General features: G+C 37.6%; 15 protein-coding genes and 1 long non-coding RNA gene across 30 annotated transcripts; 6 read left to right on the top strand and 10 right to left on the bottom strand.

Moving 5' to 3' along the window:
- Positions 1 to 5,148: 5,148 nt before the first annotated feature.
- Positions 5,149 to 65,047, bottom strand: pacs2 (phosphofurin acidic cluster sorting protein 2). 6 transcript variants are annotated; one of them, XM_067386634.1, is made up of 25 exons: positions 64,631 to 65,047; positions 35,235 to 35,322; positions 32,055 to 32,144; positions 31,483 to 31,608; positions 31,237 to 31,396; positions 29,550 to 29,623; positions 29,389 to 29,469; positions 29,208 to 29,264; positions 24,303 to 24,454; positions 24,105 to 24,195; positions 21,331 to 21,402; positions 20,562 to 20,689; positions 20,264 to 20,396; positions 20,045 to 20,149; positions 19,397 to 19,503; positions 19,114 to 19,268; positions 18,915 to 19,025; positions 17,373 to 17,481; positions 16,858 to 16,890; positions 13,403 to 13,445; positions 13,268 to 13,310; positions 8,857 to 8,983; positions 8,553 to 8,779; positions 8,267 to 8,407; positions 5,149 to 6,530 (listed from the first exon to the last, which is right to left on the bottom strand). In XM_067386634.1, the coding sequence occupies exons 1-25, from the start codon at positions 64,747 to 64,749 to the stop codon at positions 6,412 to 6,414; spliced, it is 2,691 nt and encodes an 896-aa protein (XP_067242735.1). In that variant the 5' UTR covers positions 64,750 to 65,047; the 3' UTR covers positions 5,149 to 6,411. The 6 variants fall into 6 exon arrangements, with proteins under 6 accessions (XP_067242735.1, XP_067242736.1, XP_067242734.1 ...); XM_067386635.1 differs by having other exon boundaries at positions 8,294 to 8,407; positions 29,208 to 29,267; XM_067386633.1 differs by having other exon boundaries at positions 29,208 to 29,267.
- A 3,523-nt stretch (positions 65,048 to 68,570) lies between these two features.
- srsf5a (serine and arginine rich splicing factor 5a) lies at positions 68,571 to 72,673 on the bottom strand. The gene is made up of 8 exons (XM_067386640.1): positions 72,596 to 72,673; positions 71,855 to 72,003; positions 71,698 to 71,768; positions 71,208 to 71,321; positions 71,056 to 71,125; positions 69,814 to 69,887; positions 69,323 to 69,430; positions 68,571 to 69,241 (listed from the first exon to the last, which is right to left on the bottom strand). Exons 2-8 carry the CDS (start codon positions 71,978 to 71,980, stop codon positions 69,028 to 69,030), a joined length of 777 nt encoding a protein of 258 aa, XP_067242741.1. The 5' UTR covers positions 71,981 to 72,003; positions 72,596 to 72,673; the 3' UTR covers positions 68,571 to 69,027.
- Positions 72,674 to 74,388: 1,715 nt separating this feature from the next.
- On the bottom strand, positions 74,389 to 81,322 carry LOC137020166 (deubiquitinase DESI2). Its single transcript, XM_067385401.1, has 5 exons — positions 81,060 to 81,322; positions 79,949 to 80,021; positions 75,762 to 75,855; positions 75,547 to 75,688; positions 74,389 to 75,397 (listed from the first exon to the last, which is right to left on the bottom strand). Exons 1-5 carry the CDS (start codon positions 81,096 to 81,098, stop codon positions 75,149 to 75,151), a joined length of 597 nt encoding a protein of 198 aa, XP_067241502.1. The 5' UTR covers positions 81,099 to 81,322; the 3' UTR covers positions 74,389 to 75,148.
- Positions 81,323 to 90,359: 9,037 nt separating this feature from the next.
- synj2bp (synaptojanin 2 binding protein) lies at positions 90,360 to 96,653 on the bottom strand. The gene is made up of 4 exons (XM_067385402.1): positions 96,485 to 96,653; positions 94,399 to 94,535; positions 91,612 to 91,707; positions 90,360 to 91,528 (listed from the first exon to the last, which is right to left on the bottom strand). Exons 1-4 carry the CDS (start codon positions 96,546 to 96,548, stop codon positions 91,361 to 91,363), a joined length of 465 nt encoding a protein of 154 aa, XP_067241503.1. The 5' UTR covers positions 96,549 to 96,653; the 3' UTR covers positions 90,360 to 91,360.
- A 5,667-nt stretch (positions 96,654 to 102,320) lies between these two features.
- Positions 102,321 to 118,414, bottom strand: lgals3a (lectin, galactoside binding soluble 3a). 3 transcript variants are annotated; one of them, XM_067386642.1, is made up of 7 exons: positions 118,219 to 118,414; positions 117,916 to 117,933; positions 116,631 to 117,302; positions 112,791 to 112,879; positions 112,556 to 112,712; positions 103,188 to 103,372; positions 102,321 to 103,072 (listed from the first exon to the last, which is right to left on the bottom strand). In XM_067386642.1, exons 2-6 carry the CDS (start codon positions 117,928 to 117,930, stop codon positions 103,217 to 103,219), a joined length of 1,089 nt encoding a protein of 362 aa, XP_067242743.1. In that variant the 5' UTR covers positions 117,931 to 117,933; positions 118,219 to 118,414; the 3' UTR covers positions 102,321 to 103,072; positions 103,188 to 103,216. The 3 variants fall into 3 exon arrangements, with proteins under 3 accessions (XP_067242743.1, XP_067242742.1, XP_067242744.1); XM_067386641.1 differs by having other exon boundaries at positions 102,321 to 103,372; positions 118,219 to 118,413; XM_067386643.1 differs by lacking the exons at positions 102,321 to 103,072; positions 103,188 to 103,372; positions 112,556 to 112,712; positions 112,791 to 112,879 and adding an exon at positions 115,469 to 115,639 and having other exon boundaries at positions 118,219 to 118,400.
- Positions 118,415 to 118,658: 244 nt separating this feature from the next.
- On the top strand, positions 118,659 to 125,366 carry gmfb (glia maturation factor, beta). 2 transcript variants are annotated; one of them, XM_067386649.1, is made up of 7 exons: positions 118,659 to 118,694; positions 122,770 to 122,866; positions 122,981 to 123,030; positions 123,149 to 123,198; positions 123,334 to 123,416; positions 123,515 to 123,588; positions 123,667 to 125,366. In XM_067386649.1, coding segments are annotated over exons 2-7 (330 nt in total). In that variant the 5' UTR covers positions 118,659 to 118,694; positions 122,770 to 122,865; the 3' UTR covers positions 123,739 to 125,366. The 2 variants fall into 2 exon arrangements, with proteins under 2 accessions (XP_067242750.1, XP_067242749.1); XM_067386648.1 differs by lacking the exon at positions 118,659 to 118,694 and adding an exon at positions 120,648 to 120,713.
- A 1,193-nt stretch (positions 125,367 to 126,559) lies between these two features.
- cnih1 (cornichon family member 1) lies at positions 126,560 to 132,992 on the top strand. The gene is made up of 5 exons (XM_067386644.1): positions 126,560 to 126,685; positions 128,151 to 128,219; positions 130,107 to 130,219; positions 130,393 to 130,536; positions 131,562 to 132,992. Exons 1-5 carry the CDS (start codon positions 126,605 to 126,607, stop codon positions 131,587 to 131,589), a joined length of 435 nt encoding a protein of 144 aa, XP_067242745.1. The 5' UTR covers positions 126,560 to 126,604; the 3' UTR covers positions 131,590 to 132,992.
- A 1,559-nt stretch (positions 132,993 to 134,551) lies between these two features.
- Positions 134,552 to 140,427, bottom strand: cdkn3 (cyclin dependent kinase inhibitor 3). Of its 2 annotated transcripts, XM_067385404.1 has the most exons (8): positions 140,417 to 140,423; positions 139,976 to 140,061; positions 139,720 to 139,775; positions 137,063 to 137,107; positions 136,464 to 136,686; positions 135,284 to 135,315; positions 135,086 to 135,189; positions 134,552 to 134,998 (listed from the first exon to the last, which is right to left on the bottom strand). In XM_067385404.1, exons 2-8 carry the CDS (start codon positions 140,050 to 140,052, stop codon positions 134,909 to 134,911), a joined length of 627 nt encoding a protein of 208 aa, XP_067241505.1. In that variant the 5' UTR covers positions 140,053 to 140,061; positions 140,417 to 140,423; the 3' UTR covers positions 134,552 to 134,908. The 2 variants fall into 2 exon arrangements, with proteins under 2 accessions (XP_067241505.1, XP_067241506.1); XM_067385405.1 differs by lacking the exon at positions 139,720 to 139,775 and having other exon boundaries at positions 140,417 to 140,427.
- A 437-nt stretch (positions 140,428 to 140,864) lies between these two features.
- Positions 140,865 to 144,768, top strand: LOC137020775 (rho guanine nucleotide exchange factor 33-like). The gene is made up of 5 exons (XM_067386779.1): positions 140,865 to 140,994; positions 141,264 to 141,345; positions 141,776 to 141,820; positions 142,609 to 142,773; positions 144,601 to 144,768. The coding sequence occupies exons 2-5, from the start codon at positions 141,340 to 141,342 to the stop codon at positions 144,766 to 144,768; spliced, it is 384 nt and encodes a 127-aa protein (XP_067242880.1). The 5' UTR covers positions 140,865 to 140,994; positions 141,264 to 141,339.
- Positions 144,769 to 145,732: 964 nt separating this feature from the next.
- On the top strand, positions 145,733 to 146,632 carry LOC137020274 (uncharacterized). The gene is made up of 3 exons (XR_010895173.1): positions 145,733 to 145,832; positions 145,922 to 146,060; positions 146,548 to 146,632. It is a non-coding gene; the product is annotated as an uncharacterized lncRNA (long non-coding RNA).
- A 786-nt stretch (positions 146,633 to 147,418) lies between these two features.
- On the top strand, positions 147,419 to 158,252 carry LOC137020723 (uncharacterized). The gene is made up of 6 exons (XM_067386647.1): positions 147,419 to 147,451; positions 151,818 to 151,963; positions 152,099 to 152,287; positions 154,406 to 155,054; positions 155,370 to 155,458; positions 158,068 to 158,252. The coding sequence occupies exons 2-6, from the start codon at positions 151,911 to 151,913 to the stop codon at positions 158,153 to 158,155; spliced, it is 1,068 nt and encodes a 355-aa protein (XP_067242748.1). The 5' UTR covers positions 147,419 to 147,451; positions 151,818 to 151,910; the 3' UTR covers positions 158,156 to 158,252.
- A 188-nt stretch (positions 158,253 to 158,440) lies between these two features.
- Positions 158,441 to 174,839, bottom strand: sos2 (son of sevenless homolog 2 (Drosophila)). Its single transcript, XM_067386646.1, has 23 exons — positions 173,823 to 174,839; positions 171,761 to 171,886; positions 170,736 to 170,867; positions 170,482 to 170,646; positions 168,967 to 169,173; positions 168,697 to 168,840; positions 168,475 to 168,585; positions 167,618 to 167,716; positions 167,406 to 167,533; positions 166,664 to 167,319; positions 166,432 to 166,513; positions 165,785 to 165,907; positions 165,055 to 165,167; positions 164,703 to 164,925; positions 164,505 to 164,624; positions 164,211 to 164,373; positions 163,982 to 164,099; positions 163,360 to 163,532; positions 163,153 to 163,269; positions 161,613 to 161,874; positions 161,481 to 161,522; positions 161,282 to 161,388; positions 158,441 to 160,346 (listed from the first exon to the last, which is right to left on the bottom strand). The coding sequence occupies exons 1-23, from the start codon at positions 173,895 to 173,897 to the stop codon at positions 159,798 to 159,800; spliced, it is 4,035 nt and encodes a 1,344-aa protein (XP_067242747.1). The 5' UTR covers positions 173,898 to 174,839; the 3' UTR covers positions 158,441 to 159,797.
- Positions 174,840 to 175,330: 491 nt separating this feature from the next.
- On the bottom strand, positions 175,331 to 182,707 carry l2hgdh (L-2-hydroxyglutarate dehydrogenase). The gene is made up of 10 exons (XM_067385406.1): positions 182,488 to 182,707; positions 180,307 to 180,422; positions 180,076 to 180,227; positions 179,852 to 179,983; positions 178,593 to 178,755; positions 178,486 to 178,520; positions 178,236 to 178,403; positions 177,997 to 178,154; positions 175,943 to 176,074; positions 175,331 to 175,810 (listed from the first exon to the last, which is right to left on the bottom strand). Exons 1-10 carry the CDS (start codon positions 182,577 to 182,579, stop codon positions 175,615 to 175,617), a joined length of 1,344 nt encoding a protein of 447 aa, XP_067241507.1. The 5' UTR covers positions 182,580 to 182,707; the 3' UTR covers positions 175,331 to 175,614.
- Positions 182,708 to 182,766: 59 nt separating this feature from the next.
- On the top strand, positions 182,767 to 188,355 carry dmac2l (distal membrane arm assembly component 2 like). Of its 2 annotated transcripts, none has more exons than XM_067386657.1 (5): positions 182,767 to 182,861; positions 183,100 to 183,211; positions 184,664 to 184,872; positions 185,533 to 185,704; positions 187,971 to 188,354. In XM_067386657.1, exons 2-5 carry the CDS (start codon positions 183,108 to 183,110, stop codon positions 188,083 to 188,085), a joined length of 600 nt encoding a protein of 199 aa, XP_067242758.1. In that variant the 5' UTR covers positions 182,767 to 182,861; positions 183,100 to 183,107; the 3' UTR covers positions 188,086 to 188,354. The 2 variants fall into 2 exon arrangements, with proteins under 2 accessions (XP_067242758.1, XP_067242759.1); XM_067386658.1 differs by having other exon boundaries at positions 182,846 to 182,951; positions 187,971 to 188,355.
- A 16-nt stretch (positions 188,356 to 188,371) lies between these two features.
- Positions 188,372 to 199,356, bottom strand: cdkl1 (cyclin dependent kinase like 1 (CDC2 related kinase)). Its single transcript, XM_067386656.1, has 10 exons — positions 198,739 to 199,356; positions 197,725 to 197,959; positions 195,406 to 195,527; positions 194,915 to 194,987; positions 192,224 to 192,314; positions 191,931 to 192,131; positions 191,766 to 191,848; positions 191,621 to 191,677; positions 191,374 to 191,529; positions 188,372 to 189,350 (listed from the first exon to the last, which is right to left on the bottom strand). The coding sequence occupies exons 2-10, from the start codon at positions 197,890 to 197,892 to the stop codon at positions 189,249 to 189,251; spliced, it is 1,053 nt and encodes a 350-aa protein (XP_067242757.1). The 5' UTR covers positions 197,893 to 197,959; positions 198,739 to 199,356; the 3' UTR covers positions 188,372 to 189,248.
- A 138-nt stretch (positions 199,357 to 199,494) lies between these two features.
- map4k5 (mitogen-activated protein kinase kinase kinase kinase 5) lies at positions 199,495 to 242,786 on the bottom strand. Of its 5 annotated transcripts, none has more exons than XM_067386650.1 (33): positions 242,628 to 242,786; positions 241,674 to 241,855; positions 237,504 to 237,561; positions 220,794 to 220,884; positions 220,624 to 220,688; positions 220,465 to 220,520; positions 217,886 to 217,933; positions 217,750 to 217,792; positions 217,597 to 217,669; positions 215,536 to 215,667; positions 215,256 to 215,318; positions 215,016 to 215,097; positions 214,324 to 214,443; positions 214,043 to 214,121; positions 213,310 to 213,368; positions 212,717 to 212,784; positions 212,064 to 212,108; positions 211,819 to 211,861; positions 211,503 to 211,719; positions 210,558 to 210,643; positions 210,413 to 210,454; positions 210,178 to 210,262; positions 208,239 to 208,318; positions 208,083 to 208,143; positions 207,530 to 207,644; positions 206,654 to 206,712; positions 206,473 to 206,576; positions 206,197 to 206,374; positions 206,009 to 206,077; positions 205,818 to 205,910; positions 205,638 to 205,708; positions 204,155 to 204,210; positions 199,495 to 200,384 (listed from the first exon to the last, which is right to left on the bottom strand). In XM_067386650.1, exons 2-33 carry the CDS (start codon positions 241,779 to 241,781, stop codon positions 200,297 to 200,299), a joined length of 2,637 nt encoding a protein of 878 aa, XP_067242751.1. In that variant the 5' UTR covers positions 241,782 to 241,855; positions 242,628 to 242,786; the 3' UTR covers positions 199,495 to 200,296. The 5 variants fall into 5 exon arrangements, with proteins under 5 accessions (XP_067242751.1, XP_067242752.1, XP_067242753.1 ...); XM_067386651.1 differs by lacking the exon at positions 242,628 to 242,786 and adding an exon at positions 242,481 to 242,621; XM_067386652.1 differs by lacking the exon at positions 242,628 to 242,786 and adding an exon at positions 242,477 to 242,621.
- Between the last annotated feature and the right edge of the window lie 1,248 nt (positions 242,787 to 244,034).

A 244,034-nucleotide genomic window follows, 5' to 3' on the forward strand; every position in this document is an offset into this window, starting at 1 on the left:
ATTGATGATATCATTCGTTTGTGCTTTTCCATAACTCCTCTCAACAATGCTTTTGGATCTGATAAATGCGTTGGCTAGCAGCAAATAAATAGAGATGAAATTCAAAAACAAAACTCCAAACTTTATATCGCTAAATGAAATTGGAAGCCGCAAATAACTAACAAATAAATAACTAAAGCTTTTTTATGACGTGACTCTCCTATGACTAAACAGGTTCAGAGTAGGTCCAGCTCAAACAACGTTTCAAAGGTTTGGATCCAATAGCAAGACAATTTTGCTTTTTACGTCCAAGTGGAACTCATGCAACTATAAGCTGCGTGCTTGTGGAGTGATCTAAAGCTTTTTTTAACCAACCCAACCAACACTGTTGACCCATCCCTTACACCTTACCCCTACCCTTAAACCCATACCACCAAACCTGTACCTAACCTTACCCACATCCCACTTCAATAGCAGCAAAAGTGATTTGCAATTCAATATGAACCCAATAAGTACACTGTACTTACTTTTTGATGTACGTACAGGTACATAGTATTAAGGCCACTTAATATTAAGTGGAGCCCTTTTTCCTAAACCGAAACTAATAAAAACCTGCCCGAGAAGGACAGACTTTCCTAACTTATGATTCTCAGTAGCCTATTGAGAGCAAGCGAGCACGACAGATGGACATTGTGCGCACAAAAATGCTAGGAGAAAGGGGCGTTTGGGTATTTGTTAAAGGCAAAATGCTTCATTGCATTCCTTCTCAAGAGAATACTTATCTTCCTCCTCCTACTTCTCCGCCTCAAAAACATTAAAGAAGTCTTATTTCAAACTTTTGATCGCCAGTCTGTAAAATAATGCGTGTGAACTATTAGAAAATTATGTTTTACACTTTACGGGACATAGGTTATATGAAAGCTGCTGGTTTTGCCATGCAGTTTAAGTTTGAGAATATTTCGAGTTTTATGATTGTGAAATTACTGAAGAAATCCTGACAACAGACACACATTCACTTTTATCTGACATGCTGAACACTATAGGTTACGTTAATGTTTCTTTATCCAATGTGTGAAGAATAACAATCCGAAAAGGTCAGAAGTGCGTCCTAGAAATGAATCCCCGTCGTTTAACAGTTTATTACTATTTATCGTAAACAGTTGGCAAACATTGCTGTAGGCTATATTGTTTTGTTCAGCTGCTTATGTTATCTCGGCTCGCATTCTACAAGCATTAATAGTGCAGCGCTTCTCGGTTTCCGTGGACAGTAAATCCCGCCTCCTTTGATTTGATTGGTTATCTCAAACATTTTGACATTGATAAGCGCTTTTAGACAGACTGAGCACACTGATTAGAGTCTTTGTGGGCCGCGCCCGCGCGAACAATTCGTCTGTGCTGACGGAAAGATGGGCCTATGGACTATTTACTACAATTCATTCATACATTTACATTGCAAAGGGCCGGCCCACGTTGTCCAGCGGCCCACAGGGAAAACTCCCGGTACTGCCGATAGCCTTGTCCGCCCCTGGGGGAAATAATGGGCGTCCAGTGCCACAAAACAAGATCACTTACCTTGAAATTATTATTGCTATAGCATCCCGATCGTCTGTTTGAGCCAACCGAGTACACTCCCGAAATGCCCTATTGCAGTCTGTAAGAAACTCTCTCCGCGCCATGTCCTGCTGCTGATGAAAAAAAAAGTCTACTACTACTACTTTCTTCCTCGCCGCCAAAAGTTTTTGGTTAAAAGGAAGTTGCGCCAGACTTGAGCACATCGTAACCATTACGTAAGTGCTCGTTCACAATCTCATTAATAATAAAACGATCTGAATCGTGCGTATCACCATATTAATTAGTCATGAGAAGGATTACAAACAGTTACGACAGGCAATGTCAACGTGACACAACACCTTTATTTATTTAAATTATTCATGATATAGTGACCCAAGCACTACACTGAGCTTACCTCATCAATCATCAAGAGTCAACGACATTGACGAAAGGGTGACGCACACGTACACGGAAGAGCCACTTTTGCAGGAAACCGAATAGATAAATTTGGAATTAGGTGAACATTATGTTTTATTGACAGCACTGGGCGTAATGACAGAAATCAGAGTTGACAATTAAATGGTACTTTCGATGAAAGGAGATAATTACTGAAATGTAATTTCTTACAGATGAGGGAATCGTGAATTGCTGGACAGACGGATGGCTGAAGCACACTGGCTGACTATAGAGATACACACAGGAAAACAATGGGGAACAGACTATGGAGAATATCGTTGGAATACATTCTTGAGTTGTTTCCTATACATACATGCTTATTCCGTCTTCTATTTGTTTATATTATTGTAAATAATTTTGTTTTACATTTGTAAATACATTTGTAATACATTTTATTTATCTACACACCACACGTTGTATGTGTTTATTACAAATTCAAACAGTAAAACTGTCACAAAACTAACAGATCTATAAGAACCAATTCTTTTCTTGTATACACACACACCAGCACATGAAAGCAGTATTAAAAATCAGGTAAACAAGAGCAAACCTTTACCAGAAACATGAATATAGTTTACTACAAAAAAAGAGTAAAAAAACAACAACAACAATGAAGGAGGCCTGCAGATGTTGAGAAGAACCATGGATTCAACATTCATAATGATTTTTCCCTCCATAATGCATAAGAATGTTCTATGATGTAGATGAAATTCTCTAGGCAGATTTAAATTCGTGAGTAAACATTAGTGATTGCAGTACTGTACAACATTTGCTGGATGTTTGTGTAGGCTATGTAATTTTTGGGGGAAGTGGGAAAAGATTATAACAAAACCACTCATTAAAAAACAATAATAAGCATGTACTTTCATTAGTGTATGTCTAGATGAATATGTTATAAAATCAATAGTGAACACACCTGTAGTTATGATGATATAATTTAGTTTTTAATAAACGTATTACTAGAATAAACTGCAGTGCAGTGAATAATGAAATTTCATCAACATAAGAGTGTTTACTGTGCTGTGTTAATTGTTTTGAGAGCAACAACATTCATTCATTTGAAGACATGTGTTAGGATTAAAATAAATACAAATAAAAAATGTATGCTATAATTATTATGTGTAGCCATAGTTGTAGCCTATTTATGCTCACTGTTCATTTTTAAAGATTTATTTTAGACAAAATCCTGCCATTTGCAATCCTAATCTGCTTGTGCAAGTACACCACACCACCAGGTGGTGGTAAAGTCCCACGTTTTTTATTTCGCAAATAACGTGTTAACACGTAATTACGCGTTAACACGTCATTTGCGCGTTAACACGTAATTACGCGTTAACATGTCATTTGCGCGTTAACACGTAATTACGTGTTAAGACGTCCGTTTCACACGTTTTGGCCCTTTTGGCCTTCCATATCATTAAACCGTTACGCTCAGTTTCGTGAGGTGCCTTCATGCACAAACGCTGCCGTAAAAGTCATTCTCTTATAAGACAGCGAGGCAGCAAGACGGCTACCTAGGTTTTCCGACGCAGCCCTCATCTCTGAGGTACTCTATACATGAAGCAAGGGTGTAGAGTTACATTCAAGCTATTTTAAGGCATGAAGAAATTTCTTTTCACAGGAAAAAATGTTTAAATGTGTCATTTTGGTGATCAAAGATTAGTTTTAAGGGATAAAATTATTGACTACAGGGGGACTTCTTTAACACATTATTAAATAATAAATCTGCTAAATTATAAATTCCATATAAAATGTAGAGATTCATGAGCTTTATATTTTTTACATTCATATTTTACAAGATGAGTCAAAAGACATTCCAAAACATTTAGCATTGTGATATTCAGAGAACTGCAGACTTGTCTCATATAGTTGCTTGCATTTCTAGCTGAGTTTTGTATCAATGTTTGATGACTTGATCTGTTTAATATTCATCCAACAAGTATAAAAATCACAAGCAGGACCCAGAACAAAAGCATCTTAGTGTGTGTAGTTTATTAAATTCCAGTTAAGGAATTACAGTGGTAGTATTTTTTCAACAGTTTTTCTTACAAATACAAATTTATCCAAGTAATCCCCCATAACTGGAGCAGAACATTTAAATTAAAAAGCTAAAAGTTTTTTTTAAATTATATATTTTTTATTTAAAAAAAACAACTAATACTAGTGGCAGGTATACATTTAAACAAACAAACAGAGTTCTTTAGCACAGCTTTAACTATAAGCTGACATCATCAGCACAGCTCCTTACATACTGTGTATGATAAATTATGAACCTTTTACAGTCTGGACAAGCATGAAATATTTCCATTACACTGCACCAAACCTCTGCTGACCATAAACAGAACAACACTGACATCACTGCACAGGTTTGCCACTAGCTTGCATTAATCGTGACAAGTGCGAGTCTGAGTTGAAGTACGGGATGGTTCCCTCACGGATGGATTTGTTTTTTGACATATTTTGGCTTTCTAAGGAGCAAGTGAGGCACAATATAATTCGATTTAAATCTACTCTAAATGAGGATTAAATGATCTCTCCATCCTGAAAAACAGAGACTAAGAGATAGTTCAGAGCCTCCCTAAAAGGCCTTATGAAAAAGGCATGTCTAATACCTTTATAACACTGAGACATCAGTATCTACACATGCTCATCTCACCTACAGGCAGGTATAAGCACACAGGCTGTGGAACACTGTAATTCTTATGCTACATTTAGTGAGATTAAGATATAGTGGCATTTATGTAGCTCCTTCTTTTAGTGTTCGAGGAACACACCAGTCATATTTCACTCCAAAAGCAGAAGAACATTTTTTTTTTTTTTTTTTAGTCATTAAGTTTTTCTAGATTGTGACAAATCGAGTGTCATTACTCAAATGTTTTGCTTCTTATTATTCAGAAGGTGATTCTCATTAGATTTTTGCCAAAACTTTATAAGGTTTAATTAATTAACACATTTGGTCTCATGAACTAACCATGAATAATATATATATATATATATATATATATATATATATATATATATATATATATATATATATATTTTTTTTTTTTTAAACAGTACTTATTAATCTAGTTTAATGTTAATTTATAAATATATTATATTTGTTAATTCATAATACATTCATGTTAATTTATACAACTTGAAATGTAAAAAATGTGGTAATTAAGATTAATAAATGTGTAAATATTGTTCATTTTATTTCATTGATACCTAATGCATTAATAGTAGTGTTAACAAATTGAAAATTTTCATTATGTGTATTACAGTAAAAAAATACTGTAATAATGATGTGTAAATTTGTACTTGAAAATGAAATATATTACAATGGAAAAACATTTAATTGAAATCTGAATTATTTGTTATTTAAAAATGTAATTATTTGTCCTAAAAATAGGCTGCATTTCTACAAATCCAAATATAATTTCTTATTTCTTTTCTTTTGATTTTGGGGTGAAGTATGACCTGAATATGTTCTAAAAATATTTAGGCACATTATTTTAAATCCAATACAGCATCTGGGGGTTATTTGACATCCTCAAACAAGCCAACAAACAAAACAGAACATACATTTCATTCTAAGAAATTAAATATTAAAACGATTTTAAAGAGTGCAGCACACAGGTGTGACAGTGGTCCATCTAATGCAGACACAGACACCCAGTCCAGTTTCAAAGTTCCCATAAAGCTTTGCTGCAGTTTTTATCTGGAGTGAACAGCGCTGTGCACTACAGGAAGCATTATAACAAAAACACAATCTAGTAATGTTTTAAAAGTGCTTTAGCGTTCAGTACCATCAGTGAATACATTCACACACACACAAACCTACAGAAAAAAGTAAACCACATATAACAAGGTTAAGTCTGCAACACGCACACATACACATACGCACACAATTAACCTTCGAAAGACTCTCTGACCTCGCTGAGGTTATAGAGTGAGAGAGAGGGATAAAATGCTTCAGCCGTCTTCAGGACTAAGCCACATGGAAAATCCATCCAAAGCAAAATCCAGTCCAGAGTTTGTCCTTTTGATAAATGAAAGCATCGTTCCTTTCTCCCTTTTGCTGGTTTGCTCTCCCACAAGTGTGATGGCTGCTCAAATGATGCTCAAATGTGTGGATACAGCTTTGCAGAATGACACAAAACTCTCTAGTCATGGAGTTAAATCAGTTGTAAAGATTCAGTTCATTAGTCTTTTTACTATAACCACTGGAGGGTTTTAAAAGCTCAACATAAGTAATCAAAAAATATGCCCTGTTTCCAAGACTGCATCAAGTCTTTCATAAAAGAACAATCAAATGTCAAAATAAAAAAAAACAAAAAACAGACAAACCGTGAGAAAGCAGATATTTTAAATAAAAACATCAGGCAGCACTGAGTGTAAAGGCAGCCGTAGCATAGAGGAGTGAAGGTGTGAGGCTGTAGTTCAGTAAGGCCCTTTGGAGGGTCCGAAGATGGCAAGCGGGAAGTGTTTGACGTGAGATGACCACTGAGCTGCCAGCTGAAAAAACTTCACATCATTCCATTCTACTCCATCTATCAACACTGCAGAGAGCAAAAATACAAACACACATGACTGAGTTTTTAGCCGATTCCACAAACATCAATTATACCTTATTTATATCTAAATTATGTAGAGAAGCATGTAATAATATATATATATATTATATATATATATATATATATATGCACACACACATCACAGTTCAAAAGTTTGGGGTCTACAATTTTTTAAATATTTTTTAAAGTATTTTTTAAAGTGAATTCTCAGCATCATTACTCCAGTCTTCTGTGTCACATGATCCTTCAGAAAACATTCTAATATGCTGATTTGGTGTTTAAGAGACATTTCTTATTATTAATGTTGTGCTGCTTAATATTTTTGTGGAAACTGTGAAACATTTTTTTCAGGATTCTTTGATGAAATTTGTTTAGTAACAATTGAACACTTGAAATCTTTAGTAACAATGTAAAACTTCATAATAAATGCTGAATAAAAATATTAATTTCTTTACAAAAAAATATTGATCCCAACATTTTGAACTATATATATTTTATTATTGTAAAAAAAAAAAAAATCTTATATTTAATTGACAGTGCGGTTTGCATTCATATATAGATTACTTAAAGGGGTCATTTTCTACATAATTTTCATTATTCATTTTAAAGCTGCAGTCTGTAATTTGGTAAAAAAATGATCCAAAATAATTTCATGTCTCAATCATATCTCCTTACCTTAGCCCGATTCACAACGGTAAGCTTGTAATAATGTTTTCTAATAAGAGAAGTACTGGTAGGTTTCCGCGGGGAATTCGAGCATGTCGCCATTCGTTTTTGCGTCAATACGTCACTTCTCTGTTTACATAAAGAAGGAGTCCCAGCTAGTAGGATATATGGCATGTGAGGCGGATCATTTATAGCCTTTTCTCACAGGACCTGCAATAATTAAACTTATCATTTTGATGATGGATTGTAATCCAGAAAGATCCAAATGACAATCATCAATGACAACTGGAGATTTCAACCGTAGTCAAAACGCGAAAGACTTCGGACTGTGGAGTGGATACAGAAATTGAAATCTACAGGTAATTCTAATACACACTAAATACATGTAGTCACGCAATGCTGATGTTGTTAACATTAATAATTTGAGAGCAAAGTATAACAATAATAATAATTTGAACGGTTTGACGTGATTGTTAGATTTAATCACCATTGGCAGCGTGATTTATTGTAATGCTTTTTTTCTTACTGTTACTTACTTGTTCAGATGACATTTCCCAGTGAAAATTCTTATTTTGGTCATACTTTCAAGTGTACAATCTGTGATTCTGAAATACAGTACACCAATGTGGTGACTGACAGCAAACATTAGATTCATCCGCTCTGAGGAGCCGTGCCGATGCACAACCCACGTAAAGATAATTCCACGAAAAACTGCAATTACAGGTTTCAAACAGAGATGGCAACAAAGAGGCAAAACTTAATGACTGCAGCTTTAAATCCCTTCAGTCCATTTATATATTGTTAGTCAGTGTTTAAGAGCTGCTTTTAACAGCTCTATTCTTCAATAACAGTGTCTATGCAAGACTGGCATTACTTGTTGCAGATCCACAAAATGTTTTGCATTTAAATGTGCCACTTTTGCAGCTTAGTCGCTTTTCAGACTGTGGAGGAAGTTTTGCAATATGTTTGTTTTCAAAGTACAATGAACTGATGATGTGATGATATGACCCCTTTAAGCATGATTTTCTGATTGTATTGAAAGTTGTAGTGATTACTTTGATGAATTCTGATTGGCTGATCACCTTTCAGCATGGTCTGCTGGTGTTTGGCTGTGCAGATGAGTCGACTTATGCCCTCTATCACCTGACTCTTAGACTCCGCCTCCTTATCCTTGGTCTTTTTAGGCAGAAACATCACTGAACACAGAGACAGAGTGTTTCTGATGCTTATTCAACAACACAGTACACTTTATAAACTGACTGTCACTGAATGTGTTGCTGTAATGTAAATGTAATGTGTTACTGTGGCACTGTGTCATTTTTCTGTTTTTTCATGTCTTACCCTTTTTATTTTTCTCTTTGGTGACAACAGTCATGGACATGGTCGGCTGATGTGTAATCTCTGCTCCGCCCAGTGGGAGGCGGCTAACCTGCAGTGAGCGGAAGGTGCACCTAAGCGTGATTTTGCCAGAGGAGTCTCTCTTCTCCAGTTCTTTCTTCCTCTCTGACGGAGCAATCCAATAATCAACCTGAAGGCCCATCAACTCCCCCTGGCCCCCTCCAGGAGAACTGCATCCACACACACAAGTTGAGGAAATAGAAGACTAAAGAGATCACAGACAATGTATGCGTTTGTTTGTTTGTACCTGGACAAGTGTACAGAGGGAGAAGAGGGAGGCGTTGGAGATACTTCTTTCAGTAATGGGGAGATCTGTGAAGGAGGAGTAGAGGAGAGAAGAGCAGATCCCACAGGAGCAGCATCATCTGAATCACCTACAAACACAATATCACATGCACAGATCATTCATAAACCACATTGACATATTTACATATAATAAATACTGTAGGTTCACGATTGGTTATATTTCATATTAGGGCTGTTAGAAGTTTTTTAAATAAATGCATTTTTATAATTCATTTTACTTTCTTAAAGGGTTGGTTCACCCAAAAATGAAAATTCTGTCATTTATTACTTACCCTCATGCCTTTCCACACCTGTAAGACCTTCGTTCATCTTCAGAACACAAATTAAGATATTTTTGATGAAATCCGATGGCTCAGTGAGGCCTGCATTGCCAGCAAGATAACACTTTCAGATGCCCAGAAAGCTACTAAAGACATATTTAAAACAGTTCATGTGACTACAGCGGTTCAACCTTAATGTTATGAAGCAACGAGAATACTTTTTGTGCCCAAAAAAACTAAATAATGACTTTATTCAACAATATCTAGTGATGGGCGATTTCAAAACACTGCTTCATGAAGCTTCGAAGCTTTATGAATATTTTGTTTCGAATTAATCGTTCGGAGAGTGTATAAAACTGCCAAAGTCACGCCCCCCAGTGGTGAACCACTGAAATTTCGAAACACGAAGCCTCGTTTACTGAAATCACGTGACTTTGGCATTTTGATACATGCTCCGAACCACTGATTCGAAACAAAATATTTGTAAAGCTTCATGAAGCAGTGTTTTGAAATCGCCCATCACTAGATATTGCTGAATAAAGTCGTTATTTAGTTTTTTGGGGCACAAAAAGTATTCTCGTTGCTTCATAACATTAAGGTTGAACCGCTGTAGTCACATGAACTGTTTTAAATATGTCTTTAGTAGCTTTCTGGGCATCTGAAAGTGTTTATTATCTTGATGTCAATGCAGGCCTCACTGAGCCATCGGATTTCATTAAAAATATCTTAATATGTGTTCTGAAGATGAATGAAGGTCTTACAGGTTTGGAATGACATGAGGGTGAGTAATTAATGACAGAATTTTCATTTTTGGCTGAACTAACCCTTTACCCCTACAGACCTTATGCGCCTGAGAAACAAGCGAGAAACCATCTTTACAATTTTATGTTTGAACTTCAGATTTTGCGGTAGCCCTGTATATTTCTATGGCATCACTGTCAAAGAGCGATTAGCTGGTGAAGTGAATTTACTTATTGTAGAGTGATCGAAAGTTATCATGAGTATTGTCATTTTTGAAGTACATGTCATAACAAATGTCAGTAGGCCAGGAAGATTTTAAAGGTGCCGTAGAACGTCTTTTTAAAAGATGTGTAACGTCTGGACCAATCAGCCACACAATTATTCATTGTATTTAATGAATTACCCATAAACTCACTCTCACTATCAAAGTTCTCTGAACTCATCCCCCTAAAACTGTAACCAGCATCCCAATGTTGCTAGCACACAGGCCAACCTAGGTGTCCTGTTACAGTTATATGGTACTTTTATGATCCAGAAGAATTCTGGAGAGACTAGTGACTCATTCTTCCTGAGAAGGACAAATAAACTCTCTTAATCCTATGTATTCTCTATATAACCACTTGGGAAATGTATAAACATGTATCCAAGTTTCCCATCTCATGACTTTCCTTTTATAGACTTTATTCTATGTATTAATTCTCTCTTTTGAACTATTTTGGTATTAATGTTCCATAGTTGCAAATGTATAGTTAACTGAGATCACATTGGCAGCATGCTTGGTATCTACGGACTCCAACTTTCATTTCCTATTTGGTCATTTATGTTACATGTTACCAACTCTGTGACATGTTAGTATTATAAGAATCTAGAAGGTTATTCTCTCATTCATCCAATCCAGTGTCTTATGCCAATATCTTGCTACAAACAAAGACTCGTAAAACTTCCCTCTGAAAGGGGAACTCCTTATTGGCTCAGACACCTGAGGGTGTAATATCTTCACCCCTTATATTCACTGATCACAAGAATAAATCTCTCTTCTCTTTTAATGACAAATGCTGACGTCAAGATGATGCTTTAAGAAGCTAGAAGCTTCTAAGGAACCCCAAGCTTGTGCCAGGCCTCGGCCTAGACCTTCCATTCACCAAAGATCCTCTGAATCCAACTGGTTCTCTTTCATCAAGACAATATCAGCAAAGATTCAACGGAAGCCTCCACAAATTGCATCAGGACAGTTTTAATTCAACTTGGAGAGACATGCAAGTATCAAACTTAGTCTCATTATCGGATACATTGAGTATCCTTACCCCTTTTAAAGAAGGGCCTGTTAAAACTAAACTGATGGTTTGCTCAAGGCTGTTGATCTGCTGAAATGTACAACAATGCTGTAACCTCTTGCTTCCTGTACTCTGCTTTAGCCCTCTCTCTCTTGGTAAACTGTATGCATGTATGTGTGTGAATGTTAGAGTAGTTTGAGTGTTTAGTCTAGTTAATAAAGTCTTGTTCATGTCACACGTAAGGTTGTCTGTGTTTTCGCTCATATACGGGAGTCCCTATTCATGTCAGTCCTGACTACAGGCTTTAGTAGAATAAGATTGTTATTTCCCATAACCTGGAAATGAACATTTCTTAGAATTAATAAACAATTAACACTGTGTGTTCATTGAACAACAGGTTAATTGATTGTAATATTAATTTTATTACATTAAGTTAATTTTATTAACTGATTAAAATATTAATAATTAATTATAACTAGTTATGATTAATTATTCATATTTATTTTGAGCTAATTTGCTACAGATGTAATATAAGTCTAAGGAGTCCCCTGAATGTGTCTGAAGTTTCAGCTCAAAATACCCCAGTTTTTTTTTTTTATTAATTTTGTAATTGTCTATTTTGGGGCATCATTAAATATGCGCCGATTCAGGCTGCGCGGCTCCTTTAAATCTCGTGCTCCCCACCCCCGGAGCTTGCGCTTGCCTTAACCAGCATAAACAAAGTTCAAACAGCAAATATAACCCTCAAAATGGATCTTTACAAAGTGTTTGTCATGCAGCATATCAGATCATGTAAGTATGGTATTTATTTGGATGTTTACATTTGATTCTGAATGAGTTTGAGGCTGTGATCCGTGGCTAAAGCTAACATTACACACTGTTGGAGAGATTTATAAAGAATGAAGTTGTGTTTATGAATTATACAGACTCTGTTTAAAAAATGAAAATAACAACAGTCTTGTCTCAGCGAATACAGTAATAAATTATGGTAACTTTAACCACATTTAACAGTACATTAGCAACATGCTAACAAAACATTTAGAAAGACAATTTACAAATATCACTAAAAATATCATGATATCATGGTTATTATTGCTCCATCTGCCATTTTTCGCTGTTGTTCTTGCTTGCTTACCTAGTCTGATGATTCAGCTGTGCACAGATCCAGACGTTAATACTGGCTGCCCTTGTGTAATGCCTTGAACATGAGCTGGCATATGCAAATATTGGGGGCGTACATATTAATGATTGTTTTATGTTGAGATTCGCCTGTTCGTCGGAGGTCTTTTAAACAAATGAGATTTACATAAGGAGGAGGAAACAATGGAGTTTGAAACTCACTGTATGACTTTTCCATGTACTGAACTCTTGTTATTCAACTATGCCAAGATAAATTCAATTTTTAATTCTAGGGCACCTTTAAAGTGTAAATTAGTAAAGTAAATTTGAGCCATCTAGTGGTGAGATTGCAATATAGAGAAGCTACGGTGGCCAAAACAGGACAAAGATGTCATCGTCGGAGACAGCAGAGAGTAGCCAGTCAAGCAAACGCACTCTGTAGAGAAGTTTGTCCATTTAGTGCTACTATAGAAACATGTCGGCGCAAAACATGTAAGGGGACCCGCAGTGTATGTAGATAGAAATGGCTCATTCTAAGCTGCTTTTGGCCTTTTGAGAAACATTTATTTGTATATCTCTCAATCATTACTCTATTGCATTGCATTACATGTTTTAATCAGATTTAATCTAACTTTTTGGCCATCTAAATATCAACTGCACCAAAACTGCATATTTTTGCTCAGTTTGGGCCTCTGAGTAAAATTTAAGTTTTTTCCTCATTGAATGTGAGCTATATAAGCCATAAAAGCCTGATGTATCAAAAATGATACTCAACAAAAAAACAACACATTCAACTTTTTTTTTTTTAGATTTTTGTTTAGATTTTTGTTTTTTTTGCATTTCAAAATTTGTTCCATGTGATTTTTCTGACTATTATTTCATATGTCAGGCTTTACAGGGTTAACATGTTCAGATGACAGCCTTATTTAATACATAATACATTGAAGGTATAACTAACCAGATGTGGCAGAAGTGTGTTCAACAATCCCCACTTTCACCACCTGCAGTCAGGTTGAAAACAAATATACTTTGAGTCAAATACAGCAATGAAAATATATCAAATTATAAACTTAATTGTAAATGGACAACATACCCCAATGAAAGGGATGAATTTCTGGCACGAGTCTTCATCAGGACTGTGAAGAAAAAAGGAGACGTGTAAACATGACCACATTGTTTACGGACTAGTAAATTAATACAGTGGGCAAAAAGGCCCGACCAACCTCAAGGGAAAACAAATCCTGCTTAGCATAGTTACCTATTCACTACTATGAAGAAACAGATTTGACTATTTTAGAAAGAAAAAACTTCTAAATATATTTGTGTGGTGTTTTACATATTACATTAACTAAAAAATAACCATTCAGAACTGATTTTTTTGCTAGCTAGTTGAAAAGCAGCAGCAAAAAGAAGGCGGAATTCAAGCAATTCAGCAAGATGATAATAGATCTGCTGCTGCACATTTCACACAATTCAGAAAGTTATTTTAGCTTCTTTTATTCAGTTAACTGGCATTATTCTCAATGTTTGGGTTTATTTAAAGAACAGAAAACAAATTCTTTTTGGAATGCTTTTCTTCATTAAAAAAAATAAATCTATCAGGTTTTATTTTCTCCCTAGAAATGAATGAAAAACTATAGTAACCACAATCCATGGGTGGGCGATATGACCAATATATATATATATATATATATACACATACATACATACATACATACACAAATGAAGTTTTTCAGATACAATAGGTTTATTTAACTTGCAGTTAGAATTAGTACAGAAATGTATAAGTCAAAGTCTTGGTCATAGTCTTCACTGTATGAATTAAATATAAATTTATTCTTATTAAAGCTATAAAAAGTTATTCAGTCAAGAGCAGTAAGTTATTTTCTCTTTTGTTTGATTCACATTAATGACACAGAGCAGCAGGTAGGTATATTAGGCTGCTGTCACTTTAAGACCAAACGCATTCACATCCGGTTTACACAGTTTCCTTTGGCTCGAGACATAACATTGAGCACGTCCCAAATTCGCGATCATCTTCTGATAGAGGCAGCTTTCTGTGTGCGCACTTTGGCAGTGTGCCAGTCAGCATGAGCACCACACCAAGTTCCTTTTCAGGATATATTGTTGTTAACGATACATATCGTCATACCGGACAGCCCTACGCTAAAACACATCCATAGTAGTGTTGTCAAAAGTACTAACTTTATACCAAGTCGGTACTGAAATTTTAAAAATGTGTTGCTTTGAGCGCTGTTGAGAAAATTCGTAAACACATCTGATTGGTCATTGTGTTGACGCGCTCAACATATATGTCTGTGATTGGCTACAATGATCAACACACGGGAGTGTTTGAAGCGGGGTGTGTTTATCTGTGTAAACTCTTGGTGAAGAGCGTCATTGATGTCTATTTACAACATGTTTTTGAAGCATTGATCATTGTAGTAGCCAATATCTGATTAGCGTGTGAAAACAATGGCCAATCAGAGGTGTTTAACACCACTCAACAGCACTCACATTTTTTAAATTTCAGTAGACTTGGTACCGAAGTCAGTACTTTTAACAACACTAATCCATAGTATCTTTCTGAGGCATTGTAGATTATATCTATTAAAGAAACATGTTGATCTCTGAGGAGAAAAGGCTTCTAACACTGAATTTGCCATTGCCACTATCTGATTTGTTCAGACATGCTGCAAAGAAATGCTGTGAAGCAAGACAAGCCTGTGTAATTCCAATCAACTGTTTATGCAACCTTTATGCCACTGCCTGATCCACTCCATAGAAAAAAAAAAAAAAAAAAACTGAAAGAAGCATTCTCAGCCAATCAGAGCTCAGATTCATGCTAATTGAACCAGAGATGGTCTAAAGCAGAGATTATAGATCTAGCAACAATAATAATGTGAAAGCAGTTGTTTACTTGTACATTATATTTACCAATAATAATAAAATATGTTATGAAATGGCCACTCTGTTCAGCAAAATTGGTTTAGGGGGAATACAATATTTTATATAAATAGATTTAAATTTAGACTGAAATCTCATGCTTTGTTAAACCATCTCTGATCTCTAGACACAGAACCAGAAGCAAATTATAAGAGAACCGAAGTAATAAAAGATCTGTGCCGACGAACCACCCCAAAACAACACAACACAAGGCCAAATATAGGGAGTTCACTGAGTTCATCTGAGCAGAAATAGAAGCTGCTCTCGGTGAAAAGCGTAACAGATGTTTTATTGCTCTGCACACCAGAGAAAAAAGAGACCCTGATGAAACCAATAACTGAGAAACCAGCCAATATCAGCAGCGATACTTCAAGCACCTGCTTGGAGAATCAAGACTGTGAGTGTGAGTGTTGTGTAGTTTAGGCTGTTTACTCTGAAATAAGAGAGAGAGAGAGAGAGAGAGAGAGAGAGAGATCACTAAAGGAGAGAAAAATGAAAACAAAGCTAAGACAGAAAATGAAGAAATGTTACCGCCATCTTAAGGTCTGTTCACCTCAGATAGTTTCTTTGTCTTTTTAGAGAAGTGGAATCATTTGAAATAATCTGCATCCTTTACTTTGCTATTCAAATTGAGAATATCCTCTGGGACCCAGAAATTCACTTTAATCATTGAAAAATTTCCCAGATACCTTAAATGCCAAGAAAATGTAATATGAAAGAAATGTAAAGAAAGTGTATAATATTTGGAACTCTTATTTTTACCTGTTTACACTAATTTTGTAGTAGTTATTAATAAACAATTATAATTAATTAAAACAAATCAGTCCGTAATACATTTCATAATATAAATGAGAAATTATCCTTAAGGTTTGGTTTATGCACGTTTAGCGGAAGTTGAGATTTCTGTGCCAAAGTACTACATAAATACTCATTTAGATAATAAAATCATCTTTTATTACCAATAAACAATGCATTTAATCTATCATTATTAAAGAAGAATGTGTTAAAGAACAAAAATTACATTTTTTTCATAACTGAGTTTTGAAGTCCTCTACAGAGGACATGGAATAAATGTTTCTTATGCTCCAAAAAACTCCTGAACTAAACTACTTTTCTGGGTCCTGGGAGGATATTTCGTTTGGAATGTTAGAAGCTTAAACTGCTCTTCTGAAGGACATCAGAGGTGTTCAGAGGATGATGGTGGTAATATTCATATCCCAGGACAGCAAGAGATCCAATAAAACATTCAGATTCGTTCCACACTGCAGCCTTCATTATACAATTTAATGGCTTATTCCAAAGACAGCACGAGGTTGAGGAGATGGATCGCTTTTAGAGAAATAAATAGGAGAAACTGCAAAGCTCAGTATGGCAGGTACAAGAGAAAGTCCCATCACATAAGCCCACTGAACAGTTTTGACCCAGAATTGCCCACGAATCAGAAAGTGTGGATAGAATCTCGAGAGTTTCAGAAGCATCTCTCTGCTCTCCCTCAGCCATAATTCCCCTTGATGCTATACGAGATGAGAGAGAGACAGGAAGCAAGAGATGATATGCATCTGATTGGCTACGATATCAGCACAGGCAGGAGGACCACAATACCTTACTGCAAAATCAAAATGAAAGCTCTTTTTCCTTCAGAGAGGGCAAGGAAAAGAAAAAAATAAAGAGAAATAAAGTATGTTATTCACACACAGAGATGATAAACATTGACATTCACATGCTTTCTTTCCAAAACATGACTTTAAGGAGGAGGATGCTCGTGAAAAAAGATGCAAATATCTGGAAAAATGGACAACATGGTTCGAGTGTCAGTTTTTGAGTGGAAAACCAGATGTCTGCATCTTTAGAGCACCTGAAAATGAACCCAGCCTCTCATAACACATATTCAAAGCAATAGATTATTGATATGTTTTAATTGTATTTAGCCAAATACAATTGTAGACACTCATAATCTTTGAATATGTTTTATTATAAGGTGGTACCATGTTAAAAATCACACTGATATTCCATATTCAGTGTGTTCAGCACAGCATTTATGTTGCCTTCTCTGAACTTTTTCATTCTTTTATATAAATATGGATCAGGTCTGCGCTGTGCATGTGTATGTGTATTACCTTTTCTGCTTGTAGGTGAGCATGGCCTCTGCTATGGGCAACTGATGAGCTCCATTTGCTCCCAACATGTACTGTGTCACTCTTGAAACAATATCCGGACTGTCCTGAACTGTTGGATTTCCCCCCAAATTGCCCCCAAAAGATCGTTTCAAGTCATTATTGTGTTAAATAAGAAAAGCATCAAACAGACATTACTAAAAATACTTGTGCTTGTTTGTATACAGCGCTCAAGGTTTATGCACATGCTTCAAGTCTTATTCTCTGTTTTTAGTGTATCTCTGTGGCAGAATTACAGTGCCACATACTGGTCTGGCATGTATACTACATCGTTTTAAGTCAGTTTCAGTGGTTTCGTGTGTACACTACGGAAGAGAATTAGGGTCAAGCAATAATAAAAAAATAAAACCATCTCAAGATTAAAGTTGTCAAATTTGGAGAAAAAACTTGTTAAATTACAAGAAAAAAACGGGTTACATTTTGAGAAAAAAGTCGAGATAAAATGTTGAGAATAAAGTCATTAAATTACGAGAAAAAAGTCGTTAAATTATAAGAACAAATTCATAATTTAACAAATTTGTTTTTCCTAATTTAATGATTTTTGATGAAGTTTTTTTTGCGTAATTTAACAAGTTTATTCTCAACATTTTATATAGACTTTTTCTCGAAACTTAATGAGTTTTTATCGAAATTTAACAACTTTAATCTCAAGATTTTATTTTTTATTATTGCTTGGCCCTAATCCTCTTCCGTAGTACGCAGATATTTCTTGAGACGAGGAAAAAAAAGATTGGATAGAGAAAGCTGTGTCTTTGAGTGGATGTGGTCTAAAACTGCCAGTAGGTAGCGGTAAATGTCTAAATGAGTAAAACTTGGATTCGAAGCACTGCGTGTGTTGCTCAGAGATGCACAGCAGTTCTGTTCTGGCTTTATATGTAATATTTTCGTTGGCAAAATTGTGCAAAAGCAGACAATATTGTGTCTAAAATATAACAGATGACCTATGATGTCAGATGACCTATGTAGGTCTGGGGCGGGACGGGTGCGTTAATAATTTTAACAAGTTATTTTTTCCCATAACCAGTTAATCAAATGAATGTGTTAAATTGACAGCCATAATATATTATATTATATTATATTATATTATATTATATTATATTATATTATATTATATTATATTATATTATATTATATTATATTATATATGACTGTCAATTTATTTATTAATTATAATTAAATATAATTATTTATAATATATATTATAAATTACTTAATAAAAATAGAATATCAAATCTATAACACTTTAAATATATATATATATATATATATATATATATATATATATATATATATATATTTAAAAGTGTTATAGATTTGATATTCTATTTTTTATTAAGTAATTTATAATATATATTTTTAATACATTAAAATTTATATTAAAATATATTACATATGTATTTATTATATTTTTAATATTCAAATAAATAATTTTATTTATTTACAATTGGATAGAATGGATAGTGAGTGACAGACAGAGACAATTACCTGAGGATGGTGCTTCTGGTTTGTGGAAAAGATCTCTCCATGCCGAGTCCTGGAACAGACTGTTATATCTGTAGTCTATACTGGCCAGATATTTAGCCACTGGATGAACCCCTACACACACACACACACACACATTTTAGCACTTCTGGTAGCTTTATTGGTCAGTGCCTGCTAATTTTTATTTAACTCCTGCTCTCACCGAGAGGGATGATAAGGAATCGCAGGTATCCGAGCCAGTCGGGGGTTTTGTGTGTCAAGTGATCCACAAACAAACGCAAAACGGCAGACAGGTAATGCTGAGCTCCTGCTACTCCGATCCGCACTGGAGACGGTGTGACTGAGTTACTGTTACAACTAAAGAGAACGAGAAAAGGAGAAATTTTTTTTTTACATAGTGTCCCTAACCCGGCAAACTGTAAACCAAAATGGCAGAAATAAAGTGTATGTGTGTCTCTTTGCTTCAGTGTTACTAAGTGACTCACAATCTCTGTATGCGAGAGATGATGGTGCTGAACGCTGCCTGTATGTCAGCCGTGGTGCATGTACACACAACAGGAAGTCCGTGATTCTGTAACACCTCAGACACATACTGAGAGAAAAACAGAGAAAAAGAGTCGAGTTGAAGCTGTTTTTGTACTGATGACAGACTTATAATTCATATGCTATAAATCATATTTATTAAGGTCTTATTCATGATCTTATCTTTTACTTTGAGTTTTACTTTGAGTTTTTCATATTTTAAGTATTTAATACATCACGGTTTCTACAAAAATATTAAGGAGCTTGAATGTTTTCAACATTGGTGCTCAAGAAACATTTATTTTTATTATCAAATCACCATATTAGAATGAATTCTAAAGGATCGTGTGACACTGAAGACATCAAAGCAATACATTACATTTTAAAATGTATTTTAAAATACATCAGAATATTCATGTTTTAGTGTATTTTTGATTAAATAAATGCCTTGGTAAGTATAAGAGACAAAAACATTAAAATGTACCAACCCTAAATTTTTATGTATTCTGTTTTATCATTACAATAATAATACCATTATATATAAATATATGTTTTAGGTCACCGGAAAACCTAATCTGTGATGCTGCTGTATTGACAGCTGTCAATCATACCTGGCCCTGCCAGTCCGAGGTGTTGATGAGGATGATGCTGTCGGGGAGATGGCTGTCCGACACCAGGATGTGGTTCAGCTGGTCGTAAACAGTTTTGCGTGGAATCTAAGCAGAACAGGGGCCAAAATTGGTACAATGAAAATTTTAAAACAAACCTGCTGCTTCTGTTTAGTAACTGGAGTAGGCCCTATTGTTGTATGCAGCAAGATTCTATCTGACCTGTAGGTGGCAGCGAGTGTCAAGTGAGCGCTCGTTGTCTAGACTGTTGGCTCTCTCGTTGGGCGGACGGCTGGGCTGCCTCTCTTTAAGTGACGTGCTCCGCCCCCGTCGCCCTGCCAACTTTGGCTCCACCCTTCAGATAAAGACATATTTTTTTACATAAAAAACAGGATGGACAAAAAAAAAAAAAAAAAAAAAAAACACCAGAGGGAGCTTTATTTTAAGAAAAAACCTCATTATCTCAAAATGTGTATCCTCATACATTAACCGTAGTGATAAAAGGTATGTGTATCCTTACCGGTTGGATGGAATGATGAGTGACTCTGTTTTGGTCATCCGGCCAGTAGGAGGCAACCTCTCCATGAAAGTGTCCATGTTGTCCATCATTTCCAATTCTGTGGTAGGGGTCACAACCTCAGGATGACCCTAAAACCCAGAGACACACATAATAAAACTTGGAAAGCACTAAACATACCATATATAATGTAATACTGTCAGGGTCATGTAGGGTTTCTTTGAGTTTTCATTCCTGTGTCTTGTTTTTGTTCAGTTTGACCTTTATTACTTGTTGTTTGTCTGTTCTTGTCCTTAGTTAATGTGTGTAGACAAAACTATCATTGCTCTTGGTTTGCTCCTTGTTATTCTCCACTTATTGCGTCAAGCGTCTTGGATAGTGTTACACACAATTGTGATTAGTTGCGATAGTTATAGTTATTATTATTTATATGAACTAATATTACAATACATAGTAATAAACAGCAATATTAACTTAAAAATACAACAATTGTTTTAATATATGGGGGAAAAATTTATATTTTTGAGGGATGATGCAAACAAAAACTATAAAAAAAACAACAACTTTGAATTTATTCACAAAACTTCTTTTGCTATATAGAAGCTTAAATCAGATATGCAATTAAAAGATTTGTCTTCACAATTGTGAGACAAGGATGGGCCGCAAAACTAGCTGTGATTCAGCTTTAAAGCGTCTGGCAGAGCTCATCTCAAAGTGGATAAACACGTGAGTCTGATATTCAGTGAATATCTTGCGGTAATGAAGGACATACCATAGAAACATTATCAGATTCATTATCCATCTGAAACTTCCCACCTACAGCCCTTATTTTATCAGGATCCATCTGAACAGAGAGAGAGAGAGAGAGAGGTAGAGAGAGTTAGCTGAGGATTAAACTGAAGTGTTTGTGTTTCTAATCTAGCTGCTACTTCCTCCTCATAGGGAAAAGTGGTTATAAATGGCTATATATAGTACCGTTCAAAAAATTTTGGGTCAGTTTTAATGTTTTTGAAAGAAGTCTCCTATGCACACCAGGGCTGGATTTATTTGATAAAAAATACAGTAAAAATAATATGTCATATTAATAACATATTATTACATTTTAAAATGACTCTTTTCTATTGTAGTACATTTTAAAATGTAATTTATTCCTGTGATGCAAAACTGAATTTTCAGCATCATTACTCCAGTCTTCAGTGTCACATGATCCTTCAGAAATCATTCTAATATGCTGATTTATTTGGTGTTGAAAATGTTGAATGCTGTTGTGCTGCTTAATATTTTTGTGGAAACTGTGAGATATATTCAAAAAAAAGTTCAAAAGAACAGCAAGTGTCCTTGCTACCCTTGCTGAATAAAAGTTTCAGTTTCTTTCTTTTGCAAATCTTACTGACCCCATACGTTTGAATGGTACATATATATTTGGAAAGGGTTTAAATTAGGGTTTGTTATTCGGTTAGTATAATTAGCTTTATTTTAAGACAATATCCCCCGGTTTCACAGACAAGGCTTTAAGTGTTAGTTCACCCAAAAATGAAAATTATGTCATTAAAGGTACAATTTGTGATATTTTTTTCCGCTAGAGGTCGCTAGAAGCCTATTCAAAACAAAGGCGTAGTTTGATGACGCCAAGTTTTTGAGCGGAAACTTGGGACATGTGGTCTCCATCCCAACGGACGGTGCAAAAGAATAGGGATTGGAGTCTGGAAGAACTCATGTTCGTGGATTTGATTATTAACGTTACTGTAGTATGAAGCAGAGCAGGACCGAGGTGTTGCGGGAGATGAACGAGGAGCTGGATTGGTTGATCAACACACGCCTCACGAGCAGCGGGACTTTTATTATGACACAGTCGCCGGCGCCGCTTCCGCTTTTCCGGTCGTGAGTTTACGGTTTACGGGAGCTGTCCTTGTCGGCAGAATCAGCGGCAGATGGTAAACAGTAATTATGTTCCATAAATAAGTAACACAATCCACCATAAAACGTGCAAGAAGTAAATAAGGAACTGCTTGAAGCGAGCTAGTTTTTTGCTGGACGCTAGACACTACTTCCGCATTTGTCCACGGCACTGTTGTCATGTGGTTTCTACGTTAGTAAAGGCGGTAACAAAGGTGACTGACGTCATTGACAGGCGACTGCACTGCTCCGTGTCACTGTTTAGAATGGGAATTTTCTCATGATTTACAAGTAGTTGAAAACATTAGAGATATTGTTAGTAATCAGCTGTACAAAATATATAACACTAGCCTAGTGGTTTTTGGATATTTTACTGCAAAAATTTTACATATTGTACCTTTAATTATGACACCCTCATGTCGTTCCAAACCCGTAAGTCCTCCGTTCATCTTCAGAACACAGTTTAAGATATTTCAGATTTAGTCCGACAGCTTTCTGTCCCTCCATTGAAAATGTCTGTACGGTATACTGTCCATGTCCAGAAAGGTAATAAAAACATCATCAAAGTAGTCCATGTGACATCAGTGGGTTAGTTAGAAGTTTTTGAAGCATCTAAAATACATTTTGGTCCAAAAATAACAAAAACTACGACTTAATTCAGCATTGCCTTCTCTTCCGGGTCTGTTGTATATCCGCTTTCACTCCACAGTGACGCTGCTTCTTCTTCTTTCCTGTTTTACGGCGGTTGGCAGCCAGCTTATTGGTGCATTACCGACCCCTTCTGCTCCGGACAGTGATGCTAATGACGTGTTATCCGGTGCGCCCGAGCTTCGTTTACAGTCTGAGGGAGACGCACGCTGTATTCAAGCTATTCTACATTGTTTGCATTTTGGTATTGCTATATTTTTTAAAATGAGTGTGCATGTCGCGGATGTCCTAATCGCGTCACTGTCCGGAGCAGAAGGGGGCGGAAATGCACCAAAAGCTGAATGCCAACCGCCGTAAAACAGGAAAGAAGAAGAAGCAGCGTCACTGTGGAGTGAAAGCGGATATACAACGACCCGGAAGAGAAGACAATGCTGAATAAAGTCATAGTTTTTGTTATTTTTGGACCAAAATGTATTTTAGATGCTTCAAAAACTTCTAACTAACCCACTGATGTCACATGGACTACTTTGATGATGTTTTTATTACCTTTCTGGACATGGACAGTCTACCGTACATACATTTTCAATGGAGAGACAGAAAGCTCTCGGACTAAATCTAAAATATCTTAAACCGTGTTCTGAAGATGAACGGAGGTCTTACGGGTTTGGAACTACATGAGGGTGAGTCATTAATGACATAATTTTCATTTTTGGGTGAACTAACCCTTTAAGATAGTCCTAGACTAAAATGCATGTTTGAGCTGTTTTAACTGAAAGCAACTTGTACTGACATATCTTAAAATATGTCAGTGTCATTGTTTTGTCTCAAGATGCACATCAGTAATGTTTTTTTCTAATGTACGTTTATAAAAGATACATAAATATCTTAATTGAACTAAGGCCTAATCCTGGCTTAGGCTAAGCCCTGTCTGTGAAACCGGGCCTATAAGTCTATGTTATGTGCTAATTTAAATATCTGCTAAACACATGAGTGTGTTCTTACCGGACTGGGCGGCTCTCTGTGACTCCTAATGCTGTGAATGCTGCCAATTTCTGTCTGAGAGCTGGATAGAGAAATTCCTTCGAAATATGGCCTAAACAACACACACAGAACAAGACAAAAAACATGAAGGTTAACAAAATAACACACATCTCAACATACTAAACATACACTACTGAACAAACTCTCTCCTCAACATACTTGAGTTTGGGTTTTGGGGTGCTGAGAACACTTTCATCATCATCCAGATCCGGTCCACTGTCACTGGGATTCTCAAACTCCAAACTCTCTAGATCCAGATCTTCCTCTACCTCTGGAGGCGGCTCGGCTGGGTCCTGCTCCGAGTCCAACACCTACAAACATTTATACATTTATTCCTCATTTGAACTGCATGGAAGTGAAGGGCAGTAGAGCGAGGAAGGGTGAGACAGAGGCTGAAGCATAATCTGATAAAACAGAAAATGCTCAGACTCAGCTGCAGGGGAATCGATCCCAAAGCGGCATGTGATGTTCCTGAATATCATTAATGGGAGAGGAAGTCAATCAAGGATGCATCCATCAATGGTTTGTGTAAATCCAGCTTCTTCAGATATTAAGCTGCTGCTGATTGAGCTAACAGTTCAACTAGACAGTTATATATATTTCATGAAATAATGACAATACTGTTTCTCGTACAATTGTTTTTGTAATATTAGTCAGTATACAATATATACCAAGCAGCATTTAGTAAGTAGTAAGCTAGTATTAAATTTCAAATTTAACCCTGTGACTGGTGTTCAAAATGCTAAAACATTTCCTGTAATCAAATATTGCTGAAAACCTTCAGTTAGGCTTCAGTTGATTCCATAATAAGAATCAGCATACTGTCAGAACAGGAAGTAACCTGAGACATAATGCTGATGAGATCATGTTTCTGTCCCACTGGACGTCACTGCTGTTTCTGCACATCACTGTACACTTCCTGTCCTTGAGAACGGGACTGACCTCTGAACCCAAAGTGGCATGTGTTTACATACTTTAGAATGGTATGGAATCGAATACTAGCTTGCAACTTAATGTATACTATGGAGGCATGTGAAAGAGTGCTATATGCAATTCGAAACATTTCAAACTACAGTATGCTACTTTGCTGTTATATTGTTTGTCACATGACCACCTCACATTGCATGATCACATATATTACATACATCAGCAAATATTTTTAATGCAATTATGTGTAAAATGTGTCAAAATTAACAGTCCAATATAAATGTCAAAGTGCATTACACTGCATTGAGGCCAAAAAAATATAGTATTCAAATATAATAGCTCATCCAGTTTTCCCATGCATACAGCATATACATTTGCATAATGTACACAGGAATGGTATGCTGCTATGCTGTTTAGTACAGAGTCAAAGTCCTGCTCTCAACTCTACTTGGCAAGATTATCATCTAACAAGGTTTCGGTTTCCGTAGCAGTGCTGATCATGCATGGCTAAATTAATCTGTGGAGTCACGTGAGGGTCAAGCCACCAGCCTACTGACTCACAGACTGAACACAATCATGCAAGAGTAGAAGAAGTCTTCTTCCTACAACTTAACATTTATAAAATTAGTTTATTAAGTGAAATGTTGAACTACCTATCATGTCAGATGTGAGAAGTCTTAGTAATTCTACAGTATATTTAGTTAAACACAAAATAAGTTGCACACAAACATGTATTTGGTCCAATGAGAAGGAAAAACGTTCCAGGTTTCACTCATACTGCAAAAGTGGGTCACCGCATAAGTCAACAAGCATAACCTGACTAACATGTATTTGAGCACTTAAAGTGCCCCTATTATGCTATTTTAAAAGGTTCTTATTTTGTTTTGGAGGTTTCCTACAATAGGTTTACAGGCATCCAAGGTCCAAAAACACTTTCATTTTCTCATAATATCCAGTACTGTGCAAAAGTCTTAGGCCACCGCTAGCTTTGTTGATTTAGCAATGTTTTAATGACCATCCATATTTATTTTTCAGTCTCTTTATTACTTTATTACTATACAAACAAAAAATACAGTTAATATGTACACAAAATGTAAAAACATTCTGAACAAAATTGTTTCTTTAAAGGGGTGATGAACTGAGAAATCAAATTTTCCTTGAGCTTTTGACATATTAGAGGTCATCATACTTTAAGAATATCCTGTAAGGTATATAAAACCTAATAAAACCTTTAATTGAAACCAAACTCAGAGAACGACAGGATTTTCAAAGTGGGGATCTATGACATCAAAGGGCAGCAAGCACCGCCTCCGCAGAAGAAGATCAGCGCCTACTTCATCACTGCCTGTTTAGCCCCGCCCACCGATTCGCACATGACATGCAATAGGCCTGTGTGGTGCTAAACCAGATTGAGCTACCAAGCAATAAACGTGCTGTTGAGTATTACAAAATATTGTGCAGCGCCTGGACTCAACAGTAACGCAACAACATGTAAGTAACTGTGTTAAAGGTGCCCTAGAATTAAAAATTGAATTTATCTTGGCATAGTTGAATAACAAGAGTTCAGTACATGGAAATGACATTCAGTGAGTCTCAAACTCCATTGTTTCCTCCTTCTTATATAAACCTCATTTGTTTAAAAGACTTCAGAAGAACAGGCGAATCTCAACATAACACCACGGTGTACGCCCCCAATTTTTGCATATGCCAGCCCATGTTCTCAAAATTATGAAAGGCATTAGACAAGGGCAGCCAGTATTAACGTCTGGATGTGCACAGCTGAATCATCAGACTAGGTAAGCAAGCAAGAACAACAGCGAAAAATGGCAGATGGAGCAATAATAACTGACATGATTCATGATATCATGATATTTTTATTGATATTTGTAAACTGTCTTTCTAAATGTTTCGTTAGCATGTTGCTAATGTACTGTTAAATGTGGTTAAAGTTACCATAGTTTCTTACTGTATTCACGGAGACAAGACTGGCATTATTTTCATTTTTAAACACTTGCAGTCTGTATAATGCATAAACAACTTCATTCTTTATAAATCTCTCCAACAGCGTAGCATTAGCCATTAGCCATGGATCACAGCCTCAAACTCATTCAGAATCAAATGTAAACATCCAAATAAATACAATACTCACATAATCCGATGCATGCATGCAGTATGCATGATGAACACTTTGTAAAGATCCATTTTGAGGGTTATATTAGCTGTGTGAACTTTGTTTATGCTGTTTAAGGCAAGCGTGAGCTCTGTGGGCGGGGAGCGTGAGCATTTAAAGGGGCCGCAACCTGAATCGGCTCATTTCTAATTATGCCTCAAAATAGGCAGTTAAAAAAAATTAATTAAAAAAAATCTATGGGGTATTTTGAGCTGAAACTTCACAGACACATTCAGGGGACACCTTAGACTTATATTACATCTTGTAAAAAAACGTTCGATGGCACCTTTAATTTTAATGCCTGATCTGATATTAATGATTTATGTACAGTCAGATGTTCTTTGTCTGTGTCAGTAAATCAAACCCGTGACTAAACGTCAACTTGCATTGATTCTCTTAGTAGGATGAAATTAATCTGTTATTTAATGGTTATATTGCGTTTGCACTGTTAGTAAAGATGAAAACCTTTGTTAGTGTGCAGAAACTGAGTTGCAATGACAAGATCATCACTGCTTTCATGCGCTCAACATGTCTGTGATCAGCTACAATGTTCATCACTGCAACCGTTCATGCCACAATCTAAATATAATGCCATAGATATAAATGTAATGCAGCACTTTTCACAATTAGTTAACCTTAAGAGCTGTAATAGTAAAATCACGCTAAAAGAGAGAGTAATACTTGGCTATTTCAAATGGAAAGATGTTAGCCAATCACAGCAGTGGGCGTTTACACTGAAGTCTCACAGCAGACACACCCCTTAAAATAGAGCGTTCAATCAGAGAGCTAAAGTCAGGGTATGAAAAATGCCTTTTATTTATAAATTATGACAATTTTGAATGTAAAAAGCATACTAACATTATAAGTACACCCCAGGAAACATTATAAAACAATAAAACAAAGCAGGTCATGGCCCCTTTAAGCAAAAATCTGCTTTTAGTGTGACTTCCTGGAATTCTTCTATTTTCTCAAAAATGAAACTCTGAGAAACTTCTCATCAGATTTTGAAAGTTTTCTTGGCCTTCCAGTCCTTTTCTGTTCCATTTAGGTTTAAGAGAGCCGGTTCCTGCTATTGCTCAGGGGAGGTCAATACATACTTGACACTTTAGCCTATAAAAGCTGTTTTTTTAATACTGCATACAAATTTCCTGTATTTTCTGTTTATATTCCAAAAAAGAGACTGAGAAATATTTATATATGGTCATTATATCATTGCTAAAACAACATCTAAAACAACTTTTGCACAGTACTGTACATTTTACATCACCCCTTTTCTCAGTGTCTGAAATGATTCAGGATTTGGCCAGCCTACTGTGCTCTGATTGGTCAAATAGCCCAGTCTGTTGTGACTGGTCTGTCGCTTACAGAGTGTGTCAGAAACGAAACACCCATAACTGTATCTGAATTTCAGCTCTGGAGGCTTCCTCAGTACTTTTATATACAGTGAAACCAACAGTAACAATATTGTTGGTTTTACTTGACAATAACATAAACCATACTCTTCCAGCCCTCAGCTACAACTACAGTATTTGAGGGCAGGTCAAAGTAGATGTTGTTCACAGGCAGCCAATGAAGACCATTATGCAAATTTGCTACAAACCTTCATAGGTTCGTACAGGAAGTCAGACTGGAATTACTGACGACTAAGGCTGGACGATTAATCGAAAAAGTAATCTAAACTGAAATTCAGAACCTCTAACCAGCATTATTTTCCCATGTCAGTTATTACGTTAATTAATTCTTAGTTAATTCTGTTAATAGAACAAGATAAAATAACTGCTGAAAGTGAGCTGTTATGTCTGAGCACTCTTTCATTGGGAAAATTATATCCCACCTTTAATAGTCAAGCATATTTACAGTACAAACCTTTTCAGTGAACTGAGGGCAAAAAAATGTGTTCATTAATGGTAATTGAGGATTAAATTAATAGGGGCACTTTAAGCAACATGTAAACTATTTTCACCAACCTCATCAGAAACTCTGAACCGTTTGAGCAATGCCACCACACGCTGCTTAAAGTTCTGCTGCTAATGGAGAAAGAGAAACAAACACACAGACATACACGCTCATATTAACAGTGTTTACTACACGATCACATCTGACAGTGATGACTGTGAGTAAATTCTCATTGTCCTCTGGTATTCTTACCCTGGTGATTGATGCCGTCCTGACTATTGACCTTCTTTGCTTTTTGGGCTTCCTAATCTCGTATTCGTCATCCTCAAGATCCTAAGCAGCATGTACAAACACGGGTCAGCAAGAAGAAAGCGAAGTGAGGTTGCTTTGTCTGTGCGTGGACTTGTAATCACCTGTCCTTGTGCTGCGTCATCACTGGCCTCCTGCTCCGACGAGAAGCTTTCATACTCTTCTTCTGAGTAATTGTCTACCAAGTCAAACAAACAATATTATAGAAAGGAGAGTTCCAGTCCTGAATGCTGATTGGTCAATACAGCATACAGCTAGGGATGCACAGATACCAATAATTATTTTTATGTAATGGTCCATAGCTGATAAATGGGCAATATTATGAATCTATACTATTTTGCTTTAAAAAATAAATAAATAAATAAAAAGGAAATTAAAACACTAAAATAGTTGGTGTGTATATATATATACAGTATATACATTCCAAAAGTTTGGAACCACTAAGATTTTTAATGTTTTTAAAAGAAGTTTCATCTGCTCACCAAGGCTACATTTATTGAATTAAAAATACAGTAAAAACAGTAATATTGTGAAATATTATTACAATTTAAAATAACTGTTTTCTATTTGAATATATTTCACAAAGTATTCCTGTAATGCAAAGCTGAATTTTCAGCATCATTACTCTAGTCTTCAGTGTCACATGATCCTTCAGAAATCATTCTAATATGCTGATCTGCTGCTCAAGAAACATTTAATGTGTACAATTGTACAAAATATTTGTGTACAATATTTTTTTTCAGGATTCTTTGATGAATAGAAAGTTCAAAAGAACAGTGTTTATCTGAAATCTAATCTTTTGTAACATTATAAATGTCTTTACTGCCACTTTTGATTGATTTAATGCATCCTTGCTGATTAAAAGTATTAATTTCTTTAATTTCTTTTAAAAAAAATAAAAATAAAAATTCTTACTTATATATATATATATATAAGCAATAAGGTATAAGGGGCTGTGCTTTATCGTGAATAAGTCACGGCTGAAAGGGGTTGCAGGCACGAGTGCCTAACAACCCCTTTCAGCCGTGACTTATTCACGATAAAGCACAGCCTCTTATACCTTATTGCTTTTATAAACCGGTTACCACCATTAAAGCCAAAAATATGTATCAATGCAACTTTCATGAAGTAAACTTTCACTAAAAGCCTTCCTTCCGCCGGAAAAAATAGTCCCTGACCGTGAACAGCAACAGAAGTTACATTATTATGCCATTAGATGGCGGCAAAGACTGTCTTTATGAGTGTGTCAGGCAGTAGCGAAGACTTTTACATTGAAAAGACTGAATTGTTGTGAACACGGAACAAGACGCAACTGACAAATGCTTTGACTAGCGCTGTCAGTCAAGGAAAACCCCTTAACTGTTAAAAGGACAAGATAATACATCGGACATTTAAACAGTTTATGATTTTTATACTGAACATAGGACTGAGCTGAAGGAGGGGGAGTGGGGTGGTTGGAATATTTTAGATCAAAGGGGTTCAGCTGACAAAAAAAAGTCTGAGAATCCTTACTATAATGAACAGTACAAAAAATACTTTTTAATGAAAAAATATTCAATTTGCCCGAGTTAAAAATAACAGAAGAGGTATCACTGAGATGTTTGTTAGATAACCCATGAAAAACTTAAAAAGTTATAACCAATGGATTTAAATGAGGTATTATAAAAAGATTTGATATGCCTTGACTTTAGTCTGAAACAGAATGTACTGTATGTAATGTAATCTTATGGTCAGGGACATGAACAGACTAATTCATTAAAAATGAATTTGTATGACTGGATGGTTTTTTACCAGAACATTTGATTTTCTGTCCCAGAATGGCCGCCTCCTCGTGGTCTATAGGCTGACTGGAAAGGGAATAGATCCAAATCTCAGCAACTTTACCCAGAAACTCCTTCTGATTACTGCACAGAGCCAAGACCTGCCCACCTTCTGCAGGATGCTGCATCACCTACACACCATCACAAATAAATCAGCATGTAAGCGTGTGTGCGCTTCAAAGGGACACTATTAGCCTCAGTGAGAAGCCTGAAATACCTCTGCCATGTCTATAGAACCAGCAGCCAATGTCTTGTAACCCAAAATTGTTCGGTTTTTGTACCTCTTCCTCCTCTGAAGCAGGATTTGCAACTTATTTCCCTCACGCTTCAGAAAATGAGGGTACTGCTCACATTCAAACACACACACATGGGATAGAAAGAAGAATATCATCAAACTCAGTTTCATAATAAAAACTGTAAAATTATTCAATGCACACTGAGATGTTGATGATGATGATGTCTTGAAAACAATATTGGCTCTGTTTCAAAACCTAGTAAACTGTCTACGCAGGGAGCATTTGAAGGCATCAGAGACACACCTCCGAAGCAAAGATTGTTTCTACGATACCTTCCTTTGGGCCAAATTCCAAGGCAGCACAACTTTTGCGGTGAAAGCACTTCCATAATGGATTGCCAAGAATGATGTACAGCGTTCCACATTAGCCACTTATGACGTTCTTTGTCAAACAAGGCAGCTGCTCCTGTAGGCAGTGGACAACTAGGCAGTTTTGGAACAGAGCTATTGTTTTTAGAGTTATTTGAAAATGTGTGTTTTGAGGATATCTTTACCTGTAAAGAGAATGTGAGAGCGAGATCAGTCTCCACCCCACCAGCAGGGGGCAGCACTATCTCATGAGAGCGAAGGATTCGCTTGGAGCCCTACATCACAGGTGCAAACAAACATTCTGGATTTCACACAATTGCTCCTTTTGTCACTTTGAAGAAACAGTAATCCACTTAATTTGGAATTGTGTTTATTGCTAAGTGTTTTGGTTTGGCTTTTCTAATTTTGTCAAAAAGAATTTGCCCCCATACTTCTGTATTGGCCAAAAATGTGTTCATTCATAAATATACAGTCATGTGGAAAAGAAAGGGCACCCTTTAGAATTTTATGCTTTTACATATCAGAATTTAATTCATTAAAATCATCTGGTCTTCAGCAGGTCTTAAAAAAAAGATAAATATAAACTCAGATCAACAAAAACACATGACATATTACACTGTGTAATTATTTATTTAACAAAATTAAAGCCAAAATGGAAAGGCCTTGTGTTACAAACTAAGTAAACCCTATGATTCAACTGCTTCTAGAGCCACTTTTAGCAGAAATAAGTTGAAGGAATCATTTTCTGTACGACTTTATCAGTCTATTGCATCATTCTGAAGGAATTTTGGCCCACTCTTCTTTACAGTGTTGCTTCAGATCACTGAGGTTTGTGGGAATTTTTCTGTGCACAGCTCTCTTAAAGTCTTAGTTCACCCAAAAATGAAAATTGTGTCATTAATTACTCACCCTCATGTCATTCCACACCCGTAAGACCTTCATACATGTTCAGAACACAAATTAAGATATTTTTGATAAAATCAGTCGCTTTATAATATCAAGGTTGAACCACTGTAGTCACATGAACTGTTTTAAATATGTCATTAGTAGCTTTCTGAGCATTGAAAAAGGGAGTGTTCTTGCTGGCGATGCAGCCATTGGATTTTATCAAAAATATCTTAATTTGTGTTCTAAAGATGAACAAAGGTCTTACGGGTTTGAAACTACATGAGGGTGAGTAATTAATGACATAATTATCATGTTTGGGTGAACTAACCCTTTAAGGTCCCGCCACAGCATTTCAGTTGGGTTGAGGTCTGGACTTGACTAGGCCATTGAAACACCTTGAATCTTTTCTTTTCCAGCCATTCTGCTGTAGATTTGCTGGTGTTCTTGGGATCATTGTCTTGTTCCATGACCCAAAATGAGCCAAGCTTTAACTGTCGGACAGATGGCCTCACATTTGACTCTAGAATACTTTGGTAAACAGAGGAGTTTATGGTCGACTCAATGACTGCAAAGTGCCCAGGTCCTGAGGCTGCAAAACAAGCCTAAAATAATCACCCCTCCAACACTGTGTTTGACAGCTGATATGAGGTGTTTGTGCTGATATGCTGTGTTTAGTTTGCGCCTAACTTGACACTGTGAATTATGGCCTAAGGACTTTGTTTCAGAAGTCTTAAGTTTGTTCAGATGCAACTTTGCAAACATAAGCTATCCTGTCATGTTCTTTTACAGAGAGGAGGCTTTCTCCTGGAAACCCTTCCAAACATGCCAAATTTGTCCCATCTTTTTCTACTTGTACTGTCATGAACTTTAACATTTAACATGTGAAATGAGGCCTGTAGAGTCTGAGATGTATCTCTTGGGTTTTTTGCAGTTTCTCTGAGCATTGCACGGTCTGACCTTGGGGTGAATTTGCTGGGACGTCCACTCCTGGGAAGATTGGCAACTGTCTCAAATGTTTTCCACTTGTGAATAATCTTCCTCACTGTAGAATGGTGGACTTCAAAAAGTTTGGAAATGGCCTTGTAATCCTTCCCAGATTGATAGCAGCAACAATTGCTTCTCTAAGATCACTGCTGATGTCTTTCCTCCTTGGCATTGTGTTAACACACATCTGAAGGCTTCAGACCAGCAAAGTGCCAAAACTTCTGCTTTTATAGAGGTGATTACACTTGCTAATGATCAATTAATCAAAGGCATTTGATTAGCAGCTCTTGACTGATACTTACCCTCTTAAATCCTATGGAAGCAGTAAGGGTGTACGGAGTTTGTCACACATGGCTTCTCTATTTTAGCCTAGTTTTGTTAAAGGAACACTCCACTTTTTTTGAAAATTGGCTCATTTTCCAACTCCCCTGAGTTTTACGGTTGAGTTTTACCGTTTTCGAATCCATTCAGCCGATTTCCGGGTCTGGCGGTACCACTTTTAGCATAGCTTAGCATAGTTCATTGAATCTGATTAGACCGTTAGCATCTCGCTCAAAAATGACTAAAGAGTTTCAATATTTTTCCTATTTAAAACTTGACTCTTCTGTAGTTACATCATGTACTAAGACCGACAGAAAATGAAAAGTTGTGATTTTCTAGGCTGATATGGCTAGGAACTATACTCTCATTCAGGCGTAATAATCAAGGAACTTTGCTGCCGTTCCATGGCTGCAGCAGTGCAATGATATTACGCAGCGTCTCTCACAAATGTCTCCATGGTTGCAAGGCATGCTCCCTGTGCCATACCCATGGTACGGCAGCAAAGTTCCTTGATTATTACGCCGAAAGAGTCAAGAAGAGTCAAGTTTTAAATAGGAAAAATATTGAAACTCTTTAGTCATTTTTGAGCGAGATGCTAACGGTCTAATCAGATTCAATGAACTATGCTAAGCTATGCTAAAAGTGGTACCACCAGACCCGGAGATTGGCTGAATGGATTCGAAAACGGTAAAACTCAAATGTTTAACTCTAGGGGAGTTGGAAAATTAGCCTAGTGGAGTGTTCCTTTAAGAAAATATTGATATGGTGGAATATTTCATGTGCTGTTGTTGTTCATCTAAGTTTGTATTTACCTAATTTTAAGACCTACATTTTTTATTATGTCCTGATAGATAAAACCATAGAATTCAATAGGGTGTCCTTTCTTTTTCACATGAATGTACATTTTCAAAGAAAATGCCCTTTTTTCCAAGAAAGATGTTGATATATATTATATTTCTTTAATGGAATTCTAAAAATGTAATTGCTTGTAAGACTCTTCAATGGTGTAAAATGTGATAAACCCATTTCCGAATCTTACTTATTGTAATCCTTTTAAAATATTGTATATATTGTCTTTATACTTGTAAATGTTGTGCTCTTTGTTGGAAAAAAATCCATACACATGCTGCAGTTAAACAGTGAAACAACATAAAGTGCTGATCACAACTTACCTGAATCTTGACCGCAATGACAACAGATATCAGCTCCTTGTCAAGTTCCTTCATCACAACCAGCTTCTTCAAAGTCAGACTACACAATCTACAGACAAAAACACAAATATGTGATTATACATAATGTCTGGCTAATGGAAGAGTTATCTTTGTAATTAATGTGAAAAAAGCATGATCTTATTCGCCAAGGTTTTTTAAAGACACAAGCAAGGCAAGTAAAGGACAGAATTGTCATTTTTGGATGAACTATCCTTTCAATTAGCTGGTTTCCAGTCAGGAAAATGTTCCAGTAAATGTTTGGGAATGTGATCCATATATTTGCTCCTCTAACAGGATGTGAGTTGAAAATCTTGTTTTCTATATCCTGAGTTTCTTGTCAGTATGCCACTGTATGAATTTCCAAAGAAAACTCTTCCTAAGAACATCTACTGCCAAACTGAATACAGGACCATAGTAGCTTTCAACTGGGACAGATCAATCCAGAAAACAACTGGAACTCATGGAGCTGATGAAGTGGGGTTCAGGGATTTCAGTCCTCTGGAATCTTGCATTGAAAACATTTAATTGAGAACCTGTCATTTCAACCAGAAAGAAAGAGCCAAAACTGAAGTCATTCTACTAAAACATAATAAACACACACACCCTCGCTCTGCAGTAAACATGAACACTGAATGACATCCATCCTTTAGCACAAATGTTTACACTGTGGACACTTTTTGTTTAAATCGATTGATGAATCTGAATGTAGTGTTTACATGAACACTAAATATGGTGATCGGGTTAATGTGCGAATATGGTTTCCCGCTGTTTGCGCATACTAAACAGTCTCCTATATTGCTTATTTTCTTTGTTTTAAAGAGCAGACTTAATATTTATCTATTTCGGGTGCTAATTTAGGAAATGACGAGCACGTGAAGCATTATGCTTATATTTATCAAGCAGTAAAAACACCCCCTTCATGCGCCCAAAACAAGGCATTAGTGAATTTCCAGAATTTGTGGATTAGAAGACCAAAAAAAGACAATTAAGTAGTTATTTACTAATAATCTTCCCTTTTACCAAAGCTCTGACATCGAATAACGCAGGCGGGCCAAATTTAAATATGCGCATATGCTAATTGCCCAGAGAATTACATCAGTTTCTCGCACAGAGCTATTGAATGTCTTCAGGAATAGAATGTACCAGTTTCATGTGGTGATTTTTGTTGGATCTTGACAGCCCGGCTATTTACTTTCATTGTATGGAGAAAACTAAGAGTGTGTGAACATCCCGCCTAAGATCTCCTTTTGTAGCCTATGAAAAAAGCCATATTGTACTATGCCTTAAAGCAAAGAGTACCCCATCACAGAGAATGAGATAATGTCAGTCATGCAGGGAGAGAGCCGGAGCAGAGATGAGTCAGGAATGTGGCAGTGGGAAGTGATCAAGGGACCAGAGAGGCCCTTAGAGGCACCAGAGCAGCCTGAACAGAGAGAAAAGCCAATGGAGAAAGACCCACATGCATTCACCTAATAGAATATTAATGAGAAACACTTTATATATTCAAATCACATACCAGGTACTAAGAGGACAAGGACCAGAGAGGAAGAGAGAGAGAGAGAGAGAGAGAGAGAGAAGGGCACACAATACAATCTCTCGGGTGATCTGAAGGCTGGTATTGTTCACACACCATTCTCATTTTGACTCACACACACACAAACAAAAGCCATTCTTCTCCCCTGAGTGATTAGCCTGCTGACACACAACAAAGGAACACACAGGGATTCTGAGTACACTTTACTCTCACATACACATACAGATTTAAAAATATTTTTGAGGCCACTCAAATTTTCTGACATTAAACCAAAAGAAAACTAGGCACATTTCCAGCTCAAAAACTCAATAATAATAATATAAAATAAAAAAAATAAAAATAAAAAATCTAATTTTCAACATGTACTACAGTAAGAATTATTCCTGTCCAGTCATATTTAATTAAAATAAATTATATTTAGTAAAATAGATAATGTCATGTGTACTTACAATTGTCCTATGTACGGAAGAGGATTAGGGCCAAGCAATAATAAAAAAATAAAACCATCTCAAGATTAAAGTTGTTACATTTTGAGAAAATCTCGTTAAATTTCGAGAAAAAAGTCGATAAAATGTTGAGAATAAAGTCGTTAAATTACGAGAAAAAACTTGTTAAATTTCGAGAAAAAAGTCGAGATAAAATGTTGAGAATAAACTCGTTAAATTACGAGAAAAAACTTGTTAAATTTCAAGAAAAAAGTTGAGATAAAATGTTGAGAATAAAGTCATTAAATTACGAAAAAAAGTTGTTAGATTATGAGAACAAATTCGTTAAATTATGAGAAAAATTCTTAATTCTTAATTCGTAATTTAACAACTTTTTTCTCGTAATTTAACAACTTTTTGTTTATTCTCAACATTTTATCTCAACTTTTTTCCACGAAATTTAACGTGTTTTTTCTCGAAATTTAACAACTTTAATTTCAAGATGTTTTTTTTTTTTTATTATTGTTTGACCCTAATCCTCTTCCGTACCTAGGCAAATAGTTTTCAGTATAATTAGTCTTTTTCTGCATTACAGTAATGGGAATTAATATTTTGTATTACAATAGACTAAAGACATTTGGTTTAAATCTACTCAATGTTCATGAATATATATATATATATATATATATATATTTATTTATTTATTTTTTTATTTTTTTTATTTTTTTTTTTCTCCCTTTCTCTTTCATTTGATTATGCCATTAAATACAGGTTAGGTTTGACCAATAAAACACTGCCATAAATTACACACTTTAGTGTTAAACAGTCAACACACTTTATTTATAATAATTATATCAAGTAAAAATAGCTGCTATTAGTGAAAGCTGTGTCAGAGGTGAGACCAATCAATGAGACCACCAACAAACAAGACAGGAAACAATGGCCACACACAAATTTATGTTCTGTTTTCTCAGTACAAAAGCTGATTATTTCAGCTGGTGTGGTATGAGGTGTGTGTGCTGTGTCTCTCATTACACACACACACACACACACACACACTGTCTCCCTCTCTCTCTTGTCAATCAAACCCCGCTAATAACTATGTAGGCCTAAAACCTCCTATAAAGACATAAAAGTCTTCAATGACCTCTCACAGAAGAATACAGACAGTTCATCCTCTCTGGAGTTAAAGATAAACATGTCTCACTCTACTCAGCTAGAGGTAAACTCAATCACAGCTCCATTACACACACTCTCCTACAGATACTGTGTGTGTTTCTCTCGGACAGATGCTGCAGAGACTCTGGAAGCACAGAGGGAATGAGAACAAAATCAATTTCATTCATTTCTCATCAGCTCCCATCACTCCTGACTCAGGTTACACAGACATCTACTGTAACTGTAAGTCTGAAAGGGCAGTGCTGGGGTGAAATTGAGCTCAGGTTACGGGCCCGGACAGAACACCGGCATTAGCCGATGCATTAAAACACACAATAGCTGACACCATGATTTCACAAGACTCACAGAGACACTGCTTGTAGATTTACAAACCTGAAGTGTGCAGCACTGACAATCTTTACAGAACAAAACGTCCATTGCGTCATTATTATTCATGTCATAATAACGATTTAAAGCTCAAACGAGTGATTTTTGCACCACAAGTGGCAGCAAACGGAATTGCAATCTGTTTGTTTGAGCGCATGACTTTGATCCCGTAACAGCAATGGCTTTGTCAGTGGCATGAGCTTAGGGCAGGACTATGAGTTAGTCTGACCCGTATTGTTATTGTTAACTAAAACTAAAACTATTTAGAAATGTTGCCTTGACAACTGAAACTAAAACTAAAACTGAAATAAAAATATCAAAGCTAAATAGGTATCTATATGCATGCACGTATGTTATCTTTGGTGCTGCTAGTGGTTCTGAAATTAAACACTTCACCTTCACAAAAAACGTTACTGTTACTGACATATTTCCTGTTGAAACAGGAAGATATATAAGTTAAGAAATAATAAACTGCATAGTGTAGGATGAGTCATCAATATTTGAGGTATATTTTCCTGGAAGAGACTGCCATTGTTAACTGCACATTATCACATTTGTACACAAGCAGAGACTGCATCAAAACTAACACAATCAGACTAAAAGCAACAAAACCATTTCGATTTCATAGTTTGTTTATGTGTGCCTTCAAAGTGAGTAAGGATTTTAAGGGCCGTTTCCACGCTGGATTCGTGTGTACGTGATCTCATCTGAATGACGGTCCAAATATTCTGCGTGTGTCTGAAATTGAGTAAACCCCAGAGAGGTGACCTACATTTACTTCTGGAAGCTAAAAACACACACAGGTTCTTACACACATTCACACACTATTCTAATAAGGTCAGCCTGGTCCTAATTAGCTCAATTTCAAAGACTTGAACACTATTTAGTGTTCTCATGAAAGGGACACACACAAACTAAGCAGTGTGTAATTTAAATTAAATGAATTTATCTAAGGTTTTATTGGTATGAAAAGCACATGACTGGTTGACATGCAAACACACACTCACACGCACACAAAACTAATTTTTGCTGGGTTTATGTATAGTCAAGTACAAAATTCAGAGATCACCATTCTTTTCTTCTTCTTTTTTCATGTAAACCTGGATATAAACAATATATTGACATAAAATAAATGTTAAAAAATATTATACGATCACTACGATCAAATGAAATGTATAAGGAAAAGAAGATTTGTGTCACTGAACTCCTTTGTACAAAAGATCAGATTTTCTTGTTTCCATTAAAGAATAATATGTTCTTTGGATCATGGACCCATGCATTTCCGGGGCTTTTAAAAGAGGAAGCGATGGGCAAGTAAAGCTGAGGAAAAGTGGGAGTGTAGAGGGTGGGGGAGACATGGAATAAAACAGACCGAATAATCAATATTAAAGTGTGAGTGGAGAAAAAACAAACAAACAAACAACAGAGTTGGGAACACTTTGATGTATTTTAACCTTTATGTTGTGTAATTTTGACCTGAAGAGGATTTTGTTGAAAAGAAAATGTTAGTTATTGTTATTGCATTGGACTAAAACTTACTGACTTTGCTCACAGAGGGTATAACTATTTCCCAAAATATTTTGGGTAATTTTTGTACTTTTTTGGGATTTCCCCCCCACCAACTTGTTACACTTGTGGTTTCCCGGTCAAAAATGACTGGCCTACAAAAAATAGCTTATGGATCACTGATGAATAAGGTTTTTAAAAATGTAAAAAAAACAACAACAAAAAAAACATAATGGAGATAAAATTAATTTTGAAGTTTTATTAAGTGTTAACAATGAGATTATGTGGTTTTTATAAACAATAAACACATTTTTTTACAAGATTTGAATTTTTTTACCGTATGACACTTTTGGTTATACCGAATTATATTTTCAAACAATACTAACATGCTGATATCTAGCTAGCTAGCTAAAGAACAATCAAACATTTTATATTTAGTACAAGTTTTTAAAATATAACAACATTTTCCATGTTTTATAGCGGTTGAACCGAATGACCTGATGTTTCAGGACATGAATATGAGTGAAAACATGAATTTTTCAAATAGTTAAAAGAGTTCATGACCATGTGGTCCTTTGCAGGTGTCTGAATGATGTCACATCCTGTCACATGATACTGACTGCAAGACTTGATCCAAAATTATCCCTTTATATTGGTTACTCCAAATGACAACAATGAAATTCATTTTTCCGGACATTATTTCTCATAACAAAGCAATGACTTCTACACATACTTTTAATACCGTTTTGCACTATGTTGATATATGATGTTATAAAATCATGCCAGAATAAAAAATATATACATTTATTATAGTTCAAGATATTTTAATCACAAATGAAATGGCTGCATTGGCCTTTGGACGGTTAAACCGAATGACCTTTTGACACTTCAAAATCTTTAAAATACCTTTATATGTAGCAAAAATATAATTAAAACCTTTTGGATTCAATAAAAGTGATCTAGTTGTATTATCTTACTTTGGATGTCATATATTTGTTTTTTTTTATTATGATTAAGGCCTTTGGAGAAAAAAAAATTACTTGTCACGTCACTGACCCTTATAAATCTCGCTATGCTATATTATCACCAAATATTGTATATAATCTTTTTGGGTAAATAACTGGTTTTCTTTCAATTAGGACAGGTTTTGTATTTCTTTTTGAATCTGATTGATCGTAGGCCTCATTGATCTGATCAAAAATGACCATCTATATAAAATGAATGGGGGAGATCAAAATTAAGAGAAACATTAAGTGTTCAGAAACATGTTCACATATTTACATGTGTGCTTGGAAAGGTAAAGGCCTCGGACCTGTGCACGCGTAGATACATGCAATCGCGTTACACACACGTTCATGTACCGTACCGTACAACTATTTTGAGTATTACAGGCTCTTTTTCTCAGACATGAGGCCTATGATGAAAACAAGTTGACAAAAAGATTGAATCCAATATTCTGTGATAATATAGCATAACGAGAGATTTATAAGATATCAAACGCTCCAGTGGGTTGATCATTGTAGCCAATCACAGACATCTTTGATGAGCGTGTGAACACAGTGGCCAATCACAGGTGTTTATGAATCCTCTCAACAGCGAGAGGAGTCATATTTTTTAAATTACAGTACCGACTTGGTATCGCAGTCGGTACTTTTGACAACACTACACACTAGTGTGACAAACAAAATTTTCCCATATTTTATTGAATAGTAATACAATTATCCAATAAAATTATCCAATGAGGCCTATACAATCAATGAACCCTATGACAACTCCCAATAATCTTATCATTAGAGACTACTAACAACTATCATGAACCAATCAAATACATTTTGATAAATCTTTCTCAGGAATATCAACACACCGCTGTATCTGTGATATTATTTGCACACATATATTTAATTTGAAGAAGACACAAAGAAATGTGTGCGGTGCTGGTACATGTACATACAGCACTAAGAACTTACACGCTTGCCCTGGTCCGGAAATGAACCGTGATCCATGTTGCAAGTGCTTGCGACATTCCGAACAGCAAAATACCTATATCCTAATGTGACGGCTTCTCAAACAAGAAAAAAAATAAATGTAGGGTGAGACTTGATTTTGCCTATCAGGAATTTATTGGATCGTTGCGGTTTGCTATTGCTGTGATTTTGTTTGATTGACACTTTTCCCTAATATTACCTATAATAAACATAACTAGTGCCATTATTGTTTTTAGTGATGTGATAGCCTGCAATCTGCCCAACAACTGCTATAAAACTGTGTGTGTGTGTGTGTGTGTGTGTGTGTGTGTGTGCTTTTGTTTATATTACATTGTGGGGACCAAATGTCCCCATGATGTAATATAAACCTGAGTTCACCTACATCGTGGGGACCAGCCAGCGGTCCCCACAATGTAAATGGGTTTATAAATCATATAGAATGAGTTGTGAAAAAGTAAAAGTTTGCACAGTTTCCTGTGAGGGTTAGGTTTAGGGGTAGGGGCAGGGTAGGGGGATAGAATGTACAGTTTGTTCAGTGTAAAATGCATTGAAGTCTATGGAAAGTCCCCACAATTCACAAAAACAAACATGTGTGTGTGTGTGTGTGTGTGTGTGTGTGTGTGTGTGTGTGTGTGTGTGTGTGTGTGTGTGAGAGAGAGTGAGATATGGACTATAATAAACAGTAACTGACACGCAGTAGATTTGAATTCATTTCACCCTGGTGAGATTACAGGAGTCCCTGACCTGTGGATGACAGATAGACAGAAGAAAAAAAAAAGACTACAGATCCTCTTAAGACAGATCCACAAACAGACAGGAGAGATCGAGTTAACCTAAGCCTTTAATGCAGGAGAACATAAACCGATGCAAACAATCCATCTGTGTGTCACCTGAGCACAAGCATACGTTTCTCTGGACACACTCAGTTGACTTCATTCAGCTCATTAGTCACAGCTGCATGCGTTTGTGTGTGTGTGTGTGTGTGTGTGTGTGTGTTAACTTCCAGAGAACTGCAGTTAAAGACTAACACATGCTGAAAACATTTGAGTCAACATGCACATGCATCTCGTTCCCTTGTAAAAACAACTGACCTACATTTTCCAGCCTTCTCACTGAATCTCTCTCTCTATCTCACACACACATACACACATATAAACACAGAAATGCTTATCAGAAACACAAGCATTTAGTAGCTCCTGCTGCAGAAACACCTACTTTAGTACAATGCGAGTCTTTCTTTAAAGCATTAAAAATGCTCCACAAATACACCTATGAATACAGTGAAAGTTTTTGGACTTGCAACACACTTGATGCATGAATATCATTGTACCATATGAGGAAATACATTTTTTTTTTTTTTTTTTTTTTAAATCAAACAAGGTGGCATTCATTTTAAAGACAGCAGATACATCATTTAAATCCAATAAGTTAAATGAAAATATACTACGGAAGAGGATTAGGGCCAAGCAATAATAAAAAAATAAAACCATATCAAGATCAAATTTGTTAAATTTTGAGAAAAAAGTCGAGATAAAATTGAGAATAAAGTCATTAAATTATGAGAAAGAAGTCGTTAAATTACGAGAACAAATTCGTTAAATAATGAATTTGTTCTCGTAATTTAACAACTTTTTTCTCGTAATTTAATGACTTTATTCTCATAATTTAATGACTTTATTCTCAACAATTTATCTCGACTTTATTCTCGTAATTTAACAACATTTTCTCAATTTAACGACTTTTTTCCGTAATTTAATGACTTTATTCTCATAATTTAATGACTTTATTCTCAACATTTTATCTCGACTTTTTTCTTGAAATTTAACAACATTTTTCTCATAATTTAACGAATTTGTTCTTGAAATTTAACGACTTTTTTCTCGTAATTTATTGACTTTATTCTCAACATTTTATCTCGACTTTTTTCTCGAAATTTAACAACATTTTTCTCATAATTTAACGAATTTGTTCTCATAATTTAATGACTTTTTTCTCGTAATTTAATGACTTTCTCATAATTTAATGACTTTATTCTCAACATTTTATCTCGACTTTTTTCTCGAAATTTAACAACATTTTTCTCATAATTTAACAAATTTGTTCTCATAATTTAACAACTTTTTTCTCGTAATTTAAAGAGTTTATTCTCAACATTTTATCTTGAGATTAAAGTTGTTAAATTTTGAGAAAAAAGTCAAGATAAAATGTTGAGAATAAACGCTTTAAATTTCGAGAAAAAAGTTGTTAAATTATGAGAAAAATGTTAAATTTCGAGAAAAAAGTCAAAATAAAATGTTGAGATTAAAGTTGTTAAATTTTGAGAAAAAAGTCAACATTTTATTTTGACTTTTTTCTCGAAATTTAACATTTTTCTCATAATTTAACAACTTTTTTCTCGAAATTTAACAACTTTAATCTCAACATTTTATTTTGACTTTTTTCTCGAAATTTAATGAGTTTTTTTCTCGAAATTTAACAACTTTAATCTCGAGATGGTTTTATTTTTTTATTATTGCTTGGCCCTAATCCTCTTCCGTAATATACAAATGATCACCTACATTATTTCTAGATGGCCTGCTTATTATTTTTATAACCATTATGGGCAATATTTACATCTGTCCATCTCTAATTTTTCATTCAAAAAAAAAAAACACACACACTACTGTAGTTTTTTTTACTGTGTTTTTTAAGAAATGATCACGTTTTCAACAAGGATGCATTAAATTGATGAAAAGTGACAGTAAAGACACAATGTTAAAAAAATATTACTATTTCAATATTACTAGTTCACCCAAAAATGAAAATTCTGTCATCATTTACTCGCCCTCAACCCACTGACATTCTTCCAAATATCTTCCTTTTGTGTACAGCAGAACAAAAGGAACTCATACAGGTTTGGAACAGACAGAATGACAGAATTTTCATTTTTGGGTGAACAATCCCTTTAAGGTGTTGTTTAGTGAATGAAATTTGTTCTTCTTAATTTAGTTCTGAGCAAAGATCTACTTGAAGACAATAAAACAACAGTGTGAGCCATGGTCAAAGACATCCATCTGAATACGTACGGCTATAAATCCGAGATCGCCGACCTCACTACAGTGACTAGTCAGTTGTTGGACAACTAGTCAACCATGGTGACCCATCTCTCTTGCATATCCAACAGACTAAAATTCACACGATTTACAGGAGAGGACAAAAAAAATAACAGATCTGAAATGCAGAACAGAAAACAGTGCAGCTGACCGAAAAATTGTGAACTGATATTTTCTATTCGTACATGCATAGTTACATAATTGTGATTGCTTTCATATCCAGTGTTTGGTTGAACCTGCTGTCTTTACACAACAAACAGACACACCTGCAATGATCAGGAATGGAGTTTTCACTGTGGTCACAGCTTTATTAACTCAAACCCGACATGCCCCACTGCCACGTGGTCATGCACATGTGATCAGGATGTTCGTGCTAGTTTTGCATTCTTGATAACCATAATTCAATGACCTACTGCTGCTGGCTCACACCAGGGCTTCTGGGAAAAGAGCAGGTCATGGTCCACAAACCAGCTATTTTTGTCTTTGGAGTGCAGACTCTCGGAATCCCCAGGGTGTATGGCATCTGTTCTTTAGGGTGTGCTCAGATGCCATTTTGGTCTGGAATCTTCTGAATCTCTGGACCTCACGGTGATGTTGATGATCGGTCTTTACAAAGCTTGCTGCACAGCTAATAGACTATAAACAATGCTCAACAGAGTTTAAAATAATAAACTCTGGGGATTGTTCACCCAAAAATGTCAACTCCGTCATCACTGACTCACCCTCATGTCATTTGACTTACTTTCTTCAGACCAGAAGCAGGATTATTAACTATTTTTTGACCACATGCAAATAATTTAATGCAGACACCAGCACAGCTCTGCTAAAAACACCAAACACCCCACTGTACGTTGCTTTCACAGAACCTGATGAACTGGGTTTGAAGTTCCAGAGTGGTGATTTTGTATGATGCAGGCGTAAAAGGACACATCAGCAAACATTCAGAATAAAATCAACTGAATTTTAAAGCCTGAACGACTAGTTATTGTGTTAAAGAAGCGTGTTTGTGTTTGTGTGGTCCTACTGTATGGAGTCAAATTAATGCCTTAAAGTTCTGCACAAAAATAAAGTTTTGCAAAACAAAACAAAAAGAATTGAGCAATAAAAAATGTTTTGCAAACAAAAATAAAGAATTGCAAAGGAAAAATAAAATATTGAGCAGAAAAAGCTAGAAAAAATAATAAATTTCAAAATAAAATAACGTAGTGCAATAGTGTTGTCACGATACCAAAATTTTGACTTCGATACGATACCCAACTTCAGTATCACGATACCGATACTTAAACGATACTATGGCAAAAACCTAAAACAGTAGGAAAAGTAAATAAATAACATATGACAGAACTGTGGCTAGCATTTTTATTGGCCACAATTTTGATGTTGGTAAATTACATTTTATATGATTAAAGCTGACTTTCTTATGCTTAAATTACTTTTGAGTCATTTTACTTGATTTAGAAGATTTAAAACACTTTCAAACTTTTAAATGCAGACTGACCACCCAAATCAAGATTACATTTTATATCAGCTGGTATGTACAGGTGGGCAAGAGGTGGACAATGTATGAGCATGAGCTAGTATGAGAACAAGTTATTTGTGTTATGCTATATAAAAGAACAAAGAAGCAAATTACAAAAACAGTAGTAAATTAAAAATAATCTTTTTTCAGATACACTAAGTTTATTTAACATATTTAACAGGTTTTGTTGTTTGATTAACATTAATGATGGACAGGCCTATTTAATTGGGCTGCTGAATGCATGGACGTAACTGACAAATATCCAGTTATTACCCACCTGTTTACGTCCACTTAAGCCATAACCGACTGTATTCACGCGAGATACTCCACATGATGGACATTTAGACATCTGTGTGCACGTGTATTTGACTATTCAGACGCGTGGAAAACTGATCGCGCGCGCGACAGACAGAGAGAGAGAGAGAGAGCGAGAGAGAGAGAGAGAGAGCGCTTCTGTTGTGTGTCATTCAGCGCAATTCCGCCTATCCCTCCTTCACTAACTGCATGTAAATAACGAATTGTGTGATTGGATTGTAATTTTGTGCTACGACGATCTTCGACGACCATTTGGCTGTAAACTTAAATTATATTCAACTCGCCAAAGTGGCTAGTGGGAGTGGCTGTCATCAAGCCCTGCATGTAAGTGTTTTGACAGTGAGAATATTGATTACTGTAAATAATTAGAGCAATGTTATTAAAGCATAAATTGGTTTAATATAATTGTATAGTCCCTTCACATATTTGTTTTTTAAAATTAATTTTATTTTAGCAACCAGATATCACTTATTAGACTCAATAATACACCTCTTTGCGGATGTCTGCTTGCATGAGTAATATAAATAACACTCATTTAATTTTTGAGAGCATAAACATAACGCTGGTATCACATTCACTAACCTGTCGCTCTTTAAATTCTCTGTACAAATCGGGATGTTTGGCAAGTTGGATGCTCCCTTCGCTTGCGTTATTTTGTAACGTATTTTGCAGACGGGCTTTGTGGTGTCCGTGGGCTTGCCCTGACTGTCGGCAATGTAAGCAAAATAATGCCATATTTTGCTTTGTGCATCTGCCGTTGCGCAGTTGACAGGAATAAACACGCACTCAATGTGCCTCAGAAGCAGCGCGCTGCACACACACTGCTCCCTGCTGTCGCACATTAGGAAATACAGCTGGCACTCAAAGTACCGGTACTAATAAAATGAAGAACCGTACCGTTTCTAAAAGCAGGGTATCGCGATACCTTTCTAGTACCGGTATATCGTGCAACACTATAGTGCAAAAATAAAAATATAATCAATTACAAAAATCAATGACAGCTGTAATCCTATTTTATCTTTGCCACATATTTTTCATGCTCAAACCTACTAAATCATTTGCAACGCTCATTTTATTCTGCGTTTCAGTCAAGCGTGTGCTCACGATACCGGTTTTCCTTTGCGCTGCACTTTTCTGTGCGGCTCTCTTTATGGCTCTGGTTTGACGTGGGGGTGGAGTCAAGAAACACGTCATCAGGAGGAGACGCAGATCGGAACAGAACAGATCAAGCATAGAGACAGAGCGTGTTTATTATAATCTGAAAACCACAGCCACTGGGGGAAAAACAATCCAACTGTCTCCAGACTGCCTTCTTGTCTTTTCTGACTCATTACAAAAAACAGAACAATGCCTAAAGCTGCTGTGTGACAAGGTGTACAGCTAAAAAGCTAAAAAACCCAGAAATAAGTTTTTATAAGCTGTCGACCCCAAAAAACGAATGTTTAAGGACACAAAAGTGGATACAGGCAGTGAGACAAAGCGCAACGGGTCATATTACTATAAGAAATGCATTGGAGGGGGTCGTAATCGGTGACAACATATGCTAAACAAACCAACAAAAACAAACCATTCATTATTTTTAACCATGTCAAAGAATTATTTCACCTGTCGCCGATTACGTTCCCCTCCAATGCATTTCGCGGGGGCGTCCCACCATTTCTTGACTCCACCCCCACGTCAAACCAACGCCATAAAGAGATCCGCACAGAACAGTGCAGCGCAAAGGAAAACCGGTATCGTGATCGCACGCTTGACTGAAACGCAGAATAAAATGAGCGTTGCAAATGATTTAGTAGGTTTGAGCATGAAAAATGTGGCAAAGATAAAATGGGATTACAGCTGTCATTGATTTTTGTAATTGATTATATTTTTTATCTTTGCACTACTTTATTTTATTTTGCAATTTATTATTTTTGTCAGCAAAACTTATTTTTTCCGCTCAATACTTTATTTTTCCTTTGCAATTCTTTATTTTTGTTTGCAAAACATTTTTTTATTGCTCAATTCTTTTTTGTGTTTTGCAAAACTTTAAGGCATCAATTTTTACTCCATACTATTGTAAACCCTACACTGTAAAACCCTAACACTCAAAACTAATTATTTGGTTTGAGTAGGACAAACTTTAATTAAACATATTAGTCAAAATAACATTTCATTGTTTTGAGCTTTATGAACTTATTTCTTTTCATTTAGACAAACTTAAGTTTAACTGAAAATGGGCTGGGATTTCGATTTCCCAGCAAGGGAGAATAAATGCTAAAATTAAGTGTTATATAAAGTTTTTTGTACAAGATGAATGTTAGGTGTGAGATTTAGCCAGTGATTAATGTTTTGTTATGCTAATTTAGAAGTTTCTGTTAATTTGGCTTTTTGGAGAGTTACCATCATGGTGACAAGTGGTGCATGCGGCTTGTTATGAGAGCAATTATGTTAAATGCTTTATATATTTCTGCACTAATTTAGCAAGTGTTCTATCATGCTATTGTTAACATGTTAGCAAATTAGCAAGGTAGCATTTTCTGAATTAGCTTGTTATAGCTAACTAAGTTTACACTAAAATGTTTGCATTGACGTTACATGATAATTTTAAGTTAAATGTTTGAATAAGTGTACTCAAACATTTCAAGTTAAGAATAATTAAAATTTATGAGTACAAAATAAAAATCAGCCAGTTTTGCTTACTTAAACTTTGAATTTCTTAACTTAAAGATTTTGAGGCAACGGATTGCCTAAAATTTTTTCATCTTTGCCATCTTATTCAGGTTTACAGTGTAGGTTACTAGGACAAAATGTCCACATTTTTTGGTCCCCATAAGGAAAACGGCTTATTAATCATATTAAATGATGTACATGATGTACATGAAAATTTAAAAGTGCAGAAAGTTGTGTGTGTACAGGTTTATATTATATTGTGGGGACCAAATGGGTGTGTGTGTGTGTAGGTGTGTTTTTGTGACATATCAGGACACAAAATTGTATAATGACATTGGTATTACAAATAGAGGGTGACTTATGAGGACATTACCCCATGTCCCCATGTTTCAAAAGGTTTATAAATCATTTTTCAGAAAGTAAAAATTTGCACAGTTTCCTGTGATGGTTAGGTTTAAGTGTAGGGGTAATGTAGGGGGATAGAAAATATGGTTTGTACAGTATAAAAACCATTACGCCTATGGAATGTCCCCACAATTCACAAAAACAAACGTGTGTGTGTGTGCATGCGGGCCAGTAGTCGGTTCATTTCCTGCCATATGCACAGAGAAATTCTAAATAGTTCTCTTAAATATATAAACATATATATTTTTAGATATTATTTTAAAAATACAGTAAAACAGTAATATTAAGAAATATTATTACAATTTAAAATAACTGTTTTCTATCTGAATATATTACAAAATGTAATTTATTCCTGTGATGGCAAAGCTGAATTTTCAGCATCATTACTCCAGTCTTCAGTGTCACATGATCCTTCAGAAATCATTCTAATATGCTGATTTGATGTTCAAGAAACATTTCCTATTATTATCTATACTGAAAACAGTTCTGCTGCTTTATAAAAAACTCCCCGGCTACAACGGTTCAAATTCATCAAGCACATAAACTCATAGTAGTGCACTATTCTAAGAAGCCAGTGAAAATTCCTGAGGGAACTCAGCAAATTAGCCTTCTAGGTTGGCCTACAAATGGACATCAAGACTGAGCAGCTCCATAATAAGGCAATGATGATGTACAGACTCTTGTGCAATAAAAGAGTTGCACCGTCATCCCATTAAAGAGATTTAAAGTCAAATCATATGCTATCCCTCCAAATCAAAAACGTCCTCAAAATACACAACAAAACGCCTCAAAACAAAACAGTGCTTTACCATATAAACAATACGGCTATTTATCCCGCTCCTGTCAGTGTGTGTGTAAGAATGGCTGTGGGTGTGTTAAAGACAAAGGCATGACTGTTTCTTCCCTCTGGGTGAGAACGCAGCACACACTCCACCAACACACACAAAAATGACAGCCTAGCACAGCCTGTTCAATCAGAGAGAGAGAGAGATTTCTATTGTTTTACTAAAAATGATGCCCACTTGAGAAGATACAAAGGACCATAAGGGGGTCATGCACACACTCGGCAGCACAGGGTCACTATAAAAAGTCTAAGATTGTATTTAAATTACTGTTGGTGAACGCAATTTTACTCTCAGGATATATAGAATATCCATTATCAGCTGATATTAGAGATTTTTTACTTTATTAGTCAAAACTGGATATTTAATTGCTCTTATTTTCCATATTTTTACTATTAGACCACATTTTCATCTTCTAATGCTCATCTAATCTAATCTTTAAAGGTGCCCAAGAACTTTTTTTAAAAGATGTAATATAAGTCTAAGGTGTCCCCTGAATGTGTCTGTGAAGTTTCAGCTCAAAATACCCCATAGATTTTTTTTAAATTCTTTTTTTTAACTGCCTATTTTGGGACATCATTAGAAATCAGCCGATTCAGGGTGTGTGGCCTTTTAAATCCCGTGCTCCACGCCCCAAGAGCTCGCGCTTGCCTTAAACAACATAAAAAAGTTCAAACAGCTAATATAACCCTCAAAATGGATCTTTACAAAATGTCCGTCATGCAGCATGTCTAATCGCGTAAGTACAGTGTTTATTTGGATGTTTACATTTGATTCTGAATGAGTTTGATGGTGCTCTGTGGCTAAAGCTAACATTACACACTGTTGGAGAGATTTATAAAGAATGAAGTTGTGTTTATGAATTATACAGACTGCAAGTGTTTAAAAATGAAAATAGTGACGGCTCTTGTCTCCGTTAATACAGTAAGAAACGATGGTAACTTTAACCACATTTAACAGTACATTAGCAACATGCTAACGAAACATTTAGAAAGACAATTTACAAATATCACTAAAAATATCATGATATCATGAATCATGTCAGTTATTATTGCTCCATCTGCCATTTTTCGCTATTGTTCTTGCTTACCTAGTCTGATGATTCAGCTGTGCAGATCCAGACGTTAATACTGGCTGTCCTTGTCTAATGCCTTGAACATGAGCTGACATATGCAAATATTGGGGGCGTATATATTAATGATCTCAACTGTTACGTAACAGTCGGTGTTATGTGGAGATTCACCTGTTCTTCGGAGGACTTTTAAAAAAATGAAATTTATATAAGAAGGAGGAAACAATGGAGTTTGAGACTCACTGTATGTCATTTCCATGTACTGAACTCTTGTTATTCAACTATGTTGATGTAAATTAAATTTTTGAATCTAGGGCACCTTTAAAAATATTTATTTAATAACACTGTGAAATGTAATCTTTAAAATAAATATCAATTTTTCATACTGCACTACTACTATAATGTTGTGGTTTTAGTTTTTGGTTTATTTTTAATTTGTTTATACAAAATAGTATAGAATTTTAATGTAAGCATTTTATCAGTCATAATTAAACACAAATGAGTTTTCTTTCCTATTCCCTCAGTATTACCTCAACGTGACTGGGCAGGCCATGCTCAACACTGAATAGGCATTGTTGATGTGTAACTGTGGGCGGCCATGTGTTAATAAAGTCAGAAACGAGCCAGCGGAGATTCAATTGATGTTTTTTAGACTTTCTAGAGGAAGTTTTCAGTTAAACTTAATGTTTTCAAGTACAATGAACTCAAAAGAACAAGGCCATTTTGATTTATCGTGATATGAGAATAACCTCCAAAAACCTCCTATATTTTAGTACTATTTATATAGTATTATTGCATGTTTAATTAGCTTTATATTTCCACTTTTAATTTTAGTTCAAGTTTTAGTGATTTTGTCATTTTTATTAGTTTTCTTATTTATATTATTTTCTATATATATAAAATATTTGATATATTTTTATGTATTTTCATTATTTTTTTATTTCAGTTTTAGTTTTAGTAATTTTAGCACTTAAACCTTTTTAGGCATCTAATAATCACATTTTATTTCATTATTTTTATTATTTTTAATAGTTAAAAAAAATCATTAAATAGTTGTTAAAAATGTTTCTCACACATTAAAAACTCTCACATGAAAACTTGCACTTCACATGTTGGTCTGAAAACTGAATGAACGAATAACATAGCTTTTCTACTTTAAAGTTGTGGTTGATATTTCTGTGTCCCACAGCATTCATGTACCTTCAGTCCGGCAGGACTCAACCAGTCAGAATGCGTCGGCACTGACAGCTTGAACGTAAGGATTATGGCAGCTACAGTGATCTAATATTAAGCCCTTTCAAATCTAACAAATCTGCCATGGCACACAACAGTCACACAGCCTTCAGACTATTTCTGAATGATTATACTTCTTGTTGAAAATACAGAACATAAATTCAATCATACTCTTCACTGAAACAATCAAACATCAGAGGAGATCAACAGCTTGAACTCGCATTCAAAACAACTGTGTTTCCGCCAACCACAAACACTTCACTGATAGCTTGAAGCTGACAACTGACCCACATTCTTCAGAGATCATAAATTTAGTGGTTTTAATCAAAGAATCACTCTTCAAAACACTCACCACACACATATGCTCACTTAACATCCAAAAGACACTTAACACCAAAATGAGCACAAGAGATGAAGCATGACGAACACAAAGGCACTTGTTCTGCCAGACACATGCATGTTTCATTAAAACTAAATACAAATACACACGTCAGGTGGTGTGTGTGTGTGTGTTTTGTGTTCTTATGGGCTTTTATATGTCACAAAAACAAACAGAGCAAACAAACCAATGAATCAGTGTTGTTTTAGTATTAATTATTTAGTATTTATTAATATTTTTTACATTTTTTGGTTTCATTTTAATTTTAGCTTACGATTTAATAATTTTGTGCTTTTGTTATTTTTATACATTTTTATATTTCTATTTAGCTTAAGTTTTTTACATTTAAGCTTTTCATCTAATATTTATATTATTGTATTTCAATTAATGAAAAAACATTAAAGGGTTAGTTCACCCAAAAATGAAAATTCGGTCATTTATTACTCACCCTCATGCCGTTCCACACCCGTAAGACCTTCGTTAATCTTCGAAACACAAATTAAGATATTTTAGTTGAAATGCGATGGCTCTGTGAGGCCTTCATAGGGAGCAATGACATTTCCTCTCTCAAGATCCATAAAGTTACTAAAAACACATCTAAATCAGTTCATGTTCGTTCAGTGGTTCAATATTAATATTATAAACCGACGAGAATATTTTTGGAGCACCAAAAAAACAAAATAACGACTTGTTTAGTGATGGCTGATTTCAAAACACTGCTTCATGAAGATTCGGAGCATAAATGAATCAGTGTGTCAAATCTGCTGATCGGAGTGCCAAAGTCACGTGATTTCAGCCGTTGGCAGTTTGACACGCGATCTGAATCATGATTCGATACGCTGATTCATTATGCTCCGATGCTTTTGAAATCGGCCATCACTAAACAAGTCGTTATTTTGTTTTTTTGGCTCTCCAAAAATATTCTCGTCGCTTTATAATATTAACATTGAACCACTGTACTCACATTAACTGATTTAAATATGTTTTTAGTACCTTTATGGATCTTGAGAGAGGAAGTGTCCATTGCTCCCTATGAAGGCCTCACGGAGACATCGGATTTCAACTAAAATATCTTAATTGGTGTTCCGAAGACTAACGAAGGTCTTACAGCTGTGGAACGGCATGAGGGTAAGTAATAAATGACAGAATTTTCATTTTTGGGTGAACTAACCCTTTAAGTTTAGTTAGCAATGCAATGAATCAAATATTCACCAGAAAGCTGGCAAAACATTTAAGAGTGCCTCTGAGATGAGATTCACAATGCCCTAACAGCCTAAAATAAGAAAACCCGTCCTATATTTAGGGACACGCCCACTACATCAGGCTTAGCCAATCACACAGTATTTCCAAACAATGCCACGCCCACTGCAGTGGAAACCCACAAGGGGAAAATCCTACAGAATAGCTCAGAAGACCAGCTGCTAGCTCATTAATTAGCTTATTAAGAACTGAAGTTAATGTCATTTTTATGACAGAGATGTATGAGTGTGTCTCACTGTGATAAAATGAGTCATTTCTCTGAGATTCTACTCTCAGCTTTAATGATGTGCACAGAACAGGCCTTTAAATTAACACATAATTAACTGTAGGAATTGTACGGTCAAATGTCATGCTCCTCACACACATACAGCGAGCAGACAAAGGGCTGGAGGGAAAATGTGTCTGTGGTACAGTAGTGAATCTTTTATTATGATCAAGAATTCATAAGGCACATCTCTCTCTCTTTATTCCCCATCCTCCTCTCCATCATCTGCTCCAGTTTTGGCTGTTTTAAAGGAGGAGTTCACCCTAAAATGAAAATTCTGTAATTTATCACCCTTATGTAGCTCGAAACCTAAAATGGGGGTTGTGACTCCATCACCACTTCTCGCCCCTCTAGTGATGGCTCTGATGTGGCTTTTTATTGTGCCACCAACCATAATCTGGTTGATTACATTTTGCAGTAAAAAGCAGATTTTGGTCATTCAAGTGAATATCATTATATAAACTGTACAGTTATAAGTTATAAAATCTACATACATACCATAATATCGGACAAACAAAGGTTGTCAGGGTCCAAAATGAAAAAAAGCACCATAAAAGAAATCTAGTCTTTGTATGATAAAGATTTTTTCACAAAAAAAAAAATCATCCCCTTCAGTGAGATGTTATCTGCTGGAACTGGAAAATGAAAGTATTAGTTCATTTTAAAAATGAAAATTACCCCCAGCTTTACTCACCCTCAAGCCATCCTAAGTGTATATGACTCTCTTCTTTCTGATGAACACAATCGGAGATAAATTAATAAATATCCTGACGCATCCGAGCTTTATAAATGGCAGTGAATGATACCAACGAGTATGAGCTCAAGAAAGTGCCTCCATCCACATCCATCCATCATTTTAATAAAGGCCTTCTGAAGCGAAGCGAGGCGTTTGAGTAAAAAACAATATTTATATTTAAAGGTGCCCTAGAATCAAAAATTGAATTTACCTCGGCATAGTTGAATAACAAGAGTTCAGTACATGGAAATGACATACAGTGAGTCTCAAACACCATTGTTTCCTCCTTCTTATGTAAATCTCATTACATAACACAGGCGAATCTCAACATAACACCGACTGTTACGTAACAGTTGAGATCATTAATATGTACGCCCCCAATATTTGCATATGCCAGCTCATGTTCAATGCATTACACAAGGACAGTCAGTATTAATGTCTGGATGTGCACAGCTGAATCATCAGACTAGGTAAGCAAGCAATAACAATAGCAAAAAATGGCAGATGGAGCAATAATAACTGACATGATCCATGATTACATGATATTATTTTTTAGTGATATTTGTAAATTGTCTTTCTAAATGTTTTGTTAGCATGTTGCTAATGTACTGTGAAATGTGGTTAAAGTTACCATTGTTTCTTACTGTATTCACGGAGACAAGAGCCGTCATTATTTTCATTTTTAAACACTTGCAGTCTGTATAATTCATAAATAACTTCATTCTTTATAAATCTCTCCAACAGTGTGTAATGTTAGCTTTAGCCCTGTTAGCATAGGCTACTATCAAACTCATTCAGTATCAAATGTAAACATCCAAATAAATACTCTACTCACATGATCTGATCCATGCATGCAGTATGCATGACAAACATCTTGTAAAGATCCATTTGAGGGTTATATTAGCTGTGTGAACTTTGTTTATGCACTGTATAACTGCACTTATAGTTGAGAGCTCGGAAGGGCAGGGAGCGAGAGATTTAAAGGGGCCGCAGCCTGAATCGGCGCATAGTTAATGATGCCCCAAAATAGGCAGTTAAAAAAATTAATTAAAAAAAAATCTATGGGGTATTTTAAGCTGAAACTTCACAGACACATTCAGGGGACACCTTAGACTTATATTACATCTTTTGAAAAGACGTTCTACGGCACCTTTAACAATTTATTAAGTAAAATATCTAGCTTCTGCCAGACTGCCTTATGTATTCAACTTAGGAAGAAAGTGTAAAACTCTCACAGTTCAAAAGGCTTACGATCCTACACCTTCAGTAATCAACTTATGAAAAAAGTGTAACTGACGTGACACCAATTCATTTTTTTTCATAAGTTGAATACGGCGGTCTGCTGGAAGCTAGATATTTTATTTCATAACTTGTTAAATATGGTTTTTGTTTTTTTACACAAATGCATTGCTTTGCTTCAGAAGACCTTCATTAACCCACTGGAGCCATGTGAAGTACGTTTATGATGGATGGAATTGGATTGATTGAACTTTCTTCAACTCATACTCATTGATCCCCCTCACTGCCATTATAAAGCTCAGATGCGTCAGGATATTTATTAATATAACTCAGATTATGTTCATCAGAAAGAAGAGAGTCATATATACCAATTTTCATTTGAAAGTGAACAAATCCTTTAAGTCATTGAGTTGAACGCAAGAACTGAATCAATCCAAATGGTGAACAAACAAAACGTACTCGGTTACTAACGTAACCTCGGTTCCCTGAGATACGGAACGAGTACTGCGTATGGGGAAAGGTCTCCCTTTTTCCCCGCTGCTGAAGCCTTTTTCAATAACGCAGTGTAACTGCACCGTCATTGGTTCACTCATAGACAAGTTGTTGAACCAATGGCGGCGCGGCATAGCTGCGCGGCCTATGGCGACAAAGCGCGCGAATATTCCCGCCGAAATGGGCGGGGTATAGGGCTATATAAGCAGGCGTTTCGCCATAGGATTTCAGTGTCAATCGACTGAAGCGACGACCCTGAGCCGCAGCCTCGTGGCACGGCAAGTGACGCAGTACTCGTTCCGTATCTCAGGGAACCGAGGTTACGTTAGTAACCGAGTACGTTCCCTTTCGATACTTCACTCGTACTGCGTATGGGGAACGAATTCAACCACGCCGTGCCACGGCTGGGAACGATATAGCTTGCATTTGGCCACCCAGAGGGGGGCAAAAAGGACAAGCGGAGGCAAAGCCTAACCGAACCCATGGTTACACTGAAGGAAGATACTTCCTATGGTGGCGTGAAGCGGGACCTGTTGGAAGCCGCTAATCACACCGACAGGACCCGAGCTTGTAAGGTCGGGACATCGAGGTGATAGAACCTGACAAAGGTGGACGGCGAAGACCAGCCGGCCGCCTCACAGATGTCTTGGATGGAAACTCCGTTGGACCAAGCCCACGAGGAAGCCATTCCTCTAGTGGAGTGGGCCCTGACTCCTATGGGGCAATTAGTGCCCAGTGAGGAGTAGCACAGGTTAATAGCATCCACTATCCAACGGGAAATGCGTTGTTTCGAGACCGGAGACCCTTTGGTGCGGCCGCCAAAACAAACAAAGAGCTGATCCGACAGTCTGAAGGACAGTGATCGGTCTATGTAGGTCCTCAATGCCCTGACTGGGCAGAGTAGCTGCAGCTCTGGTTCGTCCGCCGAGGGAGGAAGAGCAGAGAGCGAGATGACCTGAGCTCTAGCGGAGTTGAGAGCACTTTAGGGACGTAGCCATGCCTAGGTTTCAGAACGACCTTAGAGTCACCAGGCCCGAATTCGAGGCATGCAGGGTTCACAGAGAGGGCCTGCAAATCGCCAACACGCTTTACCGATGCTAGTGCTAGTAGCAGAGCGGTTTTTAGTGTTAGGGGCCTGAGGTCGGCTGAACCCATTGGTTCAAATGGGGCTCCTTTCAAGGCCCTGAGGACCAACGAGAGGTCCCAGGAGGGAATAGTGAGAGGGCGAGGAGGATTCAAACGCCTAGCACCTCTCAAAAACGGATCACGAGCCCGTTTCGTCCCACCGATTGGCCAGCAATAGGAGCGTGGAACGCTGCAATGGCTGCTACGTAAACCTTAAGCGTGGAAGGGGAGCGCCCCATTTCCAAGCGTTCTTGGAGGAAAGACAGTATGGAAGATACGTCACTCTCCACAGGGTCTATGTTGCGTGTTGAACACCAATCAACAAAGACTGACCACTTCTGGTCGTAGAGGCGCCTCGTAGATGGGGCTCTAGCCTGAGAAATGGTATTTAGGACGTCCTCGGGGAGGCTAGTCGGCTCCCATCGAGGGACCAGAGGTGCAGAGCCCAGAGCTGCGGCTGTGGGTGCCAGATTGTTCTGTTTGCCTGAGAGAGGAGGTCCCGTCTCAGGGGAATCGGCCACGGGGCTCTTAGAGAGAGCCTGAATAGCTCTGAGGACCAAACCTGGTTCCTCCAGAGCGGGGCCACCAGAAGGACTCTGTGCTGGTCTTCTCTGATACGCCTGATGACCTGGGGGATCAGTGCGATCGGAGGGAAAGCATAAAGGAGCGTGCTGGGCCATGTGTGGGCCAGAGCATCTACTTCCTTCGAGAAAAATGTTGGGCAATGAGAGTTGTCTTCTGAGGCGAAGAGGTCTACCTCTGCCTTCCCGAAGAACTCCCAGATCGTGAGGACCACTTGGGGGTGGAGCATCCACTCGTCGGAGGGGGATGTTGCTCCGTGACAACATGTCCGCACCCAGATTGTTCCTGCCAGGAACATGAGTCGCTCTGATCGACTGAATCCTCGGAAGAGCCCATACCAGCAGTCGTTTCGCCAGAGCGCATAAGCGGCTGGACGAAAGACCGCCTTGGTGGTTCAGGTATGACACCACCGTCATACTGTCTGACCGAACTAGAACATGACGTCCCGTCAAGTAAGCCTGAAAGAACTGAAGGGCTTTCATCACTGCTAGCATCTCTAGACAGTTGATGTGTAGATGGCTTTCTCTCGTGGCTCCACGAGCCGAAGGCCGGTCTGCCCCTCGCACACAGCGCCCCAGCCCAAGTTGGAGGCGTCTGTTGAGAGCACCGTCCTCCGTGAGACCGCCTGTAAGGGGACTCCGCGTTGGAACCATACTGGATCCATCCAAGGTTTCAGGGCTAGAAGACAGGCCCGATTGACCTTGAGACATAGGCGGCCGTGCCGCCATGCGCTGGGAGGAACCCGGAACTTCAACCAGTACTGAAGAGGCCGCATCCGAAGAAGGCCTAGCTGCAGCACCGGGGAGGCGGAAGCCATCAGCCCTAGCAGCCTCTGGAAAAACTTCAGAGGGAGATAGGCTTTGTTCGTGACAGATGCCGTGAGCTGCTGAATTGCCAGGGCGCGCTCTGGCGAGACTACTGCCGTCATACGGACCGAGTCGAAAACTGCTCCCAGAAACGAAATTCGTTGAGTGGGGCATAGCGAGCTCTTGGCTAAGTTGACCCTGAGACCCAGGCATTGTAGATGGCTGAGGAGCACGGATCTGTGGCGTTCCAGCTCGTCTCGCGAACGGGCTAAGATGAGCCAGTCGTCGAGGTAATTCAGAACCCGGATTCCCATCTGTCTCAGAGGGGAAAGCGCCGCGTCCATGCACTTGGTGAAAGTGCGGGGAGCCAGAGACAGCCCGAAGGGCAGGACCGTATATTGGTATGCCACCCCTTCGTATGCGAATCTCAAGAATCGTCTGTGACGGGGGGCTATCTGGATGTGAAAATACGCATCCTTCAGGTCCAGCGAGCAGAACCAGTCCTCGGGGCAAATGTGCGCGAGGATCTTGCTTCAGCGTCAGCATTTTGAACTTCCGTCTCATGAGGGAGTGATTCAAAAGCCTGAGGTCTAGGATGGGTCTGAGACCGCCATCCTTTTTGGGGACCAGAAAGTAGCGGCTGTAAAAGCCTGTCTCGCTCTCTGACGGAGGAACCATTTCCACAGCTCCTTTTTCCAGCAACGACATGACTTCGGCCCGGAGGACATGAGCGTCGTCCGGATTGACCGATGTTTGAAGCACCCCGGCGAAGCGGGGGGCCGTCGTGCAAACTGGAGCGAGTAGCCCTGGTTTACGATCCCCATGACCCATTCTGACACATCGGGGATGGCCTGCCAGGCCTCGGCCCGAGTGGCTAGGGGTTGAATAATGTTGGGTGACAGACCGCCGTTGAGAGGGTCGTACACCGCGAGGGGTGGAAGAGGAAATTTGCTCTTTTTGTGATGAGGTAAAAATTTGTCCGCCGTGAAAACGGCGTTTGGAGTGGGCGCAACAGGTGTGGGCCCAGCTGTCACTTGGAGTATGTTTCCCACGCCCGGAAATAAACGAGGCGGAGGGGAAATTACCCGTGGGAGCTTTTGGGGTGGTCCGGTCGTAACGGGACGGTCCCCCATCCTCTTCCTGTCCGACGAATCAGGACGACTTCGGAGGCACCGGGTCCAGCACAATCCTGGGCCGGGGTCCCTGGCGCCTCGGGAAGGGAGGGCGCTTCGCAGGGCGCGAGCGCTGGCGATGCTCCTGGGCGGCGCTGCCTGTGTTGCAGGTGGGGCTGGTTTGTTCTGCTGAGCCGGCGCAGTCCTGGGGCGGCTAGACGCAGAAGCGGAGCTGGAGCGCTTAGGCAAGAAATGCCTCATAGCCTGAGACGATTTCTGCGCGGCAGTAAAGCGCTCAGTGAAGCCATCCACTGCAGGCCCGAAGAGACCAGAAGGCGAGACCGGGGCGTCTAAGAAGGCCGTCTTGTCTAGGTCTTTGATCTCCGTTAGGTTGAGCCACAGGTGGCGCTCCAACACGACCAGGCTGGCCATGGAACGACCGATGGCCTGGGCCGTAGCCTTCGTAGCTCGCAGGGCAAGATCCGTGGCGCTGCGGAGATCTTTGAAGGCTGGCGCGTCGATTCCAGACTCATCCAGAGAGCGGAGGAGTTTGGCCTGGAATGCTTGAAATATGGCCATGGTGTGGAGCGCAGAGGCAGCTTGGCCCGCCGAGGTGTAAGCCCGTCCAGCCAGAGTAGAGGTGGTCCGACAGGGCTTGGAAGGAAGGGCCCTCTTCGTCTTCCAACCCACAGCCGCGGGAGGACAGAGGTGAGCAGCCACCGCTTCATCTAGGGGTGGCAAGCGCTCGTATCCCTTCTCCTCGGCGCCGTCGACGGCGGTGAGGGCGGAGCGGTGCGTAGTGTGGAGGCGGGCAGAGTAAGGAGCGCGCCACGACTTCGTCAGCTCTTCGTGGACCTCAGGAAAGAAGGGCGCTGAACGCTGGCGAGGTGCTTGGCGGCGGCCTGGCAGAAACCATTCGTCCAGGCGGCTGCGAGACGGCTCCTCTGGAGGGGCCCACTCGAGGTCCAGCTCTTCAACGGCTCTAGACAGGATGCGGAAGAGCTCGGCATCCATGCCCTGGCCATGCTCGATGGGTTCCAAGGGAGGCGGTGGAGCGGGGTCTTCCGGCTCGCCAGCCCATCCTTCCGCTTCGGAAGCCGCAAGAGACATGGAGTCGTCTTGTTCGTCGTCTGTTCCCCCGAATGAGACGAGGTCACTCGCTTCTGCGGAGGGACGCTGCTCAGGGCGAGAGAACAGAACTGGAGAGAGTTCCCTGGGAGGAGAGGGCGAGGCACGCGGGGCTGGGCCGGCGTGAGCTCGCTCAACTCCTGGCGCTGAGTCGCTCTACCCCGCTGTCTTTTCCTCGCCGGACCGCGGGAGGAAGGAGACGGGAGGGCGCGAGCGGCGAGATCGCCCTCAGTGAAGAAGGCGACCCGCGAGCGCAGGGAAGCGAGACTCATGCACTCGCAGTGCGGGCATGAGTCTCCAGCGAGCGCGCTCGTCTGCGTGGGGCTTGCCCAGGCAAGCGACACACTCGCTGTGTCCATCGTCGTCGTGCAGGGGGGCCCTGCAAGTACCACATGAGTGGCGGGGCATCGTGAGACGCCGCTGCCGTGAAAACGGCAATTGGGTGGCTCTTTTAGAGCGGCGAGGGGCCGCGGAAGCTCTTAAAGCGGTGAAAACCGCTGGAAATCGCTCTTTTAGAGCGGCGTTTAAGCCGCGGATGAAGCTCTCAGGCGGCGCGCCGGATGGCGGCAGGGGACGCACAGGAAGCGGCCGGAAGCGGGAAGCGGGAGGCGGCGGCTCGGCGACGGCGCTAGAAGCTGCAGTCCGCGAGGGCGCCGGCGCTTTCTTCCACCGGCGAGTCCAGGCGAGTCCGCTGCGGGAGCCTCTTCAGACGGCGGCGAGAGCAGAAGGCGGCGAGCTTCTTCGGCTTCAGGCGGAGATCAGCGAAGAGAAGTAGATGTCGTCGCTGAAGGAGAAAACACTGAAATCCTATGGCGAAACGCCTGCTTATATAGCCCTATACCCCGCCCATTTCGGCGGGAATATTCGCGCGCTTTGTCGCCATAGGCCGCGCAGCTATGCCGCGCCGCCATTGGTTCAACAACTTGTCTATGAGTGAACCAATGACGGTGCAGTTACACTGCGTTATTGAAAAAGGCTTCAGCAGCGGGGAAAAAGGGAGACCTTTCCCCATACGCAGTACGAGTGAAGTATCGAAAGGGAACCCTGGTTTTGTGAACTCACTCAATCAACTGATTCATTGAAAAGACATGATTTGTTTAAAGAATAATGACTTTCATTTTGAACTGCTCCTCACAACAAAGCTACCGCAGGGCTTCAGAAGACTTGCAATCTTCACAGAGATTTATATCCTCCTTTGAAGCTGGAAATCTCCAGCACCAGTCCAGTCCCTCTTTATAATTTCTCCTGGAAGTGATGAGGGCGAGTAAATAATGACAGCATTTTCCTTTATGGGTGAACCGACTCTTTAAGGTCATTTGCGGACACCACCCATAGTTCATCATAACAATTATGGGACAGAAAAAAAACCCTGCATGCCAGCACACATACAGCAATCTCCGTTTATTATTAGCTTCTCTGTTTTGATCCGATGTGTGGTTTAGAAAGAAAGAAAGGTACTTTGATGACTCATGACAGAAAATAAGAGAAGCAGCTGTCTCTGAATCTCTGGGTCAGAACATTTTGTTCTGGAGGCAGTGCATCTAGTAGATTCATGGGTTAATGTGCAGGAAACCGGTCCGTGTTGATGACAGCTCGACCCCTCCGGCGAAACCGATTCATAGCAAACCGCGCGTGCCACCTCACCCGAGCGCGGCGCTAGCGTGGAACCCTGACGTCACAATGGCCAAAGAGTTTTGTTTGTGTTCGATCAGAACTGTCAAACCCCCCAGGCTCGCGCCAAGCATAACGGAAATGAAAATAATAATTAATAATAATAACAATGTCAATAATAATAATTATACGCTGCACTGTGAGACTACTGATCAAAGCGCAACCGGGTCACATTTTAACACTTAGACTAATGGTGAATGACAGAAAAGCGTTACTAAATCAGCAGAACATCACTGGATTTGTGCCACCGTGATCCGATGCTGACATCGGTCCAATCAGACGCGCTCGATCAGTGCACCACAATGACAGTCTAACTAGTTCACACACCCTTTCTCTAACACAGACACACACACACACCACTCCCTGCCGCCGTGCACCTGCCCGCCCGCCCGCTGACAAACAGCCCACCTGGGCGTCCGATCACCCCTGACTCTCACCTGGGGATGCAGTTGGGAGACGAGCCGTCTATTTCCCAGGTGGCGAACAGGTTCATAGGAACCGGTCTGTTCAGCGCCCCGCTCCCGGGGAAGCTTAACCGGCCACTTCTCTCCGCCATGCTCGCTGCTGGTGTCCCGTTCACCTCCACCCGACGCAATGAGCAAACTTCTCCCTCTGGATCGCGCTGGATCTTAATCCTCCCTCCGCTCAAACGGGGGTTAATCCGCTGCTCTACGGAGACGAGTTACCGTTCACGGGTTGCGCAGCGAATCGCATGCGGTGTATGCGTGCAGCTTCATGCCGCTGTGGTTCGGAATTTCCACACCGTGCACCGAGCGCTCGCGACAAGAAACTGCAGCAGCAGTCACTCGCCGCAGGAAGTCACGTGACCCCGAGCTGTACCAGCGACTGGCGCATCTGCGCTCTCGCACACTCGGGATGGTCAGTGAATAACGGGACAAGCGTAGACAAAGTGCCTAGTGCTGTTTATAAACAAGAAGTCACATTATGCTCTACATTATTATAGAGCTTGCATATACCGGACATTTGGACTTTAAGTATACTGTAAGTATATTAGACTGAACATGAAAATGCTTATTTCCAACAGTTGCACAACGCAAGCGTGTATCTACTGCATGTAAAATGAAGTTGGTCAAGATAAAATATTAATAAAATTATAATAATGATTGATAATATCATAAATAATCTTTTTTATAATATAGGCTACTGTTTATATTATATTTACTATATAATATATTATATAATTTATATTATATTATGTTATATATTAGCCTATATTATATTACTATATATTATATTCTTATGTCAACATGTAATATGGAATATGCAGTAAAAAGTGCTACTCCAGTATCCTGGACATCATTTTCAATCATATTACACTCTAAAAAATGCTGGGTTAAAAACAACAAAAGTTGGGTTGAAAATGGACAAACCCAGCGATTGGGTTAAATGTTTGCCCAACCTGCTGGGTAGTTTTATTTAAACCAACTATTGTTTAAAAATTGCTATATGGCTAGCTTAAAATGAACCCAAAATAGTTGAGAAATTAAAAACCAGATGCAATTAGAGGCAACAATAATAGAAAAAAGGTGAATGTTCATTATAAGCTTTAATATTGTATTCATATAAATTTAATAGTTTATTAATATAGATTTATTAATAAGCAATTTAATAAATGTTTATTGTTTAATAATTATTCATTGAACATTAATAAATGTTCATTTCCAACATACTTTGGGTTAATTTTAATTAAGCAATACAGTAATTTTATACAATAGTTGAGTTAAATAAAACTACCCAGCAGGTTGGGCAAACATTTAACCCAATCGCTGGGTTTGTCCATTTTTAACCCAACTTGGGTTGTTATTAACCCAGCATTTTTTAGAGTGTATAATAGCATTCTATAATGACAATCAGTGTCGGGGGAAACACAAGTTTTGTAATCAGATTACTTTTAAATTTACAACAAAATATCTGAGTTACATTTTCAAATAATTAACACAAGTTACTTTTTTTTCCTATTTATTGACTGACAGCTCTCCTGTCCCCATGTTGAGAGAAATCGGGATTAGGTGCATAGGCTAAACAAGATGGTTATTGTTGTTCTAGACTAAATTTGAGCATTCATTTACTCATGTCACTTGCACAAAAACAGTATTCCTCAGTATTCCTCAAAATGAATAAAAACAGTGAAATGCAAATTCAGAATATTACGCAAACCTACAATAACTACAGTAAATACATTAAATTACACAGATATACTTGATGTATTTAATCTCACTTTATTAAGCAATGTCTTTGCTGCTGACCTTTGATGATCCAACTCAACCATACTAATAAGCAAACTAGATAAACATTACATTTGTGTTTCATTATTTGTTTTTATTGAAGTGTGTTAAACTTTCCTCTGTGTCCTATTCTTCTGTAATACAGAACAGCAGCACAGCTGAAAGGTTTTTTTGCACTGAGCCCTGTACTACTGTACAGGCATAAATTTGCATTTCCTCCAGCCACTTCCTTTATTTTTTTTTCACTTTTGGTGTAAGAGGGCCTTTACATGTGCTAAAAATAGAACTTTTTTGTTATTAAAAAACAAAGAAGCCCATATAAGAAAAAGTAACGTAACACATTCTTTACTATAAAAAGTAACCGCAAGAAGTACCGCAATAGTCACTTTCCCAACACAGATGGCAATTTTACAACAATATTTTACTTAAAATATACTTAAACATACTTTTCATCACAAGTAATTTGATCTTGAAAACGGGTTGTTCAAAAAGAAAAAAAAGGATACTGAAATTAGTTTTGATCATATTTTGGTTTCTTGATTTCAGGATCAACCCTTCAATATGTGTTTTTCAAACTTTTTTGGCATTCCTTTACTCCAAAACATCAGGATTATCCTGATCCCTGCAGCAGAAAAGGAGATTCAGGCTAATCTAATCAACGTTTAAATTGTTCAAATACAACATTTGTATCATGATAGATAGATAGATAGATAGATAGATAGATAGATAGATAGATAGATAGATAGATAGATAGATAGATAGATAGATAGATAGATAGATAGATAGATAGATAGATAGATAGATAGATAGATAGATAGATAGATAGATAGATAGATAGATTTTAAGTTGTATGTGCAGTAATTAACTGTTCACCTATCTATGCTGTTTGTGCATGTGTTTCTCAAACAACTAGTGTATTCTCATCAGTACGACACAAATTACTCTCAGCAATCTGATCTCAATGCACGTCTGTTGTTTGTTTGTAGTTTGATTTTATCTGTTTGTCCTTGAGGACGAGCGTCGCAGTGCACCGAGGACACCAGTTTTATGAGCAAATAGAAAAAAACAGATGGGTAGAGTCTCTACCGTAGAGACATAGGAAGGATGTTTTGTCCTTGGACACTAGAGAAGATACATTATCGCCTCTCATTCATATTCCTCGATCTGTGGTTGCCAAGATCCTCATAGCAACAGAGATCAATTCATAAAATGGAGGTTTCTAGTGTGCTTCTAACGTATTGACTGAATCAATAACCCCAGTTTCTGTGCTGTGTACATGTTGAGGCCCTAGCTGGGAACAATATTGATTCTCACAGAAAAGCAGACACCATCTGAGTTGTTATTTTTATAATCACTGTCAAATAAACTCTATGGGCCATATGTTCAAAAAGCTTAATCAGGATCAGAATGATCTGAATTTGGAAATCCTGTTTTTTGCTATCCAGGACCAGGTTTAAACAAAAGGTTACTTTTGTGCTGGTTTTTCAAAGCAAAATTGGATTGGATCACCTTGATCCAGGCACACACTTTTTCAGATTACCAAAGCTCTATTTTCTGACCAGTTTTACTACATTTTTGTTCTTGAAATCCACTCTTCTGATGCGGTCAGAATAATCCAGATTTTTTTTAAGGTATCCCAATCTTACTAAACTTTTGAACGCAAACTGATATTTCATCCACATCAAAACCAAGATTTGATTTTGTGATCTGATTTCAAAATCCTTTTTTCCCCACCTTTTGAACCACCCATTTTCAAGATTCGATTCAATCAATAGCCATAATCCAATCAATTACTTTTGAACTAGCCCTAAAATATCCAGAAGGAAAAAAGGGGGATCTTTACTTTGTTAGGAACTGAAATGAATCTCTTCCAGTCACCCAAGCATATATATTTCCATGATGCATGCTGATCAGATTGTTGTAAATGTGCCATCCTAGACTTTTGAAAGCTATGAAGCAGCACCACCTAGTGTACTGAGCTGGAAAACTGCAGAGCTTCACTTTAAACACTTCGTGATTAAACACGTCTTGCATCCAAATCAGAGATGACAAAGGAGTTTATTTTATAGCAAATCAGAGATCAGATAAAGTTAGAATGATAGACTTTAGTGTTTCTAACCCATGCAGAGGAACACCAAATTCAGCACACATGTGAGGGCATTAGGAAAACAGACAATCTTTCTCTGCCAAATACCAATATACTTTATTCCAGAGTGTATATACAGGCATAACCTTCTGTTGAACAACCATAAAGACTCAAACAAAAAAAATTAACGGGTGAGTTTGAGAAACAAAACCCACATACATTTAAGTTCTCTACAGAAGTACTCCAGGACTGATATTGATCAAATAAAAATAGAAAACAAAATGAGACATTTGTGAAAAATATCCAATCTTAACCCACTCCATTATCACTTAAACCCACCCAGCTCATTAGCATAAGAAATAAATCAAAACATCTTCATACACATTCATCCATTCAACTAGCATTCAGTAATTTACACTAAAGTAGCACAATGACATATGCCACATTAATAAGTGAAAAAGCTCAGTCTCTCGCTCACACACACACATACACGCAATTAGTTTCAGTGCTGACTCTCCGCAGAAGCAGATCGGGAGCGGCTCTGTTTCCTCGGAGGAGACGGCGAGCGGGAAGGAGAGCGGTTGCTGGTGTTCTTCTCTGGGGTGCGACTAGCTGAGCGGCTGCGAGAACGCTTGCTTCCACGCTCGGGGCTGCGACTCCGACTGGGCGAACGGGAACGGGAGCTGCTCCTGCTGCGGGAACGACTCCTGCTACGACTGGAGAGAAGAGAAACAGGTTAAGATTTCCTCAATGAGAATTTGGCAATGTGTAGTTAAGAGTGACTGTCGGTTACATACTTCCTCTTGCGATCCTCATACAGCTTGAGCTTGCGCCCATTCAGATCTGTTCCATCCAGCTTCTCGATGGCATTCTTCATATCACTGTGCGAAGCAAACTCCACCACCCTGTAAAACAAATCAGGACTCTCAGTTACAAGCATGTGACAGCAAAGTCCCTTTCAAGGAAAGTCTGTTCACTCGGCGGCCGTATTTGCAATGCCACCGGGCAGCTATGTCGAACATCGAAGACCAAGCCCTATCTATTTAAATGGGAGAATCACGAAATCTCAAACTGCTTGCCAAACTACGGGAACCATTGCTTCTAACGGCAGCTACAGTGACACAATGACTTTACCAATCAGCGATTGGCTATATACTAAGAAGGGGGGGACATATTCCACCATATTGTGTGTTGCAGTTTCTCCCATTCACAAGTAATAGGAGTGGAGTCTATAACCTTTGGTGACGGTCAGAACAGTCTTGTGTGTATATATAACGCAATATCTTACCCCTCATTCTTATTGGTCCTGTGTGCATCCACAAAGGTCACTTCTCCCACCTTCCTCATCAAGTCCTTCAGATCCTGCAGGAAAGCAAAAAACACTTAATGACATTTTCAAGAGGAACTCAAAAGCACTGAGTCACACACTGCAGTTTAGCACCCACATTAAATACACACTGCAGTCTGCAGCATCTGCTCTAAAGTGTGCACTGGTGCACCTGTAGAAAACTCCCTCAACAGATGTCATCTTACCTGTGGATTCGTCCCAGTTATAAAACTACCAGAGCGTTTTCGGCAACACGAGTCTTTTAGATTGTGTGAAACAGCAGGAAGCAAAGCCCTCAGATGGAGACACGCCTGACTAAGCTAGCTCCTGAGAAGAGGTTCTCATGATGTTAAGTAGTTTTTGTGCAAGTCTCAAAACTACCTTCCGGAAATCTGTAGCATCTTTCTCCATTTACAGCTAACTCCAGATTTAAAGTGACAGAACCCTCTTTACCGTGTAACTATCCAGTGTGATGAGCTACTTACCGTTCCAAACCACAGAAGGCATTAGCAAAGAGCCACTTGTCCAAATAGCAAACGGAAGCAATGAAGCGTTAAAACGACCTCGGACTCGACCCATCCGGCCTCCGTAAGAACGGACCCCACCAGAGAGAGAGAGGATGGGGGAGGGGCCAAAACCCTGCACCCCTCCCCGCTTCAGCACCAACAGAATAAGACCCAAACAGCAGATCGGGGGGATGGAGCAGATCTGACATCACAGACCCTCCAGAGAGCGGCTACCCAGCTCCTCTAAGGCTATCCTGTGCTACGGCTCTGTCTGGCGCTACGGACCCAGCCAAGACTTAGACCGGCAGACACTGCGTGTCGGGTGAGGCACCAGAGGGACACTATTCAGAACACAACCAGGGGAGGGCGCTATGCACCTCGGAGGCTGTGCATGCAACTCCAATTAAAGAATACCAGAGCACAGCTGTTAAAGAAAAGGTTTGAAAAACATGGGTCTGGGTTAGAGAACCTTTCAGCATTCAATTCATCATTTTTTTGTTTGTTTTTTTTTTTTTTAAACTTATGTAAGGTTTGGCTGAGGTGAAGAGGAAATTCTACTTCCAGTTTAACAGTAACAAAGATAACTAATGGTTTGTGTGCTTGTACTGATGTCAAAGACAAGAGAAATGCAGGGATGATGAAACACTACAACAGCAGGCTGCTACATCGCTCCGCTGCTACCACTCGGGATGCTCACCTGCCAGCTGATGCGAGAGGAGAGATTCTCCACAATGATTCTGTGCTCCGTGCGCACTGGTGGTCCATACCTAAGAAAGGGACAGAGGTTAACTCATTTGATTGAACTTTATCAGAACAAACGGCGTAGATGTACTCTCAACGCTAGCTTACCTGGAACCCCCACTGCGGGACTGACGGTACCCTCCAAAGCGTGGAGAGAAACGTCCTCCCATTCCTGGGCCACCACCTCTTCCTCTGCGAGAGCGAGCATGCTCAATAGTCACCCTGAGGTTAAGACAACAAAATATGAGTACATAGCAATGAAACAGAATTAACAACAGGTCTTTTCTATATTTCGAAGCACATCTGAATTAATGAACAGATTAATGAAAAAAAAAAAAGTCGTCCTGTTCTATCTATTGGTTGTTGATTGGATTTTTGCACTCAAAGGTGAAGGAAAATAAACATGAGCTTGCGAGGGCAGTTTAAGCAGACTAAATGCTATCTGGATTAAACATTACCATGCAAGTTTACTAAAAATGAAAACTGTGCATAAATTGTTTAATGATAAGATTTATAACATGAGTTTAGAAAATTGGGCAAATTTTCATTTCAAACAAACCACATGGAAGCAGTCTCATATTTCTGGATTCAGTCTCACCTCTCGCTGCACAGCTCTTTTCCATTCAGCTCATACACTGCGTCATCTGCGTCCCTGTGGTCGTCAAACTCCTGTGATAATCAGACAATAGGGGGCAGTAAGTCGTATTTCATAACTGCCTCACACGTGAGACCCCCAAATGAGTTTCGGTACTCACCACAAAGCCAAACCCGTTTTTCAGGTTAATCTCCCTGATACGTCCGTAGCCTTTAAAGAACTTCTCCACGTCTCTTTCCCGAGCATGGGGGCTCAGACGGCCGATGAACACGCGACATCCACTCATTGTGATTAAAGATTCAAGGAAATCTGGGAAAAGAGCGTGAAAGGATTGTTAATCAACAGTCTGGCAACAAGTACTTTGAACTGCAGGGAGAAGAGCATTTGTGCGCCACCCTGCTGGTCACACACGGTATAACCACAAGCTAATCATTTACAAGAGTCAACGTATCAATATCATGAATAAACGTCCAAAAGCATGACAACCGATGGGTAAAACAAAAAGATTTTCTGTAACACTAATAGGTCTTTCAACTAACGTAAAACAAACACTCGTTTCTAAAGCGATTAATCAACTTTATCTTGAATTTATACTGATAAGCTACAATATGCACCCCTAAAGTACAAAATATAAGTGCTGCTATAAATTACAAATACTTCTTGAATATAAAGGTTTATACATTTTGAAAATACCACGACTAATCTGGCGAACACGGAGCAGCCTTGCGGTCGAGGCCCAGTCAGCATGCGCAGATAGATTTACTCGATGTTAAACCGTAAAAACGGACAAAATACCGTTAAAACGAATTCCATTTGCATTATCTAAGTTTAAATAAAACGACAAGCTAGCAATACATATAAAATATAAAGCATTTTTAAGAAATCGACATCGTCTTCTCACCTCTGCTTACAGGACAAAATGGCGTTGGCCTCGAGACTGAGGGACGCGGCCGCGCGCAGAAGTATTTATATGCGTGTTCACGCGCAAGGGGGGAGGGTAATGGGAGGCGAGCCTCGTGCACGTGTACATAAACACATTGAAAATGGTCATTTCACGAGTTCGTTTATACTTTTACCAGTTATATATACTTGTATCATTTAATCAAATAAAGCCCTGGTAGATATTTACTTGCCAGACTTTATACTTTTAGCATTTTATCTTGGTTAACACAGTTGGAAACGGATTGATTCAGTCTGGAAGTTTCCAAGAAACTGAAGAGTGAAGACATCACATGATCTGATTATCTTTACTGCTGAACATATCAAGAGTCACATAAGAATAAATGACTCTTGGTGTGAATTAAATCAATGTTTAAAAATATTCAGAAATGACAATTGTAACAGTAATAAAATTCAGGGAAAAGCCTTTTAATTTCTTTATTCTCTATTCATCTGTAAATATCTGAAATTGTCAATCACATCAAAACAAGAAGTACTAATCGAGTCTAGAAATGGCATCAGTGGGGAATGCCTACAAAATGGGTCTTTGCTGAACTAGTAAAAGATCTCAGTTGTGGCCTCGACTAAATTAAACAAAAACAGCATCATAAGAATTAGGCTCTACAGATAGGATCTTTGACAAAATAACAGTAAACAGAATCATATTCCAAATATAAAATTCAATTTTATAAATACTTCACCAAAAACATATTTCCTATAGATTTGACTCATGGGTGGCGTTGCCACCTACAATGCCATGCCATCCTGAGCGACAAAGGTGAAGATTTGCAAAGAGAGAGAGGCAAAATGGCACAGAAAGATCAAAATAATACTGAGAGATTAATCATTTACTCTAATATGGACCATAGTCAAAGTAAACACCTTTATAATATTTCACAAATCAACAGACATTTAATGTTCTTAACTTTTCTGTCAATATTTCAGCTGCCGAAACACTGAAAATGTACTTGAAAATTTGTTGTAAAACATGTATTAAGAAAATTGCTTTAGGACCATAAGACAATCAACCCTTTTGAACGGACTGTGCATCTGTCTTTCACAGCTTGTGAAAAATTAGATGTGGTGTCTACATTTACTAGGTCTTTTCCAGAGCCTGGAGACTGAAATGACCCTACAACCTTTATTTGTTGCCTTCATTTACTGTCGAGGCTGTATTACACTTCACTAATTTTAAAATCTGAACAGATTTTAAAACACTAGCCATCGTCGACTTGCAGATGTTGTAAATGGTTACAGAGAAAAACTGGCCATTCTACACTAAATGACTGAAGATCCCAGACTTACAAGTCTTTCAAAACACAACAAAGTCAAGCAGAAACATGTTTGATATCTTCCGACTGGATGAAATCAGTCTGTGGAGTCTGTGCCCATCGTACACAACGCAAAATCCGCAGCCTGGCTTTTACTTGTGGCAACTGGTGTCGAATCCTCCAGACTGAAAGTCGGGGCAACAATCTGTGCAAAAGTCATGTAGTGAGGTGTGGATGACTCATTTTAACAACAACATCTTCTCTCTTTTCAGTCAGCACTTTTAAAAGCCAGAAAGCACAATAGCTAAAGTCAAGAGAAATGACCATTAACACCTTTGCAACACACATTCCCTCTCTCCTAATCACTCAGACGTTGCATTCAGTCACAACACTGTTGTACAGTACTGATACCAGACCTGATGTTCAGACCCCACCCACCCCCTCAACATCACCCTCACAAATGCCCCCTTTGTGTCCTCAACGACAGAACAACAGGGGTCTTTTGTTTCAGTTGAGTCCAGCATATCAATGGCTTACAGTTATAAGGCTGCAATTTCCAACTGCTGTCAGTGTGTGTGAGACACGTGATGTCATCGGCCCTTTTATTGAAAACCTTGCACTTAAATATAAAAAAGTCAAACCAAAAAGATAGAAATAAAAGAAATGTAAACCAAAGATGGCATTAGTTTGACATCATATCATTAAATAAAGCAGATCTATATTACTAAAGTCACTGAGGAAAAAAGTAAGGTTAGGAATGTGAGCTCCTCTGCAGATGACACACTGTTTTATTCTATCACAAAATAGAAAAGAATTAAATACACAGCAAACTCGGCTAAATCTAGAGAATACCCAGATGAGATTAAAAGTCAAATGGACAGAAAGAAATGAATTGAATACTGAAAGTTCAGTATCTTTGAGGGCGGGGCCTGTAGTGCTTTCACACTCCAGCAGGGGACAGTCCATCATGTTCACCCATCATTCATAATGTCCTACTTATAAGAGAAAGAACACTACATGTTTTGATCTTAGCAAAAATCAAACAACTCTAAATCTTTAAGAGTACCATTGCAAGGTTTTTAAATCCCTGTGGACTCTACAGAAAAACATGACTTTGATTTCCCCTTTCAGAGAGGCCATGAGGTCTGGTGTTCATCCAGGCCAGCAGGAGGCGCTGTAGCAGCAGGATCAGAGGTTGGAGTGTATATGTGTGTTCAATTCAGTGTAATACTGTGTATGTGAGATCACACGCGAGTGTGTCTGCAGCTGTGTGAGGTTCCAGCTGCTGCCTCTGGGGCAGATGAGGGCTCATCGTCGCTGGAGTCGTGTGTGTGCGAGTGTGTGTTCTCCTTGTGAAGGCCCATGCAGATGTGGGTCTGGAGTGCGGCGGGCGTGAGCCACTCTTTAGGCAGACAACTCTGCAGAAATGGAATACAGGAGCTGAAATATGCCAATCGATTCACCCAACGTGGGATCTCTTTACCACACAGCAACTATAGAGAGAGAGAGAGAGAATAAAATGATGTGAGAATGCAGAAAAATGACTAGCATATATGTCATCAGTCAGTGAGGTTGTATATGCCTAGTCCGATGATCATTTATAAAAGACAGACAGAGAAAGGCAGAAGGGGAGTAAACTGACCTCAGACAGCGAGGAAGAAAAATGGTTGCAGTTTTTGTGCATCAGGTGGTAGGCGTTCCCCTTGAATTCCTTTCCCAGCTCCTCCATTATTTTATCAATGTCCTCCTCTGCAAAGTCTGTCGTACCCAGAGCTATAGCCTCTCTGGGGAGGAAACAGGACTTGAGACATTGTTTTATGGCTCATATGTGTGTGTATGTGATTATGTAAAACTCACTTGAATTTGAAAGTCTCCCCCAGTTCTGAGGCATTTCCGGGGCTGATCTCAAAAATGCCACTGAAGGGATATGGATGGCCGCCATATGCAAACTCTAAAGGAAACAAAACAACACATAATGTAGGTTGTCAACATTTTTTGAAGGAATTATACAAAAACAGTATGCTCTACTTTAAAGGGTTAGTTCACCCAAAAATTAAAATTCTGTCATTTATTACTTACCCTCATGCCGTTCCACACCCGTAAGACCTTCGTTAGTCTTCGGAACACAAATTAAGATATTTTAATTGAAATCCGATGGCTCCGTGAGGCCTCCATAGGGAGCAATGACATTTCCTCTCTCAAGATCCATTAATGTACTAAAAACATATTTAAATCAGTTCATGTGAGTACAGTGGTTCAATATTAATATTTTAAAGCGACGAGAAAATTTTTGGTGTGCCAAAAAAACAAAATAACGACTTATTTAGTGATGGCCGATTTCAAAACACTGCTTCAGGAAGCATCAGATCATCAGTGTATCGAATCTGCTGATCGGAGCGCCAAAGTCACGGGATTTCAGCCGCTTGGCAGTTTGACACGCGATCTGAATCATGATTCGATAAACTGATTCATTTATGATCCAATGCTTCCTGAAGCAGTGTTTTGAAATCGGCCATCACTAAATAAGTCGTTATTTTGTTTTTTTGGCACACCAAAAATATTCTCGTCGCTTTATAATATTAATATTGAACCACTGTACTCACATGAACTGATTTAAATATGGTTTTAGTACATTAATGGACCTTGAAAGAGGAAGTGTCATTGCTCCCCATGAAGGCCTCACGGAGCCATCGGATTTCAACTAAAATATCTTAATTTGTGTTCCGAAGATTAATGAAGGTCTTACGGATGTGGAACGGCATGAGGGTAAGTAATAAATGACAGAATTTTCTGTGAACAGTACCTTCTTTTATTTGATTAACCATCTCATTTATTTGACACTGACAAGCGCAGTTAGACTGCAGAGGCAACCAGCCTAAAAATGTAACTTTTTCTCAACCTAACAACAAACAGAGCAGCATCAAGATTAACACAGATAAAACTTTGGTGGGAACAAATTTGACTATTTCTTGTCCCCCTCAATGTGTATGGTTGATATCACCCTGCTTTAATATCAGCAAAATATCAAAATTGACAATTCTTATTTTTTTAATGGAATATTGCAGTATTTATTGTAAATAATTTCATCATCTATTCAATCAATTCAAATTTTGTTCTTGTCCGAGAAGCCGTTTCACTAGAATATACATGATAATAAGGGAAAAAAGTTTATTGCAATTGCAATCATCTTCCCTGTTGTGACATACATCTCTGTATTAGTGAGAAGCTAAAGATCCTAACAAATCAGTCCTCAGAGCTGCCTACATCTGCTCTGTATCAATGCTGCTGCTTTCCTCTGTCTGTGTGTGTGAAAGGGTGAAAAAAAAAAACAGAAATTATGAAAGAAGACAGCATATTCTCTGTCACTTTATGACTCAGATTACTAAATGGCTACAGCATGTTTCTTCTTCTGTTGTGTTCTATCACTACAGGCACAGACAACACTTCACTGCCACTTGTAGGTCAAGTCAAGTAATTTGCAAAAACTTACACAGGATACGCAGACATTGAAATGCTATTGACAAGGCTCAGATCGCATAGTGATTGCATCAGTGGCTGCTGAATGAACTAAAACATGTACAATAACAAGGAAGATTAGTGATGTGTGAGTATATATCACATTACTTAAATGTGGCCACTCCAATAAATACTATTTAAAGGCACAATATGTAAGATATTTGGATTAAAATATCCAAAAACCACAAGAACAATGTTATATGTTTTGTTGACTTGTGTACTTACATTAGCCCAGATGTTTCCAAGAATGTTTAAATCCAAAGAAATAAGCAATTTTAACCAGGACACAAACCGTGTCTATGCGTCGCCTATCAATGACATCATACCCGCGTTACCATCGATTTCCGGTTTTATTTTGTAGAAAGCATGGAAACACCAAAGACGCTTTAAAGGGGTGGTTCATTGTGATTTCAATTTTTTAACTTTAGTTAGTGTGTAATGTTGCTGCTTGAGCATAAACAGTATCTGCAAAGTTACAGTGCTGAAAGTTCAATGCAAATGGAGATGGCAGTTTAATGCCTACAAAAACGACAGGTTTCTTCCTGGGTTGGTGACATCATAAACCCTGCCCACAGGAACACGCAAAAAAGTGGACGAGGCCATGTCGCGTGTATATAAGTCTTCTTCCTAGGGACACTGGACTTCAGGAACAATGTTTAAAATTTATGTTTAATTCTGTTCCTGACAATTATAATGCTAATTTAACTGTCTGTGCTGCACAGTTTACGGAAGACAGCTTCCAGAATCTACACGAGTTCAATGCTGGATTTGCACAAAGGCTATTACTGAAAGATGAAGCAGTTCCCACTTTAAAATCAAAAGCTGCTGTTTATGGGCCCCAACCTGTAAGTATGTTTTATTTTTTTATAAAGTTATACAGTTTCTGGGACGTAAACAAAGACCAAAGCAGTTTGGCTTTTGCTAGCCAGTTAACTAAATTTTATTTCATACTTCTCCAACAAATGCCTACAAACACCAACAAACTTCTACGTAATCACACCAGCGAACTTCGGTTGGTGTTTGTTGGCGTTTCTGTTATCAGTGTACAGCATTGTTTCATTACGGCTTTTATGTTGTGTTTACCCACATGCTCGTTCATGCTATAAATTAAACATTACCTTTACAAAAATGCTACTACTCAGTCATGTATTCAGCTACAGCAAAGCTTTAATCAGAACACTATGGGGCAGCAGTGACATTTACAAGTCACAGCAAATCTAAACACTTTGACACAAATACAAACAAAAATACTTAACATTCATAAACTTCCATTAAAAGCCGTGCTTGCAGAGGTTCTGCTTGACCCTCTTCATCATTACTGCTACCTGGGTTTGATTTGGGCTCAAATTGATACAGCAATATTGACGCCATTATTTACGTTTCCACCGAAGCAAAGACTGGACTTTGACCGAAGCGCATGCGAAGTTTGCCCGTAATAGTAAGGGCCGTGGCGTTTCCGGACAAGGTGAATCGTGACAGCGAATCTCACAGGGCCAGCTAACCAATCTCAGTCCATTGCGTATTTCTGAGGGATGTGCTTCAAAGAACCAGGAACTCAACGGAGCGTTTTTAGGAGAAGGGAAACAGCGGTGTAGAATAAAGGTAAAATATATGAAAAATACGGCTTTTTTTTTTTTTTTTAACGAAGCATTAAGACATGTTAAACTGCGTCCCATAAACACAATCAAGCCTAGAAAAAAACAATGAACAACTATAATGAGCAACTGTTTGGATGGATACATTCACTGAAAGAAAACAAATAATGTTATAAAGCTCAACACAGTAAGTCTTACTGTTTAAATCTTGTTTTCTTGATTTACAGCGAGTACCATGTTTTACCATGACCAAATATCAATGACAAGTAGCACTGTTACAACTTTCAACACACAAATGTATCTAATATGATAAAACAGAGCTTCATTACCCCACATACGCTTGACCAGGAGAAGCGGAAGTGGTGACTGCGGCATAATAAAAGTTCAGCTGCTTTTGAGATGAGTGTCGCGCTCGTCTCTCATTAGCAATCGCTCCAGCCGTCCAGCGTCCTCGTTTCTGCTCGAACAGAACTCAGCCCTGCTCTGCTTCATACTACGGTAATGTTAATAATCTCATCCATGAACATGATATCTTTCCGAGCCCTGTCCTGATTTTTTTCCATCGTCTATAGACGTGAAGACAACACCAAGGCGTCATCAAGCTATGCCTTTGTTTTGAATAAGCGACCTCTAGCGCGAACCTTTACATACTGTGCCTTTAAATAAATAAATAAAACTGGAATGATGAATCATATTCAGTTGCTTATTGAGTTCTAAATTATTTTCACCCTCATTTTGTCATGGTATTTTTTATTTGACACTAACAGTAATGTAAACAAACTGTCTACTAATTGTAGTCCCAGTAGCTGAAACAACCTTTTCCACTGTGTGTAATAAAGTTCTTTACAAATGGGACTGAGGTTCCAGTTGAGGTCTAGATTTTGATGCAATAAAAAAATAAAAAATAAATCACTGAATAAGTGGTCACTCTACCTCTGCCGTAGATCTCTATTCCTGAGTGGAAGACTCCAATACCCAGAGTAGAGGTGTATTCATTTATCCAGTACTGAGAGAGCAAGAAGGAGAACAAGATCATCATATAATCATGTTTTAATTAACTGTAAATGTATTTGTTTTTCTATGACTGAGTCTATCTATCTATCTATCTATCTATCTATCTATCTATCTATCTATCTATCTATCTATCTATCTATCTATCTATCTATCTATCTATCTATCTATCTATCTATCTATCTATCTATCTATCTATATTCTGCATCCTGTTAGCTATACCAGACATTCAAATCAATGAATAGTGCACAAGCCTGTTATACACACACAATAAGCTTTAAGGTGAAGGGGGAGGGGTGAATATTGAGAGAAAACATGTCTGTGTGAGGCCAAAAAGGTGCACCAGCTGCCCTTCATGAATAATAGAACATGCAGAACATGATTTAATGTACACAGAAAAGAGACTAGTCTATCCCACCCCCTTTATGTGTGATTGTGTTTCATACGGTCTAAGTGTATTCCTAGGAAATGCATGATACTTTGAATGCTTTGTCATTCACTTTTGGATATTGGATTTATTTAGCGTCTTATAAACTGTGAATGTAAAATAAATTAAGTCCACTTGTATACCATTAGTCACTTTCTGATGTTTAAAATGTGGTTTTATAACATAATTTTGCATAAAATATGCAGCATATAGACATGTTGTTAGTACATTTAGTACAAGTGTTCCTTCCTAAATAAAAATTTGGATTACCACAATCACTGATCACATGTGTTCTGTCTACTCTAGTACGTGTGTTTAGATTGTGATGGTGTGACAGCGCCTCCTCGAGCAAGGGAGGAGAAACACACGCGCTCTCATCTCTGCCCTAGACTCGTACATCAATGCTGCTGTCAAAGATGCTTCAAAGTAGGTTTGCAACCGTGTTTTCAAAGTGAAACCTCTATGTTAGCGACCCAGATTCTTCATGCTGATGCTGATTCCTGAAGTCCCTGTATTGTTATTTTATAACATGCAAAATTAGAGCCTAAAAGCAGCGAGGTTTATGATAAAACAGTATGTAAAGGATGAAGGGGTTAATGAGCTTACCATGTCATACACATTAAGAATAACGGGTTCATTTGCCATCCTGAGAGAGAAGCGCGCGGTCCCTTAAAATAACGGGCGTTTATTGCTCTCGAGATAGCTGCCTCCTCGCGCACCTGGGCTTCGGATCCAAAGAAGATTAAAACACACAGCAAAGTCGCTACACCAACATCCAAAAGACCACAACACTATATAAATGATCCACTCTTGTCATTTTATCTATCAGAGAGTCATTCTGTGAGATGTATAGTTGGGCTCGCGGGCCTAGTCGCGTTGCTAAACGACAAACAGCGGCTGCAGAGGTAGGCACGGACGAGGAAAGGCAACAGGGCATCGGTTTCCATCAATGGTGAATCTAGCGAGAGAAAACAGGCACTTGTGGCCTCCCAGTGCGCAGCGCGAGGACAGTCTCCGGTGAGCGCGAGGGGAAGAGAGCACGGGCACCGAATACGACCGGGTTTTCACCGGTTTTCAATGGTAGACACTAACCCAAAAAGTCCTGAAAGGGCGCAGATGATAGGTGATGCACAACGACTGCCTGTCAGCCAAACCAGGAGTTTGAATCCCCGTTAAGATGACCAATATTCCATATAGAATGTTGCTGTGAAGAAGCGCGCGCTCGCGCGTGTTTCGATTGCACGGGTTTTGCCGCTTGTCTGAGCGCAGGGGTAGCAGATGTGATGTCGAAGGGAGCTTGGTGCAGTCCCGACCCCAACAGCCATCAGCGCCGCAGTACCGGGGTTTGTCCTCATCGAGGCCGCGCTGAGCAGCACGGACGAGGGGTGACAATTCCTAAACACGGTTCACTGTATCGATAATGACATCACTCTACCCGGGTCGCGAGCGCGAGGAACCTAGTGTGCACTAGAATCAGCGGAGCGTGCGCTTATTACATCATCATCATCATCATCATCACGATCAGTACGCAGCAGCGCGTTCATCATCCCCCTCCATCCGTGCAGAGCGTTTTATCGGGGCGGGGGCGATGCGTTATAACAGTGTTATGTTAAAATGGCATCTGAAGAATGAGTTAACTGACATAAACTACACTGGAAGAATGTTAGTAATTTTAAAGGAAAATGAATGCTGCCTGTTCATTATATATATATATATATATATATATATATATAATTACATTATATTTTAAAAAACAATACACGTGATTTTACTGCAAAAGAGGTAACTTTTTAATACTAAAAAAAGCAAACAGCCTATGTATCAAGGCAATTGCATGTAGATTACAGTAAAATATTGTTAAAAATATTTTTGGTTTAGTAAATAAGAAGGTATAGTTTGACACATTCCCAGAATTACAGCAAGCCATCGCATTTGTTTAGAGCTTATATAAAAGGTCATTTTTGTTTGCAGTTATGCACACTGGACTGCTATTTATGTTGTTTTTGTGGTGTTGCTTCATTTTTTTTTATATGATGGGTCACACTTTCTGCAGAGCCCAATTTTGATGCACTTTAGGTCATCATGTGGCATCCCATTGTGTTTACCTTGAATTTAACCATTTTTTGACAGTGCGTTATCACAAAAGCTGATCTAAGCTGGTGCTCGTCGCTCTCAGAGGGTTTATTTGTGACAGAGAGAGGGAGTGAGATTTAATGCTTACTCTGTGCAACCCATAACATGCTGAGGCTGTCGGTCCTCATAGGTTTAGTATTTGATTGATGGTGTTTGAGCAAAATTGCATTAATAGATTGTATTGTGCTTTTGAATCCATGTCCCATTTCTCACAAATTGTTAGCAAGTCTTGTCTAGTAGAGTACAGTAACCATGAAGGAATGTGTTAGACATGTTTTAGCCATGCAGCTGTCAGTTAACTAATAAAACAGCATTACAAAGTTGTTATTTAGCAGGTGCTGATTCATTCAATATTCTAAATTCATTAGAAGTAAATGTAAATAAGCCAAATCTTTAAGTAACCATGATGCCACCACCCTTTCTGCTTCAGCCATAATGTAATAAGACTCCAGAGGAAGTACTGCATTTTCTCTCTCATACTTTAAGTGTATTGATTTCTGATGAGGAGGACTAATACACACACCGATACAAACACACACAAACATGCTTCTTTTCTCAGACAGCAGTCTACCCATTTAGACAGAGAGACAGCAGCAGTCCATCCACTCACACAGACAGCATGTTATCCTGAGTCAGTCATCTCAGTGGGACCCAGAGGCAGAGCAGTTCTCTGCATTCCATCCTTCCCTCACGAATGCAGTTGAACCAACTGATTTTCACAGTACAAAATATTTTGAATCTGCAGTCAAGAGTCATGATTATATGACACTAGGAGAAGGGTTAAACTATTAACACAGTAAAAACTAGTACTAGTAACACAGTAAAAAAAAAACAACCTTATATTTATGTATTTATTTGTAATTCAAATTCAAAAAAGCTATATTTGATAAGAATTATATATATATATATATATATATATATATATATATATATATATATATATATATATATTGATAAGAATTATATATATATATATATATATATATATATATATATATATATATATATATTTTTTTTTTTTTATTATTATATATTATAAAACTATATATAAAAAATTCCATATTAAAGGGATAGTTCACCCAAAAATGGAAACTTGATGTTTATCTGCTTATCCCCAGGGCATCCAAGATGTAGGTGACTTTTTTTCTTCAGTAGAACACAAATGATGATTTTTAACTCCAACTGTCGCCGTCTGTCAGCCGAATTATGTCAATGGGAACTTCGTCTATAAGAGTAAGACTTATAATGCAAATTAAACCCTGCAGCTCGTGACGATACATGATGTCCTAAGACACGAAACGATCGGTCTGTGTGAGAAACCAAACATCATTTTTTACCTCTAAAACTGTGTCCAACTGCCTTGAGCATCCGGTATGTGAGGTCTGAAAACGTGTTCTGATGACGGAAGTGATCTCTCGGGCTTTGCTTCAATGAGTGCGAGACATCACTTCCATTATCAGAGTGCGTTCAGACCTCACTAACCAGATGTGCAGGGCAGTTAGACACAGTGGTGTTTTAGAGGTAAAAAATGATATAAATACTGTTTGGTTTCTCGCACAAACCGATCGTTTTGTGTCTTAGGACATCAATGTGTCGTCACGAGCTGCAGGGTTTAATTTGGATTTGTCTGTGCATGTTTTTTTTTGACTCTTATAGATTGTGTTGCCATTGACTTGCATTATACGACTGACAGACGGCAACGGTTGGAGTTAAAAATCATCATTTGTGTTCTACTGAAGAAACAAAGTCACCTACATCTTGGATGCGCTGGGGGTAAGCAGATAAACATAAAATTTTCATTTTTGGGTGAACTATCCCTTTAAGAAGTCAGAATTCCTCTGGAATCCTGAAGGGGGCAGTGGAGACACTTATGGAGCTTCTTCTGGGCAGGGGTGCGTTTCCCAAAGCGAACTATGGTCGCAAGTTCCAAGAGTTGGAGTTTAATTGGTCTTACGACCATGGTTCACCATCGATGCTTTTGGGAAACAACCCCAGGACTCCTGCTGAACTACTACCTCGATGCGCAACAACAAAAAATAAAAAATTATGTGACTTTGCCTCAACGGAAATGCAATATAATATACATAACCGTGTTTTGAGTGGTTTATAAAGACTTTACATAATGAACTGTTGTTTTTATTACCTTAGAATGAGCCATTTCTATATACATATAAGATACACCGCGGGTCCCCCCGCCATGTCAAGATGTCATTTTGCGCTGGTGTCCTGACATTTCATCCTTACCCGTCAGATTGTCCTACCGGGGCTTACTGCACGTGCACACATCTATATTACATCATTTTTGTCATGATAAATAACACAAAATTACTGTATTTGCCTTATTGTAAGGGTAGGTTTAGTGTTGGTGTATATGTAGACATTAATAAAGCAAAATCTGATAAGTAGCATTTTTCGCTGTCAGATTTTGCTACCCACTGTTGGGAGGTAGCAAAATCTGACAGGGTACCACAAATTGTCAGCAGCCCTAAATGGATAAACTGCTCTACAGACTAGCGCGTTTCGTCTCTATGTTTGTTGGTGTTTTTAGAGGCAGCTTGCATCATCACTGTTGAATATGGACGAAGTAGCAGTAGTATGTCGTCTGGTTTATTAGAAGCAGAGACCATTCTTTGTTAGAAGTAAGACGAAACCTCATACGCTTGCCTGGCTATCTGCTGTCTTAAGGGTGCATTCACACTTGTAGTTCGGTTCGTTTGGTTCATTTGGTCCGGACCAAAGAAGAAAAAAAAAATGTAGTCCTGGTCCGGTTAGTGTACACATTGGACCCACATTGGACCCATCATTGGACCCGGTTTTTCAAAAGTAATCCACTAGGATTTTGGATAACAGATTGGATCAAATCTTGAAAATGTGTTTTTCAAAACAAAAAACGGATTACATAATCGGATTAGATCACGTAATCCAATCTTGGTTTTGATCCGGATCAAAACTTTAGTTTGGGTTTTTCAGAACTTTATTGTAGGATTTGGATCACTTTCATCCAAAAAAACAGGATTATCCTGATCCCAACAGGGGGTAGGATTTCAAGGTGGATTCCAGGAGGAAAATGTAGAAAAACTTTAAAACTAGTCAAAAAATACAACATTTTTATCATGTAATATACATACACATTTTTATCTTGCTCTTGATTAGTTTAACTGTTAAAGTAATAAATTAAATGCAGACATTAGTCTACATATTTAGCCTTTCGGTAACCTACTCTAAAGTAAAAAGAAATTTCCTAAACAGCTTTCCTAAAACAATCCCTAAACAGCTGTAAATATCCAACAAAAATATATTTAATTCAAAACCCATATTCTTTCTATCAACATGTCCCTTTAGGGCCTCCGTAGAGCCAGGGGCGATTCTAGGGTCAGAGCTTTAGGGGTGCTGAGCACCCAATGAGCCCCACTGCCACCACCCACCCTCTTTTCACACAAAAACCAAAAATATGTCTATTGAAAAATAGCTTTATCATTTTAACATTGATTCAACTAACTCCAAAATCCAGATTTTTTTTTTCTTTTTTTAGCCTAGTTATTAATTGAATAACGAGACACAAATTCAATCGTGTTTTGTCCCATTTATTTTTGATCTCAGTGCATACACACAAACTTTTAGTCGAAAAGTGGGCACATTTGGAGAAATGCACGTTTACCTCAGATTTCATTAGATAGAATAACCCGGGCCGCCCGAGGTCAGAAAATGTAGTATGCTAGGGGGGTTCGGGGGTATGCTCCCCCGAGAAAATTTAGATTTCCCTGGTGTACACATGTACATTTTAAGACGTTTTAAGGCCAACAAATTGGATAACAATAGCTTTAAAACCATGTCAACAAATACATGCATGCCTGCACAGTTTTGAGGCGGCTTTAAACGCATGTTTGGTAATTTCATGACTTAACTTACAACAGAACAACGACGGTCATTGCTCGTAGTTTCTTTTGCGCTTTATTTAAGCTATAATAAAGTAATTATGTAGCGCGCGCCGGCGCATTTGCGCAGATATTCTTCGAGTGCGCGCCACGAGCACAGTATAACGGCTGATTGGACAGTCATGTTCATTTTTCTGAGTTTTACCGACATATTCTGACAACATCTCATCTGACCGCAGTTCACTATTGTTCAACTGAAGCTCCCTCGTCATCACCTGCACCTTTTCCGCGCTCGCTTGACTGCGCCTGGCGCTGAGACGAAGTCGGAACGCGCGTCTGAAAAGTGTCCCGTTTGTTGTGGTCGTAAAGAGACAGTTCTATATAAACGCAGCGTTTTACTTGGCGACGTTTTAAAAAAGATTTATATTTTTGGTATTTTATATGCTCTGTTGGTGGTTTGAGGAGTAGCATCGCCCAGGGGGGATTTTTTTTTTATACTGACTCCAGGCTACTCACCGATATGGTTTCGGAATCGGAACAACTCTAGGTAAGGAAAGAAGTGTGAGACACATGCATTGGAGCAACTTAGTTGATTCTGCGTGTTTCGCGCTGGATGACGGTCGTGCTGAGCGGTGCAGGTCCAGAGGAGAAGTAGAAGAGGAGAAGAGGATGACACCATTTGCTAAGGGCAAGGCCGGACTTACCATTGGGCTTGACTGGGCTCAAGCCCATGGGCCCCGCCCAATAGGGGGCCCCGCCCATTTACGTTAGATTTTTTCAATAATATGTCAGTCTTTTAATTTTTCATTTAAAGTTTGTTGATTGGACTAGCATTGTTACCTGGTCCTGCCCCTGCAATGAAAATTTTAATTTAATAGACCCTTTTCACAATGACGTCAGTTAACTTCCGCCTATCCGCAAAGCAGTGTATCAGTTGTTACCTTCGCGCCGGCGACTTCTCGGGAAAATGCTTTAATAACTTTAAATGCGAACGGTTTATGTCAAGGATTTACACAGTCGGCTTCTTCTGGTAATGATATTTATTATTTACTTTCTGAAACTGCCTTGGTTAGGGTTTCCACGAGCAGAAACTTTTGCAATGTTGTCATTTGAGTTTTATCACAACGATTGTGTGTCCACACAAATCTGTTAGCCTATTTGGAATAAAAGGAATATTGTCTTTAAAAAAATCTTTATTTTTAGAAATTGGTAGGCTATATGATAATGTTCTTGTGAGATTTATTTACAAATAATGGAAATCTGGAAGTGTACGTCCATAATAGTCCGAAGAATTAATAGTGTGAAGATTTGAGATAATTTTACATCATACCAGTTTAAACTGAACTGCTGCAATATATTAAGATTGTATAATTTGTAAGAAGTGTATTGAAAATACAAAACGGAAGTAGCCTATGTGTTCATTTAATGTTATTCCCTGGAGAAATAATTTGATTTTGTTCATTTGCTGCTATAACAATGAGTACTGTTGTAAATCCTCTGTATATTTTTGTATGCGACGATCTTGTTCTGCAATAAAGAGACGAATGACAATGTTTTTTTACTATGGTAAAAATGCCATGTACATGAGTCAGTTTTTACAACATTAAAAGTTCTCATGTAGAAATAGTATTATATTAAACACAATTTGTATTATTATGTATGCCATATTTATCGAAATAAAAGTATAAAAATAGACTTTGATATTTAAAAAGAATAAGCTTATGTTGATCTTCATTGTACAAAGGCCTGTAGGCGCTGAAATAAGTAGTGCATTAAGGTTTGAATGAATAGTTTTTTACTGCACGTAAATGTTGGAAACATGCGTTTATTTCACAAATATATATAAACAGCTTCATCTGCAATAAAGACAGCAAAGTGCATGTATGGCTTCAGTACGTATTCAACTCCTCCGACTTTAAGCAGCAAATCGCACCGATCGGTAAGTTTTTTTTTTGAGATCTGCGGCTGCTAAATACCTCACCTTGAATTTACATGAAATTGGCCGACTACAGCCATCCTTTAACCACATTTGTGGCATATGTACAAATGTTGAGTGCACTTCATTCGAGTCGCGCTAGTATTCCACTATGCTGACAGAAGGCACTTCCTATATTAAAATTGCTATCTTATATTAGCCTACCACTAAATTTGAACAAAGTTAGGCATGTTCTATGAAGTTCTATTTATGTATTTTTGCTAGAGTACTAAATTACATCTAATGATCTTTAAAATGCCATGGTAATGAGAAAATGCTTATTTAATTTTGTTATATATTATTCTCTAAGATTGTAATTTATGTGATGTAGTAGACATACTGTAGGTCAAAGTCAGCCTAACACTGCCTATATGTATACTGGAGATGTATATAATCTATACAATATGTCAGACTTACCAAGAACAGATTTATACACTCATAGATTTAGCTATTTATATGTAATACAAATGATTTGTAATGATTGCAACCTTACAAGGTATTTGTTTGTTTTTCAGTATGTTTTCCAGGTAAATAAGTGTTTTATTCTCATTCTGACCAAGATATTTGTGCATTGCAATAAACACCATGATCACTTTGAACTTTTTTAATCATTATTTATTTATTAGAAAACCTTTTTTAATAATTGATCATATAAATAAATTATAACGGTCTTTTTTTTAAACATGTAACTGTATACTGTACTAGTCACCTTTTGAAAGTAGCTTTGCACTTCAAATAACGATTGGATCGATTATATTGTTACGCCACCAGATGGCGACAAATTACTTAAAAAAACATTTGTCATTGAATCGTTCATTCAGGAGATTCGTTCAAAATGCTGATTCATCTATGAAACAAGTGTATTTGATTGAGGAATTTAATCATTCATTCAAACCAAAGTTTTTTTTTAAATAAATGATTCAGATTAACAATTAACATTTTTATAGACTTAACAAAATAACATAATTTATGATTATTGCTGAAGTTGTTTGTTCAGAATCGTGATCTCTATTTTTATTCTCAGTTTATCCAGAATTGTCTAGCTCTAATACATAGCTTGTGTATGTATCATTTTGTTCTATTTAAAGTAATGTATAGAAGGTAGGGCCCGAAAGTGACTCAAGCCCAGGGGCCCCCACCACCCTAAGTCCTGCCCTGGCTAAGGGGGATGGGATGTTTTCATTTTCATCCTTATTTTAAACCACAAACTATGGAGTATGTTTTGGACATTATTTAACCTTGTAAAAGACGAACACAAATTTTAAAATAACATTTCTTACTCCAAGTTTTAGGGGTGCTGAGCCCCTTTTTAGGGGTGCTGAAGCACCCCTAAAAAGGGGCTAGCCTCGCCCATGCGTAGAGCACTGGAAATCCAGATTTGGTGATCCTGAAAAGTTCGTATCCGGATCAGATTGATCCAATCCGATGTTGCTTTAAAAAACTGGCTCCAAAAGTAAGATGGATTAGCAAAAAAAGGATTACTAAATCCGGATCAATTTTATTCGGATTAAACCTTTTGAAAAACCGGGCCCAGAATTGAATGTGTGTTAATATTAATTTGAGTAATGTGTTTATGTTTTTATAACTGATACCAGTTACTCTGAAACAAGTTGATAAAATGGAGGGAATACATTTTTTATTTACATTTCTTTCAAAATATAATAATTAAAAATATAGTGATTCATTTTTAATTATAATGAAATTATCATTAACTTAAAGAAGTTATAAAAAAAATAGAACCCCCAAACTATCTGTATCGACAGATATCACTGAATAATCAGTTATCAGTATCGGTCTAATTTATACAATTTAAAATGTAAATTTTTTTTTACATATACATTACAAATACTGAGAAGCACACAAAATAGTTTTTTCAAACAAATGATTTATTCAATGCATGATGCATGTGAATTCAACAACGTGAATGAGCATTTCATACATGAAGATTTTCCATGTGGATTCATCCACACAGAACTGCAGAAGAACCGCCATGATAACAGAAACACATTTGTCAGTTATAGAATATATATATTACAGTCAGAAACAGCACAAGCTGCCGCCCCTATAATTGCAGACAGAGAGCAGCACTGAGACCAGCAGCTCAACATGGCAAGGCACGAGTTGAGAGAGGTGAAGAAAAAAATTAGTGTACAAGACAAGACGATTCCAGACACAAGCCATATATAACATCAACAATACATTATTTTCATTCTGATTGTGAATTCTAACAAGTGCCACCTTTAGTTTTTTTTCCCCTGAGGGAGGAAGAGCAAATACAAGGCCAAGCGCTGATGGCACATAAACAAACTGAACGTCTTCACTTCCCCCAGCACTACTGCAGCCACAGAAATGCCTCCTGCATGTTCAAACATGGAGGAGAAATTAAAGTATTAATAAAAAATAAAAAAACTCAACCCATATCATGCAGCTTTCAAACATACTCTTGCACAAGCAGGTACCTGAGAAGACTTCAAATAATCTAATGGATGGTACAACCTCGGGCTCATTCCAGCGCTCTGGAGGTACAAGATGAGAAAAATCATTCCTCTGTGGTTCTGTCTTCTGCCCAGAAACACAGCTCCACCTCTGTCTCCTGCCTCCGGCCCTCTGTCTAGTTCGGATAACGGAGATTTCTGCTGCTGTTGATCCAAACACTGTGCTCATCATCCCTGTTCCCTTATTCCACCATGCAATGTCATCAGGCATGCTGGGTATTCTTGGTTAAACTCCAACGATTATCACCAAATGAATTGTGAAAATTTTACAGCTACATGTGTCATAATATCATGGAATAAACAATTAAAGAAAATTTGCACATTCTGCTTCCATTAACTGGGTTTCCATTTTCACACCCAGGTTGTGTCTGGGGGAGTTCAAAAAAAAAAAAGCAAAAAAAAAAGCTTTAGTCTATAAAATGTGATGGGTTAAAACGGGCCCCGGGCCCCCCGAGGGTTCAGGTGAAGGCGTTTGTAAGCGATGAAACCTGCTGTTACTACTGCCAGGGCGACTACAGCACACATTGTCCATGTACCGAAAGCAGATGAAGATTCTCCATCGGCACGAGAGCTTGTGGGGCCGTTCTGCAGAATAGGCTGTCGACATACACAAAGGCATGTGAGTGAAGATTCCCAGAGATGTTATCTGCATCACATTCGCGATGGCCAGCAGTACTTACTCGCTGCTGTATGCGGAGATGCACATCCTCTCCTGCAGACCGAAAGAGCTCCACTGCTGCACCATGAGACAGATTCTCCAACTTTTGGCCATTTATCTACACAAAACAATCATGTACACATCATTCATCTAAAGTGGTCATATTAGTATATGTATTGAAGGGGGGTGGATTCTGGAAACCACTGCCGCTTCAATATATATCTTTTAAGTTATTATTTTCCTTTTCAAACACTAGAAAATTTTGAACATTTTGAATATTGGCTGTACCTCCCACTGAGAGAAAACAACACGTTATCAGTATGTTTTGGGAAAGTTTCCTACTCAGAGCAACTTCAACCTTGAAGAAGCTGTGAATCATGTGTATCTGTGTATGTGCGCTAAGTGTTCTGTGCAGGACCTTTGTACGGGTGGACAACTGGCACTCTGCTGGAGAACAGACAGTCTCCATGTCATGACCCCAAAAGGACATCCTGTACCTAAGTCCAGAGTCCCCTCGTCAGCATCCTGACGAATGGAGATATGCTTCTGGCTATCTGTCCATGTGTGGAAGATTACCAAATTTGTCTATTTTTCTTAGCCAATAGTTAGTTGACTCTGTTAGAGTATAATTGTTGTGGAAATGTGAATGTAAGCAGAGCGGCCTACAAACTCTGTGTGAGACTTGAAGCTGGCTTCTGCTGATCAAACTCCAAATTATTCCTCAGTAAAATTCTCTTCAACTTATTTTTTTTAAACTCTGACTCCAGGTCTTCAATCATTATATCGGGTCTTTTGGGTCTTTAACTGTAAAATTCCCCTACAATATATTATATATATATATTATATATTTTATATATATTCTGCCATCTGGTGGTTAGAAGTAAACCTTTAGGAAATAGTTTTTGACCATATATATCCAGCAGAGGGCCATAGAGATCCATTCCTTTCTCTGTTTTTGCAATAATGCCACATACATTTGCAAAAATATAACTGAAATGCCACAAAAAAAAAAAAAAAAAAAAAAAAATGAGGCAGATTGTATTCACAAATTATTTACTTCAATAAACCAAAACTTTAGAATAAGAAGTTATTTTAAAAATATGTAAATAAAACCAATAGCAATAAACAGAAATGAACAGGAGTCGTGTGGGTGAGCGTGCGTGTGAATGTGTTTGTGCGCATGCGTTCATGTGTGTGCATGCATTTGTGTGCGTGTTAAGTCTCACCCCTTCATATATGCATTTTTTCTTCATTTACATTTACATTTACATTTATGCATTTGGCAGACGCTTTTATCCAAAGCGACTTACATTGCATTATACTACACATTTGTATCTGAGTATGTGCAATCCCTGGGATCGAACCCATGACCTTGGCATTGCTAGTGCCATGCTCTAACCACTGAGCTACAGGAAAGCTTGTGGCTGATTTTGTTTGCCAAATTCTATACAAATGCTGTCTGTTGTAGTCACGTGTGTGTGTGTGTGTGAGTGTGAGCATGTTTGTTCCAAATTGCATTTATGCTCTACTACCATATATTCATTTCTGTGTGAAAATTCAGATTTATACTGGATTTATTGAAATATAAAAAAAAATGTTTTACCTTTCCCATTCATTTTCAATGTGGGGTCCATTCAGACCCCAAAGACCCTGAGTGTGACTTTTTGTGTGTGTGTGTTTAGATAGGTAATATAACAATAGTTACAAAATCTCATGCCACTGAAATGAAGGGAACCATTTTTTTGGTTTTGGAAAAATCAAATAGGGTCCGAACAGACCCCAAAGACCATATGAGGGTTAAAATGCAATGTAAAAAGGCAAAGCTGAATTTTCAGCATCATTACTCCAGTCTTCAGTGTCACATGATCCTTCAGAAATCTTTCTAATATGCTGATTTGCTGCTCAATAAACATTTGTTATTATTATCAATGTTGAAAACATTTTTTTTTTTCAGGATTATTTGATAAATAGAAAGTTCAAAAGAACAGTATTTATCTGAAACAAAGCTTTTGTAACATTATACACTAATGAAAACTACTGTTCAAAAGTTTGGGGTCAGTAAAACATTTTTTGGAAAGAAATGAATACTTTTATTCAGCAAGGATGCATTAAATTGATTAAAATTGACAGTAAAGACATGTATAATGTTACAAAAGCTTTCCATTTCAGATAAATACTGTTCTTTTGAACTTTCTATTCATTAAATAATCCTGAAGAAAAAAAAAAAAAAAAACTGTTTTCAAAAATTGATAAATGTTTCTTGAGCAGCAAATCGGCATATTAGAAAGATTTCTGAAGAATGATGTGACACTGAAGACTGGGGAAATTATGCTGCAAATTTAGCTTTGATCACAGGAATAAATTACATATGAAATATATTAAAAATAATGGAAAACGTATTTTATATTGTAATAATACTACACAATATAACAGTTTTCTTTTAACAAATAAATGCAGCCTTGGTGGGCATAAGTACATTTTTAAATAATCTTACTGACCCCAAACATTCATATATATGTTAAACAAATAATGTTTTTATTATAAAATGTATCCACTTCTGTTCTGGTAACACATCCACATGAAAACTGTGTAATGCTGAAGTAGCATCATCACTATTCTGAGGATCTGCACTGCAGCTGAATAGAGTCATCCACAGGAACAGTGAGCGCTGTGTGTTACACTAAATCACTCATGTTGTACAGTGAAGCGGCAGTATTCATTCACAGTTAAGTACAGTCAGATATTCAAGAATTAAGTATTAGTAAAGTATAATTTGTTGAGTTTGTACAGTAAATTACAGTGGTTTTACCGCAATAATTTTGTCTCCCTCCTGCAGACGTCCGTCCAGCGCAGCCGCTCCGTTTTCTTTGATTTTTGCCACATAGATTCCGCTGTCATTCATTATATACTGCTGGTCCACTCCACCCACTATATTAAACCCCAGACCTGACAGAGACAGAGAGGACGTTACACACAGCTCCAGGCTGGACTACTTACATGATTGAACTACGTTCAGAAGACCTTAATGTGATTTCTGAAGAAATGGAGATGGTGAACAAACAGACATGATCCCAGCCAGACATCATTTCTTAAAGGATTAGTCCACTTTCAAATTAAAATTTCCTGATAATTTATTCACCCCCATGTCATCCAAGATGTTCATGTCTTTCTTTGTTCAGTTGAAAAGAAATTAAGGTTTTTGATGAAAACATTCCAGGATTTTTCTCCATATAGTGGACTCCACAGGTCAAAGTTTGAACTAACTGTTATATACTTGCACTAGCATATAGTATATGACAATTTAGTTCAAACTTTGACCTGAGGAGGGCAGTAATACACTTAGCAGTGTCTAATAGAGAAGAAGAAGAGAGCTAGTTCAAGATGAGCATTTATGGTTAAAACTTATATAATTTTATTTTTTTTAAAAGAAAATGAGCGATGGTTTCTCTAGATAAGATCCTTATTCCTCATTTGGTATCATTTAAAACACTTTGAAGCTGCAATGAAACTGTAATTTTGACCTTCAACTGTTTGGGCTCCAGTGAAGTGCACTATATGGAGAAAAATCCTGAAATGTTTTCATCAAAAACCTTATTTTCTTTTCTACTGAAGAAAGAAAGACATGAACATCTTGGATGACATGGGGGTGAATAAATTATCAGGAAATTTTTAATTAGAAAGTGAACTAATACTTTAAGACTGGTCTCATTCTTAATGTTTTCACACACAGAAAAATCTTGGGAAATCATGGGAAATATCACTGTGAAATGCAGTCCTTGCTGCCAGAAACATTTTATAGCTATACTAATGTAAGAAATGTTAAATCAAAACACTTAAAATGAATGATTGTAGACAAACAAACACTATGTAAGGCTCTATGTGCATAAAAAAAAGTTGTAGACTAGGAAACATGTTCCTCTTCTTTGCTCTTTTATGCATTTTAGTATGAGGATGATAAAACTCTAATTTAAAGTCACCGTGACATGTAGGAAGCAACAGATCTTTTCCTCCATATGTGACGTACATCTGAGTGAAACCAGATTATCAATAAATAAAGAAAAATAAAATGTAATCTAAAATAAATCTGCATATGTTTGGAAGAGAGTCTGGAACTTCAAAAAAAGATCATCAATATTTATTATAGTCATGCATCACGCACACTGGTGGATAGTTTTGCTCCTGGTATTGTTTTACTGTACAATCATGTGTTAAATATAATTATGTGAGATCCAGTACAGAGGTCAAAATCTCATTTAATTTACTGGGGATTAAGAAACAGGACTTTTTCTTTCCAATAGAGTCAGATGGATAGTTTGAAGGGGTTGGCCTGGTATCAGTTAAACAGACGGATTTACCCTATAAGGTTGATGATATATGATGTCTCTATTATTGTTTTAAAGTCATACTATTTAATCACAAGTCAAAGTCCAGAGCTATCTGAGCAGTTCAGTCCTTGACCTCGCAGAGGTCACACACACCAACGCATTATATAACAGTTTAATCAAAGTCAACAGGCAGCTGAGACTCTCGGCCCTCAGAACCTGAAATAATGGACCGGAACCAGATCCACTACTGCTGAAAGAATATCAGCCAAATATAGTGTGCTTGAATCCGCCGGAAATGTGTCAGTATATGTCGCTCCGTAACGCTGAAGGTGTATTGTGCTGGTTCTGATCTGGACTGAACTTTCACTTTCATAACAACACAAACGTCTCCAAATAACCCCGATCTAATCATCTGCAGAACCCATTCGGGTCCGAATTATCTGTTCGGGCTCACGGCGCCTGTTATGTCAGCACTTAATGCTGAAGCGGGCCGAACCAGCTGCACCGAACCGGGCTGAACTTTGTTTCAACAGCTCCAACAGGAGAAGTCGAGGAGAGAGCCAAACTTACCGGCCGGGCCTCTTTTCAGTGTAATATCTGTAACGCTCGACGCGCTGTGTGCGGATCCGTTCATGATGTCGGAAAAGTTCTACTTTTTATTCCCGAAACAGCTAAAATCCTTCTAAAGCGTGCGGAACTCCGCCTGCTTCTTCTAATGCTGCCGGGACACGAGCGCACCCGTCACTGCCCCCTGACGGACACCACCGGAACACTTTCAAAGTGCACTGCAGTGACGGGACGCCTGACTCATCTTCGAGAGTCGGTTCTTGCAAACAGTTCGCCATATTGCATCATATACAGGTGCTGGTCATATAATTAGAATATCATCAAAAAGTTGATTTATTTCACTAATTCCATTCAAAAAGTGAAACTTGTATATTATATTCATTCATTACACACAGACTGATATATTTCAAATGTTTATTTCTTTTAATTTTGATGATTATAACTGACAACTAAGGAAAATCCCAAATTCAGTATCTCAGAAAATTAGAATATTGTGAAAAGGTAAATATTGAAGACACCTGGTGCCACACTCTAATCAGCTAATTGACTCAAAACACCTGCAAAAGCCTTTAAATGGTCTCTCAGTCTAGTTCTGTAGGCTACACTATCATGGGGAAGGCTGCTGACTTGACAGTTTTCCAAAAGACGACCATTGACACCTTGCACAAGGAGGGCAAGACACAAAAGGTCATTGCAAAAGAGGCTGGCTGTTCACCGAGCTCTGTGTCCAAGCACATTAATAGAGAGGCGAATGGAAGGAAAAGATGTGGTAGAAAAAAAGTGTACAAGCAATAGGGATAACCGCACCCTGGAGAGGATTGTGAAACAAAACCCATTCAAAAATGTGGGGGAGATTCACAAAGGGTGGACTGCAGCTGGAGTCAGTGCTTCAAGAACCACTACGCACAGACGTATGCAAGACATGGGTTTCAGCTGTCGCATTCCTTTGTCAAGCCACTCTTGAACAACAGACAGCGTCAGAAGCGTCTCGACTGGGCTAAAGACAAAACAGACTGGAATCAGGGACCCAGAGTCTGGAGGAAGAGAGGAGAGGCACACAATCCACGTTGCTTGAGGTCCAGTGTAAAGTTTCCACAGTCAGTGATGGTTTGGGGTGCCATGTCATCTGCTGGTGTTGGTCCACTGTGTTTTCTGAGGTCCAAGGTCAACGCAGCCATATACCAGGAAGTTTTAGAGCACTTCAGGCGTCCTGCTGCTGACCAACTTTATGGAGATGCAGATTTCATTTTCCAACAGGACAGCACCTGCACACAGTGCCAAAGCTACCGGTACCTGATTTAAGGACTATGGTATCCCTGTTCTTAATTGGCCAGCAAACTTGCCTGACCTTAACCCCATAGAAAATCTATGGGGAATTGTGAAGAGGAAGATGCGATATGCCAGACCCAACAATGCAGAAGATTTTTCATAATTGTTTGGTTAATTTGGGAACATTTTATTGATAAAAAAAATTATTGATCCCCCACCCTCGCCCCACTCAAATATTTTTTCGTTGCCTCAGAGCAACGTTGTGCAACAATGGTACAGAATCATAGAGAAAATTATCATCAAAATCATTTTTTTTTTTTTTTAAATGTCAAGAAATCATTAAATAAAAAGGGAAAAACACTTGAAAGACATTGATATACTGAATTTGATACATGCATAAGTCTGTATCATGTAGTGTGCTATGCCATATAATGTACTTCATGTGATAAGATTTCACTCCGAACTAAACTTCAAAAAGCTGTGACATAGTGGTGTATGTTACAATTTTTGCACATCACTTTGGGTGTTCCTGCACACCCAGGAACCTTGCATCTTCCCTTCTTATAATACATTGTGGCCAATGTAAGGTATTGCCCAAATCCTCCTCAAAAAGTATCCCTTATTGCACAACGTTGCCCTGAGGCAACGAAAAGAAAAACTGAATTTCTGAACATGCAAACATAAAAAAAACCTTCATAAAACCTGACAAAAGGCTTCTCTATACCTTCATACACGCACACATATTTTTTTTTTTTTTGTACAGCTCATGTAATTTTAAACAAGATTACTAAAGCAAATAATCTTTCCTTCTTCTCACACCATGTGCTCCTGTGACCATGTGTCAGAACAGGATGTCCCACCTTTAAATAGTTTAGTGTCTCCCACACCTTACTGGACTGTTCTTTGGTGCTTTCTCGACCTTTCTAATTGGTTGTAATCATTTGAAGAAAAATGTACTAAACATACACTGTAAAAATTTTCGCTGTAAATTTACAGTAAAATACTGGCAGCTGGGTTGCCAGTCACTTACTGTATTTTTACAGTACTACTTCTGTAAACAACATTTACAGTATAGTACTGTAATTACCAAATACAGTATCCTGCTGTAATATTATGTACTTTTACAGTATTATACTGTTTATCTACAGCTATTAACTGCATTTATACAGCTTTTCATACTGTACTTATATATGTCATTAAATCATTAAAAATATACTTTTGTTATGTTATGGCAAAGGAAATGGAAAGCAACATACTCTGAGTTTTAAAACTTTTATTTTTAAAAAGAAGAAAATTGCAACATTGAAAGGTCAACATTTTAAATGCAATCAACAGTTATCAATGAACAATACAGCAATATTATTTACTTTTAACATTTTTCGAAATGTGGAGTAAAAACAAATAGTAGGCCTACAAGTTTTTCAGTACTGCTCCTTTTTTGCACAGTGTTGCCAGTCTTGGAAGTCACTTTCTCTTCTTCTTGGGCCGTGTTCATGGTTGATGTCAAAGTACCTATAAAAGAAGAAAAAGAGAAGAAAAAAAAGGGGAGAGAGAAAACAGTAATGAATATTGTGAATATATGCACCATAGCATTGCAGTAAGTTAACATATCCAATTAGCACTTCAGAAAAGTTGCGAAAAAAAAAAAAATGCTAATAATTGTATTCAATGAAATCGTTCATTCATTGAATGGACTATATGCACAACAGCTTCCGCATTGTATGTCGTACTACATCTCGGGAGTTTCTGGTAAAAGCATTCAGCTCACCAATTTACACCACTAACCTGACGCAGTCCAGTGCTCATCTTCTCATTAACTGTTTTTCTCTTACTGTTTTTCTTAAATTTTTATACCTGTTGAATTTACATTTTAAATTGTAAATGTGTTGGTGCTCTTATCCCAGTCTTTTAAAATAGTTAAATAAATGGTACCTGCCTCAAGACATTTAGCAATGTTAAATATTTAATCTTTAAGGGTTAGTTTACCCAAAAATTAAATTTCGGTTTGTTGTTAATTACTTGTCCTTGTGTCGTTCCACACCCGTAAGACCTTTGTTCATTTTTGGAACACACATGGAGATATTTTTTGATGAAATCTGAGAGCTTTCTGTTCCTTCATAGGCAGCAGCACAACTTACACATTCAAGGTCAAGAATGGTAGGAAACCCAGTTGTTAAAGTAATCCATGTGTCTCTGTGATATGTGACAGAAAGCTCTCGCATCACAAATATCTTAATTTGTGTTCTGAAGATGAGCAAAGGTCTTATGGGTGTGGAACGACATGAGGGTGAATAAATGACAGAAATTTTATTTTTGGGTGAACTAACCCTTTAAACAGTAACGCACTGGCAGCGGACTGACAAATATACTTTAAATATTAAGAATTTGAATACTAAGAATTGAGTGAATTACATACAGTGAAATGATTGTCAATGAAAAATAGGGATTAACATATTTAATAAAAATAAATGAAGGTTTGTTTTGATCTTATTCATCAGGTCTCACACACACTGCAGCATCGATCACTAAGCAGAAATAGGCAAGTTGTATTATTTCAAAATGTAAGTGTGTTACAAGCCTCAGTGCAAGTAGTCCATTCTTTGAATATTGTGCATTCATTCACCATAGCATTCTTGTGAACACAAGGACTCACAGCTAAGCATATGATCTCAGAAATGTCCCGTGACACTTCAGAAAAGATGCATCTTAAAATAATGCTTACAATAATTGACAAAATAAAATTGTTTATTCACTGAATTCTTTATCATAAACCTGATACACATGAAAATAAGCACAACACTTACGTAAACAATGGAGCTGCATCAGATGATTCAGACTGAAACGAGAAAAAAAAATCAAGTTGTAAGAATAACTTAGATTTGTCTATAAGATGAAACATCAGTGTTACTGCATGAAGCGCTGAGAACAGGGCAACGTTAACTGTTTGCTCATGAGAAGTTTAACATTTCAAGATCAAACAATTCATGACAAAGTAAAAACGCGAACGAAAAGCTCCAGAAAAGAGTGACTTACCGTATTCTCAGCCGAACAATGCGAAATTTACTTTCATCTGAAAAGAGGACTTTGGACCAATGAGCAACAGTCCAGTTCTTTTTCTCCTTAGCCCAGGTAAGACGCTTCTGATGTTGTCTGTGGTTCAGAAGTGGTTTGGTACGTGGAATGTGACAGTTGTAGCCCATTTTCTGAAGACGTCTGTGTGTGGTGGCTCTTGATGCACTGACTCCAGCTTCAGTCCACTCCTTTTGAAGCTCTCCTAAGTTTTTAAATCGGCTTCGCCTGACAATCTTCTCAATCCTGCGGTCATTCCTTTCACTTGTACACCTTTTCCTACCACACTTTTTCCTTCCAGTCAACTTTCCATGAATATGCTTTGGCACATCACTCTGCGAACAGCCAGCTCTTTCAGCAATGACCCTCTGTGGCTGACCCTCATTGTAGAGGGTCTTGATGATCGTCTTCTGGACAACTGTCAAGTCAGCAGACTTCCCCATGACTGCTGTTGGGATCACTGACCTAAACCCAGTATTTATAGCCTGAATGTTGATTTAATAGAACTCAAAATTGAATATTCTAATAATTTGAGATACTGATTTTTTGATTTTGATGAGCAGCAAGCTGTATTTATCAAAATGAAAACAAAAAAAGTCTTGAAATATTTTACTTTGTGTCTAATAAATCTAGAATATATTTAAGTTTTACTTTTTGAATTAAATTACAGGGAAAAAAATAACTTTTTAATGATACTCTAATTTATTAAGATGCACCTGTACCTCTTGTTTTGTGAACCGATTTAATTGAATCGTTAAAAAGATTCGATTCAAAAGAATGATTTCACCAATCAGACCCAACAGCATTGACAATCAAGAAATCTCACATAGCTTCACCAATGCATTGCATGTGCCCTAATTATTTGAAAAACATGTTATATTATATTTATATTAATATTATTACATTTTAATTTCATGTTGGGAGTTTGTGATTTGTCAGAAATAAGAAAAAGCATCATGGTAACCAGAGTCAGTGTTTTAAAAAAATATTTTAAAATTTATAAAATACTAAGTGTTGTTGTCAGATTGACAACATGTAATATAACTGACCATATCAGTGAACAATTGCAAACGTTTTTTACGTGGTGTATTCAGCAAACCTGAATGTGGTAATCACATAATCTGTGTCCCAATTATATTTTTTATCCTAAATAATAAGCATCCATGCATGCTTTCTCGCCAGCTTTTTGCACAACATTGTGTGGTTCAGCTTCAACTTTTCAGTTGTATAAAAGTGGAAAGACAAAGGACTATATAATGCTGATAATTAACATAAATTCAGAAGCTAATGCTAACACACAGATGCAAATGTCAAATGGGTCTATGGTATAAAGGCAGTGTATCCCAGTTCTCGCACTGTCTTACTAAAATGATTCAGGTTTCTATGCCCAGTGAAGTGCATACTTCTAGCGCACAGCAAAACTTTAAAGTGTGAAAGTTTTATGTTAAAATACATTCTCCAGTCTCAGATCAACATGCAGAATAAAATATGACCAAGCACATTTTAATTGGGGTAATACAGCATTTATTTGGACATAATTATTTGCTTATCTCCGTTATCACAATGCTTTCATTATGGTTTTATTCAAAATAATGAACATTTTCCAACATCCATACCAAATAAAAGAATATTCAGCCATTTTGATTTGATGTAATTCAGCATAGTGTCACAGCTCTGGTCTGCAGTTTTCCTGAATTAAGGCCCGTTCACACTAAGAACGATAACTATAAAGATAACCATAAATATATAGTTCTAAAAATCTTTGTAATATAATAGAGTATCAAGAGTCTACACCACAACTATAATGTTATCAGCACCCAATAACGATATCGTTGGAATCACTTTCAGCTGATGAATAATACAAACACTGACAGCCAATCAGAATCCATCCTGCTTTAAAGAGCTTGAGCATCTTTATAGTTATGGATGATGGTGTGAAAGGGCCTTTAGAGTTTATGACCCCTCACAGGCTTTGGTACTGTACCATCCTAACACTGAAGGTCATACAATAGGTATGTTTTGAACAGTACATGTTTGATTTTTACAAAATTAGTCATGTTCTGGTATACATGCGAAAGGGTAACTAGCACAATGCATTCTGACGGGTGAGAGAATGAGGAAAAACAGAGTTATGAAGCGTTAGACACATATCAATGATATCAGTGTCCTGATGACCTCTCAGAGGGGTCGAAACTTTCTCTACATCAGTATTTCATTTGTTTAGATCATGTGGCGATCATGTGTTTGACTAATCTGCAATGGAGAGACAGGTAACAGATATTTCATTAGAACTTTTATTAATTTCTGTTCGTCCCACTTTTTTGGAGATAATCAATACTTTTCATGGACCAATGACTTAATGTGTCACCTCAACATTGTCAAATGGCTCCCTGTGTTTCAGATCATGCTGGGAGCTGCACTGAACAGAGTGAGGTCTCCCTCTATGTGCAGACGAGTGACATCCTCCATCCCGCCTGTTCTGTGCTCAAACTCCAGCAGATGAACCCCGTCCACAGCCACCTTAAACCCGTCTGTCTCCACCAGGATCTTCAGCTGCACACACAAACACATTAGGATCATGTACACATTGCAGCTAAATTCAGTTGTCAGTTCATCTTTTAGTGCTTAATCTTGTTCTGTAAACACACAGTAACTTCAGTAAATTACGAGAGTGACAAACCGCATTTCCACAATCCTATGCAGTGCACAGAGCCGAACTGAACAACTAGTTTTTAAAGGGTTAGTTCACCCAAAAATGAAAATTCTGTCATTTATTACTCACCCTCATGTCGTTCCACACCCATAAGACCTTCGTTCATCTTCGAAACACAAATTAAGATATTTTTTAAGAAATCTGAGAACTTTCTGTTCCTCCATAGAGATCCAGTACAACTACCACTTTCAAATCCCAGAAAGGTAGTAAAGGCATCATTAAAGTACTCCATGTGACTCCTGTGGTTTAAACTTAATTTTATGAAAAAAAAACAAAAAAAAAACACTTTATTTACAAAATAATTTATCCAAAGCCACAATGTCAGCTCTGTGAACACATTGTGAATGTGCGTTGCAGATCAATATTTTCATAAATAAAGTGGTAAATAAAATTTTTGCTCCAACAAAGCACTCGTGTCGCTTCTAGGGGTGTGCACGAATATTCAATCTGTAATTATTATTCGAAAAATATAAATATTATTCGAATTTGATCACGTTGCTTTGCTGGCTGTAAATGCAGTGAAGCCATGATAAATCCCAAGCACTTAAACTAGCAGTTATAATTAAATGCACTGGGTGGCGCTGCGAAGCGCGTTTAACAAGTTTATTCTATTTTAGCACATTAGGGGCCTGTTTCACAGACAGGGATTAGGCTAAACCAGGATTAAGCCTTATTTCAGTTAGGGTATTTAAGTAGCTTTTATAAACATACCCTAGAAAAGAAACATATTCATATTTTAAGATTCTTTCAGTTAAAACAGCTCAAACATGCATTTTAGTCTAGGACTAGATTAAGCCTTGTCTGTGAAAGCAGGAGAATGTCTATGGAGGATGAGAAATATGGAGGCCGAAACCTGCAAAAACAATAAATACAGAAATAAATAAATCTATCCATATATATATATATATATATATATTATATATATGTATACAGTGGGTACGGAAAGTATTCAGACCCCCTTAAATTTTTCACTCTTTGTTATATTGCAGCCATTTGCTAAAATCATTTAAGTTCATTTTTTTCCTCATTAATGTACACACAGCACCCCATATTGACAGAAAAACACAGAATTGTTGACATTTTTGCAGATTTATTAAAAAAGAAAAACTGAAATATCACATGGTCCTAAGTATTCAGACCCTTTGCTGTGACACTCATATATTTAACTCAGGTGCTGTCCATTTCTTCTGATCATCCTTGAGATGGTTCTACACCTTCATTTGAGTCCAGCTGTGTTTGATTATACTGATTTGACTTGATTAGGAAAGCCACACACCTGTCTATATAAGACCTTACAGCTCACAGTGCATGTCAGAGCAAATGAGAATCATGAAGTCAAAGGAACTGCCTGAAGAGCTCAGAGACAGAATTGTGGCAAGGCACAGATCTGGCCAAGGTTACAAAAAAATTCTGCTGCACTTAAGGTTCCTAAGAGCACAGTGGCCTCCATAATCCTTAAATGGAAGACGTTTGGGACGACCAGAACCCTTCCTAGAGCTGGCTGTCCGGCCAAACTGAGCTATCGGGGGAGAAGAGCCTTGGTGAGAGAGGTAAAGAAGAACCCAAAGATCACTGTGGCTGAGCTCCAGAGATGCAGTCAGGAGATGGGAGAAAGTTGTAGAAAGTCAACCATCACCAGTCGGGGCTTTATGGCAGAGTAGCCTGACGGAAACCTCTCCTCAGTGCAAGACACATGAAAGCCTGCATGGATTTTGCTAAAAAACACCTGAAGAACTCCAAGATGGTGTCTTGTCCTTCATTTGTCTTGCACTGAGGAGAGGCTTCCGTCGGGCCACTCTGCCATAAAGCCCCGACTGGTGGAGGGCAGCAGTGATGGTTGACTTTCTACAACTTTCTCCCATCTCCCGACTGCATCTCTGGAGCTCAGCCACAGTGATCTTTTGGTTCTTCTTTACCTCTCTCACCAAGGCTCTTCTCCCCTGATAGCTCAGTTTGGTCGGACGGCCAGCTTTAGGAAGGGTTCTGGTTGTCTCAAACGTCTTCCATTTAAGGATTATGGAGGCCACTGTGCTCTTAGGAACCTTAAGTGCAGCAGAAATGTTTTTGTAACCTTGGCCAGATCTGTGCCTTGCCACAATTCTGTCTCTGAGCTCTTCAGGCAGTTCCTTTGACCTCATGATTCTCATTTGCTCTGACATGCACTGTGAGCTGTAAGGTATTATATAGACAGGTGTGTGGCTTTCCTAATCAAGTCCGAATCAGTATAATCAAACACAGCTGGACTCAAATGAAGGTGTAGAACCATCTCAAGGATGATCAGAAGAAATGGACAGCACCTGAGTTAAATATATGAGTCTCACAGCAAAGGGTCTGAATACTTAGGACCATGTGATATTTCAGTTTTTCTTTTTTAATAAATCTGCAAAAATGTCAACAATTCTATGTTTGTCTGTCAATATGGGGTGCTGTGTGTACATTAATGAGGAAAAAAATGAACTTAAATGATTTTGGGCAAATGGCTGCAATATAACAAAGAGTGAAAAATTTAAGGGGGTCTGAATACTTTCCGTACACACTGTGTATATATATATATATATATATATATATATATATATATATATATATATATATGTGGAAGGAGATAAATAATTAACTAAATAAAATGAATGTTGGGGGAAATAAAAAAATGTTAAAGTAAATGCTAAGATGAAAGTTGACTTTTTTACTTTAAACCATTTATTCATTTTTTAATGTAGCTTCATATTTTTTTTTCCTTGGCGCAACATGCTAATGAGAGGGTGTCAATCAAACATCAGAAGGCGGTCTCTATGACTCCATTGGCTGACACTGCTGAAGTGCTATCTGCTGATTATATTCTCTTCAGAGTAGTTTCATCTGAACTCACTTTAGGTCAGTTAGCAGCTACATTTGATGTGGATGTAGATCCGTTTGTCCGCTAAAAGAGTGCAGTAAAGTTAGTTTTTGATGTGATATTCGCTGCATATTCATTGTCTGCAAATTCCACTCACAGTTTAAAAACATAAACATCCAATCATTCAGTACACAATTATTATTTTGACAAAAATGACTGTAAGTCACCTGGGTTTTTTCATGTTCCAAAGCTTGCAGTACGTTCCTAGTGACCAGACTGACTTACTACAGGTGAATAATGCAAAATCTCACCTGTAGTAAGTCAGTCTGACCACTAGGAACATACTACACCCACTGGAACATGAAAAAACACAGATGAATTAGGCCTACAGTAATTTTTTTTTTTGAAAAATAATTGTGTACTGTACATACATTAAGGTAGGTATTGGCAAAATTTCACCTGTAGTAAGTGAGTCTGTCCACTAGGAATGTACTACAACCTTTGAAATTAAACACAAGTCATTAGCAATGGTACTTAAAAACCCGCCATATTTAACAGAGATAGTATCCACATTAGTACAGTCGTAACGATAACGATCCTGTTTAACCAATCCTGCATGAGTGAGATTAAGAAGACCGCCTACCTATTTAACATACGTACACAGAAATACAGAAATAAATACATGTAGAAATGTAGAGATGCATAAATAAATGTAGAAAAAATTTAGTAAAACAACTTGTATTATTTATTCATTTATTTACTTGTGTATTTCTACATTTATTTATTTACATTTCTTCATTTATTTCTTTATGTATTTCTACATTTATTTATTTATGCAATTACGTATTTATTCATTTTTTTATTCATTTATACTTCAAAGTCATTTCTCATCCTGCATAAATGTCATCGTCTGCCTTGCAAAGTTGGAATTACTTCAATGAAAATTATCTTACTAAATGGATCTTAAAAAATGGAATTACTTTTCATCAGGTAAATGAATGAAACTGAGTAATTATAATATCACCACCACGATGAGAAAGCACATGAAATCCAAACACCACTCGAATGAGGAAAGACAGCTGTCCATCACTGCATTCACCACAGGTAAGCGCAGATGTACTCTGAGTGAGTCGAGAACAACTTATCTGATAGCAAAATGATCTCGAGACATATGCTTCCTTTAAGTTTCGTCGAGGGAGACAGGTTTAGGAACAGAAAACACAAAGTGCTGTTAGAAACTTAGCGTACACCGTCTTTCTTTGTGTTTCTGTAACGTCTGTCAGCAGTGCGTTTTCTCACCCGAGCATATGGATATTATTGTTTTTCTCAACATGAACATGTGAAACAATATACACATGATAGCCATATGCTGACTCGAGTGTGTATACATTCTGTACAATGACTGGCGTAGAAAAATACCAACCCCTAGTCACTTCATAAAATTGAGGTTAAACCACAGGAGTCATATGGAGTACTTTAATGATGTCTTTACTACCTTTCTGGGGTTTGAAAGTGGTAGTTGCACTGGATCTCTATGGAGGGTCAGAAAGCTCTCAGATTTCATTCAAAATATCTTCATTTGTGTTCTGAAGATGAATGAAGGTCTTACGTGTGTGGAACGACACGAGGGCGAGTAATTAATGACAGAATTTTCTTTTTTGGATGAACTAACCCTTCAATGACATATTTAAACACATCAGAGATCTTCTGTATGTGTGGTGCAAGAAAACCACAGTGAAAGAGGTACGAGCATTGACTCGTCTGTGATTTAATTAAAGGTGTCCTAGAACCAGTTTTCACAAGATGTAATATAAGTCTAAGGTGTCCCCTGAATGTGTCTGTGAAGTTTCAGCTAAAAATACCCCATAGATTTTTTTAAATAATTTTTTTACATTTTGGGACATCATTAACTATGCACCGATTCAGGCTGCAGCCCCTTTAAATTCTCATGCTCCCTGCCCCCTGAGCTCTCGACTATAATATAGTGCATTTACAAAATTCACACAGCTAATATAACCCTCAAATAGATCTTTACAAGATGTTTGTCATGCATACTGAATGCATGCATCGGATCATGTGAGTATTGTATTTATTTGGGTGTTTATATTTGATTCTGAATGAGTTTGATAGTGCTCCGTGGCTAAAGCTAACATTACACACTGTTGAAGAGATTTATAAAGAATGAAGTTGTTTATGAATTATACAGACTGCAAGTGTTTGAAAATGAAAATAGCGACGGCTCTCTAGTCTCCGTGAATACAGTAATAAACGATGGTAACTTTAACCACATTTAACAGTACATTAGCAACATGCTAACTGTCACGATCACGTCTGTTCCTGTCACTGTTCCCGGACTACATCTCCCATCATCCTCTCTGCCAATCACCTGCACTCACTCCACCAATCACTACACTAATCACCACACCCAGCTGCCATGCATTACCTGGACTATAAAAGACTCACACTCATCACCTGATCGCGAAGTCTTGTTTTCACTCGTGTTACATTTCTGAGCATTACCTTGTATCCTGTTTGTCTATCTGTGATTGATCTTGCCTGATTCCTGTTTTACGACCCATTGCTGCCTGCCTCGATCCTTGCCTGTACCCTGACTACGACTCTGCCTGTTCCTTATTGCTCCTGTTTGTTCCTGTTTGACCCTGCCTGTACGACCACGCTCACTTCTAATAAAACGCTGCATTTGGATCCCTACCTGAGTCCCGCCTTCGTTACAGAAGACTTCGCCATACCCAGATCCAGCAGCTTCTGTGAGCGTTTCCAGTCTCAACATGGACCCCGCAATACGTCTCATCCGACTTCGTCAAGGTAACTGTACCCTGGAGGACCATATTCAGAAGTTTCTGGATATTGCTTACTGTTCAGACCTGCCGGACTGTGTGCTCATAGACTTTTTCTGTGAAGGCGTTAATCAGCCACTCAAGTCACAGTTGATTCGTGAGGGACCACGTTCTTCACTTAGTCATTTTCTGGATTATGCTTTATTGACTGTTGGCTCTCTGTTTACTGTGGGTGTCGCGGAGGAATGCGACACCACGCTTAATCATGTAATGGCTGCCGCGCCAAAGGACACTCACAAAATGGCGGTCACAACAACAACACAAAGTCAAGCCACATTTGATCTCCCAGAGCCACGTCACGTCTCCGCTGATCTGCCAGAGTCAAGTTACGTCTCCGCTGATCGCCCAGAGCAATGTCACATCTCCGCTGATCGCCCAGAGCAACGTCACGTCTCCGCTGATCTGCCAGAGCAACGTCACGTCTCCGCTGATCTGCCAGAGCAACGTCACGCCTTCGCTGATCTGCCAGAGCAACGTCACGCCTTCGCTGATCTGCCAGAGCAACGTCACGCCTTCGCTGATCTGCCAGAGCAACGTCACGCCTTCGCTGATCGCCCAGAGCAACGTCACGCAGTCGCTGATCGCCCAGAGCAAAGTCACGTCGCCGCTGATCGCCCAGAGTCACGTCACGTCTCTAGATCAGTCAGGGAGCGGAGAGGACTGCGTTGCAGTGTGGCAGATCCGCCGATGACTTCAGCTCGAGCGGCTGGCATCCCTAAGCATCCACCAGCCACTTCGCACTCAAGCTCGCTGGACGCTACGCACTCAAGCTCGCCGGACGCTACGCTCTCAAGCTCGCCGAACGCTACGCTCTCAAGCTCGCCGGACGCTACGCTCTCAAGCTCGCCTGTTGCAACGCTCTCAAGCGCCCTGGACGCGATGGACAAGATGGCCGCTTTGCCAGTGCCTACGGGCAAGATGGCCGCCCCTTCGGTGCTCACGGAGGTAGGGGACGTTCCAGCCATTAAGTCCGCTCCAGAACCCGCTTCAGCCAGTGAGTCTGCTCCTGAACCCGTTCCAACCGGTGAATCATCGACTCACCCTCGGAAAAAGAGGAGGAGGAGGAGGAAGAAGGCGTCCTCCTCTCCTCAAGAGGCCGCTGTGGGCCTGGGGACCATTCCAGAGGTCTCTCCTGCTCCGCCCAAACGTCTCGCTCTGCCGGCGCCACCTGTGCTTCTCGCCCTGCCGGCGCCACCTGTGCTTCTTGCCCTGCCGGCACCACCTGTGCTTCTCGCTCTGCCGGCGCCACCTGAGCTCCTCAATCTGCCGGCGCCACCTGAGCTCCTCGCTCTGCCGGCGCCACCTGAGCTCCTCGCTCTGCCGGCGCCACCTGAGCTCCTCGCTCTGCCGGCGCCACCTGAGCTCCTTGCCCTGCCGGCGCCACCTGTGCTTCTCGCTCTGCCTGCGCCACCCCAGCTCCTTGCTCTGCCAGCACCGCTCAAGCTCCTTGCGCTGCCAGCGTCATCCACGCTTCCAGCCCTGCCAGCACCACCCAAGCTTCCAGCCCTGCCAGTGCCATCCAAGCTTCCAGCCCTGCCGGCGCCACTCAAACACCTTGCCCTGCCGGAACCACCCGAACTCCTTGCCCACAAACCCGCTACGGGCTCCACTGAAATCCCCAAGAAATTTTTTGGGGGGGGCAGTGTACCTGAGGGTGGGGAGCTTGTGGGTGGGGACCCTGCTCGACCATGGCCGTTATGGGCCTTTGAACTGTTACGGCCATCAATGGACTCTGACCCGCTAGGGTCACTTATGGACTCTGACCCGCTGGGGTCATTTATGGACTCTGACCTGCTGGGGTCTCCTATGGACTATGATCCGCTGGGGTCATTTATGGACTACGATCCGCTGGGGTCATTTATGGACTCTGACCCGCTAGGGTCACTTATGGACTCTGACCCGCTGGGGTCATTTATGGACCCTGACCTGCCGTGGCTGCCTGAGCCATCGGACCCGCTATGGCTTCCTGACACCCCTGACCCGCCGTGGCTGCCCGAGGCTCCTGATCCACCGTGGCTGCCCGAGGCTCCTGACCCGCCGTGGCTGCCCGAGGCTCCTGACCCGCCGTGGCTGCCCGAGGCTCCTGACCCTCCGTGGTTGCCCAAGTCTCTGGAACCTGCATTGGAGATCCGTTCCCGTCTACCATTAGATCTCCAATGCACCCACCCCCCCTCCCTAGCTGTTTCATTTACGCCGCGAGGACGCGCCTTCCGGGAGGGGGGCGTTATGTCACGATCACGTCTGTTCCTGTCACTGTTCCCGGACTACATCTCCCATCATCCTCTCTGCCAATCACCTGCACTCACTCCACCAATCACTACACTAATCACCACACCCAGCTGCCATGCATTACCTGGACTATAAAAGACTCACACACTCATCACCTGATCGCGAAGTCTTGTTTTCACTCGTGTTACATTTCTGAGCATTACCTTGTATCCTGTTTGTCTATCTGTGATTGATCTTGCCTGATTCCTGTTTTACGACCCATTGCTGCCTGCCTCGATCCTTGCCTGTACCCTGACTACGACTCTGCCTGTTCCTTATTGCTCCTGTTTGACCCTGCCTGTACGACCACGCTCACTTCTAATAAAACGCTGCATTTGGATCCCTACCTGAGTCCCGCCTTCGTTACACTAACGAAACATTTAGAAAGACAATTTACAAATATCACTAAAAATATCATGTTATCATGGATCATGTCAGTTATTATTGCTCCATCTGCCATTTTTCGCTGTTGTTCTTGCTTGCTTACCTAGTCTGCGCACAGATCCAGACGTTAATACTGGCTGCCCTTGTGTAATGCCTTGAACATGAGCCGGCATATGCAAATATTGGGGGCGTACATATTAATGATCCCGACTGTTACGTAACAGTCGGTGTTATGTTGAGATTCGCCTGTTCTTCTGAGGTCTTTTAAACAAATGAGATTTACATAAGAAGGGGGAAACAATGGAGTTTGAGACTCACTGTATGTCATTTCCATGTACTGAACTCTTGTTATTCAACTATGCCGAGGTAAATTCAATTTTTGATTCTAGGGCACCTTTAAAATAGCCAAACATAATGAGTCTTTGGTCGGTGTAATATCACTTAAGTCAAAAATAGTGGATACCAAATGCACAAGATGCCAGGACTTCACTAGGGTTACCATAGCATGTCAATCATCCAATTTAGGGAGTGAGTTGTGTTCTGTACACACAAGGAATGATAATTTAGGGGATTCACTCCAGTATTTTATTGCTGTTGTCAATCCTGGAAATTTGTATGTGTACGTGGCCAATGGGAACTCAACTGAAATTCCTTCTCTGAGGTAAATCAGAAAGCCGTACCTCAAACTGTCTGCCCTGCACAAAGGGAAAGCCTCCCTCTCTCTCCTCGGGACCCCAACAGCCTCCAAGATATGTGTTCCGTACGATGGTGTTCTCATGGAAACGTGGGTTGAAATGGAAAACCACATCATGCCCTCTCACCAAATCTACATGGAACCTAAGAAAAGAGAAGTGAGTGTTTGCTTTGGATGTGTAGAGGTAATGCTGTGTTTTGTTACATAAGTGTGTGTGTTACCTGTCTCCTCCTGGTACTGGCTCACCCATGATAGTGATCAGGAGGCCGGGCATTATCCCTGCATGCAGCGGTAGATCATACGGCAATGGCTAAAACAACAACAACAAAAAAAAACATACACAGAAGTTATTTGAAGTCCTTAACAGGTTTAACAGGTTTCTACAGTAAGAATATATCTAAGAATCTATCCTTGTAGATATTAATATTGCAAATAGGGATGTACAATATTAAATATCTGGCATGAAACCAATAAATATTTTCATGTAATGGCTGATAACCAATAAAAGGCTGATAAGTAAAAATTAACCATAAATGCTACAAGTGTACTTGTGCATCACAACATTATAATGTACAGCATGAAAACTGGATTTAATTTTGAGATAAGCTAAAGATTATTTTAAACCGTTTTTAATTATTAGTGTTTTCACAGATTAACTTGATTTTACAGATTAATTTAAATAAGCGTTAGATGAAGGCAAAGGTAATCTAAATGTAAAAATAGGGGACATTAGCATGTATAACTACATATCCAATATCAACTAATACTATTGATTTATAAAAAATAATAATATTCACCAATAACCATATGGAGATATATTTTGCTTCTCTAAATGCAAAGAAAAAACCTGCAAGTACCTACAGGTTATGAAAGCAATCCTAAAATAAACTCTATATTGCAAAATATGACTGCACAATGAAGAGACAAAAATTATGAATCTCTTACAAATACAAATACACCAAAGTTTAAAAGTTTAGGGTCTGTCTGTACAAATATTTAATGTTTTGAAAGAAGCCTCTTATGCTTATAAATACATAAAATAATTCTCTCATGCATTTATTTGATAAAAAATACAGTAAAGAACAGTTATATTGTGAAATATTATAATAATTTAAATTTTAATCTATTTAAAATGCATCATTACTCCAGTCTTCAGTGTCACATGATCCTTCAGAAATCATTCTAACATGCCGATTTGCTGCTCAAAATGGTGATACATTTTTTTAGGATTCTTTGATGAATCGAAAAAGAACAGCATTTATTCGAAATAGAAATCTTTTGTAACAATTAAAATGTTTTTAGAGTTACACTTTATTTTACAGTGCCGTAGTTACATTGTAATTACTCAAATAAATACTGAGTAATATTAATTAACTACATTTACTTACTATAGAGTTACAGTTAGGGTTACGGTTTGGTTTAGGGTTAGTTACTTGTAATTATGCATAATTTACTGTTATAACTATAGTAAGTACATGTAGTAACGTGTAACTACGGCACTAAAATAAAGTGTTACCGTTTTTACTGTAATGTTTGATCAATTTAACACACCCTTGTTGAATAAAAGTATTTAAAAACATCTTACTGACCCCAAAACTTTCAAATAAAATTGCAATAAAGAAAAATAAATGCATTATCATTTTCTCAGTGTTGGATTAGATTTCCCTAAAAGCTCAGAGTTTTACACATGAAGTGTTGAAACTTGACAGGCATTCCTTTAATAAATTTTCCCATGATGTCTCTAAGTTTCTTCCATTCTCCATCATAAAATTCCATGGCTTTTCCATAGAGTGCAAAACACCATGAAGCCCTCCCTGACATTAAACAGGACTGTTCTATTCAAAGGAATATTTTTCCAACTTGAACTGTAAAAATACTCTAAGAGAAGCTAGTTACTCGACATCATGAAAGTCTATGTATACTAAACAGCAAACACCCAAAACGAATCTAAACACCAAACCCTTTTCCCCCTCTTATTCTAGCTAACGCCACGTCAGAGATCACATGACAAACCACCAGGAAGAAATCTAACTGATGACATCAAGTTTATAAACAACTTTGCTATAGCAACACTGTGACAAATCTCAAACTGCCAATCCCTGATTCCAAACCCCACCCACTGACTCATTACTCCCTTCAGTGAAAAAACATGCTCAAATTTTCGGTAAAAACCTCCATGACATTCATATTCAAGAGCTTTGATATAACTTTGTAAATCATGAATATTCATGTACACTACCATTCATAATTTGAATCAGTAAGACCTTTTTTAAAAGAAATTAATATTTCTATTCTGAAAAGACACATTAATATTTTCATTTCAAATAATGCTGTTTATTTTGAACTTTCTATTCATCAAAGAATCCTGAAAAAAGTATCAGTTTCCACAAATATATTACGCAGAACAACTGTTTTCAACATTTATAATAATAAATGTTTCTTGAGCATCAAAACAACGAAAATTCAGCTTTCCATCATAGAAATAACTTACATTTTATAATATATTCAAATAGAAATCAGTTATATTAAATTATAATAATAATATAAGTGTTTTACTGTATTTTTGATCAAATAAATATACCCTTGGTAAAAAAAAAAAGAGATTAAAAACATAAAAAAAAACCTGACTGGAAACTTTTGACTGCAATTATTAAAAACTTGTCAGCCTCTCAGCATTTACCTACAATATCAGACAGAAGCTGACTTTGACAAACAATAAATCCAACCCATAAAAACCTTTAATTTCAATAATACGCATTTGTTTGTTGTATAAACACAAAGTGCATTATTTATTTTTTTCTCTTTTTTTTTTTAAGCAATAACATCATTAAAACATACACCTGTAAAATAATCATGAGTGAACTTTGCAGAAAAGTTGCTCAGCTACATTAAATATGTGCAATTGTCTGCAAAGGTGATATGCAAATATATCATCATGAGCTTTGTGCTAAATGTCCATAGCTCTGATTGGATGTTAACTTTGGTCTTTGTGATGGCTGCAGTGCTGTCCTCCTCCTGTGATTGGCTGAGCTGTTCATTGTGCTCAAAAATATGGAGGTCTATGTGGTGGCTGAAAAACAAGAAGAGGAGCTTTTGAGATCTACACAAGTTTAAGATCTGTAGTTTTAATGTGACCCAGAAGAATGAGACCACCGCAGGAACATCCCAGACCTCAAGAGCCAAACCTACAACCCTGAAAGCAACGCTTATGTCACCAACACTCTGATAAAACACACTCCAGCAGGCCGAAAGCAATCACCAAGCAAAGCCCATCATCACACACGCTTATAAGCGGACTCACACAAGCAAATCCCTTTATACACCAGGGCTGGGTTGACAATATTCATTTCTCGATTTTAATGAACCAATATCAATTCAATTCCTATTCGACAGAGTGCACGTGAACTGATTATTTCTTCTTCTTTACTACTAATTACAGTACAAAAGAAACATGAATGAACATCAGAAGGTATGAAAGAAACAGTACACTTACTAAAATGTGAGTGTACAATGTCTGATGTAAACGTGCAATCAGTTTCGAACAAAGTCAATAAAACAGCTTATAAACAATGTTACATAATGTTACCTCAGAAAAGCCATTCAATGACCATAGCTTGAGTTAGCTAGAAGAAAAATCTCTAGAGAGGAGCATTTTGCTGAAAATATGCACTTTACTACATATTCTTTATGTTTTTCCTTAATCGGTTCTTCAACATTTCATACATTAACAAATGAAAACAAGTTTTTATGACAACCACTGTTTAAATGTTTATAAAAAGTAAAAATGTATTATAAAAACTCCCTTATGTGCAGTTTAAATGTTTTTATACAAATCAATCAGCTGTTAACTTTACCCTAATATTTAATGGTAATGTACCAACTGACAGCATCCCCCCTGGGAGAAAAGTATCTCTCATCTACTGTACCTGATATATATCCTTATGAACTGAGTTAGAAACTGAACTGAATCGCAAGCCTGTGAACTGAAATCTAATCAAATCTTGAAATTTGTGTCAATATCCAGCCCTATTACACCCATTCATACAGTCATAATTGCTCACCAGCATTCCACCTGGAGCTGCAGGCCCTCCGTATGGTCCCATGGGCCCTGGACCATAGCCTCCTGGTGGGCCAGGTTGAGGAGGGAAGCCCCCTCCGGGTGGACCCCAAGACCCTGCTGGTATTGGAGGAAACATTCCTCCTCCATATCCTGGGCCTCCATCTGGTGGAAAAGCACCAGGGCCACCTGGGCCGTACATGCCAGGCCCAGAAGGACCTGGTGGGTAAGGCACATTTGGATATGGGCCCTGTGGAGCCCCAGGTGGGCAAGGGAACTGTCCAGGAACAGGGTATGGCACGGGTGCCCCACCTGGTGGGAACTGACCTGGCATTGAGGGAAACTGTCCTGGAGCTCCAGGGTTGGGGGGGAACTGTCCAGGTACGCCCGGTCCTGGAGGATATCCGCCCGGGGCAGCGGGGGCTCCAGGAAACTGGCCCGGGGCTCCTGGGCCGGGTGGAAAGGAACCAGGGGCAGATGGCCCGGTCTGGGGGAAACCAGAAGGGGCTGTTGGTTGGGCAGGGCCTCCTGAGGATGGGAAATTAGGGCCACCAGGGGCCGAACCAGGCCATCCAGGATTAGTGGGGGGCGGAGCACCATTTCCAGGAGCTGATGGATTGGTGTGCCTAGTTTTCGATGCTTCACCAGAAACATCATCTGGGATTGCGTCAGCAAGCTACACAAAGAAATCACAGAAAATGAAACAACAGGTGAGCATTTTATCAGAAAGACTTTTGGTCTGTTATTGTCGTCACAAAGACTAACTAGGGCAAACAGTGGGGTTCAAAAGTCTGAGACTATATTGAACATACATGGGACTAAAAACCAAAATTAAATCGGTAAAGAAACTTTTAGGGAAAAACAAAACAAAGCAACATTATGATATAAAATTAATAACATTTAACATTCTAGCAAATTTGTGACATTAATCATGATCTTCTTTGAAATTAACTGAATAAGACAAGACGTTCTTGCTTCCACTTATTATAATTAAATAAATTATGAAAGAATGCATAATGGAGACTTTTTCACTAGTGGTCTCAAGCATTTGGACCCCACTGTATATATTGTGGGGTATATACTGTATATATATACCCCACAATATTTTGGTATATAAATATATATACACTATACAGAATTATTGAATATATTTGCTGAATAAAGAATACTGTATACATAAAATGTAGTACAGTCATTTTTCTACTGCTGGTAACTTGAATAAGACAGGAGGAAATACAAGGCCAAAATGATACAAGTGAACTGTATTCATAAACAGTTAAAAAACTTACCGAAAAGTCTGCCATGGCCTAAAAGGGAAACAAAAAAGTGACACTTAATGTCATGCAATTGAATGCAAATCATTATCTGTCATAAATCTAGTACATGTAGACAACTAGTTATAAACACGCTAATAATAGAGCGCAGCGTCACTGGATCAAACACATTCTCGTTATTTTAAACACTAGACTTTTAAATATGATCTGATTTAATATGAAATCAGGCACCTTTCTAAATATACATGAATTAATCTATGTAATCTATACACATGCGCATTTTGGCAGCAATGTGATCAGTTTTGTGGGCACAAGCACCTCGATTGGATCAGGGCCTGCCGTCCGAAGATGCGGGTTTCTGAGCAGCACCAGGTCCCGTCGCCGAAAAGATCCGAAAGTCAGTATTACTAAACTCTATACAGGAAGTGAGGTGATAACTGGAATATTGAGGGTTTTCAACGGCGTGTTTGAAAACATTGTGAGCACCAAAGTATATGGATGAGACATTCACCGCTGTAGTTAAAGGCACAGAACAATCTACTGTGTTTATAGATCAGATATGAGCGCAATGCACGCGCACTCTGCTCGAGGGGCGTGTCATCTGAGGGATGGGCTGGCTTATCTGCGCATGCGTAGCGGTTACTGTGACGGGGGGTGGGGAGTTCAACCCTGGGATGCTTAAAATAAAACCACCAATACCATAATATAATGAATCACACTCCCACAACTGATTTAGAAACTTTCCGGTTTTCCAAATGCCACTTTCCACGAATGGGTGGAGAAAAGCTGAAAAGGTGAGGATTTTCCAACAACTGGTGAATGTTGATGTGAAGGTTGACAAAATGTTTTAATTTCTTTCTTTTTTTTTCTACCCTGTTCCTAAAATTTTGGAAATATCTAAATACAATTTAATGTAAATCAAAAATGTAAATACAACATGATTAATTTTTGTTTGTAGTTAGTGGTGCATTTATATTTCATATAAATTAAATATAAACATTAATTTGATATTTTCTTCAATAAATATACAAAATTTTTTAAAAAAAGTGCGAAAACAAAATGTTATGTATTCTCGACGAGGCTCACTGACTGTATAAATGAGTTTTTCAGTTATGTTCTGCGTGGTTTTATATTTTAAACGTCAAAGTCTGTTTTACATTAAAAGTGCCCTAGAACGCTTTTTCACAAGATGTTTTTTAACTGCCTATTTTAGGGCATAATCAAAAATGCAACAATTCTGTGCGTGTCCCCTTTAAATACTCGCACTCCCCGCCCCAAGCTCACAACTCTATAAAACATTGCATAAACAAAGTTCACACAGCTAATATAACCCTCAAAATGGATCTTTACAAAGTGTTCGTCATGCAGCATATCAGATCATGTAAGTATAGTATTTATTTGGATGTTTCATTTGATTATGAAGGAGTTTGATGGTGCTCTGTGGCTAACGGGGCTAATGCTACACTGTTGGAGAGATTTATAAAGAATGAAGTTGTGTTTATGAATTATACAGACTGCAAGTGTTTAAAAATGAAAATAGTGACGGCTCTTGTCTCTGTGAATACAGTAATAAACAATGGTAACTTTAACCACATTTAACAGTACATTAGCAACATGCTAACGAAATATTTAGAAAGACAGTTTACAAATATCACTAAAAATATCATGATATCATGGATCATGTCAGTTATTATTGCTCCATCTGCCATTTTTCGCTATTGTCCTTGCTTGCTTACCTGCATAAAGGCTGATGATTCGGCTGTGCACAGATCCAGACGTTACTGGCTGCCCTTGTGTAATGCCTTGAACATGGGCTGGCATATGCAAATATTGGGGGCGTACATATTAATGATCCCGACTGTTACGTAACAGTCGGTGTTATGTTGAGATTCGCCTGTTCTTTGGAGGTCTTTTAAACAAATGAGATTTACATAAGAAGGAGGAAACAATGGTGTTTGAGACTCACTGTATGTCTTTTCCATGTACAAAACTAATTACAAACACGATTCCAAAAAAGTTGGGACACTGTACAAATTGTGAATAAAAAAGGAATGCAATAATTTACAAATCTCATAAACTTTTATTTTATTCACAATAGAATTTAGAAGCGCAGCCGTTTTCTCTGGGCCAAGGCTCATTTAAAATGGACTGTGGCAAAGTGGAAAACTGTTCTGTGGTCAGACGAATCAAATTTGGGACGCCATGTCATCTGGACTAAAGAGGACAAGGAAGTTATCTTTTTTGAGATGTGTTGATGCCATGAAATTTAAAATAAACTTATTTTTCCCTTCAAATGATACATTTTCTCAGTTTAAACATTTGATATGTCATCTATGTTGTATTCTGAATAAAATATTGAAATTTGAAACTTCCACATCATTGCATTCTGTTTTTATTCACAATTGGTACCGTGTTCCAATTTTTTTGGAATCAGGTTTGTATTTAACTATGCCCAGGGTAAATTCAATTTTCAATTCTAGGGCACCTTTAAACATTACTTTTACACTACTCTAAATAAATTAATAATGGCTATTTTAAGTCATTGAATGCATTCACTTGGGGCACATTATGAAAGGTGTGGAGAGAAGCATGCATCCGATAGTTCTTTCCATGAGCATCAGTCTGAGTTCATAAACACTGCTGTTCTGGGATCAGACAAAGCTCGTCTTTTTATGGGTGAAACGAGCTGATCCTGGAACAGTCAGCTATACAAATCCTGGCGCGCTCAGGCGTTCTGATTGGTCGAACGCACGTCACGAGACGCGGCACGGTAAAACTCCTGCACTGCTGGGCTCGTGCTGTCTGTGAAAATGGTGAGTACAAAAACTGGCTTGGATTAATAAAAACATTTCAATGGCGGCGTTGTCTTGTAGGATGTATAATAATACGGAAGCATTTCCAAATAACGCCGTACGCCTGATATGTGATATGTGTATGTTAGAAAGGTTGTTGTTTTTCTGAGCCCTGTTGCAGTTCCACCCAGTGCTTTGTGATGAGCTGCATGTCAATCCCTCTCCTGCATTACACCGACTTCATAAAGTTTACCAAAATAAAGGCGCGTTTGGCGTTACATTTACCCTGAAATCTGTTTAGGGCTTTCACGAGACAGGATTGCCTTACATAATTGTGATATGATGGAATTCCGGCGGCTCCGGGGGATTCTCGTTTCCTGTTGCGGGCAGGGACGTGCTCACACTTCAGTGTTTCAAGGAAATGTTGGAAAATCTGCTGAGCGACAAAACGACGGTGTGGCTCATTTTCCTTGAATGACACGTCAAGCCACGATCAAACAATGTAATTTAATCAGAGCAGAAATGGCAAACAGTGTAATGAAATCAAGGCAGATTCTTCGCATTCCACCAGCACTGCACGACAAAACACGTTTGACCACTTCCTCCGCCACATCAACAGCTCAGAAAGTGATTGTTCCCCTGATGGTATCAGTGATGACCCACACTGGCTGTCATGATGCATGAGTTTGTTTGAACTCCTAATCTTTATGAGACCTCATCCAGCTGGGTGTTGTTGTTGTTGTTGTTGTGTTAGAGGTGGTTTTATTGTTAATATAGCAGCTGTATAGCACTGTTATGGATTAGAGTTTGTTAACAGAATAACAATTTCACAGTCGTAAGAAATGCAATGTAGTTTCCACTCTCTCTGCTGAGGTGGTTGATTATGATTTCACTTTTTATAACTTTAGTCAGTGTGTGATGTTGCTGTTAGAGCACAAACAGCATCTGCAAAGTTACGACGCTCAAAGTCCAAAGCAAAAGGAGATATTTTTTTTTAAAGAATTCTCTGTTTAAGGACTACAACAGCAGCTGGTAGAGACTACAACGAGCTTCTTCCCGGGTTAGTGACGTCACTAACTAAAATTTACATAAACCCGCCCCCGAGAACACACAGCAAAGGGGTGAGGCCGTGTTATTGCAATACAGTATGTAAAAAATGCAATAGCATGTCATAAAAGCAAGATGACAACATGACAAGTTATAACCGTAATTAATCTAAACTATACCTGTTATATCTTCATGCAGCATGTATTCTCTGGCTCTGATCTTACAACAGTTCCCACATGAGTGATTTATAGATTATCATGACAGAAAATGCTAATGAATGACTTTAATATATCCCACATCAGCTACATAAATTCATCAACTAACATTCAGAAATGTCCTGTTGCATTCTACATGTTGTCACTTCTTCCTGAGTCTCTCCATCATTGTCCGACTCCGGTTTGAACATAAAAGGCTGAACAGTTTTTTGACAATTTAAGTAAGTCTGCATGAGTACTCACTTAAAATGTCAGAAACTCATTTGCATTTAAAGGGACACACACAAAAAAATTGAAGATTTTTTGCTCACCCTCAAAAAGTGACAAATTTAACATGCTATAAAAAATTATCTGTGAGGTAAAACTTCACATATTTATTATTATTCAGACTTATTTTACATCTTGTAAAAATGGCATTATACCGTCCTTTTAACAAACTCTCAAACCCTTAGTGTGTCTCTAACCTGTATGACTCTTAATCAAAGAGATTAATTGGGAGTTTCTCAGGTTTATTAATTATTTATACACTACTAGTCAAAGGTTTGGACAAAAGTTTGGACCGACAGACAAGACGAGAGGAAAAACACCCTTGAATATGGTCTCAAAATACACCTAATGAAGTATGGACTGAGAGTGTGCTGAGCTGTGATTTGAAGGATGGGTATTTTAAAGAAAACAAAATATCTATATTATATAACCAATATATATGTCACTACATAATTCACATACTTACAGTATTGTTACTTAAATGGCTGATAGCTTTTATAATATTTTAAAAAGTGGAAAATAGTAATAATGAAAATGTGTGTGTGCAGAGTGAATCTTTAGTAGTGTGTGAAGTGGACGAAGACCTGGTGAAAAAGCTACGTGATTTCCGCTTCAGGAAGGAAACCAATAATGCTGCCATCATCAGTGAGTTGAACTAAAAAAAAACTTTTACACACTCAAACTGGTCCATATACTTACATTTTCTCATATACCGTGAGGATTGAATGTTGATATTGCGGTATTCTCCTCTGGTTACAGTGAAGATTGATAAAGACAAACAGCTGGTGATTCTGGAGGAGGAGCATGAGGTAAATTCACACACACATATAACCACTGTTATTGCATGAATGCATAATTACACGGCTTTTCATTGAAGATTACAATCGAACAGCTCAGTGGTGTAAACCAGGGTTTGATTTCTTGTAGGACATTTCCCCTGAAGATCTGAAGAACGAGCTACCAGAGAGACAGCCCAGATATCCTTAACTACAACAAAGTTACTCTGTATTATTGTACCATGATTTGAACTCTAGTAACTTGTGGGTCTTTTAAGAAATGTTCTATTTTCCATTCAACATTTAACAATCGTTAGATTCCATAACCTGTGACACATTTGTAGTGTACAGCTATAAGTACCAGCACGATGATGGGAGAGTGTCCTACCCTCTGTGTTTTATCTTCTCCAGTCCTGTTGGTAAAGATAATCTTTTATCTGTTTAAAAATGAAAAATTCAAACTCCGTAATATGTGTATAATTTCTCCAAGTCTCTAAAATGAAACTTACTTTTCCAGGATGCAAACCTGAGCAGCAGATGATGTATGCTGGCAGCAAAAACAAACTGGTACAGACGGTTGAACTAACCAAGGTGAGTTCTAACACACTTAACCTTGATGTTTCACAGTGATGTTTCTTAACAGCAGTGTAAATGTTTTTTTTTTTTCAGGTGTTCGAGATAAGGAACACTGAAGACCTGACAGAGGAGTGGCTCCGAGAGAAACTGGGCTTCTTCCGCTAAGAACGGACCGAACAAGCTAAAGCTCAAGTTTAAAGAGTGACCAAGATGGGACCATCACCTCCAAACGGAGAGAATACCATAGTCCATCTGATACTGTCTGTTTGTGTATGTTTGAATGCTTCTGCCCAAACTCTAAACCCGCCTGTACCAGTTTAAGATGACAGATATTTGAGGTGCAAAGAAAAGAAAATAGGAAAGCAAATGCCACAAGTACTCCGAACTATTCCTTGGATTTTTAGAACCATTCCACTCTCGTCCCTGAGCAGTAAAGTATGTACTGGCCTGCACAGGTGGTCCAGTCTTACTGCCATGATAGATGGGTGACACGCTTTGATTTTAGGCAATCCCATGTCAGCTATCCTTCTTGATAGATGACATGGCAACAGATTTAAACATCGTAAAACTCTTAACATGTGATATGTGATTTTACACCATAACTGGCAAAACATAAGTCTTCATGTAATGCCCTGATTAAGGGCTAAACATTTTCTTCCTTCGTAATGCATTTTCTACCTGTAATTTGAAGTATTTTGACCAAACATGAATTATTTTGTTTTGATATCTGTTGAACTGTAATGGTAGGTGAAGGGTTCAGAAGTCTTATTGATATTTTTGGGAGAGAGCATTTGATTATTGTTTCTGACCTGTTGTCTTGAGTGTCATAAATTCATTCTGTTTTGCCTTTTTAAATCTGTGCTCACAGCCTGACAAACAAATCTCCACTAAAGATCTAGAATCTGTGAGGACAATTGGGTGAGAGTACTGGGACTCATTTTTATTGATTTATTGTTTTTTTGGGAAAGGGGGCAAGGTATACATCACCCAGATGATCTGTCCCACCTTTTTTGCAGTGTGTAGATGTATAGCGGCAGATATTTGCTATGCTATAGTGTTAATTCTGCCACTGGTATCATCTCGTAATGAATTCCTCTTTATCATTGTCCAGCTAAACACTGGAATACACTATTCTTTAGTTCATGCAAAGCATCGCTATTTCCATATTTATGTAAAAACAATCATTCTATTGGCAAAATGTAAACACTGGAAATGTATTAAATGTTTACAGCTTAACAGAGTAATACAAACAGTTGGAGGAAGTGATGTTATTGTGGTTTCGATAAGTAATACCTCTGCAGATCTCGCGTCTTCAGAATCTGTGAGCTCTAATGTGGGTCAGGCTCATCTCTGTACATCTGTAGAACCCGTAACACCTGTGATTAGTGCTGTTTCCAATTAAACACCGATTGGTCACTTTGGTGGTTTATGATGTGGATATCACATGATATGTCCCATACAGTAGTGAACTGTGTATGTGTTCAACATCAACTTTTTAATGACTGAAGATGCTTTTCCTGATCATTTATAATCTCTTCAAACCAGAAAAACGGTTAACCTTTCAATATGTGTCTCAATTACATTTGTCTGCTGTTTTGAATAATTAAATAGAAGGTTTTTTCCTTTGAAAATCTGACCATGTGCTTAACTGGAGTGTTCTTGATTGATATTCATACATTATTTTATTTTTAAACTTATTAGTTTTGGTGTGCATCGTGTGTTTATTTCATTGTAGTGTTTTTCAGTCATGTGTACAGTAAGAAAAGGATGAAATAATGTCATATAAAATATAACTACCCTGAAATTTAACATTGAAGTCATACGTTAAGTCTGAGTATCTTACTGATTTTAGTTGAAGTTGGGTGGGAGTGAATGATACATTATTCTATTCTGAATAATAGCCATTACTTTTTAGGAGTAAGACCTACCTATCCTGGTTACTGCCACTTAGACATATGCATCACACGGCTTGGGTAGGAAGTATCTGCTAAGAGAAAATGTAATTCCATTAGAAAATGATGGGTTGATTTAGCCATGCTCATTACTTAGTTTATTCAATATTCCATGACTGCTGGGTTTGCATTAGTAAAATAGTTTTAGGTTGATGCCACAAACCATTAACCATTCTACCCACAGTTGTTTTCAGGTGGTTTCTGTCTGGCTGGGTTATTTACCAACCACTACAGTAACATGAATAACAGTCAGCGAAACACCCAGTATACATGACTTCTGCAACCTTTTATGAAAAGATGAAAGGTTTAAGAGAAGAATCACAGCAATGGCATTCAGCAGGATCACCTTTCAGGCATGGTGGATAATACATTGCATATTTTCTAAACTTGGGATGGTTTATAGGCAAAACAAAGAGAAATGCAAGAAGATCTCTGGCTTGTGTTTCCATATTAAAGCAGTTTAAACATCACTTTCACTGCAACACATAAGCATTCTCAGAATATTAAGCTTTTATGTTTGGGATTAATATTTGTGAGTATTTTATAAAGTCTTTGTTAATGGTATTTATTTATTCATCACAGGAATATTATATGTATTTATCAGTATACATCTTTGTCACTTAGCCTTTTGAAAATAGGCGTTAAGCATTAAGTTTACTAATACAGTTAAACAATTAGACATAATAAGATGTGGGAATGAAGAATTCGATTTCTGAGCTTTGGCAGAGAGAAAGATCATCAGTGAATTTCAGCCAACATCTTGGTCTGTTCCTCACACAAAGCTACCACATGGCTTCAGAAGATTTGGAATATAATATGTTATTTTAGTCCCTTTTAAAGTCTGATAGACGTGCCCTTTATGAATATGTGAGCCAAATATAAATGTTTGTTCTCCACGAAAAACGTGGGTTTGGAGAAATAATCATTATAATTTTTTTTAAATTTTCTTTTATTTATACTTGGGGTTTCCCCTGTTCTCGCGTTTTTTCGAGTTTCCACGTGACTTCTCCAATCACGTGACGTACAGCTGTCTAACGTCACAGCAGTCGTCGGTCGGGATAATTCCACATGAGCGAAAAATGGCGTTCACATTCGCGGCCTTTTGTTATATGTTGGCGCTTCTGCTGACGGCGGCGCTTATTTTCTTCGCTATTTGGCATGTAAGTGTTTTGACTTGATTTCCAACACATTCGGTGAGGTTTTGGATACAGATACTCAGCGTATAGTGGAATTAGTTAAACATATAGCAGAGCGCGAGACCAACGCGAATGAATGGCACGAGCGCAACCTGGTGACATCCATTATTGTCATTATCGCTATTCTTTCGTTAAACAATTAGGGTATTTCTATGTATTTAAACGTATTATCTACAGAGTTAGCCACATTTAATGCGCTCTCTGTTTATCAGTTTGTCGCATCTATTACTGGTGATGACGGGCGGATGGGGCGCGCTCCCGTTTGGCTAACAGTTATAGTGTTTACAGATCAGTGATAAATCAGAACTGCTGCTAAAATCAACAACGCTAAATATAACGCTAATAAATTACTAAAAGCCGATGTAGTGAAGTCTGTCATGAGTGTACCTTTCATCTTTTGGGCCTTTGCAAGTTATAATTACACCGAACTGTTATGTTTTTGTTAAAATTGAAGTCACATTTAGTTATTTGCGGACAGAACAGCAGCATTGTTCATGTCTCTTCAACGCTGCCTGATGTCATTAACCTGTTCCAGAGATAAAAACGCCTAGTAAAACTAGTATCACATTTCTGCCTTGACTCAAATATGCCAAATACATTCAAATGTTTACAAATGTTAAAATAGTGATTGGAATATAGTTTTTCCCCCCTTTTCCCACTTAGTGAATTGTGTATATTACTTTTGGTAATAGATGAAATCTTTAATTACTAATTTTTCTGAGTGAAGAATTATAACCTCAATTTGATTCAAGCTTACAGGATAATACACAGCATATTTTCTGTATTTGAAATGAGAAAAAATAACATTTGATAACACTTCTCAGGCAAAACAAAGAGAAACAGAAGAGCGTAAAGATCTCTGACTCAGCAACTGTGTGTTTCCATATTAAACCGGTTTAAACTCACATCACCTCTCTTGCAACACAAATCTCATGAAATATTAAGCTTTTATGTTCGTCAGTATTTTATTGTTTGTTTATAATTTGTATTTTAAATTTTATTATTCGTTCAACACCAAAAATATTTCTGAATGTTTTTTTAAAAAAAAACTTAAGTTGCTTCTGAAAAAAACAACACATTCCTGAAATGATAATGTTGGAAATTATGTTTGTATGTTTACTCCTGGATAGGGATGCACCGATTAATTTTATGTATTATATATGACAGATTTGCACTGCATGTTGCATTTAACTGTATTTTCTTTTTCGAAGTGATTTCAATCATATTTCAAGCAATTCAAAACCATCATGGTGGAGAGTGCGCATCTGAAGTGTCTCAGCTGAAGGAAATAATCCATTATTTCTGCTCCATATTGACAACATTAAAAATGAACATATATCGGCCGATGCCAATATATCGTGTGCATCCCTACTCCTGGATCATGTACTTAAATTGTCCCTTGTTTTTTTTTTTTTTTTTTTTTTTGTAGATAATTGCATTTGATGAGCTGAAGACTGACTATAAGAATCCTATAGACCAATGTAACACGTTAAACCCGGTAAGTGAGAGTTTTGGAGAGATGCCGGGTGATGCATGTACTCCTGTTTCTTCTCTTCTATCACAACACTGTTCTGCTAATCAATGAAATCATCTGCAGTGAATGTTGCTTTCCAACACTAACACTACTTTCGTTCAATTTTCTGATTTGCATTTTGTCTTTTATTTTCTTAATATTTACTTTTTTACCTTTTTTTCCTCTGATTGGCTCAAAGACAGTTGACAGGGTGAAAAAAATTAAAAGGGTCAGGCTTGCTCTGAAGGTTGGTACCAGAATTCAGCTTAAGATCAGTAACAGTCTCTCTGTGTGCACGAGCGGAGTGTTTACAAATGTCTTTTCAGTTAACTAGCCTAACACCTCAATGTACAAACATGCCAAGCAGGGAGACAGGACCTGGTTTACGCCAACTAAGCCACTTGATTGCAGAGGATGTCTTTTCTTGCAAACGCCATCACAGATGCTGAATGAACAAAACACATTGCTCCTTTAGGGTTGCTCATATCTCCTCATGTTTGGCTGGTTTAGTGTGGGGTTGGGTGGAGGCACAGATGTCATCTGCGCAGGTGTATATTTGAGTGTAGGAAAGAGAGTGGTTTACAGGGAAAAAAAAGTGTTAACTGAAAAGACTTGCAAATGCTCAGAACATGCATGTGCCGTTCTGTCTCCCCCACCCCCTTCGTTTGCTCTTAACCCAGAGCGACTAACTCCATTTATGATGTCTCGCTTAGAAAGAGTTTTTATAAACTTGGCACCGGTGTAAAACAATCACATCATTAAGATCATGCAGGAGAAGTCATTATTTCAAGTATATTTGAGATTAATGATGGATGGGAAAGAAGAACAGGTGTAGTTAGCATCTTTGGTACACATTAATCTAGAGTTGAGCAATAGTATACCTTAGAGTGGCTGGATGTGCCCGATCACATAAGTTTTGAGGCAATTTTCCTTCATAATCACCATCAGCAGTTTGAATTTTTAATTTTTTACAATGTGTTTGTGTTGGGCGAAAGCAGAACAAACACTTTTCTCTCTTTTTGCATGGGCTTCATGTGTTGTCTTCATTTACCGGTTATGATCAGGCATGGCAGGGGCAGCTTGGGGTCCTTGTAGCTGCTCCCTTCCTTAGCATGGCTGTTCTTCTCACTCTGCCTGGCATTGTATCCCTGTTAAAAAAACAAGACAAAACAAAAAAACCACGATCCTGCCTCAGTCTGTTCCCATACCTTTGTATGTGGGATGGGGGATGGGGGTGTAGTAAATGTCAAGTCATCTGAATTTTTATTTTTTTTTTTTTAAACAGTGATTTGCTAATAGCCAGATGTTCTATTTGCCTAATAAGAGAAACCCAGCACTCTATTTTTAACAAAGTCTAAAGCAGACGGTGTATAGTGTGCTCTTGACAAACCCCAACAGCTTTGGGATATGACCGATGCCCTGCTCCAGAGGTTATCGAGTAGAAATAGGTTCTCTAGCTGGTCTGAATTTTGAACTTGATGATGTCATAAGTTCTTAAATGGATCAAAGGTCTTTGAATTCTAAACGCTTGAATTCTCCACATTCCATTTACTTTTGCAATCTATATTCCATAATTTAAAGTCACTTGTTTGATTTTTAATTGAAATGTATTATTATTAATGTTTTATTTATTACTGCTTTAAATAAGGATTTATGACAGTTATTCTCAGCAGATCTGGTTCTTCTGGGGTTTAGAGAGATTTAGATGTGCATAGATCAGTAAGATCTACGGCTTATGGGTAGGTGGTAATCCTAAAGATTCTTACACCTGATTGGCTAGATTTGGGGCACAGGCTTCAGGCGCAATAGAACTCTGTCTCTGAAGTGGGTCTGTGTATGTTTTTCTGACCATGTGTTATGTGGTTTCCTTAGCTCGTCTTGCCGGAGTACCTCATCCATGTGTTTTTCTGCGTAATGTTCCTGTGCGCCGCTGAATGGCTGACACTTGGACTCAACATGCCCTTGCTGGCCTATCATGTCTGGAGGTGGGTGAGGCATTCACAGAAACCAATCATAGATAAACACACATTTCATATTTGTTGGCTATATATCAAGCACCTCAGCAGATGTGTCAAGCCAGTGTTTTTAAAGTTAATAAGTTATTGGTCAGCATTGTGTCTTGCTCAAAGTGCAACATGAATCATTTGTTTCTGTGCAGGTATATGAGCCGCCCTGTGATGAGTGGACCTGGATTGTATGACCCCACTACGATAATGAACGCAGATATTCTGGCATACTGTCAGAAGGAGGGCTGGTGCAAACTTGCATTTTACCTCCTCTCGTTTTTCTACTATCTTTACGGGTGTGTACAGTTTCACTGTTTATCATTGAAGAAATATATATATATATATAACATACACTGCTGTTCAAATGTTTTTTAAGAAATGAAAACTTTTATTCAGCAAGTACACATTAAATTAGGGCTGCAAGTAACGATTATTTTGATTGTTAAATTGGTATTTTTATCCGATTTATCTTATTTTATTTTGACAACTCGCACTATTTTACATCCTGCCTAATGCTGTCCTTTAAACAAACATGCCAACTGAATGCTATGAAAAAGCATATAGTGAATATATCTATATCTATGCAACAGTATATGCAAAAGAGCTTTAAAGCAAAAAGACTGTTAAATCCCTACATTAAAAATGAAGATAATAATAATAAAGACAATAAAGAAAAACAAAAACGCAAACTCAGTGTTAACAGATAAGAAGGATGTTCTGCAGTAACTCACACGTTCACTCTGGACAAAATTACCTTTTACTGTAAATGTAAGAAATGTCTTGCGTTTACATTCAATTACATGCATTTATCCCTTTACAGTTACCAGTCTCATAAAATACTTTGAATTATATGTTGACTTTTAAACCTAAATTTAATGCCCAACAACAGATATTTCAGCAAAATTAATATTTTTGCACTGAATTTTAATTGTCTCACTCTCTGTGTCCCATCTTGTCATGTGCGCACCGGCGCTCATTCAGTAAAGTTTGAAGTTTAAAGCAGACTGTCAGGACAAGCCTTCATGGAAAATGGAAATACTCACTTGAATTTGTAACACTTACAGATAAGGATATAACCGTAAATTGAAAGTTTTGCGATGTCAAAGCACCTGACAAGGCAAGCCATGCTAAACATTATGCTAATGCATTAGCTTGAAGCTGAAAATAAAGAATTCTCATGTTTTGGGAAGCTTGGATCATGTGCCTTTGCCGCAGCAGCTCATTCTGTTTCCTCCACTATTTTTAAATGTACATTAAATTGATAAATCTATGAGTGTTTCTATAGCTGTGCTAATGTTTCTCTCTGGTGTTTCTATTACAGGATGATCTATGTTTTGGTGAGCTCTTAATCTGGATACTGCTGCAAAGTGTATATGAAGGCGTTTGAGATGCTGATTTTAAAACCCAAATGGAGATGAATTTGGACTCGGACATCTCTCTCAGTTCTGCTCGGCTGTTTCCAATGGACATTGACTTTATTTACTCCTCATCAGCCAAGAACGATTCAGGACGCAAGCAGCCCGCACAACTCCAGAAACCACACATGCAAAAATAAATGATTACCAACTCTTAAGTACAACCTGTTTAGACCTATACACACATGCCGCACCAATGCCGAAGCTCTTCACACACTGAAAGCATCAGTAGATGAGGTGAAACCGTTTACATTGACCAGATCATGTCCAAAGCAGATTCACAAGGGCTTCAAACTATACCGCTGATGGATATGTGCAGAGATTTTACTCTTGTGTTTTCAAACTGTGGGGCAAAATAAAGATCTTGATTGTAGCATTTTTACAGACTAATTTTATCTTAACTATATTACTGCCTTGTAGCTCAGTCAGTTCTTTAATTTGACCTTCAGAGTTGTGTGCTGCTTTGGTAATTCATGATCTCATGCTCATGGTCTGCTTTATGTTGATGGTTCTTATTAGATAAACCTCCATTTCAAGTGTTAAAACTGTTGTTTTTTTGTCTTGTTGGAAGCAAATGAGGACTGATGCTTTAAGTGTGTTGAAGGCTTTGCTTCGCTCTTAACCCTGGAAATACTCCACATGTAACCTTTTTTTGCTTTTAAATTTATTTGTGTGCGTTTTGTATTTCAAAGTGGACTTGTTAACTGATTTAGTTTTATTTCTGTTGTTTATGTGAGATAGCAGAGATGAGTGTGGACACTATTTTGGACACTGGTTTGATGTTGGCATGATCTCAGTGTGCCAAGATTTTTTTTCTTTTTAAATCCTGTCAGTAATCACAGGCTGACAGAGAGGCTTCAGTCCTTCAGTGATGCTGTAGTTTGCATCTGGATTTAGAGCAGAGCTGTGTGGAAGGATCCTTGACTACACTGGGAGTCAATGCAGTTGTTCCTAATCACCAAGCTGGACCACCAAGGTGATGTTTTCAGTAATAGGTTATTTTTGACTTTTACTTGTGATTGTTTTAGGAATATTTTTGTTTGCCCTTTTTTGTGTGTGAGTGAATCCAGCTTGATATGTGCGTTTGAATGTTAAAGTCTTGCAAGAGCTGTAGTAAATTGTGATTTATTTTTTTTATTTTTTATTTTTTTTGCGCTTGTAATATTGCTTTAAAGTTCCCAATAAAGTCCGCCATAGACAAACTTCTCATGACAAATGCTCATGGCTCATTTTATGATGCTGTTTTCTCTGTATGAATGAACTCGTTTTTCACATAGCTAAAATAATTCACATGAACTAGGGTTTGGTTTACTCTGATAGAATAATACAGCAGTTCTAAGGGTTTTTTTTATTTGTGTCTTATGAATTGTACTATTGACATTTTTCAACTATTTTCAGCTTTGTCACTGTCATTTCCACTTGCTGAAGAAAAGAGTTTTGGTTTGAGGGTTTTTTTATATACACTATATTGCCAAAAGTTTTGGGACGCCTGCCTTTATGTGCACATGAACTTTAATGACATCCCATTCTCAATCTGTAGGGTTTAATATGGAGTTGGCCCACACTTTGCAGCTATAACAGCCTCAACTCTTCTGGGAAGGCTTTCCACAAGATTTAGGAGTGTATTTATGGGAATTTACCATTCTTCTAGAAGCGTATTTGTGAGGTCAGGCAGTGATGTTGGACAAGAAGGCCTGGCTCGCAGTCTCCACTCTAATTCATCCCAAAGGTGTCAGGACTCTGTACAGGCCAGTCAAGTTCCTCCACACCAAACTGGCTCATCCATGTCTTTATGGACCTTGCTTTGTGCACTGGTGCACAGTCATGTTGGAACAGGAAGGGGCCATCCCCAAACTGTTCCCACAAAAATGGGTGCATGAAATTGTCCAAAATGTCTTGGTATGCTGAAGCATTAAGAGTTCCTTTCACTGGAACTAAGGGGTCAAGCCCAACCCCTGAAAAACAACCCCACACCATAATCCTCCCTCCACAAATCTTTACACTTGGCACAAATCAAGCAGGTACTGTTCTCCTGGCAATCGCCAAACCCAGACTCGTCCATCGGATTGCCAGACAGAGAAGCGTGATTCGTCACTCCAGAGAACACGTCTCCACTGCTCTAGAGTCCAGTGGCGGTGTGCTTTACACCACTGCATCCGACGCTTTGCATTGCACTTGGTGATGTACAGTAAGATTTGGATGCAGCTGCTCGGCCATAGAAACCCATTCCATGAAGCTCTCTACACACTGTTCTTGAGCTAATCTGAAGTCCACACGAAGTTTGGAGGTCTGTAGCTACTAACTCTGTGGAAAGTTGGCGGCTTCTGCGCACCTCAGCATGAGCTGACCCCGCTCTGTGATTTTACATGGCTGAGTTGCTGTTGTTCCCAATTACTTCTACTTTCTTATGATATCACTAACAGTTGACCATGGAATATTTAGTAGTGAGGAAATTTCACTTATTGAAACTTGTCGCATAGGTGGCAACCTATCACGGTCTGCATGCCCAGGTGCTTGATTTTATACACCTGTGGTCATGGAAGTGATTGGTACACCTGAATTCAATGATTTGGAGGGGTGTCCCAATACTTTTGGCAATATAGTGTACGTATATATTTCAATGATAAAAATGCTTTAACCAGAAAAAAAGAAAACTACATTGCACAAGCTATTTTAAACTGATCCTCATGTGACAAATCTGAAAGGTTTATAATCATTCAGTAGTGCTTTTGTAGCACTTGATTTTGATTATAAGTGTGTCTGAAAGCACCAAGCAGGCATTAGTACTTGTTACCATGGTTAATGTCTCAGGTAATTGTTACAAACAATATATTCCCTTACCAATGGTCACTTTGGTATTAAAGAATTGCAAAGATGAATTGCCAACAACTGCATCATGACTTTAATCCACCATTCAAATCACTGTCAATCACATAAGCAATATATGGTTTCCCATTCACAAAAATAAGCGTCACTCTTAATTTCATCCACTGGCCAGGATTAATGCAGACAACATCTTGTTTATGAAACTTAAGACCACATTTAAGTGATAAAGGCTCATTTAATTGCAAAGTTAAAGTTATATATTAAGCACAATATTATTAGATCAACAGAATTTTTAAAGTGCCATCAGAATAGAAACAAATGCATTCATGATCAATGTAGAGAACATCCATAAAGCAAAACAACCAATCCAAACAATTAGTCTTTTTGTTTTTATCCCGGTTTTCAAATCATCTGAATGTCAGGTTGATCATCGGGACACTGATCTCTCTGAAAGCCGCTCTTTGGTTTCTTGATATGCTTCAAACTTCTCCCTAAACTCATGAAGGAAGTTGTATTGCTATAAGAGACAACGAAGAAGCATCAACAACTGAGTTGTATGGTTAAGGGAAGTGATGTATTTAGGTTTTCGGATGGTGCCTCTTACCTTGACAGTCTGAATGGCTCCGCCCCCTCTCAGCTCCCTCAGGATTTCCAGAGCAGCAGTGGGCGTCATGGCGACAGAGAGCTGCAGCAGCAAACATGCAGCAACTGTGACAATGAAACGTAAGTTTAACTCCTAATCACACACAGGGCACTAACATTAATTATGACACTGCGCTCAGTTTGAGCATTTGATACTTGCTTAGTCCAGAGCGTCCCAGACCTCCATAACAACTGTGGAAGAATACAAGCACAATTACAATCTGATATTCTTCAATGGTCATGTATTTTCTAAACTAACATATTATGTATATATATGAAAGAAGTAATATTGTAATGCAGTAATATTGTGAAGTATTACAATTTAAAATGACTTTTCTATTTTAAAATGTAATTTACATTTCAGCACAAGAACCTTCAGAAATCATTTAAATATGCTAACTTGGTAATTAAGAAACATTTCATCATTACTTACCCTCATGCCGTTCCACACCCGTAAGACCTTTGTTGATCTTCAGAACACAAATTAAGATATTTTTGTTGAAATCGGATGGCTCAGTGAGACCTGCATAGCCAGCAATGACACTTCCTCTCTCAAGATTCATAAAGGTACTAAAACCATATTTAAATCGGTTCATGTGAGTACAGTGGTTCAATATTAATATTATAAAGCGATGAGAATATTTTTTGTGCGCCAACAAACAAAATAAAACAACGACTTATATAGTGATGGCAGATTTCAAAACACTGCTTCATGAAGCTTCGTAGCGTTATGAATCTTTTGTGTTGAACCAGCGGTTCGGAGCACCAAAGTCACATGATTTCAGCAGTTTGGCGGTTTGACATGTGATCTGAATCATGATTCGACACAAAAGATTCATAACGCTCCAAAGCTTCATGAAGCATTGTTTTGAAATCGGCCATCACTAAATAAGTCGTTATTTTGTTTTTTTGGCGCACCAAAAATATTCTCGCTGCTTTATAATATTAATATTGAACCACTGAACTCACATGAATTGATTTAAATATGTTTTTAGTACCTTTATGGATCTTGAGAGAGGAAATGTCATTGCTGGCTATGCAGGCCTCACTGAGCCATCGGATTTCAACAAAAATAAGATGAACGAAGGTCTTACGGGCGTAGAACGACATCAGGGTGAGTAATAAATGACATTATTTTCATTTTTGGGTGAACTAACCCTTTAATAAATGCTGCTGTCCTAAAAATAAATTTAAAATAACGTTTGCTTAAAACGAAATGGTTTGATATATATAAACTAAAACACATTTTTTCTGTTAAATTTGTTATAATAAAAGGAAAAATGATCGCATTTATTTTCCTGGAAGAGGAAGAATATCAGTGAATGGAGTAAATTTCCTACTGTATGACAGTCCTGCGTTGATTCTGCAGGCAGTCCTGCAGTTCTTCCAGAATGCAGCAGCACTGAGAAAGCTCTGGAGCGCCCCCGTCCGGGAAGGGGAGGTGGTGCACCCTGAGCCCACTCTGACAATAAACCTCTAACAGACTTGGCACTCTGTAGCGCACCAGCTCTCCTCTGGTACAGAACACAAACACGTCCTCCACACCCTGATCACACATCTCAGCTACACAAACACAAACCACTGATGAATCACAGTTATTCAGTTATTCGCATGTACACAATGCAAGTGGTGAACAAAACTGTTTATTATACAAAAGCAAACAAAAACATCCTAAGATTGAAATGTAATAATATTAACACGAACAGGCCCTGCTATATGCAAAAATGGCACAGCATAGGCTGAATAGGAAAAACAGTCTTTTTAATTTTGTAATAATTCACTGCATATCATGGGTGGTTGGCACAAACCATGCAAATGAACTAGCATGAAACAGAAATTGTGATCGTCTTCTCTTCCCTATTGTAAAGTATATCCAAGTGATTCGGCTTCTTAAATAAGAACAAAAATTACTGTGTGTGTCTGTGTCAGCTAGACTCACCAACATCTTTCTGCAGGTTTCTTCTGATTTCTTTATATCTGCATCCTGAAAGGAGCCAGAAATTAGGGCTGTACAATCAATCAAAATAAAACTGATATGTTATGGCTAAGTGCGTTTATCAAATCACAAATGCTTATTAAATATGTGCACTGTGTCAAGACAAGAAACATTGCTCAAATGCAATAGTCTTTGGTTTGGTGATAAATTGTGGGATGACCATTTGAACATAATGTCTCACTTGCAGATACCAAAAAAAAAGGAGTCTGGGAGATTAAATGCTGATTGCAACCTTCTACAAATCACTCCTTTATTCTGAACGGATTATAAAAGCAGACTGATTGCTATAAAAGGAGGGAAGAAGTACTTTTAATCATTGTGTTCTTGTGTTAGCAATGGTCACCTCCAAAGAAAGACATGCAGCTGTCATTGCTTTGCATCAAATTGTCCTCACATGCAAGGAAATGTGAGGTTCAACTGTAGTGAAGAAGGCTTCAGGACATCCTAGAGTGTCTAGCAAGCACCAGGGCTGTCTCCTCCTGAGAAGTCAGCTATGGACTTGTGTCACCAGCGGTGCAGAGCTGCTCAGTCCTGGCAGCAGGTGGGTGTGATGCATCTGCACCCACAGTGAGGTGAAGACTTTTGGACAATGGCTTTGTGTCAAGAAGGGCAGCAAAGAAGCCACTTCTCTCCAAGAAAAACTTCAATGACAGACTGAAATTCTGCAGCAAGTACAAGGATTGGACAGCAGAAGACTGGTGCAAAGTTGTTTTCTCTGATGAAGCCTGCTTCTGACTGTTTGGGACATTTGGAAAATAATGTCCAGAGAAGTAATGGTGAACGCTACCATGAGTCCTGTGTCGTGCCAACAGTGAAGCAAACTGAGACCATCCATGTGTGGGGCTGATTTTCATCCAACGGAGTGGCTCTCACAATTCTGCCCAAAAACACTGCCATGAATAAAGAATGGTATCAAAACGTCCTGTAAGAGCAACTTCTCCCAACGATCCAGGAGCATTGATGATCCGTCCATTTTACAGCATGATGGAGCACCATGTCACAAGGCAAGTGTTAAAGACCCACTTTAAAGGGTTAGTTCACCCAAAAATGATGAAAATAATGTCATTAATTACTCACCCTCATGTCGTTCCACATCTGTAAGACCTTCGTTCCTCTTCAGAACACAAATTAAGATATTGTTGATGAAATCTGATGGCTCAGTGAGGCCTCCATTGAGAGCAAAGCCATTCAAACTCTCAAGATCCATAAAGGTAATAAAAACATATTTGAATCAGTTCATGTGAGTTCAGTGGTTCAATCTTAATATTATAAAAGAACAAGAATACTTTTTGTGCACCAAAAAAAACCCCAAAATAACGACTTTTCAACAATATCTCATAATGGCCGATTTCAAACACTGCTTCAGAGCTTTACGTATTGAATCAGTGAATCAGAACGTGATTTCAGCAGTTTAGCCGTTTGATAGGAGATCTGAATCACTAATTCGAAACAAAAGATTCATAAAGTTCAGAAGTTTCATGAAGCAGTGTTTTGAAATCGGCCCATATAGATAATGTTGAAAAGTTGTTATTTAGTTTTTTTGGCGCACAAAAGTATTCTCGGCGCTTTATAATATTAAGATTGAACCACTGAACTCACATGAACTGTTTCAAATATGTTTTAGTACCTTTATGGATCTTGAGAGTTGAATGGCTTTGCTCTCAATAGAGGCCTCGATGAGCCATCGGATTTCATCAACAATATCTTAATTTGTGTTCGGAAGATGAACAAAGGTCTTACGGGTGTGGAACGACATAAGGATGAGTAATAAATTACATTATTTTCATTTTTGGGTGAACTAACCCTTTAAAGATGAAATGGCTGCAGAGATCATTACATTAAAATTTTGGATCCGTGGCCAGGCAACTCCCCGGATCTTGATCCAATAGAGAACCTGTGGTCAATCCTCAAAAGGAGAGTGGGCAAGCAGAAGCCCACAAATTGTAATCAACTCCGAGAACTAATAAGGCAAGAATGGATCGACATCGGTAAGGATTTAGCTGATATCCAGCATGCCAGAGCGAATTTCAGAAATTATGAAGAGCATGAAGGGTCAACACTGTAAATATTGACTCTTTGCATATATTGAATGTTTTTGCCTTATGAAATGAACTTGTGAAATGCTTGTCATTTGTTTTCCAGTATACCATAAAAATGTGAAATAATAATCTACAAATACTGAAGCAGCAAGCTTTGTGAAAATTTATGTCACTGCCAAAACGTGATCTGGTGTTTTCAGATAGGTTAAATTAGTATTGTAATTTTAGTTGTACAGGAAAATAAAATGATTATTTTTTCTTAAATAGTCTTTTTATTTTAAAATGAAATATTACATTAGTAATATTTGTTATTTTGTTTAATATTTGAATTTAGTAATTATTATTATTATTTTATAGTGATGTTGGTAAATAATCACAAAGTTTTGGGCCAAATTGTGCATCCCTACAAACAAGCAAAGCAAAACTGGAGCTTTTTTATTTTATTTTCTAAATAGCAATTTTTATTCGATTTATTTATTTAGATATTTTCTCTAGTAGAAATGGCCTCATTTATGGAATGAGCACACAGAGAGATATTATTCTTTTATCAATTAATTTTACCAGGTAAGGAACAGATGCCAAGAGACTGGGAACACTCCACCACTGACAGAGACAACCTGAAACACACACACACACACACACACACACACACACACACACACACACACACACACACACACACACACACACACACACACACCACAAATTACTCTCAATCATTGCTGAGTATATATATATATATATATATATATATATATATATATATATATATATATATATATATATATGCACAATTGCACGTGTATGTGTTACTCACCATGAGATCTGAAGAGGTGTGGCTTCCTCTTCCCCAAAATCATCTTCGTCAGATGAATCAAACTCACTTGTCCTCATTTTCCCAGTCTAACATGCACACAAATGTAATGACACCAATACTATTAATCACCCATACACTGACTTATGAGAGGTGAAATGTGAAACCGATATCCAGAACAGCAGCTTGTTCTGATGGTTCTGCTTATCTTATAATGTTGGAAAGGGCATGAGAAATTCAAATGCTTTCAGTGTAAATTTATTAGAAATATTAGTATAATATGGGTGACATTAATTAACAGGTTTATATATACAGTAATATTCTAGTTTGCACAACTAACTATATTTTCGCACTCGACAACTCGAAGTTATTCAAACGAAGGATGAATTACTACATAGAAAGATAAAGTTGTAAGCGAAAGAGAATCAACAACATCCAACTCACCGAGACACACCGCTCCCCTCTGCGCATGCGCGGAAATTTCAAAACATACTAAAAGAATTCGTCCAATCACGCCTCTGTTTATATAAGACACGCCCACTCCGCAGTTTCACTAAATCTGTGGATTAAATATTAATGAGTCGTATGCACGTTTAGCTTTACCAGCTTATTTGGAGTGAGTGAGCTATATAAATGTGCGTGTGTATCTATCCATACATACAAATAATATCTAGGTTACTGCGCAAAATATTCTCAGTATTCAAGTTAATCACAAAACACGCATAGAGTCCAAAATAATCTCAATACACTCTGGTATGTGTGTGTAAGTGAGATGGAGCCGAAAAATCAGCTCTTTTGCTGACTGTGCAAGAGCGCGTGAACGGTCCCAAAACACCGGACGGCGCGCGCGGCTCGTGTTCTGTCACTCCGCCCGCAGTCAGACGCAGTGCACGACACAGACCGGACACCGGGACACAAGAGCTCAGGGAGAGACACAGCCACAAAAACATGAGGTCGTCACTATGTCAGAGAAAAGGAATAACATTTCAGCTGAAAAAGAAATCTTGAAGATTTGCTTTCTGGTGAGTGGGCGCGCGCTGCACATTTACGGTCCCCTTTATTATTAATTGTTTTTATTATTAATAGCGTTAGTTTGATTATAATGATTTGTGCTGAACTGCATTTTTATAAATTATTTTTTAATAATGTGTTGTGTCGTTCTCAGGCTGCTGTGTAGAGTTTATATACTTGATTTACATTTGTATTGTATTGTGACTGTAAATTGTTTATGAAAATACTTATGAGAAGAAAAAAAAAACATTTATAAATCTGTTCGCACTCTCTGCTGTAGGGTGGAGCTCTTTGGCAGGTATCTTTCCCCCCACCTGGGATTCGCTGACTGGGCGACGAGCTCTAGGTAAAAACACATGGAGGTGATGATATTTGCTAAACTCCAACCCTAAATCTAACACTCACACAAACCTTTCTGCATATTTAGAGTTTGTTTTAGACAGTATTACGTTTTTCTCATGGTTACTGTTGGCTTGTCCTTACAATGTGGATGATTTCAGGTTCAATTATTCTTGTGGTGACTTGTTAAAGATATAATTGATAGATGGTCAGGGCTTACTATTCTTGTGGTGACTAAAAACAAAGAAACAAAACAAAACAAAAAAACATAAAATGGATAAGATAATCATGGCTAATAAGGAAGTATTAGGCATAAGAACCGTATTGTTGTATTGCATCTTACTACACCAACATAAATCTCAGCAGTCACCTGCAAATTAAAGCCTCTCCACAGACAATGTTTACAGACCTTTGAGACTGTGAGTTAAATGGTGTTTGTGTATCCTCACACAGAAAATGAAATCCCATGAGGGAGACATGGAAAGAGAGATCTCTAAGGTAACAAACACACACATTGACTCTCTTCAGCATGTTTGAGAAATAACAAGAAACTTTTGAGCATTAAATGCAATTTCTCTTTATCTTCATGGACCTTTAAATATTTATATTGTATTTAGATACTACTTACAGTACATTTGAACCCATAGTGTACTATAAGTGGTAACTAAATACATTTTTTAAATACAGAGATAGAATATTAAAGCACATTTTAGTTCATATTTCATGCTATCTCAAAATAGCACAGTTGAGTACACTTAGATGTTCTTAAGATGATCTGAAGAAGTACTAAAGAAGTATATTAAGTACAATTTAGTATATTAAGTACAAAATTAGTGCGTGAAAATAGGGCACTTTAAACGGTTAGTTCACCCAAAAAAGAAAATTATGTCATTAATGACTCACCCTGAAGTCGTTCCAAACCCGTAAGACCTCCGTTCATCTTCAGAACACAGTTTAAGATATTTTAGATTTAAATCGGACTAAATGTAAAATATCTTAATTTGTGTTCTGAAGATGAACGGAGGTCTTACGGGTTTGGAACGACATGAGGGTGAGTAATTAATGACAGATTTTTCATTTTTGGGTGAACTAACCCTTTAAGTATATTATAGAAATGTACGTGGAAAAATTATGGAAATGAATTCATAAAAATCATGGAAATGTCTTGCAATGCTCAGTTCTAAAACATTTAATTGTTACAAGTTGTTCTTTAAGAGTTCAATCTGCACATGATGATTAAATATCTTCAATGAGTATTCAGTCTCATCTGGATGTGTTGTGTTCAGGTTCAAGGCATGGTGTGTGAGTTGCGGGCAGGGTTTTCTCGTGCGCTGCTGGAGCTGAATCAGATTCAGCAGGGAGATACTGAGCTGCAGAGCCAGCTGGAGGACACGAGACATGGCTGCAACAAGCGTGCACTTCATCTAGAGAGTCTGGTGCTGTCCCTCAAGGTGAGGCCACACACACGTGTTTTAAATCTGTTTGTTTATTTAAAGGTGCCCTAGAATTAAAAATTGAATTTACCTCAGCATAGTTGAATAACAAGAGTTCAGTACATGGAAATGACATACAGTGAGTCTCAAACACCATTGTTTCCTCCTTCTTATGTAAATCTCATTAGTTTAAAAGACCTCCGAAGAACAGGCGAATCTCAACATAACACCGACTGTTACGTAACAGTTGGGATCATTAATATGTACGACCCCAATATTTGCATATGCCAGCCCATGTTCAGGACATTAGACAAGGGCAGCCAGTAACGTCTGGATCTGTACACAGCTGAATCATCAGACTAGGTAAGCAAGCAAAGACCATAACAAAAAATGGCAGATGGAGCGATAATAACTGACATGATCCATGATATCATGATATTTTTAGTGATATTTTTAAATTGTCTTTCTAAATGTTTCGTTAGCATGTTGCTAATGTACTGTTAAATGTGGTTAAAGTTACCATTGTTTCTTACTGTATTCACGGAGACAAGACTGTTGTTATTTTCTTTTTTTAAACACTTGCAGTCTGTATAATTCATAAACACAACTTCATTCTTTATAAATCTCTCCAACAGTGTAGCATTAGCCGTTAGCCACATAGCATAGCCTCAAACTCATTCAGAATCAAATGTAAACATCCAAATAAACACTGTACTTACGCGATTAGACATGCTGCATGACGAACACTTTGTAAAGATCCATTTTGAGGGTTATATTAGCTGTGTGAACTTTGTTTATGCAATGATAGAGTCGAGAGCTCGGGAGGGGGCGGAGAGCACGAGCAATTAAAGGGGCAGCAGCCCTGAATCGGCGCATTTCTAATTATGCCCCAAAATAGGCAGTTAAAAAAATGAATAAAAAAAAACTATGGGGTATTTTGAGCTGAAACTTCACAGACACATTCAGGGGACACCTTAGACTTATATTAAATCTTGTAAAAAACGTTTGATGGCCCCTTTAATAGGGACAATGCACATTAATGCACATCAGAATAAAATACAAAATACCGTAATATAGCAACATTGCTAATTTACATCTGTAGTCCTTAATGCAAACAAATACATTACTAATGAAAATATACAATTGAAGAGTTTATTTGCAAAAACAGATAACTCCGCTTTTATTAATTCTCACAAATCAATTCTCACAATATTTTTTTTATTGTGCATTCCAAGTAATATAAATCAAACTGCAGTTGGGTTGTTTTAATTAAGTAATAATAACAACAAAAAAAAACAGGTAACTTACAAAATTAAATTTCATTGAAAGTATGTTTTTTTTTTAATATTGTAATATATTTTATATTAAAAGTTGTTTTTAGCAAAAGCAGATAACTACAACAGTCGTTTTTTGGCAAAAGCAGATATCATTTTCACGTCTTTTCAAACTGACTTGCAGCCTTCTCACCTGACCTGAATACTGCGCGCTGATTCGCTAAAACAGACTTATTGGGTTGTGTTCACAAACAACAAGGGCACTTGTCGGTTTCTGCTGTAAAACGTGAACTCGTGATGCCTTTGGCAGTGGACAATACTGGCTTTTTTGACAAAATGTTTTTAGGGTTCAGAAAGTGCTATATGTGGAGAATAACGCACAGCAGTCAGTTCAGTTTTTTAAACCGGAACTCTTCAATTTTATGCATTACAACAGTCTAAATATGCATTACATTAATGACAACAATTCAATTACAAGTACCACAAGCTCAAGGAAAGAAAGAAAAAGAAGAATAAACAGTTAAATATATGATAAATAAAAATCTGAAGTCACTGTTTTCATGTGTCCTAGGAGGAGCTGGAGGAGGTACGTTGTCAGTTTCGTCAGCTCTGTGACACACAAGACAGAAAACCACCAGAGAATCCAGGAAGAGAGAAGTACACACACACACACATCCTAACCATAAACCTACCCATCACAGAAAACTTTTTTGCATTTTTACATTTTCAAAAAACATAATTCTGTATGATTTATAAGTTTGTTTCCTCATAGGGACTTAAAAAATGTCCCCACAAGGTCAAAATTTACTGTTATTACTATACTTGTGGGGACATTTGGTCCCCATAACGTAGGGAATACCAGTACACACACACACTGACATGCACAAATTTACCCATCGAATGTACGACTGAAACTGTGTTAAAGTATGTGTGCCGATGTGTGTATATATGAACGCAGTAATGGAGTGGATGACAGTAACGGACAGAGTGATGGTGCTGCTGAGGCTCCTCCCCTTTCATATGTGGGCGGAGCATTTCTCATACACTGTTACCTTCAAGGCTTACAGGTGTGGCAATGGGCCAGACAGAATACAGGTGAGCTTTCATTTTTTGAGTAAAAATGAAATTGAAGTTGCAATAATCTTTTCTTTCGTATTGTGACGTATATCCGAGTGAAACGGCTTCTTGAACAAGATAAAATGTAAGGCGGGACTTGATTTTGTCCATAAGGAATTAATTCGATGGCTGTGGTTTGCTGTTGCTGTGATCTCATGTGATTGTCACAACAGTAATCATGTCATCAGAAAAGAGAAGAGGTGTCATTGCAAGAGGGAGGGGAAGTTATTTTGATTAAAGATTACCAGGGCGCATTAATTAATTACTAGCATGAAAAAAACACCATTTATAATAAAACTGCAGTATTCCAGAAAAAATCAGAATGGTCCATTTCATAGTGACTTTACAATATATTGCTCATATACAAAATAAATTGTTAAGTATTAAATAATATGTGGTGGGAGTTAAATGAGGAGAAGTAAATGATATTAAAAAAACCTTTAACTTTTCTGTTTCAGGTGTAGATGCTCTTTCCTGCCACGTAACACACAGCTGCTTACGGCGAGGTAAATCATCTCCCCTCCAAGCATTTTAACTGCTCAATATTCACACGTGGATCCTCATGTCCCTCTGTCTCTTTCTGTCAGGCAGGAGGAGGGGTGTGGTGGAGCTGCTGTTGCAGTCTGAACGCGATTATGTGTCTACTTTGAATCAGCTCTATGAGAAATATAAATCTGCAGAGCAAAAGTAGAGAACTTCAATCATTATAACTATTTCATGTGACCTCTGTCTGTACCTCACGCTATAACAAGCATGTTTGTGTGTTTCTGAGACAGTGTGGCATTTGTAAAGCATATTGATCAGATGCTGCAGCGCCACCTGCTGTTCCGCAACACCCTAGAAGAACGTCTGACCACGGATGAGAGAAGCTGTGCAGCTGGAGATGCTTTTCTCAACCTCACTGGACAGAACAACGTAATGCCATATTATTACTAAAATAATAATCTGTTGTCCTTCATTAAATGTATGAAGAGACAGCAAAGATTTTTACATTGTTACAAAATATCTATTTCATATTAATGCTGTTCTTTTGAACTTTATATTCATCAAAGAATCCTGAAAAAAATGTGTTTTCAAAAAAATATTAACTGTTTTCAACACTGATAATAATAAGAAATGTTTCTCGCATCAAATCATCATATTGGAATGATTTCTGAAGGATCATGTGACACTGAAGACTGGAGTAATGATGCTGAAAATTCAGCTTTACCATCAGAAATAAAAACATTTTAAAATATATTACAGTAGAAAACAGTTATTTTAAACTATAATAATATTTCACAATATTACACAATAAATGTAGCAATGGTGCGCTTTAGAGACTTTTTTAAAAAACATAAAAAACTACAGACCTCAAACTTTTAAAAATAAATGCATTCATTCATTACTTGTCTTTCTGCAGAAGTGTTTCTCTGATGCATATCTTGGATATGTGTCCAGTCTGGGAACTGTCCTGAGAACAGAGTTCAATCCACAAAGCACACAGGCAAGATCTTCCTGTTTCACATTATGAAACATGTTACAATATTTATAGTTTTGAATGCAAGGGACTTTCAAATGAGTCTAGACTAGGGCTGCGTTCCAGTTCGGTTTTAGACACGCACTCGCAAACTTCCCTAAACACTTCCCCTCGGGGGAATCCCTGCCGCCATTTTGAAGTGTGTTCCACTTTGTGAAGTGGACCAGGGAAGTTTATATGGACAGACCCTCGCTCCCTCGATTTTGACCGAGGGAGCGAGTCTACTTCATATGTACACTTCAGGCAGCTCCATAACCCACAATGCAACACGATTGTGACGTCACCGCATATCGCGTTTAATTTACCCCACCACAAACAACTCTATGATATATTAATTATGTTTTAAACATTTAAAACACACATATATACATATAGAATGCTGTATTAAACAATTTTGTAAGGGGAAAAAATAAATAATAAATCAGCTCCATTGCGGATTCCAAGTGATCAAGGGCTTAGGACCATACAAAGGTTCAGCCCATACAAAGGTTCCGCCAGAAGTGGGCACTCGTGCAACGTAAGCAATGATGTACATCCGAGTCAACGAGACCGAGTGAAGTTAGCGATGGAAGGGCATTTAAAAACCGAACTGGAACGCAGCCCATAGCAACCAGGCCCAGTTATATCTAAGTGCACGTACAAGCCAATTGATTTTTACTTTTATGTAATATTGGTTTCAGGTGATTATTTGTTGTTTTTCTGCTAGGAGGAGAAAGAGAGCTGCAGATTGCTTTCACTGCTGTTCGCTCCTGTTTCCCGCATCCACGCATACCTGAACATTATACAGGTTAGTCACACACTTGCAATGAATTGTTAGCTGTAAAAAAAAAAAAAAAAAAGTTATTTTCATATGTTAAATTGGGTAAATCCTTTTGAGGTGAGATTATTTTAGATGAGTGAACTTCTGCGCTACCAATTGTTTTTTTTTCCAGCAGAATTTTTTTTATAAGGAGACGACTCTGGGTCTAGAAAAACATAATGATTGGATCATATGTGCCTTGAAAGCCATCAAACAAAAACTGACATCAATGAAACATCTTATAAAAGTTTAAATGTTTGGTTAAAACAGTTTAGCTGTTTTTAATATCATATCTCATATACAATACCATTCAAACGTTTGTGGGCAGTAAGATATTTTATATGTTTTTGGAAAAATTCTCTGATCAAAAATACAGTACAATTGTGAAATATTATTATACACACACACACATATATGTATATATATATGTGTGTGTGTGTGTCACAGTACGTGGCTAATAACTAAGAGCATGATGAAGGAGATTCTCAAAATAGTCCTTTATTGAAGATTCCACCAAGGAAACACACAAGAGTTCACTTACAGAATAGCACACTCAAACACTGACAAGACAGGACAATGAACTGACCAAACCAGGGAGTACTTATACTAGGACTAAATGGGGGAATTAACGAGTTAATTAACAAGGGACAGGTGAATGAGATGAAACAGAGACACATGGGAAAATTGGGTCAACTGAGGATGAGCAAACAAAAGGTGTACACAATGAAAACAAAGACAAAACAGTACAAAACCCTGACTATATATACAGGTGCTGGTCATATAATTAGAATATCTTGAAAAAGTTCATTTTTTATATTGTAAAATATTTTTTAAAAAATGAAACTTTAATTTATACTAGATTCCCTACGTGTAAAGTAAAACATTTCAAAAGTTTTTTTTTATTTTTTTTATTTGTTGATTAGAGCGTACAGCTCATGAAAGTCCAAAATAAAAAAAAATCCAAAAAATCCAGTATCTCAAAATATTAGAATATTTACATTTGAGTTTCATTACATGACCATCCCTACAGTATAAATTCCGGGTATCTCTTGTTCTTTGAAACTACACTAATGGGGAAGACTGCTGACTTGGCAATGGTCCAGGAGACAATCATTGACAGCCTCCACAAAGAGAGTAAGTCACAGATGGTTATTACTGAATGTGGTGGCTGTTTACAGAGTGATGTATCAAAGCATATTAAATGCAAGGTTGACTAGAAGGAAGAAATTGGGTAGGCAAAGGTGCACATGCAACAGGGATGACCACAAGCGTGAGAATATTGTTAAGTAAAGCCGATTCAGACACTTGGGAGAGCTTCACAATGAGTCAATGAAGCCGGAGTCAGCACATCAAGAGTCACCACACTCGGACATCTTCAGGAAAAGGACTACCAAGCCACTTCTGAAACAGAAACAACGTCAGAAGCATCTGACCTGGGCTAAGGAGAAAAAGAACTGGACAGTGAACAGTGGTCGAAAGTCCTCTTTTCAGATAAAAGTAAATTTTGCATTTCATGTTGAAATCATGGTCCCAGAGTCTGAAGGAAGACTGGAGAGGCACAGAATCCAAGCTGCTTGAAGTCTAGTGTGAAGTTTCTGAAGTCAGTAATGATTTGGGGGGCCGTGACGTCTGCTGGTGTTGGTCCATTGTGTTTTATCAAGTGCAAAGTCAATGCAGCCAGTTTCCAGGAGATTTTGGAGCACTTTATGCTTCCATCTGCTGACAAGCTTTATGGAGATGCTGATTTCCTTTTCCAGCAGGACTTTAGCACCTGCCCACAGTGCAAAAACCACTTCCAAGTGGTTTGCTGACCATGATATTACTGTGTTTTATTGGCCAGCCAACATGCCTGACCTGAATCTATGGGATATTTTCAAGAGAAAGATGAGGAACAGTCGATCCAACAATATACAGATGATCTGAAGGCTCAATAGTGCCTCAGCAGTGCCACAGGCTGATCACTTCCATGCCACACTTCACTGACGCTGTAATTTGTGCTAGGAGCAAGTCATTTGCTGTAATATGTGCTGCCAACCAAGTATTGAGTGCACAAATTAACATACTTTAAAGAACTTGAACTTTTCTGTTTTGAAAATCCATTTTTTGATTGATCTTAGGAAATATTCTAATATTTTGAGATACTGGATTTTGGACTTTCATGAGCTGTACTTTTGAAATGTTTTACTTTACATGTAGGGAATCTAGAATATATGAAAGCTTCATTTTTAAAAATAATTTACAATAAAAAAATGAACTTTTTCACGATATTCTAATTATATGACCAGCACCTGTGTGTGTATATATATATATATATATATATATATATATAAGCCACGCAATATCGTGTTCAATATCGATATGTATCGCCGTCGATATTGAACGCGATATTGCGTGGCTTATCAGTGAAATACGGCTCTGTCTATTAAATGCCGCTTCATTTGAAAGCAGGTGATGGCGATTTAGCGGTAATCAGGGAACCAGCTTTACTGAAGAAATGCGCGTGACAAAAGCATTCGATACATCGCCCAGCCCTAATATATATATATATATATACATACAATGTAATTTATTCCTGTGATGGCAAAGCTGAGTTTTCAGCATTGTTACTCCAGTCTTCAAGGTCACATGAACCTTCAGAAATCATTAGAATATGGGGCCAGTTGTTCTGATCGGATTCCGGCTTTCGGATTGGATTGAATCTTGAAAATTCTTCTGAAATCAGATTAGATCACGGAATCCAATCCTAGCTTTAATCTGGATCAAACTTTCAGTTTGTGTTGTTCAAAACTTGTCAGTAGGATTTGGATAACTTTGATCCAAAAAATCAGGATTATCCTGATCCCAACAGGGGGTAGGATTTCAAGGTGGATTCCAGGAGGAATATGTAGTAAAACTTTAAAACTGGTCAAAAATGTATATCATAAACATTTATATCATGTAATATACATACATACAACATTTTTTTATTTTGCTCTTGATTAGTTTAACTGTTAAATAAATTAGAAGTAGACATTAACCTACATATTTAGCCTTTCGGTAACCTACTGTAAAGTAAAAACGATTTTGGTGCCATAATACAATCCCCAAACAGCAGTAAATATCCAACAAAAATATATTTAATTCAAAACCCATATTCTCTCTATCATCATGTCAGCACTGGTAATCCAGATTTAGTAATCTGGAAAAGTGTGTATCTGGATCATGGTGATCCAATCCAAATTTTCTTTGAAAAACCAGCACAAAGTAAGATGGATTACCTGATACTGGATAGCAAAACATGGGATTTCCAAATCCAGCTGGCCATAATGATTTGCTGCTCAAGAAACATTTCCTATTATTATCAATGTTGAAAACAGTTGTGCTGCTTAATTTTTTATGTAGCTGCATATTATTCAAAGTATAATTTATTCAAAGTATATACAGCTCTGGAAAAAATTAAGAGACCACTCCAAGTTCAGAAATCAATGTTAAGTGGTCTCTTAATTTTTTCCAGAGCTGTATATACATACTCGATGAGCTTCCATTTTAAGTACATCACTGCAAACATGTTTGTGTTAGCTTTTTACGAACTGAGAGATGAGTTAAAATCATTTTCTGTGGTAATCGACACGATAGCATGACATAAGCTGCATCTCATTTCGAAGGCTGCATCCTCCGGAGGTCTCATTTGAAGGCTGCATACATCATTGAGGTGGTCTCATTTAAGAAATGTAACCCTAATCCTCAATGACACACGCAGCATTCGAAATGAGCCATGGACATGTGCTGAATTCGAAAACCACATACTAGTATACTACCCGTACTACCTTTTATCATATCTTTCTATAGCAGAAATAGCAAGAGTAGTATGCTAATATGTGGTTCCGAATTCAGCAACAATCAACAGAGTTCAAGATTTCATATTCATATTATTCACAATATTCTATTAACAATCTTTAGTTTCAGTCAGTACTGAAATGTGCAACCTTAATCACCTAATGTTGTACTGAATTTAAGAATATATAGTCAAGATATTTCTGAACTTCCAAATGTAGAAATAGAGAAAATGTTGTGATGCTAGACGTGACACTGGGGTTGTAACCCGTCAGTTGGCACTGAATGCTACAGCACAGTTGAGCAGGTCCAGATGGCATTACTGCATTGCTGAACTCGTGCCACCCTAGGTCTGCTTTGCTCACTACTGCGCTACTGTCTGAGAAAGTTCAAGTATATCATTGCAGAGCATTTCACTACTGTACATACAGTGCACATTTTCTTCCTAAAATGCAGTCTGCTATTTTCTAAGGGATCTTCATTTCCAGTGTTGCTACAAAAGTCACTGCGTCTTCTCCGTTGCACTTCCTATTTCCACCAGGCTCTGTTACGCAGCTCAGGCGCTGGGCACGCAGACTGGTGTTCACTACAGGAGAGCGAGCGGGTGCTGTGGGATCTCTGCACAAGCTGTCACATGACCTTGGAGAAGGCGGGGCCATGCGAAGAGGGGGTGGTGCCTAAACAAGTGTCAGTCTTTTTTGATTATTTTGTCTGTCACTTATGCCTTTAGTTAATGTGAATTTTATGAAGTGCTCTTCTGTCTAACTGGATAAAACTGGCTTTTGTAGCAGGTGGTTGATGCTAATTTGAGTGTGTCTGCAGTTTGAGAAGCAGGTGCTGTGCCGAGAGCCCCGACTGTGGTCCTTCCGCCTTTACTAAGTACTGTGCCAACACCAATGTGGATTTAGCCAGCGTCACAGCGGGCGCAGGCATAGACAGCACTGTACACCAGAGGAAATGCTGTCGCGTTGGCATCTCACGGACACTACCTCGGCCCAGTGGCATCTTAAGGTACTCCAGCGTGTCATCAGAAATCAGAGCAAAATAAAAGTCTCTACATCAAATATTTCTAGAGCTACATCAGTCACAATTTCTGACTGGATCAAAATAAATAAATACATTTGCATACAGCCTAATAATCTGTTAAAAATCTGACTGATAACTTAAAGCAATTTCTATCCGATTTCAAGAGATGATGCAGATCTTAAAAAATATATATAAGCATTTGAATCTGGCTACTTACGTAACTGGATACAGATAAACCTTTATCTCTTCAAATAATAAAATAATAAAAAACAAAATAATTACTTACAAATAATAAATACCAAATATTTAAAAGCAAAATATAACAAATTAAATTAAACTCAAGGGAGGTTAATCAGTGTGAATATGAAATGTATTGAATTGGATCAAACTTTGGAGCCTGCAAGTACAGATTATATTTTAAACATTTCTATGCTGTAGTGCAATGACAAAATAAATGCCAATTATTTAACTTTCAAACAATCTTTTATCTTCATAATATTACATAAAGTTGTGTTGAAACAGAAATAGCGACAGATTAACGAAAAAGAAAAAAAATAAGGTGAGATGTGGTCCAGTTATGACATTTTGATTGAAAATTATGAGGTCATTAAAAAATGTATGTGTATATATATATATATATATATATATATATATATATATATATATATATATATATATATATATATATATATATATATATATATATATATATATATATAGGGCTGTCAAAATAACGCGTTAAAAAAAATAACGCAGATTAATCAATTCCGTATTGACCTTTGAACCTGGAGCCATTCTAGCCACCATTCGACTGTAAAATGAAGGAGGGAGACGACTGCTGCGCTGATGGACAGAACGAGCAGAGCTCCTCCCTTGTGCGCGCGATAAAGTAAGCACCGTCTTTGCACTCTCTCTACCTCACACATAATAATCTAAATCAACTGACACAATGCTAAAAGTTCGTAAGACCGAATCCATGTTTCACGAGGCGCATTCGGAGAATGTTTTTCCTGAATAACCGCTGGGTGTGAATAGAGCTCAAAAGAACGTCACCTCATCTTCTCTGACGGACGCCCTGCACGTGCAGCTGACATAAACCACACTTTCAGTAAACAAAAAGAAAATCCTATCCAGTGGTGAAGTGTTTTCTGTGTTGACAAATCTTTTGCGATGTCCTAATAACAGTCGTGATTCGCACGCAACGCGTCAACGTCCGCTAATGTCCAATTCGTGACCTAATGACTCATTTGAACAGATTCATTTTAATGAATCATGACAACAACTGATCTGTCCACACGGTCTATAATGAATCATTTACTCGAACAACTCTGAAATGTGAACATAAGTGTGCTTACCCCATTTAGCAAGAGTGGTTAGTAAAATTAGCCTTAATAATCCACAGTATTTTCAGGTTATTTAAATGACAATGTGTAGTAAATTAAGCCTACCTATAAAATCAGTTAGTTTAGACTGGAGTGAGGTGAAACCAGAACAAAGCAAGCTGTTGTTAGCTAGGTGCATTCAGTTTATGGTAGAAAATTATATTAGTTAATATAACTTCTAAATTCTACTTTTGAATACTTTTCAGGTTTAGCAAAATAAAATCTTTTTTTTTTTTTTTTTTTTTTTTTTTTTTGCAAGGAGGGCAAGAAAGAATTACAGTGAGAGTGACGAGTACTTTATTGTCAGTATCGGGCTCACAGATCACATGGGTAGGGCACTTTTTACTGTTTGTGTGGATGACCTCACCACTGTCACCACCAAAGACCATTTTTGACCCAGGAAAAACCCTGAATTGATTCATTTGAATTGAAATATTTAATACTTTCACAGCAAAAATTATGTATGCGATTAATTTAGATTAAATAATCAAAGAGTATGTAATTAATTAGATTAAAATTTTTAATCGATTGACAGCCCTAATATATATATTATATATAATAAAATGAAACATACATGGATATAATGATTAAATGTAATAGGGATTGTAATTTGAATTTTTGCTTACCTATACTAAACAATAAAAGTGCATTCTGGGAAAATGTGAATGTAAATTATCAATATAAAAATATGCATAATAAAACAGCAAATGTCTCCACTCAGAAATGGCCGTGAGCATATGTGTGCGCTGCCCCCTGGTGGCTGGACTACAGAGTACATGTGGAATGGCAGCGCAGGGCAGAGCCCCACGGGTCCCATCTGCGTACCCTTCCCTCGTCATCCTAGAGAGGTCAGCCGGTTTCTGAACCCTGGGCCACCTGTTGGTGTAGGGGAAAACCTCACCACTGCTGCCAAGAGTCAGAGCTCCTCTGCTGGTCTGGCTGTACGCGTTTGTGGGTCTCCCGGGCTCGATGGACGCGTTTACACATCTGACCTGTGCCCTCCACCCCCTCGTCTCGACGACGGGGACACAGACTGTGATGTGGCCGACGCATCCATGTTTGACTTCTCCTCTGTGACGACCTGTAGCCCAGATGAAACTTTAAATCGGCTCAGAGGAGTGGAGGCTCGTGATGATGAGGACGATGATGAAGAGGACAGTGAGGTTCCAGTTCTCCTCAAACCTTCATACACTCACAACACTTCAGCCGTTCAGGCGGGGGGAAGCATATGCATGCCGTGGCAGATCCCCAGACGGGCTCCTATTCCTGCCGAGGTTCGCATTGGGATGCAAGGAAAAACACGTGCCCCAAAACCACACCGAATCCCCGCCAGTGCCTTTCGGCCGATTTGGGACCCAATTTACTCACAGGTTTGAGGCATCACACGGAAATTAGCACAAGCCTACTGCATCCTACTATTTTTAATCACAATTTTTTTCCTCTTATGTCTACTTATAATGTCAGTCAAGCTGTTTTGCACCAAAACATTGTAATTCAGTTTCAGATAAACATTTTACACAGTTTTTTGTGTAGATGTGTAAGTTACAGTATGTTGTTTTTTCAAGAAGAGCAACTGTTTTTTTGTGACATGACCACTTGAAATACAGTTAAAATCAAGCAAGTCTGAAATGGAGAAGCAAATAATACCAAAAGACTAACAAAAACACTCACCTTTTTTCTTTCAGGGTGATGCGACACCTGCAAAAGAGAACTCTGTGTCTTTCAGCTCAACCAATCAGATCATTAATCAGCAGCAAGAGAGTGACCAATCACGGTAAGAGGCGTATGTCTGTGTTTGGAATAACATGCTACCTTGATGACCTGCCAAAATGTGCAGTATAAGACAGAACAAGACAATAACCTCGGTTATAAAAACAGTAATGCGTTTATGTAATTTTTTTATCGATGCATTTATGTAATTTTTTATAAATCGATGCCTCGCAAATCGAGAAATGATTCTGGATCGATTCTGAGTTTTCCAAAATTCATCGTGGTTCTCTCTTGAATCGATTCTGAGTTTAGTTTTTAACAGCAGATGGCGCTCTAAGCTAGTTTTTAACTCCACACTCAAATGCTCATGAAGAAGAGTGCTCATGTGTTCGGCTGAGTCTGAGAATGTATTTGCACCTTTATGAGGTAAGATTAATGTAAACAGCCCACTGCAAACACCTTTGTAATTGGTTTCAACCTTTTCAAAATTTCCTGAATGATTATTTTATAGAAGGTTCAAGTGGTGTGTGTAAGGAATTGGAAGGAAGCAGAGTACATGCAGCGCCATCTGCTGTTGAAAACTAAGCTCAGAATCTATTCGAAAGAGAATTGCGATGCATTCGGAAAATCAATCCAGAATCATTTCTCGATTCGCAATGCATCAATTTATTATCCCAGCCCTAATAAAAATGTATTTCAAACAGCCAGATTATCATTCATTCCTATTATTCAATTTGAACTAAAGACCATTTCATTTTGGATGCAGGTCCCATCCATGTATGTAAAATACTTAGTCAACATGAAATCAAAATTTAATATTATTTTTATGGAATATTCCAATGTGTATTATGTAAGGGATAACGTACAAGGTGAAGTGTCTGGGTTTATTTTGGCTGGATGTACATTATCCCTTACTTAACCATGCACACCATTTTATTATTTTTTAAAATATGCCCTTTAATCTTTAATCAAATCAAATAATCTTTAACCAAAAACATTAACGTCCCCTCCCTTCCTCCCCGCAATGACATCACTTCTCTGCTGACATGTGCCCCACCACAGGGCGGGGCAGTAATCCGTCCCTTCCAGCAACCTGTCACTCACATGATATTGCAGCAATTAGCAAACCACAATGATCCAATCAATTCCCAGAAGACAAAATCAAGTCCTGCCCTTGTGTCTCATTTGAGAAGCTGTTTCACATGTATACACATCAAAATAAGAGTGGCTGCTCACTGCAGAGTCATGGGTGGAGCATAAAGTCAAGCTTCCCCTCTCTAGATGTAATTTGGGCATAATAGGTGGAGCTAGAAAGTCCAACCACTAACCCTACCAATAACACTCTCCCTTCACCCATTAGATCCACAGAGGTGGAGCTGGACTAGGTCAAGCTTAACCCATGACATCTAGAGATGTCATTTGGCTCTGCAGAGAGCACCACTTGCAAAATAAGGAAGAAAAGATGACCACAATTTCCGTTGTGAAATCCTTCAACAAAACCAACAAAAGCATTTTTTATACAATGGTGAAAATACATTTCAAACAACTTGCTAAGATCACACAGCTCCCTACTGTGTATCATCACGGTAGATTTTAATGTAATCGCAGTTTTAAGTTTGGAGTGTTTTCTTTGCTTCATTTTAGCATCATATACAACAGCACTCACCTCTGAGGTCACTGTCTGCAGAGCCACCAAACTCCAAACTATATATTTATCCACAACAGAATATTGTGAAATAGTGATTTAAAATAAAAACGGCAGGCTATTCCAAACATACCCAATGAAGATTTATCTGAAGGCTCAGTACTGTATGTCAATACAATTATGTGCATAGTGATCCCTGTGCTAAACCTTGATGCCATTTAAAGGGTTGGTTCACCCAAAAATGAAAATTCTGTCATTAATCACTCACCCTCGTGTCGTTCCACACCCGTAAGACCTTCGTTCAGCTTTAGAACACAAATTAAGATATTTTTGATGAAATCCGATGGCTCAGTGAGGCCTCCGTTGCCAGCAAGATAATCAACACTTTCAGACATATTTAAAACAGTTCATGTGACTACAGTGGTTCAAACTTAATGTTATGAAGTGACAAGAATACTTTTTGTGAGCCAAAAAAAGAAAATAACGACTTTTCAACAATATCTAGTGATGGGTGATTTCAAAACTGCTTCATGAAACTTTATGAATCTTCACTAATCTTTTGTTTCGAATCAATTATTCAGAGTGTGTATCAAACTGCCAAAGTTACATGAACCACTGATTAGAAACAAAATATTCATAAAGCTTCAAAGCTTCATGAAGCAGTGTTTTGAAATCACCCATCACTAGATATTGTTGAATAAAGTCGTTATTTAGTTTTTTGGCGCACAAAAAGTATTCTCGTCGCTTCATAACATTAAGGTTGAACCGCTGTAGTCACATGAACTGTTTTAAATATGTCTTTAGTAGCTTTCTGGGCATCTGAAAGTGTTATCTTGCTGGCAACGGAAGCCTCACTGAGCCATCGGATTTCATCAAAAATATCTTAATTTGTGTTGTGAAGATGAACGAAGGTCTTAAGGGTGTGGAATGACATGAGGGTGAGTAATAAATGACAGCATTTTCATTTTTGGGTGAACTAACCCTTTAAGTGCACTACAAAGTAGTAATGTGTGTATTTGTGGTTTTAGATCTGCATATAGAGGTACTGGAGTCCAGCGGGCTGAAGCAGTGTGGCATGACAGTGAGGACAGTGAAGGACCCTGCAGTACAGTCTGACACACTCTCATCCCAGGAAACAATTAATATTCATGAGTCTGCACTGGTGCAACCAATCACACACCGGGAACTTCTCTAATTCAGCTAATGAAATAACCGCACTCTTTTTTCTTTTTTATAAATGGCGACGGTTCCTCTCACTGTGAACTGACACGCAGCACCAGCACACTCAGGACAGCTAAATTCAACACGTTTTCCAGCATGATTGATTTGATTTGTCAGCGACACTTTAAATGTAACAGAATGCACATAAAGCCAGAGGAATAAAAACATTCCATAGAAAATAAGACTGCGTGTTTATTAATGAGTCTCATGGAGAACATGGTACAAAAGCAGTTACAGGCCTTGAATGCGCACAGACACACACGCACACACACACACACGCACACAAACAGTAAGTTTTTGGGAATTACTAACACTTCTAACCAAATGACAAATCAGCTGGGAAAGGCCAGTATGAGTGTCTACACATACAGGATGTGACATCACTACAAAACACTGCAGTCCCCTTATGGCTGATCGCTGTGGTCGATTTGAAAGGAATTGCTCTTGTGACGAAGCCCTTCCTGTGTGGACCTGGTTTGGTTGATGAGAGGACCTGAATGAGAGCAGGAGGCGTGATTTACAATAGAACATTCGGACCGCAGCGCTGTGTCCCTAAGTACATGAGTTTGGGACACAGCCCGACGGTTGTCCCGACCAGCCCAGAAGAGGAGGGGGAGGGGTCAGCAGGACAGGGTCATAAGGTCACAGGATTGTGAGTTTGAGTCCTCTGCTTCTCTGTAACAGTACTGCCCTAAAGTGCAAAAAAGGCTCACCGCACACTATTAAGACACACAAACTTGACACTGGTCCACACCAAACACTCTACAACAGTGTGTGAATCCGGTGGGTCTCAGACTGAGATTGTCAGTACATACATCAGCAACTGGGGCGCCGAGGTGTGAAGTGAGGGCAGATATGTTACTCTGTACAGAATACTTGGTGCACACGCGCACACACACGAACGGAGGCGCTGTCTAGACATTTGTTCTAAGCATGGTCAAGGCGAATGCTTTCAGACACTTAAATTTTGTTCAGTACTGATATTGAAGGCACATTAAGAGTCTGGAGCGAAAATCACGAGTCGTAAGTATCGGTGGTGGGGCGTGGCTTGTGATGAATCGATGAGTACGCCTTTGAGGGGAGGGGTTAAGACATCATATTGGCTTTAAATAGTGTGAGGAAAAAACCCTCACCAAAATGTCAAGAGTTCACCTGAAGGGTACAATCTCTGGTCAAGGTCACGGCTGTGAGTTAAAGGCAACTGAAGAGAGGCGTGCTGAGGGTGTTCGGGTTGAACCCTGGTTGACCTTTGACGTGCAACCAAATAAACATCCACAGCAGAGTCCGATGGTGGTGAAAGGCCTCGGAGCAGCATTTTCATTAGAGAATGTGCTGTTGATGAGCACATGACCTTGCGTAGCTCTGCATGCTGAACGTGACAGAAGTGAAAAAAATGAGTGACGATCACATTCCTCAAGAGCAATGACCATCTTCAGGTTTCGACTAGCATCAGATTGTCTGGATCCAGGTTAAACATTGTTAAAACACACTCAAACACACACACACACTCGCGTCTCTATTTTAGGGTGGGATGCTCTTATTCGTTGCTGTCCCTGTTGTCGACTAGCGAGAGAGTGTGTAGTGATGGCTGTGAGAGAGTGTGTGTTGATTGAGAGAGTTCTCTCTTGTAAGTCTTGGGCGGCAGTTTTGGCAGCGCGGGGGTGGAGTTGTGGCGAGGCGGTATGGGAGGGGCTGGAGTGGGTGGGGGCAGGTGGACCAGAATGGGCTGACTGAAGCTGGGCGTGCAGGGGCGGCGAGGCACGCGTGGAGAAGGTGTGCCAGGGGGCGGAGCACGGGGAGAGGGCGTGCCGGGCGGGGTGTTGGGAGTGCTAGGTGAGTTGGTGAAGTCCCAGTGGAAACGGTTCCCTGGGGGTGGCTGCACGTTCACCGGGTAGTTGATGAAGATCTCGGGTGGTCGTTGAGGAATCGGTGGAGGCGTGTCTGGAAGGGGATCACGGGGCGGAGGGGGCGGGGGGCTCGGCAACGGCCCCTCTGTTGGCCCGTTGATCACCGGAACACGTGGCTGCAGGCGAGGAGGAGGAGGCAGTCGTGGTGGAATGGCGGGAGGACTTTCAGACCTGAAACTCTGCACAGAATAGATTGCACTCGTGTGAATGTGATGGCACAACATGATGAATTCAGCCTGTGAAACTGATTTAAAATATCTTAAAGGGTTAGTTCATCCAAAAATTTAATTACTCTCCCTCATGTTGTTCCACACCCTTAAGACCTTTGTTCATCTTTGCACAAATTAATACTTTTTGATCCGAGAGGTTTCTGATACCCCATAGAAAGCAATGCAAGTACCACAAACACGGTCCAGAAAGATAGTAAAGACATAAGACGTTAGAATAGTCCATGTGACTGCAGTGGTTCAACTTTAATGGTTATGAAGCGATAAGAAAACTTTTTGTGCGCAAAAACAAAATTAAAGTTGAACCACTGCAGTCATGTGGACTATTTTAACAATGTCTTTAGTTCCTTTCTGGACCTCGAAAGTGGTGGTTAAATTGCTGTCTATGGACGAGTCATATACCTCTCGGATTTCATCAAAAATATCTTAATTTGCGTTCTGAAGATGAACAAAGGTCTTGCGGGTTTGGAACGACATGAGGGTTAGTAATTAATGACAGAATTTTCATTTTTGGGTGAACTAACCCTTAAAAGCATGAAAATGACTAAAGGAAACATCACTTACTGAAAAAATTAAGGTAATATGATTAACATTCTTTTGGTTTCTATGCCCATTATTTTTTTTTAATTACAAATGCAATGACATTACAGGTATTGCTAAGAACACAAAAAATGAAAGTATCAGTATCATACTCATTCTGGAAAAAAGCGGTATCGGAAAATCCACATAAGGGAATGATTAAAAAACAAAAACTGAGTGTTAGGTTATATTTTGCAGTGAAATAATTAGTTAAAACTTGTAGTTTGTAACTATGTCTCTTTATTTTTAAAACCATGAGTAGCATGTATAGTTCCAAAGTAGCTTCCTCAAAGCAATATGCAAGTTACCTTGGACTCTGAAGAGGTATCTTTCCTACGGGGAGGTAATGGAGGGGGTTTAAGTAGCTCATCACCCATCAACTGGTGTAAACTACCACATGACACAGACTGGGACTCTGACAAAAAGAGAAAATACACAGTCTTACGGTCTGCCACGTAAAAAAACATAAGCAGGAGAGCTCTGCTTGAGGAAAATCATAACACTTACTAGACTGGGGCAGCAAAACTGGAGCAAATATGGTGTTGTTACCTGCAGAAAAACACACAAAATGACATTTAAGTCACATATAACTTTGTTTCTAGCCGATTCTTTTTCTGAGCTGCCAATCCCTTCTCTCACCGTAGGAGCTGCTCAGGTCATGCTCCATGAACACAGAGTTGAAGTCAGAGCTGGCAGACTGTGGAGGGGTGGGTGTGTTTGGAGAGGTTGGGAGAGAAGGAGGAGTTTCAGGTTCCGTTTCTGCAATACTTCTGAAGGTGATTTTGTGAGCTGGTTCTCGTTCTAATGGCACTGGATGACCTTTCAGCGTTCCTCCTCCTCCTGACGCCTGCCGCACCGGCCGAACGCCGGGAGACTTCAGAGAATATGTAGTCTTTCTGGGCTATATGACACAACACATTCAGTTGCAAAACATACCGTGTAAACTTAAATACCTCACTTTAGCCACAGTGAAAAGGAAACAACTAGTACTCTCCTTTTCTCACAACTCTAAGTTCATTTAAAAGGAACACTCCACTTTTTTTGAAAATAGGCTCATTTTCCAACTCCCCTAGAGTTAAACAGTTGAGTTTTACCGTTTTCGAATCCATTCAGCCGATCTCCGGTTCTGGTGGTACCACTTTTAGCATAGCTTAGCATAGTTCATTGAATCTGATTAGACCGTTAGCATCGCGCTTAAAAATGACCAAAGAGTTTTGATATTTTTCCTATTTAAAACTTGACTCTTCTGTAGTTAAATCGTGTACTAAGACCGACGGAAAATGAAAAGTTGCGATTTTCTAGGCTGATATGGCTAGGAACTATACTCTCATTCCTGCGTAATAATCAAGGAACTTTGCTGCCGTTCCATGGCTGCAGCAGTGCAATGATATTATGTAGCACCCGTGAGCCCCTGCTTGCACAGGGAGCGTGCCTTGCAACCATGGAGACGTTTGTGAGAAACGCTGCGTAATATCATTGCACTGCTGCAGCCATGATACGGCAGCAAAGTTCCTTGATTATTATGCCTGAATGAGAGTATAGTTCCTAGCCATATCAGCCTAGAAAATCGCAACTTTTCATTTTCTGTTGGTCTTAGTACATGATTTAACTACAGAAGAGTCAAGTTTTAAATAGGAAAAATATCAAAACTCTGGTCATTTTTAAGCGCGATGCTAACGGTCTAATTAGATTCAATGAACTATGCTAAGCTATGCTAAAAGTGGTACCGCCAGAACCGGAGATCGGCTGAATGGATTTGAAAACGGTAAAACTCAACTGTTTAACTCTAGGGGAGTTGGAATATGAGCCTATTTTCAAAAAAAGTGGAGTGTTCCTTTAAGATGTTATTTAACTAATTTAAGACTGCTTTTATGAGGATACTCGACAAAACGGGTATTTTGGCATAATTCTATGTGTTTTTGTTTGTTCAAGCAAGATATTTCGATACTTTTTCACATCTTTCTGTGTACACAACACTCACAGATGGCGCGTTCTTGTTCATCTTGTGGCGCTTGAATGGTTTAAAAGCATTTGCGTAAATAAGAGTGTGATCATATAATGTAACGCTGGCCAAATTATGACGGGGAAAAATTTATTTGATTATTAAAATAGATGAATTTAGACACCATCCTGATTCATCTCTAAACTATGACATACAGTGTTTTTAACAAAAACTCACAAATCTGGGTGGCTGTTTGCAGTTCCGTGGTTCGATCTCTAGAGACTTGTTGAACAGGTAGTCAGAAAACTCCTTCTCGCTCATGTTTTCCATTGGATTTAGATTCTCAAAAAACCTCTGCAAGAAAAAAAAAAATCTCAACTATTAAACTCATGAGAATGAGAGAGGGGAATAGGAAAACAATGTGAGTAATTGATGATCATAAACCTTTATGTCGTGTTCTACTTTGAGGCAGTAGGGTTGGTTCTGGTACTGCTGGATTTCTCCAGTGATTTCTGCTACTTTGCGTCTTTTGCTAAAGTTGATCAGTTCTTTTCCGTCACGCTTCAGGAAATCTGGATTCCCCTCTTCAGTCTTCAAAATGTTAGTTAGGTAGATTCCTGAATACACAGAACAGACAGGAAACACCACATGTGTGAACACACTTGTACACTATTATTCAAAAGTTTGGGGACAGTATGATTTTTGTTTTTAAAGAAGTTAATACTTTTATTCAAGGACAAATTAAATTGATCAAAAGTGACAGTGAAGACATTTATAATTATAATGTTCAAATAACTTTCTATTTATCCAATCAGTTCCCACAATTTTTTTTTTTTTTTGAAGTCAGCTTTGCCATCATAGGAATACATTATATTTTAAAATATATCCATACAGGAAAAAAAAATATTAATTTTAAATTGAAATAATATTTCACAATATTACTGTTTTACTGTATAAATGCAGCCTTGGTGAGCATAAGAGACTTTTTTCTTTACCAACCCCAAACTTTTGCACAATAGTGTAATTGTATATATGCTAATTTGTTACAAGCAGCTCTTTCTCTAACCGAAGAAAGGTACACAAGGTGGGTTGATGGATTTGAGCTTGGCGAGGTATTTTTTAAAATGATCCTGACTAAGTTCAACAGCTTCCTCTAGAATCCTCCTCTTCCTCTCAGGCACAGCCTACAAATAAGAAACAAAACCACATATATTTTACCATTATTTTCTGTTACCATTATATTCACAATTCAGATTCACATTGTGAGTGCATTCAATAATAAATGAACAGGTCACCTCAAACGTGTGGTCCAGACGATACACCGGTACTGAGTTGATGGCGCTTACAATCTCCAAAACTCCATTAAAGTTATTGAGCTCTTGAAACACCTGCAGGATCTCAATAATACGAGAGAATACAGCAACCCTCTCATCCACGTTTTCAGCCTCGACTATACACCTGAGAAACAAAGATTTAAAGCACTTACAAAATTTAAAACATTGAGACCGGAGATGACTTTTTTTCTGCGAGATAAAATGTGTGGTTTTGTTCACAGAAATGATGCAATTGGCTAAGGGCTAGTCACTCACTTCTCAAACCACAGTGTGAGGTTGGTTGTATGTCTGATCATCCTCAGCAGATTGGGAGAATTCTTTTCTTTATCTTCCTTTGTCCAAACACTTCCTACCAGCTCAGATGGACGAACAGCTCTGTGCATAAAAATGTACAACAGTTAATTAAGTCAGTACTGTCTTTCTTACTAATGCCTAAAGCTCTGATTGGCTCACCTGTACAGATCAGACTCTAGGAGTGTTAACTGACGAGCAATTTCTATTGGATGAAGAGTCATGAGGTCAAAGGTGTCGACCTGCCCGGGACGGCTGATGTGCCATTCGATAGGAGGAGGTGGGCTCTCAAAGGTGATGTTGTGACTAATGCCATTAGATTGAGTTTGTATCTTCCGTCTCATGATCTTACTGATGGACTCCACCCACTTACGCATCGATTTACCTGAAAACAGAACATCCTACATCAGTTTCTGATATTATGTGTCTCATTAAGTATGCATGCAAGTATGAAGATCTGCAGCAATGTATGTCAATGGGTGTATAAGTGTGTGTTAAGAGTGTTTGTACATACCTCTAAGCTGTGTGGTGCTGGTGAGGTATTCTTCAAGTCTTCCGCAGAGTTCGGGATCATTCTCAAAGTCATAAAAGTGATGTTCCACCCACTGACGGAATACATTCAGAACCCTAACGACACACACAGACATCAGACCGACATGCTCACTGTGGTGACCTGATATACAACAGCACACTGACTGAAATGAGCACAAAGAAGATGAAGCAACAACAGGATGCATGCGAGTCTTACAAAAACAAGCCCACAAAAAAAAGAAAAAAAAAAAAGAAAAAAATGAACAAATGAGAAAAACATATAAATCCACTTGGGTTCAAAAGTTTGTGGTCAGTAAGATTTTTTTAAATGAATACTTTTATTCAGAAAATACCTACTAAATCAAATTAATGGATTAAAATGTTCCATAGTGACTGTAAAGACTTTTACATTGTTTCAACAAATTTCTACTTCAATTAAATGCTGTTCTTTAGAACTTTCCATTCATCAAAGAAAGTTAACAACTAAATATTAGGCAGAACAACTGTTTACAACAATGATGATAGAATTGTTTCTTGAGCATCAAATCAGCATATTACATATGATTTGAGACTGGAGTCATGATGCTAAAAATTCAGCCCTGCCATGACAGGAATAAATTACATTATAAAATATTCAAATAGAAAACAGTTATTTTAAATTTTTATATCATATATGAGTGTGCTTGGCAGTTGAGAATGTGTGTTTGATTTACCTGAGTTGGACAGGCTGCACGTATTCTCTGCGGAATCTCTGAAGCTCAGCTGCCATTGGTTGCTCTCCGTTCCAGAGTGCCTCTCGGTCTGCTTCTGATGGCTCAGGCTCTGGAATCTCAATCCTGAATCATCACGAGGAAACAAGTACAACTAAGTTACCTGCATCTACTGTACATCCTAACATGAAAGGCAAACACGACAAGAAAAATCGGCCAATGTTATGTTGACAAACAAACTCCCTGACTTGCATGTCAACATTTTAGGGTTGAAGAAGCACTGTGAAAAATTCTACAGAATTCCTTTTTTCTCATTGGCTGATGCTTCTCTAATCCAAATGTTTGCTCAGCAGTGTAATGAAACTCTTGTGCCAAGACTTAGTGCTCTAATGAGTCTGATGATGGAACTGATTTTAAAACGAATCTATTTTTGGTTGCAGACTCAAAAGCTCCTTTGACAGTGACAAATCATAACAGAACATTTGCATACAACAGCATGGCAGAGGCCAGAGACTAAATAAAATGCTACAAATGTGTAGAACTTTTTGTGACCTTTACTTGAGTGCAGAATTTTTTGAAAGCCTCACCACATCAAAGACTTGATTTTTGTCTGAACATGTGTATGAGATGGAAGCGTATGTGTTCTTTACCTTTCAATCAGTAGTGTGAGCAGGTCTTGTGGTTTACAGAAAGAGCGGTATGTAGTCAGAAACGTACGCACAAAATTTGGGTCTGTAAGAAAAAGAGGAAATGTACATATAAATATACTCAGGAACCAAAACAACTAAAGAAACACACACTGTCAGTCAAGAGTTTTGACACACTTGACAGAATGTTTGTCACAATCTTAAAAACATTTTAAGGGGGATTCTTGTTCTGTACCTGCGTACATGTGGTAGGTCAGTCTCTCAATGAGCTTGACCACTGTCCCGGCTTTAATAATGGGGATTCCAGTCTTGCTCTGTGCTCCCTCCTCAAACACTATGTTCTCTTCAGAGTCCTGGATGGCAAACCGGTAGACATCTGGTGATGGCAGCCTCAGTGGTTGTGCTTGTTCCTCACGGTGCAGGACGGTGTCTAGCATGCGGTCCAGAGTGGGCCGGTACTGCAGCGTGACCAGTGCAGCCATCCACGCGCTCTTCTCTTCTGCCGAACGCGCGCCAAACACGGCACTGCTTTCTTCACGGCCTACCAGCTCAAATGCGTGACGAAACTCTGACAAATCTTCGCGGTCTACGATGCGATACTTGCGTAACACAAACTTCTCTTTCAGACGAAACTCCGCCGCACTTCCAGCCCCTGGCAACCGGGAGCTCTGGTTGGCTTTGCAGCTTATCATGAGGCCGTCGAACAGGAAGTTGTGCCGTTCGTGCTTGGCACCAGCCCGTACGAGTGCCCCCTCCAGGATGAACTGGCTGCAGCACTGCCCGATATCTCTGCCTTCCCAGCCATCAATACTCTTCTGGATGTCGTTCATACGCTTTATTGCTGCCTGCTTACTTCGAGATGCACGACTATATAACCGATATAAGGGCTCCCTAAAAGAGAGTCACAAGAATGAGAGATGAAAACAAAAGTGTTTGGTACAGAGACATAGTTGTCCAAGCCCTGATGTTTCTGTTACCCTTGTTTGCGCCGTGGTTGGTGTTTAGCATATATGCGTTCAATGCTGCATTGTAGGTTGATCAGTGCAGTCTGAGCCTGTTTTAAACACTCTCTGTCATCCTGGTCTTCACTGCACTCCTGCAATTGCTACAGAGACAATGATACAAAAACCTCAAATAACAGAGTACATATCTATGTTACTGATTGAGTGAGAATATGTTTAGTACTTACCTGTAACAGTTCAAAGTAGTGCATACAGTGGTAAACTGGAACCATCATCAACTGAGGAAGCACATACTGCACTGCCTCCTTAAAACCCTCTGCAATTGACTAAACACACACAAACATTCCACATGAGACAGAACATCTGAGCTCACGCCTGCAGAGATAAAGGCTTTGATTCCACCGCCCTCCCTATCTCTGACCCCACAGGTCTCTTTTCAGATTGTATTACTTGCCTTCAAAATGTGGTTCATATGATTTCCTAGTTCAACTAATGAAGGAGCAGGTTGTCTTTATAAGCTCAACTATAAAAGAAGTGTTTTAAAGTGCAGTTAGAGGCACTTTTTAAAGTGAAGCAAATATGACTGAAACTGATCCATACAGTTAACAGTGTTATTAACAAAAACTTACTAAACTAAAATAAATAAGAATATAAGATCAAAAACTTAAATATTTTAACTTTGTTTTTTTTGTTTTTTAAAGAAATGCTGCCTTCACTAATTGAAAAAAGTTGAATTATTAAAAATACTAAAACTGAAATAAAAATATTAAACAAAATAAATAAGACAGAGAGAGAGAGAGAGAGAGAGAGAGAGAGAGAGAGAGAAGATGTGGTACTGGTGAAACACCTGTTATTTTCAAATGACAGATATGATATTGATATGATATTCTGTGTGGATTCATTTACTCATCTAACCTACATGCTATAGTGAATACATTTTTGTATTTTATAGTGAATTTCCCCCCATTATAAGCCTGCAGGAATGAGTAAAACTATGCACAATACCAACAATCCCACGCTGAAATTCAGGACCTGTATGGTAAAAAACGGTTGGTCGAGTGAATCAATCAGTGATGGTGCTGACCTGAAAGTGCAGAGCAACAGTGGGGCGGGACATCAGAGAGTTGAAATGTTGACAGAATTCTTTAGAGAGGATGTCCTGAGAGAGTGTCTCATATGGATCAAACGCCTGCTCCTGTTCACAACAGTCACATACACAAAGATTTCTAACAGCACAGTAATGCACTCCAGAAGTTGTGAATGATCGTTCTCATTTGTGAACTTTCATGAGTGTCTTTATCTGTACCTCAGCAAGGTCTTCGAAGCAGCTGCCCACAAGGGGGTGTGGACTCCCATCAGCTGTCATTTCTACGGCATCCTCAATAAGACCCAACAGTTTAACGGTTAACTCGTGAACCTCTAGAATATTACTGAATGCCAGCTCCACATCCTAAACACATCACAGAGAGATAAAACTGAGAATAAAGAGAGTGCAGAGAGCGAATCCCTGCAAACTGATGTCAGTATGAATGCTCAATATAGACAACCCATGTTCTGATTGGTCAGAAGAACACACCTGAGTGGAGAAGAGTTTGCTATTGGACATAAAGGCTTGTCGGAATACTTTGATGATGAGATCGAGTTCTCGCAGATACTGACGTTCCTCAGCGATCTCCAGACGCACCAGATCATCATATGTGAGCACACCAGAGGAAGACACCTCTTCTACACTCTGAGACACCAGCCCCATCTCCTCTTCCTGATCGAACATATCCATTAACACCTGAAGGCACACAAAAGCACTATTAGGGCTCTTAATTCATAAAAATAATTACTTGGAACTACTCTACTACAATTTATGTTATTTTTTTATTGGTCTTTGAGTTCAGACCTGTTGATTCAAAATAATCTTTCGTTATTTCTTTAGTGTAATGGAGCGAAGCAGCTTGGGATGAAATATTAATATTTGCTGTTAAAAATAATAATAACAATCATTATTATTATTATTATTATTATTAGAGATGCACCGATACTAAATTTCTCCACCGATACTGATAGCGATAAGTGATATCTACTGATACCGATACCGATACAGATAGTTTCGGGGTTCTGCCTTTTATACCTTCATTTAAATTAATAATAATTTCATTATAATTAATAATAATTTTTTTTTTTATATTATATTTTGAAAGAAATGCAAATAAAAACTTTATTCTCTCCATTTCATCAACTTGTTTCAGAGTAACTGGTATTAGAGTTATAACTTTCTGAATGTTATTAATTCATATAATTACTATTAATATTGAACATCAAACTGGTTTCTTATCATTTTCTTTACACAAAGCCCAAATTCAGTGCATTTTCCTGCCCTCTTTTGATGGACAGTATATATCGGCCCTGACTATCGGCTTTTTTTAAATTGATTACTGGCCGATATATCAGTGCATCTTTAATTATTATTAATCATAATAATGATAATCATAATAATATCACATACCCTTGTAGAGCATAATGATTGTCTGTCAATATCAGTAAGCCTCACAAAACTTCAGTTTGGTTTTAGATAACAATATTGTTAGGATATGAAAGTAAAAAATATACTAAGTAAAAAACATATGAAACCAGCATGAATAAAAAAAATTATTTCTCATAACTTGACATTTCTTTGCATCTTCCAGGACTTTATTTTTTACTGACCCTAGAGCCACTAACAACAGGTTTCAGATTTGATGAACTTCATGGATAATTAAATTCAGTGTAACAAAGACTGCAAATGACTTAATTGCTGTTTCTTAATAGCCCATCTTGATTTAATTTATAATTTAATTAGGCATTAAAAAGGCCTTTCTCCATGTTTCAGACACAATAGAATGAAACAGTTATGACAGTCCTATAAACTGTCATAATTAAAGGTGTAATATCACAATTTACTGATTTAGTGGGTTTTTTTTTACTCGTAACATCCTTTCAGGAAACAAAACATTTCTATACACACACAACGAAATCTCTCTCTCTCTCTCTCTCTCTCTCTCTCTCTCTCTCTCACACACACACACACACACACACACACACACACACACACACTTCTGACCTTGTCAGCACACATGGAGACGGTGATGTCCTGCTGGCTGATCTCATAATGCCGAATGTTGCTCACGTAGTTTCCAGCCAGCTTGAGGATGTCGGCTGAGATATACTCCAACACAGCAACAATATACAGACACACATGATAGTCGATCTTATAGCCCAGCACCTCCTGCACACACAAACACCAGAGACATGTTACTCTGTGTGATAGTATGTAAATGTTGTAGATTAATTAAGAAGTGTTTGAGTGTTTCGCACCTTCAGTAGTGGATGTATCTTATCAACTGGCAGCAGCAGTGGGTTCCTTCGCTTGCGCTTCTCTATTGCAGCCTGAGCGTCTGACATGGCCCATTTATCGATGGGATTCGGGAACGTCTTCTGAACACGATCCTGTGAACATACATCAAGCCAAAGGTGAAAAGACCTCCCTTTTTTTATTTTATTTAATATTAATGGTCTGTAGTGTTAATGATGGGCAGCATAACCAAAATCTTATATCATTTAATTATATATGACTGTAACAGTATATTACAATACATTTATTTTAGGTGTGTGACGAGATCTTGTGAGATTAAAATGATCAATTTGTGGAAAGGAGTTCAGTTAGGAGGTCAAAGTTGTAGAAGCTCATAAATCATGTACAGTAAGGTCTGAAGAGACTCATGAAATCATACAGGATAGTTGAGATTTTCTCAGTGGAGATTGTGGCAAAACCTTTTACAGTGCTTGAGTATTGTGGTCTTTTACTGCATATGATAATTCATTCTCAAGTAGAACTGAAATGACATTCATTACAAGGTGATTACTTAAAACATTTCAAATGCACCTGCAGACTATTTTTCTAGTCACGTATTTCATCACTGAGGATTTTCTAAAAATACTGTGTAAAAATCTTGTCTCGTGAACTCAATCTCGTGTCTCGTCACATACACAACTTATTTTGATCAAAATTTAACTATATTAAAAAGGATTTGTTGTACCATGTGATAATGCTTATTTTTGGATAACCCAGGTAATTAAATACTGCAATGAGATGAATAATTCAGGTGAAGCTTTTTTTCCATTTAATATATATATTATATATATATATATATATATTACACACACTCCAGATTTTTACATTACTCCATCTTTCTTCATTGCTGTCACACGTAAAAAATTTAAAGCATTCCTGCCTACTAATATTTACATAAATATATCAATATGTACAGCAGCACAACACATTTGTCCCATATAGTACACTATATACCATAATACCGCCCATCCCTGGTGTGTGCGTGTACCTCCACATCAGCTATTGTTCTGGGCTGTGTGACACACAGCTTGTTCAGGAGCTGTAGTATGAGTGCCTCAATGTGTTGGAGTGCGTCTTCTTTAGCCGACAGGTTTGGATGTACTTGTAACTGCACCTGCACATTTAAAAACAGAACAATGTTATACAGGGAACCACAGATGCATTTGAATGGGAAGACAAAAGCACATACAAAGATTAAAAGAAAAATAGACCACATCTGATCGTGGATCACAGATCTCTCACACATTTATAAGAAATAAAACACAAGATGCTAAACTGTTACAAAGGCAGCATGACATCATCTGGCATATGCATGGTGATCTGCACACACCTTTTCGGCTCTCAGTTTGGTGGACAAAAAAAAAAAAACTCTCTTTCCCATTTTATCCCCCTCCCACCTTACTGGGCTGTGTCCCTAAATAGGAATGCAGTCTGTTCAGGTACTGTGGCAAAACCAGTTATAGAAAAAGCCAGAAAGAGTTGCAGTCTACAATAAAACACAGCATTTATGTTACGACAGGTGAAAGGTTAAAGGTGAGCACAGGTTTGAATACAGATTTAATTCACTTCTGCAGTCCAACTGTGAAATACTGACTGAAAACACAAAGCAAATGTATGCATGCACATGCACACACACACACACACACACACACAAATACACAGATGAGAGATGGCTTGTGCTCTCTGCTGTAGTGTCTGGTTACATGCTGTCCTCCATTAGGCACTGAGAGCTACTCTACTGGGACCCCACAACACACATACACACACGCAGATACAAACACACACTCTACCCCTCTGTCTTCTCCAGGGATGGGGGGATGATAGTAGCAGACAGAAAAGTATTGATGTGGAGAATGGGAGAGTAGGCAGAGAAAATGAAAGATGTGAGCGCTAGCGAGTGTACATCCAGAGTGAAAAACATAAAGGATGAGATTTAAAAGCGATGCTCTGTATATTTACGTCTTGAAACTGTAGGTTTGGATGAATAATATAACTGACACAGAACAGCTCTGGGAATAGTACAGCAATTATCGTTCACTATTTCAGATTAAGGTTAATTATTCTTGCTTTATGTGAATCAGAATGAATTAAAGGGTTAGTTCATCCAAAAATGAAATTCCATTATTTACTCATTCTCATGTTGTTCCAAACCTGCTTGACTTTCTTCTGAGAAACATTTTGAATTATGTTGGTTACCGTTAACTTCCACTGTATGAAAAAACAAACAAACAAAACACAAAACTGAGACATCTATCAAAATATTTTCTTTTATGTTCAACAGAAGAAAGATACATACAGGTCTGGGACAACATAAAGATAAGCAAATGATGACAGAATTTTCATTTTTGGGTTATCAATCCCTGTAAGCAATAATCTGTGAATATGTTGTTTATTATGTGTCCGAGTGAGTCACTCACTTCACATATATTTCTAAGGGTTTGTTTGTTTGTAATCAAAAATCATTTTCAGCATCAGATCAGATGCAGCCTAAATCTTTTTCTCACAACCACAAACATTCACATTCACACACACACACCATCTGCTCCAATAGTCTCCTGATGGTGCTGAGATATTTTCCTTGCTGTAGTGAGAAGACGGGAAGGAGATTTGGAATACATTTGCCATTTATTCTGGCAAGGGAAGCCCTGGGATCACTCAATCATAGAAATAACAGTGCATGATAGTTACACATTGGACTGCTTGGTCAAAGGTTAAAGCACCATCAAAAAGTAAGAGCCAACCACTGAACTCCAACTAGACGTGGACATGACAAGCCATGTCAAAGTGAGTGTGTGTCAAGCATGAAACCGTAACTGTAAGGTGTTAAGACCGTGGTCAGTGGTAAATAAACATTGTTTGCATCTTGCAGGGCTGCATCCTTCAGGAACATCTCAAAACAGACACTATCTACAGCTGTGCAAATCTCCATACGGGGAGAACTCCGGGTTTCGGTTCTGCAGAAGTACTAATTCAAACTTACTCATTAAGCTACAGAGATTCAATATAAACATTGAGAAAAGTGCGAATGAGGGACCGAACAGGGTCAGTACCTTTCGCAGTGCCTGCACGAACAGGCCTCGCCATCTCGCGCTGTTCTCCTCGCTGGAGCTGAAGTCGTGCTGCATGCCTGCGGCCGCCGCGCGCGCTGCTCTGCATCGGCCCCGCGCGCTCCCAGCACCGGGAACAACCACCCAACTTTAGCCGCTCTTGCGGCGTGCACACACTCAAAACAAACTCAAACTCTATCACATTTACGGGCCAGTAAGGATTTTAGACACGTGAAACACCTCATTCTGCGGCGGAAAACTGTTTGTAATTAAAATTAAGCAGTTTCAACGAGTGCAAAAGTGTTCGCGTCTCTGCCCTGTCAGCCGTTGGAGCGTCGCGGGTGTCTCGCGCAGCGCTCGTGCGCTAATTAGCCGCTAACATACATCCGAGATTAGCCGCACATGCTAGTCGGGCAGTTCGCCCAGCTGCTCCTCAAACAGGACATCCGATGTCATGTCTTTCACAGAGGGGGAAATGTTAAAAAAGAGGCGTTGAGCGTCGTCAGGCTGGCGTTCGTCTCGCGGTGTTTTGCCTGCGGTTAACAGCAGCACATCTGGCGGCGCGCGGCGGCTCTTTGGCCTCGAGACTCCTCATGAAGCGCGCGAGCAGGAGTTCCTCCAGCGCGAGACTGTCATGTTGTGAGAGTCCGTCTGCTGGGCATATTCCAGTCACACAAGCGACGTCTGAATCCGTTATAATACGACGAAAAGTCGGGGAGCGCCTAATGTCTTTGTTTTTGTTGTTGGCAACGTCCCGATTCAACTCCGATGTAGTGCGCTCGTGTCCATGACGGTGTAATCACAGCTGCTCACTGCGCGCGCTTCCCGCATCTGCGCAGCCCGGAGGGAGGGATCGCCCGCTGTGTGCGAGCGAATAAGCGCAGCAACGTAGCACATACATGAGATGTCTTATTTTGGCACAAACACACTCAAGCGTTTATTCCAGAAGTACTTTAACAGTGAAACGATTGTATTTGCCCTTCGGTAAACAGCACTGAATAATCATAAATACGCAGCGTAACGCCTTGACACTAGTATTTCCAGATATAATTTTTGAGTTATTTTACTTAATATAAATCTAAAAATCCCCCAAATTTCCAGCCAGCCACTGCCATCGTGTGGTCAATAGCGACACGGTCACGTTAGAAATCATGTAAACACTTTTTCTTGGGGAAATTTCAGTTCATGTTGCCTTGAAAAACCTGGATGTATGAGTTGCGTGATATTTACTTTTTTATTGTTGTGCCAATCTCTAAAAATATTTTATCAGGAAGAAATTTCAAAAACATTTAAAAAGTAATTCAATAATATTAAGTAACATTACATGTTAAACTAACATAATGCTTGAAAGGCAGAAAACAGCTAAAACAAATTTCCTTGACATTATTATATGTTTTATATTGTTTCTGAATAACTTAATTGCTTCAGAAATCAGAGGGTAGAAATCATTTGAAAACCCACCAGCTAAAAGAGAGCTTTATTTTTTACAAATTCAGATATGGAGTGAACACATTCTCTTAAGAGGCAGCTGCCTTTGTAAATTATTTTAAGGCAGTTATTTTCCCTTATAAATCATTAGATTTACAAAGACATAATAACAGTTTACCAACATTTCCTAAAATCCGCATTATTTTCAGAAGACACATAAGAAAAGAGCACCAGAAATCTTTTTTTACGTTATTACTGTTCCACACCACTATAAAAGTTTCATTCTATAATTATTCTTTTACACTCTGAATTAAAGTATAAGAATGAGAGTGTTATCATGGCGATGGCAATGTCATCTGAGGTATGTCTACAGCTGAAATCTTTTCTCCAGCTCATCAGCAATCATCTCAGCGATGGCCAGAGAGGAGCTTGCAGCGGGTGACGGTGCATTGCGTACGTGCAGAACACGGCTGCCCAGCTCCCCCTTCCCACCGTCAAACACAAAATCATCCACCAGGTTTCCTTCAGCATCCAATGCCTGTGCACGCACACCCGACGGCCCCCTGCACAAGCCAAGAAGAACAACATTTACAAACGGGACAGTACGTGCAGGGCAAAAGCACGATTTGAGAGTGACTGTACAGCAATAGAGGTGATAAATGAGATTAAGCATGACCCTTGTGGAGTGTTTGTACCTGAGGATATCACTGGGGCTCAGTTCAGGTATGAACCTCTGCAGAATCTTCACCTGAGCACTGGTGAACACACCTCTATACATCTCCCCCATTCCATACACAATGTTCTTCATTACCAGCCTCTGAAGACCCCTACACACACACACACACACACATGAACACAAGTAAAAGGAGCCTTTCTGTCTAAGTAACAGTCAAGAAACTATCTTAAATGCACACCCATATGTATTTAAAGGAATATTCAAGGTTCAGTAAGCTCAGCATTTTGGAGTAATGTTGATTTCTATAAAACCTTATTTCGACTTATCCCTCGTTTTCTTAACCCTTGTGCGCCGACTGTAAAAGTAACAAACAGGTCTATAGAGGACAAAAATGTCCATGTCCAAGAACTGTCATAAAAATTTAAAGTTTGTGAGCACAGACTTAAATTTGGTCTCATATTAAAGAAGACCCTTGGCAAATTGTTGAAATAAAAAGTGAAACAAACAAAAATGTTATAGAGGTTTAAGGTTATGAAAATTATTTATGAACAATATTTTGTATAAAATATATATTTTATGAAACATGCTGAAAAAAAACTTTCAATAAGATTTAGTTTGGGTGCAGTACCACATTTTCCCCATTAGATGCCAGCAAAACTCCACTGGTACACACAGTGGTTGGATTTGTCATTTGCCAGTAGTTTTTCTCTCTCAAATATTACGCACACACACACTTTTTTTTTTTTTTTATCACACACATACAAACCACACTGTGACATCCACACCCACACAATTATAGCATAATTTATCCAACTGGCTCTATAATATGGATGAGCAAAAAACAAGAATAAAGTGAGTATTTGCCTTATAGGCCAAACCTGAGAAAATGTAAAAATAGTAAAAATTTAAAAGTATGGCCTTGCCAACATAATGAAAGCCTATTAACAAAGATTGCATCATTTTATAGTTAAATTGCCCTGGAATTAAAAATAGCAGTTTTTAAGGGTTTCATTGGGGACATATTTGTCCTTAAGGTCCTGAGTGGAACTATTTTGTGTACCTAGTGCAAAACATATTTATTAAAGGGGTAAAATAGTAAAATTCCAATAAAAATACACACTTGTGCCAAAATTTATGCAGTTGGCACTAACACAGGCAAAATTATCAAAAAAACAAAACAGAAAAAAACCCAAAATGTCCATAAGGTCAAGGTTACAAAGAATGGATGTAAATGGGGCCAATTTACTTCATAACCATTTTAAAGCAAAAATGTAAAGTTTATAAAAACACTTACATTCATTTGCCTATTAAACCATTTGAGATGTAAATTGTCTCATTTCCATGGTCGCTTTAGAGTTTTAGGCCATGTCATTTTCATGGCAACAAAGTTGTAAAACTTGATATAACATTACAAAGGTTAGTAAGGTTAGTTACAAAGGTTAGTTTATTTTTGTTTACATCTTGTGGCTGTGCTGTTGAAAGAATTTTAATGTTTACAGACTGGCACTATTCACTTCCATTATAATTGGTTCGTAACAGATTGCTGCCTTTTTTTTTTTTTTCAAAAAGGTGGGGAAATTAATTTTTGTGGTAACCAACATTGTGCCAGAAGTGCTGTTGATTGAGTCGTATCGAACACAGAATATTCTGAAAGAAATTTCTTGTGCTCACTAAGGCTGCATTTATTTGATTGAAAAATACAGATATATTATTACAATTCATAAAAACTGTTTTCTATTTTAATATATTTTAAAATGTAATTTATTCCTGTGATGGCAAAGCTGAAATTTCAGCATTATTACTCCAGTCTTCAGTGTCACATGATCCTTCAGAAATCATTCTAATATGCTGATTTGGTGCTCAAGAAAATATTTCTTGTATTGAAAACAGTTGCTGCTTAATATTTATGTGGAAACATTATTCAGGATTCTGTGATGAATAGAAAGCTCAAAAGACCTGCATGAAATAGAACTATTTTGTAACAGTAATGTCTTTACTGGCACTTTTGATCAATTTAATGCATCCTTGCTGAATGAAACATTAGTGTATATGCCAATGTGTATTAGTATGTACCTGTAGGAGAGCGCATTAAAGAAGTCTTGCGTGTCGAAGTCATAGAGTTTATACCCCTCTCGTTTAAAAGCCAACACCGCGTTTGGGCCCAGCCAGACACTACCGTCCATTCGAGGAGTGAAATGGACTCCAAGAAATGGGAATCGTGGGTTTGGCACCTCGGCACAGAAACAGAGTCCTTAAAGACACATTCTCATATATCTGTGGATTATGTGTTTGTGTGGAGTGTTTCTACTCACAGGGTAGATGTTGCCCCTGACCAGGTAGTTTTTCTCTGGCTTGAGCACCAGGTAATCTCCTCTGAAGGGAACTATACGGGGCTCTGAACTACAGCCAGACATCTCAGACAAACGATCAGAGTAGAGGCCTCCACACGCCAACACAAACCGACACCTCACCTCCTTCCCCTGCACACAAACACAGCCATACTCAGACATACACAAACCCAAGAGATACGTTTCCGAACTGAAATCATAAACAGTTTCTCACCTGTGAGCTTTTGATGATGATGGGATATTTCAGCCCTAAAGGGATGAATACAGTGATATTAAAGAAAAGAAAGAGGTCTGGGAAATCAAACAGGTCACGTGACCCACCTTCAGCACTCCCAGCTGGGCTCTCTGTTGCCACCGTGATGTCTGATGCCTCAAATTCAGTTATCACAGTCCCACCTGCTTCCTGGAAGTCTTCACCGTAGGTCAGAGCTACTAACCGCCAATCAACGATCCCTGTGTATGGAGAGTCCAATGCCATGATGCCCTACAAAAAATTATATCATACATTATTTCATGTACAGTCAGTTCTGTCTGTGCATATTGCACACAAAAATGGCATTGGTTGGCTGAAATCAGCAGTTCTCGGCAGATCTGATTGGCTGGCACTACACAACATCCTGAAGTCTAGGGGTGCACCAGTGAACAATTGAAATTCTGCTTCATTTTCTGAAATAATCTGTGAAATGTTTTTATACATTTTGGATGAACAGAAATCCTGATTACTGAAAGTCACACTACAGTCTGTTTGTAGCTTTATCTATTTAACAAAATAATATCTATAAACAAAACAAACAGTGATTCCTTGCATTTTATGATATTCGGATGGTCTCTTCCTGTCTAAAATTGCCATTTTTTTGTTTTTAAATAATAATAATAATACTTTTATTCAGCAAGAATGCATTCAATTGATCAAAAGTAAATTAAAGACATTTATAATCTTACAAAGATTACAAATTATTCATCTATTCATTAAAAAATCCTGAAAAAAATGTGTATCACAGTTTCCAGAAATATACTGATCAGTATATTTAATATACTTTTGAACATTAATAATAAGAATAAATGCTTCTTGAGCAGCAAATCAGCATATCAGAAAAATTTCTGAAGGATCATGTGACACTGAAGACTGCCGAAAAATGTAGCTTTGCCATCAGCAGGAATAAATTACATTTTAAAATATATTAAAATATAGTTATTTTAAATTGTAATAATATTTCACAATACTACTGTTTTTACTGCATTTTAGATCAAATAAATGCAGCCTGGATGAATAAAAGAGGCTTATTCTTCTTTCAAAAACATAAAAAATTCTTACCAATCCCAACATTTTTAATGTAGTGTAAGTGCGGCTAAACGTAAATTGACTTTACTGAGGTTTAAACACATCATACAACATTTAAATGCATAGATGACAGTCATAAATAGGTTAATAGTTCAGTGTTTGAAACAGCAGGCCTAAGGTCACCTGAACCAGGTAAAGACCTGATGACAGCACTTTTGCAATCTGCGGGTTATTGATCAAACCAATGACTGTGACAAGAGTGGAAAATATGTTCCCTATCTTTCATTAACACACTCACCCTGCAGTACGGCTCTTTCTCTCGGATGGCTTTGGCGTCAATCAGGCGGAGTTCTCGTACATTGTTCTTCTGACCGCGCTCATATAGAGCTTTCAGACGAGGAATCTCCTCTCTCTCCACTGCTACGATAAGCTGAGGTCACACACACATACACACTAGATACTCTCTTTGTCAGGACCAGGATTTGTTCTCTGTGGTGTTAAGGGGCCTGTGCTCATTCTCACCTTGCCACATCTCTTATAAGGGACACCTTTCTTCTGACAGTACTGATATGTCAGCGTGGCTCCACGAACACAAAGCTGAGCCTTCAGAGAGCCCGGTGTGTAGTAAATCCCACTGTGGATCACTCCACTGTTATGACCCGTCTGATGGAGAGCTAGGGGAAGACGTGCCAAAGAAATTAAAATAAAATCAGGATGGATATGAATAAGTATCTAGAACTAATGCACACTCACCAAGCTCTTTCTCTTTCTCCAGCAGGGTAAAGGTGAGGTTCGGGTGCCTGAGGATCAGCTCTCTGGCAGAGGCCAGTCCAACAATTCCTCCACCAATAACGGCCACATCAAATGAGCTACACAACATAATGGTCAATATTGGATATTTAATCGTGTATGCAAATTTCCTGCGTTTTTATGATTTATCATCATCTAACACTCACTCAAAGCTGATGTTTAATAACACTAATATTTTAATATCACTGTTAAATGTAGGCTAATCTGTAGAAAATTGCATAATGAATATCCATTTTTCATATTGTTCATTATAATGCTGTGATGTCTAAATTCACTTGTAGCATGTGAAATGTATGATTTTAGTTTATAAGGTTTGGTTTATTTAGACAAAACAGTTTACAGAGCTGGGTAGTAACGGATTACATGTAATCTGGATTATGTAATCAGATTCCAAAAATCAAGTACTTGTAATTAGATTAAAATACTCGTAATCAGACTAGTTACTTTTTTATGGATTACATGATTACATATTATTTACACACTGGCAGTAAACTGTTCACAATTCATTGATTCTCCTAATTTTCATTTTTTATGTTTATTTTTTTTCATAATAAACCTGCCGCTTATAAACGTTCATGATTCTTCGAGTTTTCCGACGGTGAGGGGGAAATATAGATGAATATATATGAAATATATATATGAATTAATATAATAATATAATAATATAGATAAAATACTTCATGTAGCAGTGATATTGCTGTGAATTTCATGTTTTTCAATATTTGTTTTTGTAATGTTGCTGTTTTCTAAATTTACTTAATTTTAAGTAAACATGTTTGAAAATCATAAGATGTGATTTTGTTTTATTCAGTGTTATTGTCAGCAAACTCTAACAGGTAGGCTACATTAGTGTTAGTATTTTGAAGTATTAATTGTACATTGCACTTTAAAAATAATCTGTTGAGGCTCTTGTTGGTGAATAGAATATATTTTTTGGAATATATATTTTTCTTTGTATCTGTCAAAATTGTACAAGATTATCCAACAATATATGTGACATCAAATAAGGGTTAGCACACAAGTAAGCTAAATGTAATCCAAAAGTAGTCAGATTACATTTCCAAAAAGAGATTATATTACCGATTACAAATTCTGTCATGTAATTTGTAATCAGTAACTGATTACAATCCGTAAGTAACCTACCCAGCTCTGACAGTATAGAACTTTAATTTTAATTTTGTCCTTTACCAGTTATTGGCCAAAAGACGAAAATAATTACCGGTTTATCGGTATCGGCTATGACTTTTAAGGCATAGTTCATCCAAAAAATGAAAATTATGTCATCATTTACCCTAATATCATTCCAAACCTGACTGAGGAACAAAAACAATGATATTTTGAGAAATGTCTTTTTTTCTTCATACAATGGAATTCAATAGTAACCAAAACTGGATACCAACATGCTATAAAAGAATGATGACATTTTCATTTTTTAATATCGGTGCATCTTTAACTGAAGTGTTATTGAATGTACAGAATCACTGTGCAGCCATAATAATAATAGAGATACTACAGCTGAAGTACTTTTAATTGGATTTTTAGTGTGACACTGCAGTCAGAACATGTTCTGTCACTTTAAATACTCCGTACTCTTGTTTTAATGGTGCGTTCAAGTCCTCCTGGGAAGTTCGTATTTACCAGGTGGAAAGTCGTGTTCAGGTGCGTTCAAGTCACTTTCGTCGGAGCAAGATGGCGGTGTACCTTCTCATACAGCAAGGGCTTTACAATCTACTTCCAGAAAATAAAAATAAAAAATCAAAGAATGTGCATCAGGTGTTTTGCTTTTTAATGTTTTTAATTAATTTATGAAGCCACTGTAAGCTTTATAGTTACATATTATATTGTTACATTACAATGATACTATATTTTGTGCAGGGTATTAGTATATTTTGTTGAAAATAAAAAAGCCTGACAATATCTTTGCTAAATAGTAATACCTATAAATATTGTGGTATTCCGCCACGTTTCTCACGTCACGCCCCCAACTCGTAAAAACCGGGGCTTAAAGGAAATCCCGAACTTCCCAGTGGTATTTACGACATTGCGGTTCAGCTTGTAAATGCCATCTTTTCGACGTGACTTAAACGCACCTGTGAGCATTAAGTGCTGTGTTTTTATCCTCACCCGCTGTGATGTGCAGCTCTGCACGCTGCAGACTTTGATCCCTGTGACAGTAAACGCGCGCACACATATCCGGTACCGAAACTTCGTATCATTATTCCACACAGCACGTTTTTACTTTCCTAACAGACTTATTATGATCGTGTGATCATAGTGCTAGACCCTGTCCGCCGGTTCACTTTGACACTTTCGGGTAAAGGAATCTCTCTGCTAGGGCGCTGAAGCGGTCCTTCGTGGCCCCACCCCTCACGCACACTCACTGACCAATGGGAGCGCGGGACGGGGTGACGTAACGGGTGAAAGATCGACGCGCGCGCATGGAGGACGCAGGATGTAAATAACAGAAACTCCAGAACCGTACCGACCCGAACCACACGGTCAGTTTTGTACGATTTAAACTATTTCTTTTAGTAGCGGTCCTAAATAAGATTAGAACAGATTCTCTTGGAGCTGTAGGACATTTAGAGGTTTGATAAATTAATATGTTGTCCTCTTGATTCAATGACATGACCATAAACGTATATTCTTCTTCTCAGTCTTCTGTTAGAAAGTTTATTTGAACAGTGCGTCTTCATGCTTTGACGTCTCGTCTCTTTCTCTCTCTCTTTATTATAGTCATCGTCATGAGATTGTTGACCTGGTCAGCTCGGATGATTTTATCCGCACGAAAGCAGCCGCCAGGGGGCAGTCGAGAGTTCTGGGGGTGGCTCAACGCTGTTTTCAACAAGTAATATTTTTCAAAACAACAATTACGTGACTAGTTAGTTTTTTTCTCTGATGTCATAATTTATTTCCTTTTCCAACCCACAGCAATCACCTGAGACCAATTACAACAAACAAAAGATCCATAAATATCTATAAAGGGACTAATGTCTAGTGATTAGTCTCTGGATTGACTATTCCTTAGAGTGAGAAATCCCTACAGAGACTAATTTAAATGTTAATTCACAACAACAGCTCGTATTTAGACTGGTAACTTTAAAGTAGTAGCACATAGCAGTTCAGTTTTATACTTTACGTAATTTTGGCTGTTCTGTGGATGTGTGTATTATAGTTTATTTTGCTGCTTTTCACTGATTTATTTTCACCTTATGTCTTGAAGTTCCATATAGTCTCTGAAATATGCTGTACAAAATAGTTTTAAATAGTGGTCAACAAATATGGGTTTTTCATTGACCAATACACCACTGACAAAACGCTGTGTTGCCATTTGCCACTATAATATTTAAATAAATTTAGTACACTTTGATCACAATATGCAGTATTGTTCAAAAGTTTAGGGTCAGTAAGATTTTTTTTTTTAAATTGTTATACAGCAAGGACACATTAAATCAATAAAAAGAGATGTTAAAGACATGTATAATGTTACAAAATATTTCTATTTAAAAATAAATGCAATTGATATTCATCAAAAAATCCTGAAAAAACAAAACAAAAAACAAAATTGCACAAAATATTAAGCAGCACAACTGTTTTCAACATATTATGTTTTCAGCATATTATAATGATTTCTGAAGGATCATGTGACACTGAAGACTGGAGTAATGATGCTGAAAATTCAGCTTTGCATCACTGAAATAAATCACATAAAAATATTCAAATATAAAATAGCTATATTAAAATCTAATGATATTTCACAATATTAGTGTTTTAGTGTATTTTTGATCTAATAAATGCAGCTTTGGTGAGCATAAGAGATCTTACCCCAAACTAGGGCTGTCAAACGATTAATCGCGATTAATCGCATACAAAATAAAAGTTTGAGTTTGCCTAATATGTGTGAGTACTGTCTGTAATTAATATGTATATAGAAATACACACAAATTAATGTATATATTTAAGACAAATATGTTATGTACAAAATATTTTTATTTATATATAATATAAATTATATAAAAATATAAATAAATACATATACTTGTAAATATTTCTCAAATATATACATGAATGTGTTTGTATTTATATATACGTAATAATTCCACACAGTACTCACACATATATTAGGCAAACTTTTATTTTGTATTTTGATTAATCGTTTGACAGCCCTACCCCAAACCTTTGAAACAGTAGTTTATACAAAACTGAAAATGTGCACTTTCACTGCAGTCACTGCTTAAAATGTCACGTCATCCTTTCAGATGCGTTGTTCAGTAATTGTTGTGTTCTTTGATCAATATAGAGTTGATTATGAGCGTATCAAAGCGGTGGGTCCTGATCGAGCTGCTGCCGAGTGGCTCCTGAGGTGTGGTGCAAAAGTTCGGTTCCGTGGTTTCGACCGCTGGCAACACGACTACAATGCACTCCCGACTGGGCCTTTGGGCCGGTACAAGATAGAAGCTATCGATGCCACAGAGTCCTGCATCATGTATCGTGGTTTTGATCACCTGGGTAAGCAAATGCTGCCAAATGATCGATTAAACGCATAAACACCCTTCTCACTGCCCTGACCCCGTTATGTAGCAGAATCATCTTTTAACCTTTAGCATTGTTGCATTACATATGCAAATTTAATGAAATCATCAGTGAATAGAGAAGGTCAAGATCTCTTACTCTGTTTGCTCCAGCAAAACAGTCTTGCATTATTTATTAAATTAGACCCCAGAGAGGGAAAGTTTGTGAGGACGCTTCCGTGTGTGTGTGAGATGTGGTGAGACACCGAGACACCGTGCGTGTGTCACAGGTGAGGATGAGACACTGTCTGTGTGTCACAGGTGAGGATGAGAGGTTCAGTTGTGGGAAAAAGTGACGTAAAGCAAAGGGGTGTTTTACACAGACAGATACGGTGCAGTTCTTTTCGCACATCTAGTTTTACTATACAGTACATTACACCTACTGTGCTCAATATGACATCACCAGCAAACCCTAACTTGTCCCTTTCACCTAGTAATATATGTAATAGATTTATTTATAATTATAATTTAAATGTAAAATATTTTTAATTATAAGAAAATTAAACTTTGCTGTCACCTTGGACAATATATGATCTAATATTTATAAAAGGCATCTAAAGAATTGTTAATAACTACATGCTTTTGTATTTGTGTTTAGAGGGTCTCGAGCACGTGGAGGAAATCAAGTTGAATAAGTGTATTTATATAGAAGACGCGTGTCTGGAGCGTTTGAGTCAAATAAAGACACTGCAGGACAGTGTGAAGAACATGACAGTAGTTTCCTGTGGTAATGTGACAGATAAAGGACTCATCGCTCTTCATCACCTCAGGTATGACAGCAGCATCTTTCATTTCTGTGTAGCTCAATATTGCTGCATATTACATATTACTCCACATTTTGTGTATGTCAAATGGGGACAGTGATTGGACGATGTTGATCTTAAAGTGATAGTTCACCCCAAAATGAAAATGATCCCTTGATTTACTCACCCTCAAGCCATCCTAGGTGTATATGACTTTCTTCTTTCAGACGAATACAGTCGGAGTTATATTAAAGGTGCCATCGAATGAAAAATTGAATTTACCTTGCCATAGATGAATAACGAGTTCAGTACATGGAAATGACATACAGTGAGTCTCAAACTCCATTGTTTCCTCCTTCTTGTGTAAATCTCATTAGTTTAAAAGACCTCCGAAGAACAGGCGAATCTCAACATAACACTGACTGTTGCGTAATAGTCAAGATCATTAATATGTACGCCCCCAATATTTGCATATGCCAGCTCATGTTCAAGGCATTAGACAAGGGCAGCCAGTATTAACGTCTGGATCTGTGCACAGACTAGGTAAGCAAGCAAGAACAATAGCGAAAAATGGCAGATGGAGGAATAATAACTGACATGATCCATGATTACATGATATTTTTAGTGATATTTGTAAATTGTCTTTCTAAATGTTTCATTAGCATGTTGCTACTGTTAAATGTGCTTAAAGTTACCGTCGTTTCTTACTGTATTCACTGAGACGAGAGCCGCCGTTATTTTCATTTTTAAACACTTGCAGTCTGTATAATTCATAAACACAACCTCATTCTTTATAAATCTCTCCAACAGTGTGTAATGTTAGCTTTAGCCACGGAGCACTATCAAACTCATTCAGAATCAAATGTAAACATCCAAATAAATGCTATACTCACAGGAATCGATGTATGCATGATGAACACTTTGTAAAGATCCATTTTGAGGGTTATATTAGCTGTTTGAACTTTGTGTTTGCTGTTTAAGGCTGTCGAGAGCTTGCGGGGGACGGGGAGCGGGAGATTTAAAGGGGCCGCACGCTTAATCGGTGCATATGTAATTAGGGCTCAAAATAGGCAGTTAAAAAATTAATTTAAAAAAATCTATAGGGTATTTTGAGCTGAAACTTAACAGACACATTCAGGGGACACCTTAGAATTATATTACATCTTTTGAAAAGGGGTTCTAGGGCACTTTTAAAAATATCCTGGCTCTCCCAAGCTTTATAATGGCAGTGAATGGGGGGTGAGATTTTGAAGATTTTGATTAGCTCCAGGGTGCTAATAAAGGCCTTCTGGAGAAAACAATGTGTTTGTGCAATAAAAATATCCATATTTAAAAATGTATTATCTAAAATATCTAGCTTCCGGCAGACAACTGGATGCATACTGCGCAAGTAGACTTGCGCCTCAAGAGTAACCGCTGACACGATGTATGACATACATCTTACAAAAACCCATCGCTTCACTTCAGAAGGCCTTTATTAACCCCATGGAGATTATTTATATGATGGATGGATGCATTTTGGGATGGGTGCATCTCACCCCCATTTACTACCATAATAAAGCTTGGAAGAGCCAGGATATTTTTAAATATATCTCTGATTGTGTTTGTCTAAAAGAAGATAGACATATACACCCAAGATGGCTTGAGGGTGAGTAAATCATGGGGTTATTTTCATTTTGGGTGAACTATCCCTTTAAGTGACCAAATATCAGAAGATTTATCAGCTAGGACTGCATTTCCCAGAAGCATTGTGAGCCTACACAACAGTCACCACTGTTGCCAAACTTTCTTCAATCTACTTAGTCTTTGCAGTTTTTTTACACCTTGCTCATTTGGAGCATCTGTTTTGGAACCTGTTGCATTTTCTCCCTTAGTTCGGTTTTTTTAGGCATATATGAACACTCGGATTCAAGTTCGAAATGGGAGGGCGTTCAGGTGCAATTTTTACCTAGGAAACTCATATTTACGATAATTCCGAGAGTGCGTGAAGGCAGCATAAGCCCACGGAGCGAACGTTTCAGTCTGTCTTGATAGATGACGCAGAGGAAACTCTAACCAATAAGAGGAGAATTTGTTTCTTGCATAAACACATTTTGCTACGCTTTGAAATGTTGTCTTGTGAAAGTGAACTGAACCAAGAAGAAAATGTAAGATTGTAACAAATTAAGTCCCTGTTTCAGAACAAAGCAAACTTTTGGGAAACGCAGCCCTGGACGATACATTGAGTAAAATCAGTGGCTTCTGCTACTGAAATCCTAATTGTTACCTCAGATTGTGTGCTTGTGTGTATTAGGAACCTGGAGTGGCTGTTTCTCAGTGATCTGCCTGGTCTAAAAGATAAAGATCAGACCGTGGACAGACTCCAGACCGCACTTCCCAGACTCGCCATAGAATTGGATCTCGCTTAGCCAATCGCATCATTTCTCAGAGCACATTTGGAACACCACAACTCTCACAGCCTTATGACCGGGCCAGACAAGCCCTCTGGCTGATGTCCATGACTGCTGTGGCAACAGTATCCAAGCAACTGTGCATCCCAGAGACGGATGCAGAGAGCTGCTTTGCCTTAGAGGCAAATCAACAACACCGGCTTCCCACCGAATTGGCTTTGTTTATTAAATAAAAGGTTTACTTAGACCACCCAGGGCAGATCAACAATCTTATATTGCCATTCGCAATAAATGGCAAAAAAATGTTTTGTTGTTGTTTTTTTCTTCACATATTTCTGCCTTCATTTCTTAAGAAAAAGCTATAGAAACAAATATATGTTGCAGAAAGATCTTTAATGATTTAGTCTGAAAACAAACAAAAACTATTTCATTTTACATCTATTAATTTCAACACCAAAAATCATGTCTCTTGAATTTGGCATTTGGTGCGAGACAGTGGCTCAATTATTAGCACCAGTCGTAAAGGCAACAAAAAAGATCATTATGTCCACAATGGGGTACTAAATGTTGTCAAACAAAGCACAGGGTTATATCCAGGAACACACAGAAAGCACCACAGATTTCTCTACAATTCAAACAAGTTCTACACATCCCCAAACCCTTGTGTGTTCATTTATTAAATATTTTGGCTAATTTGCTTTCAGCAAACTCAGTTCCATTTTACACTTTTTAAAATCCATTCCAGGAATTCCAAAGTCTTTCTCCACAGAAAAGTCTGCAGATTCTGTTTTGGTCCTCTGGTCACGTTTCTAGAAATTATTTTAGTCATATATACACACTTCAAAACATACGTGAAGCATCATTAGAGTTTATAATTAAGAAAAATAGCTGGATCTAAAAAAAACAGTCCCACAGAGCAAACTCTTCTACAGCACTGCACGGTGTCAGTTTCTAATCAAACTATCAAGCACAGCACAACATCCAGTTTTAATGCTATTATTATTGCTGTTGTCATTTTACATATTACAGAAATGCCTCTGTGAGTCTTTGTTTTGGCAGTGTGACATCATTGTTCTACAGGCAGAGCAGAGCCTTTTGTCTATCTCTCTCACACTCACACATTCACACACCAGCTGGGAGGTGGACGCCCGGTTCTCGGGTTCCTGATGAGTCTGCGTCCATCATATGTTGGGCAGATGACAGTTGAATTTGCGCAGGTTGTTGTAGTATCTTCTGTTCTCCACGGCCGGGAATACAGTACTGCTGGCCAACTGAGGCAGATACTACACAGACAGAGAACAGGGATTTGAAATATTAAAATAAATGAGGGATTTCTATGAGTGAGAGTGGGGATGGGCAGTATGACAAATGTTTTAAGTAATTTTAAATTAATGGTCCATAGAAGTCTATCATGCTCACTAAAGCTGCATTTATTTGATCAAAAATACACTACAGACAGTAATATTGTTAAATAACAGTCTTTATTTTGATATATTATAAAATGTAATTTATTCCTGTGATCAAAGCTGGATTTTTAGCATCATTACTCAGTCTTCAGTGTCACATGATCCTTCAGAAATCATTCTAATATGCTGATTTGCTGCTCAAGAAACATTTCTTATTATTATCAGTGTTAAAACCAGTTGAGCTGCTCAATATTTTTGTGAACCCATGATACATTCTTAAGGATTCTTTGATGAATGGAATAATGGGCCTAAAATTAACACTCGCCAAGCGCCAATGATCGGTAACATTTTTATGAATTCTAACAATGTTATGAGAACATGAACGTGAACAAATGTGAAAGACACTCTGTACAATTGTTGGGTCAGTGCTGCATCATCACGAAAAGTAAATATTCAAGCGATAGAGCACTTACTCACGTTCTCTGTGGGAAGTTCTACATCCGAAACGTCAAAAGTGCGCGCCCTGAAAGCCGCTGTTCAGCGAGCAAATACTAAGTTAAAGGAACACTCCACTTTTTTTGAAAATAGGCTCATTTTCCAACTCCTAGAGTTAAACAGTTGAGTTTTACCATTTTCGAATCCATTCAGCCGATCTCTGGGTCTGGCGGTGCCAATTTTAGCATAGCTTAGCATAGTTCATTGAATCTGATCGGACCGTTAGCATCATGCTCAAAAAAATGACCAAAGAGATTCAATATTTTTCCTATTTAAAACTTGACTCTTCTGTAGTTACATCGTGTACCAAGATGGACTGAAAATGAAAAGTTGTGATTTTCTAGGCCAATATGGCTAGGAACTATACTCTCATTCTGGCGTAATAATCAAACTTTGCTGCCGTACCATGAGTGCAGCAGTGCAATGATATTACGCAACGTCTGATTATGAGCGATATGCTAACGGTCTAATCAGATTCAATGATCTATGCTAAGCTATGCTAAAAGTGGTCCCGCCAGACCTGGAGATTGTCTGAATGGATTCAAAAATGGGAAAACTCAACTGTTTAACTCTAGGGGAGTTGGAAAATGAGCATATTTAAAAAAAAAAATAAAATAAAGAAATTGAGTGTTCCTTTAAGCTCTCTTTCACGTCTTCCTGTGCTTGAACGGACAATATTATGTCAAAAAATAGATACATAAATAAAGCCCGTCTCTGCGAGTATCCTAGTAAACAGTCGGTTATGTCTTCCGTTGAGAAAGAAAACGCATCATCTATGTGTCGATTTCTCTTAAAGTGACAGGATCCTTATAATCCTGCTGCTGTGCTGCCTGTGTCTTTAATGTTAACCAAACAAAGGGAAAAAAAAAAAAAAACAAATGCTTCTGAACTTTCGAAAAAGGATATGAAGACTACAGAGTGTTATTTATTTGATAGGACTACTTGAAAAGCGCTGTTTATTTCATTTGAATCTTTCTTGTATTATATTTATTATTTGTGCTATTGCTTGTAATTTGATTATTTGTTCTTGTATTACTGACAGTTTACTTGTCTTTAAAAATAGAGGCTATTAAATTTATATTAGTTAAGATAGTAGTTTTAGCTATGGGTTCAAAATTGGAATAGAGGATTGTGAACTTTAACTAGTATTTAAAATATTGGTGTCATAACTAACTATTTGTTTCATGGCTGGTAAAAAATAGTTTCAGTATTCTCTCAAGTCACCAGCCATTGGCAGGTGTGGCAAAAAGATGGTGTTAGGCCCTGTTTATAAATGTATTTACTGTAATTTTTGATCAATTTAATGCATGCTTTATGGGGAAAAAAAGCTTGAACTACCATTGCACACTATAAAGGGTCATACGGCCCAGCCCTAGGTTTGAGTGTTGTAGTAATGGCAACACACCCCAGGAGGCAGGTGTTTGCGTGGCTGGCGTGTGCGTCTCTTTCGGTCCAGTTCACGTGTCACGCTCTCGCTCTCCTCTCGCAGACTGTCAAAGTATGGCTGTTCTAGTAACTGCTCACAGGACAACCTTTCAGCCGGATCCATCCGCAGACAACCCTGAGACAGACAAAGAGGTGCTGGTACTGGTTCTGAGTGCGCAGTAGACTTCTGTATGGTGTGTGTGTGTGTGTGTGTGTGTTTAACTGACCTTCATGAGGCTCAGTGCCTGGTACGAGAGGTTTGGATACCTCAGTTCAAGAGGCTCCTGTTCATAAGACACATGTAGAGTGTGTTTACTTTCTAGACCTCTAGAAATGAACATATGCAGAATGAAAAGTTAATGATCATCTCACCATCTCCTGTGGTTCAGGGACACAAACTCCGCTAAAGAACTGGTTAGTGCTGAACACCTGCTGGTGTCGAGGAATCAACTCGCCTATGAACACAACAACACACAAATAAATCATGATCTATTCACACATAATATAAACAGCTGGAGATACATGTGTGTCTCTTACCCAGAGTTTTCCTAATCAGATACAGCTGGTCTACATCAGATTTGCCAGGCCATAAGGGGGCGCCAGAGAGCAGCTCTGCAAACACACACCCTACTGCCCAGACGTCCACTGGCGGGCCGTACTGCGTATCTCCCACTAACAGTTCTGGAGCTCTGTACCACCGTGTCGCTACATAATCCGTGTAATAATCACATGGACCCGCTGGAAAAAGAGCAAGCCATTAGAACAATGAAACGCTGAAGGTGCAGAGTGTGTGTGTGTTTTAAATGTATGGACTGTATGTGTGCACGCACTGAGGATCCTGGCAAAACCAAAGTCGCAGAGCTTGATGACCTGATGTTTGGTGATGAGAATATTTTCAGGCTTCACATCTCTGTGGATACACTAAAAACACACATTTTTAAGTCAATCTGAGAGTTTCTTGAAACAGACGCTCTCAACTCTGGTCTTGGGGACCCACCGCTCTGCACATTTTGTATGTCTGTCTTATCTGACACACTCATTTCAGTTTGTGGAGCTCTTTTCTAATGAGCTGATGATCGAAATCAGGGGTGTTAAATAAAAAAGACAAAATGTGCAGAGTGGTGGGTCCCCAGGACCGGAGTTGACAACCACTGCCTTAAAACATCTGATCTAAAAATAGTATTAAGATGCTTTACTAATATTAAACTGACTGATAGCTGGTCAATTCTGGAGTGGCTGGATCTGGATCCTATGGAAGCTTGCTCCCGCAATTGAATAAAAAATAAAAAAAAGGTAATTGTGACTTTTTATCTCACAATTCTGACTTTTTTTATCAGAATTCTGATATAAAGTTGCAACTGCAAGTTAGAAAGTCGCAATTGCAAGTTATAAATAGTCGCAATTGAGTGTTATAAAGTCAGAATTGTGATTTAAACTCGCAATTGAGTGTAATAAAGTCAGAATTGTGTGATTTAAAGTCACAATTTAGTGTTATAAAGTCAGAATTGTGATTTAAATTCACAACTGAGTGTTATAAAGTCAGAGTTGTGTGATTTAAAGTCACAATTTAGTGTTATAAAGTCAGAATTGTGTGATTTAAAGTCACAATTGAGTGTAATAAAGTCAGAATTGTGTGATTTAAAGTCACAATTGAGTGTTATAAAGTCAGAATTGTGTGATTTAAAGTCACAATTGAGTGTTATAAAGTCAGAATTGTGTGATTTAAAGTCACAATTGAGTGTTATAAAGTCAGAATTGTGTGATTTAAAGTCACAATTGAGTGTTATAAAGTCAGAATTGTGTGATTTAAAGTCACAATTGAGTGTTATAAAGTCAGAATTGTGTGATTTAAAGTCACAATTGAGTGTTATAAAGTCAGAATTGTGTGATTTAAAGTCACAATTGAGTGTTATAAAGTCAGAATTGTGTGATTTAAAGTCACAATTGAGTGTTATAAAGTCAGAATTGTGTGATTTAAAGTCACAATTGAGTGTTATAAAGTCAGAATTGTGTGATTTAAAGTCACAATTGAGTGTTATAAAGTCAGAATTGTGTGATTTAAAGTCACAATTGAGTGTTATAAAGTCAGAATTGTGTGATTTAAAGTCACAATTGAGTGTTATAAAGTCAGAATTGTGTGATTTAAAGTCACAATTGAGTGTTATAAAGTCAGAATTGTGTGATTTAAAGTCACAATTGAGTGTTATAAAGTCAGAATTGTGTGATTTAAAGTCACAATTGAGTGTTATTAAGTCAGAATTGTGTGATTTAAAGTCACAATTGAGTGTTATAAAGTCAGAATTGTGTGATTTAAAGTCACAATTGAGTGTTATAAAGACAGAATTGCGTGATTTAAATTCACAATTATAGTGTATTAATGTTATAGTCAATTGCGAGTTACAAACTTTTTTCAGAATTGTGAGTTTATATTTTCTCAGAATTGTGTTTATATTTCGCAATTCTGACTTTATAACATGGAATTGTGAGTTTAATTGTGAGTATAATGTCAGAACTGTGAGAAATAAACAATTCAGTCAGTCTTTTTTCCTCAGAATTAGACTCGCAATTGTGAGAAAAAAAAAATCTGAATTTTGAGATAAAAAGTAGCAATTCCCTATTTTATTTTTAATTTGATTAAAATATGATCCTGCCTCTTCTGGTAAATCATTTTATTATGCTGTGTTCATGCCATGTCGCAATTACTGTAAATAAAGCTCTGTATGCTTTTGAATTGCTCTTGTGGTATTTAATGTCATACACCAATCGCCGCTTCAAGTCGAAACACACCTTAAATCTGCAAGATGTCAGGTGGTACAGCAGCCACGTGACGCAAGCTGTAGCTTCCAGAAAATGCTGAGTTTACACATTGTAATTACAAGTTCTACAAGCACGTGAAGGCTTTTTACAGTTTAAAATCGCTATGGAATTACGACATGGTGTGAACGCACCTTTATTACATCATCACTATTATCATCATACTTGACTGTTCATGAAATAAATAAACAGGTCAAGGCATGATGTTACAGATCTAATAAAACAAGTAGCAGATATAATTCCAGTGTTGCCAAAATTAGGTATTACATTTTTTTTTTTTTCAGATTTGTAATAGCATTTTAAAATAAATAAAAAGCATTTATTTCTAGACTTGTAATTTCATATTTAAATAAAATTTATTTTAATTAATATTAAAAATATATATTAATATTCATTTTTTTTTTTTTGAATGAATACAATTTTTAATAATTTGTAAATGTCAGATAAAATATTGGCATGAAATATTTTATTTAAAAAAAATTTTATATAATATTGTAATAACTTCCTATAACTATAATATAATATTGTAATAACTTGCTTTAATACAGTTAAAAATTAAAAAGCCAATTATTTAACTTCAGACACAACATGTTTTTATAATATGACTTTCCTTACACAGTATAAATGCAGCTACCTTTATATTTTTTGTGCCTTTTTAAATGAACTCTGAGAAAATAATACTGCTGACAAGATAAGAGTATTCTTACGTTTTGTTTGTGGCAGAAGTTCACAGCCTGAAGTGTTTGCCAGATGATGCTTTTAACCATGTGCTCTGGAACACTGAGTGAACACACACACACAAACACAAAAGCGTCACAATGCAGCTACAGGAACACAAACCTCATTTTCTACTTTAACTATTCTTCTCCGCCCCTTCTGTCTATCTCAATCCTCCTACTCAACTCCACACTAACGCTATAGGTTCAGTGTGTATGTGCATGTATAAGTGATCTTTTGTGTGAGCTTTGTTGATTCTTGACTTGTAAATCAAAAGGACGACACAGAAAGAGTTAAATGTTGTTAAATGTTTAACAGTGTCTTAGTCAAGTGCACCACAGAGGGCAAATGCATCCTGCTGTAAACATTCCACCAAAGACATGCTAGGCGTCATAGCAACAAAAACAATATGTCCGTTAGTGTGAGAAACACAGAGCTGTTTTATAGGTGTGTCTGCATATGTGTGTGTGTGTGTTCTCACCCTCGGGGGTATCTGTCCAGCTCATTTAGGACAGTGTGGTCGCAGTACTCAAACACCAGGTGCAGTTTTCTCTTTCTTCTGAACACCTCTATCAGATTCACCAGGTTTGGATGTTTTAGTTGCTATACACAAAATGTAATGAACAAGTTAGGATTTATATGTGTGGAAATATATATATATATAGTCTAGGACTTCTAGGGAAAATGATTTAATTAACTAATTAACATCTTAGTATTTGGTTTGCCTGTCTTGCTTTAAAATGAATGCCACTTTAGCAAAATTAGAGATGAGCATTTTGTGCTTCAATGGAAGAAAGATCATATATGATAGTCTGTACAGAGGCACCAATGTCACAAATCTACTTATTTTTATAGTAACCAAATACTGCAGAATCTTTAATATTTCTTATTTATTTTACATTACCAAAAGTCCTAAAACTAACAGGTTCAAATGATAAAACTTCCATATTTTCAATGCTGACAGAGACTTTTGGACCCCACTTTATGTGTACATTTGATTAAAGTGATAGTTCTCCCAAAAATTTAAATTATCCCTTGATTTACTCACCCTCAAGCCATCCTAGGTGTATATGACTATGTTCTTTCAGATGAACATAATTGGAGATATATTTAAAAATATCCTGGCTCTTCCAAGCTTTATAATGGGAGTGAATTGGGGGCGAGATTTTGAAGCACAAAAAATTCATCCATCTATCATAAAAATAATCCTTACGACTCTAGGGGATTAATAAAAGCCTTCTGAAGCGAAGTGATGGGTTTTGTGAGGAAAATGTCTATATTTAAAACTTTATTAACTATTAACTGTACGCATCGTTTGTGGCGAAAAAGTAACCTCTGACCCAACGCTTGACGTAATGACGAAGGCGAAAATGCAGAGGATAGAGCAAAACAAAACACTGGTCACAAATTAGAAGTCTAAAACAAGAAATTTTAAAGAGAAATGTCAGAGGATTTCGATATAAGAGAAGAGGAGCTTGAGTTTGTTGCACAGCCCTATTTGTTTGAATCGTGAGAGGCGTCTAAATTTACGATACTCCTACATCCTGTGTCACACATCGCTTCATGGGTTACTCTTGTGGCCGACAGCATCTGCCAGAAGCTAGTTATTTTAGTTTATAAAGTTTTAAATATGGATATTTTTCTTACAAAAACCCATCGCTTCGCTTCAGAAGGCCTTTATTAACCTCCTGGAGCAGTATGGATTATTTTTATGATAGATGGATGAATTTTTTGTGCTTCAAAATCTCGCCCCCCATTCACTGCCATTATAATGCTTGGAAGAGCCAGGATATTTTTAAATCTCCAATTGTGTTCATCTGAAAGAAGATAGTCATATACATCGAGGATGGCTTGAGGGTGAGTAAATCATGAGATCATTTTTATTCATTATCATTTTTGGGAGAACTATCCCTTTAAGTGTGTTTACACATTAAAAAAAGACAAGCAGCTTCATGTCTTATTAGATGCGTTTCATTAAAACACAATGACAAACACACACCATTTCAGTGTTGTTATTATTAACTGAACCAAAAACCATTGAAAAATCATGTTTGGTAATTGAAATAAAGCTGAAATAAAATATTAATATTAGAAGAAAAACCTTGGCAACTGACTGAAATAAATGAGTAGAACTACTACAATTACTAAAACTGAAATAAAAATAGAGCCAAATAGAAATATTAAAAAAATAACTAAAGCACATAAATGACTAAAAATAAAATTCAAACTGAAAATAAAAGTTTTAGGTCAACCCCAGATAATAGATATTTAAACAAGACCACACATTTTTCAAATAAATGGATCAAAATCTGTGGTACAGTATAACTGCCTGCCATCATGACTGACCAAATGATAATAATAAAAAACCCTCAAGGGAGGGGAAGGGAACAACAACAAGAATATTCATCCATCCATCCCTTCATGCATAACAGAGTGAAATTAATTGGTAAGCCAGTGTTGGCTGACATGTCAGATCTTCAAAGGGCCACAGCTTTGCTCTCAGCTCAAAATAAAGAGTTTGCAAATCACACAAGAGCTCCAGACACTGCTTATTAAAACACCCTACTGACTAATGAGACAAAAATACTACTAATACTATTCTTCAAGTCTACAAATGATGATAGCAACAAAAGAATCAAAAACAATCTTAAACCAGCCTTAAACAGCTTTGCTGGTCTGTTGGCTGGTTTAAGGGGTTCTGGGCATTTTATAACCGGCGTCTTAAACCAGCTAAGAGCAGCAAACCACTTAGGCTGGTTCAAGATGGGATTATTCCAGCAGGGTCAGACTGAGCATTTACCTTCAGCATGCGGATTTCTCTGAGCGCTATTTTCTTAATGATGGGATCATCCTCAGATTCTACAAACTTCTTGATGGCGACGATCTGTCCGGTGTCTTTATTCCTACATTTGAACACGATGCCGTACGAGCCTTCACCAATCTTACTGATCTTCTCATACTTCTCCATCTCTGCGACACCAGCAGAACACACTTATGACACTGTCTCACCTTGATGTCGACCTAAATGTACAAATCTGGAGGCAAATATGCGGTTTCTAAATGACATATAGAGGGATGTTGATAAAAATGCAGTTACATTTTAAGGTGTTCCTGTTACAGTGAAATTACACAAATAAGTACTACTATAGTAAGTACATGTAACATTTTAAAATAAAGTGTTACCAAAAATTCTTTCTATATATGAAGACTTCAGATGCAAAAGCCTCTAAGTGCTGTCTGAAATTTCAAGCTTGAAATATCAAGCTTGTATGTTTATTTTCAGTTATCTCACTTTAATGGCAATTCAAAGGACCTATTAATTGCCATTAAAGTGGAATTACTGAACCTAAACATACGAGCTTGATAAAAATGCTTAAGTTAGAAGCAAATTTCAGAGGCTTTTGCATCTGAAGTCTTGTTATCTGAAGATATTGTTCTGGGCCCCTTGCCTATTTAAAAATAACACTTAGAAATTGTTGTGGGCCCCTAGAATGCAGGAAGATAACAACAAACTTATAAGTCATTGTTATTATTTTTTTTAAAGCTAATATCAGCTGGTCACTGAATTTTATTTCTGAAATAATTCTTTGCAAGTTTATAAGACAATATGTATTTTGAGTAACTAAAGTCTTACTGAAGTTCCTGTTATGTAACACGGTTAAGATCAGTTCTAGTGAAGTCCACTGCTCTAGTGTACTAAACTGCGTCCTGTTTACAGTGTTCAACTTTAGTACCAAGAAGAATTAACGTTATATGTATTAAAAAAACTACAATACATCTTATATAATCTAAGAGAGAGGTAGAGAGAGCTTACCTTCCAATGTCTCATCCAGATATCTGCTTTACGATAAAAAAATGAAAGCGTACGCAAAACTTTCTGAGGTCGAAATTTGTCACATAAACGGAGATGTTTGTGTGGAGCGAATCTGAGGACAGAAGCAGCCGTATGTCCGCGTACAGCGAGAGTGTGTTTGAGTTCGCATGGAGAAGAAAACACGCTATTTACAAGCGGCCGGTCGCCGTAGAAACCGAGTCAAAACTCCGCCTCCACTGCGCGCGCCTCAGTCTGCACAGCAACACGACGAAAGCTCGGAACAATCCTCAACAGCTGACCTCAGATCAGTCATTTACGAGCCGGCTGCGGGACTGTAAAGCCGTTCATCAGATGACAAATCAAATACAGCGAATTTTTTTAAGTTCTACATACTCACCAGTGCGCGCGAGCGTGAGGTGACGGTCCACGCGCACAAAAGTTTCTGTTAATCACTCGGTCTCACACACAAATATCCGCAAGAGAATGCTTTTTGTTATCAAGTAAGGTGTATGAACAACAAACAACTCCCTAAGTTGATTACACACCACACTACAAACTTGTGCACTTGTGAGTATATTAGTGTAGGCCTACTTGAACTAATTAGGACTAAAGCCCTGCCCATTACAAACAATACTTGGCCCATATGTATTAAGTCTTTTTCCTAGTGAGCATGTCCAAACTTGATGGTTTTAAGTGGACCTTTATCCGAAATGGCTTTCACAAATAATCAAAAGACATTCCAAAGTGTTAACAACTGCCTTTTTATTACAAAAGCCGCATACATAAAACTAAAGCAACGGAAACACTTGAGATATCACAGTAGCCTCACATCTCCCATGTTTTGTCATTTTTAAATATAAAAAGATCATGTACAAAAGTGCTTACATGGTGCAAGTATTACTTTAAAAAGAGATAACTGATATTTCAAAATATTACTCGGCTGGAGAAAATAAAAGCTACAAAAAACAAAAAACAAAAAAAAAAGAAAATGACCTGCAGCAGAAAAATATTCACTCAGTAACATGAGGGCGAGATGCTTCACTCACATGACTCAGCTGAATAAATAACACTCACTCACTCTCCCAAAACTCTCCCCATTAGCTGGCATGAAAACCTGACATTTTAAATCCACATGAACACAAAACCTCCAAAGTTAGTTACGTTTAATAAAACCATTCCCTTATATGGCACTTTTTGTGCAGCAATGCATTCTGCTCAATGTTCTAATCTTTGCAGCTTTAACGTTGGTTTAATGTTTTTTAAATGTTTAGAATGATTACAAATTTAATAGGGTTAAAAAAACGAGTACTACTGCTTGCAGTTCTGGCAATTGCTTGCTTGATTTGTGAAAATCTGTCTGGCTGTTGTAGAACTGCATGATATTTGATTTTGAATGCCTGAAGTGTGGAGAAGTGGGTGGGTGTATGGCATAAGGCTGCAGTGGGATTTAGCACTTAAACACAGTCTGCTCATCAACTCAGCTGTGGTTGTCCAGCATCTGTGCCGTTCCTGCAACGGCTCCAGGTGCAGCGTGCCTGAATGGCTGAAGGAGGTGGAGCTAATAGCTGTTCTCGTGTCCAGCCAGGATGTAGAGGTTACTGAGAGCGGTAGGGTTATCCGTAGGCCGGCTCTCCAAAACAACAACCCTAAAATGCACAGAAGCCCACAAACATTAACACAAATACACTTATCAGAATCAACAAGTATCATATACAGAAGATGGGTGTAAAAGGGTTGAAGAAAGTCATGATTATGCAAATGTAGAGGGGTTGCGTGAGGATGGTGCATGCGCGAGGCTGGTCGTGTCCTCAGCAGCAGGCGACAGATGAAATTACAGCACACAGACACCAGCCTGGCACTGCCAGTGTAAATAAAATATGGAGATCTCAGAGGGAGAGTGAAAGAGAGAGACTGCATGTGCTAAAGAGGGTCTTGGGGTGGTACAGGGCCATTGTGTATGTGGTGTCAATAGCTATGTTTCCATCCACCTATTTTTATGCACATTTTGCGATATCGAAGCGTACTTTAGCTCTTAAAAGGCGCTATATAAATAAAACATTATTATTATTATTATTATTGAAATGGCAAGATTCGCAATAATTCTAAAAACGTGCATAAAAACATGCACTCGTTTTTATCCAATAATAAAGAAAACATGGGCATGACTGCGTGATGACATGGCTTAACTGGGCCGATCTTTTTGCACAGCATCTGAAATGCTGTTTTGGTCATTCTGAAATGCCTGAGCAAAGTCTGTCATCAAAGTGGCTTATAATTACCTTCCAAAACTGTCTTACATGACTGCATTCCCAAAAAGCAGGCATCTGCCTTCAAAAGCAACATAACACGTTTATTGCATTTCGTCTGAACGTTCTGAGGCGCAAGGAATTTATTATAAATGAAAATTATTATATATAGTGGCTTCTATTTTTCTTAGTGATATTTAGCATCAGTTTAGCGATTTTGTTCTCTTCGACTCATTAAAAGACACACGGCAGACAAGTAAAGCACTGAATATACATCAAAAAGTGGCTTCAGAAGTCAATATAATGCCTGTTTTACTTCCATATCATGTTCAGTTCAAGTGTTTTTTTTAATGCAAGAAGTGGGTGCTTATTTTATTTATTTATTTTTTTGCTGAGGCAAACTCGACTGTAGATTTTTATTGCATTTTTAATTAATCACAACTCTTAATGCATTACAAGGTTCAAGAAAATAAGGATGGCCTGAACTGCCCTTTCTTACATTTGGTGATGTTGTACATTTTGTTTTTTGCCTTACAAACTAAAGCAAAATAATGTTATGTATTTTTTAAGGGAAAAAACAGCAAAAAATATATAAATTACTGCTGAAAAGTTTGGGGTCACAAAAATATTAAGTACACATTTGTTTTCAACATTTATAATAATAAGAAAATCACAGGAATAAATTACATTTTTAAATACATTAAAACAGAAAACAGTATTTAAATTTCATTTCACAATAATACTGTATTTTTGACAAAAAAATAAAAAATGCAGCCCTGATGAGTGTAAGACATTAAAAAATGAGTAAAAATCAGGGTCATAATGGAACAACAGTTTTAAAAATTGATGTTCACTATTATTTACAACAGGATCTACATTTTCATGGATTTAAATAAAAGATTTTTGTTGAGACAATAAAAACAACTGAATCAAAACCACTCCTTTCCTGGTATATATATATATATATAAAAAACTTAATGTAATTAAATGTGACAAAATATATATGCAGTTGCATGAAAAATTATGGGAATCTCTTGCAGAATCTGTGAAAATATGAATAATTTTAACAAAATAAGAGCGATCATACAAAATGCATGTTATTTTTTGTTTAGTACTGTCCTGATTAAGGTATTTTATATAAATATGTTTACATATAGTCCACAAGACAAAAAAAAAAATCTGAATTTATTAAAATAACCCTGTTCAAAAGTTTGTGAACCCTTGATTCTTAACACTGTGTGTGGTTACCTGGATGATCTATGACTGTTTTTTTGTTTTGTGATGGTTGTTCTTGAGTCCCTTGTTCTGAGCAGTTAAACCGCCCAATATTCTTCAGAAAAATCCTCCAGATCCTGCAGATTCTTCAGTTTTCCAGCATCGTTTTGCATATTTGAACCCTTTATAGCAGTGACTGAATGATTTTGAGATCCGTCTTTTCACACTGAGGACAACTGAGGGACTCAAACACAACTATTAAAAAAGGTTCAAACCATACACAGTATTAAGTATCAATGGTTCCCAAACTTTTGAACGGGGTTATTTTAATAAATCAGCTATTTTTTTTGTCTTGTGGACAATATGTGCAATATGTAAATCTTTTAAATAAAATATCTTACTCAGGACAGTACTAAAAAAACAAAAAAAAAACAAAAAAAAAAACCATACATTTTGTATGATCTCTCTTGTTAAAATTATTCACATTTTCACAGATTATGCAAGTGATTCCCATACTTTTTCATGCAAATATATCAGTGGTGAGTGGTGACTTTTTTGGGTATGCTGTGTTATTTTAAAAAAAATGTGACCGTTGCAGTTTGAAGGGGTTTATAGCTAATATGCGAGACGCTCGCGTTCTCAGTGCTAGTTTACTCATTTGCTTGCTCATGACAAATAGCAACACAGCAAAAAGTATCTAATATGTTGGACCTTTTATTGAGTAGCCCATATTTACCTGTTGAGACATGCCTTCACAAGCACCTGTAAGAGCTTTTGTGACATTTGAGTCAATGGAGGTGTGACATGCGAAAGGTGCGTTTGCAAAATATGCTGTATTTTTGTAATCCGCTAAGTGCCGCTAGCAACAAACAAACATAATTCACCTTTAAACGTATCAGTTTAGGACACTAAAGCAGACACGACAAATAAAAAACACCATGGCGTCAATTTAAATGTATGCCAGAAATAATTTTTGAATTAATAGTTAAAAATAAGTATAACATAATTAGTATTAGCAGCCTATTATAAATAAAAAATATAATGTAATTATAATAAATATAAGTAGGCTATAATAAATAAAAATATCAGTATTCTTTAAAAAATAAGTTGAAATTATGCAAACTGATGACTTTAACAAATGCACAGACTATCGATTAACATCCTGATAGGCCTAGTTACAGTAGGACTGTTTTAAACAATTTATAAGTGTTCATAAAAAAATTCCCTATGGAGAAAATGAAATACTATTAAAATAGTTTTAGTTATTTTTTTCCCCATTTGGTTAAGTCTAGTTCGGTTTGTATCAAATACAATGTGATTTGGCAGCAGCTCATTTTTCCTCTTGGGCGAGTGATCTGCTCATAGCTTATCCTGCCATGAAATCTGCCATAGGCCAGCAAACTAATGAGAACACGGGACAATGATGACAAAAGCACGTCTTTATGGTACACCTCAAACAAGGGATTTAATAGTCATTTATAATGTTAATATTAATTGCAGAGTCCACGAATGGCTTGGGTATGCAGAGCATTCGCAGCTGATATGGACCGCATGCCACTGAAATATATATATTCTTTTGTGGAACACGTAAAAATGTTGACAAGAAACTACTGGCCAAACTGGGACAGTTATTGAGGCTGGGTGTGAAATTGACAGACCTAATTTAACCCCGTACGTAACACAAAGCTCAGGTCCCCCCACAATAAACCTGACCCAGGGCTTCCCTCACTATAGAAACAAACCCAGTCGGGATACCATGTTCTCCCTGTTGGCTTTTTTCCTCCACATGTCTCTATTTTTGTCCGCTTCATGTGTGGAAGAGAAAAGGCTACATGCAGAGTTTCTGGGAAGATGTGAGAGTGGAGAGTAATGTTTCCAGGAAACAAAGAAATAGAAGGAAAAAGGTGGTGATGTAAGGCAAGAGAGAGACAGAAATGATTTGATCCAGTTCTAACCTGTCTGATCCCAGGAGTTTGAACACTCTGCTCGGGTCCGAAATCTCCTGTGTCACCTGCAGACGAGTGGAAATATTCTTTAATAAACAACTGTACACCTGCTGAAATGTCCCAACAACAGTCAGTTTAAACTGAATTGTGAAGCTTTTTCTGTTTTATGTTGACTGCATTTTAGTGCTATGATGAGGAGGCAGCAATGTCAGATAAGTAAGGCTACAAGTGATTTGTTTTTCGTGCATATTTGTGTGTACTATTTTGCATGCTTGACTTTAATAGCATTATATAAGTGACTTCGGGATATAAGTCGCAGCAAGTTTCAGGTTATAAAAAAAAAAAAAGAAAAACAGAAAAAAAAAAAACAACAACCATGACTTATAGTCCAGAAAATACAGTACTCAGGCATCTAAATTCTCCCATGCCAAAAACTTTAAACAATGGCTGAAAATATCACACACGTGTCATGTTCCCAAACTACAATGAGTGGCAAAGCAGGTGCACAACCTGGCAGGCTGTAAAGCTCACCCTACACACACACAGACACACACAGACACGATCATTTGAGGGGTGTAGGTGCCGAGCGCTTTTCATTGGAGTCAGAGAGGAGAAAAACAGCTGAATAATTTAATCCATTACTTTCTGGCCAGCTAGAGCTTTCTGATTGTACATGAATTTTACATCATCCATCACACCCTGTCATCTGTGTCTCTCTTACACACACACACACTATCATATGTCATAAAGACAGTGCTTCACCTCCAGAAGACCTTTGGTCTTTTATTGTTACACACTACAGAGCCAAGAAACATGAAACTAAATCTCATGCACGAAATACAAATACATATATGTGCACAGTTTTAAAGAGCTTGTGCTCAAACAGTAGAGCAAGCAACGTCAATATCATGAGTTTGAATGCATGAACAGATAAAATAAAAACATACTAATAATGCAATGTAAGTTGCTTTGGATAAAAGCATCTACCAAATGCATATTTTAGCATTTTTTATTTATTTTACAGGAGTTTTATTATATAAGCTACCGTTCAAAAATTTGGGGTCAGCAAGATGTTTTTGGAAGAAGTCTCTTATATTCACCAAGGTTGCATTTATTTGATACAGTAAAAACAATCATATTGTGTAATATTATTACAAATTACTTTTTTATTTTTAAATAAAATGTAATTTATTCCTGTGACGGCAAATCTGAATTTTCAGCATTATTACTCAGAACATTTTCTCAGGATTCTTTGGAGTAAAAGTTCAAAAGAACAGCATTTATTTGAAATATAAATCGTGTTTGATCAAAGTAATGCATCCTTGCAAGTCTATTTCTAACTAAAATCCCCAACCCTCAAATTTGTGAACATTTGTGTAATTTCTTTCATTTGATTTGACAGTTCACTACAGCTTGCTGAAACCCATCAGTCTTGTGTCAAAGTGTGTAAGCGACACGGAGTGCTATTGTGTGTGTGTGTGTGTGTGTTCACCTCATTTGATTTGAAGTTCTTCCCCTGCATCCCATGTTTCCAGAAGGCCAGAACACTGTCCTGGAGACACACTGACACAAACACACACATATATAAGGTTACACACACCCATCAAACACATACCAAACAACAGATTAAAAGCATATCAGAGCTGGATAAGAGCAGAAGTGAATCTCTCACCTACGGAGTCGACGCAGAAATCAAAGCTCAGCTCAGAAGCCAGTTTCTTATTAGACTTCAGCTTTCCCTGCAAGTTCACTATTTTTACGTTTTCTAAACACACACAAGATCAGAGGCAAGAAAACATTAGAAATCTTCAGTAGCTTCTGTATTTGTTACGTTTGTGAAAAAATCTCAAAGTTGTCACTCACTGTCCAGGCACACGAGTACGGTGTCCCTCTCTAACTGTGTCACATGGATTGCATCAACCTGGTTACCACCTACACCCAGAGAAACACACACCACACAGTTTGTTTACTAGGTCCATTTGACAGTTCTCTACAGCAAGGTATAGGAGCAGGGCAAAGTGTGTGTGTTTATGTGTGTGTGTAAGCTATACCTGAGCCGATCTCAGTGAACCAGGACGAGCAGGAATTGAGGTTGATGGTCTGGAAGCGAACCACCTGTCCCGGCTCTGTGCCCTGACTGACCGCCACACACACCAGAGGATACTCCTGCTCAGGGACCACCAGCATCTCAAACACACGCAGTGGACTGGGCAACGGGAAATCAAAGTGCTGTGAGAAAGAGAGAGATTTAAAATCTTCTTAATATAATATGCCATCTTTTTTCTTTATTCAGTCTTGATTTAATCCAACTTTCCTTCATGTCTAACCTTTATAAGCATGAATCTCTGCATGGGTTCATACCACTGCAGCAAAACAATCCCTGACTGCAAAGCTCCGCAGAGATACTTGTGACCCGTGTACGGATTCCGCACTGACAAAGGGAAAGAGAACAGAAGGTCAAACTCAATCCGAGTGTGTGTGTCCTAGAGTGCATGTTTAAAGCTTTACCAATGCAACACTTGTGGCATCCCTTGGTGTCGGGGATCTTGGTGGTGAGAGCAAATCTCCTGTGAAGCAGACACCAGTTTTGTTATTGTTAAATAAATTTATTTTAAATCAGTTTCAGTCATTTAAATAAAGCTGAAATAAAATATAAATATTAGATGGAAAAAGTAGACATTAGACATATTGCCTTAGAAACCAAGTGAAATATGATAAGGTTCAAGTACTAAAATTGAAAACTGAAATGAATTAAGCCAATGAATTATACACTTATGAATTATACACTTAACAAAAACTAATTAAAAATATATTATCATCTTTATTTTAATCTATTATATAATATACTGCATAATAAAATATATAAACAAATAATTAATAAATAAAAATTGTTTATATATATGTTTATATATAAGGTTCCATGTTAGTTAACTACAATAAATAGCATGAACTAACAATAAAAAAATACTTCTAATGTATTTAGTAAACTTATTTAATCTTAATTTCAATATTTACTAATACGTTATTAAAATCAAAAGTTGTATATGTTAATATTATTTAATAGACCTGAACTTAAATGAACTAGCAATGAACAGTTGTATTTTTAACGTTAAGAAAGATTAACAAGTACTGTAACAAATGTATTGCTCATTGTTAATGTATTAACTAAGGTTAACTAATTGGACTTTATTATTAAGTGTTACCAATTATTTTATTTAATTATTTTTTAAATAATTTTTAATCTAAATGATAACAATTAATGCACATTTTTTACCCTCTTTTCACTTAAATATTTTAATACATAAAAAAAACTTGGGTTTAAAACAAGTCAAAAACAAGTTTTATAACACCCTCTTTAGAAAAAGTGTGTGTGTGTCTGTGTACCTGGGCAGTATCCTGTCAGGGAATCTGTGGGTGTGGAACTGAGTGGCCAGTCCAGGTTTCCTGAGCTGTTCAAACAGCCCAATCAGATTATGGGAATATAACTGAAATGTCTTCCCTGTGAACGAGAGATAACACACATCATACGCTTACCATACACAGGGTTTGACTACACACAGGATATGAAACAATTCATCATTTGTGCTGATGAGAACAGAAAAATAATGCCCCACAGAAATGAATAGTCATTACTCCCTGCACAAAGAAAAGCTGAGCTGTAGTTACGCAAGTTGAACCCAAATCAGAATCAGAGTAAGAACGAGGCTAGAAAGATGATGTGATATTAGCTGTGTGAGCATGTGCCATAGAAGACAGAGGTTTGACATTTTACCTTCTGATTATGGTGATTTAGGCATTAGAGGAGCCAGCAAGCAGTAAAATCAGCCGTGAACAGAGAGAGAGAGAGACAGAAAGACAGAAAGGTATCATGTAGGTACTGCAGAGAATCTCAGTTACAGAAAGATAGAAGAACTGCTCCCACATCACTCTCACTCACCTGATAATGACATCAGATTATTATTGATTATGTACAGCCACGTGCACCTCCGTGGAAACAACTGAAACACATCAACACAGCAGGCTATGAATTCATGGACCTGCTGGTCTATTTGGGGTAGAGGGTAAAGGTGAATCACCAGAGTTTAGGCTGTACCTGCTCCATGGTGGCTTCATGTAATTCGTTCAGGTTCAGAGTGTAGATGCCGTCTTCAGTGCCAAATATCAGATACTGGTCTAAAAAACCCAACCAATCACAATTAGTAATGTTTACAGCCTGAAATTAAAGATTTTGTTATTTATCCATACTAGCTAGGGTTGTCAAAAGTACTGAAGTCGGTACTGAAATGTAAAAAATGTGACGACACCAGCATTTTCCCCGAGCATTCTGAAAGCTGTTGAGCGGATTCTGACCAAAACAACTCTGATTGAACATTGTGTTCACGTACTCAACAGATATGTCTGTGATTGGCTACAATGATACACAGATACACACTGGAGCGTTTGAAAGCAGGCGTAATTTCAGATGCTTCTGCTCCCACTTTCAAAATGCTTTCAAAAACACTCCTGTACATTGATTAAATGCTGGTATCGTCACAATTTTAACATTTCAGTACCGACTTGGTACCGAATTACCAGTACTTTTGACAACCCTAATACAGCTAAAATCGGATAATAAATTGTACATCCCTATTCATAACTTTGGAGTCAGTAAGATTTTTTTTGTTTTGAAAGAAATTAATTCTTTAATTCAGTAAGGAAGCATTAAATTGATCAAAAATGACAGCTGTTTATTTGAACTTTAAAATAAAATAAAATAAAATAAATAAATCACAGTTTCTACAAAAATATTAAGCATTTTTGAGCACCAAATCACAAAATAAAAGGTTTTCTTGCGACATTGAAGACTGGAGTAATGCTGCTGAAAATTCAGCTTTGCCATCACAGGAATAAATTACATAGTTATTTAGAATTACATAGCACACAGAAAATAGTTATTTTAAATTGTAATATTATTTCAGTGCTTCCCACACATTGAATTTACTTGGGTGGGCCACCCACATATAATAACGACCTCCCAAGTATATTTGGAGACACATTTTTGCTTTTATTATTTTTATCCTCTTATACTTTTATATCCACACAAGATAATGAGTGTGTGTATGTGTGTGTCAGAACTGTTTACTCCCCCTGACATTCCCACGGGCGCTGCATTTTGCAAAGTCACAAGGCGGCGCTGTTGCACTTTCTACAAGCTCGTGCAACAGCGCGAGAGACTGCTTCAAAGTGATTCTCAATCAGTGAAAAGCACAGAATTATGCCAAGCGATTGCTAATGAACTCAAGTTGATGAATTATTACAAAGTCTACTTCATGGCCTTTATATAACATGTTTAATACGGTTGTAAGAATCTGAAGGATCAGCCTGCAATAGTACAGACATTTCAAAATAAGATTCCCGGTGTATTTCGGGCTTGTTTATAATTAAATGTCAAGTAGTCAAAAGCCAAAGTAATTAAAAGTTTTTCCTTTTTCCTTTGGGCATTATTGGTATTTTGGTTACACAATAAATTGATTTCCATTTAATTCATAGTAAATTATTGTAGTCTCCCCCACAGGAAGAAAAGACTAAGAACATTATTTGACACACAAATTATTTATTATATCAATTTTACTAGTAAAATCTGTGTCCCATTGTGTCCCAGACACTATATGACAGCAAGGAGAACATAGGAAAATGTGAACCATTGAAATGCTGCAATTTTGCATAATTTACAACGCATAATAATGCATAATATTAGTACGTAATTAAATGTAATAGTATGCTATGTAATTAAAATTAATTTCAATAAATAAAAATACTGTTAAAAATCACACATTATTTTTTTCACATGTAGTAGACCATTTTTGTGCCGTGGGTAATAGGATAATAGGGTAATAGGAGGATTAATCTCAAATTCCAATCCATTCATTCAATCCATTTTCATACTGTATATTATAATATTATAAATTAACTTGTAGCATTTAAAACTGGTTTACTTTTACAAAATAGTATCAAATTTGGTATCTGCCATATATCGGTTATCAGGAGTTTACCTTTGGTATCTGGGTGGATCCATGAAGTGGCACAGTTAATTTTAAGAGGACAACCATCAAAAACCTTTGAGAAACAAGCTCCCATCTGCAGACACACAGACAGGTGATATGTGAGATTATTATGGTTATGAAACACAGAATTCAAATAAAGGACTGAGCAAACAGCTGTTGTATACTGATATGGGGAGATATTAGCATTTACTCAGCATAAGTTATGTGTGATGATGTAACTCACCAGGACTTTGGGAGTGGGCGGTAGGCCATTAATAGCAGGTTTCTATAAAAAGAAAGAGGGAAAAAATGAGTAGAGGAGCCACATTCTCTTCTTGCGTCATACTCCTCTCAACAGGACACATACCCACAAACACTCACACACTTACTGGGAAATCTTTTCTCTCTTTCCTCAGGGGACGACCTTGAGGTGATTTTGACACATCTCCATTTACACTTCCGTCTGAGTCTTCCTCTACAGAGAGAGAGAGAGAGAAATTTGAAAGGTTTAATCATTTATTATGTTGTTCTGATCTGGTCAACTTCAGCTGTCAAATATTGTTGTATACTGAAACTGTATAATTCAGCAAGCAAACTGTCCTCCATACTGTGCTAGTTTAATGTCTCTCGTATCACTCCTGGGTCTTTTTGCTCTCACATAAAATGATCAAAACAATATTTCATGTCCATTTATATATTTGGTAAGTGGTTACATGATAAACAATGGATTCTGACCCTCTGCTGATTTATTGTGCAATAATAAGCAAATTAATGTACACTACCGTTCAAAAGTTTGGTGCCAGTAAGATTTATTTTTTGTAATTGTATGCATTAAATTGATAAAAAAAGACAGTAAAGTCATTTATAATGTTACAAAAGATTTCTCTGTCAAATAAATGCTGTGTATTTTTCTTTTGAAGTTCTTATTAAAAAAAAATGTATCAGTTTCCACAAAAATATCAAGCAGCACAACTGTTTTTAAAATGAATAATAGTAAGAAATGTTTCTTGAACACCAAATCAGCATATTAGAATGACTTCTGAAGGATCATGTGAGACTGACGACTGGAGTAATGATGCTGAAAATTTGCCAACACAGGAATAAATTACATTTTTAAATATATTAAAACAGAAAACAGTTATTTTAAATTGTAATTATCACAATAGTACTGTTTTTACTGTATCAAATAATTGCAGTAATCAAAAAAAAAAAAAAAAAAACACTTACTGACCCCAGACTTTTGTAGTATCTCTTACATATCAATATCCAATACACCAATATGAGAGTAGTACACAAACAGCAGCTGTGTGTTAACAAGTGTATGTGTGTCTTACCATGGTCTACGGTGTGTGTGAGCAGTCCTGGGCTGCTGATGCTCACAGACAGGTAGTCTGAGTTTGTGTGTTCTGCTTTACTTCCTCTCTCTGGTGTGCTTTGTCTGCGAGTCACTGGTACCGGCCCGTTATCAGAGCCCGGGAACCTCCGCACCGTCTGACAGCCTTCGCTCAAAGCAAACTCATCGGATACACTGCTCGACCGAGCCTGAGAGGGCTGATGGGAAAGAGAATTGTAAAAACAAATGGGAATTTCAAAAACATGACAAAAAATATAAATATATCCATGTACGCTTATACACAAACTCATAGTTACCTTAGGAGGCAGAGGTGGAGGCACTCCCTGTTTAAGAGTCGAACTGAGAGTGGGAGATGAAACGGAGAATGACTTAGTTGCACTTTGTCTGTGATTAATGAATATTAATTATTTGAATTTTTACAGCACATATTTTCCAATACTAGCTTAACAGAATATGGTGCTTTAGAACCCCAGGTGAGCAAGCCCAAGAAGAGAACAAACTCTTAAAGTGACTGTTTAATGTTTAAGAGTGCCACACTTACAGATCAACCTCCTCAAAAGCATCTTCTAATGGAGCCAAGTGCCCTCTTCAGAGACCGACAGAGAGAGAGAGAAACAGACAGAAAGGGCTACTTAGTTCACAGCTGAAAGAAACTGAACTTCCACTTGTTCCAGGGAGAAATGAATCTGCAATTTTTGTGTGGTGTAATCAGAGCACAAAATTAACCTTTTGCCACACCTGCCAATGGTGGATGGAAATTGAAAATTTGGATGCCAATAGAAAATGTATCGCCCATTAATAAATAAATAATTTTGTTTAAATATAAATAAATAGTGTTACTTTTAAACTCTGCATTGAAGTTTCTATGGATTTGTTAAATAACAGTCAGCTACACAAACCAATTCTTTACCGTATAAACAACTCCTCCTCAACACTCTTCAGAAGACTCCTTCAGCGGAGGAGTGCACAAAGGGATAGAGGAAAGAAAAATGGGGAAAAGAAAGAAAACAACAGAACAGTCAAAGTAGAGGGAAATGCAAGCAGAGCTCATGTGAGATTCTGCTGAAAGAAGGAAGTGCATAGAGACATGGCACAGACAGTACAGGGAAGTGACTGCTGGAGGTGTTTTCATGCAGATGGCAGTAGCAGGAATCAAATTGGCTCAAAGTCATTCAGAGGACTTTTAATGTTTACCTGGAGGTGATGGGGCCCTCTGTAAACGGGCTCCAGGGGGAGGAGAAATCATTGTCTTTAGTGACATCCTGGAACAAAAGAAACAAAGAAATGTTTGATATAGAGACTCATTTAAAAACATGCGAGTCAGGTTTCATTGCACACCTGATCTGTGCAAATAATCAATTTACTCATGCAGATTTCTGCATAGAACATGTTTGGTTTCAAGCATATTAAAGAATGACACTATAAGCTTACTGAAGTGCAGGATTATTCTGGAGTGTGTGTATGCATATATACATATATAAACACATGCACCACTACCACTAAAAGTTTGGGGTTGGTTTTTATTGCTTTTGAAAGAAGTCTCTTTTTTTCACTTTGATGAATAGAAAGGTCAAAAGACCAGCATTTGTTTGAAATAGAAATATTTTGTAACATGTCTTTACTGTCTTTTTTGATCGATTAAATGCATCCGAGCTGAATAAATGTATTAATTTCATTAAATTCATTAAAAAATAAAGCGAAATATCATAGTGACCCAAACTTTCGAACAGTAGTGTATATTAATATTACTGATGTGTGGACAATCTGGACTCTGAGGTTTCTCTCACCATCTCGGCACTCGCTTCGGTCTCTTTCCTCAGAGGAGCCTCAAACTGAAGCTTATCAACTGAAATACGGAGACGAGAGAAAAATTATTACTGCATATTAGTGCATTTACCCAGCATGACACTGAGGAGATGAAAAATGTCACCATAACTTGTCAGCACCCATATTTAACATTCTGTTCAAGTCTTCTGGAATGCTTTGTTTGCACAAGAGTTGCAAGGTTCAAGTTGAAGCACCCACATGTAGTACCATGTCTCCACCACAGAGGGGCACAAGGCTTGCAATTCTATCTGAAGTTGAACTAAGCAGCTAAAACTCTTTTCGAGAACAGAGTAGCACCAAGATAAGGCACTTGATGATTGTGGTCTGTAAGGATATGTTAGACTGTAATATCTTAAGCCCATAACCCACAGTCTAAACATAAAAGAAAGCATGTTTTAGAATCTAAAAAGCATTACTTCATGAATAATTTTCTCAAAATGGGGACATCCTCAGAGGGAGGATGCTTTATCTTTTCAGGACAGATATAAATTTAAACAGATAATTTATAGCTTGCTGTATGTGATATTTCACCAGTATTATAAAATAAAATGAAAGATTTCTAGCCAAGCACTAAATAGAGTAAAACAAGTTCTGTAATTTAATGGAATTGTTTTGGGGTCCAAGGGAGATTTTTCAAGACATCGAGACACTCATAATCATCATCATGCTCAGGCCTGTGATTGGCTCACGTACAGTTGATCTGTGACTGGGTTCTTTCAGCACGAGAGCTCCTGTTGTGGGTTGAGCGGATGGTGTGGCGCTCTGCAAGCGGCTATGAAACAAAGAAAGAAATGTGGTAAAAATATGTATTATACAACACAGTCGCTCACACACATTTACCATTTAAAGTCATGCGCGCATACGCTCATACACTGAAACTCTCACATATTTACACATAACCTCTCACACACCAACACCTACAAAACTAACTCGCCATCATTCTCTCTCATACACAAACAAGTCATGTGTGTTACCTCCAAGTCATCTTCATCTCCCTGGCTGAAGTGAGACTGATGATTATCCGGGTTGTTCATCTTATCGAGTAGCTCTAAGGCTAATCGTCGAGTCAAACCTGTCTGAGCCACAAATAAGTGCTGCACACAAACACAGAGACAATGTACTGTGAGTGTGGCTGCTTGTAATGTGGCCTCTGTAATATTCAGTAATATTTCTATTTCAAATAAGTGTTGTTCTTTGGAACTTTATATTCATTGAAGAATCCTGAAGCAAATGTATCATGGTTTCCACATATACTAATCAGTACAACCGTTTTCAACATTGATAATAATGAGAAATGCTTCTTGAGCACATAATCAGCATATTAGAACGATTTCTGAAGGATCATGTGACACTGAAGACTGGAGTAATGATGCTGAAAATTCAGCTCTGACTTTTTTTTAGATATATTAAAATAATTAAAAAAAAAACATATTTTGTAATAATATTTCACAATATTACTCTTTTTACTGCATTTTTAATCAAAAGCTTTGTTCAGCATAAGATACTTTTTTTTTTAAGATACAAAATATAGTTCAGTGCACAATTCTCTATTATATGTGTCACAGAGTTCATATTTCTTTGCATGTATACATAACTCTTCCACTAAACGCTTAACCGTGTAGAACCATAAACAGATAAAAATGGAGATTGAGGAGGAAATATTTACCAAGAGCAGCTTCTCAGCTGTTGGTCTCTTCTTTGGATTTTTAGTAAGAGAAATTTTAACAAAATTATGAAAGGCTGTAGACCTGTGGAAAAGCAAGAGCGTTAAGACAGACAGAAAGGTAGAGATTAGGACGATTTAAGATTTTAATTGTAAAACAGTCATTATTGAGAACACACACTTTATATTTTTGTACTGATCAAATATGCAAGCATATGCATAAAACAGGACAGAGACACTCACCATTTGGCCTTGTCCTTTAACTTGGGTGGCTGGAAGTTGCTTTTAGACATCAGAAATAAAGCCCTGCACATACACACAAAAAGTAAGATAGAAAGAGATCAAATAAAGATGAAAGATGTGGTGGTAAGTTTAATGGTTAATTATCTTGGCTCAAAACTTTGAAGATTTTTGTGTATAATTAAGTTATTGAGATTCACAATAACTTTGAGGCCCGGAGCAAATGTCTTGGTTAAAGCCATGTCTGCGCATTGGCAACAAGTATGTGTGTGTGTGTATATACCTCATGGGATGGAGGTCAAACATGGGTGGCTGTAGCTCTGCCAGTTCTATGGATGTGATTCCAACAGCCCATATATCACAGAGTTGATTATAACCCCCATTCTTCTCCACTGCTGCCACCTCTGGAGCCATCCTATACACACAAGCACAGAGCAGACAAGACATTTATTGTAATAATTTTTAACAAGATTACTGTATTTTTAAGAAAATAATTGCAGTCTTGGTTAGGGCTGGACGATTAATCGAAAAGTAACCAAAACCGAAATACAGAACCTCTAACCGACGTAATTTTCCCATGTCGGTTATTTCGTTTTTTTAATCCTGTTAATACCATAGACTGTAAAAAAATGTATTAATACTTTCGTTAATACTTTCCCCTAAAAACATTACCACATGTGTAGCCACCTGACTCTGCCCCGTCCAGTCAGTGGCAATGGCATAAAAGCAAAACACAGGTGAACGCCGGTTCAACACATAGTGATGGCTCGTGAGCAGTGAGCCTTGCGTCTTCACTAAACTGTGTCAGTTGTATTTGTTTTAAGGTTTGTACATTCAAGCGACTAACGATCGGATGTATTATTCCGAGCTACCGTGCTCGCGCAGCTGCACTGTGGCACGAGCACTCATACAAACAGTAGCTGCGCAAAACGTGAAGATCGCGCGCACAGAGAGGAACGCAGAAAGTCAGCGCTGTCCAGTGATTTATCACTAATGTAGCTTAGAAACTCAAAACTTTACTTTTGCAGTAACCATTTACAACCCACAGCTTCACAATGAACAGAGAGACAGTATGACTAATTCACACGCAATCACTTGTACTGGTACTGTGCTAATTTATCTTTATCTGATTTACAACGAGCAGAAATTCGTAAGAAATGTTATGAAGCATAGATAAAATAACTGCTGAAAGTGAGCTGTTATGTCAGATCACTCTTTAAATAGGAAAAAATATCCCACCTTTTATTAGTCAATCATATTAACAGTAAAAACCTTGTCTGTGAACTATGAAGGCAAAAAAAACAAAAAACAAAACAATCGTTCATTAATCGTAATCAAGGTAAAATGTTCAATTAATCGAGGTTTTGATTTTAGGCCACAATCGTCCAGCCCTAGTCTTGGTGAGCATTAGAGACTTCTTTCAAAAATCTTAACATCCTAAAATATTTTGAAAGGTAGTAAACACCTGAAATAACATAACTGAAGTTTTCCCACAAAATGCTTAGACAATTTTCCCCACGAGACTTGTTTAACTAATGAATTTCCATGACTTTTCCAGTTGTTTGTGATTACTTGATGAAGATTTTCACTAATGAATAATTTTTAGACCAATATGTGAACTAATTTACTGAACAGAACTGATTGGCTTTACTCTACACAACAGTAATATCAAGTCTTTGAAATGGTTTAGATATGAACAAACATATGAAACCTATGTCTGTGACTTTTTTTTTGATTTCATCCTTTTTTATTATTTTTCCAGGCCTTGAAAAGAATTTTACAACTGCCGTATATTTCCAGGTTTTCTATGAGTGTTTTTAACATAAAGGTGAAGTGGCTTGTTCTGCCTGTCTGCTCAGTTATCAAAGCTCATCATGAACTGAAATAGACTGTATTCCTCTTTCTATCTGTTTTTCATTAGGAAAAGACACAAAGTTCGAGTCAGTCGCAAAACTATGCTGTGTATTAAAACAGCTGCATTCTTCACGTGCACTTTGCATGTCTATCCTTGTCCATGCGCCTGGGTTGGCATAACAGTTGCCCACCCCAGATTCCCAGAAATCCCAAGGGAGCCATTGTGACCTAGATGAGGGATTTATTGCCACATTTTGTAGTCTTTTGGAAGACTTTTGAATGATCTGTCATTTCATTCTGTCTGAACTGCATCTAAGTGTGCTCTGCTGTTCTTATGGTAGATTTCTGGATTATGAGATTCTACCCTTGTTTTCTGTACTATTGAAAATACAAGGCCGTAGATGCTATTATGATGCCGTTTCATTTTTTTTTCTTTCATGTTTTAATATCCTTTCCAGACTTTTTAAATGTACTTTCAAATGGGGCTTACCAGTAGGGCGTCCCAATAAAGGATTTCCTTTTCGCCATGGTGGCCGTTATTTTAGCGGCGACTCCAAAGTCAGCTGCAAAAAGGGGAGAAATTTGTTTAGATAAATTCAGTAACACACAACCACACACAGAAATTTTAGTGTGACTCTCTCACCTAATTTGACATCTCCATTGTCTGTGAGCAGAATATTCGCCCCCTATTGCACAATGAGATTACAGTTATTAACTAGCAGGGGAAAATATGTGAAACAGGAAGAACAAGAGATACAGTGATTATAACGCTGTATTACCTTGATGTCTCTGTGCATCTTCCCTTTGGAGTGCAGATAACCCAGACCCTAAACACATACACACTTAAATCATCTCATGATGTTTAAAGGATTAATATAAGAGTCTCTACAGAATTAAGGCCCGTTCACACCAAGAACGTTAACTACAAAGATAACTTTATTAGCGTCCACACCAGTGGACGATATCGTTCTATTTATTCTAAGCATGCACTGCAGTTTTTTTTGTCTGCTGCTTTTTAAATGTTCGAGCTCTTTAAAGCAGGATGGATTCTGGTTGGCTGTAAATTTTTTTATCATTCATCAGCTGGGAAAAAATCATTCTGAAAGTGATTTCAATTATGTAGTTTCTCTGTGCCGTTATCGTTATAGTTGCAGTGTTGACTGCTATTTATAGAACAGTTCTATATTTAGAACAATTTTTAAAGCTACATCTTGAATGTTTTGTCATTTCACTGTCTGAACTGAATCTAAATGTGAAATGTGTCTGTCGTTTGAAAGCCACATTTCTAGCATCTGTAAAACCGCATTTTAGGAAATATAAACTACATCATATGCTCTCAATGACAAATGCAGAACAGTTAGTTCATGCATTCATGACCTCAAGGCTAGATTATTGTAATGCTCTACTGGGTGGTTGCCCTGCATGCTTAAACAAAACTCCGGCTGGTCCAAAATGCAGCAGCTAGAGTTGAAGAGTTAATTTGCAAAAACCGATAAACGGCACTAAAAAATAAATAAATAAATAAATAAATAAAAAATAACTGACTGACTATTCTCCACATATAACACATTCTGAACCCTAAATACATTTTGTCAGAAAAGCCAGTATTGTCCACTGTAAGGCATCTCGAATTCAAGTTTTACAGCAGAAACTGACAAGTGCCCTTGTTGTCTGTGTACAGGAACCGATAAGTCAGTTTTAGAGAATCAGTGCACAATATTCAGGTCAGGTGACAAGGCTTCGTCACTTCAAAAAGATGTGCAAACTGAGGGGAGTTTCGTCAAAGCTGACAAAAAGTGATCGAGGATTTATAATTTCGACTCCTGCAAGTCCTTGTACACCATAAACGTCTTACATGCTGAAACCTTGGTTGTCCTTTTGCGTTTGTGTGTGTGCGCAAACGTGTGTATGTGTGTGCCTATCTTTTTGTGTGTGCGTGCGTTGTGTGCACATGTGTTTGAGAGTGTGTAAATGCAATTACAAAGAAATTACTTGGTTTGGTTTAATAGGAAATGGAGTTATCTGCTTTTGTTAAATCTATAAAAAAAAAAAAAAAAAACTATTAAAAAATTTGTTTTTGCAAATGAACTCTTCAGTTCTTACTAGAACCAGGAAGTATGACCATATTAGCCCAGTTCTGTCAACACTGCACTGGCTCCCTATTAAACATCATATACATTTTAAAATCTTGCTAATTAGTTCCCCAGTAAAAACTCAAAATTCTGGCCAGTTGATAATACCTAGAATATTAAAATCAACTGCAGACGGTAGATCTTTTTCCTATTTGGCACCTACATTTTGGAACAGTCTTCCTAGCATTGTTCGGGAAGCAGACACAGTCTGTCAGTTTAAATCTAGACTAAAAACGCATCTCTTTAACCTGGCATAGACATAACTCATTAATCAATTTATATTTTCAAATCAGTTAAATGATTGTTAAGGCTGCATAAATTAGTTCAGGCGGAACAAAACACTTCCTATAACAACCGATGTACTTGTTACGTCATAAAAAGAATGAAATCTATGCTAACATTAGTCTCTCTGTTTATCCCGAGGTTTACCATAGTCAGCCGGATCCAGTATCCATATCAGATGGAGGACCTGCACCTAAACACAAGCACAACACATCCCTGAAGTATCAGCAGAGATTGTGTCAACTAGACTATTCCCTGTGAAGGCCTCATTGACATGACAGGCAGTAGCACAGATCCAACAAACCCGTCTCCATACCAGCGTGATGGATCCGACCTTCTACCAGATGGAACTGGATTATTTTGAATTTTCCAATCCCAACCTGACTTCTGACCTGTAATGCAGCCTGAATCAAAAATTATGCACTGTCCGATTGTTGGCCAAAGGAGATCTGGACCCCCGACTGAGCCTGGTTTCTCCCAAGGTTATTTCTCCATTCTGTCACCTGATGGAGTTTGGGTTCCTTGCCACTGTCGCCTCTGGCTTGCTTAGTTGGGGACACTTAATATTCAACAAAATTACTGATCTGCCTGCAAAGACACCAGTGTATGCAAGCTGAACTGAGCTGGACAATGACATCACTGTTTTCTCTAGAGGTGCTTTATAGATAAACTAACTAAATTAATAACTAATGATTTTTACAATGGAATGAATCAATACTGTACTTACTTAAGCTGGACAATAACACTATTTCCTTCTAGAGCAGCTGTACAGCCAAAACTAACTATCACTGTTTGTTATACTGTTATCACTGTAAAGCTGCTTTGAAACAATCTGCATTGTAAAAAGCCCTATATAAATAAAGGTGACTTGACTCTTTTTCGTTATTGTTATAGTCTTGGTTTGAATGGGCCTTTAGACCATGCAAGCTTTTGAAGGATCTTACCTGTAACGTCTCTCTGCAGACATAGGCGATCTGAAGCTCAGAGAGTGGGCCTGTTACTGCACATGTACACAAACAAACACATTTTCAGTGGTGTCATACAGGATAAAAATAGAGGGTGTAGATTCAACATGGAGATTTTTAAACACACAACCAACTTACCATGATAAATGTCTTGTAAGGATCCTCCACCGCAGTATTCCATACAAATCCACAACTTTTCACGGCTAAAGAAAGAGAGAGATATCGTTACAAAATGCGTATATATATATCATATATAAATGCATCTAAAATACATTTATTTATAGAAAAATCTAGTTCTCCATTGTTACCAGAGGTAGCTGCCAAAGTAAGCCACAATGTTGTGATGGGTGCATTCCTTCACCATAAAAATCTCCTGCTGGATGATTGAGAAATCATCACCTAAAAAAAAAGAGAGAGAGAGAGAGAGAGAGAGAGAGAGAGAGAGAGAATGTGAATGTTAATAATCAGATCAAGAATCAATAGATGACAGCTGTAGAAATTAAACAGTGAAAAGAAAGGAGGAGTGCTTGGATCAGACATGGAGAGCAGATGGCTAGATGTTCAGTGCTGAAAGTGATTATTATGATGGAAGTTAACTTGTGTCAGTTTTCATTAGAGATGCACCAATTGCAATTTTCTTGGCCGATTCCGATTTCTGATTTTTTGTTAGTGTGATCTGCCGATACCGATTTTTGCCGATTCAGATTTTCTTGCTAAGAACTATAATTGACAACATATACAAACAAATATCTACTTTTCTTCAACACAAAGTTTTATTTTCATAAAAAAACAAAAACAAACAAACAAAAAAAAAACACACACAAGTAAAAGTCAGTAATAAAATATAAACAGACAAATAAATGCAATAGTTTTTTTTGGGCTAACTGGGTTTCAGGTAATAAATACGACAGAAATTAAAGTAATCAAATGTACAATGACAAATTAAAATATTTTACGTTGGTTATAGGCATGTGACAGTATCAAATTTTCATGTTGCGATTAATTGCTGAAGCTTTTATCGCGGTATTATCCCGGTATTGAAATAAATGGCAAAAAAGTGTTGTCAGTATAACAGGTTTAAGAACTCTTTTTGAAATAAAAAAAAAAAAAACTCTAAATGTTTAAATTCAAAAATACAATACACAAAAAATATATAAAGTAACATTTTCAAACAGATTAAAGTGCAAAGAAATTAGGCAATAAAGAACAACAGGAAACACTTTACAAAAAGGTATCATTATTTAATGCATTAACTAAGATTGAGCAATAGGTTAATAAGTTCTTTTGATTTTAGTAATGTTATTAAACAGTAACTAAGAAATTAACATTAACTAAGAATAATTAATGCTTTATACATATTTTTCATTGTCAGTTTAATGAATTAAAGGTGCTCTAAGTGATCCTGGGCAGAGTAACTTCCTGTTGACGTTCGAAGTGTTGTCAAACAAAACCGAGGCTAGCTAGACCCCCCCTCCTCCTCCTCCTCCTCCTCCCCCTCCCCTCCGTGCTTCCTGAAACAGTCATGAACGCGCATTTAAAATCATTATTATTGGCTGGAGTATGTTTATTATGATTCGTGGTCCAGGCTGCACCAGTTTGTTTTTATTGCCATTTTCGGAGCTTGTGGAGACTACAGAGACCGCGTTTTTTAACAGTGTGTTCAGGGGACAGGCAGCTAGCGGATAGTGAGGAGATGTTTGCTGTATGTGACAAAAAATGTTTTGGCCTAAAAACGCGTGACATCGCTTAGAGCACCTTTAACATGTTAACTAATGAAGCCGTATGTCTCAAAGTTTTACTGAACAATAACAAATAATCAGAACATTTATAATCATTAGGGCATGTTGTAGTCCAGGGGCCCGTTCTTCGTACGTTGCTTAATACATCCGAGATCAAATGACACATCCAAGATGATATCATCGTGCTAATCATGATCCAGCTAATTGGGTTCTTCAAACACACCTGTTGTGTATGATTAGTATCGCTGGATTAAGTTATCTGAGATAATTGCGCGTTTATATGCTGGCTTAAAAGGGGATATGTATCGATAGTAGAAACATTGATCAGCAATGCAGCGATTGGCTGGAGTCAAGACGGCAACGTAATGACATCATAGAATGAGAAAAGACACCTGACGAAAAACTTGACGAATTTCTAGACATTTATAAGGAAACAGCCAAGCGAATAAATGAGAGAAGAACGACATAAATGTGAGATAAATGAAATGTGCACTATTTTTTTTTTTTTTTTTTTTTTTTTTTACATGATTACCCAATTATTTAGGCTATATTCACAATTTCTATTATTTGTACATTCAATATTTTATTTCAATGTTGTAATTAGCAACGAATTTACCTTTGAAGCATATTTGACAGCATTAATTAAAGTTTCTTAAGGGTCAAGATCAAGTTATCTGCATCTCCTGCGCTTCATCAAGCCACTACCATAATATATGTCACGGTTCAAATCGTTCAAATGCACAAATGCATGTATGGCATAGACATCTGTACATCATGTGTGTAAAACTCCAATAAAAAATATTACGTAATTATTCCCTCACGAATGAATCTCTCACAGAGTAAAACTGTCAGTGTCTATATTATGACACTACACGGCATTATAGTGTTATTTGTAAATTTATTTTTAAATAATTTTTATTGTCCCTGGTTTACATTAGGGTACTCTTGTGGGAAAGTTGCAGAGGCTGGGACAGACTTTAAACATCACCTCCGCTTAAAAAGATGCAATCTAATCCTGTTTACATGAAATAAGCCTGCTCCCGAGCAGGTTTGAGCTTATGGACCTGTTGCTATGACAGCAAGTCTAGGATGAGCTTCGAAGAACCAAACGATCCAAGATCATGCCAAATCGTCAACAATCAAATCCAGCTAACTGAGTTAGCGACGTACGAAGAACGGGCCCCAGATTAAAATATATGTTTGAGGCATTTTAAAAACTTCACCAGCGCAGTTGCTTTGTTAACGGGGTTTCCGGGGTAACCGTGGCTGTTGCTTGAACTCTGCTTTTCCATCAGCGCCCTCTGCTGTCAGAGAGTGAACGCGCACTTTCATTCAGCGCGTCTCCTTCACTCGTTCCTCCATGTGCTTCTCATGCACGCTGGGCTTGTTTACATGAGCACGTGTTCTTTAGACGCAGAATACAGCGGTGTTGTGCATTTTATATACGTTTGATGGGGAAAGTATTCTTAAATGCATTATAAAAATGTTAATAATTGGTAATAAATTATTTACGGTATTTTGAAATGCCCACAATAACAATATCGCGCATATTCATTATCGCGATATCTCGCATTACCGAATATCGGCACAAGTCTAATTGGTTACCTTAATTTCTGAAGTCTTTATTGTAAATATTAATACAGATCAATTCTTACCATTAAAGTTATATAACGTATTCAGTCAAGAGCAGAAAGTGATTTTTTTTGTCTTTTGTTCTTTGATTAACATGACAGACAGCAGCAGGAATATTGGACTGCTGTCCCTTTAAGAGTTTATGAAAGGTGTTTAACGAACCCAGCACTGTTACACACAACATGTGTTCACTTTCTTAGCTATTTAACGATTCAAAACTGATTGCGTTTATCTGAATACTCGCCAAGATTACCTGTGCTGCTGATTTTGACATACTTTTTTATATATTTGACAGTGCAGTAAGGCACTTATTTTGGTACTTGGGACTGTTTGACTTCTGTTTCTGTTTGAGACTGAGCGTGGCCTGTTCGCTCCACCTAATATAGATCAGTGGTGCCCGTGCTTTCTGTGTGAGCGCGAAACCTGCGGAATGACTAAAATTATGCGCAATACAAGCACTACTTAACCGGAGCAAATGAGACGAGAGAGAGGAGGCGCCTGCACGGGTGTGTGTCACTTCACCGTGACAGAGAAGAGAGCAAGAACACGCAGCTGAAGTTATTGCCTGTGTCGCTGGTAACGAAACGGAATAGCTCGGAATCGGTAAGAAGTGAGACTGATCGGCCGATCACCGATCCGGGCCGATCATGAGGAAAATTGGCCGATTCCGATCCCTGGCCGATCTATCGGTGCATTTCTAGTTTTCATACTCCTCCTCAGTGGGTTTTTGTGATTACCCATTCAAAAATAACCTCCTTATCTAAAACTCATTCACTCTTAAATCTCTTCACCCTCCTCATCTCTAATTCTAAATAAAGCCTGCGAGTGTAATGGGCTTCCCTCTGTCTCTTCCAATAATGCAGATAATTAGCTTAACGTCCTGCTGAATCTGTGCTTATGTCCACATGAAAACACTAAATCATTGTGCTTTCACAGTTGAAGTGTCATGTAGGTGTAAACAGTTTTAAATGTAAATGATAAATGTTTAATGTATTTAAAAAGTAAATAAAACTGATAAAAAGTTATTGCTATTATTATTATTCAAATAGATAAATAAAAATAAATGCAAAAATAGGAAAAATGGAAATCTTAACCTCCACAATTATCCTATTAGAGATGCTACAATAAATATTTGTATTTAAAAAAAAAAAAAAAAAAAAACTAAAATCCCAGGACCACTCAAGTGAACATTTAGGTGATTTAAAAATTGTGAAAAAAAGTGACCAATTTCTGCATTTAAAATACACACAATCTATACACATGCATTGTAATCTAAAATCACAAGTCAAATAAATTGATGCATCATGACGTGGCCTTTGGCCTAAAAAAAAGAATGAAGACGCCATCAGCCAAACTCACACACCTCTTCCCTTCACAACCTGTTTTGTTAAAGCAGTGACTAATAAACCTTTGTTTTAGACAGCTTTCATTCATCGTGTGACTCAAAGACCAGGCATCTTCACCTAAATCACATGATATGTTTATGACTTAATGGCTTTAGTTTAGTAAATACTACATAGTTCCCTGCAGGTGGCGCTGTTTCCTTTACATAAGCATTGGTCACTGTGATGCTCTCAGAATCTCTTGATCTGTTCACAACAGCTGAAAATCTCATCACAAAACTCATGCAAACATTATAGACAAAAAAAGAGAGAGAAGGAGAATACTAATATGGTAGGAAGAGGTGTCCTTCTCTACAATATACAAGGTAAAATGTGAAACACTAGATTTTTAAAAACAGATCATTACTTGAAAATGCTTTTTTTGCCTTTTGACATGTTGTATAACCTCAACCCAGAGATAGATGTTAACTGGCTGTAGCCACTTCTCTATTCCGCTGCAGACCTTTCACTTAGAAACTGCTCACAAAACACAACCACCTCTGTTTCCCACCGACTCCATGATGAGATGCAGAAAGCAACACAGGGGTCAGAACATTAATGCCTGGAAGGAACAAAACCATTTGGGGGAGTATGCACTTTTTAGTTTCAACTCCTTTTCCAGGGGACATCTGCAGCATCACAGTGTGTATGTGTGTGCGTGACAAACAAGATTGAACACAGCTATGAAGTCAAGCCTACCAGCTCCGACCACTTCCTTTCCACTCAAGACAAACAGGCCATGCCCAAGAGTGTGTACATGTGAGATAATGTGAGATTGTGCGTGTAAAGGATAGCAGCAGGGCCTGACGCTTTGTCTGCTGAAAGCTGAATTCAGGCAGATTCCTCTGAGGTTGATGCACTTCTCAGTGAACAAGCTGTAAGCATTTAGTAGTGTCAATTGTAATAAATCAAGCTACCGATGACTAAACCGTCCCTTTGGCTACAATAACCCAGCTTCTAGATCTTTTGGATTTTACACAAACACAGAACTAGTTACAATTTGGGGAACGATGCACCACTTGTGAGATTTTCACTGTAACTTAAAGGGTTAGTTCACCCAAAAATTAAAATTCAGTCGTTAATTACTCACCCTCATGTTGTTCCACACCCATATGACCTTTGTTCATCTTCGGAACACAAATTAAGATATTTTTAATGACTCATCCATAGACATTAATAGAATCAACACTTTCAAGTTCCAAAAAGGTACTAAAGACATCGTTAAAACAGCTGAGTTTAACCTTAATTTTATGAAGCGACGAGAATACTTTTTGTGCGCAAAAAACAAAAATAATGACTTTATTCAACAATCTCTTCTCTGTCATTATCCTTATGCAGTTACCGCAGTAAAATCCAATGGCTCAGTGAGGCCTCTATTGACAGAAAGATAATTAACACTTTCAAATCTCCAGAAAGGTACTAAAGACATCGTTAAAACCATCAACAATGACTACAGTGGTTCAACCTTAATGTTATGAAACAACGTGAATACTTTTTGTGAGCCAAAAAATAACGACTTTATTCAACAATATCTAGTGATGGGCGATTTCGAAACACTGCTTCATGAAGCTTCAAAGCTTTCCGAATCTTTTGTTTCGAATCAGTGGTCAAACTGCCAAAGTCATGTGATATCAGTAAACGAGGCTTCGTTATGTCATAAGTGTCTCGAAATTTCAGTGGTTCACCACTGGGGGGGCATGACTTTGGCAGTTTGATACACGCTTCGAACCACTGATTTGAAACAAAAGCATCACGCGCATGTGTTGTGCTGCTCACGCGAACAGCGTTAGCCAATACTGAGCCACTGTTCAGACCCGGAACCCGGAAGTGCTGCACTGTCTACAATGTAAACAGCGTAGGAGAATGACAGGGAAGAAAAGAAATTGTTGAATAAAGTCGTTATTTTTGTTTTATTTTTGAGCACAAAAACTAATAAAATTAAGGTTGAACCGCTGTAGTCACATAGACTATTTTAACGATGTCTTTACTACCTTTCTGGTCCTTGCAAGTGTGGTCTACGGAGGAGTCAGAGAGCTCTTGGATTTCATCAAAAATATCTTAATTTGTGTTCTGAAGATGAATGAAGTGTGGAACATGTGTGGAACAACATGAGGGTGAATAATTAATGATAGAATTTTCATTTTTGGGTGAACTAACCCTTTAATGCATCATTTCTAAATAAAAGTGTTAATTTCTTTCAAAAAGAAAGTCCAAACTTTTGAACACTAATGTATCTTCTTGCAGTGCATCTTCTTAGTCTATAATTATGTGAGGTTTGTCTTCAAGGGAGACAATTCCACTAACCCATGTAGAGTTTTGTGGTTTCCAAACAATTTGTTTGTCACCAAAATGTGTTTATAATTGTCTTTTACATCAAAGCTATCAGACTTAAAACTAGAAAAACGACTGAAAAAGCCTCACTCATCTTGCGACATTCATACGCAACTATAAGGTTACATCAGATCCCCTCAAATCCTCTGTCAACAAAAGATTAGAAATTTGTATCACCTATCCAATATATTGGAAGTTGTGTAACAGATCAGAGAGAATCCAGGAGTAGTAGCCCAAAAAATGCTTTGGGAACCAAACACATGATCTAAATCTACAGAAAAAAAAATTAGCCAGCTGCTTGTGATAAATTTAGAAATGAAAGGATCATCAAATGGATCCCAAATTAAATGTCCACCATAGGGGAAAACATTATTTCATCTCATTCACAGTTATTCAAGCTCTGCAAATTTTATAGTTGAGATTCATATTTAACATTTCCACAAACCAAACTATGACAAAAAAACCACCCATCTGCTCTCAGCAGTGAAATGAGATCCCAGACTTCCACAGTGAAAAATGACCTCTTAACAGACATCCCACTGGTTAAAAACGGTATCTACGCTCTGATTGGATCATTTCCATGGGGTGGGGTGTAAACAAGCCAACAAATAAGCAAAGAAATCTATCCTTTACATCAACAAGTGTCTTAGCTTAATCTAAGTTGTTTTTGCCCTTTATTGCAGCAATGTAACAGTGTGGGTACTGCAAAAAAAAGTTGTGAATACAGTCAGGTTTTCAGTTCTCCATGAGATGTCATTTGTGGTCATGCACAACTCTACACAAACACACACCGTTTCACACAAAAACTGTAGCTGACTAACATGTGAGAACAAGTCAGCTTTCTAAAAAGGCAAATGCACACAAGGGCTCACACCTGCTTTCCAGGTGGTTATCGGATTGATGTTTCTTTGCCTCTTTTTCATGCACATGTTCCTCTGGTGCCACCACATCTCAACAGGTGATTGATTTCACATGACACTGAATCACTAACAGAGATCAACCAAAGGAATCTGATAAAAATCATCAGCATCATGTGATCTGACACCATCAACAAACTGCACACACGTCATTTAGTTCACACTGAGTACTATAAAAGGACAGTCGGCCTCTATTGCTACAGACGTGTTGGAAATTGTTACGTCAGAATTCAAGCAATCACAAAGCATAAAAGGACACTTGTGAAACAATAACTTCATTCTTTCTATATCCACCTTATTTAGCAATACAGAAGCAATCTATTTTCTGTTAATGTGCAAGACCTTCCATTCACTAACCGCTATAGATAGATAACTATAGGTAGATAACTAGAAGAATAACAAAGTGCAGTAAATGGTAAGACTATCAGTGTGTTTATGATCATGATAATAATATAAAATAATACAAGAAATACCCATTCGCAATTTCAAGCAGCATAACAGGCTGTTTTCGCACAGCTAAAATAACTGGAAGCAGATGACACCGGAAGCCTCAAACTTTTAAGAAATGCTCTTACTTTAAAAAAAAAAAAACCTGTCAAACCAAACCAATTAAACCAATTTTATTTTTTTGAAACTTTATTTTTTGTCTTTTAGAGAGGGAAAAAAGAAAAACAAACAACGAAAACAACATACAATCACATCTAAACAACAGAACGGTCATTTGGTCACCCATACATTCTTTCATAAACAAATTGATGGAAGTACATCTCAGATGATACAGCAGATAATAATCATGTTATAGAGTCATAAACACAATCCATTTTTCCCAATACTGTCAGTATTTATCCATCCGTAAGCTTAATGCGAACGTCATCCTCTCCATGTTTTGGATACTGGTCACAATGTCCAGCCAGTCAGTCTTTGTCGGGGGTTCTAACTGTAGCCACTTTCTTGTTAGAGCTTTCTTGCTGGCTGCTAATAATATCTTTATAAGATATTTATCTTTCTTCATCATATGAGCTGCTAAATTGCCCAGATAAATTGTGGAAAAAGAACAATCAATTCCCTCACCGAAAATGATATGGAATACCTTTATTACCCTTCTGCCAATATGACTGAATGGCTGAAATAAATGGCAGCTCCAGAATACATGAAAATGATCCGCCAACTGTTCCCCACATTTCCTCCAACACAGACCACCTCCAATGTCGTCAGTCTGAATAAATTTTAACTTGGGGGTTACAAAGTATCTAATAATATTTCGCCAGCAGAATTCTCTCCACATACCCGAGCTAGTAGAGGTAGCCTGTACAAAACAAATATTTAGCCAGTCTTCCTCTGAGATGCCTAGACCGGATTCTTTCTCCCATTTTAATCTAACCTTATATGTTGATTGTTTCTTAATGGACTCAATTGCTAGATACAGTTTTGCGACAAGTTTCCTATTGTCTTTATTTTTATACATATCGTTGAATAGATCAATTAAATTGGTGTCATGCTTCTACATGTATCTTATCTCTTTAAGTCCTAATTTGTAAGTACCTAAAAAAAAAAATCAAGTTTTTCCAGACCATATGTATCAGAAATCTCCTGAAAGCTATCTAATTCTCCCTTTGACGAGATTGAACTAAAAGAGGTGATGCCAAGCCTATACCAAAGCTGAAACCTCCCATCAGCACTTGCTGGTTTAAAGTTAGGGTCGAATGCAACCCATCTTAGTACTCTAGACTGTCTTTCAAGTAGTATTGATTTACATTCTTTAAACCAGATTCTGAAGGAAACCTTAGTCCATTGATTTAACATTTTAGAATACTGTTCATATAAAATTTTGCTACCAAGCACTGATTGCAGTGGTATAGCAAGCTGAGAGATCTCCAAATCCTTCCACTTTGCTACAAAGTCTGAGTTACAGCAACATGCTAAAACTCTTAGCTGGGTAGCTTTGAAGTAGTCTGAAAAACATGGCAGTGATCTACCCCCTTTCTCTTTAGATAGCTGCAGTATTTTGAATTGAATTCTTGGCCTCTTTCCACCCCATATGAATCTTGAAATCCACTTAACCCATTCAGTAAATTGTTTTACTGGAACTTCAACTGGTGAGGATTGGAAGAGATATAGAGGACGAGGAAGCAGGTTCATTTTTACAGTATCTATTCTGTTATGCATCTCTAAGGGCAGTTGGGACCACCTATCTATATCTGATTTAATGTTCTTACTTGTAGTACCATAATTACTATCAAATAATTTAGAAATGTCCTTTGTTATTAAAATCCCCAAGTACTTAATACTTGATGAGTTCCAATTAAATTTAAACCTATTCAGCATAACATTATGAGGGGTGTAGTTATAGCTTAAGATTTGTGTTTTCTGAACATTTAATTTATATCCCGAATAAGTTCCGAATTTTTTTTAAGATGGACATCAACCTAGGAATGCTAACCTCTGGTGCTGCGACAAACAAGAGCACGTCGTCCGCGTACAAGCAAATCTTTTGTTCTAAACCTCTAACCCTAACTGACTGTGCAATGGGCTCAATGAATAAAGCGAAAAGGGCAGGGCTGAGAGGGCAGCCTTGGCGGCAGCCTCTTTCCAGATTACTATTCTGAGTGAGATGCCCATTAATTCTTATTCTGGCCTTTGGTGATGAATACAGAGTTTTAATGCATCTAATAAACTCATCTTTAAAACCAAATATTCTCAATGCCAAAAATAGATACTCCCAGTCAAATGCCTTTTTGGCATCTAAACTAATTAGTACTGCTCGAATGTTTTCTTTAGTGACGTGATCAATTACATGGAGCACCCGCCTGATATTATCCTGTGTCTGTCTGTCACGTACAAATCCTGTCTGGTCTGAATCCACTAATTCTGGTATTATATCTTCCAGTCTTTTAGCTAATATTGATGCATATAGTTTATAATCCATATTTAATACTAAAATTGGCCTAAATGCACTACACTCCTTTTTGTCCCTACCCTCTTTAGGAATAATCTAAATTATTGCCTCGCTCCATGTTCTTGGTGGTTCACCACCTTTAAGTGTATAGTTAAAACAATCAAACACTCTAGGAACTAACTGATCTTTAAAAGCCTTATACCACTCTGTTGGAAAGCCATCTGTTCCCGGTGCTTTATTAACTTTTAATCTAGAAATTGCTTTCCCTATTTCTTCCTTTGTGATCTCTGCCATTAGGGCTTTATTTTGTACTTCGCCTATGGAAGGTAAGTCAAGTGATTCTAAAAATGAATTTATTTCCAATGAGCTGGTTGTATTTGGTTCCTTATATAGATTTTTATAGTAATTTTCAAAAATATTGTGTATATCTTCTTGCTTATGGCAATTTTTTTTGGTTTTGGGATCCCTAATTGCATACATTGCATTCTCAGCCTGCTGTTTTTTTAGCCTCCATGCCAACAACTTCAGAGCCTTAGGGCCATTTTCATAATACCTCTGTCTAATGAATTTAGCTTTTTTCTCTAGTTCTTCCTCATATAATTTATTTATTTCCTTTTTAACATTTTTTATTTGATTTACTATATATGGTTTCTTCTTTTCAGCATGTTCTCTCTCTAAATTTTCTTTTTCTTGTAAATCAAGCAGCCTTTTACCTCTTTCTTTTTTTCTATAAGATGTGAGAGCTATGAGCTTTCCTCCAATCACTGATTTTAAGGCATCCCAGAGGACACTTGGCGATACTTATATACTGATATTCCTTACATGTACTATCATTCAAAATGCTTGTATTAAGTCGCCACAGCATATCCTTTTTTTATTATCTAAATGCAGAGTGGAACCAGTCCCATCTCCATCAAAAGTTTTTTAGTTATCCTGGCTCTAGAGGTTAACCTCTTCAGTGCATTAGAGGAAGCAAGTTTAGGCTGTATTTGGGTATTCCAGTCTCCTCTGCATATTAGAACCTCAGAGGCTTCAGAAGCAATTAACTGAAACATTTCTCTAATACAGGAATTTTCCTGCTCAGGGGCTATATACACATTTACTAGAGTAACCTCTTTCTGATCTAGCAATCCCTTAGCTAAAACATTTATCTGAAAATTCAGAAAATTTACACTATTAGAAATCAGTATTGCTACCCCTCTTCTTTTCCCTTTCTTGTAGGATGCATAAAATACCCTCTTAAACCCTAGCTTTATTTTTTTAATTTTTCATGTTCTGCACTGTTAAAATGAGTTTCCTGCCAAAATATGATATGCAACTTCTCCTTTTTCATCTTTGCAATAGCCTTGCTTCTTTTAATTGGATTGTGTAGACCATTTACATTAAGGGTAATCACCCTATATTCCTTACACTGCATTTAAACTACAGCAAAACACTATTTGTAAACCACATATTATTGGTGACCAAACCTGAACTATATTCGAACTGTAGAACAAATTCAGAACATCACAGAACAAAAAAGACCAACGAACCAAAAAACAAAGGTAAGACTTCCACTTTGAAGTAAAAAACACTTCGTATTGTGGGGGGAACAGTCTAGCTAACCACCAGAGCCCCCCTTCAGTGCAACCTATAGTACTCTCAAGGATGTACTGTATGCACTTAGAAAAGTCAAAGACAAATGTATTGCCTGTATTTGTCGGTCAGCTATATTCTTGTTAAAGGTTAAGGGTAGTTAAGGGTAAGGGTAAGGGTTCTAGTTAAGGGTAACTAACTATTTGGTTATTTAAACTCCAACAGAAGTAAAGACTCATAATCTGCTATAAATGAAGAAATATAAAATGAAGAATAACAGTCTTAGTGGGAAAGTTGAAATCGACTTAATAGTCCGCAGGTAGCCTCACGTTACTCCGACACATTGAGGACATTCAATTTTCTCTTATTGCAAAACTGCAGATGTCATTAAATCAGATATTCTTAACTCTTATAATACAGAGTCACTTTACAGTCTGTTATCTCCCAATTCCTTCACCTCTAAATCTATCTTGGCCGGTGAAAACTCCGTAACTTCTCCTTAATCCATTCCTGGCGTGTCTGTCGATTTGCCGTGCACGTTGATCGCTGCCAGGGGGCCTTCCGTGCTTTTTCAGCAATCTCAACTTCTGCAGTTTTCTCCCAATCAATCGGAAATCCCCTCTTCTTCCAAGTCCTCTCCTGCTTCCACTGCGTTTTCATAGGTAATCGGGCCACTGTCAAAAAAGACTCGAACCTTTCGCTGGCTGGTGTTTGGAACCGTATTCCTTTTCCACGCAGAACCCTCCTGATCTATGCATACGCCTTCCTTTTTGCTAGCGTTTCTGCAGGATATTCATGATCGAAGTAGATTCTCTACATCGTCGTCATGATAATCGATTATGATAAACGATTATGCGGCCAAATGCTTCAGTTTACCACCGGAAGTCCCAATTTTATTTTTTTAATACCAAGCATTACGTTATTCTCCTGACATCTGAAAATGGAACATGAAGGGAATTTTACAGCTCATTCAGTCAAACTGACAGGGATTATTTGATAAGGATTATTTGTAGCACAACCTTATGATTTGAAATTATTTGTTTCATTAATAGATACATGTCAATATAATAAACACCCAATATACTAGTGTTGTCATGAAACCGATACCACGGGGAAAAAACGCTGCATATACTGTCATATAGATATTTTTAATATTATTTCTTTTTTTGTCCAACCACTAGGCAATCAAATATTTCTTCTGAAGAGATCACTTTACATGATAAAGCTTTTAAGCTTTTTTTTTTTTATATATAAACATTGATCAATTAGCATTACAATTTTCTCACAAATATATACCAAGATGGGCATTGTGACATTATTTTTGAGTGTATTTGACCATTAATAAGCCACAAAAAAGATTTTGGCAGTTGTTAGCTTTATGTCAGAGGTAGATTTATTGTGTGTATGCACTTCGGATGTAAGCGCGAAATGATGCACAATCCCGTGCCGAAATTCTGACCTGATCACACAAACACTATTTAACTGGAGTGAATGAGGGGCCTGAATGAGAGGAGGCAGGTGCGTGTCAACTTGCCATCTGAGAGGAGAGCAAGAATGTGCAGCTGGTATCAGAGTATCGATACTGCAGAAAGGAGTTATTGGAACCATTTCAGATATTTCAATATCGATACATATCAAAATGTCAATAGTTTTGACAACACTACAATATACATATAGGACTGAATTCAATTATTCTGACTCTACCCATGGTTAGACTACTTTTTTTTTTACCATCATTGTTTCCTTTCATCAGGCTCTTAATGATTTAAGCCATCTCTTGGGATACTTAATGTCAAACAAAGCCATGAGAGCATGAGAACAGAACAGCTTTTAAACAAGGATAAAAACTGAAAGCCTTGTCTATAATTCAAGAATGTCCATCTTTCAATGCTGCAACTTGCAAATATGTAATTATGTTCATTATTAACTAATTGCAACTGGACATGTACATGAGATACAACCAAATTAGAGATGCACCGATTGCAATTTTCTTGGCCGATTCTGTTTTCGTTTTTTTTGTAAGTGTTAACTGCCGATATCGATTTTTGCCGATTCCGATTTTCTATAATACTTTCTGAGAACTATATTACAAAAATCTAATTTTTCTTCAAAGCAAAGTTTTATTTTCATACAAAAAAAAAACAAGTAAAAAGTCAGTAATAAAATAAGAACAAATAAAAAAGTTCAAACAGCACAAAAAAATGCAACAGAATAAAGAGAGTTATGAAACTCAGGTTAAGCAGGTTTTTATTCAGGCAAGTTATTCTCTAGAAAAATAAAGTAATCAAATGTAAAGTAACACATCCAGTGTTATTTTACATTGGTTACCTTAATTATTTTGGTAGTCTTTATTGTAAATATTAAATACAGATTCATTCTTACCATTAAAGTTATTAAACGTATTCAGTCAAGAGCAGAAAGTGAATTTTCTTTGTCTTTTGTTCTTTGATTAACATGACAGACAGCAGCAGGAATACTGGACTGCTGTCCCTTTAAGAGTTTATGAACGGACACAATACTGTTACACAACATGCATTCGCTTTCTCAACTATAACGATCCAAAACTGACTGTGTTTATCTGAATAATCACCAAGACAGGCATTTTGACATAATTTTGCATGTATTTGACCATTTAAGCGCAGTAAGACACTCATTTTGGTACTTCTGACTCTTTTTGACTTCTGTCTCCGTTTGAGACTGAGCGTGGCTTGTGCGCTCCACTAATATAGATCAGTGGTGCTCGCACTTTGGATGTGAGCGCGAAACCTGCGGGAATTACAATTATGCGCAGTACAAGCACTATTTAAACGGAGCGAATGAGACGAGTGAGAGGGAGGAGGCGCCCGCGCGGGTGTTTGTCACTTTGCCGTCAGAGAGAAGAGAGCGAGAGTGCACAGCTGACGTTATTGCCTGTGCCGTAACAAAACGGATCGGCTTGGAATCAGTAAGAACCGATCACCGATACGGGCCGATCATGAGGAAAATCGGCCAATTACGATCCCTGGCCGATGGATTGGATCTCTAAACCAAATACAAATTTTGAGCAAGCCAAAACCCTACAAAACTCTTCATAGTTGTTTAAAATAGCGGAACGGCTCTCTGCTGAGAGGTGCCATCCACCTAGTGCTGGGCGCTATGATCAGTACTTTTTAAGATTCTGGAGGTTCACAGTGGCTTATTTTACTAGAATATAAAAATATTGTCATGTCACATACAAATTTACTTTCAAAAATGGTGGTAATCAAATCAATTTATAAAACAATGTAGTTAATCTTTTAAAATGTAATCACACGAAAATTGAATAATTCCTTTAATTTTATTGTTTAAATTAAAATGTGTGATATTCCTTAATTTTTTTTTTTAAATAAGTTGTATTATCATTATTATTGTTGTTACTTTAAGAAGTGCAATAGAAATATATTTATTTTAACATTTCTTCAAGTTTCTATATGGTTTAATAAACTGCAATATTATTATTATTATTACTTGAATAAGTAATAATACTTGAAGTACACTACTGTGCAATAATAACATATTTTATGAATTCTTTAAGTTAAACCAAACTTTTATTTTGACGGGCTATCGTGAAGACTTTTTAGTTTCTGCATATATATATATATATATATATATATATATATATATATATATATATATATATATATATATATATATATATATATATATGACATGACAATAGTTTTATCAAATTAAATGGTGAAATGCTCATGAAGTTAATCTCAGAGCAGATCTGGGGTGTATACCAGAAAGCAAGATTAACTTACCATCACATATTCCCTGAACTCTCAGCTGATTAACCCAAACCTTGCTTGCTCAAGGTATGCAGCTTCCAAACCCGTGTCTGAATATCTCTGAAACAAACTAACCCTGGAAAAGAACCTGCTCCGTAGGAGGTTATGGTCAGAGAATAAGCTCATAACCCTAAAAATTACCTCTATTTTTGGAACTGAAAGTTGAGGTTTTCCATTTACTCTGAGCAAACTAACCCGGGTATGTTGCATAACTTGTCTTCTGGAATACCACCCTGGAGATGAAGTTCATATGTTCATATCCTCATATAGTGAGACAGCAGATGCAGAAAACAACATGAGCGTCACGCATTGCTTCAGTATGTGTGTAGTAGACGAAACTGCGACGCTCATTCACAGAGGCACGCAGACTTCAGATTTACATAGCAGTCTTTTTGAGCTTTAATATTCACAGACACTATTGCAATTTGATTCATTTTACAGCTTCACTATTTCGTGATATTCCGCTTTATACAGTAAGTTAATCCATTTGTGGCAACTGAATAGATGCAACAATTGTTTCAGCAACCCACCAGTACAGCAGTATTTAAAAAATACATATCGTTTGCGAAACTGATATCATATGTCCATCCACCAGCAGTCATGTACATCAGTCGGAACAATCATTAATTTCTCTTTCATGCTGCACTGGTAAGAACAAAACAGGATGTGTCATGTGAGCTTCACCGCAGGCTTCACACCACACCTCCTTGAGCACAACAGAATGGCTTCATACTCACCGGGCTCAAGTTTGATGATCTTCACTGCTGCAAGTTCTCCAGTGGAGATGTTTCGAGCCTGCAGAATACAAACACAAGGAGGGAAGAATGATTTAAAAAAAAAAAAAAGAAAGAGCTAGAATAGTTTCCGATCAAAACACTGGAATGTGCGTGTGTAAGTGAGAGCCGTGTCTCTGGTGGAAACAGTCTCATCGTTTCCAAATGGAAGTAGGTCGACAGCCATCAAAACACATGAGCACAGACAGAAAAGAGACTTGAGGGTCATCCATTTTTTAGTCGTTTTTAAAACAACCAGCTTTAGGGTTTCGACACTTTTGGCCAGTTAATTTCTATACCTTTTCCACAAATCTTTTCTGATTATTAGATATGGATTTTATAGAGATAGCAGCACTAACAAAACGCAAAGACATTGTAAGATTGTTTGCATTTCCATGCCTTCTCCAGAAATCACAATTTCAAAAATTCCCAGATATCTATAGGTTTTCTTTCACACTGTGTGAACCCTGTATTTTGCCATATAATTTTCAAGTGTCATTTAACAGTACATAAAAAGTGTTTATCTTAGGACTGAGCAAGATAAACAGGTACAATAAACAAGTAATAAACGAGTATGATTGTGTGATTATGTGTGAGACAACAAGACACATCCAAATCTGAGAGAGTGTTTGTAAGAAAGTTATGTGTGTGTTTGTCTCACTGAGGCTCAGGCCACATGTAACACCAATTCTTGTCAATGCCATTCATCGACAGACAACAAAGTAAACTGGTATCTTTACTATATGGTAAAACACACAGTAGCACCATAATACCAGATAACTCTTATAACATTATTATTACTAAGTAGCCAGATAATGGTATCCACAGCTCTGAACCAGTATTCATACTCTAAACTAAGCTATATACTGCAACCCATTATGATACCCAGAATATTTGCAATGATTTTGCTGCTGATAAAAAAAAAAATATTGTTAAAAAAATATCTAAAAAATGTAATTATTTTAGTTCAAACTTTTCATTTCAATAAATCAATTCAAACTTTTTTTTTTCATGATTTAATAAATACAGATTCCTGTGAAAATGTACGTTTATTGCTATGTAGTTATATTTAGATATTTATGAAATCGTTTTTATTTTTCCCTAAATTCTGTGTTCTTTTGCGATGGTTTAATTAAATTTAAATAATAAAAAACACGTCTAATCAGTTGAATTCATAACACTTTAACAATTTAAAATATTATTCAAATTAACAATATTGGTGTACATAAATAAGAATATTTTTTTAAGCAAAAAGTAGCGTGGAAAAAAGTCTTGGTTATTTTTAACCTGTATTTTATTATTTATTTACTGCATTTTAACATATTTTGTAAAATCGGCTCTTTGTTTAAAATTATGGCTCCCCTGTTTTCAAAGAATAACTAACATTTTACTGCCTTGCCAAATCTCTCAAGAAGTAAAAAAAGACCATATAAGGTAGACTATATAAAAAGTCCCTAATGTAGTGGGTCGGATCAATGCTAGACCCTCAGATCATACACATAACCAGCAGCCACAAAGCCAGCCAGGAAGTGTGTCCAGCAATCAATAACAGTAAATATAATACGCAGACACGCACACACACACTCCTGCACTCTGCTGAATGAATGGAAACTCCACCAGATTTTCAAGCACTTCCAGACCGCCGGCTACATCCAAATTCCTGGGGGACAATGTGTGTGTGTGTGTTTAGTCTCCAAATAAACAAATTAAACACTCATGTTGCACTCTCAAGCCAAATGCAAGTTAATAAATCTTTGATCAAAGTTTCCATGAGATCAAGTATGATTTTTTTTATTTTATTTTTTTTATCAAATCTCCCGAGTATAATTTAGAATTAAACTCAAGAGATCACAAATGCCTTTTCCATTTCAAATATTTATTTCTACCGCATTTTCTGTAAAACCTTATGAACACAACTCGCAAAAATGAATTCAACTTATAGCCAGAATAAACCAAGAACTAGATTTTTACATTTTCTGAAGATTTGTGTTTGCATGTGCAACAAACAATGTGAATAGTGAGTGGCTGCCAGGGTGTTGCCAGGCAGTTGCTAAGGTGCATAAACGATCATTGCTTAGAAAACTCAACATACTGCACGATTTGAGGTATCATACATGACTACACAAACAATGCTGTAAAAGTAATATGATAAAGTTCATTACTAAGGATTATTAGTTTGCTCAAATCTACTACTCCGGTATGAGCAATAATAATAACGGTGATGCTTGCCACAAACTTCATCACCTAAAATTTAAATTCCTAATACTTTCTATCTTTTTGTTTGTTTTTATCTTCAAAAGACACCACATAAACCTTCACAGGAGTGTTCGCTAAATGCATTTACATATTAACACTAACCAAAATTCAAAACAAACCATTCTTTTCAAGGAAACAAGCAACCACACATGTCACTAATATACTCAAAAGCTTATTCTTCTCACAGGAGCTGCTACTGGGACATTTGCTGACCTTATATGGCCTTTTTTCACTTGAAGGATTTGGAAAGGCAGTAAATGAGCACATGGCAGGATAACGCAAGTTAAGGAACGAGTCTCTTAACATTCAGAACTGTAAATCTATGCAGGATACTGATTACTGATGTGTGGCATGATGGTGCAGACATTTAATGACTGTAACTTTGCGACACTTTAAGAGTTTGTGGCTACCCAAACAGCTCAAAAATAACAATACACATTTTATTTTCTCTTGCTACTGCTTGAGCTACTATCATTAGCTCTCTGTATGCAAATGGTGGGCTAAAAGGTGCCTAAGGTGACTGCAGACCCCACACAGTAATATTACAACCACTCAGTAATATTAACAAAATTTTACTGGCTATTATACACACGCACTCATATATACACAGTACAGTCCAAAAGTTTGGAACCACTAAGATTTTTAATGTTTTTAAAAGAAGTTTCGTCTGCTCACCAAGGCTACATTTATTTAATTAAAAATACAGTAAAAAAACAGTAATATTGTAAAATATTATTACAATTTAAAATAACTGTGAACTATTTAAATATATTTGACAAAGTAATTTATTCCTGTGATGTAAAGCTGAATTTTCAGCATCGTTACTCCAGTCTTCAGTGTCACATGATCCTTCAGAAATCATTCTAATATGCTGATCTGCTGCTCAATAAACATTTATGATTATTTTCAATGTTGAAAACAGTTGTGTACTTTTTTTTTTTCAGGATTCCTTGATGAATAGAAAGTTCAAAAGAACAGCATTTATCTGAAATACAAAGCTTCTGTAACATTATACACTACCGTTCAAAAGTTTGGGGTCAGTAAGAATTTTTTTTTTTTTTTTTTTTTTTTTAAGAAATTAAAGAAATGAATACTTTTATTCAGCAAGGATGCATTAAATCAATCAAAAGTGGCAGTAAAGACATTTATAATGTTACAAAAGCTTAGATTTCAGATAAACACTGTTCTTTTCAACTTTCTATTCATCAAATAATCCCGAAAAAAATTATTCTACACAAATATTTTGTACAATTGTACACATCAAATGTTTCTTGAGCAGCAGATCAGCATATTAGAATGATTTCTGAAGGATCATGTGACACTGAAGACTGGAGTAATGATGCTGAAAATTCAGCTTTGCATCACAGGAATAAATTACTTTGTGAAATATATTCAAATAGAAAACAGTTATTTTAAATTGTAATAATATTTCACAATATTACAGTTTTTACTGTATTTTTAATTAAATAAATGTAGCCTTGGTGAGCAGACGAAACTTCTTTTAAAAACATTAAAAATCTTAGTGGTTCCAAACTTTTGGACTGTACTGATTATATATATAGAGAGAGAGAGAGAGAGAGAGAGAAAGAGAGACGTCATCAATTTCCATAGCCGTTCTCATGGCCAGCATGGAAAATGTGCGATTTTTCAGCTTCCCAGTATGTATGAAAGTGAAACTCAATGAGGTAAACAACTTTATAACGAGATATAACAATGATAAATGATCCACCTGCCAATCTGTGTTTGTTGTCACTATGTGCTCCTGATTGTGTCCTAAAATATGGCAACCACTACACAGAATGTAACGCAATGTGAAGTAGATTCTCACTCTCTATAAGAGAGTTGATTCATGAATCCAAGGTATAATGTGTCCAGTACCTTATACACGTCTCCATAGGTTCCGCTGCCAACTCTCTGGATCAGCTCAAAGTCGTGCTGAGGGTTTCTGCGCTGAATCTCCCCTCCGGACCGGCCCAGCGGATCCATGCTGTCGGACTCGGGGATTTACTACTTTAATGACCCAGATTCAGTTTCACAACAGACCTGCAGTCCACATCCCCCTGAAAAATAACAGAAACCAGAACAACATGAGATTAATACCAGCACACCTAAGCTTAAACAGACAGACAGATAGACAGCAACACAGACAGATAGATAAACTAGATAGACAGATGCTTAATCTTGTGTGTGAAACTGCAGAAGCAATATATGGACAAAATAAAAATAAGTTAAAGTCGTTTTATAAAGACATTTCCAACAAACAAAACTATTAGCAAACCACTTTTAAACCCACTTTAAATAGTGTAGCTGGTGCAGATGTTTATTTATTTATTTCGAGGTATTTATTTGTATATTAATACAGGAAATTATAAGCTTTACTTTCAGTTATTTGGACGCATTTCAAAATTATTAACGAGTGTCAGCGATTCTTAACTGTCAAAAACAGGTGGTTGTTTTGAAAAGTTTCCCCCTCTTAATAAAGTTGTGAGTTTAACTTATTCAAAGTTTAATAATTAAAGTTAATTTTCTGTTTGAATCTACGTGTTTTAAGCTAACTCAGCTAACTTCTGCTAACTAATCTCACATAATCACTTCAGCTTTAAACGTCATTTTATAAAGAAAAAAAATATACATATTCAAATATGTTCAAAAGGCATAATCCAGATTTTACAGATATATACTTGCGTTTAGCTGTTGAGTGTTTTTTAAATTGCGGTTTGCTCTGAGTGACAGTAAAGTTAATGAGAATAGCTAATGCTAATGCTATAAACAGCGTCAAACTACAACACGAAATAAATCGCTTAAATTCAGAAACACTGATTCAGACTTCACCATTTGTGCGATTAATCCTTGTCCTCTGAGCTCGTGAAGATATAGAGGTTTTCCTAAATGACGAAGTTCATTGTGCGTCGAAAAAACCATCCAAACAGGAACAGAGAGAAGCGCAAACTTCAACTGAAGCCAGACCTCACACACACACACACACACACACACACACACACACACACACACACACACACACACACACACACACACACACACACACACACACACACACACACACACACAGAAAAGCAAATACGATATATAAAAGCAAGCACAACGTTAAAACATTACACAGTATCTCTTTCACTGTGTTTCACTGTGCATTATTTGCACGAGAAATAATGGTACCATTGTAGTGACAAGGTACTAGCCGGTTAGACAATAGCTGCAGTCAGTTATATTGCAAAATAAATAATGGGGAAAAAGGATATAAAGTAATTAACCGGTGTTGTTTATTTTGGTCTCTTCACACGTGAGAAATGTAATAGCTTATATTTCCATATATAGTCATCTTGTTTTAAATTGTCTATTGTTTATGTATTATAGTGCATGAAAACTGAACTTGACAAAACTTTGTCTTTCAGTAAAAGTTATGGACATTCTTTAATTTTCTTCTTTTCTTTTCTTTTCTTTTCTTTTCTTTTCTTTTCTTTTCTTTTCTTCTTTTCTTTTCTACAGTGGTCGCCTAGCGCCATCTGACGGATATACTCAGAGCCACACATATGACGAAGTTTAGGAATATTACTATTTTATAATGATTATTATTATAATATACCTTTTGGGCGAACGTCACGTAACCACATAAATTTTCATAAACAAATGTTTTAGCCTACAGTTATTTGCAAATTCACCGGCACAGCGGGTACATCAAAATACAATAAAGAGCACAGCTCGTTAAATAAACAGAAAGCAATGTTATTTTAAATGTAACAAACGTATATTTAACACAAAACAGTAACAGTATACAATATTATATATATATTGTACACTGTTTTGTGTTAAATATACGTTTGTTATTTGCAAATATAACTGTAGGCTAAAACATTTGTTTATGAAAATTTTTGTGTTTGCGTGACGTTCGCCCAAAAGGTATATAATAATAATAATCATTAGAAATTATATATATATATATATATATATATATATATATATATATATATATATATATATATATATATATATATATATATATTATACTACAGAAAACATGCTTAACAACAATCATACCTGACAGTTATTCCTCAAGAGGGCGTTTAACGACGTAGTTAGCCGTATTCTTTGTTGTGCCAAATTAAAAAAAAAAAAAGTCAGTTGTTGTTTAGAGACATTTCTACGCGCAAAAAGCATGTTTTAAATGTATTATTCTCCAGGGATTGATGCGTGACCCGCAGCGCTGTGAAAAGTAACACGTAC

This window comes from Chanodichthys erythropterus, chromosome 5 (assembly GCF_024489055.1).
Source record: "Chanodichthys erythropterus isolate Z2021 chromosome 5, ASM2448905v1, whole genome shotgun sequence".
Classification (NCBI taxonomy): domain Eukaryota; kingdom Metazoa; phylum Chordata; class Actinopteri; order Cypriniformes; family Xenocyprididae; genus Chanodichthys; species Chanodichthys erythropterus.

Bases quoted from the DNA above. Each gene is read 5' to 3' on its own strand.
- pacs2 (XM_067386633.1), bottom strand. From the start codon at position 64,749: ATGGCGGAGAGAAGTGGCCGGTTAAGCTTCCCCGGGAGCGGGGCGCTG. The intron at 29,470-29,549 runs GTGATTACAAGT...CATGCTGCTTAG, and splicing joins ATGACGCAGCACAAGGACAG to GATCTTGAGGATGACGAATA. The intron at 13,446-16,857 runs GTATTGTGGTCC...TTTTCTTCACAG, and splicing joins CATTTTGATTTTGCAGTAAG to TCCTGATGAAGACTCGTGCC.
- map4k5 (XM_067386650.1), bottom strand. From the start codon at position 241,781: ATGGATCCGCTGGGCCGGTCCGGAGGGGAGATTCAGCGCAGAAACCCT. The intron at 212,109-212,716 runs GTAAACATTAAA...CGGTCTCTGAAG, and splicing joins GAGGGCCCCATCACCTCCAG to AGGGCACTTGGCTCCATTAG. The intron at 210,263-210,412 runs GTGAGTTACATC...GTGTGTCTGCAG, and splicing joins CGCCCACTCCCAAAGTCCTG to ATGGGAGCTTGTTTCTCAAA.
- cnih1 (XM_067386644.1), top strand. From the start codon at position 126,605: ATGGCGTTCACATTCGCGGCCTTTTGTTATATGTTGGCGCTTCTGCTG. The intron at 130,220-130,392 runs GTGGGTGAGGCA...GTTTCTGTGCAG, and splicing joins CTGGCCTATCATGTCTGGAG to GTATATGAGCCGCCCTGTGA. The intron at 130,537-131,561 runs GTGTGTACAGTT...TTTCTATTACAG, and splicing joins TTTTTCTACTATCTTTACGG to GATGATCTATGTTTTGGTGA.
- LOC137020775 (XM_067386779.1), top strand. The intron at 141,821-142,608 runs GTAACAAACACA...TGTTGTGTTCAG, and splicing joins TGGAAAGAGAGATCTCTAAG to GTTCAAGGCATGGTGTGTGA. The intron at 142,774-144,600 runs GTGAGGCCACAC...CATGTGTCCTAG, and splicing joins GTCTGGTGCTGTCCCTCAAG to GAGGAGCTGGAGGAGGTACG.
- LOC137020166 (XM_067385401.1), bottom strand. From the start codon at position 81,098: ATGGCAAATGAACCCGTTATTCTTAATGTGTATGACATG. The intron at 75,856-79,948 runs GTAGAGTGACCA...TGTTTCCTTTAG, and splicing joins AATAGAGATCTACGGCAGAG to AGTTTGCATATGGCGGCCAT. The intron at 75,398-75,546 runs GTCAGTTTACTC...CTCTCTCTATAG, and splicing joins TTTCTTCCTCGCTGTCTGAG to TTGCTGTGTGGTAAAGAGAT.
- lgals3a (XM_067386642.1), bottom strand. The intron at 112,880-116,630 runs GTGAGCAATTAT...TTGTTGTTTTAG, and splicing joins CAGCTCCAGGTGGAATGCTG to CCATTGCCGTATGATCTACC. The intron at 112,713-112,790 runs GTAACACACACA...CTCTTTTCTTAG, and splicing joins CCAGTACCAGGAGGAGACAG to GTTCCATGTAGATTTGGTGA.
- synj2bp (XM_067385402.1), bottom strand. From the start codon at position 96,548: ATGAACGGATCCGCACACAGCGCGTCGAGCGTTACAGATATTACACTG. The intron at 91,708-94,398 runs GTAAAACCACTG...TGTTTTGTGTAG, and splicing joins AGGGAGACAAAATTATTGCG to ATAAATGGCCAAAAGTTGGA. The intron at 91,529-91,611 runs GTAAGTACTGCT...GTATGTCGACAG, and splicing joins ATCTCCGCATACAGCAGCGA to CCTATTCTGCAGAACGGCCC.
- sos2 (XM_067386646.1), bottom strand. From the start codon at position 173,897: ATGCAGCACGACTTCAGCTCCAGCGAGGAGAACAGCGCGAGATGGCGA. The intron at 170,868-171,760 runs GTACACGCACAC...GTATGTTCACAG, and splicing joins GAACAATAGCTGATGTGGAG to GATCGTGTTCAGAAGACGTT. The intron at 161,389-161,480 runs GTAAGTGTTATG...TCTTTTTGTCAG, and splicing joins AGTTTTGCTGCCCCAGTCTA to AGTCCCAGTCTGTGTCATGT.
- dmac2l (XM_067386657.1), top strand. From the start codon at position 183,108: ATGAGATTGTTGACCTGGTCAGCTCGGATGATTTTATCCGCACGAAAG. The intron at 183,212-184,663 runs GTAATATTTTTC...TGATCAATATAG, and splicing joins CTCAACGCTGTTTTCAACAA to AGTTGATTATGAGCGTATCA. The intron at 185,705-187,970 runs GTATGACAGCAG...TGTGTGTATTAG, and splicing joins ATCGCTCTTCATCACCTCAG to GAACCTGGAGTGGCTGTTTC.
- gmfb (XM_067386648.1), top strand. The intron at 122,867-122,980 runs GTGAGTTGAACT...CTCTGGTTACAG, and splicing joins CAATAATGCTGCCATCATCA to TGAAGATTGATAAAGACAAA. The intron at 123,031-123,148 runs GTAAATTCACAC...GATTTCTTGTAG, and splicing joins TTCTGGAGGAGGAGCATGAG to GACATTTCCCCTGAAGATCT.
- l2hgdh (XM_067385406.1), bottom strand. From the start codon at position 182,579: ATGATACGAAGTTTCGGTACCGGATATGTGTGCGCGCGTTTACTGTCA. The intron at 180,423-182,487 runs GTGAGGATAAAA...TATGTTGTGTAG, and splicing joins AGAGCTGCACATCACAGCGG to CTCATTTGATGTGGCCGTTA. The intron at 179,984-180,075 runs GTGAGAATGAGC...GTGTGACCTCAG, and splicing joins CTTATAAGAGATGTGGCAAG to CTTATCGTAGCAGTGGAGAG.
- LOC137020723 (XM_067386647.1), top strand. From the start codon at position 151,911: ATGACCTTGGAGAAGGCGGGGCCATGCGAAGAGGGGGTGGTGCCTAAA. The intron at 151,964-152,098 runs GTCAGTCTTTTT...GTGTGTCTGCAG, and splicing joins GGGGTGGTGCCTAAACAAGT to TTTGAGAAGCAGGTGCTGTG. The intron at 155,459-158,067 runs GTAAGAGGCGTA...TTGTGGTTTTAG, and splicing joins CAAGAGAGTGACCAATCACG to ATCTGCATATAGAGGTACTG.
- cdkn3 (XM_067385404.1), bottom strand. From the start codon at position 140,052: ATGAGGACAAGTGAGTTTGATTCATCTGACGAAGATGATTTTGGGGAA. The intron at 137,108-139,719 runs GTAAAATTAATT...GGCTCCTTTCAG, and splicing joins TGGCATCTGTTCCTTACCTG to GATGCAGATATAAAGAAATC. The intron at 135,190-135,283 runs GCAAGTATCAAA...TCATTGTCACAG, and splicing joins TCTGGGACGCTCTGGACTAA to TTGCTGCATGTTTGCTGCTG.
- srsf5a (XM_067386640.1), bottom strand. From the start codon at position 71,980: ATGAGTGGATGTCGCGTGTTCATCGGCCGTCTGAGCCCCCATGCTCGG. The intron at 69,431-69,813 runs GTAAGATATTGC...TTTGTTTTACAG, and splicing joins AGGACCAATAAGAATGAGGG to GGTGGTGGAGTTTGCTTCGC. The intron at 69,242-69,322 runs GTATGTAACCGA...TCTTCTCTCCAG, and splicing joins TATGAGGATCGCAAGAGGAA to TCGTAGCAGGAGTCGTTCCC.
- cdkl1 (XM_067386656.1), bottom strand. From the start codon at position 197,892: ATGGAGAAGTATGAGAAGATCAGTAAGATTGGTGAAGGCTCGTACGGC. The intron at 192,132-192,223 runs GTGCGTGCACAC...CTCTTTTTCCAG, and splicing joins TGGTTTTGCCAGGATCCTCA to CGGGTCCATGTGATTATTAC. The intron at 191,530-191,620 runs GTCAGTTAAACA...TGTCTGTCTCAG, and splicing joins AGGCACTGAGCCTCATGAAG to GGTTGTCTGCGGATGGATCC.